At 44.5% G+C, this 242,288-nt stretch overlaps 17 protein-coding genes and 2 long non-coding RNA genes across 48 annotated transcripts; 12 read left to right on the forward strand and 7 right to left on the reverse strand.

Moving 5' to 3' along the window:
* Positions 1-9,762: 9,762 nt before the first annotated feature.
* On the forward strand, positions 9,763-20,496 carry LOC142898948 (immunoglobulin-like and fibronectin type III domain-containing protein 1). Its single transcript, XM_076042259.1, has 21 exons — positions 9,763-9,884; positions 10,914-11,036; positions 11,150-11,289; positions 11,402-11,501; positions 11,708-11,750; positions 11,839-12,025; positions 12,377-12,539; positions 12,635-12,907; positions 14,021-14,110; positions 14,292-14,402; positions 14,810-14,934; positions 15,407-15,548; positions 15,664-15,957; positions 16,233-16,529; positions 17,616-17,795; positions 17,876-18,004; positions 18,142-18,450; positions 19,103-19,188; positions 19,310-19,502; positions 19,600-19,896; positions 20,120-20,496. Exons 1-21 carry the CDS (start codon positions 9,794-9,796, stop codon positions 20,494-20,496), a joined length of 3,750 nt encoding a protein of 1,249 aa, XP_075898374.1. The 5' UTR covers positions 9,763-9,793.
* A 2,134-nt stretch (positions 20,497-22,630) lies between these two features.
* LOC142898625 (uncharacterized) lies at positions 22,631-27,557 on the forward strand. Of its 2 annotated transcripts, none has more exons than XM_076041649.1 (5): positions 22,631-23,188; positions 24,524-25,008; positions 25,358-25,520; positions 26,214-26,763; positions 26,839-27,557. In XM_076041649.1, the coding sequence occupies exons 1-4, from the start codon at positions 22,907-22,909 to the stop codon at positions 26,748-26,750; spliced, it is 1,467 nt and encodes a 488-aa protein (XP_075897764.1). In that variant the 5' UTR covers positions 22,631-22,906; the 3' UTR covers positions 26,751-26,763; positions 26,839-27,557. The 2 variants fall into 2 exon arrangements, with proteins under 2 accessions (XP_075897764.1, XP_075897765.1); XM_076041650.1 differs by having other exon boundaries at positions 22,633-23,188; positions 24,527-25,008.
* Positions 27,558-28,895: 1,338 nt separating this feature from the next.
* Positions 28,896-34,182, forward strand: LOC142898626 (uncharacterized). The gene is made up of 5 exons (XM_076041651.1): positions 28,896-29,212; positions 30,569-30,665; positions 30,758-30,946; positions 31,086-31,200; positions 31,681-34,182. Exons 1-5 carry the CDS (start codon positions 29,193-29,195, stop codon positions 31,860-31,862), a joined length of 603 nt encoding a protein of 200 aa, XP_075897766.1. The 5' UTR covers positions 28,896-29,192; the 3' UTR covers positions 31,863-34,182.
* A 674-nt stretch (positions 34,183-34,856) lies between these two features.
* Positions 34,857-35,832, reverse strand: LOC142898630 (uncharacterized). Its single transcript, XR_012928623.1, has 2 exons — positions 35,246-35,832; positions 34,857-34,974 (listed from the first exon to the last, which is right to left on the reverse strand). It is a non-coding gene; the product is annotated as an uncharacterized LOC142898630 (long non-coding RNA).
* Positions 34,881-51,864, forward strand: ppp1r12b (protein phosphatase 1, regulatory subunit 12B). Of its 6 annotated transcripts, none has more exons than XR_012928620.1 (8): positions 34,881-34,994; positions 39,038-39,054; positions 39,178-39,310; positions 39,869-39,973; positions 40,082-40,132; positions 40,237-40,287; positions 47,381-47,647; positions 49,958-51,864. XR_012928620.1 is itself a non-coding variant. In XM_076041655.1 (8 exons), exons 1-7 carry the CDS (start codon positions 34,893-34,895, stop codon positions 42,269-42,271), a joined length of 501 nt encoding a protein of 166 aa, XP_075897770.1. In that variant the 5' UTR covers positions 34,881-34,892; the 3' UTR covers positions 42,272-42,302; positions 49,958-51,864. The 6 variants fall into 6 exon arrangements, 4 of the variants coding, with proteins under 4 accessions (XP_075897770.1, XP_075897771.1, XP_075897767.1 ...); XR_012928621.1 differs by having other exon boundaries at positions 47,381-47,643; XM_076041655.1 differs by lacking the exon at positions 47,381-47,647 and adding an exon at positions 42,230-42,302.
* LOC142898629 (uncharacterized) lies at positions 42,309-45,744 on the forward strand. Its single transcript, XR_012928622.1, has 3 exons — positions 42,309-44,661; positions 44,796-44,868; positions 45,012-45,744. It is a non-coding gene; the product is annotated as an uncharacterized LOC142898629 (long non-coding RNA).
* A 4,035-nt stretch (positions 51,865-55,899) lies between the features above and the next one.
* On the reverse strand, positions 55,900-120,011 carry LOC142898701 (synaptotagmin-2-like). 3 transcript variants are annotated; one of them, XM_076041812.1, is made up of 11 exons: positions 119,831-120,011; positions 119,619-119,685; positions 90,913-90,973; positions 71,347-71,562; positions 70,586-70,746; positions 66,106-66,243; positions 65,246-65,413; positions 63,672-63,839; positions 62,333-62,450; positions 61,297-61,430; positions 55,900-59,350 (listed from the first exon to the last, which is right to left on the reverse strand). In XM_076041812.1, exons 4-11 carry the CDS (start codon positions 71,540-71,542, stop codon positions 59,135-59,137), a joined length of 1,299 nt encoding a protein of 432 aa, XP_075897927.1. In that variant the 5' UTR covers positions 71,543-71,562; positions 90,913-90,973; positions 119,619-119,685; positions 119,831-120,011; the 3' UTR covers positions 55,900-59,134. The 3 variants fall into 3 exon arrangements, with proteins under 3 accessions (XP_075897927.1, XP_075897929.1, XP_075897928.1); XM_076041814.1 differs by having other exon boundaries at positions 66,106-66,234; positions 119,831-120,010; XM_076041813.1 differs by lacking the exon at positions 90,913-90,973.
* Positions 120,012-121,671: 1,660 nt separating this feature from the next.
* oard1 (O-acyl-ADP-ribose deacylase 1) lies at positions 121,672-123,202 on the reverse strand. The gene is made up of 5 exons (XM_076041820.1): positions 122,918-123,202; positions 122,618-122,783; positions 122,183-122,241; positions 121,971-122,083; positions 121,672-121,876 (listed from the first exon to the last, which is right to left on the reverse strand). Exons 1-5 carry the CDS (start codon positions 122,960-122,962, stop codon positions 121,729-121,731), a joined length of 531 nt encoding a protein of 176 aa, XP_075897935.1. The 5' UTR covers positions 122,963-123,202; the 3' UTR covers positions 121,672-121,728.
* A 369-nt stretch (positions 123,203-123,571) lies between these two features.
* On the reverse strand, positions 123,572-125,539 carry guca1b (guanylate cyclase activator 1B). The gene is made up of 4 exons (XM_076041819.1): positions 125,046-125,539; positions 124,485-124,634; positions 124,213-124,327; positions 123,572-124,057 (listed from the first exon to the last, which is right to left on the reverse strand). Exons 1-4 carry the CDS (start codon positions 125,247-125,249, stop codon positions 123,933-123,935), a joined length of 594 nt encoding a protein of 197 aa, XP_075897934.1. The 5' UTR covers positions 125,250-125,539; the 3' UTR covers positions 123,572-123,932.
* Positions 125,540-127,177: 1,638 nt separating this feature from the next.
* LOC142898702 (serine/threonine-protein phosphatase 4 regulatory subunit 2-like) lies at positions 127,178-131,515 on the reverse strand. The gene is made up of 9 exons (XM_076041815.1): positions 131,351-131,515; positions 130,668-130,749; positions 130,420-130,590; positions 129,306-129,399; positions 129,140-129,177; positions 128,914-128,982; positions 128,551-128,682; positions 128,227-128,462; positions 127,178-127,774 (listed from the first exon to the last, which is right to left on the reverse strand). The coding sequence occupies exons 1-9, from the start codon at positions 131,382-131,384 to the stop codon at positions 127,428-127,430; spliced, it is 1,203 nt and encodes a 400-aa protein (XP_075897930.1). The 5' UTR covers positions 131,385-131,515; the 3' UTR covers positions 127,178-127,427.
* A 38-nt stretch (positions 131,516-131,553) lies between these two features.
* On the forward strand, positions 131,554-136,269 carry LOC142898703 (eukaryotic translation initiation factor 4E type 3-like). Of its 2 annotated transcripts, XM_076041817.1 has the most exons (8): positions 131,554-131,707; positions 131,849-132,014; positions 132,843-132,915; positions 133,625-133,719; positions 133,807-133,867; positions 133,972-134,038; positions 134,110-134,265; positions 134,364-136,269. In XM_076041817.1, the coding sequence occupies exons 2-8, from the start codon at positions 131,857-131,859 to the stop codon at positions 134,408-134,410; spliced, it is 657 nt and encodes a 218-aa protein (XP_075897932.1). In that variant the 5' UTR covers positions 131,554-131,707; positions 131,849-131,856; the 3' UTR covers positions 134,411-136,269. The 2 variants fall into 2 exon arrangements, with proteins under 2 accessions (XP_075897932.1, XP_075897933.1); XM_076041818.1 differs by lacking the exon at positions 131,554-131,707 and having other exon boundaries at positions 131,757-132,014.
* An 802-nt stretch (positions 136,270-137,071) lies between these two features.
* LOC142898700 (forkhead box protein P1-like) lies at positions 137,072-152,340 on the forward strand. Of its 10 annotated transcripts, none has more exons than XM_076041809.1 (17): positions 137,072-137,229; positions 140,706-140,846; positions 141,546-141,578; positions 145,254-145,400; positions 145,512-145,601; positions 147,286-147,406; positions 147,921-148,023; positions 148,101-148,208; positions 148,374-148,461; positions 148,722-148,799; positions 148,938-149,133; positions 149,224-149,300; positions 149,760-149,861; positions 149,945-150,075; positions 150,885-150,939; positions 151,041-151,207; positions 151,376-152,340. In XM_076041809.1, the coding sequence occupies exons 2-17, from the start codon at positions 140,721-140,723 to the stop codon at positions 151,530-151,532; spliced, it is 1,779 nt and encodes a 592-aa protein (XP_075897924.1). In that variant the 5' UTR covers positions 137,072-137,229; positions 140,706-140,720; the 3' UTR covers positions 151,533-152,340. The 10 variants fall into 10 exon arrangements, with proteins under 10 accessions (XP_075897924.1, XP_075897925.1, XP_075897919.1 ...); XM_076041810.1 differs by having other exon boundaries at positions 145,515-145,601; XM_076041804.1 differs by having other exon boundaries at positions 145,254-145,601.
* Positions 152,341-152,733: 393 nt separating this feature from the next.
* LOC142898731 (uncharacterized) lies at positions 152,734-154,396 on the forward strand. Its single transcript, XM_076041893.1, has 3 exons — positions 152,734-152,769; positions 153,133-153,529; positions 154,043-154,396. The coding sequence occupies exons 1-3, from the start codon at positions 152,734-152,736 to the stop codon at positions 154,303-154,305; spliced, it is 696 nt and encodes a 231-aa protein (XP_075898008.1). The 3' UTR covers positions 154,306-154,396.
* Positions 154,397-158,516: 4,120 nt separating this feature from the next.
* Positions 158,517-186,338, reverse strand: LOC142898697 (microphthalmia-associated transcription factor-like). Of its 8 annotated transcripts, none has more exons than XM_076041796.1 (10): positions 185,999-186,338; positions 174,841-175,078; positions 165,925-166,140; positions 165,704-165,799; positions 165,243-165,360; positions 164,896-164,988; positions 164,753-164,806; positions 164,546-164,621; positions 163,353-163,500; positions 158,517-161,793 (listed from the first exon to the last, which is right to left on the reverse strand). In XM_076041796.1, exons 1-10 carry the CDS (start codon positions 186,100-186,102, stop codon positions 161,371-161,373), a joined length of 1,566 nt encoding a protein of 521 aa, XP_075897911.1. In that variant the 5' UTR covers positions 186,103-186,338; the 3' UTR covers positions 158,517-161,370. The 8 variants fall into 8 exon arrangements, with proteins under 8 accessions (XP_075897911.1, XP_075897908.1, XP_075897909.1 ...); XM_076041793.1 differs by having other exon boundaries at positions 165,916-166,140; XM_076041794.1 differs by lacking the exon at positions 185,999-186,338 and adding an exon at positions 179,488-181,513.
* Positions 186,339-190,989: 4,651 nt separating this feature from the next.
* Positions 190,990-210,343, forward strand: LOC142898785 (FERM domain-containing protein 4B-like). 3 transcript variants are annotated; one of them, XM_076042001.1, is made up of 24 exons: positions 190,991-191,265; positions 197,564-197,629; positions 198,375-198,469; positions 198,590-198,682; positions 198,916-199,000; positions 199,277-199,333; positions 199,424-199,446; positions 200,185-200,268; positions 201,138-201,203; positions 201,457-201,514; positions 201,615-201,701; positions 202,991-203,067; positions 203,217-203,355; positions 203,453-203,594; positions 203,725-203,858; positions 204,000-204,116; positions 204,411-204,639; positions 204,722-204,775; positions 205,596-205,743; positions 206,006-206,173; positions 206,332-207,116; positions 208,019-208,151; positions 208,409-208,529; positions 209,384-210,343. In XM_076042001.1, exons 2-23 carry the CDS (start codon positions 197,564-197,566, stop codon positions 208,524-208,526), a joined length of 2,958 nt encoding a protein of 985 aa, XP_075898116.1. In that variant the 5' UTR covers positions 190,991-191,265; the 3' UTR covers positions 208,527-208,529; positions 209,384-210,343. The 3 variants fall into 3 exon arrangements, with proteins under 3 accessions (XP_075898117.1, XP_075898116.1, XP_075898118.1); XM_076042002.1 differs by lacking the exon at positions 204,722-204,775 and having other exon boundaries at positions 190,990-191,265; XM_076042003.1 differs by lacking the exon at positions 208,409-208,529 and having other exon boundaries at positions 190,993-191,265.
* A 302-nt stretch (positions 210,344-210,645) lies between these two features.
* Positions 210,646-213,425, forward strand: lmod3 (leiomodin 3 (fetal)). Its single transcript, XM_076041681.1, has 3 exons — positions 210,646-211,143; positions 211,240-212,799; positions 212,995-213,425. Exons 1-3 carry the CDS (start codon positions 210,856-210,858, stop codon positions 213,040-213,042), a joined length of 1,896 nt encoding a protein of 631 aa, XP_075897796.1. The 5' UTR covers positions 210,646-210,855; the 3' UTR covers positions 213,043-213,425.
* LOC142898643 (PRA1 family protein 3-like) lies at positions 213,423-218,315 on the reverse strand. Its single transcript, XM_076041686.1, has 3 exons — positions 218,077-218,315; positions 217,211-217,428; positions 213,423-214,857 (listed from the first exon to the last, which is right to left on the reverse strand). The coding sequence occupies exons 1-3, from the start codon at positions 218,256-218,258 to the stop codon at positions 214,682-214,684; spliced, it is 576 nt and encodes a 191-aa protein (XP_075897801.1). The 5' UTR covers positions 218,259-218,315; the 3' UTR covers positions 213,423-214,681.
* An 879-nt stretch (positions 218,316-219,194) lies between these two features.
* Positions 219,195-224,477, forward strand: uba3 (ubiquitin-like modifier activating enzyme 3). Of its 3 annotated transcripts, XM_076041682.1 has the most exons (18): positions 219,195-219,304; positions 219,407-219,445; positions 220,080-220,203; positions 220,326-220,406; positions 220,509-220,591; positions 220,890-220,970; positions 221,072-221,115; positions 221,204-221,268; positions 221,379-221,534; positions 222,056-222,158; positions 222,242-222,352; positions 222,514-222,567; positions 222,757-222,793; positions 222,884-222,965; positions 223,067-223,167; positions 223,281-223,344; positions 223,678-223,732; positions 223,827-224,477. In XM_076041682.1, the coding sequence occupies exons 1-18, from the start codon at positions 219,285-219,287 to the stop codon at positions 223,913-223,915; spliced, it is 1,389 nt and encodes a 462-aa protein (XP_075897797.1). In that variant the 5' UTR covers positions 219,195-219,284; the 3' UTR covers positions 223,916-224,477. The 3 variants fall into 3 exon arrangements, with proteins under 3 accessions (XP_075897797.1, XP_075897798.1, XP_075897800.1); XM_076041683.1 differs by lacking the exon at positions 219,407-219,445 and having other exon boundaries at positions 219,249-219,304; XM_076041685.1 differs by lacking the exons at positions 219,195-219,304; positions 219,407-219,445 and adding an exon at positions 219,451-219,469.
* Positions 224,478-226,403: 1,926 nt separating this feature from the next.
* Positions 226,404-228,049, forward strand: LOC142898949 (chemokine-like protein TAFA-4). Its single transcript, XM_076042260.1, has 3 exons — positions 226,404-226,518; positions 227,360-227,515; positions 227,736-228,049. The coding sequence occupies exons 1-3, from the start codon at positions 226,404-226,406 to the stop codon at positions 227,882-227,884; spliced, it is 420 nt and encodes a 139-aa protein (XP_075898375.1). The 3' UTR covers positions 227,885-228,049.
* The last annotated feature ends 14,239 nt before the right edge of the window (positions 228,050-242,288 follow it).

Below are 242,288 nucleotides of genomic sequence, written 5' to 3' on the forward strand. Positions count from 1 at the left end.
GTTTTAGTTCTTTTTCCTCTTTGTAGTTTGGATTTTTCGCAGACAAGAACAAGATGAAAGCAGCATATACGGATGCCAACCTGCCTTCAGAGACGTGTCTGTCATCATGTTATCTACTTGTTTTTGATCTATATTTGTTATGTGTGACACAGAGGAAGATGCTGATCCGGCACGTTCTTTCCTTCAAGTTCACAAATCAAGCACTTTGAGGTTAGAAAACACACAAACTGCAAAGTGAAAGGAAGACAGCGGAATGCAACGGAAGGCTCTCTGGGGTGATGGGTGAAGGAATTGATTTGGGAGGGGAGGAAAAAAATCAATTGGCAATGCCCTTCATTACTATATTATGATCTTGAACATTCACCATGTGGTCCCTTAACTGGTGATTGATGGAAATGGGAACTGCAGTTACCCCATTAATTTTCCACTTTTTTCATAACAATCAATCATGTTACAACCTAGATTTCTGTGTGTGTGTGTGTGTGTGTGTGTGTGTGTGTGTGTGTGTGTGTGTGTGGTGGGGGGGGGGGGGGGGTGGTGTCGCAAAGGGAAGCAACATGAATAGTAAATAGAGCTAATCAAGGTAAAGTTATTTATTGAAAAGTAAGTAAGTAAATAGAAATAATAAAGACAAAAGCTGACAAGTGCAAGAAATTAAAGCTTCACTGTTTCAATCTAGTGTGTCAAAACAAAACAAAAATGTACCTGGCTATGTCATTGTTTGGGCAACTTTACCCAGTGAATCAGTTCCGTGTTTAGGCCAGTACAAAAGCAGAAACAACGACCTGCAGGTCCTCAACTAACATCTCATAACCATTATCAAACCAAATCAACACATTTAGCTCCACCGTGTTGGGCCTCACAGAAATCAGAGGCACCAAGCCGCATCAATCAGGCAGTAGGTAGTGGATGTAGACATGACACGACAGCCAGGATTCAAGATTCTGCGGTTAAGAACAGATACATTTCAAATTGAAAAGGAGCACAGTTCATGACTGCCTTTAGCTCTCTGGCGTGATAGGTGATGGAATTGATATGTGAAAAAAATCAATTTGCAACCTCCTTCATCACTATGACTTTTACTTGAACGTTTCACATGTGATAGGAGAAAACTGCGGTTATCCCATTCAATTTCTCCCATTTCATGGCAAGAAGCACTTAACGTGATGGTGGATTGGCACCATTGTGCATCGTTCTTTGCCCGTCAAATGAAGAGTTAACATAAAAAAATTGAAAAGTTTAGAAAAAAAAACAATATTAAAGAAAACGATATGCATGAAACTACTGCAAGCAAAATTGTGCAGCAGCAGCAGCTGAAAGACAAATCTTCAGATACAGCCCCCGCCCGCAGCAGAGTACTTCGACGTTCGCCTTGTGGCCTCAGAATTTCACATGGCTTATCTGCCATCTTCTCTATTAAGTGGGTCTTGTGCTGCAGTGCAGTTAAGCAACAGTTCAAAGACTGATAGGCTCCCTCAGCCCGTCCTCCAAATTGCTGCCGCAGTGCCATCTCGTTAAGTGGATGCTTAAGTGTGGGTTTTGGTAACATGCGCTCTGTCAGGTGACAGAGCAGGATCTGGCTGACAGGTAGGAAGCCACGCACACCAATAAATACCAGCAATAACTCTGCTAGCTTGATCACAACTCAAGACAAGACAATCATCTCTCAGAGCCGCTGGACAAATTTTGAAACTGTGTTTTTTTTTTTTTATTGTTAGAGGAAACTTTTCCAAACTTTAAGATGAAGGATATAAAACTATAGTTTAATTTTCTACTGTTCTTTGAACTCGTCTTGCCATTCATCCCCTTGACTAATCAGCGATTTAATGTTTCGATGTAATGATAATTTAAAGTTCATAGCCGCTATCCTTTCATCTCATCATCTCATTAACTTCATTAATGGGCTTGCAAAGGGCAGTGGCAGCTGGGAGAGACACGGCTCTTGTCCCTTCTTATGGCCTTGTTGCCACCTTGTACCCCTGATGCCCTTGGTAATCCAGGTTGAGGTCTCTACTTTAAAAAGGTACAGTCTGTAGTATTCCCGCTGCTTATTCTTCCACTGAACCAGTCTTGGATTTGCTGAGATTGCATCTCGGTCACCGATTTTGCCAAGGAACAAAGAGAGCGCTGAGGAATTTTGACTCCCATTAAGCTTTGACACAAGTTGCATTTAACACTGCAGCACACCACTAACAACTAATATGTTCATAAAGGCATGATTGGAAATGTTGACTGTAAATAGTTGAAACAGACCTAAGATGGAAAGATATCTGCCAGTATTTCCTATTTCAGGTGTATATAAGATTGAATGTATAATGTTACATATGTATTCTTGTTAAATGAATGTTTTAAGGCAGTTCATTTTATTTATTTATTTACTTATTTTATTTATTTCCTGTTAGACCACACAACCCACTTGGAGCAGGCGGGGGATTAGAGGGCAAGGTTTTACCAGCCACAACATTGAACTTTCTTCGTGCGGTTAAAATTTGGAACTTACTTACACTAGCTGCACAATAAAACGTTTAATGAGGAAACGGTTGTTATGAATGTGTTGCATGCAGAAGTCATAAAACTCAAAGATGGGGTTATTTCTCTAGCTGGTTTAAATTATCACTACGGCTATAAATGAAGGAAATATACTGCCATCTTGTGGGATTGCAAGAGAACGTTAGCAGATGCTCCAAAGAAAAGAGTATTATTCCCTGAAGAATTATCATCATAGGATGGACCAACACCATAAGGAGTAGTGTGGCCAGAAAACCATAACCCCTGGCATGTTCAAGGGCAATTTATTTTTTGTGTATTTAATACAGTTGCCTTGGATTTTTAATATAACTGCACAAAGTTTTAAGGCCAAAGGCTCTGATCTGTGTCAAAACTATTCAAGAATTTACTTAAGCTGTACCATATTTTGCAGGGCAGCAGATGAACAAGACCTGATCGAGTTATTTTTTGCCACATGTTCCAAATACAGAATTTAATTAGAGCAGAGGCAGCTGCAGTCGCCCATAAAATGTTGTGACAATCCAGACTGAACCATGCAGCAGGAGTACAAGCTCAGTATTGTATCTGCTGTAAAGACTGGGCCATGTTTACGTGCATCCCAGACTCTTTATTGTGGCATGTTGTTGATCCCTGGTGGATGTAGAGCAAGGCCACCTCTTATAGAAAAAAATAAATAAATACTGATGCGCTCGCAAAAGGGAATCCCTTTGAAAGTTCTCGGATGTTGGGCTTTTGTTGTGAGCAGTCATCCAAATGTAGCAGGAATACAGGCAACAGCCAGCGTGAGCAGCTGACACATAATTTGCCCCTCAAGAGAATTCATTTAGCTGAGAGGCTTTTAGGTAACGAGAGTCCAGCACTGGGCTCAAAGTAAGATGTAATGAGGACTTTGGTTGCAATCAATGAACAGAAGAGCTCGATCTCAAGTTTACGCCTGTTTCACTTTGATTTTTGACAGCTTCATGGACAAAGTTGAAACTACATGAAATCCCTGTCTCTCAACGTGTCAAAACAAACATGAAAGCAAAACCAAAATTTGTTCAGACGCAATAGACAACCATTTAAGAACCAGTTAAAAAGATTGCGTTCCTGTAAACCCATTCAAACCCATTCTTCTTGCATCCCAGAGAAGTGGCCATGAAAGCACCAAAGGTTTGAATGACTCATTTTTTTATTTTTTTTATTTCATTTTCAAAAATTGTTTCTGTTTGTATGGACACTTAGTGGACTGATAGGGGTATTTTGATAAGGGTGAGTTTCTCGATGCACAACAAAGAGTCACTGTGTGAATTGTGCGGCTCTTCTGCTGTTCACTACCAGCAGGATGTGTTCTGGCTGTGCCAACAATGGCAGCAAAGATGCAAGTTAGAATGACTGTTCGTGCCTTGACGACAGAGCCAATGCACAGGGCCAATTATGGCATCATTTTGCTTGCTTGAACATCAGTCAGAGCGACGGGAGCTTATCGTTGTCACGCCGTAAAAATAAAGATAGAGCAACAAACGAGCGCAAACATATGGAGGAAAGCCGCAAATGGATCACTTTAAAACAAGAAATTCACTTGGTTTTAACATGATCATTTTATAGATCCTACAACAAAGTGTGCAGAAACTTGTTAGTCTTATCCACACCGTTTCCCTGTTCAGAAACAAGTTTAACGTCATTACAAATGGGGACACAATAGATATTTTTCTTTGAAATAATAAATAAACACATGGCCACCTTTATACATTTCACAATAAACCAAAGAAGAAACAGAAATAAAAGAAAAAGTTACTTCACTTTTTGAACTTTGTGTCACCCTCTCCCCAGACAATTGACTCGCAAAAGAAAATAAACTCAACACCTCTGACACTTGTGAAGTTACCTCTGGTGCTGGTCAATTGATTGTTTCCATCCACACAAATTAGGTTTCTGGAAGTGCAGCTGCGGGCTAACTGTCTCCCGTCTGAGGAATATGTCTTGTTTGTCAATTTGACATCAAGATTGTGACGCCCAGGACATTGACACTTTAATGATGAGTACACTTTAGAAAATAACTCCCAAAGAAACTGATTTTTTTTTTTTTTTTTTTTGCTTTGAAATATAGAATCAATGCACAGTTTGTACAGTGGAAAGAAGCACATAATGATAAATTGCATATTTATGTTTATTTCCAGGACCTAAACAATTAAAGTAACTTGCCGCACAGGCAGCACAATCAACCACTGCTCTCCCTGCTTAAGTCAGAGTCATTCAAGGCCCTTCTTCAGTGGCCTCAAGGCTGTTTTTGATTGCTTGGTTTTTGTACAGTCCTTGAATTCTGAGTCTGCCCAGTACTCAGGGCAAAGACTGGCCTGCAAAACCTCCACAGCCGACCTCGACTGGGTTGCAAAGGGTGATGAAGCCAATCCTCTGACTGTCTGCAGCTAGGTCAGCATATTGAGCCCTTTTTCTCTCCTGAGCCTCCCCGATCCGGTCTTCCCAGGGGATGGTCCGTGCTAACAAGACCACCGGCTTGGTTGTACTGGACATTAGAATGATGTCTGGTCTGTATGAGGGTGAGAAAATGGCTTCAGGAAACCTGAGCTATTTCCCCGAGGTCAACCAAGGTACTCTCTCACTGTTGCTAGTTGCCAACTGTGCAGCTTGGGAGCTGGGTTTCTCTCCAACCCAGAGGAAAGTGATGGTCGATTGTGGGGGGTGGGAGGGACGTCACAGAATGTCCGTACAAGGAACTAGTGAAGCTTGATCGACTGCGGCACTACCCAGGAGATCTGTCTACCAGTCACATGTTTCCATCTGGTCCAGGGTCACGAGGTTGCCCATTCCCACCGCTGTGCTGAAGCGAGCGTCTTACACATCTGGATGCAGCTCATGTGAAAGCACGTACAGGTGAATGACCCTAGTTTTGCACACTCAGAAGCCACAATACGCACAAGGTCCCTGCACCAAAGCTCTTCCTCTGCCAGAAAAAAATTATAGGGCACACTGGTCCATTTTACCAAAATGTCAATCTAGCAACTTAAAATGACACTCAGGAGTTTGGGTGGCCCCGAATGTTTGTATGCATGTCTGACAACATTGAGGTATGCTCTTCTGGGATCTCCTCCCAGATTTGGACCATGGCATCACTGATTTATCACTCATTTATTCTCCATTAACTGCCTGTTTACTCGAGCCACATGAGGTCAGGCATCGTTGCGCACCAGGAAGAAATCAGGTCCTGCTGTATCAGCATAGGTTCTGACAATGGGTCCAAGGTTTTCATCCCAATATCTAATAGCAGTCAGGTGATCGTAATCTAACTTGTAGAGGTTTGCACGTCCTTCCAGGGATATACCTCCCAACACCATCAGTGACCTACCACCAAACTGGTCATGCTGAAAGATGTTGCAGACAGCATAATATTCTCCACGGCATTTTATGGCAAATCTACAAGTTTGAACTACATCCTTAACAGAATGATGACCCTGAGGTAAACTAATTTCAGACAATTAAACCTGGGTCTTAGAAGAGATAACACTCTTTTGCAATAAAGGTCAGGATTTATTACAAATGCATCTTGTGTTGCCCAATTAAGAATGTATTCACTCCTTGTTGAAGAGTGAGTGACATGGCCTCTGCTGATGCACCGCCAAGGATTCCCCACAAGAACAATCTATGCGGCAGAGAAGCAGGCCAGGATGTCTAGTTAGCACCTCGGCGGCAGTTCTGTGGTTCGTCATGACTGGAATGAAAACTATGCAGCATGACATTTCATCAATATAAGGAAGGGAGGCTGAGGGGGTTTAATGTCTAATCCAGGTGGTTTATGTGGGCTCAGGCCTACTCAAGAGCCTATTCAGATGCATTAGAGGTACTGCAGATGGAAGGACAAGCATGACAGGACATTGGCACCATGTGGACCATGTGCTCATAGATTCTAGGAATGTCCTAGAAGACACGGACACAACTTGTTTGTGCACATATCATTGAACAGAAGAAGTTCAAAAGTTGGACCAAAATTTACTATTTGAACCAATACACCACAGCAGATTGGGCACAATGTCAAGTTTTGCTTAAAGTCAAACTGTGCTAACCTGGGATGGGAATATGAAACACAGTCAACCCACTGAATTTTTCCATTTTAGGCAACCCCAGACTGAAGAATTAGGTCTGCATTGGTAGACGTCTCCTCATCACCCTCAGCTGTTGGACTCAACTGTGCTTCGAGCTGAAAGCTAATATTAGCATGCTAACCAGTTTACACTAGGTGTCATGTTAGCATGGTGCCGTGATGCTGTGGTAAATACTTGTATCACATGCTCAAATGTATTCAAGACAGTAGTTGTTCTTCAGGAGCACAGCATACCGAGTGATAGACAGACGGAGTGCTGCAACCACTTGTCGACCAGTGCTGCTAATGCGACAAAAACACAAACCGGTTTCCATGGGGAGAACATTGCCGAATTAAATGTAACAGCAACTGCAAAAACAAAAGGGTTATCATACATCAACTGCTATTTCTTCCTGCAATAGAACATCCATATTTTCTCAGACCAAGTAAGTCAGTGGTCCAATTTTATAGCTGGATGTGGATCTGTAATTGCTGACATTCTTGTTCCTGACCTTGGAACCGTTAATGCCTTGTTCTTTCCCCGACCTTCCTTTTTCCAAAAGGAAAAAAGCTGCCCCAGTGCCCTAATCAGAAGAGGCCAGATGAATGTCAGAGCCTCGATTATGTAACACATTGTAATGTAAGAAGAACACAGGAGATCACGTGTAAGTGACTTGTTCACAACAGGTAATCTTCAGGAACAAGCGATGGTTTCAAATTAGGTATGAACACGTAGAGAAGGCACTTGACAAAAAAATGTCCGTATTTTTTTTTTTTAAGTGTATATACAGACATACTGATGGCATGTGACCAAATCACATGCAAGTACTACAAAACATTTTGGATCCAGAAGTAAGTTTACAGTCAGAGCTTTGCAAAAATAAAGAAATTACCATTTGTGGCGAAAAGTACAAGGGAGTCACACCATCACAGAAGCCCATTTAGCGTGGTAGCTAATTTTAGGATTGTTAGTTAGCCAACCAGCTTAGCTCTGACAGTATTAATTTGGTTGTGTCTGTTTAAGGTGGAATGAAATGTCTTAGTGTCTTTACTGTCTGTTTGCAATTTAAATTGCTTATTAAAGCCTGAGATGACAAGTCAGATTTCAATCTGAATATCTTATTACATAGTATTAATGAATGACTTATCGGGAACACAACGTGGAACTAAAAGAAACCCTTAATCCCTGATTATTACCCTTGACAGTTGTGCACTTATGGTATGTGTTACACACTGTTACTGGGAATCAGATCCTTTACGGCCCATTTAAAAATCACAGAATCATTTTATTGTCAGCACAGTGTGAGACTAGTGTAAAAGTTGAGCATGCTGTCATCACGTATGACCGCGGCGAGAGACACACTTCAGCACTAACTTGCGACCGGTAGCCCTGCCTTCTCCACCAGGCTATTCATCCCTCTTTACCTCATCCTGCACAGCCCCCAGCACACCACCACCCACCGCACTTCCCCTTAATAATAACCCACACAGCTTTGAGCATCCATCTGCCTCCACTCGACACTCCCAGTCTCAGTCACAAGCTTGCAGGAGGCAGCCGAATCAAACGCCTCTCCCAGGGGATTTAATATTCAGCTCAATCCAGGGGGCAACAAGTTTTGGACCACATCTATGTAATAGGACAGCGTCTCGCTTTCTATCCCGAGCACAAGGACACAGCAGCTGACAGGTAAACCCCTCTCCGTTGATGTCACTGCAATCACTGGGTTCTATTCAGCCAGGTCGGACTTGACTTCTCGGTGACTTGATAACAGTTGATAAAGTCATAAGAGTGAAGCAGCTGAAGTGATTGGAGGGAAGCAACGAGTCTGAGGACTTGTTTGAGGGCTTGTTTATGGGCAACTGACTGGAAGTGATAGCGTTGTGTTTGTAGGTGATTGAATACTGAATCAGGTTTTCTTTAAGTGCCTTTAAGGCATCACAATGCACAAGCAGGTCTGACATCAGTGCAATCGTGTTTGCCTGAAGCGACAATTTAAATGTTCAAAAGTAACTTAGATGATATTTCTATTGCTATATCTGACATGTCTCCCAAGTTATGACATTATCACCGCTTATTTACATTCTGATATACCTGGAGCATCTATTTTTAAGCAGTATCCTTTTCAAAACTGAGATTGTAGGTTTTGCATTGGTCTGCTTTTAAGATTAGAGTATTTTCAACAGTAAGAAAATACACAATACGTGTGAAAATATATAGAAGACATTCGATACAAACTTCAGAGGACAAAGATTTTCACAACAGCCGGTAAAATGCAGTAACTGGTCCCAGTGGAGCCATAAAGAATCAAGTTTCAGGAAGACATGAGGATGACCTTGGACACGCACAACAGATGTGGAAGTTTTACCAGCTTTGCAACCTTTGACTCAAGCACATATTGGATCCGTCTTGACTGCAACAAAAAGACAACTTTAGAATCTTATGCAGACATGTGCCAACAGGGCTTGTGTGGTTGTCACAGCTCATAGCTTCAGAAACTAAATGCCCATTAAAAGGCATTGCCTCTAAATGTCACCATCACTTGCGAGTGTCTTATCTCGCAATTAAACAGGAACATAGCAGTGACAGACGCAAGTACAGACATATTGCATTTTTGCACATCCAGTCTTGTAAACATCACTGCACATAAAGTCTATGCTCTTTGCAGGCTCAGACGCTTTACTGGGCACAATGTGGAAAGGAGGGAAGAAAGGTTCTGGCAGAAGACAAAGTACAGTATTGTTTCATTCTCTTTAATTTCATTTTCTGATTAATTTAAAGAATACCAGAAGACTGCATTTTTTTTTTCCAACATAGGTTAATGTTGTTGCTGTTGGTTTAAAATGGAGCTTTGCTGTCTTTTACTTGCATACCCTTTTCTGTATAATTTTATCAAAGTTTCTAAAGATATGTTGTAGTATTTTTTTGGAAGCATAAGAAGGTAAGACCTTCCTATTGTGTCAAGCGGATCCTAAGACATTGTATTTGGCTGCTGTATTTGAACTAAAACAACTGAATGTGACTTCAAACCTTTGACTGAACTGAAAACAATATAAAACAACTAACAGGAGACAATTTTTTTCCTCCTGCCTCCTGCCCCCACCCCAACATCACCAACCCCACCCCTAAACAAACAAAAAAGTTCCAGTAAACACGTTTTACATACCCTGTAATGTCCTCCAGATATATCCGCTCATGCACTTTTCAAAATGTGTGGTGTTTTTTTTTTCCCCTGCGCAGATTTCTCCATCGTCCATCAGTACATTCAGCGTTTTAATGAGGTGTCTGGCAACAAGACAGGTGAAATAAGATACATGGCCTTCTTCCTGTTGTGTGAGGTCTTCATGCATTACTGTACTGCATGAGTACCATGCTTTACATTTATTACAGTGAAAAATGGAATGCACGGTGAATAAAACATTAGGCCTTATTGAATACCACGTCTTGTCTCCCCACCGATGACCTTAAATATGTATTTACCTATATTTCAAATCAATCATCCCCTTGATGCATGTTTGGCAGCCGCGGTCACTCTTTGATTTCCCCCTTATCATAATAATCATTAATCCTTGGATTAATGTGGTTCCTTATTAAACCCCTTCAGTCATTCTCTATGTTTGCACGTCAAAAACCTCCCAAGAAAATGCCCTGCAGTGAAGCAGGCTGATAGAGCAGCTTTGAAATGCCTCAGTGAGTTCATGTAAGGGTTGCATTCACCGGGGTTGGAGAGTATATAAATATATGGAGTTGACAAATGTATCGACTGAGAAAAATCAAAACAATATGAATAGCTATGGCAGTATTCCAACCAGTTTGCTGCCAAACTGATGATTCAAACTTAATAATATGAATATTCTTCATAGGCATGGGAATCTTTTTTTTCTTTTTATCATATCCCAATGTAAAATAAGTCAATACCAGGCTGATTTAAAAATAAAAATGAATGTGTGTTTGTTCTCTTGTCTGTTCTTCACATAATGCAGTGCAAAAATATTGGATACATTGGATACATTAGGCATATTTTAACATTATTCCTAATGCCTACTGTGGTGTACTAGTAGTGTGGTGTAGGTATTGTAGTGTATATGACAGGCAACGCGATCATTAACATTAAACATATCTAAAAAGACTGAAAACACGATTCATAATCCATCTTCATGACTTGTCTTGTGTCCATATCTTTGTCAATGCATCTAATATAGATACAGAAATAACCACCTGCAGTGTGCTGACACCTGCTGGCAGCCAATAATCCAATCGCATTTTATTATGCTGACTGACCGTTTGTTTGTTTTATTAATTTGTATCTACTTTGCTGCTTTTGTTTAGCTATAATCAGAAGAACATCCAAGATTCCTGGAGTGCTAATAACTCAGTGTGTGACAGAACTGCCAGACGGAGCAAGCACTCCAGACTTTCAGTGTAAAGTCGAGCCAATAAGTATATCACAAGGTGGGCCTCGCCTTCGCAGACCCCTACACCTCAGTTGAACTTATTGCAGTCATCTAAGCAAAAGCAATGTATTCAGTCGGTGTAAAAACACAGTTGTTTCTTTTGGGCTTCAGGAAGAACGGCTATATTTAAAGCCAAAGTGACAGGGACTCCAAAGCCAGAGGTGTCATGGAGACGGACCAAAGGAACACTTTCAGACAAACAGAAGTTTCAGAGTAAATATGACAAATCCACTGAGGAGTACATTCTGCAGGTGAGTGACTAATGACCAGGCCGATGGGAGCAATCGCCAAGTTAATCGCCAACGACCTGAGGAAGAATGAAAAGCTTCCATTGGGTGACTGTCCACATCCTGTACTTTTTAGATTAACAAGGTGTCCGCTGATGAGACCGACACGTACAAATGTTGTGCTGTGAACGAATATGGAAAAGCCATCAGCACAACCACCTTGACTGTGACAGACAGTAAGATGTGACAGTGTTTAATAATACTTAAATGGAATAGATTTCTGGGTTCCCAAGTCTACAGCTAGCTTTTGAATTTTCCCCCAAAACTTTACATTGCTTCCATTCTCTAATGTGATCCTTGTCAAATGAAGCCCTTGTTAAACAGCCATGACTCCAAAAACTAAGCTGAAGTTGTGAGAGATATTCTTTTTGTATGTTTACAGCTTTGTCAGATCCAACAGACTTCCGGAAATTGCTGAGGAGAAGGTGAGACTGTTGTGGAGATATGATATTCCCTCTACCTGAAGATGTTTGGCACAAAAAGGACTTAATCTATTGTGTGTAACACCTTTAGCAAATTGGAAGAAAACCAGACAAAGCCAGCAGATGGGGAGCGTGATAAAAAATTCTGGGACGCGATGCTGAACGCTGACAGCAAAGACTATGAGCGCATCTGTGCCGAGTTCGGCGTTGGAGACTTAGATGTGATCCTCAAGAAACTGGAACAGAAGAAGAGGGAGCAAGCTCAAAATAAAGACCTGGTAAGAAAACTGTCAGCACTGAAAGTAACAGTGTTGTCCCCAGCTATATCAGCAGAATATAAAGGTGTTACAAAATGAAGCAGCTCCACTTATCATTTCAGGTTAGACATTTGCCAATAATTACTAATGGTAACTGATCGATTTTCAGAATCAACACACAAAATCAGCATACAATGTTGAATAATCATATTTCTGCAAAGAATTTAATCATAGCAAGCTATTTCACTGACAACTACTAAATTTATCTGAAACCTGCAAGTTTGCAGTTGCACACATCATTTTATTTTGGTATAATGTCAAGATTCACAATGAAAAGAAATATTGAAGTGAGTTCTCTGTGTTACTGGGCAGGACGGTGTGAAAGCAGGCGGTGAAGGGGCAACAGAGGTAAACAATTCAACAAGTGCGGAGATGGCCAAGGCCTTAAGTATCATCAGTATGCTGCAGAAAAACACAGGACAGGACGCGATGGATCTTACGGAAGACGATCTCCTTCTTCTGACAGACTTTAAGCGTAGGTTGGGCAGGGGAGGGCAGATTAACGCAAATGGCATCAGTCAGGAGAGTCTTAACAGGCACATTTACTAACGGCTCTGTTTCGATTTGCAGTCTCCGACCTGGAATTTGTTATAAAAATTCAGGAGATCCAAGCTCAAGAGGGAGACGACGCCCTCTTTGAGTGCGTCCTGACGCACCCGCTGCCCAGGATCACATGGAAGGGGAAGGGCAGCGTCCTCAAGGACGGAGAGAAATACAGCATCGGTGTGTCCACCCACAAACTGATCCACAGGCTGATGATCAAGGACTGCACGCTGCAGGACAAAGGAATCTACTCTGCCGAGAATGGCAGCACATCCTGTAGTGCCTGGCTGGTCGTAGAAGGTAACACCTAACATCACCAGCATGGTTGATGACTTCTCACAAACCAAGCTCAAATCATGAAATGTGCGTGTGTGTGTGTGTGTGTGTGTGTGTGTGTGTGTGTGTGTGTGTGTGTGTGTGTGTGTGTGTCCTGTGCTCTACATGTATCCTCCAAGCTGAGAACGGTCCGGCCTCTGCTGGCAGGAAGACGGCTCGTAAATCTACGGTGGCTGGTGGGGCACAGATCGATCTGGAGCAAGTGGCTCGGGAGCAGCAAATCAAAAACCGAAAGCAGATGGAGGAGATTCTGGCGTCGCTGGTGGCAAAACACGGAGAACAACTGGGAGACAAGTTGAGCTTACTGAGACTAGGTGATGGCCAAATGAACGGCATCAATGGCACCGATCATAGCTGCGGAACAGGACCCACAGCAAAAGGCGGAGCAGAAGCGACTGTAAATGACACTGTGCACCAGAAACAAGGCAGATCTGACCAAGGAGAATTTAACAAGGTAACAGGTAAAGTTGATCGACGCTCTGCACTGCAGTAAGTAGCAAAACTATACTTCAAATTAATAATGTAGGTCAACTTCAGCTTCATCAATGACTGGACGTAATCATAATTTTAAAAAAATGGGAACACAGGAATATTGTGATGAGGATGATGAGGATTACTCCATTACATACTTTCCATTTCTCTGATTTTACTGGACAAAGGTTGGCGTCTTGACTGTTTTTTTGTTTTTTCTGAGCAGACTCAGGCGCAAAGGGAAGTGATGGTGAGTTCAGTTCAAATGATGCAACCACTGATGGAAGTAAAGATTCCACTGGATCGATCAAACGGAAAAAACACGCTAAGAAGGTCAGATGGAAAGAAAATGAAATTGGTAAGGAACTATTGACTGCTTGGTATCACAGTAGTCCCTCATCATAAGTCCGAAGGAAAGGGAAACGTGCTTCAGAAAGCTACATCATTCACAGCACTGTGGAATATTTTTCATTAAGATGTAAACGGATATTACTAAAATCAGGCTGTTCATTTTGAAACCTTTTATAGAAACCCTTGGATATTGGATAGTTTTAGGGCAAACTTCTGTTATTGCATATTGTGAAAAATAATGTGTTTCCCAAACAGATCCGAGTGAAGAGGGAAGTCAAAGTGAAGAAGGAAGTGAGAATGAAGCAAGTTACAGTGATGAGAGTGAGACAGAAAACATAGAGAATGGTAGGAGACCTCTGGTGGATCGTATGTGCACTGGCATGTATTCTATTATTTTTCTTAGTACTCATTCAGTCTGGCAAAATGAGCAACGTGTGTGTATATTGAGGGTGGGGGGCGTGGATTTCCAACATTTTGCCTTACTGCCATCGTCATTCTGGGGAAAAATGAAATTTTATTTCAAAAGGTGAAGATTCAAAAGATCACAAAAGGCGAGGTGGAAAGAAAAATGGTGCTGGTTCAACCAAAGGCTCGCAACGTAAAAGAAAAGGCCGACTGATAGAGGATGCGCTGATCGGTAAGCAAGCTCTCTCTTGTCCTGCTCCCCAAACAAATAGATTACGTAGTATTTTTGTCTGATAATTGTCGAGTGGCCAAACAAACCCGATGATCCAGCTGGTCTTGTTCCACTGGTGCTTACGTGTATACTTGTTCACACAGCCTCACAATTCAGAACTTCTGTTCAATCAAATTCAATTAACAGTTTGTGTTGTTACTTTGCACTTCAATAACAAGGATGCGTTTGCATTCCTATGCAACTTACACATGTCAGCAGTATCAAAGAAAAATCTTCATAATATATCAACAATACAATTATTACTTTTTTGTAGGTAGCATACCATCCAAAATATATTCTCCTACTGTGAGTCTTTTAACAATTACAACCATTACATGCCAAGAGAACCACATCTGCTGTTCTTTCAGATCCTGGGGTTCATTTCATCTGCGGTCTGTCTGACGTCAGTGCTATTATCAATGAGAGTGCCGAGCTGACGTGTAAGCTCAGCAGTGAGGACTGTGAGGGAGTGTGGTTCAGAGATGGCAAAAAGGTTGGTCAGAAATACTAAACCAATCGTTCTGGTCAACGCGGACTAATTTCATGTGTAAAAAGGCAAGCTGACAATCAGAGCGTAATTACACGCCAGTGGCTTTGGGTCAACACTGTGAAATTAAATGAAACGGGCAGCATGTCCCCAAGACCATCCTTCCTTGAGTCATAAAATAGCTCGCGTAAAAAAAAGACCAAAGACCAAGAAAAAAGGACAAAGTACATATGAAAAAACTTCATAGCTGTCCAGAAAACAGCCTAGAAGAGTGCAACTATCAAAGAGTCCAATGAGTAATAGAGATTAAACCACTTCCATCACTTTCACGGTTTCAAGACCATTGACATTTGTCAAACCCTACCCCTAAATTATTATAAAAAAATGTAATTAAATTTAAAAAAAGGTAATGAATAAATGAATGCCGGTATTTTTGCATTGTTCATGTTTGTCACCTATTTTCATCTTCCCCGATTAGATATCACCAGACGATCATTTCTCAATCACAAAAGATGGTGCAATTCACAAATTGCTCATAATCAAGTGTGAGGAGGAGCTAGCTGGGAAATATCGCTTTGAGGCCGATGGTCGTAAAACAGAGGCAATGATCACAGTTAAAGGTCTGTAATTGTCCGGTGACAAAAATTATGTCTTTTTTCACATTGGGGTTAATGACACAGAACAACTTGGAATGAAATGTTAGACCCTTGAATGACCAAAGCTTCCCTCCACCAGATCCCCCGAGGATTTACACCGAAGACCTCAACGCGTTTACTGAGCCTTTGACAGTGAAAGTGGGTCACAACGCCATCTTCAAAGTGCAGTTTGTTGGCCACGAGCCCATCAAGGTGCAGTGGTACAAGGAGGGGGAGGAGCTCCATGATGACAGCAACACAAAGCTGGAGAGATGTAGCGGCCAGAGCCGCCTGCTGCTGAGCAGGTGTCACAGAAAACATGCAGGAGAGATCAAGATAAAGCTGAAGAACGAACACGGTTTCACTGAGGCAACGAGCCAGCTGATGGTGCTCGGTGAGTGAGTTGCGTTCAATGGCCTTTTCTCTTTTGGGTGAAAATAGTTTCACACCTCTATCTCCTTCCGTTTCCTGGACACAATAAACTACTGTCATAGACACTTAACTTCAAGAAATCACTTTGTTACTTGACACATGTAAGATCTATTTGGAGAATCACAGTTACGACAATCACAATCTGAAGATTTGACTTGCCAAATTTGGCAAGGAGAGCAAAACCTTGAAACAACTAAAAAGCAGTTGTGAATTGAACTTTTTTTTTCAACCTTTCAGACAAACCCACTCCTCCTCAGGGTCCTACAGAGGTGACCGAAAGCTCAGCTGTGTGCATTGAATTTCGGTGGAGGCCACCAAAGGATGATGGAGGCTCTCCGGTGGTTAACTACATCATGGAGCGTCAGCAAGTGGGACGAAACACGTGGAAGAAAGTAGGGGAGATCCCCGGAGTTCCAACCTACCGAGACACAGATGTGGACCACGGCCGAAAATATTGCTACCGCATACGGGCCGTGACCGCAGAGGGGACAAGCAATGTGATGGAGACAGATAAAATGCAAGCGGGCAAACTATGTGAGTCCAAGAACAACTTGTAAGAGATAAACTTGACTTTGGTTCATCCAAAACACAACAAGATACAGAGAACCAACTACAGCCACCGTCAAAAAACACATCACTCCATTAGCTGTCATGCTGTTTGGTGCAAAAGAAAAGAAATTACAAGGAGCTTTTTACTTGCTTTTGCACAGAAAGTAAGCTGTGTCTAAAATCAGTGCACAACACAGCAAAGACAAAAAAAAAAAATGTTGTCTACATTCCAAATCATACAAAAAGCAAACAAACTGGATTGAAAAAATAAAAACTATTTCCAGTTTGTGTTTATCTTAAAAATGGGTGGTGGGCGGGGGCTCATTTACACGAACCAATGACGAATGCTATCTATTGTGAAAGCGAAAATACCTTTATAAAACTTTACTGAATTATGTATTTGTGTATTTAATATATGTATACTGTATTTATGTATCTCTAAAAGCTTCATAACTTATTTCGAAGGCTTCATTTCCAAATCAAAAGATAACGACAGTGTAGGGTGACCATGTTTTAACTCCAGAAAACCACAACACTTGGAATGCCGGCAATGAGATACTCATATTATACTCGCAAAAAAATCTATATATTCCAAGTGTGCCTTTTCTGCACTGTTTGAACACAGTTTTATGATTTAATTAAAAACAAATGAAAACAGGACGTCCAGGTCGGGCCGTGAAAACGGGACATGTGTAGTGTAACAACACTCACCAGCTCACGGAAGTAACGCCATTTGTGACTCGTGACGTCAATAACTGGTGTGATAAAAAATATATTCCGTTATTGTTTCTGGTTTGGCCCGGATGTAAACATTGCACCAGACGCTTCACTTGTCCAACTTCCGGCACAGGTTTACAGATTTAACGCACCTGTTCTGAGTTGCTCTGATTAAAAGTCACTACTGCCCCCTGCTGCTCAGCACGACACCCTGCCACTAGTTTTCCTCATTCTCTTCTTTTCTTTTGCTCAAGCTCAGTATTTGCTTAAACCTGTGTATATTATTGCTTTGAAAACAAAAAGATTTGATGCAAAAGAAAAGAAAATTAATTACATTTTGTCTGCTTGTTGCAGCTTTTCCTGGCCCCCCAGCCCTTCCAAAGGTGGCCAGTGCCTTTAATGACTGTATCACCCTTTCATGGGACTCCCCAAGTAACAAAGGTGGCTCTCGTATCCTGGGTTATATTTTGGAAAAACGCAAGAAAGGCAGCAACTTGTGGACTGTTGTCAATGCCATGGATGAACTCATCAAAGGTCTGCCTTTTCTTTTCAGTTTGGTTCCATTTCAAAACACTGCTGCATGACACTAATTGTTTCGTTGAATTTTCTTCCAGAAAGGACATTTGCCGTAAAAGACGTTGTGGAGGGAATGGAATATGAATTTAGAGTCACAGCTATAAATATCTCAGGTGCAGGTGAATTCAGCAGCCCATCAGAGTTTGTTTTTGCCCGGGATCCCAAGAGTAAGTTTTGAATTTCAAAATTGTACACGGGACTATTTATTCGTTTTTTGGGGGGGAGGGGGTGGGGACACCTGTGCATTTTAAATAACTGTAGGAATTATCTTGTGTTGAACAACTTTTGATTGTGTGTCCCAAAGAGCCTCCTGGTAAAGTGACCGGCCTGAAAGTGACAGAGACCTCTTACACTCACCTGGTCCTGACTTGGATGAAACCTGAGGACAAACCAGGGATACAGGATGAAGCAAAGGGATATTTTGTGGAGATACGGCAGGCAGACTGCATCGAGTGGTCCCGCTGCAACACCACCACGCTCATCACCACTACCTTTAGTGTGAAAGGCCTCAGGTCCATGGACATGTACTGGCTGAGAGTGATCGCAACCAACGACGGTGGGGAGAGTGCGCCCCAGGAGCTGGCTAACTATGTCATTGCAATGCCGTCACCTGGTATGTGAACTTACCTTTGGCAGTCTGTTCTGCGAAACCCCAACAGCTTTATTTATGACAGGTTGGACACAACAAAATATAAAAAAAAAATATAAAAAAAAAACGCTATATGATGCAACAATGATTTGACATTAACCTTCGGGCTAAATCAAACTATTCCCTTATGGGAAATCCTACATCATATCGCTTATGTGAATGACAAAAAAAAAATGTACAGAAAATTCTTCAAATAATGCACATGCACATTATAACAATGGTTTCCTTTCAGATAGTGTCAACTCAACTCATCTTCACAGCCTTGACATGTCCAAATCTGATTAAACTATGCAGGATTTCAATGTTGACAACATTTCAACATCGCCAAAATTACATTTTTTATTTTTAATGTGTGGGCTGTTTTGTTGTTGAACATTCACATGAACAAACTTTTTAGAAGAGATATGAAGCCATCTTCACGGGGCCACTGGTTATAATGTTTCAGTTGATTGGTGTGAGTTTTGAAAGCAGTTCAATTTTACGGTGTCTACTCTGTGTGTATTTTTTTTTTTTTTGTCAAAGATTTCAAACATGAGCACTTGACCACTGATCATTTCTTTTTCACACTTCAATATAACCCTGTTGCACCTTTCATTGATCTTCTTTAATGTTTTAGTGAGGCCAAAGTTCACTACCCGCAAGATGAAGAGCTTCATGGTGGTCAAGGCAGGAAACTCTGTCAGGATCACAATAAACTTTGAGGTCACGCTTCACCTTTTTTAATGATTTCAGTGTTTTCAACAGAAGAAGAAAAAACATAAAGTGTTCACATCCAAAATACTGAAGTTGTTCCTGATGCTCCTTTTTTTTTTTTTTTTTAAAGGCCTCCCCTCAGCCAGATATCATGTGGCTGAAGGACAACGTGCCGGTGGCAAAACGAGTTACAATCAGTAACTCTGATGGTTCGTCACAGCTGCTGATTCCCTCTTCTGAACGCTCCGATTCTGGCATCTACTCCATTGTGGTGAAAAATCTTGTGGGACAGGAGACATTCAGCACAGAGGTCCGGGTCACAGGTAAAACAAAAAATGCTTCAGACTGTGTGTGAGTGCTGTGCTGGGCCACAATCAAAGTTACAATTACCTAGACATGTTTTGTTTTTTGTTCTTCCAGATGACCCAAAGCCACCTGGAGTCGTGGATCTGGAGGAGAACGTGCCAGGAACAGTTACGGTGATTTGGGAGGCTTCTCCTGACGAGAAACGTGACGACCGGCTCCACTACACCGTCTCCAAATTGGACTCTACCAAGCGAATGTGGTCCACTGTAGCTGACAGACTCTTCAATAACAAGTTCACAGTGTGCAATATCATGCTTGGAAGGGAATATAACTTCAGAGTCTATGCCAAAAATGACATGGGCATATCAGCACCCTCCGAGTCTCCCACCTGGTGCATGGAGAAGAAAAAAGGTGACTTTGTTCTCGGTTGCTTAGTAATGAATCAAAAAACTCTAAAGAATGAAAAGAGGGATGTTTTCTTTGACGTTGGGTTTCAGCAAACACTGTGTAAAGTGACTCAAGCAAAAGAAGGGGGAAAAAGGAGAAAAATCCCCAGACATACGATGCGTTTCTGTTTTGCACCACTGGGGATCTTTAACTACAGCATATTCCCACCTGAACTTCTGTCTTGCAGAAAAGTTTGTGGTGAGCTTGCCGACCATGAGGGACTGTGACCTGCATTGCGCCCCGGCGTTCATCGTGCCGCTGAAGCTTCACATTGCACCCAAAGGCTACGAATGCCACATGAGCTGCGCGGTGAGCGGCAACCCCAAGCCTCGTGTCACGTGGTATCGAAATCACGTCAGCTTGAACACCAATACCAACTATTACATCTCCAACACGTGCGGGGTTTGCTCCATGTTGATTCTGCGAGTGGGGCCCAAAGACGTGGGCGAGTACACCGTCACAGCGGAGAACTCACTGGGACGGGCAGAGTGCTCCACCATGCTCAGTGTCAAAGGTGACAGAGAGGGAAAAACACGGCGGTTTGTTGGTTTCAGGGGCAAATGAAACACTAACACACATTTCCTTTACTTCCCATACAGAGTAAGGAGACTGTCATCACCCCCACTGAGAGTGCTTATTATAGATTACACAATAACAGCTGTACGCTTTGAAAAGATCCATGGCACTCATTCACAGGAGTGAAAATAAAGCATTATTCCACGTTTATGATCACTTTGTTTTTGTTGTTTTTTTTCAATCAAGATGATATTGTTTTTTCCTCTCTCAATACCATTTTACCGTAAGCTTCCAGCACAAGGAGCCCTTTATTTTTGCATGTTCATGTCTTGCGGTATGTTTTTTCAATTCTTATTTACTAAGAGAGGTTACTTGTAAGGCATAACCGAGTCTTAAAAGACTCAGTTAGACTCTTTTTCCAGGGAGCCCTTCAAACAAAGTGTTATCACGAACCCAAGTATTTTCACATTTAATTAAAATATACAGTTATCTCAAGCAGAGTATTGGCTTAGCTTAACTTTGTTTGAATACATTTTGGATATCTTTGGTTTAAAACTCTGAAAAGCTGCTAGAAGTATGTTGTGAAACTATGAAAGAAACATTAGCTCACTGGAACGGTTTGTCGATTTTAATACAGCTCGTCCAGTCCCTGAGCGCCATGAAGGCTGATGGGGTTTCACGTTCTTTAATGTGCCTGCTTTTGTGACAGGGTAGATAACAACCACTAGGCCTTGTAACTCATATCCAAGAGCATGGGGCAGATAGCAGATGAAGGTTAAAACTGAGATATGGGATCGGGCCTCTGTCCAGAATAATTGCTGATTCTGCAGAAGCTCTGGTAGAACTTTCTTGAAATGTATTATCCAATTATGACTCCAGCTGTAAGGCTTCCCTCAAGGGCACATCTAAGGGGCGGGAAGATGTCACGATTAAAGCACTAAGTGCAAGTGGAAGGACCTTAATGCAGCAGTGTTATACTTGTTATACTGTTGATATCATCTTGGCATAACTTCTGCTTACGTGCAGACTGGTTTGTCAAGCTGGCAAATAAAATAGGGGCAATCACTGACACCAGACAACAAAAACAATCTGGGTTATCCCCTATGACAAATTGAAACCACCCACGCTTAAACTTGCACTTGCACAGCTATTAAAAAAGGGCATCTGGTATCTGTAGTTGTGCTTAAACTCTGACCTGTAAGATCGTGTATGCCAGTGCTGGCATCATTTCGTGGTTTTCCCCTAAATTATTATTCAGTATGTGGTATTCATGCGCCAATCTGAGGTAGTATATTCAGAAATTGAGTGAGTGAATGCAAAATCTCAACATGGTCAAAAATTGAAAAGAGCCATGACTGGTTTTGGTAAAAAATCTGACAAATTATTTTTTGACTCGGATTTTCCTGAAACTCACTGGGAGGGCTGTTCTGAGTGAGTTCCACACATTAATAGTACGGCAAAACATTTTCCTTCCCCAACAGTGGTTGACTGCAGAAAACTGACACTCGGCTCCAACTGTAGATGCTGTACAAGTAGAAAACAATAGTATGTAGAAACACATTACGACAAGGTATAGGATGTCAAATTATAGTTATCAAATTATGATTATAATTTGAACATAGATTCATTTTAATCATTAATAATGTTAATGGGAAACCTTGGTGGAAAATCAAATATCGTAAAAACACAAATAATCATTTAAGAATAAATCAAACTTTTCAATTCTAAAAATTCTAATTCTACAAAGGAAAGGGCAGAGAGATTTTCAGGAGATGCAATCACGTTTACAGTGTTGATGCCATCAGTGATAGTAGTAATAGTTAGTGGTTACACACAGGTCAAAAAATGGTCCGTGCAGACTCACTTGTGAAGCCTCTGCCACACGCATTCTACTTTAAGCACTTACCTAAGCTAAGGGCGTTTTCTGGCACTGTAGCTAAACTGGTCAATTAGACAAAGTCGTGTGTAAAATGAGCTTCGTCGCCCATTGACTCTTCCACCTCGTCACGTTACCGGAGCACACTGCTGCCTGTGTTACAGTGGCGCGCCACCCCCCCCAGCTGCAATGGGACGGAAAAAATAGCGCACGGACTGGAAGCGAGATGACAGCGGCGCACATGGAGGAGCAGGCTCGGCCACGCCCCCTCCTCATTCCGCTTCCTGAATGGACGAGGGCTCTACTACACCTCCCGGTCCCATCCACACACTGCTCTCCCTTCTCATCAAGAACTCCACTCACTCACTCTCTCAGGCTCTCTCTCTCTCTCTCTCTCTCTCTCTCCCTCTGCACTTTAATGAGTCGTCTGTGGAACCGGGCCGAATTTTGAAGAAGGAGCCTCTCGAGGAAAAGCAGGTCGCCGCTCGCTTTTGCTCCACCGCGTCCGGGGTAGAAGAAAGAAGAACACCATCCGTCCGTCCCCCCCAGCTAGCTCAGAACATTGTGTCCTCTTCAGGCAAGATGACTGCCAAGCACCGCAAAGGCAAAGGCAACCACAAACACGGTGAGGACAACTTCTTCAAGAACGACGCGACAGAGACGGAAGTTCGCGGCGGGAGCGGCAACTACGCGCCGCACCTGGTTCTGCTGGCGGTGGTGCTGATCGGCGGCGCCGCGGGCGCCTGGTTCTGCCTGCAGCAGCAGCAGACCCTGGCCCAGTTGACGGACAGTTTCACGGGCATGCAGGTGAAGATGGTGAAGCTGCAGTCCTCCCACGAGGAAGTGCGCCAGTCCAGCAGCAAGGTAAGAGAGATCAAGCCGTTTCTGAGACCCCCACACCCAACTCTCCCGCCCGCCCCCTCCCCACCACCCACTCTGGTGCCAAAAGACACGTCCATTAAAAAGGCCTGAACGTGCACGGGCAGCAAGCGCGCGCTGCCACTGACAAGTCAGAGAGCCAAAACTTGAAGGCCTCTGCCAGGGCCTGTCAACGAGCTGTTTACAAATAAAACCCTCAAATAAATAATTTACAACTTCTGTGTTTTTCTCTGTCAGTCTGTGTGAGAACAGTGAGTCATTGTTTGCTTCAATGTAAAGGCAAAGATCTGCACGGTTCTGACTGGTTTGCCTAATGAAACCACCACACGAGTCTGTCTGTCCAGCGCACGCTTCCTGTGGTGTGCCTGAGCTAAATTTAATCTGTCATTTTGACACCCAACTCCAGTTCCTAGTCTGCTCCCAGCACCACGAGGGAAGACTGGGAGTGGGGGTGGGGGTGGGGAGCAAGGAGCTGATGTGTTTGAATGATTTGAGGAAATGGGACAGATTGTAGGCGTGGCACGCACTCGCCTCTGGTATTTCGGCACAAACAACACACAGGCTGCTTTCCATGTTGTGGTTGCCTCACACTACCTGCAAGTCCACATTGCATTCCGTCTATAGTTATGGGTTTTGCTGCAGGCGAGTTCAGCAGGGTCATTACATAGGCTCTGGAGCTCTCCGCTGTTAAACGTCCATTGACTCAGGTTTTACAAGTCCATGTGGAAGTTTAAGGCCAGGCTAGTTTTTAAAGCAAATACAATTGCTTAGGCAGCAGTTTCATTTCCGCTCATTAAAGCCTATTATTGGGTTGTGATTTGGTGCATTTTGACGCGTTCATAAAATATTTAGCCCTTTGTTTACAACCTGTTGTGAAGATGCTCTTTGTACAGCAAAGCCTAATGCTTAATTTAAAATGTTTGGACAAAAAAACAAGGTGGGGCAAGAGGATGGAACAAAGGCTTGGCTTAGTGTGCAACTGTGAGGTATTAGGGCCCTTTGTGATGTCACAACAGGCCATTTCCACATTTAGCACGCACTTTCTGAAAAGTGGCTGTAGGGAAGTTCATTTACAGGACACATTATTGGTAAAAAACAAAAAAAAACAACAAAAAAACACTTTTCTCAAAAATCTACAGTTACAATTCCTATTTAATTTCTGCATTTCCTCTTTTTTTTTTTAAAAAAAAAAAAGCCAATTACCCTCCAAAAAGGGGCTTTTAAAGCATCAGCTCAGTGTTGATGGAAGTCGACGCAAGTTCAGCATGTTTGCTCGTCGACTAGCTTTTCTCAACTGCACCCCTGTGCGTTTCCTCCCAGCAGCACATCTCAGAGAGCCTGGAGACGCGGCTCAGCGCCCTGGAGGACTCCTTCGCCACGGCTCAGAAGCAAGTGGCCGTGGCTTTGGCCACAGCCGAGCAGCTCAGGACATCCGACCTGCCGGCTCAGGTACTGTCGCTCCACACCGAGATGGAGACCCGCCTGGCGGAGATGCAGCAGGCCACCGTGTCCCTGGAGCAGCTGGGCCAGCTGCAGGCCGCCCTGAGGGAGAAGAGCGAGGAGTTCGAGGGGGTGAAGATCCAGGTGGAGGGCCTGACCTCTCACGGCGCCGAGCTGTCCCAGAAGGTGGAGACGCTGGCAGGGAGCCTGGGGGAGGCGGAAGCAAAGCTGGAGCCAGCCGGGCAGGTGCCCGGGCTGAGCGCCGCCGTCGAGGGCCAGGCAGCGGAGCTGAGCATTCTGAAGGAGCGGCTGGACTCCTACCAGGCTCAGCTCGAGGAGAGAACGCTGGAGGTGGCCGCTCTCAGGTACGCCGTGCATCTAAGCAAATAGCTGCCCTCCGCTGACCCACAATTCATGTTGACTCTGGCGAAGCCCCTTCGGCTCCCAGCAGGACCAGTGTCTGTCGGCCTCGCGTTGGCTTTGTTGGATCTCTGTGTTCTGTGTAAACAGCCCTATTGTACTGATGATTTTTTGGGGGGGCGTTTTTGTATGCGAGTCTGCCCTCTTTGTGCTCAAACATTAAGCAAACTGGCTTCGCAGCCTGTTGTCACACTAATTCGAATCAAGGTGGCCCGCGAAATAGTAGCCGTTTCAACTTTCCTCAGACTGCCGGCAGCGAGCGCCGCTCTGACGCTGGCTGTGCGTGTCTTTCAGGGAGTCGCTGGAACGCGAGGAGTCCCAGCGGCTGCAGCAGGCCAGCGCGGAGGAGCAGATCAGCTCGCTGCGTCAGAGTCTCCAGGATCAAACCTCCGCAGCAAAGAGTGCCACCGCTGGCCTGGAGGCCCAGCTGGAGGACGTGCAGAAGCAGATCGCCGAGGTGATAAACACAAGTCCTATTTTTTTATTAATTATTTAATTTTTAAATAATTTAATCCTTTATCGCTTCATTCATCGGCCTCTTGAATCGCGTGCCTGCCGCCTGCCTCCGTCAGCTTCATCCTCATTTAAAATTGATGGGCTACAGATGGTGCAACGTGGTAGCTGAGAGCGGGTTGCGGCACCCTGCACGGCCTGGTTTGATTCTACCAGGGTGACCTTCATGTCGTGCACCGCCCTGCATCTCTCCTCAGCTGTTTCTAATCAGGGTTCTTTAAAACAAATCGTTTCAGAAGCATGTTGTGTGTCATTAGATTATAGATGCTCTGGAAATGAGCAGAATCTGCACGACATGCTCCAACGCACACGCATACATGCACACAAACTGGCAGAGAGTGTGTGTGTGTGTGTGTGTGTGTGTGTGTGTGTGTGTGTGTGTGTGTGTGTGTGTGTGTGTGTGTGTGTGTGTGTGTGTGTGTGTGTGTGTGTGATCTCTTTACTATTCCTAGTTCTCTGTGGGCCCACAGGGAAGCATAATGAGATTTTCATCCCATTAACTTAACGGAGCCAATTAACGGACACGAATCCTCTGATGGATCGCCATCTGCACTTCACGTGTGATAGATTTCCGTGTCGTGGTGGTGTTCAGATGTGCTGTGAAATAACTAATAATTTCCGGCTCTCCTCATATTAGCTCGTGGGAAAAACTCACCCTCCCGCTGAGCCAGCGGATGAGCCCAAAGAGGAGACGACTCCACCAGCTGTGAAGGAGGAGGAGCAAGAAGTGGAGGAGGAGGTGGTGGAGGAGGTGGAGGCAGCCCCTGAAGAGCTAGAGGCACCTCCAGAACCCAGCCCTGAAGTAGAGGCAGCAGCGCCAACTCCAGTTGAGGAGGTGAAGGAGGAGGAAGAGGAGGATCAGACGGGACCTGATGGGGCTGAGGCTGCTGAAGAAGAAGAGGAGGAAGAGGGAGTAAAAGAAGGAGGACAAAGCGCAGGCGATCAGCAGTTGGGAGACGTTCAGGAGGAGCCGACTGCAGAGGAGGAACCCGAGGTGGAGGAGCAGGTCGACGCTGCCACGGAGGAGAGCGACGGCAAAGAGGAGACACCTGATGGAGACCAGGAGGAGGAAGGGGAGGTCGAGGAAGAGGAAGAGGAGCAGGACGTGTCGGACGGTGCAGGAGAGGAGCACGCTGCACCGGCCGAGCAGGAAGAAAGTGAAGGAGACGATTAAGGAGAGGATGACGGTGAGGCACAGCGACAAAGATGAGCCGTCATTAATTCGCTTCGTTTCATTTGATTTTGCTTTTTACCCCCCACAGAGTGAACAGAGCCACCCAGACGACCACAAACTGTCCCTGTCCACAGTCCCAGTATGCAATGAGGCGGCGGCGACGGCATGCTGTCGGAAGGCCTCGCTGGCCGCCGTCACTTTAGGTGCTCTCTCCATTTCGTGGTCGCTCTTGGAAAAAGTCAGATCGCGGCAGAGGAGCGCAGTCGCGCTCTCCTGAAGTTGGCCGTGAAAAACCTGAAGCTCGCAGCACGAGACGGCTGCGTGAAGAAGGAACTACATCATTCATTCAGGGATAAGCTGCCAAAAAAAATATCTGAAGCCTTAAACAGTGACTGTCTTTTTAAAGAGCCCTCTCCCCTCTCTCTCTCTCTCTCTCTCTCTCCCCCCCCTCACTGCACCTTTCGTCCTTTACCCTGTTCTAAGCTGGAAAACTAAAGCCAATGCTGTTCGTCAGTGCACTTAAGCCATAAGTAACGTCGTGGTGACATCACAAGTTTCTTTGTGTCACTGTTCAGAAAAAAACAACATTTTCAGTATCTTAAAGTATCATGGTGGTTTACACAAGCCAACCAGGATTAAAAGCAATAAAACAATAATAACTAAAAAAAAAATGAAATTGTGGAATAAATGTGAGGATTTAAAATACTAGAGAAACTGTGAGTGTTAGAATTTTTTTTAAGGAAATTGTTGAAGTATTTGTACCTGTCTGTCTGTCAATACTTAAAAACTGGAGTTTTTCTCAGTTTATTTTTGGCTCATTGTATTTCTTGACCTTTTTTCTCTCCATCACCCTGCTGCATTCATTCATTTTGATATCCAATTCGCTTCAGTAGCTTGATTTAGTCAGTTTATTCTATACTGTGTACATTTGAAAGGGCTGGAACGGTTCATAGAAAACAAACAAACATCCAAACAGTCTACTGTCTCTTTTCAGAGCGTGTTGAAGTGTGGCAGCACTCGATAGCTAATACAAGCAGAGGCATGAACATATCTCACTGTGGACCCTGAGTCTGAAATAAATAATGTAATATGCAAAAGCTTTCTTTTTTTAGGCTGGATTTAAATGTCCTCACGGTTCGCTTTGCTCTGCCACGCTCAAATGAATATTGCTCTATTTCCCCGTCTAGTCTATGTAAATTTCCCCAATGTGGGATAAATAAATGCATTATAGTTCTCTTTGATATTCCCCCTTTAGCAAATAAATGGAAAGCCTGTTGGAACTAGCCATGTCTCCTTTTTGCAAACTGGTAGAATGATGTATCAAATGCCAGACTGTCCCACTCTTCCAGTTTTTTTGCACAACAGCGAAACTTGACTTTAACTGTAAATGATTAATTATGGGGCTGTACATCGTAGCTGATATGTGGTACCGTTAAAAACAACAAATAACAAACTGTGAAAACCGTGACCACAAAAACCACCATATGAACCAAACCATAGATTACGTGAACCGTTCCATCTCTGATATGACAACAGCTCATCTATCGTACTGACTGACTTAAGAGGGGAAGAAGCGTCTTTTTGTAAGTCCCTGTTAAGCGTCGCACCTTAGGAACAACTCTTCCTCAGGCAAACAGAAAACTCTTCACTGTTCAAAACCAATCAGACACGGCACAAGAAGTCTCGAGTGAACAAGAGTCCCCTCCTCAGTGCGGTGCAGCAAACCTCTGGGAATTCATGATACCATCTGAAGCAAGGCATCCACCTAAACCCTGACAGACAGATGAGCCTCTCATGGCACAAACTCACCATTACATTTTATAAGACATTTGTGTCATAACACCAACGTGGCTCAAGGACGCATGTCGCATGTCAACATTTATACTCAAATTGTAAAGAAATAAAAAGCCTAAATAAAAAAAATAAAATAAGGCGACTCAGATTGTGTTGCTCCAGTGTTTTGTATTTTGCTAGTTCCATTTTGAAAAGAATTATACAAGAACACTTCAAGTTCTGTCATAACAACAACGCTTACCGACTTAAAAGCCAACAAAAATGCCATTCTGTCCACCTCTTTATCTGAATGAATGGGGAGGATGAAGCGTTGTCACCGGGGCAACGACTGCACGTCTGCGCTGAACGAAGACAAACAGCAGCAGCAGAAATCCAAGCGTGTCCGCTGCTCTCTGCCATCTGAACTGAAGCACGTATCGACTTACCGGACCTGCTGGCATCAGGCCTCAGCAGACTGAACGTCTGGACTGATGCGGATGTGGACAGGAAGTCTCCCTCTCTCTCTCTCTCTCTCCCCAACTCTCTCTCTATGCTGCACTCTACACTGTGAAACACACTCGCACGTCCTGCCTCACCCACTCATCGCTGCTGCTGCTGCTGCTGCTGCTGCGGTGTACGTGGCTCCGTCGTCCCCCTTCAACAGGGACCATGCAAGCGTTTGTCCCCAGGTGAGCCTCAGAATGACGTGAGTCACGCCGTTCTATTTTTGAACCGTTCTTTAATTTGATTCATTTCACTTTGACAAGGCTGCGTTCTGACAGAGCTGTTCGTGTCTGTCACCTGGAGTCATGGGCCTCTTTCAACTGAGCCTGTACTTTTCTAATACAGGGTCTTAAATATATAATGTCCTTCCGCTTTTTTATGTGCTTTACTAATTATCAGCTTCAGGATATTATATTAAGCTCTTTCAACGCATTAATTATGAACATTTCTTTATGTCATGTTGGTTTAAGAACATTTTTCCCTTGTTTTTTTTAATGTGGGTGCATTAAAGCCGTATTAAAGCAGCTGGAAATGAGTCCATTTGAATGCAGCTACAGCAAAACTACAGCTTTGCTAAGATTTGGTTTCTTTTCAACTGAGACATTTTTCAACTGAGAGTGTGCTAATTCTTGAAATATCTATAAAATGAATAAATCTTATGTTCTGTACATTATGCAGCAGGGTGCGCTGCTGCTGAGAGGGCCGTAGTCTCTCAGGATTCAGGGTGACTCCATAGCGGAGAGATCAATAAAAGCTGAATGGAGGAGGGGCCGCAGCTCCACCGGGTAAAACATGAGCTACTGCTGCTGGCTCAGCCCTTCCTGAGTCTGAGGAACCACAGGCGGAAATAGTGCTCAGGTCTTTAAGTTTACCGTGAATGGATGCTTTAAGGCGGATGGATGCTTTTGTTTCCTCAGAATGACAGTGAGGAGGATGAAGAATGGAGAAATCAAGCTCCGGTTCTGGAAATGGAGATCCGGTTTAGTGGACAACAGAGCTGAGATTGAGATTGATGATGTGTGTAGTTGCTGTGCGGGTCTTCCTCAGGGACTTGAGATGCCTAGCAGGTGCAGATATCTGTGCAAACATTCCCAGTGTATTGGTCGTGCCTCTGAGTGCCCCAGCTCAGGCCACTCAGTGCTCGACTGCCTCTGGGGCGTCTTCACAGCCTGCCACTATGAATCGGGTACTTCGCAGTGCTGCAGTGTTTAGCAACTCTGCATTGTACTATGTACAAAATGAAAAACAATGCTGCCTCTTAGATGGCCTATTCACCAAACAAAAACATATGTTTTGTCTGCCAAACTTACGCTGGGAAAAAAGGTTTTTGGACGGCCCTAAACATTTTTACATGAAGTCAGCATTACCGTGAAATATCTGTCAGAAATTCTATTTGTGTTTCAAGAGTTGTGGCTGCATCAGTGGACAAGTAAAAAAAGGAAATTCTTGACTGTGGATGCTGAAACCTCCAGTTTTGACCTGGATGGAACAGCATGTGGGATGTAGATTGTGGGTGACAGTTCTAAAATCTTGTCCACCAGGACGCGGCTGTATCTGACCCCCGTCAGAGATGAAGAGGCGGAGTCTCAGAGGAAAGCCAAGTCGCGTCATGCCAGGCAGACACGCAGGTCGACACAGGTAAAACGGCGAAGACGAGACAGAGCTCCAGCTATCGCTGCCTCGCCTCTGACTCTTAACTGATGTGAAGCTGCGATGTGACTGTCCTGCAGGGTGTGACTCTGACAGAGCTGAAAGAGGCCAAGAGGACCAACAACCTGCCTCCTCCAGACAGGCACACAGAAGAAGGAGCCTCTCCAGAAAAGGGCTGTTGTGTGATGAAAGGCCTGACTGATGACAGAGGAGCCCAAATAACAGAGGACACGGACGAGATCAATAAAGAAAAGGAAATTATGGACGAGGTGAGCAGAAGAAAAACATGCATGGGGGAATGTTTTTTTTTGCATTGGGGCGGGTGTGTGTGTGGGGGGGCTTCCAACTGTATTAAAGATTTATTAAAAACCTTCCATATTTCATTATGTCTGTCAAAACAATACACAGCAGGGTAACGCCTACCCGAAGTTAGACACTCTGACTGAGTGTTCGATATCAACACTGCCATATTCATCCAACATTGGATCCTGTGGACCCTCGTACTGCAACACCTCATTCGGAGGTCAGAACTTTTTTTTTGTTTGAAACAAAAAGCAAGGACTGAAGAGTAATAGCACTTATGCACATGGACTAGGATTGTAAATTAAATCATTAACACAAATATACAAAAAAGTTTAATGAATAATAAATAATAGTTGAATATGTTTAATAATAATTTGTATTTTTCTAAATGAATTATAATATGCGCAACAGAGTATGTTTGTCCATATATATATACATATATATATATATATATATATATATATATATATATATATATATATATATATATATATACACATATATATATATATATATATATATATATATATATACACATGTATATATATGCTACACTGAGACTATATACTGAGACTAAATATACTTATATATACTTATATATTCTTATTAAACTCTGTTTCACTGTGCAATATTTTACTAGCTTAGGTCAAAAAAATAAAAAATAAATAAATCTATTGATATCAAAATGTATTGTGTGCAGTTGGTTCTAGATGGTGGAAAGATGAGAACCAGAATCTGATTGAGGGTGCAGCAGAGCAGAACACATCAAACCCAAAGTTGCCCCAGAGACGGTACTGCTGCGAAGCTGTCCAAGGTTCAGACTACAACGCTGCCGAGGTATGGAGAGACCACACCCCAAGTTTGTTTTGTTGTTGTTTTTAACCACAGGCGAGAAAGAACTCGTTCCATGAATTGCAACTATTTTCCCCGTTGCTATCCAAAAACGTCCACTAGATGGAGATAAAGTATTTCCTCATTTCACCATTACATGAAGAAGTCAGCAGTCACTCATGATTCAGACACTGTTTAAAGCTAAATTGTCATCTTTTTGAGTGCTTCTAAATACAAACCTGCCCTTGACGAACCCGGTCGTCATCAAGAAAGTTTACGTGAGGTCTTGCTTGTTGAAAAGGCGCTTCCAGGTATGCTGTTAAAAAAAAACAAAAAAAAAACCTAACAAGCAGGAATCTGTCTGCAGCAGCGAAATCAAGTGACTCTTCAATATTCATAAGTGCCATTGTTTCATATTCATATCCCGTGTCTTCCTTACCCGAAAGCCACGTTTTACTTCAAAGGGCGGCCTGATCTCGGCTTTCTGACGCAACGCTTTGAGATGCGCTGCAATCATAATGCGGGAAAGTGTTGCGTTCAGGGGCTCTTTTGAGCGGGAGGGCTGGTTAATGTCTCTGGGAAGCAAGAAGGTAACCCCCCACCCACCACACGCATACAACGAGCAGCACAAACTCCTCACAATCCCTCTAAGTCGCTTTGCTTCTTCACATCACATAGCCGAGGTGTCTCAGCATTCCATGCCTTATTGGGAGAAACTGAGACCGAGACTTCCCCGGCCTGAACCTCGGCTTCAGAGAGGCCCGCTTGCCTCTTTAGCCGTATCTGTGTCCACCCGCGGAACAAAAAGTACAGAGTGGCAGCTCGTTCCGGTGTTTCTGTGACTGCATTCCCTCCGTCCAAGGAAAGGAGCTAAAAAAAAAAAACAAGAGTGAGAGAGGAGAAACCGGAAGGAGAAAAGGGTGACTTTGAGAAAGGGTAGAATCGGTTTCCCTCTGAGCTGATTCCAGTCCCCCCCCTACGCCCACCAATCCCCTCCACCCCCGCCGTTGGAATCTGCTCCAGAGATCAGCCGGTAACATGAGAGTCTCTCCGCGTTACCGCGAGGACTATATCTGTCTGTGATAATCATACCGAGCGGAGAGGTTTTATCAGAGGCGCGGCTGGCTGCCAGTCAACCAGCAGCTCGACCTCCGCGTGACTCTGCTATGATCCGTGCAGATTTTTCCACCCTGGCTCTCAAGACAGGTGCAGAGCTGGTCAGCAGGGAATCTGGCTTCTTTTAAGACCTGTAGTAATGATCAGGATTTTTTCCTTCTTTTCATTTATGCATATTTCTTTCCATGCGGCTGAGATTTCAGCACTTCCTTCCTGCATTAGGGGTTTATGTACTCTCGAATCAGTCCAAATAATCATGGGGTAAACGTTTTTTCTTGAAGAAAAAAGAAAGGCAGAAGTGGAACATCCCAGTGGAGATTTGTGTAATCCTTTGCTTTTATCTTTTCACCCTGGGGGTAAGAAGCCGAGCACTTCGCTGTAAAAGACAGATAGCAGGAGGAGGAGGAGACAATGCTGAGAAATTAGACCTTGGCTTGTGTCAGGGAGCAGTTGGGCATTGTGAGGGATACACGTTTACTCTCCTGGAGCAACATGAGGAGACTTAAGTCAGCAGCTGGTCAGCTTAGCAACAAATGCAGCGACAGCACGCCTGTCTTATAGTCTAATGTTAACAAAGTCTACCGGCACCCCCAAAAGCTTTCCTAATGCAATGCTAATTGGCTAAATATTAGCATTGTGTAGGTTCCCAAAGAAACATATCCCTTGAGAAAGAGGCAAATTATTTAATCACTAAGATTTCAACTCTGGTCTGATGATCCCATTGGGTCACTGCATCACTCAGCTCCCAAGATGTGACAAAACCAAAACGGGGAGTCGGAACTTTTTCATGAAAGAAAAAAAACAACAACTTTCTTCTGTGTGTGGGTCACAAAGAGCTGACAAGGGTAAACTTGAACACTGTGGTGCAGCATGGCGAGCCACAGGGTGGTGACAAGACATCACTCACACCAATGCGAAGATTGGAGATGTGGCTTCCTGGCTGAACTGGAAATAAATATTTGAGTGTGACAGATTCCACTAGAAAGTGAAAGATGGTTCACCCAGTCACCTCCCCAAATGTGGCCCCCTCTTGAAGATGCCTCCTATGAGCTCTTGAACACATCAAAATGAGGGATAGTTTGTCCGACGTGCTAAGTTGTACCGAACAATACGGCCAATTTTTCATGTCTGCATCAAACCCTGAGGTCGTCATTTGGTTCCCAGGTGTCACTGTGTGTTTGCTGCCTGCTGCTGACCTTCAAGGACAACAAAGCCCCCAACCCGACACACACGCCCCCTGGAAATTTATGTGACTCTCTCTGGCTATTGTGCTCCACCTCCTCTTATCCCCGGGCACATCAGCGGACAATTTTAGCCTGTCGGAGCCGAGCCCCGTCACAGCCGAGCCCCTGGCTGGCGGCCAAGAGCCCAAGACAGTGTGGAGAAGAGAAGGGTGATGCGAGGTGGGCAAGTGGGTGGTGGTGCTTCTGTGGGGGAGATGTAGGGGGGTGGGACTGGGAGAGCAACCAGGCGGTGAAAGGAGGAGAGAGAGAAAGCAAAAGGGAGGGAGGGAAACAACGTGAGAGACGGAGTTTAACTGTGGAAGAGACAGCGGGGACAAACTTTTCTCTCTCGGCTGCTTCCGTCCGGACGCATTTCATCCGCAGTGCAGAGTTACTGGGCAAGGAGGAGCGACGACCGGCGGCTGAAAATTTTGTTTTTTGCATTTTTATATCTTTTTTTTTTTTTCTTGAACTCTTGAGGGAGGGTGACTCTTTCCATCACTGCTACTATTCCCTGCACCTGCATGGGAGTGTGAAGCCAGGGAGAGAGAGACACACACAGACACACACACACACACACCTGTTGTTGCGGAGGATTTCCCCAAGATTGCAGTCATGGGCATCTGTGTCAGCGCAGCCTGAGGGGATCTGTGCAGCCCGTGCAGCTGTGATCTGGCAGTGGCCTCGGTGAATGTCACAGTAGAAGTTGAGAGCATCCAGTCCAGGGTAGACGGAGGGGGAGATGTCATCGTACTACCCGCGCTCCAAGGACCTGACCCGCACCAGGAAGTCGCTGACAGATTCACCGCCGACCTCTCCGTCCCCTACGGACAAAAACTACAGAGTAAGAGCTGCTGCAGCTTTCCTCCTAGACACACACACATACACACGCACACACACACGCACACACACACACGGCCATTTGGTTGGTAAGGTTAGATCTATCCAAGTAGATAGTCGTCTGTGTGATTTTAATCCTCAGCGCTTTGTAGGATTTCTTAGGCAAGCAGGAGGCCTCTTGTGCAGGTGCTGATGCTAAACACAATTATTTTTTTTAATTCTAAAAGTAATTTTTGACACAATCTGTTTGCTTACCAAGTATTGGGACAATATTAAACCGAGAGTAAAAACACAAAGGTTTTTTCTCAGTCTATCCAACCTCAGGTGAATTAGCCGCGCTCTATCCTCTTTGCTGAAACAATCACTATTTATGGGCCAATCTTCTTGTCTCATTAAAGCTGCCACCAAAGTGTGCCTGAGAGGCTCAGAAAGTCTGACCACATTTTCTGGAAACCACTTTTGGACTGAAACATTCCTTTTGTAATTTCCTGTGTAATTTTTCCCCCCCTCCTCTCAGTAAGTGGCTTATCCTCAAGGGTGATGTTGTTCCACTGCCGTGTTTATGTCAGTGCTGGCCGACTGTGAGACAGTCACAGTTAAAGGGACAGGGAGCAGCGCTGCACTCGCGCTCTCACTGTGGCCACCAGTGTTTTCGTACCAGCCTCGCCGTCACTACTTGTTTCTCTCAGAGGCTGAGTCAGTCACTCAGTGCTGCATCCAAAACTGAAGGACTGGCCTTTATTTTCCATGAGCTCAAATCAGGTTTATTTTTGTGTGTGTGTGTGTGTGTGTGTGTGTGTGTGTGTGTGTGTGTGTGTGTGTGTGTGTGTGTGTGTGTGTGTGTGTGTGTGACTGCGGAAGAGGGAGTTGAATCCAGTTAAGTGTTTTGTTTTTGTATTTTTTTTTTTAATAGCTTTCTCAGATGTTTAGATAAAAACCTAATCAGGAGAAGTATGGAAGCATTCAGAGAAACGTGTTTATTATAATAAGAATGAACTGGCATGAGTTTAGTAACTGAGTTCAGTTTCAAGTAGTTTTACTGCTACTGCTGCGACCACTATGATGACGGAGAGGCTGTAATTAAGGATTGTTAGTCATGAAAATAATAATTGATTCAATATAAACAGCAGTAAAAGTAGACAAAAGGCAACATTCAGTGGATTTCAATTCTTTTTTTTTTTTTTTTAATTATCTAGTTTTACAAACAGCTCTACACGTGTGGCAATCTGCTAATAATGGCACATATCTTTGACTTGCTCCAGTATTACTAATCTGTATTAGCATTATTATTTTTATTTGTTACTTTGTAGTTTACTGAAAGTTGGTTTGAGCTTTTTTGGAACAGATATTCTTGAACAAATGTTATTGTTGTTGCTTTCACTGTACGGAAGGGACAAGTTGGTGTGTGTGGGAGAGAGGCAGAAGGAAGGCGGAAAAGTGCCTACAAAATACTTCTAGCGTGACTTATTTTTTACACTTTACCAATGAGCCTGGAGCCTGTTTGTCTCTGATGTAAGCTACCGTGGATAAAAAACAAAGATGTGTTGACGGAGCACTTTTTATTTTCATTATTGTATTATTGGTATTTGAACATGAATCCATCTGAATGTGTGTCTCCCGCACTGTCAACATATTGATTTTCTCTGGGCTGCTTCGCCACTGCCTCACCGTTAGCCTCATGCGCTTCCTCTGACCCCTCCCATTTTTCCCCAACAAGGGAATCACACTAATGTCGAAGCTTAAGGTGGAACAACATTACAGCTCTGGCTTAATATGGCAGAAGGTCTCGAGTTAAAAAAAAAAAAAAGAAAGAAAGGAAGGAAGGAAGGAAAAATGTCTTTGTGTGGCACTAAGAAAAAGTTCCTTTCAACTCCGTCAGGCTTGCCAAAAGACATCCAGCTTTCCAAAAACTAATTTCCCCAGTTTCCTAATCCCCGAGTGTGAAATAGGTTTGCATGCAGGAATTTACAGTATAATCTTTAGGAGGATGGATGTGTTCCCACTTCCCTTGACTGTCAGCAGGCTTCGAGGTAATTTATTCATTAAAGCAACTTGTGCTGATTAATTAATTCGCCCCCCCAATCTTATCAAAGGATCTCGCTCAAAAGGGTGAGACAGCGAGCGAGAGCTCCTCTTGGCTCCATCCTTGGCCCCTTTCTCATCGGAGGTCATGGAGGTCTGGTTTTTCCTGGATGGCTCTGCTTAAGCACATGACCACATAAGGACAGGCAGCGCTGGCTCAGTTATATAAACACTTGCTGAGGAATAGCCCCGTTGACGCTGCATGAAATATTCCCCCCCCCCGCCCCCCACTCGGCAAATGCGATAACTGAGAGCACCGCTCTTTTGGAAATAAATTGTTTCCCAATAAAGCACTCGCGGTCTGGTGTAAATCTGCTCCATGCCTTATCTCCAAGCAAACGTGATGTCTATTGCCAAACGCTTTTAAATGGAGGTATTTGCATTTCTTTCCCTCAGGCGTTGAACTCCTCTCCTCTGCGGGAGGTTACATTTTCTTCTTCTCCCTGGCAAGAAAGCGGCTGAAAATCTTGGAATTTACAAGCAAGGTTTACAAGGTTAGATCAGATCTCGCAGACATCAGGGATCCATCTGAAATCATGTGGCGGTGGCGTCTTTTTCCATTCCTGCCTCTGATTTCCACTTTTCATCCTCTGCACCCTCTAACAGGCTGCAGAGATTAACTCGACAGTGGTGAGTTATGTGTTAGTTGGAAGCAAGTCTAACACGGCCCACCAGATGGAACGTTTCCAAAAATCATTAGGTCTAATTATCACTGAAGTGTCAAACTCGAGGCCCAAATCTGGCCTCTTCTGTGATTTTATGCGGCCCACCAGAGCCACAAAGGTGTATGAACGGGTTAAGATTAAAGTCTATGCTGTGAAAAAGTCTGCTTTGACCATAGACTACACCTCTTACAATGTAAGTTGTTTTGAGACACACCAAGTGACGAGCATTAAATTTCAATGGGTTATTTTTTGTCCCCAGTGGACACCAACGTGGCCCCCTGTGAAAATTTGTTTTCAACCCTCACATATATGACAATATCTACCAAAATCAAGCAGACAAATTAGGTTTGTTACCACTTTCCTAAAGGCCAGAGCTCAAGTTGTTGTTGCTGGCAAACTGCTTTGTACACTGAGAAAAGTCATCACTGTCTATCTTTGGTTTTCTCAGTCTGAAAATGCAATATAGCAACAACGATAACTAGCTGCAGCCATTGTTGACAGCTTGTTGTCGTCTCTACTTCCTGGTCTTGTCACCTCCTACTTCTTTATCTATTTAGACACCTGATTGGTTACAGGATCCATCGAAGAAAAACACTGCTAGTGCTGGGAAATGGAGGTGGATGAGTGAGATTCGAGTGATCCAAGAGGCTGTGCAAAGTTTAAACAAGTGTGGACGGACACAGTGTGGTATAACAGACGGGGAGCCAGAATACACATGAACAACACCCGCAAACTAAGTAATGATCCTGATTTATGCACGATTCTACTGAGCCGTAGCACAGAGCCAGGCTGTTGAAAGTGAGAGCAAATCCCTGCACGTTGGCAGCTGCCGACGAGTCCTAGGAAACCCCTGGCAGGACCGCCTGCTGTCTGCAGTCAGACATCCAGCGGCCACACAGGAGACAGGGGACTCAGAGCCTCCGACTTGATGACATCATCCCCGTACTGGGGGCATCTGTTCTGAAAAATTAACCAGGCTCACTGCTGAGGTTTGACCTGTGTGAACCCTGTCGGTGCAGCTTTTGGGGTGAATTATATCTCACTTCTGCAAAAGCTTCATACCCCTGAGCTGGGAGAACCTCTGACCTCGCTGCTAAATCTCACTTGCAGTTCTCTTTTCTCATAAAAAGGGGTGAGATATTTAAACGCTGTGACTTTGCTTGCTCTTATCAAGTGAATAAATCAGGATTGAACCCCCAGCAGAGCAGCTTTTCCTCCTTTTTTTTTTAAGCATAGCCTTGTTCCCATGCTGCAACACTGTGAGTGATATGTCTAACACAGCTTATTCTTTGTCTTTCAGCATGAACGATTGTCGAGGTAAGAATTTAGCATTGTTTTATCATCTACGGCAGCACAGATGCGGTTGTTTTTTGTTACTTTTTTGTTATTTTTTTCATTCCGAAGAAAGCCCCGAAGTAAGCAGCATTGTGTTATTTTTAGATATGACTCCAGTGGGGAGAGCGCCGCAGACAAAGCACTGGGCCGCACCAGCTCTTACACACGGAGAGAGCCGAGGTTGGCTTCAGTGAATAAAGAGCTGGACTCCTCTGCCACTACCAAAGACTACAAGAAGGTATCACAACAAAACAGTTTTGAAGATGAAAAAGAAAATCTCTATTCAACATTTCTTCTCGTGCAGAAATTTCTCATTCATGACATTATCTGAGAAGGAAACCAGACTATGTTTGTCAAGCCAGACTTTGTTGTCATGGCTTGGATTGGGCAGTGCAGGACTTAATGGTTTCACATTATTTTTTGTTTTTATTCATTTTGTATTTGTATGCTGGGACAGTAGTTAACGGAAACAGTGGTTCTTCATCTGTATTTTATATCATCATCACCACCATCATCATCATCGTCATCATCACTGCCCATATTTGATAACAATGGGGATATTGGGTAAACAGCTTTTGATTTTCACTTAAAAAATAAAAAAAATGATATTTGTGTTGTCAAAGTTTTGGCTTAAAGATAATTCTCTATTATTTTTCCGCATGTGTGTTTGGACTGTTTTAACTGGTCTCTTAAAAATTGTCATTGTTTTCTCAAAGTTGAATTGTTTCAGGATTTTGTTGTTTTTCTTAATTATAAAATTGAAAAAAAAGTTTTTTTTTTCTTATTTTGTTTTCAGATGTATGCAGAAGCTTTGAATGAGAACGAGAGACTCAAGTCCAGGTTGCAGGACAGCAAACAAGAACTGGCCAAGATAAGGTCCCAGTTGGAGAAAGTCACTCAGGTACACGGAACTGAAACAAATCAAAAGCATAGGAGCCCTGACTGAAAAGTCACATATCAGAATCATTATTTAGAACTTCCTCCATAACAGTGCCATTTCAATTTTTAGAGGCACGACAGATTATCAGAGAGATCTTCGGCACTTGTTTCGGAGAAAAGGGTGAGTGTTCTGTGAACAATTTTTCCAAATGTTTTATTTTTTTTAATTAATTGCCATTCGTTTTTTGTTAACCTTTGTTTTTTGTATTTCCCTGTGGTCTGCAGGACAAACACACACTTGAGAAGAAAGTGTCAAACATGGAGGAGGAGCTAAAGGTAAGAGCACTAAAGCATGAACTGCCCTTGTTCACGCTGGTGCTAAACAGACTGCTTTGCCTACAGGATGTGTTTCATTTACCTCCTCAGTGTGAGTGTAACGCTTGACAGTGCACTTGAAGGCACCCGGTGAGCCTCTCGCCCGTGCTGCGTCACGATGCATCCAGTGCCGTCAGCAGTGTTGATTTAACAGAGCAAAACACAAAACACTGGGCGCTCGGCAGGGGCTCCGCTCACCCAGGTGGGGTTTTGGAATCAAGGAGAGGGAAGGTTACTGCTCCGGGCTCATTACCCACAGTGTTGTGGGTTCTGTGCCGGGCCACTTCCTGCACAGGCTGAGGAGGAGCCAGAGGCACCTCCACTGCCGCCGCCGCCGCTCTCCTGCTCCACTTATCCCACTGTTGGGGTGAACACTGTGACCTAGTTCCTGCCGAATACCAAACCCCGTCCAAGACCAAAAGACCTGCCTCTGTGACACATTCCTGCACTGCAGTGTGTGTATTCTGCTCGACAAAGAGCAGCAGAGGGAGATTTCAGGCCTGAGTAGTCCTCTGTTTTATGTTGATGGACGCAGCTCACAGTCAAGTTCAAGCTTAAATGTCTAGCTTGCATTTATGTGCTCCTCAGCCATGTAACTTTATCCTGAGAATGTTTTTTTTTTTAATTATTGGAAAGGGTTTAGAGACAAACCATAATTTAACAAGATTACCCTACACTGCAATGCCAGTCATGACACAAAAAAGCAATTAGAGTGGTGTGTCTTGCCTCAGAGTGCAGTAATTGAGAAACAAGCATTAAACAAAGAAGGTAAGATTCTAGAAAAAAAAAAAAAAAAGAGGAGCAACAACCAAAACCAAAGAGCAGGTGCAACAATAGTGCACAATACAACAGGTACGGCAGTGCAAGTGAATGGTCCACCAGCTTCCCTGGCTCTCTTTGACTGTTGAGTGTTCATTAGTGCCTTGTGTGGTGGCTCCACTTCAGGTCCGCAGAGATGGAGAGCAGATCAAGTGGGAAGGTAAAAAATCAAAGAATTGTATGCAGTGGATAAATGGTGGCTGAGAACAGAGGTGAAGAGGGACTCTCAGGTGTGGAGGATTAGACTGTTGAGGCCGCAGTGACGCGCAGACTGACAGAGAGAGCAGGCAGAATTCGGCCGGAACACACGTCGGCCAAGTGGCAGGGGATTCAGGTGAAGGCCGGGCTCTTGGTAAGCACTAAGATCGTCTCCAGAAAGCAGCAGCGATGGTCGGCGGAGTGAAAACACAGGCTTCTTACAGCGGTGGAGATTCGCTGATGACACGCAGGTGTGGAGAGAAGCACAGCTGCAAGCTTTGAGGAGACCACAGCCACTCCCTCAAAAACACAGCGATAAAAATGAAAGACAAAGGAGTAAAATAACATCTAAAAAATGTAGTTTTCTGAACATCGCTTCGTACTCGCTAAACAAATAAATTAACTTTTTTCTTCTTTTTTTTTTAATTAATTGACATTTCATTGTGTTACTGACTCTTCTTATTTACTCCCTGTCCTTCTCCCAGAGGTGGTGTTCTATTTATTTCTTTATTCATTTATTTTCTCAAACATCACAAACCATTTTATTATAATCACATTGCAAAAGTAATTATTTTGTCCTTTTTTTTCTCCAATGATCAAACAGCATTTTTTGGACAGACCTTGCAAGTAATTTGTCTGTGAAGGTTCTCAGTCATCCAGGTCATCTTTAGGTACAAGGGTTAAGTTAGGCCAACTGGACTTTGTGATCTTCAAGATCTTAAAGATATTTTGCTTCTCATCCAAAAGTCTGAACTGAAGAAGCCTTTTGGATGAGAGGCGATCACAGTTGCCCCAACAAGTCCAGTTGCCCCACGTTAACCTTTCTACTTTATCTAAAACTGTCAAATTGGAACGGGATGCTGACCGCCATGTTGTTCCCCAACAGCAGGACGCCCCACTGCGGTTCCGCTGTGGGTACCAGCCCTGAGGCGGGCAGTCTCAGGGGAGGGTGGGGCCTGGTGAGTGGTCGCTCCAAGTCGGGCGAGTGATGGACACCTGCCTGTTGCACCTCAACACTGTCAGGGACTCGGCATGATGACACGTGTGTGCGTCTCGGACACCAAGATGCTGCGTTAGAACAGTAGCACGGTTTCGTGTGAACACGCGTCCTTTTGCAAATGCAGCTCACCCACTCACCAAGCGTACCCATGCGTCTGAAATATTGGGTCACCATCACCTCCCACCAAAAAAAAAAGTTCAGACGACACTTGCCATCACTCTTTGGTTCACTAGAGGCACACATTTCAGTTGAGGCAACCTTCGCACCAAGGTCTCATATTATATCATCATGTTGAGAATAATACAGTATGATTCAGCCCCAGAGTCCAGCCTTGCTAGGTTAAACCTCCAAAAAAATCTCAACAGCTCCCCAGAAAACCATTTATTTAGCCCTGTGTTGACAGACTCTGTCAAAAATGTTTAGCTTTAGCAACCTGCTAACGGAAAAGAAATGTTTCTTTTCCATTTCCAATCTTTAATGTATTTTCATCATTAGCCTTGTGAAGCATCTGGCCAGATAAACGCGCTCGCATAGCGGATCGTTCCTGCTCAGGGCTCACAAAGGAAATGCGGTCGAGGGAGGAAGGGAGGAATACCCAAATGAGTCTGATGTCAGCAGACAGTACCCTTTGTGACATCACAAGGAAGGTATTTCTAGAAGGACGTGTTAGCCCACACTTTCTACAAAATGTAACAAGAGAAATTTACTGACAGACTAGGAACAGTCTGGTAGATCTGGTATAATATGGGACCCTCTTCCCATCTTCTCAGAAGTGAACTGGCACTTCAGGTTCTTATTTGAAGTGTTAAACTTTACCGTTTCCCACTGTTTTGTTTCACCTCTTCCTTTCATCTCTCTATCTAAGTGTCTGGCGACGTTGTGCTGGGTCTTCTTTTTTCTTTTTTTTCACAGATTTGTCTCAGCAGTTTCTGAAATTTAATTAATAGCAACCATGTTTAACCAGTCACAGGACTTTCAATTGGTGGTTTAATGAATAATAACTTTGAATATTAAGAAAAGCCAATCAAGCATGCAGGTCACTTTGCTCCATCCAACTCTTCTACCTCTCCTTCCTGCCAAAGGCAACTAAGCTCTCTGGTAACTAAACTTTTTCCAACACAAAGGAACATTACATGCTTGAGTGGTTATGTCCAAAAACAAAGCTAGATTCAAAACATCCCACCAAATGTGCGGATGTGATGTTGAAAGCAGCCGGATGCTTTTCTTCAGTCTCATCATTCAAACTGTTTTTGACTAGGCTGAAATACTGTGTCAGTGCAGTATTTCAGTGTGTGTGTGTATCTGTGTACACTTGTTTTTGTGACAAATTAGGCCATTTTTATAACAACGCACCTTCAATATCAGGACAATATATTTTTTCCTAAGCTCTTGTAAGCTCAGCATTGTAGAACCCTATAACATGCTCCATAACCAAAAATTGTCCCAAAATATGTAAGTTTTGTGGAAAGTCTTTCTTTACGCACATTTGATCTGCCATTTAGTTGCCATATTTGGAATCAACACACTGATTTCAGTCACTCTACTGGTATGCATATGTTAGACACTGAACTGAATATGCTCTCAAACATTTGAAGCAGATATGAATCACATCAATACATATATTTCACGTGAGAGTCATCGCGAACGGCACATCAAGGACCTTCAGTGCTCCAAGGAAATTATTTGGCGTCGGCAGTACCCTATGATGGCAATCCTACAACAACAATCACAATCTGACCAGGTAAGTTTGGCAACATAGTCAGTAAGTTAGCCAGTGAGTTTGCCAAAATGAAATATGAGACAAACAAAATGGATCGTATGCATAATAATTGGCTATTAATTACTTTTGCTTAATCTTTAAGAGTAAAAAAGTAGTTGTTTAATAATAATTTTGAAGTAGAAGTTTGATAGCTTCTTAACAGCGGCTAATAGTAACACACATTGAGTGCCATTCAGATAATTAGCCAACTAACTTAGAGTAATTTATAATTCACATGCAGTATGGATGATTACTTACATGATCTTTGTCCTTGTTGTTTATGTTGTTTTGGGATCGAAGCTTCAACATGATTTAACTGATTTTAAACAATCACATTGTGTTGAGTCGTTCTACATACATAAATTTACAGCCAGATTATGTTCACATGTAAAGTGGTTCTAACATAATTACATACTGCCTGGCATGCAAACAAATTCATCTATCATCTATTGACACTTGCATCCACAGACTCCTGTGGATGCAAGCCAACCCTGGATGACATGGAGGTCACTTATGCCTCAACCACACCAGATAACAAAATATCAGCAGAACTGAAATGGTACTATACCAAAACGACCATAATGCAAAATATTTTCAGTAAATGTATTTGTCATGAAAAGTGTATTAATCTCAGCCATGACTGTATATGTGCTTTTGTTTTTTATCATAATACATGTTCTCTCATCCCTTTAGATTGCTAGCAGAACATGGGCGCTTCAACAAGGCACATCTCAAGCTACCTCAAAGTGCTTCAAAGGAAAGCAAGGTTAAATAGCATTATGTATTCACATTATTAATTATTATTGACTAAAATCTTTTCTATCCTTGCCTGCATTTTTCACATTGGTAGAGCCATTGTTGCATTTGCTTGTTCCAAGATTTTTTTTTTTTTGTTTCCATTTATAACAGCTGAGAAGACAAGAGGCAAGTGATGAAGTGAAGACTGTTGAACGGCATGTTTCATTTCATAACAAGCTGCAAAGTACCAGGTAAAAAGTACTATGACTCCTGCCTCCAGGCAGAGACAGTAGCTCTGAAAGACTGGATTGCTATAAAATTCTACATTCACAACAGAGTCATCGCATTAAAAGGGAAAATGAATAGATAGAGCTATGAAATGCAAACTGTGGCCCAGACACAATTGAACATCAGTTCAGCTTCATTTTATTTTCATTCTATGCCTTTTTAAATGATTGTGTTGTTGCTCAGCGTTGCCAAATGCTCAGATTAATGAGCTTGCTTTTTTATAACCCTGATTCTTCATGTTTAATTTATAGCCCTGACCATATTTTTGTACAGAATATTAGGTTTGATGTTGTTTCAACAGGCTAGTACTTGAAGTGATTGTTGCTTCCACAGTTATCCCCTCCAGTTTTTGCCTTGTATTGTTCTTACGCATACATAGTTAAAATTGTTTGTAAATCCGCATTTTGAAATATGTTGGAATCAGAACTCTTGGTAAAAGGTCTTATTTTAGTAACTTGATTTACTGTCTTCATGCAAAGTCCAACTTTTTGGCCAGGTTAGGTAAATATGTTGTTTAATTAAAGCAGTGATCTTAAGTAGAGGGCGTAATTTCTTTCTTTCTTTTTTTTCTTTTTGCACAAGACAGGGTTCAGTTCAAATAAACAAAAAAGGCAAACATTTCTGTATTGTCTGAGGTCTTCTCTAGGCATAATTTAAATGTTTTTCTACCAATCAAAAGGTAAAAAAAAAGACAGAAATTGTTGCTTTTATTCACATTAACATTTACTACAGATTTGGTAAAAAAAAAAAACTAACTAAAAGTAGACAGACCAAATGTAGGTGCCACTTAAAACAAAGTGTTTTAAGTGGCAGGACCTTTAATGTAGGAAATTCAGGAGCTCAAATTCAAACTGTTTCTTGTCAGAATAAGAAAATAAACCTCAAAATGTCATTTTGTGACTAAGGTAGAAAAACATATAATTCAAGAATGAAAATTTCTGAGAAATCAAATCCTTCAACACAAACAAAAACAAAAACAAAAAAACCGTACACAGACCTGTGGTGACGACCATCCGAGACGATTACCTTACAGACATCAGGGAACAAGTTCTATTTAGACATGAGGGAAGCGGAACACAGGTGAGAGCAATTAAGGTCAGGACTGACAACGAGGCACAGGTGAAAAACATAAATGGATGAGAAAGGTGAGAAAACAAGGACCGGTAGTAAAACTACAGAAAACACAAGGGAAGACGAGACTATCAAAATAAACACAGGAAGTGACAACACAACAGATCATATGTTTCTTTCTAAGTCTTTATACACATCAGTTCTACTTTGTTGCATTAACATGTAAATATCTGATATTTCTGTCAGAGGTTACCTGACTGGTGAGCATGACTGCTGCACATCTATGCCTACTGTATACTAGAGACATGCCAGACATGTCACAAGAGCAAAGGTCAAAGCACAAATCCTGCCCTTATCTGGTCTTTATAAATAACTTACACTTGGACATTTAGTGTGCATCCGTGGGTTTCACAATTCACAATACAAGTTTGTGATGATGTCTCACTCAAGTCACATAAACCTGACAAGTAGCATTAAAATCAGAATGGATCAAAGAACGGTCCTAGCCACAACCGTGTGTGTGTGTGTGTGTGTGTGTGTGTGTGTGTGTGTGTTTGAGTTCTGTGGTTCACCCTTAGGATTGGTGTCAAACCACAGACATCTCTGTCAGACCACATTGAGGTTTTCCTCAAAATGTCGCACCAGGAGCAAGAGGAAATTAATCACCTTCTCTGCTTTGACTTCTCCCCGACTTTGCTCCTGTGTGTGTGTGTGTGTGTGTGTGTGTGTGTGTGTGTGTGTGTCGCAGGGAATGAGGGGTTGGCTTGGAGGGTTGGCTTGGGTTTGGGTTATATAAGTTCCCATGAATTTCAATGCCCTTCCCTTTGAAAAGCGGTACGTTGAGTAGCACTTGAGCTCCACTCTGTGTAGTTTAATGAGGACAAACTCAAGGAGAGACTGGCTTAATTTTCTTTTGTTTGTTTGCATGTTGCATCTCTTTCTTTTATGTAAGTACCCCTGAAAAGTCGCCATTTTTTTCCCCTCTATGTGTGTGTGTGTGCGTGTGCGTGTGTGTGTGTGTGTGTGTGTGTGTGTGTGTGTGTGTGTGTGTGTGTGTGTGTGTAGGTGTGCGCCTGTGTTCTGTTTTCAGCACAAGCCTTTTTTTTTCTCTCTCTGTCCCGCCTCCTTGCATGCCTTCTGTGTCTGCCCCTCTCTGGATCTCTCTGTCCTCCTCTGTGCAGGCTTTCCCAGCTCTGGCTCAGGTCCAGAGCTTGCGGAGGGTGAACGAGTGTCTCCTGGCTGAGAATAGAGCCATGCTGCGCGTCCTCGCCCGCCTCTCTGAAACGGCTTCCATGCCAGAGACAGAGGACCTCTGATCCTCTGGCATCGCCTGTTTTCTTCCTTTCTCCTCCCTCGCTCCCTGTCCGAACCACTTTACCTCCACGCTCCTCTTCCCCCTGCGGTGCTCCCACAGCCCCCTCATCCTCTGCTGTGCCCCTTCCAGGCAGGTCCGCCACTCCGCTGTCCTCATGCTTACTGCCTCCCTGTGATGCACCTCCATCTGTGTGCTTTCAACCCAACCCACTCTTAACCGCATAGTGAGAAGTAACCATGCGGCTTCATAAATCATCTTTTGCATATATTACTCCTTTTTTTTTTTTATTTGGCTACCATCTAAATCAAAGGACTAAACACATTGTGAAGCAAGTTCACATTCTCAAAAATTCATCCTGCTTATTATATTATTCATCTGAATAATTTAAAGTTGATCAGAAACTGACTATTCAGAGATGATTTTTTTTTGAGGTGAAAGAAGTTGTAGCTAAAGCAGCATTTCATGGCTGCAATTGTGAGTTTGCAAAAAAAATATATATATGTATATATATTTAGTTTTTTACATACCAAAGACCTTTAAAAAACAGAGCTGCAAATTGCTGTATTGAGCAAAAAAAACAAAAACATTTTGTTTTATTTTAGTGCTTTGACAAATAAGTGCGCTGGAGCTGCTGTGAATATCTTATAATGTTCTGCTGCATCACAACACTAGCAGCAGCATTGCACCATGAGCAGATCTGTGTTCAGTTTATTCAAGTTCCGTGTGGCGACAATTCCAACGATACCTTTCAAATCTATCAGCAGCACCACGTTCACTAGATGAATGACTACATGTAAGTTACGGATAGTACCGGCATGACTATGAGGTTCCCAACCAACTGGGAACGGAAAATAAGGAAGCAAAAAATGAGGGCAATAAACCAAATAAAAACAAGCTGATGAAAACAGGATATTCAGGTAAAAGATATCAGAAAAGCATTAAGGCCAGTAGTAGTAGTAGTAGTAGTAGTATCAGTAGTAGTATATTTCCAAACAATGTCTTTCATTTTTAGACGTGTATGAGAAATACAGTCTGTGGATTTGCCGAATGTTCCACCCAATTTGCTGAGGTAGCAGATTTTCACCATATGAAAAAAATGCATTCCATTCGTCATCTCGCATAAGTCAAATATATGCGGATCCCCTTGTGCAATGTGCTGTGTCATAAACACAAAATGTGTTACCCCCAGAAAATAGTCCTCCAAAGTAAATGGAATGTATAGGATCATTAGAATTCAAAATGAGCGAGTCCGGGGCCGCTGGGAGAAACACAAGGAAAGAATTTATTTCAGTGTGAGACAGCAAACAAACAAGCCTAATGGTTTTTGTGTGAGGGAAAAAAAAAAGTTATGAATGAGCTTAGTTTTCTCTTGGCCAAGAGGAGCGATAAGAAGATACAATCCTTGTACCATTAATTTGAGGCTGTACTCATGGAAATTGTTGGTCTCTGCTGACAGAAACAGAAAGTCAAGATTGGGGGTCCAACAGAGGTATTAAGTCGGACCTTAATTAGTTAGAAACTTGTTGTTTTTAATACATCAACAAAGTGGACTTGAGGAGAGTCTGGTCTGAAATCCCTCACGTGCAATAATGTCCTGACTTGAGGAGTGAAACATGTTTTGTCAAGAGCCTCCACGTGGCATGACATCCTCAGTGTTTCTTTGCATGTGAAGATAAACATGATTAGCATGCGTCAGTTGAAAAGTGGATGCCTTGCTCGTCGCATGTTAGCGAATTGCGCAAGAGAGCTTAGACGATGCTTAATAACATTAACAAACCTAGTAATAGGGGTGTTAATAATAATTCCATGTATTCATGACATGCAGATAATATACCAAGTCTATGGGTGTCAGTAGGCAGCTCTATTTACCTCTGTGCAAGCTCAGTTAGCTAGCTTTGTGCGTCCAACCAACCAACAAATACACACAACGTGGAGAGAAAAGCACGAGCAGTGTTTTTTTTCCCCAGCTTTAACAGGACATAACAGTACATACATCTTGACACACACATGGTCTTTGCTCAGTGTTTGTGGCATTATGGGGCTTGTTGAAGGGATGCTGTTTGTCTCTACTGGAGGGGAAACACTTCAGCGTTGTTATTTTTAGTCCCCGCTCCTCATGAGAGACATGACCCACATCGTGGTAAAAGTTCCCTTTTTGACTTTCACAACGCCTCACAACACTTCTCACATTCTGAAGCTGTCGACTCTCACTTGCATGACGCACCGTGCCGAGCATGCCCCCCCATGGCGTCGCCTCAAACTAAAGCGAGAGGCAGCGACCTTTTTTTTGTTTTGCCCACATAATCACTGTCAGCATTCGGATTTTGTGACACCGTGCCATGTAATTGTTTGAACCACCCGCTTTGTCTTGTCCAAAAGACATCTAACGTGTACTTTACTGACTCTACAAATGTGTTGACACAAATTTCTCCCCTGCTCTCAGGTCCTAACAGAGCTCAAGTCCGACAACCAGCGGCTGAAGGACGAGAACGGGGCTCTCATACGAGTCATCAGCAAACTGTCCAAGTGAAAGGACGTCCTGCCCTCCTGCCTGGTGTTGGTGGACACACTCACCCTGACATGGCATTGTGGATGAGCCATGATGTCCCAAGTTCTTTGCTATACTCTGAGTATAGGGCTCTTAAAAAGAGAGAGAGAAAAGATCCAGTTCCTGCTGGGACTTTTGAACATCCAAAGAGAATTTTACAAGAGTTTTTTTTTCCACGGCAATCATTCTGTGCGATGTAGAATTGTAATTGCTATTTCTACTTGATGCATTACCATTTGTTAATTACATTTTACAACGTCTTCATAGGGACCAGCCGTGCGGTTAAATAGCGCAGTGGGAGAAAAACCCAGATTTGCACCAGTGCTTGTGTTTTCGCTCCCGCACAACACAATCAAGGTATCACTCTGGTTTTTGCTACATTGCACATTTCAGAAAAGTAATTTGAGGTCACTTTATTTCTACAAATAACAGAGTAGTCTGTTTTTGCAACTTGTTTTCTTACACTGAATTTAGAAAAATAAATAAATAAATATATATATATATATATTTCCCACGTAAAAACCAACAAACACATTTAAAAAGATCTCGGTCTGCTTATAGTGCTGGGAAAGACATTAGCTTGTTGATCAACCCCCAGACTTTTCCTTTCAACTCCAGCTGAGAAGTGAGGGTCAGCTGGTCGTCAGTCCTCCTACGTTGCATAGTCACAGCAACCTCTGAACCACATTAACGCCCGACACGATATTTCCGCCTTAAGTATTGAGAGCGTTCTGAATGTATAAAGTCTAAGGACAATCATGGAGAGCCGACGAGGCTGATCCTTTATCACCCAGGCTAGACTCGGCGATAAAGCGGCCCGGTGTCTGAGACGGAGTCAGTGCTTTTATTAGTTTTTTGTTTTTTTTTTCGCGCAGTGAGACAAAACAGCCAAGTGTCAACACAGGAGAGTTTTGAGTGTGCACACCTGATTTCATTTGATATATTTTGTGATAGATATATATTTATTTATTTATGCATTTCTGACGATTTTGTTTTTTCTGCCTTTTCTCAAATCCCAGTGGCTGGCTGTGCATTTCACACCTCAGCCCTCAGTGACGTCCTACTCGCTCCAACCTAAACGAATACACCTCGTAATACCATCAATATGACACGACGACTCCAGAATCCATGCAGAATCACACTTAGACATTACATCACTTTAATCTAAGCTGGTCGAACAACACTTCAATTTCAAATCTGCTCACAATCACAATTAAGAGATTTACTCAACAAGGTTTCAATAAGTCCACCAAAAGTAGACAAATTTGTCCGATAAACTGCACAATGTTGCAGTCTCATATAAAACACAGAGACGATAACAAAAAATAAAAGTACAGATTATTATGTATTTGTTTTTCAGGTCTATATGAGGCAGCATGCAACACCAAAATAATTGAACATGTTGATGCAGCTGCTGCACAACGTTTTTTTTCCCATTGTAATTGCAGATGATCAGAGTTTAGAGCTGTTGGTAGCAAAGCATCTCCAGGTTTAGAGATTTTCCAGGGTCTAACAAGTGTCACACAAGATGTGCACATGTCCAGTTCAGCATAAGACCTTCTAGCTTGCCTTGGTGTCGCAGCCTCGAAATCTGATTGGCTGTCTCACTTGCTCACTTGCAGTGTAAAGGAGCCAACTGTTGATTCTGAAGGCCTCAGGCAGACTTCACAAAACCTGACAAAAGCCAGCTGAAATATGATTGGATAAAAACTCTACCATAATATACAACACTGGCAGCAGCACAACCAAGTGGCTATAAAATTACACAATGAGAAGAGAATTAGTTAATTTACACATTTATATATATATATATATAAAAAAAATAATTACATATGTTTAAGCCAGCACAGAAAGTCTCAAATAAAACAACAAAAAGGCAACAATGTTTTTAGTGCTCAGAGTTTCCCTTTGAAAACATCACAGCAGAGTTACTTTAACCGGGCTCACCGTCCCTTCATCGTGAGGAGACATGAAATGAGGCTGCTAACGTCATTATTTTGTGTCTTTTTTTGAGTGTTTGTCACCGTTAAACACTAAAGTTAATGTCAAAACTTATTTTAATGTACCATTGCATGTTTAAAGGCCCACTGTGTCACATCTTAAAGAAACTACTGGCATGACATTGAATTGAAAATACACATGTATGTTTTCAGTTATATAAAGACACTTAAAATAAATTAACTGTTGTTGTTGTTGTTGTTGTTTTAACCCCCTTATAATAGACTCCATTTACATGAAGAGCTGGTCCGTTTGTCAGGAAACCACCACATATCTATACGAGCTCAGAACAAGAATCCGCACCAGCTCTTGTGATTTTAGTCTGGATTTGAGATGAGGTGGTCAGACAAGAGGGATTAACATTAACATTGTTTGCTTTCTCACCATTAGCGGCAACTCAATCTTAACACACTGGCCCTTTAATGTGCGAATCTCCCAGACTCAACATTATTTCAATTCCTTCAGCTTCCACCAGGGCAGTTTTTAAAACGTGACAGGCTATAAATTTCATGTTCATTTGCCACAACCAGTGAAATGCCTGTTTAAATTGCAAATACCTGTTAAATGTTGCAGGTCCATCACACTGTGCAGCATAACATGACACACTCGCACAACGGTTTCCTTGCTCAGCATAATAAAGTGTTGTGTAATTAAGCTGTTTCTGCCGTTGTGTGTCACGCAGAGGGACACACACAGGGAGAGAGAGAGAGTGACAGAGAGAGAGAGAGAGAGAGAGAGAGAGAGCAATCAAAGCTGGCAACAGCCTGCACACAAACACCCAACAAGCCGTGGTAGTTAAAAGGCCTTTATTTCCTATTCTTTTTTTCTCCTTTGTTTTTACAGAACACATATGATAAATTTGTAGTAAGTTATTTGGTTCCCTTGATCATTTTTATTTCAGGATCCCCAACGTTTGTCCACATAAGGGTCAAGAGGAGTTTGTGAGCAACGTTTGTGTCCAGTCAAGGGCTAAAGCATGCGATCCACAGTAGGCACAAGTACTGACATGAACACGCGCACCACGACACTAGACACGTAGTAACACAGCTAGAGGACACAACCTGGCCGTCCTCCGATGCTTTAAAAGATGATGGCGAAGAGAAAAAAGGTGGGGCGGCAGGAGTAGGAGAAGCGGGGGGGGGGGCAGAAAAAGGAAAGAGTCTGGAGAGTACGGCTGCATCGGGGATGAAGGTGGAGGAGGAAGAGGAGAAGGTGGTGGTAGTGGTGGCGGTGGCGGTGGAGCTAAGAGCTCAAGAGGGGAGTTTAGTACGGTCCTGCATGTTTGGCAGTATACAGTGTGTCCATGTTGTAAACATGACGGCCGGCATTCTTTACGCTCAGCAGACAGCAGGTTTTTCCGGAGGGAAGTGCTGCTTCTAGTTCAGCCTAAAGATGGTACACAGCTGGTTACACATAAACAGGACAGAGACACCAACACAAAGCAAATGGCATCCAGCGGAATCACAGTCCCGAACTCGACAGCACAGAAGTACACATCAACACCAAAGGAGGGAAATTAAAAAACAAAACAAAAAAAAGAACTAAACAAAAATATGAAACAAGAGAAACAAAAAGAAAAAGTGTTCATACGTGTGCACGAGGATACAGAGAAGAAAGACGGCGAGCGACAGAGGAGACGAGACGGCGTGGTCCTCGGCTGCCGAGAGGACCCCCCCCCCCACACACCCCCAAATCATTTTGACAAGGTGAGGAACGAGACGTCAAACTCTGGATGTTTTTTTTCCCTTCCAACATCACAGGATTTACCGAAGGAAAGTAAAAAAGACGACAACTTTCCTCGCCCAAAATTAGAACGTCCCTCGACACCGAGACTGCATGTACAGTTGAGCGTCACGGCCAGAACACACACACACAAAAAACGCACATTGAGGAATGAGTAATGCGTCCATGCATGCAGACCTGTACTGTATAATGTCTCTATATATTCTACGTATGCATTATAGTGCTCTGTTTTTTTTTTAATCATCCCGGTATCCCACATCTATATAACACACTCCCTTACCCCCCCACCATAGAAATCAGGTGGTCATGTGACTGTGGCAATTAAAGGTAACGCGTCGAATAACTCGAGCGATCTCGTGTCGGTGTGCTATAAGTGAACGTGCGATCAGACTGACCCAATCGCACGTTCTGGTTGTTTTTTCGACTTTGCAGATTCAAACAGCGCCGACCGAGCGTGGCAGTATGTGTCTGAGACGCACTGGAATCTTTCGCGTTTCTGGAAATGTTTTTTTATTTATTTATTTATTTATTTATTGGTCTCGATCGGTGTCACGGATGGGTGTGGGGGGCAGTGAACACAGATCGTATTGCATCAGGTAAGCGGAGTGTGCGGCGCCGCCCACTTGCGACAGGGCAGTTCGACGGCAGTTTCGGTCGTTTGCGTTATTGTGTGAGAGAAAAACAACGACAGCGGAGGTAAACTTAAGAGCGTAGTTCAAACCACACGGGAAAATAGGCACGGCAGTTTTCATACTCGAGCGGTTCTGTGGGCAGGTATGACAACTGAGTCAGGGGGGGTGATTAGCTTAGCTTAGCATAACTATAATATACTATACTATACTATACCAAAGAGTTTTGAGACTCTAAAGGTGTGTTTAGATTCCTATAATGTATATTTAAAGTGAAGGGTAGAAACAAAAAGTGGATGTTTTGTGCTAAGCTAAGCTAACTGTTGTCAAACCCTCCCCACCCCCCTCTCCGTTGTGTGCGTTTAGCCTATTTCCAAAGATTTGAAACTACTTCTTTGATTGTGTATAATGTGCAGTATATACATGTGTGTATATCTCCCAATGCTTTGTGCCTTGTGTGTTGATGAAAGTCGTGACTCGATGCATCGTGCTATGGGAGGGACTCAGGCCCCAAACTTGGGTACCACTTTAACACTCTCGCTCTGCTTTATGATCCTTAACAGCGTTTAAATTTCTTTGTACTCTGACTTTATGTACTGTATAATTGTTATATAGCGCCGTGGCTTGGAACAGTGTGCTAAATGGAGCAACCAAAGGCAGCAGCTTGAGCCGAACGTCTCCGGCAGTGAATATTCAATGTAGTCATTGTACATTCTGCTGCAAAGCTGGAGGATAGACGGAAACTTGAAGAGTGATCAAGTTCATGAATTGCACTCAGCCCAAGAGAAGAACACTCTGACACACATATATATATATATGTGTATATATATACACACATATATATATATATATATATATATGTATATGTATATAGTATGTGTGTGTATGTGTGTGTATATATATATATATATATGTATATATATGTATATAATCTATAAATATTATTCAGAACCTATAGTGATAATAGATCTATTATTTATACTATTAAAACAAGTTATACATTACGAGTCACTGTACTGTTGAATCGGCTAGCTCTATGGAAGAAGGACATCAAGAGCTCTGAAAGTAGAAAAAGTCACACTCACTCTACTAAACTCACCACTGCTCTCACCGCTCACATGTACAGTAAAATGGATTTTTGCCCTCTTGACGAACAAAGACCTCGGAACGGAATGTCAAAGAGAAACACTGGCCAAAGAAACTCACAGATTTTTTTTTTTTTTTTTCTTGATAGAAATAAACTCTCAGCTGAGCTCCTAAGAGTTAGTGCTTGAGTTTTATGGCTTTAAGTTTTTATCTTATTCATTTCATCTCGTATACACAACACGTATTGTATAATAAACACAGTAAAGGAGACACCGCCGTGAGGGTTTTCAGGTCTTTTAAATAGAAGATTGGAAAGGGAAAAAAGAAAGTTCCACGTATAAGAGGAGAGAAGAAGGGATTCCAAGTTATCAACACTCAATGAATTATTTATCTTTTTGGCCCCTGCAAATACATTTCAAACAAAGATATGATCCAGCAGACTTTGTTCTGGTTTGAGGACTGGCACGTAGAACAACTCCTACAATCCACCTACAGACTGCAGAGCTGCCAGAGCCTCTACTGTCAGAGTGGGACCACAGCAAACGCTATGAGAAAATTATCATCTTGTAGACTTGGAGACCCTCTTCCATCCCAGACATACATACACACACACACACACACGGAGAGACACACAGCCACACACGCGCGCGCGCGCACGCACGCACGCACGCACACACAAAATAAAAAAAACTGAAAAAGAAAAACCCATTAAAATTCATAAACAAGTCAACCGTTGGCCTTCAGAGAAGTGTTGAAGCTAAACAAATGGCAGATTGAACGGTTCCAACGCAAAAATAAATAAATAAATATAGAAATCAATAAAGTCGGACCACAAGGAATTAGATAGCAAGCATGCGGCTACATTTGCATCCTACATGAACTCACACACAGCACTGGACGACACACTTGCTTAAGAATTTCAGGCGTGGAAAGGTTCCTTATTAGCAATATTACTCTAATATCTGTATGACATTCTCTCCAATGACCCTCATGGAAAATAAATACACATTTGTTTCATTTAGAAAATATACAGTGCATTTTTTTCTCGTCTTTTTTTCAACCCCCTTCCGTTGTGTTATTAAAATGACAATGACACCCATTTACGTACACAGATATTTTTGCTTTGTCTCTAAAACATGCTCTTATGTACAGTATTTTCGTATAAACATGCAGTATCAGCGGTGTATGAACTATGTATATAGGCAATAACTACACACCAATGAGTTGCTTGATTGCTTCCATGTTGCCTTTTCTTTAGTGCTGCTTTTTCAACAGAGGAGTAAGATGACGAGAGATAAGGAACAAACGCCTGAAAATGGTTTTAGGTCATATATATATATACATATATATATATATATATATGTATATATTAAAAAAATGAACAAATCAATAAATAATTAGCACATTTTCAGCAGAGACACAAATACAAAGAACACATACAAAAAGTGGCAACCCTGACTTTGTGCTCAGAGCCAGTCCGATCACCTGACACACAACCAGGATCTATTCAAACACATTTTTTTCTCAGGATATTTAGGGCTAATAGTCAGAAACATCACTGTTTTTTTTTCTAACAGAACCAAATTCTTTGCTTGGAGTTGGCATCAGGTGAAAACATCCAATTTTTTTCCCCTCCAGATTACAGTCTGTTTATGTGAGGAGACCACCGGTTGATTACAACTGAACGACATTCAGTCAAAACGTAAAAACACAACAAAGCAAAAACAACGACCCGCAGAGCAGTGGTGTCATGACACCAGCAGATGGAATAATACCCAGTAGTGCAATTAAATTCAACAGTTTGGTAAGCTGTGTATAAAACACACATGGATCAGCGCCTCCTTTCAGACCCTTGCACTCGAGTGTGAAATCCTAATTTCCGCACAGTTAAAACGCGACAAGTGGCTGAGCTGAAACTAAGCAGACATTTAAAGAAGACGGAGAAGAAGAAGAAATGCATGCATGACAAACAAAAAGAAGAGGCAGTGACTGAGAACATAAATAATTAAAGCTCTGGGTTTTCTGAGGGCACCTGAATGTAACATTTGGATCTTTAAAGTGCTTGAGAAATTAAAGTGTGTTAACTTGAATGGAATAGATTATATGTGAAATTAAAAAAATAAATAAATAAATAAAAAATAGTCATAATCATACAGAGGGGAATTAAATGAACGCAGAGAACAACACCACTAACTGAAAGGCGTCCCTGGTAGGTTGGAAATTGCTTATTTTTGTTACTTTGAAGGCTTGTCTCCTTTTATGACTGTAAGACGGTTGTAGGGATTCCTTTGAAGTAAAAACCCTTGTGTGGAGTCCGTGACGGATGGCAGTAGCACTGAACAAGTGAGATACACAACCGGAGGTGCCGGGAGGAGGGGGAGGGGTTTAGGGGTGGTGGGATCAGGAAGGGGGAGCGGGGAGGGGGGGGGGGGGTGGTAGACTGCAGGCAGTAATAGACACTTTGTAAAATATCATGTCATTGGTGGCTGGAATCAGTCTGCTCTAGCTCCTCCCCCTTCTCGATGTTTTTCCGGATGACGGGCGCAGCCTCTTTGCACAGTCCGACAAAATACGTAAGCAGCCCCGCCCCCATCACCCACCCACCCCAACCCCCCCAACCCAACCCAAACTTTGAATCCACCACTCGCACACACCACTAAGAAAATTAGCAATCGAGCTTTCCGCCTCTTTTTGTCGTCGTCGTTTCTCCCTTTTTGTCAACAAGTGGACGATTTGAATACGACCCGTTTAGAAAACAAACAAAATAATCAATACAGAAATAAATGAATTAAAGGCATGGAGCTCCAGTTTCCTCTCAGTGTTCCTGAGACGATGGGCGGGAAGGTCGACTAATTGAAAACAAGGCAGTGTGTCTGTGGGCAACTGGATATGTGCTTATCCCTAAGCGCTACCCGACTCTAGGAATGTACTTCACACCAACAAAATTCGTCTAGAATGACAACTGGCAGGTGTGGAACATGGTGCACAATACACCTAAGGAATGGACCTGCTTGTGTTATTTCTCTATCATATGGCAGTATAAAGCATTTTATTATTAAGCACTACTCTAAGCAGACCGTGTCACTAAAGGGAAAGGGTGAGAATTACAACATGAGTGGACGTTGTCTGTTTTTTTTCCTTTTTTTTTTAAAACTTTTTAATCCCCCTCTACCGCCGGACTCACTGCTGTCGTCTGACTCTCAATAATGGAACAATAACCCCAATACAAAAATAGATCTAAAGGAAATCAACGGAGTATCTGTCCATCCTGCGACTCTTCTTCTTCGTTTTTTTTTTTTCAATGACTTGGATTCGTACAACATGGTGCTTCTTTTTTTTTGTTTGTTTGGTTGTTTGTTTTCTTCAAAATAAACTTCCCATCATGTCGGATGGATGGATGGATGGATCTTTTGGAGGGAGGGAGGTTGGAGGGAGGAAGGGTACGCACAGCTGGGGTGCTATTTTAGAATATATGCTGACATGTGGGACCCCTGGGGAAGGACGGGCGATGCGTGGGTGGGTGGGTAGGTTGGTGGGTGGGTAGGTGGAGGTGGGAGAGGCGGGTGGGGAGGGACGGGGAGAAATGCCTTTTTTTGGGCGGGGGGGGGTGGCAGTTTTACTTCTTGGCTATTATGGCTGCGACGGCGGCGTCCACCTCCTCCTCCGGCTGCAGTGGATGCCACTGGGCGATGGGGCGGCGGGGGTTGGCCAGCATGTCGGACCAGTGTTTGAGCCCCGCCCCCGTGGCCTTGCTGCCCACCAGGGTCTTCCCAATGGCGTCGTTCTTGCCAATCTTGTCGTAATCCAGCACCGTGATCACGGCTTGGATTTTCTGCAAAAGGGGGGCAGGAGACAGCGAGAATTACACCGGGGCTTCACCACGGCCCGGCCAGCGGTGTGGACGTGAGGCGTTGGGGTCTGGTGGAGGTGCTCCACATTTGAACCAATTTCAGATTGTTCATTGTTTCTTGTTGATCCCCATGAGTCACTGCCTCAGTTATAGCTGCATTTCCATTAGCCCTAGAATTGCGCAAAACCTAAATATCGCAATAAAAAACTGGGAATGGAAACACCGAAACTTCAGAAAAAAACTCTCAAATAAAATCTCAATAAAAAATGGCCTCACGTGGCTATTTATCGATAAAACAGACCACTCAGCCTTATGTTTACAGTCTCCTGCAAAAAAAAAAAGACACTCGCTGTGAACACTAGTTACGCCTTCCCTCACGGTTGGAAGAACATGAGCGTGAGGTGTTCACTAACCTGCAACAAGTATTAGTCAAGCCTCATTTTGCATTGCAGTGTGCTTTTCGCACACAACTTTCTGCAGCAGGCAGCAGAAGGAAAACAATGGAATGTTCTCATCCCGGCAGCTGTTATTGTGAGAGCCGGTGAAGTGAAGCTGGCCGGCCCTGGGTCCTTTAATGCAGGGGTGTTCCAGCTGATGCTGAACATTACCCAATGTTTGTCCAGGCAGTGGTCCCATGCGGCGCCTGGTGTTGTGAGCGCCTGAGGGTTTTTTCGTGTGGGCGGCGAGAACTCGGCTCCTGCTGCCATCTCCGCTTGAGCCAGAATCGTTCTTTGTTGCGCATGTTTATTCTTATTTTTTTTTTTTTTTTGCAAACAGCAAATGTGCTCATGTATTGATTCCAATGTTGTGCACTCGCTTTCATTTGTTTAATAAAATCTGTTTGTTTGAAACAGATTTTGTACATCTGCATGAAGAATAAAGTGAAAAATGAATCAGTCTGCTCCAGAGAGAAGGAGCTTTGCACACAAGCATTGTAAGATCATTTCATTTTATAGAATTCCTCTTGAGTTCCCTTCTTCTGAGATTATTATAGTGAAAATAATATAGATTACTTTAAATCCCAAAATAAAACACACAGGGTATCCCTGCATTGACCCCCTAACGAGACCAGAGTTTCTACTTAGAATTAAAGGTCTTCTCATTGGACAGTTGCAAGGTCACTGAAGCCCAGATGTGTTTGTCATCTATACGTATGCGTCCTTTTGAGAAACTATAAAGCGAGTCGGAGAAAAATGGTCCTTTTTGTGAGATCCAAACCACCTTTTGTGGTTGCACACTGACTATTTACTGCCGGATGACAGTTTAGCTTTTTGGAAAAATGCGCCAGAGCGTTTTATGGTCAGCAGGAGGCAACACACTGCCAAATAGCCACAGGTTGAATCTTGCCATTTTTCAAAAAGACGCTGCAGTGGCTAATATCTCTTCCTCTGTCCGCTAGCGAGCTGAGGAAAACATTTTCTCCCGGCACAACCGCCGTGGCTCAGCCCGTCGCAGGAAAACATCGAGGTGAAGGCCGCCACTGGCCGGAGACTGAACTTTTCAGCAAGCTCTGATGACTGACGTCGTGCTTTTGCTCGGCAGCTCTTTAAATCGTGCTTAATGAAGTGGCAATTTATCAAATATTTATAATAAACACAGGGTTCGATGGCGGTTGTCACCCTCAGCGACAGACCATCCAAATGCCATTAATCATGTTTGCACTAAATGAAGGAGAACTGGGGAGCGAGGCGGCAGACCATTTGTCTTTCATGTTTATACAATAACGTCTAAGGAACTGATGGATATTATTATTTTTTTAAGACAATCAATTCCATTTTTCTTATATTACTCGGTCTGATGATGGATTGCTCGCCAGGTAACGCCAGCTATGTGTGTGGAAGTGACTGTGAAGCAGCGACCAACGACTACTTCTCAGTTAGGTCAGGTATTTTCTACCAAATCTTTTTGCACCGTACCGACGTCCGTACCTGCATTTGCTCGAGCGGAATCTCAAAGCTGAAGGACTCGTTGTAGTACGGATTCAAAGTGTTCTTCTTCACCGTCGTCTTCTTCTTCTTCAGCCTCTTTCCGTTCTGCAGCAGGTTAATCTTCACGTAGGGATCTGAAGGAGGGAGGAGGGGGAAATTGATCTGGTTAAAGGTCGCGTGCAGTTACAGCTGCAGTGCCCAGGCTCACCAACAGATGGGGCCAGCGCTGAAGCCGGTGATTATTGCATGTTTAGCGCTGCAGTGCCATACTGGCTGAGCTCGCAAGCCGCCCACCCTCCCCCAACCCCCGTGCCACTGCAGTCCTCCTGCCAGCATCCACAGTTTACATCTGGATGAACAGGGTTTTCATTTCACCGAGAGCCAAACATGGCAAGAGGACGCAGCTTGAGGAGGACGTTCAGGAGGAGCAACGTCACGCAGAGAGCACTCCCACCGCTGCTCTGTGGGGGAACACACTCTACACCTTCTGGGCAACCGGCCTGGCCAAGAAGGTGGTCAGCTGTCCTCTTCTCACATTGGAAAAAGCTGCACTGTTCCTGTTCTGCCGTCTCGAAAAGAGCTCAGAACGTTAACAAAGGACACTTTGCACCCCGGACGCTGCCTGTTAGGACTGCTGCCATCAGAGAGGTGCTACAGCGTTTGTCGAGACGAGGACAAAGTGCTGAGTGTGGCAACAATAACAACACTCAACCAGCAGAAACACAATCCAAGGTGCAACCCATGGTCCGGGTGGAATGAGTGACGGCGGAGTTGACGGGGAACGCTAGTTGCTTGCAGTATGAGAAGGACATGATCAGGAAGGAGCACACCAGAGGGACAGCACTTAATCAGATGTTGAGGAGATAAAGCCATTAGATGGTTTGAACATGGACAAAGTGGAGACAGTGAATATCTGGGTAAAATGATGCTGATGTTGGATTGGATGCCCCTTTTCATTTTATTTTTACATGTTACTCCTGACAAACGAGGATTAGTGGATCTGGGAAGGCAGCGTGTGACCCTTGGTTGTACGTACCTGACAGTCCTCCCACATCCATTTTCTTCAGGTTCTTGGCCTCCAGGATGCAGATGGTGAGTTTGCCAGCGGTGGGGACGTAACGCAGAGAGATGCAAATGTCACCCAGCTTCTCCGGCTGTGGGCAAAAAAAATATCAGCGGGGGTCACTTACTGGATGACTGCGAGGAAGCACGCAACATCTCTCACGTACGACACATTTGCACATGCAGGAAAAAATGTAATATTGACTTTAAAATTGACAGAGAAGGGTTGTTTGTTTGTTTTTCATAATTGATTTTAACGTTGCAGCAGTAATTTCAGGTTTTCTTTCACCTAGATTGTAATTAATCCATGGGGTTCTCTCAGTGGATATCTGCTTTTTCGTATTCAGGTGGAAAAACACATTACAGACTGCGTGTATCTAAAGGACAAACAGGAAGGGCCTTCAGCACTCGGCTTTCAGTAACAGACAAAAACGTGGCCTTGAACAGATGGCTGTTATTATATTGTGTCCTTCGCCATGAAAGGGGGTTTGATGCTTTGTACAGTGGATAACCTGATCATTAAATCTAGCCACAGATGCATTTGATACAACATGTTAGATTTCTTTATTGTGCATGGAAAGGGAAAAGGTTTTTTATGGCACATAATAGCAGATGTAAATGTATTGTGCAATACCGAATACATGTCTGCAAGCTAGGGGGAGGAAGAAGCTGCAGAGACTTTGCATGTTTATAGTGTAGCTTGTGATCCACTTTTGAATCCACTCAATCCACTCGGTAATTGTTATTCTAGTACTGGTATCTGAAACATCAATTGTTGTAATATGTCAACAGAAAATAGCTTCATGCCAGACAGCACTTTATATTTATAATCTTCTATTTCTCAGTGTCCCTATGACTGTAGTGGCACTGTGGATGGTGGTGGCTGTTGAAATGGAATGAAATGTTTGCGCTGCTCAAATGAGTAACATTCCATAGTACTGACATATAATGACAATAAATCATTTATCATTGTCATTCATCATTATACCAGCAGTCTTGTGTAGTAAAACTCCTTCCGGATATTACTCACACAGTTGAGTGTAAAACTCATATCAAGACTTGATGAAGCTTTTGGAAAGCTTTAATTTCATCTAACAATCTTCAATTTGTTACACTGTCGTCTGAGATTCCACTATTGTCAAAAGCAACAACAGCATACTCTTGAGGGAGCTACATTACAAGTGTGTGATGATCCTGAAAGCGCTGAATATTTTGCTGTTGGTTTATAAAATGTCCTTGGGCTAAAAAAACAAAAACACATCTGGGAGAATATGTTTGTGCGACAATTTCAGAGAAGACACTTTGGCACTCACCTCTTCCTGATCTGCACTGTCCAGGTCCCTCCACTCCTCGATTGGCTTGGCAAGGTCAAGGGTGTTCATGGGGATTTTGATCTCGCCAATGACGTCATGTTTGGAGAAGCGATCAAAGTCGTACACCGACATCACCAGGGTCTTGCCCCCCATTTCTTGGAATGGAATCTGGAGGGCAGGAAGCAGTGTTTCCCTTTAACGCCCCGGTCGGGAATGATTTGACAATTAGCACGCCATGCAGTGGAGGCCGGACAAGAGCTGTACAGCGGCACACGCTGCGACCTTCGCCTGGAGCTCACAAATGCCTCCCTTAATGACATGCAGCCTCAGCAGTCTGACTTTGACGAGGATAAACAATGTGATTTTTCTCTCTCTCTCTCTCTATAGAACTGTGTCAGCTGGCAAGGTGGTCCAGAGGTGGCACTCCCCTTTAATTTGATTCTCTAACACGTCCTCCTTGTGTCCGCTCCTCTGTTTTAAGTCAAGCTAATTAGAATTCTGCCTGCTACAGTCCATCCATACATCCATCCATCCACCCATCCATCCATCCATCCATCCATCCATCCACCCACCCACCCGTCCATCCATCCATCCGTCCAGAATCCACAAAGAATTGCAGACAGATTTTTAGAACCGACCAATAAAAACAGAGACTTTGGCTAAACATGGAATATCCTCAAATTGGACATTATTTTTGCCAGAAATTCTCTGATGGTCACTCCCACTCCCAGTATGATTTTCCACCTCCACCAAAACACAGACTTGAGACCTGTTTCCAGCCAACTCCTGTGCGTCAGGGTAATTGTCGTCTTTGGCCAATTCTTTCAGCACAATGCTGATAGGAAACGTGTAGGATAGCAGCAAAGACCTTGCATTCCAAAGCCCATGGAAAACAAAACAAGGAAGCGGAGTGTAAATGGTAAAATTATATTCATAATAATAATAATAATAATAATTGAATTATAGTAGGTGGAAAAGAACAATTTGCAAAAAAAAATATGAATCAGACTTTTTAAAGCTCTATCCATCCAGATATTCTTTTCATATGAGAGATTATACTGCACTTAGGGCCACAGAGATATGGAGCTTATCAAGCTCCGATAAGATGTAGGCAAAGACAAATCCCAGTTCCAACACAGAGACTCACTCGCACCTGTGAACAAGAGACATAGGTCCATTCACCAAATGTGCATCAGTTTCAAAGCCAGAGTACCCAGGAGAACAAGGTCAGACTCAGTTAAAGATTAAGTCCCACTGATTGTCGTATCCCAAAGGAATACTGAGTGCCGAGCAGGGAGGCAATGGGACTCATTTTTAAAGTCTTTGGTATGACACAGTCCAGGATTGAACCCACGACCTCCCAGTCACAGGACGGACCCTCTAACGATCAGCCACTGGGCTTGTAGAACATGCAAACTCCACATGGAGGGCCACAGCCCATCCACTGAAGCAAAAGGAAAAAGCAAAGGAGAGATTCTGCACTGTTAAAAGAACTCATCAAACGGCTTCACGTCCGCGGTGCTTTAGTAAGTCATAAAGAAAAGAGTGAGCATTGGCTCTTTTTCTCAGCTCACCTTGAAAGTGAAAGACTCGTTGAAGACGGGGTTGAGAGTTTTCTTGTGAACCTTCGTGTCAAACTTCTTCTTCTTGTCGGGGAGGACAAAGACCTTGACGTAGGGGTCGGACGTGCCGCCGCTGTCCATGGAGAGGAGGTCGGCCGCTTGCAGGATCCCGACGGCAAGCTGGAAAGGAAGAACACGGTTCAATGTTCAGTCAACAGTTTCCCCTCACTGCCAACCAAACGCACGAAAATCCTTCTCCACGCTCTTAGATGCCCAATATTTTCCTGTTAATTACCAAAGGAAAAAAGACCCAGAAGGAAAGCGCAGATCCGCTTGCATGCTCACTACAATGTGTAAAATTTGGCCTGATTTACGATTTTTAGATTGGTAGAAGCTTAATATACTACCCATAAATACATTAATAAAAGTGTATACTCGCAGTACAATATAAGTGATTTGGTTTTCATACCCTGAGAGCCGTTCTTATTTATATATAAGAATATAAATATAGCAAGGGTCTTGCTCCCAGTTAGCAGCCATCAAGCACCTCCATATTTCTAAGGAAGCCCGGTGTAGACAATCCGGCCCGCCTGACTCGCTTAGAGTGAACGCTTGCATCCACAAATAAACCAAAAAAGAAGGTCGATCAGGTATCCAGGTTTATGTGCGCAGTCCACCATAGCTCACTGGCAAGCTCAGGTGAGGGAGGGTGAGAGGGTGAGCACTGCAATCTAAAATGTAACCACTTGATGTCGCTGTTTCTTCTCAAAACTTCCAGATATTACACACTTAACCTTGAAGCGCTGACAGGCATTTCTCTTTGATGTGTCTCATGTCAAAAAAAACAAAAAAACACTTGTTTTTTCGCTCGCCTTGTTCTCCTGGAAGTCATAATCGATGGAGTACTGCAGCTTGCCCAGCTTCTCCTTCTCCTTCACCTCCTCCTCCTTCTCGTCTCCGGTCAGGCCGGGCTCCACGTCGTCCTCCTCGTCGTCGTCATCCTGTTGTTTCTGTGGACACAAAGGGGGGTCGGGGGAGGGGGAGGCAGGGCCGGGCGGCAGAGGGAGGGGTGAGTCGGGCGGCTATGGGGCGAGGGCGCTGCTGAACACCCGTCAGCAGTCAGGTTAGTTTACAGCACCTACCTGCCACTTACCCCCACCTCAACCCCGGTGTTACTAGTGCATTCTGTTCATCGATGACCACGGTTGCAACCTGACTTGATTTCACTTCACTTCTTGGGTGACACCATTTGCTGTTTTCAAACTTTCCTCTTTTTTTTTTTTTTTATTCATTCAGCATCGGGGCAATGTTTTTGCGGAAAGCACATTTTGTTTCTTTTTTTTCACTAAATTAGAAAAGTGAGGGTGACTAAAAAGAGGTCAGGAAAGAAAAGAGGGGCACACAGAAACACGAAGTGACACTCTGGTTTGTTGCAGCCAACCACCTTCCACCACCTTCTCTCTGACACATTAAAGATCCCATATTGGACAGATCTCCCCCCCCCCAATCTTAGACTCCAGTGGAGCGGCATCGCTTGATTAATTACCCTGGAAACAGATTTTTAGCCCTCTGTTTACAGCCCCATGCCGCATGCTAGATGTTAGCATCCTGCTAAAACCGACGTGCTAAAGCGGGACCTTCCACACGTTTGGCACTACAGACAGAAGCAAGACGAACGCGAGGCAGTCTCAAGAACGAAGCTGTAACATAAAGGGAGGAATTGTGCCATTTGTGACATCACAAAGGGCTGATTTCCAAAGCGGTCATTTCATTTTCGCATTATAAATCTGGCGTGGGCAAAACATGTAAATGTTGTTATCATTATTGTTGTGATTCACTTTTTTGCCGACTGTGATTGAAAAATTCCTAGTGGCAGACCAAAGTAATGCGACGGCGCCAGAAAATGTTTGAGCGATGCATGAGCGACTGCAGCGCTGTTAAGCAGGCAGCCACAATAACGTGAGTCATACAAACTGAGTCACGTTAAACTCGCTATTTTTTCCCCCGTTGAAACGTGACCGTCGGGGACGAGAAGAAGGCCGAGCTATCCCGTCACGGCCAAGCATGACAGAAAACGCTGCAGTGCGGGACTCGCTGCTACTCTTCCCGCCCTGTTTGCACGGGCTGTCACGAGGAGCGCCGCGTCCTCGATGACTGGAATCTGAAGGACGGCGCTGAGAGTTAAACGCCAACGCGGGCGCCGCTGACACTTTTTGTCTCGGCAAACGCTCTGGAAACGTGCGAACGACGAGATCCTCTTGACTCAGAGCCTCGGCTGCCTGACAAACAGCTTCACGTCGAGCAGACCGTCGGAACTCAGCGGCGTCTGGACAGGCGAGGCAAGTCAAGCAAATGCGTACATTAAACTATCGTTGGCTAATTTAATTAATGTGCAATTATCTTATGGGCGTCCACGTGGGCTGTTGATTATGAGCGGAAACAATATCCCGCAGTGTTGCTGACAGTTCCAGCGCTTATCAGGGCTCGATGACGACGATAAAAGTCAAAGCCCTGCCTTATCATCCGTCCGCACTCGGTGACTCCGCAGTCCTGCAACTCTTCAGCGAGGGGACATGACTAATCGAGTGCGAGCATGAATATTTCAGTAAACTTTAGGCTCCGGATGCTTCGTTAAACTGGATAATATCGCGGCGTGTCCTACTTTCCTATGGCTGTCTTCTTGATAAAACACTGATGTCTTGGAGGGTCCAGCCACTCACTGATGAGCTGGAAGAGGAACAGGGCAGGCACCGTACACACACACACACACACACACACACACACGCACGCACGCACGCACGCACGCACGCACGCACGCACGCGCGCACGCACGCACGCGCGCACGCACGCACGCACACACGCACGCACGCACAAGTACACTCAGGAACACACGAATAATGCACACACCATACGCCCCCGTGTACTCTCGCACGCACACTTTTGCTTCCATGCAGGCTCTCATGCGTGCTTGGCACACACTTTTCCCACTGCAACCGACCCACACACACACACACACACACACATACATACACACACTCACACACTCACTCACACACTCACTCTTCCATACAAGGCATTCCCTCTCTGCTGTGGTAAATGCTCTTCATTCAAGCATGCCAGACCACACAATGCAGGATCCGATTTACTTTTTGATGGCAAATGTATATATATTGAAAAAAAAGGAATTACCTTTTTCCTGAGAACTGTGTCAAAATGTGTTTTTTGTGGAGGAGGGGCATTATTTTTTTTTGTTCAGTTTTGTTTTTTTGTACCATTGTTTCGAGCGAAAAGAAGGATCATGCTATACTGAGAATTTGCACTTGTTCCCAAAACGTCCAGCAGGGGGGCCCCCCGAGATGAAGATGTGGTGTGCCTGAATTTTTGCCCTTTGGTCAACTCAGCCGAGGAGTTGCCGACTCAGCGAGGAGGCTTTTGTTCAATCTTGAGATTCTAGCTTGAACATCTCGTAGCGACTGAAATCAGGCCTCAGCGGTTGACTAAACGCGGGCAAACATTCTGGCCCACCACACTTCCTCAGTGAGACCCGGGTGCCTCGGGAAGAGAGGAGAGGAGAAGAGAAGAAAAGGTCATCCTGTCACCTATATGTCAGCAGCATGGGTCATCCAGGAAAGTTACTCTCAAGTCAAGTTGTGGCCATTCAATGGTACCTACTGCAAGGGCGTGTGCTGGTCTTTGCCAAGAGATACCGACGGCTTTACCTGTCGTGGAACTCTGAATGTGTTTGCACGTGTGGCGCAGGGGAGGAAAAAAGGAGGACAGTTCCAGAATCCATTTGAATGTTTCTCCATTCAGAGAGGAAATATTTGTTGGTTTGTTTGTTTTTTAATTATTATTGTTGTTAGTGAGGGCCTGTGATGGTGGAAACATGGCCAAAGCTCTCAGTTGAGGTAAAGATTTAGATATTGCTTGACAAATACCCAGCATAGCCCTTGCACATGCATGTTAGTGATCTCTAGTGAGTTGCTGAGTGCACTAGTCATTCAAAAGGCTCAACCGTAAGGGGTTTCATGTTCATTTCAAACCATGGACACTTATATACGCATTTTTTTTTTTTAGGCCAAAAAACTGCAAACTCTGGGTAATCAAGACATAGCAGTTGGTGCGGCAAGTCAGTTCAGTGGGTTTTTGCAAAGCAGCCTAGTCGCTCCCATAGATTCCTCAAGCACCCGCAGCACCTAAGCTTGCAAAAAACTAAGGAAGCCATAGCACTGTCTCATCGTCATCATCATCATCATCATCAACATCATCATCAACATCATCATCATCATCATCACTGCAATCCAAAACCCGTCCAAGCCCAGCCCGCCCCCACCGCCGCTCCCCCTCCCTGCCCTGGTCTGCGCTTACACAGAGCGGCCAGAGAGGGGCGCCGCGTGCTGTCAGACCTACCGTAGGGCAGAGAAGTCCACCACAGTCAAGATACACGGAGCACACATAAGACACAAAGCAGGAAGGAGGGAGAGCAGAGACAGAGGCAGAGATTGAACTCACAGCAGACACCAGAGCAGGGCAAATCACAGCAGAAATGCACTCAACTACACCGTGGGGAGGGAGAAATGACGGGACGGAGAGGCCTCCTCGTTAGCGCCGCGCTATCTCGTGCCGCAGGAGGGAGGAGGGGGGCGGCGGGCTCTTAAAATAACCCCCCTTTCAGTTTTGTTGTTGCTGTTGTTGTTTCTGAGACGTATTCTTATTGTTGTCTGTCAAATCATCAATCACGCCAAGCGGAGGGAATGAAACAGTAATTACGGGCCCAAATAACGACGGCAGCAGCGTCGCGCTCGCAGCTAATCTCATAATTACTCCTTAATGGCTGAGGGAGGAAGAAAAAGGGATGAGGCCGGGCGTCATTTCCCGCTCCCGCCCCGAAGCGCAGGTGAGAGAACGGAGCAACAACAGTGACATCGACGGCAAAATACATCAAACAAGAGAAGAGAGAGAGAGAGAGAGAGAAAGTGAGAGAGAAAGAAATCAACGTGATCATGGCGGATTAAGATCGTGAGCACCTGCAGAGACTCAGCCGGGCCGGGAAGTTTTCCTCTTAGCACAGCCTGCGCCGCTGAGTTGTTTTGCTTTAACGCACTTCAAAAAGTCAACTTGACTGAGAAGCGTCCGAGGAGAACGGCCGCTCTAAATAATTGTTACGTAATTAGCTGAGTCATTCTCTCTATATGCATGTTTCTCCCTCTGTTCGGCGACAATGCTATACCGCGAGCTCTTACATAAGAGGCTCCTAAGCAGCAGCCAATGGGAGATTTTGTTGTCTGTTTGTTTTGTTTTTTTTCTTCTTCTTCTTCCTCCGCACTGCGACCCCCCCTCGGTGGAACATACCTCTCCCCCCTTGAGGTTCTTCATGCCCATCTCGCCCTTCCCCTTCTTGCCCTTCTTGTTCTTCTTCTTCTTGCAGCAGCACTTCTTGACGATGCAGAGGCAGCAGGTCAGGATGAGCAGAGCGGCGACCACGGCGATGGCGATGATGGCCCAGGACGGCACTGCGAACACAGCGACGGCGACAACGGGTGAGAATGGGAGGAAATGCTTTGGGCTTCGGCGGTAGGAGGTGTTGGGCTAGCACAGGCGTGGGCAAACTACGGCTCGGGGGCCATATGCAGCCCGTTAAGCTTTTAACTCTGGCCCGCCAAACTTGAAGAATTTATATTAATAGTAAGTCATAATAATAGTAATAGTAAATAGCTTAACTACTGACTACTATTGTTATTACTACTACTCTAACTATTACTATTATTAAACTAGTATACTATACTATTATTAAGAGTCATTTCAATTGAGATAAATACCATGGAGCTTCAAAAACAGACATTTTGTTGTTTTTGTTCATTTTCAATAGACATCAAAGCACATGTTTTCTACATATCCCATGATATATTTTTTCTCCTATGAGGTGGGTCACCCAAACACTCCATCCATCTGTCCCGATTTCCCCGCCATTAGGACGGACAGTCAGTGATCAATACTAAATAGAGACGTTATGGGACTGCCGATTCCAACAGGGAATCGAGGGAAAATCAGATCCCGAATCGATGTTGGGAGTTATGTCAATGCGGGTGGAGCGTCGGGAAGAGTAAACTCACGTGGAATCTTGTCGATTTCGTTCAGGAACTTGTTCTTGATCTCGTCGAAGGCATCGTTCTTGGCGACCGGCTCCGTGGAGTTTTCATTTGAGACGAGCGCGACGGGGGCTGGAGTCACAGTCAAGGCACTGGCCCCAGTTGGCTTGGCAGCGACCATGGCCGTCGTCTGTTGCTTGAACAAGTTCCACTTCGTCATTTAGGCTGCACGCTTGGGCCCTGCAGGGGTAAAAGAATAAGAAAGAAAGACTCCTCTTAAGCGAGGATACAACCACGTGTATGTCCATTCACCACTGGATGGCCCAGTGGAGGAATGACTTCTAGGGACATTAAACTGATAGGTGACAAAGTTGAATTTTTGTATTTGGTCAAATTTAACAGGGCCGAGCTACATTTGGTCAACCCGCGATGATTTCCTTAAAGTGAAAGGTCCAGTTTTGTTCACACAGCGGCTTTGAGGTGGCATGCAGGGTTGCTACCAACCCTGATTTTCATTATAATGAAGGGATCTTTTTTTCTTATTGTGTATTTGGCTGCTTACACTGATCTATAAGTGCATGAGACAATGATTCAATCAACAAATATAAACTTGCATTGTTTATTCTTTTGGCTATCGTGCCACCAAACTCTCTGAGCATCATCATGCAATAGAAAAGGTTGTTGGCCTATCGGACCAGATAAGAGGTGAACCTCTCCCCTTCAGACAAACAAAAAATATCAGATTTTGCTTTCATAAAGGGGAAGTGAGCAGCCAATGCATTTGGACCAAGATGCAATGTTCATGCATGTTGGGTCACTTCCTACATTTGGCCCAGTTAGCAACAGGGTCCGTCGAAAACAAAAACAACATTTTCAAGAGGATGAGTTGTTGGTTGGCTTGCTTGGTCGGCGCCAGAGCTTTCACATCAAACAGAGCAGACTATCCAAGGAAACATACTCTGGTGTGATTAAAGCGCAAACAACAACCTTAGAAGATGATGTAAGAGGGTCAACGGCGGCAGCTGAGGTATCCTCAGACTCTAAGCCAGCTGTTGACGCTTGGCTGCCTCGCTGATACATATAAACATAGATTTCTTGTCCGAGTCCAAACAGAGCGTGATGTCGTTATTCCACTTTTAATTCTCACTCGCTCGTTGAAGGTGGAGCAAAAAAGTTTAGCGGTTGATATAAAGAGCATAAAATCGTGTAGGCAGGAAATTGCAGTGAGATCAGGATCTGCCTCATAAGGCGATAACACCTGAAGAGTATTAAAAGTGGTCAGTCATGCAGAGCGGCCATCTCACAAAGTCACACTCATTAAAAGAGACATGAAAAACGCAAACAAGCAGCAGTTGCTTGAGACCCCTCCCCTCTTCTCCCCAGGACAGACACTCTTCAATTTTAGTGCATTTCATAAAATGAAATGTCTGTCGAAATGGTTTGGGTTAGGGTTAGTAAAAGATAAAACAAGAGCTCCTCAAGAGGCACACATTATTAAAGAGCCACTTTAAATGCAAAACAAGTCAAATGAGCAAAAGTGTCTTGTTTATTTCATGAAAGCAGCTCAGATAACTTTCTGAAGTAGATGTAACAAAATTAAAGGGGGAAAAAGTTCCTAAATAATGACATTGAAGCAAACTTTTGGAAACCCATGAGGAAGCTCTTTTTATGACTCAGCCAAGACCCGAACCCTTTGGCACTGTCGCGCTCAGTCCGGCTCTGCTGCACAATAACTTCTCGGCAAAATGATTTATTGCGACAGCCGGCACTCTGCAGTCTGCCTTTCCACCACTCCAACATATTTCACTGTGTTGTGAGGTGGAAGGAAAGTGACTCCAGATCAGTTTCTGGCAATATTTATGAGAAATGACCATCGATTCGCACTTTATAACATCTTTGTTTTTGTCCTGGGCGCCAGCTCTCTAATCAGGCCAGTGGCGCCTGACCGCGGGAGGCGTTAAACCGTGGCGAGGAGCGAAGAAATGAACAACTTCAATCTGTCCTCCAGCACCGTTTCCAGAGGGTCAAACAAATGTTCAATCAGTGCTCTTATCGGTTCCAGGAATCTCGGCGTGACAAGTGCGGCTGAAAGTAGCCTGCCAACCGGCGGGTTGAGTGATTGGACGGGACCTCGCGGCAGGAGGAGCAGAAAATATGGCAGGTATAACGAAGGGAAGGCCGCCGCTGATTTTGTGTATTTATTTATCTATTTTATCAAACTCGTAGAAAAATATGAGGAGTTTCCCGTGTTTTTGCGCCGGCGGTTCTTCTTTCTGTTTATTGCTACATATGAATTATTCAGCCGCGGCTGGCAGTGCAGCGTGTGTGTGTTTGTGCATTGGAAGGGGGAGGGGAGGAAGTAGGGAGGATAAGCCTGTATTATTCACGGTCATGGATCAGTTTATACATCTTAAAATATGCATCCGTAAATAACTTGCGATTGCGGTTATGTAAGCCGACGCCAAAAACAGCCGATGCCTTGGTCTGATATTCCGAGGTGGGAACGCCTCCGCCAACCCCCGCCCCCCCACGGAAATTGGCAAAAGACTCGGAATCGCTCGAACATATGGGGACGAGCGCCTCGCTCCATAAGGCGGCAGTCAGAGTCCCGGCCGTCTCGCCTCTCGTCTCGGTGTGACACTATTGACGTCCGCCTTGCATCAATGTTAAAAGGATGCTTTCATTCCACGTTTATGCGTTTTTCACCCTCTTTGTCCCCCAACATTGTCAGGCCAGGCCTGTCCACTTAACTTAGCATTCACGGACATGCGCTCGAGCATTTCATCTACTTCACTCCGAGGGTGGAGGGCGGGTGGCTGGCGGGCTGGCGGGTGGGCGTGCGGGAAGGCAGGACGGAGAGGACGCGGCACACAGGCGCCATTGTTTTATGACAGCCGTTAGACATGCTACAGAGGCAGCTGCCTGTATGTACTGCTTCCCTTTAGAGCAGCAAGTCCTTTCACACTGTTACTACCTAAACCAGATTTGTAAATATGGCAGTGGTGCACGACAAATCAGCAGTTTAGTTTTATAAACTGGTAGAAGATCAGACGGTGGATCGCTGGATTACGCGAGGGACAACTGTTAGAATAATAATAGTACAAACTCTCATTTGTGGGGACAATTTTAAAGCATATAGTATAATAGTATAATATCCGGCTAGCAGCTAGCCTCCACCACCACCATGTTTAATGCCACTGCTGACTTTTCAACATCAAGTGCTAACCTGCTATCCAACGAGAAAAGCCAGTTGTGACAGCACCATTTCTGTTCGTCCTTCAGCATGGAAATGCTGGAGACTGATGATAAAATATCTGCACCGGCAGCATTTAGCAGAAAGTATTAGCAGATTTTTTTTCTTCTGAAGGTTTTTTAGAGCAGCTTGGAGTCGTCGCTCCTCAGACTTGTGCCATCTCGCTGAGTCATTGGACAGGAAATTAAAACTGAATGGAAAACACTGGCTATTGGAAGTTGGCGTGGTGGATGAGTTCAAATCTTGAGGTACAAGTCATGCAATAATAATCTGACAAAGTACATAGTGTAAACATTGGTTAACTGCTGAGGCAGATAAGCCGATATCTGTTATCATACTAATCAAAAACTTCATCACAGTTCAACCCTACGTAGCGGTTATTATGCTATCTCTAATTATAATCTCATATGTTTTGCAGGAACTGGTGAGATTGTATTGGATTCTTTCACCCACTCATTGCATGATGACTCTGAACCCAGGAGGGACACCTGAATGGCAATCCATCAAACACATTCCGAGACATTTCACAGGGCAGGTCAACAGAATGGCCGGCGTTTGACAGCACACAGGTGAACTTTCTTGCAAATCGCACCATTCACACTCATCCTCTGCGGAGCAGGAATGTCAGCACAGAGGTTCACAGCAATTCATCAGGTATCTGATGTAACGCTTCAGTCCCATCAGTGCCACCTGCAAAACTGCCACATAAATCACAGAATCCCAAGCCATACGTTCAGAAATAACAACGGGTGCAACAAAGAGGGGATCGGAAAATATTAGATTCTGGAATGGATGGATACTGAAATGAGGGCAGTTTCATATTGCAAACCGTCTTGTGTTTACAATTTCAATTACTACTGAATGAAATTGCAGATTATATGTCACTAAAACAATATTTTTTGGGGGGAAAAGCAGGGGTTTGGGTTAATACGCTTTATATGATGGCATCTTTAAATTCCAGTATAATAATCAGAAGTAACGCAACTTCATTTCAGTCCAGACAAATGATTCAGTTTCCATGATTTGACATTCAAATTTGTTTTCCTCAGGCTTTCGGAGAGGTTTTACCACCTCTTCGTTTGACATGTGTTTGATGTATGTGAACAAGGCTATTTCAAAATATTGGAAATAGATAGATGGAAATCAAATATTTCAAATACACCCACGTAGGTACGGAGGAGAGGTCCATCTCGCCCTGCTTGCCGAGTTTGAATGACCGCTGAGGATTTGACCTCATCACCTGTGTTAGACCACGGCTCACTGTGGTTGCTCAGGGCTGCTCCCAGGTGTCAGTAGTGGAACCGTGCACATGAGGCAGCTACTTAACAGGAGCATTTTGTAAATCTCCATTTTTATGAATAAGCTAGAAACATAACCTCATCCAGCACGAACTTTGCTTGAAACCCAATTACCGAGATGTGGGATGCTTTCAGCTTCATCTCCCAACGCGTGTCTCATTTTGTTTGCATTTGAGTCATCAGCGTTCGCTTAAATAGCCTGGCTCAACTGCCCGGAGCGGCGCGGCTGCGGCCACGATCTGCCTCTTATCACTAAACACACCGCAACGAGCTGGATGGCCATCAAGCACCTTTATCTGCGGTGCACACACGAACATGGTGTAGCAACACCGAGGTGTTAATAAAAGCAATTCTGGCTGAAACGCTTAGACTGAAAAAAAAAAAAAAGAAAAAACCCTCAACGGTGAGGGGCAGATGGTTTTAATGTGTGAAAAAAAAAAATCAACACTGCAGACGCAGGAGGAGGATAAACAAAGTGGGATAGAGTCAAAATCACTGCATTGTGTGTGTGTGTGTGTTTGTTTTTCAATAATTAAGCTCATATTCGTGTGCAAACACATCCAGCATTTTCAAATGGATCTAATAACAACGTATTGTTCTTGGGAAGGGAGAAATAAACTTTGCGGGGTAAGAAATATGATGTATCTCCTTTAGGAAAACACTACTTCATAGTACGTAATATAATGAGTTAAATCTGTCGCAGCAGTGGAATCCCACAGTTGTGTATCATGAACTATTCCCTTTAATGGCGCTTTGGAACAAAAAAATGAATCTCTGCCCTGTCAGTGAAAAAAGAAATAGAGAAGTGCCATCCTTCATTCCACTGCTCGGAAATTATACCGGCTTGGTTTTGTCTTGACCAATGCCTTGCACTCAACATTTGGATTTTGTGTTTTATAGGAGGCTGTAAACAGAGGGCTAACAGCATTGTTTTCTGGGGATCTGTTGAGTTGTGCGAGGCTTTTTACACCACTGACAGACCTCTTTTTCCAAGAGTCACAGGCCCGACAGATAAATATCACAGCATTACAGATAAATAAGATTAGTTGGAGAAAATTTAAAACACACTCACTGCCACTGAGGGATTATCACATCATAAGCCGCCTTCATCATCGTTAGAGGGGAAGAAAAAAATAAAACACGAGTCACTTAGAAATACTCCAATGTGCCTGCAGGCTAAATGCTCACACTTAATTACCTCCCACCTGTCAAACTCTAACGATGACAACCACACGTCCTGGCTCTCGCCACTGACGTGACGTCCCACCGTTTGTCCTTGTACGACATCGCCTGCGCAGTGACCCGTTGACCACTGGGTGACACGGTCCCATGTGACGAGGAAACCCCCCCCTCCCCCGACGGACTGCGCAGACACAGGCTGCATGTCTGTGCGTGTGTGTGTGTGTGTGGGGGGGGGGGGTGGGAGGGTGGTATTAGCACCCAGGTCAGATCCAAGAGAAAACAACCTAAGGAGAGCAGGCTCAAGAAGTCACGCATCTGTTTCATTACACAACAACAGGTCCACTGAGCAGCAATTCATTAGCAACCTACACCGAGACGACCCCCGCTCGCCCCCACCGCTCTCCCCCACCGTCCCCCGCTCTCCCCCACCGTCCCCCGCTCTCCCCTGCCGTCCCCCGCACCCCAAGCACTCGAAGCACCCGAAGCCGATCGACACACGGGCGGCCGTTTCGCAGCCGCGATGATTCAGCGCAGCGCACGCCTCATCGAGCGCCTTTGCAGACGCTTCTCAAAATGGCTCCTGTAACTGCGGAGGAAACCGGTCACGGGGGGGTTAGGGGTAGCGGGGGTCATGTGACCGACGCTGGGGGCGACAAGTCGGGAGCAGCGGGGCGGCAAATTAACTATTGAATATTAGGGCTGGTGAAAAGGTTGGCGTGTTCAAAGAGCAAACGCGGGCAGCCACCAGCAGAAGCCGCCGTCCACGCACATAAAAGTCACGAGGCCCGTTGCAGAATAACTCAACCCCTCCACCCCCCCCCTTACCGAGGCACCTGCCATCTGCCACATTATAGGTTAGGTGTGGGCGGGAGAGGGGAGGGGAGAGAGGAGGGAGGGGTTGGCCTTCGGCCGAACTGGCTCAGCAGCCTGTGCGGGTTTTTGTCCCGTCGTCCATGGCATTTCTGCAATAAATCGAAAGAAATAACATAAAATAAAGCAAAGAAGAAAAAGGTCAGCTTTCATTTAGAAGCGCAATCTTGTCAGATTCGGGCCGGCGCATTATTCATCCAGACGATCTCGCTCTGACAGATTGCACGAGCGCCTTCTGTGTTGCTACTCTTCACGCTCGGCGGCTCTTTGATCTGATTCCCGCTGAGCTATTTTGAGCCGAACAGAACGAAATACAGCAAATACTACAGAATTCTTTTTTTTTTTTTTTTATTCCACTTACCGCCACCATCGCTGAATTTTTTGATAAACATACCGCTGAGTCACAGCTGACCCCCCTTTCCCGGTCAGCACTGACTTGCCTTCAGCAAAAATGCATCTTATTGGAACGCCACGGCTACGGCGGGATGTGATGTTTTCACGAGGGCCGTCGGGCGCAGCGTCGCAGTCATCGGAGAGCCGAGTGGAGATGGTGGAGTTCTTTCAATTAGAGATAATGTGCAGCTGGGCTGCTGAACTCTTGCCACTCTATGGTAATTCAGCCCCGCTCAAATGGACTTGGGGCTCCCTCGGTCACGATGGTCTTGTTTTTCGCCAAGTTTTAATGGGATTACAGGAGGGGAAAGTGACGGCCGCATCGCTTGTTGTTTACCACTGAAGAAGCAGAATTAGCTCGAGCTAAAGGGGCTCCTGCTCGTATTAGGAGAGAGAAAAAAATTCATTACGGTGATAAAACTGCGCTCATCTCTGTGCCCGCTCGACTAAAACGAACCCGTTACTCCCCCGACGAAATGCAGCGTGTTCTCTGACTCGGCGTAAATCAGGACTGCTGAGCTCTGAGGCGTCACCGACTGCATTAGTTCAGTCACATCATGGCGCTGGTAGCGTTGCTGTTGCAAACTGCAGGGAATAAAGACATCTCCATACACATGTACAAGCGCGCATGCGGCTGAACCCATCTTGGCTGGCATGCAGGATTTTGACTTTATTTAGACGAGTAGACTGCGGGCGAGACTGCAGGCGTCCTTTTTCATGCATTTCACTGTACAAGAGCAAAATGCAAGAAGAGGGCTGAGTTTATTCTGTCGGTAAACAGCATTGAACTTAATGTAAAAAGGAGAAATAAACAACCGGCCTTAAACTCAAAAGAAGGGAGTTGAGTAAACTTTGAATTTATTTCATTTCTTTCTTTAAGGAAACCGGATCAACTTATAGGCTAAATCAACTCCTGATAAACAAAGATTCGCTATTAATCAAACAACAATCTTACTTGATTTGATACGTTTTGGCCAAAACACCATGCTGATAAATGTTTATTGATCCTGGGCTGGGAATCAATAAGGTGAGTGACATTTTGCTTTCGCCGGAGCTCAGATTTACAACACTGTGGGCAGAACGGCTCCCGCAGCCACCCTGAACGCTCCTCTGTTTAGCGCCTGGGTGATGCACAATTGCAGCGCGCGCAACATGGAAATTACAGATATCCTCGACAAAAGTCCTATGATACACAATTAAACGTTTCGACGCCCAACTGCCAACCTCTTTGTGGAACGGCAGAGGCATCAATCGAGCGCGGCTGACGCGAGGGCACCGACTCAGATTAGGATGTCAAAAATGAGAAGAGAAATATAAGAGAAAAGCCTCCGCCTCGCACGGCCCCATTGTGCGCTGACCCCTGTGGGAGCAGAGGGGGGCGGGGAGGGGGTCCGCCAAGGGTAATTGCTTGCGTAGATAAAAAAAAAAAAAAAAACACATGCACGCACGCACACTCATTCTCACCTGCAGCTGAATGTGACTCAGCTGTTATCAGGAGGACTCCTTGAAGGAAAAAAAGCGGGGAGGGAGGAGGTGGGAGGAGCCAGAGCGGCTGAATGCTGAGTGAGTGGCTGTAGGGATCATTTACAGCCAGGCCGTCACACACACACACACACACACACACACACACACACACACACACACACACACACACACACACACACACCGCCTGCCCCCTCGGCACGGCCCCTTTTCCTGCTCCCTGATAGGTCGATTAATCATTCTGTCACACAGACAGTGACCCAATCTGCATGTAAAGGCTGCAAGGGTGGAGGGGGGATGCGAGGAGATGGGAGAGTGGGGGGGTGGGGCCTCTGCGGCACTGCAGATAGGCCGCTGAGCGGAAGTCAAGACGACGGGCGGGAAAAAAAGATGAGGAGAGATAATTGTATTAAAGATATATTTAGAAAAAGAATGAAAAATCACGTTGAAATGAAAGGTCCAGTGTGTAAAGGCCGGTATTTAAGGTAGCCCGCCTGACAGCATGTTTCATATTTAAGGGGAATGTCAGGAGAACCGTTCTGAGGGTAGGAACATCCAATTGGCATTGTGCTGCGAGTACACACTTTTATTCATGTATTTGTGGGCAGTATGTTAAGCTTCTACGAATATAAAAATCATAAATCGAGCCAAATACACGGTAAACCTTTAAATCTGATTTATTTTATTCTCGCACCCCCTCTGGACAAAAGCGGTAATGGCATGTGCTCTTGTAAAGGTTCTTCCGCTCTTTAGTCCCGGAAGCCAGTTTGAAGAGACACCGGGCGACACATCAGGATGAAGTAACATAGATATATATATAAATATATCAGACCAAAGAGGTAGAGTTACAGATAGGAGGCGCTACGGCATGTTGACCTCAACGGAGGTCCCACTTACGTCATCGCGACTACAACTAGTAGACTACGATTTATTTTTTCCCCCGTAATTTATTCAATGAGGCTGGAGTCATGAATATTTCATAGTAATGTTACACTACGCCTTCAAAGGAAAAAGGCCGACCGCGAAATATAGTTCATGTAGCATACAGGCTGTGGAAAAATACACTTCTGTGAGAGAACGGCGGTGAGGTTACTGCACAGCCAGAAAACAGTGCTTGGGCAGCAGTAACTCCAGTTTGTGGCCCTTCAGACCGAATCACAGGTGTCGACAGCAGCTCCATAAAACCAAGGATCTTGTTTACAGGAACTTTATAATCATCACAGGAAACATAACAGTTTTAAATACATGAAAGTTCCTGGAGGTTCATTTGTTAGACTGATATCAGTTACCGGTAGTCAAACTGGAAGCTTGGCTGTGTCCAAAGCTGGAAATAGACCTTTAAACTGCCCCTAACGTTAATGCAAAAGTCAATTCAACACAAAACTCGGATTCACAGCTATCATATTAGCATTTGTAATTCTTCTACCAAGTTCAGCAAACAGCAGAGTTGTGCCAGAAAAAAAACCCCACTGGAACACAACCAAACCTGCAAACCTCCATCATTACCTGCAATCTTATCTTTATACAGTAATAATTAATTTTATCTTCATTATTATGGTAATGGGTTATTGGGAGCTTATTTCGCAGAATAATAGCGATTTGATTTACAGCACGACAACTTTGAAAAAAAAAAAAAATGAATCCATGAGAGTGTTGCGCTCCCTCGCTGTTTCCAGGTAATGGCAGGAAATAAAACTAATTTGCTGTGTAACAAAAGAAACCTGCAGAAGAGATATAAGCCTGCTAACGGAGGAAGCAAAGAAGCAGAGGATGGAGAGTGATTTAACTTGGACAAAAGATTTTTTTTCTTTATTTCAAGCGGAGCAATTTCATACGGATGATATAAAAGTGTTTTCTCCATCTCAGAGAATTCGAGATGTTGGTGATCTATTGTGGGGTTCCGTTGCCAAGCTACAAGCTGCAACCATGTCACTATGAAGGATTGTGCAGGGTTTGAACTCTTGTCCAGAAACATACGTATTTCGAAGGGCCGCCTTCCTGAAAGCTCAGAAGTACGGGCCAAATGTATCAAAACCGCCTGAAACCACAGCAGCGAGCTGTTTCACATTGAGTTCAAACCAGAACGAAGGGGAAGAAGGTCAGACTGGTTGCACTGGAGAGGAAATTCTACCTACGTGGCTACGTGAACGAGCTCGGACGCGGGAGGAGCAGCAGGAACGAAGGTGAGTGGGATTTCAGCGAAGAAGAAACATGCAGTTTACAGTCAGCGGTGGCAACGTTTCTTAGGGTGGGAAAGAAGTAAAATGAGCTTTAAAGGTGATGTGAAGTAAACAACATCACCCCCCTCCCAACCGCCAACACCGCCACCACTAGCAACAGTCTCGCTCAGCGCTGCTCTCCTGCATCTCGTCCACCGCGCTTCGAAAAAAAAGCCACGCCGCCAACGTCCTGTCGAGATAAAAGTATTTGTCATCCTCTCGTCCCCTTTTTCCCTCCAGGGAGCCAAAAAGCGCACCCCCCCACCCTCCTCCTCCCTCCAGCATGTTGAGCGACGTAGCACCCGAAACATTCCCTTTTCAGAAAGAAATCCCGTTGTCAACTCAAAAGGTTTTTGGAGTTGCACAAACATAAGCCGGGCATGATGAAACGCACTGAAAATAAACTCCCTGCTCCTTTGCAGCCGAGCGTCGCTGCTACACGTGTGGTGTTTCTCCTTTTCTTTTCTTTTCTTTCCCTCTCTCTCCCCCTCCAGATTAAGGACTGGCGAAAACGGCCCTGTTGGCTCATCAGGGTGCTGCGGCTGGTGACAGCGCCTCGCCATTTCAGCGCCACCGCCAAATTGCCCGAGCGAGCCAAGACTTGGGGAGCCTCGACTTCTCACTTCCAGGTGAGAAGTGGCTGCCAGTGACTGTTGTGATCATGTGTGTCAGAGAGACGAGCGGCAAGTCGCTATCCAAGTCCGGCGATGCGTCACGTTCAAGGACCGTCCGCACGTGGAGTACTGGTGTCGGGGAGGGGACACAAAACCATGGATGTAATATAAGAACTGGATACCAGACTAGCAATATGGAGGCGCGCCGATATTTTCCCCAGTGGCCACTCGAGGTACTGCAGCATAAAAATCCCATGAGCCCAAAATGCATTTTACCCATAGACACCAATACAAAAATAAACGCCTTTGAAACGGCTGACTGGACGACTGTGACCTGAAATGCGATTCATAGCAAATCTTTCTATTGTAGATTTTTCAGTTATGGTCTTTTAGTCTTTAAAAAAAATGATAAAGACTAGAAAATCACCGCAAAAGAGTTTATTCCCAACATGCTGCTGTGTCTCAGCTGGTTCTGATTGGCCTGACGTGTCTGTAAGTGACGTTCTCCAGAATCATTCTCATTGGCCAAATACATCATGTGAGTTACAGAGGCGTGGTCGGAAATGACACTACTGCGCATGCTCTCTGGGTCCATTCACACGGAAGTCAAAAACCTTTTCGGCGTACGCGCTGGGTGATTCATTGAAATGAATGGGCTGCCATCTTGGCTTCTGGGGGCCTGGATGAAACAAGATCACCATGGAGTGGATATTCGCCGTCATCTGGAGCCCCCCCCCCCCGGGTAGCTCTTGTGGCGGGCGGGGAGGAAGCAACGGGACGCGCGCACAAAAAAAAAGTGGAAAGATTGTTGAACTTCAAAGCATCTGCGCATTTTTTTCTGGTTCAGTATTGAGATTGTGTTTCTCAGCTAGCAAGAGCCAATGGGAGCAGCAGCCTGGGGTGCAGAGCTAATGAGCCAGCCTGAATGTTTTAGAGCTTGACAAGAAGGCGGTGTGTGAAGGGTGGGGGGGGGGGCAGGAGTTAAGAGATGGCGGCGGTGGCAACAGCCTCAAATTCTCTGAGCACACTCAGTGCAAACGGACGAGGAAAACACATTTGGAGGTGTAATAGCAGCACACGCCCAACAGGCACCGCACTCTGTTTACTACGCTCCCGATACCTGAGTGATCATGTGACCTTCCTGCAAAACACGGGCCACTGACTGTGTCTGATAATTACAATAGCGGGGACTCTGAGGAGCGAGTAAACCTGGTTTATATTTGAGATGTTACGCAAGGACACGAATCCCAGTGAGGACAAAAAAAATACGAATGTGGTGACTAAATCTATACGTACGTAGACACGACAGACTGATAGTGGGAATGAAGTAATGATGTATGCACTTATAATGAAAACAAAACAAACCGACTGTCCTGAGGTGCGTTGATTTAACTCAAAATACCTCTTATTTATGACGGAGCTTCCAAAAAGCCTTGTACTGCAATGAAAACTAATGATAGAAAATACAAACTCCTAGCACAGTCAAAAATTGTTTGGCTCCTTCCACAGCAGCAGACGCAATAATTAACGGCAACTTAAATGACCCGTAGCCACCTCCAGCCCGCACCACATGACACTGCACTGACCCCTGCTGACTCGGAGGAAGAACTCCCTCAAAACCAGGCGAATAAATTACTCTTACAAAGAACATTCTGCCTTTTCTGGGTTATATTTGGATTGCAGCCGGAAAATAAAACCACAATTGGACTGTCATCTGCCTCTTGCAACCAACCGGATTTAACGAGCCTGGCGCAGACACGTGCACAAGTCTGCAGTTTGTACAGCGCAAGGTACAATCAGCCAGCCCAAGATAGGGTTTGTCCTTGGTTCTGTCACCTCGCCGCTGCCTTTGCTGCGTCCCGTGAGGGAAAGCAGGAAGAAAGAGCATCCTGCAGCACTTTGTTCAATCCCCGCTGCACCTCCCCACCACCACCACCACCACCCAGCTCCCCACACTCCTCAGCACAACTGTCAGCCTCTCTTTATCTCCCGTCACAGTCGGGAGGATCAGGAGCCTCGCCGTGCTCCTGTTTGTTTTGTAATTTAGAGCAGCGGGCGGCTTTTTTGTTTTTTTGTTTTTTAATTTATTCATCTATTTATTTATTTTTTTGTGAGGCACAATTATTTGCAGGCGAGCGACAAAAAAAAAGTCCCGTCGATGAAAAGCACCTGGCATGACGCTCCGTCTTCCTTGCACTCAGGGAGTGTTTAAAGATTCAGCTTTGGGAGTGAAGTTCAGCGGGAGACGTTGACGCGGCGGGCTGACAAGAAACGCCGTCAACTCGACGGCCGCTTCCTCAAAGGACGCGCTGAAGCGACGTCGAGAGCAGAGTTCTGTGGGGGGAGGGAAAAAAAAAAAACCCTCCTCCCCCGCTACACGACCGACCCGCTCGGCGTCGAGGCACCCTGGGTTCACACTGCGCTTCCTGAACCACGTCCCTCCGCTGCTCCGCCATCAGCGGCAGAAGCTGCCGAGCTGTTTCCACTGCAGCATGACTTGTTCTCACACGCACATACACACACACACACACTTAATCACGCACGCACGCACGCTATCTCATTCTCTCTGCGACTACCCCCACCTCCGTTCCTCTCAATCCCTTCCTCCTCCTCCTCCTTTTTCCACTCTGTCTATCTCTGTCACTGAAAGGATCCCCTCTCCTCTTCCTCCCCCCTTTCCCCGACCCCCTCCCCCTCTCTATCTTCCATCTCCCTGCCGTCCACTCCGCCGTATGCAGCAGTATGCGCGCATGTGGTCCGACGCGTACGGGCAAAACCTAAAAGCGCCCGTATGCTTCGACGCAGCGCGCTTGGGTTGGGGGAGGGGGCGCTCACGTGGCTGTGGGAATAAATAAAAAAAAAAAAAATGGAAGGAGCGTAAATCAGCGAGGCCGAGCTCGATCTCTGCCTAACCGGCGAGTCATCTGCTATCCGCTGATGGCAGCAGGGTCCGCTGCTGAGTCTCGGGCCCGTTCTGGCTACCTCCACCCACCCAGACGTCCGTTTGATTCGTCGGTGGACTTGAGCCACTCCCACTGCAACAGAAGGAGATGGTGTTGGTCCACACTGATGAAGTTAATGCAAAAGGAGGCCCAACCAAGTACTGAGTGCATAGAAATGAACATACTTTTCAGAATCCTGACATTTGTCCTGAAAGCATCCTTTATAAATGGTCCTATGTGATATTCTAATTTTCTGAGACACTAAATTTTAAAATCTTCTTCATCTCTAAACCACAACCATTAACATTATAATAAGCAAAAGCTTGAAATATCCACTGTGTGTGTTATGAATCTATATAAAATAACAAATAACATAATAGTTTCACTTTCTGGAAAACTGAAATGACATGATATTGTGATTTTAGGAGATGCACCTGTACAATTAAGAAGCAACTTTTATTTCAAGCTTTCGGGTCTATGTCCTCTCTGCTCAATGTGCTTTGTTTCCCTTTCAATGCTCCCATTACTGAGTCAATGGGTTTGTTTAATGACAAGATATGACGCACCCTCTCGTTTCACACCAACGTCTGGACCAGACAGTTTGGAGCCCGCCGGGTATTAGCGAGTGTCACCGAGAATTATCATCGTGCTCTAACCGAATCACCCTCCTTATTGGGCGGCAATGAGCACTGGAACAAGAAATCAATAAAGTCTCAATCAAGGAAAATGGAAAAGGTGGGGGGAGGGAGAGAGAGAGACAGAGAAAGAGACAGAGAGAGAGAGAGATGGCTTTTTCTTAAAAAAACATACAAGTGAAGAGAGAGGAATGCAATTTGTTCTCGGGTCTGTGGCAATGCTGCGCTGGGATCAGGAGCGTCTGGGTGCTTCTCACCCGTGAAAAGGAGGGAACAACATGTTCAGCTGAAAAAAGATAGTTTAGCTTTAAAGTACAGATTTCAGAAAACGCCCACTAGTGCCGCTCCCTAACAAACATAATGTGTGTTTTCAGAAAGTCTCTTTCACGTGTGTTGAGAAGAGTGTCGCATTAGAAAATGTATGGAAACAGAAACATTTGAAAGAACTTCCTCTAATCCGCTTGCCTGCTTGCTTTAGGCCTTTTGCCAATCAGAGCCGATGCACAAAGTGTTTGAAGGAAACAGGTTTGTGCAATAAAGACTGGCTGAGAGCAGAGCTCCTCATGGCCGACCCTCGCTGACCTACAACAATAATTCAAACTCGCCCAATTAACAGTGATTCCTGAAATCCTCTCTCCAGCCCTCTGGAGATGTTTATGGCTGCTTCAATCTCCGGAATTCGTGTTACTTTTTCATTACTTTTACTTAAAAAGAAAAATTTAAAAAGTTTCAGCTCAAGTCGAAAACAGTAACTTTGCTCCCGAGTCTTGACCCGGACTGATTCAACTTCCGGTTTCACAGTTTGGTTTTGATTTTTTTTCCACGGTGCTGGGTCGAGGCCGACGGTAGAGCGAAGGAATCGCGGATCAGGGCCCCGCAACGCTGCGGAGACACAAACTAATCTGTGAGGTGGCTGATTCAGCTCTCGCGCATCTCGACCGCCTCCGCACCGTTGCCGCGTGGGCGGAAGTGAAATGTCAGCTCCTTGCAGCAATTTGGACTAAATAAAGCCCAATGGTTTATATTCCCTGCGCATTCAACAATGTGCCGTGACATTTAGGGCTTCACTATCGGAGAGTAGCCGAGCCCGCAATCCCTCTGTGTGCGTTTTTCCCCACATTGCGAAAATTGCGAGCTGCCCGCTGCCCTGAAAAACCCAGTTTGGGGGGGAAATGGTGTGAACGGGTTGTATGGATCTAAAAACAGGAGACACCTTGCACCCCATGCGACGAGCATTAAGAGGGGGAAACTTCCGCCAAGCCCTCGACTAAACCGGCCGGGTCTGCAGGGAGACTTGGTGCTACTTCTGATGCATATTTAATGGGACGGCATGTTGTCGAGACCTGCGTGAAGCTTTGAACTGCGCCGTTCGGCCCGTTAATGACTTTAGGAAGACATCAGAATGCGCCGGCTTCCCGCTACCTTCCCGCACGTGAGCGGCGCCGCATGCTCGTTCTCGGTAGAAATCCATCAACCCGACAAGTAGACGGTATTTCGATAAACGAAGGAAAGTTATTTTTGAAATAGAGTAGTGCAACAGAGGAGGAGGGAAAACAGCAACAACGTCTGTGTAGAAAAAGGATGCTTCTTTGACTAAAAGCATACATATGCATATATATATATATATATATATATTTTTTTTTTTTTAATACAAGTGTCAAGATTAACGTCAGCCTTAGCGCCAGGCACCAGAGCGTTACTGCTGCTAAACAGATCAGAGGATCCAGCAGCAGCAGCAGCAGCAGCAGCAGCACGGTGGCCCACGGTGGGTCGTGTGTATCTGTGCTGGAGCATCACGCTGCAGATGTGAAACAGCAGCACAACACATTGTGTTGCGTTGTGTTGGACCTCATTAAGATGAGGCAACACAAGAGGAAGCTGCAGCCTCAGCGCCGGGGCAGACAGACAGACAGCCTGGCTTGAGGTTCTCTGTTTAATGTCATCATCTTAATACCCCCGGAAGGGAGTTAGTCTTTTTTGTATTATTATTATTATTTCTAATGAACCTGTGTGCAGAGCTCAAGCAATTACTGAATTAGTATTGAAAGAAATAAACGTGAGTAAGCAGCCTCCTCACAAAATATTGGACATTTAATGCATTTGTGGCTTCGCACTGGCAGACAAATTCATATTGAGGCGTTTCTTAGACGACACAAACAAATTGTTCGTGTTCCCGTTCACATTTTTCATTGCTGGCAGATCCGCTGATTAAAATCTCTGGATTTATTTCAAAAGGACGTGCTCATAAAGAGACACACTTTTTTTTAAAAAACAAATGACTGTGTATTATTAAGTTAAAACGTTGCATAAAGACGGAACTGTACAAATGCACATTGTGCTCTCTTGTTTAATATCTTCTATTTATTTAACTCTTATTTTTTATACTTTTTGCTTATTAGACAATGCAACAACACTTTGTCTCATTTATTCGAGGGTTCGGCTCTATTATACTAACTCTCCTTAATCCAACACCACCGACCTCCATCTCGTTCCTTTGCAGCCCTTACTCGACTAAAATCTAAGCCAAGAAACAACACGAAGCTGCAGCTGTGTGGAGCATCTGTCCGGTTGAAGATCAACCTTTTCCCAAACGGCATCGCACCACTTCCTGCCTCTGAAGCCCGAGCGGTCTCTTCTGCCCGGCGCTCACAAAGCTTCCTCTCCTTTTTTTTCTCCTCCTCCCGCTTGTTAATTATTCATTGACTTAATGCGGCGACCACAAATCCCCCTGAAAAGCAGATATAGAATAGAGATTTCCTGAACTATGAGATGGCCACGTTGCCCAAACCGCCGCTAATGTGCGCACGGTGGGTCGCACGGCTACGTATTCATTAACGGGTGGGGCGCCTAATGCGCCTGCATTCTCAAAACCACTAATTATGCCTCTCCGGGGAAGGGGAATCTCATCCAGTAGATGCTGAGCTGATCAATGTTAATAACAATGAGGCAGAGGCAACGAGGGCTGAGGGAAAAAAAATGGCAGATGGCTGCGGGAGCGGAGCCGCCCCTAAAAGCAGCGGCCGGTAATCGCCCTTCCAGGCGTGGCCATTGTCCGCCCGGGGTTTATTAGCTTTCTGCAGCCACAGAGGCCGCTGGGAGCAGGGGATGGGTGGGGGGTTTGGGGGGGCTGGTACTTCCATCACTCATGGAAATGATTCTGATTAATCAGCTGAGTGCTGGAGCGCGCACGATGAAGACGGGAGCACAATGAGCCGACTCCGACAGTAAATCACGTTCAGCGCACAGTGGGCCGCTCCGCCGTCCCCCCAATGCCACGCCTCGCCTCCGACCGTGCAACTGCAGCCCACCCCCTCCTCGCCGGGGGGGGGGGAGGTCCTCGAAGAACGGACGTGCCATTCAGGGAAGACCCATGGACGTATTAAAAGAACTGGACGCCAAACTGGCAATATGGTGGCTCGGCATTTTTTTACTCGCTCCCCCCCCCCAAGTGGCCACTCGAGGTACTGCAGCCAAAAACCCTGTACGGCCCAAAAAACATTTTTTCCCATAGACTGCAATACAAAAAGAAATGCCTGTACACCGACTGTCAGGAAGACTGCAACCTAAAACGTTCATACTAAATCTGTCTATTGTAGATTTTTAAGTCATGGACTTTCTAGAAAAAATGAAGGCCAGAAAATCCCCAACACGGCGTCATACATGCTGTCTTTTCGCTCGGTCTGATTGGCTGATGCATCCTGGTGCATTACATAAGTTACAGAGACATGATGGGAAGTGACACTACTGCGCATGCTCTACGAGGCCGCATAATGCAGAAGCAACCTGGAACCCAAAGACTTTTTCAGCGTATGCGCTGAGTGAGCGGCTCCGTTGAAATGAATGGGCCGCCATATTGGGTCCCAGGAGCTTGAGAAGATACTTTCACTTTTGCGCCCTGCTGAATTTTTTGTTGTTGTTGTTACTCTGAAACATTTTGGCAGAAGTGCAATCCACCAGGCAGCAGATGAAGAAATAAGCGAACATTTTATTTCAAGGGTCAATTGGCACTTTGCCCCCAACAGCTCATCAGTGTGATACCAGCAGACAGCTGCAGGGAGCATCCGAGTGTCGACGGTCTGGGCCGTGCCCTCGCTGGATAGACAGAGAGAGCGGAGGCAAGCTGTGCTTTTCTCTGCTCGAGAGGAACGGGTGATCTTCGTGAGAGCCGCAGACGACCACGGAATCATGTGACCTGGACTTCACTCACACTGCAGCAGCGTTGTGGTGCATGGTATACAGAGGTATACGGAATATACCCACTTGTTAGTCAGTCAGCATTGCATAGAGCCTCTCAATTCTCATCTGACGCGCATTATTCAGTGGTGTCTGCAAGCCAAGTGGTCTGATTTTCTTTAATAGGATGGTGAGGGCATGACCCACCCGACGCTGCCTCTAATTGGCTGGCAATAGTTGCCTTCGCTGGTGAGATTGAGGTTAGATTGGTTAAATTTGGCAATGCAAAAGACTGATGAGCCAATCAGAGGAAGAGCAGGGCGCAGCAGAAATTGCAAATGTAAATGCAAATGTGCAAATGCTGCTGGTCCGTTTTTTGGGTCAACTGAAACTACTTTTCCAGGAGCCACGACACCACTGCTCTCTGTGCTCCCCTCCCTGCCCACCCCAAACCTTTACAGCTCGCCCCTCTGGCTCGGAGGGCCCGGGCACACGGTGCACATTACATTGCTGCAGGCAGGGTACTTACAGCCAAATCTTGAGTCTTGAAAAGTGTCTGGACGTAATCACAGTGCAAGTGTCGCCAGGCCCTGGAAGAGCAAGACAGCGTGAACTCAGAGAGGCTCGGTCATATCTGCAGTTCGTTTTTTTCAGAGATTCAATGAAAACTAAAGTGGGCTGTGTGTGTGTGTGTGTGTGTGTGTGCGCGCGCATTTTTCTGGCCGCCGTCGGATTCCGCGTGCCGCGAAACACCTGCCGCGACGGGGAGCACTTCTGGGATCAAGCGATAAAAGAAGGACAGAAAATGAGATTTCGAAGCGTTCCAAACGTTGTTCCAGCGAGGAGCCGAGAGAGGAGCGCTGATCGCTGTCTGCCTCGAGCACAAACAAGTCTGATAGATGACTGACGCCGACCGCAAAGCTGCCGGACAAATTAATTACCGCTGACAGCGCGTCACATTCCGGCTCGGCAGTCACTAAATTAAATCTAAAAAAAATACATAAATTATGACAGATTATCAAATTCATCACTGTAACGACACTGTCTCTCCGAGCCCGAGCGCCTCAACTTCCACACTTGCAAACGTGAACCGCCAGCCTCGCGGACGACGACGTTCTGGTCCCATTCCCGCAAACACGCTCGGATGTATGGAGGCGTTTTATTAAACAACAGGAGGTTGTTGACAGACAACACACATTTGGCTCCGTTGCAAGACTAATGAAATGCAACCAAATCAAACCAGCGCCCTTGCCAGTGTTATGGTTGAAATGGTTTAAGCAAGGCTGCTTTGGGGAGATAAAGAATTGACAGTATTTATGATGAGAAAAACAGTTTGAAGTAAACAGGTCGGTGAACAAACTTGCAGAAAATGTCAAATGTCATTTACCAACTACGACAATATTAACAGATTAGTTCTGAATCTAAACATAAGGAATCCCCTTCCTGTGTCAATGGGTCACATGTCAATCAAGTCACACTGCACAATAACTCATTCAACATTCATAAACCAGGTCCAAACCAAAGAAGATTCCTTCTCATATTCATTGATATACTAATTTTAAAGAGTCTAATGATGGTAATTGTAATTCATCTGTTCATTGCAGCTACTCAACACATGCACTCTACAGTAGTTGTGATGTAATGCTGTTTCATGTTTGTTGTTTTTTTTACATATACAAGCTCCAGTTCAATCATATTAACGATCTCTCAGTTAAACCAACCCCTGGATACCGCAATTCATTTGAAATAGCTGTCAATCATTTACAGCACGCTGCACTGACTGTCTATCGCACCTGTTGGAGGTGCTTTTGCTGTGGTTTCCACCCCACCTTTCTGCGTGACAGACACTGTGTGAGTGGTCGGAATGGCCCTGCCAATATTCTCACCGCAGAGGTTAAGGGAAAAGCCCGGACAGGGCTGGAGAGTCGCTTGTGGTTAAACGAATAGCAGCATGGCAGTGTGGCATCGTTTTGCACGAAGTCCGAAATCCGTGAAGAAGGGACAGCGGCTGAGTCACAGCCTTCAGCTCCAGGTAACTATTGTAAAGTAAGGAATCTCAGAAACTCATCCTACGTCATTAGCTTGTCGGTTTGTTTAAAAAGTTACCATGTCACTGGTTAAGCTAATTATCTCATGCCCATTCGTGTAGGTTCCCATTGAGATGTGATATAAACAACCAAGAAAGAAGACGAAGAGAAACGTGGATGACGCAGGAGAATTCAAAGGCATTTTCTCACGAAAAGGGGAGCAAAAAACAGCGCTGAAGGTTTCTCGTTGGAAAAGTTCAATTTGTCAGCTAGTGCCACAATTAATACTACTCGCTTTGAGCTGATACAATAAGTTGATTCACCACCACAGGCCAGATGATACCTTGCACCCAAAAGGAAATTTTCAGCTGTCGGAATCCTGCACAAATAACAGCAAAAAAAGAGAAAAATCTGAAAAAAATAAACCATATAAAGTCTGTTTGTTCCATCAGTTTCAAATTGTAAGCCACTCCCCTTTCCCTTTTGCACACGGCACAAGCTCAATAACTCAATTAAACTTCCACCTGACACGAACAAAAAGAGAATTGAAGAGTACAAACTCTTTAAATTCAAGTCGTAGTTTGACTCACAATTTGCTTCACAAATCTTGGCAAAACAACCCATTTTATGACTCACTGGCCTTGATTGCTCCATTGTAATTGTATCATGAAAGACGTCTGTAGGGAGAGATAACCGTCTTCCATCTGGGCACTTCACCGAGGAGAAACAGTTCACAAAATTTAAGTCTGCCTAAGCCCAAAAGGGCTTCAATAGTGTTTTATGAGATTCACTTTTCTTTCCGAGCAGCAGGATTTTTTTTTTTCCCCAGTCCTGTAGGAACGATAGCGGTAACACCGCTGAGCTCAATCAGCCCTTTAGAAGGCCTCTACCATCAGACATATGGGAGAAAGGAACGCAGGTAAAATAGCGAGACACTGATTTCTTCGCTTTTAGCCGCAGCTTATATAACTCAACTACAAATTTGACTCAGAGCATTTTAGCGCAACAGCCAAAGACAAATAGCAGAGGGCTGATGGAAAACATCAGCGACGGCAGACTCATTTCATGCTACATCGAAAATTACAGGCGGGGGACTAGTTAGGGCTCGCAGGCGGTGACATACCTGCAGTTCTTTTAACAGAAACACCATGAAAGTGTCGACGTGAGTTGCTGCCTGCTAGCGGACGAGCCGCAGTGGGAGGGGAGTGGACAGGCAGCGCCTCGACACTGCAGCACTCTGACAATGCAACCGGCATCTCCATTGATTCCAATAGAAAGGTCAAACTGCTGACTTTGGAGGAAGGGAGGGTGGAACGGCAAACACGTAGCGAATGTGGACGTGTTTGTGTCTCCTTGCGCGGCCGTAGATAACAACATCGGCCCCAAGCAGCAGGAAGCATTTACCCGGGAGGACAAACACGGGAGTTCTACCTTCCTCAAAAGAATGTTGCTGGGCTGATATGAGCACCGAGGCCTCAACATAGCGGGTGAGCAGGTAGCATCACCTTGAAGGTTGCCTCATGGCATAATAGGAGTCTTCGACGCCAGCAGCAATTCCTGTGGCCGAATGGGCCGGGAAGTGCGGAGGGAAAGACCAAAGTGAATTTGAAGACGAGCCCTTTCTTCAGTTCTCCATTAAATGCGGGTGAATCTTGCTTGGCGGCCGCCGGCGCTGCTTTCAAAGTGAATATTGATCAAGCGGCTCATTAAACGCCGGGGCGCAGGTGAAACCGCGTCTGGGTTTGTTAAGAGAATATTTTACGATGGGTTCAAGCAGATCTGCGCGGTAAATCCCATCAGGTTGCACCCCGACACCGGTTCTTTCGCCGCGAACTGCGATCAGATTACAGTTGTTATCGGCCGAGGCACTAAATGAGGGGGAATAGCTACACTTTGTGCAAGACGGAATCGCATTTCTCTCCTCAGTTTAGCGGTGAACGCTGCTGAGTCAGTCGGACATCTGGGGCTACTCTTCCAATCACATCTGGAAAATTCAAGGGTGTAAAAGGAACCAGATAAGGTTGCTAAGAACGTCCTAATGTTCGACCAAAAGCTTGAAAATCACAGCCTCTCTTTATCGCGCTCACGTCCTGAGAGTCGGCCTGCCGCAGCTGTCAGGGATTTCCGCTCCAAAGTGTTTCTTCTCCCACTCTGCTTTTTTCCCCGTCTCTGCCGACTGCGGTTTTTATTGACTTCCATTCCCGAGTGCCGTGAGCCCCGTCTCCTTGATTAAAACAAGTGAAACAATGCTTTTCTTCTCGCGCTGCACAGCTGTCTGAGCTTTGGCCCGCAGTCCGTCTTCCGTTTGACGGAGGCGGCCGACGCGGCGCGAAAAAATAAGACATAAAAAAAATCAGGCGAGGGGCAAAACTACAGAGCCGCTGTATTATTTATCGAGATTACTGTACAGCCTGCTTTTCCCCTTCAGTCCCTAGTCCTTTTCTTCCCGTCTGCCAAGACACGTGGCGCTCCATGAGTGCTGCTGCAGCTCCAACACGGCGAGGTGGGGGGAGGGGGGAGGGTGGCGGTGGTGGGGGATTGGTGGGTTGGTTTATGTGGGGCAAAATGAGGGAGTCTGCAAGGAGACTTTGGGGGTGCTCCGGGCTGCCCTGGGCTCTCTGGAGCGACAAACTGAGGAGTCGTGCACGCTTGAGCGAGGAGCTCTTCACGCACAGGAGGGATGTGGCCCAAATTTAATCTCTCTATTGTGAGGATGGAGGGTTTGAGGAAGGAGAGAGAGAGAGAGAGAGAGAAAAAAAAAAAAGGCCCTGCCTGCTGAAATCCCACTGGCGGTGCTGCAATGCAGGGGTTTAACGTAGAGCTGGCAGGCAGGCGGACACATTAAAGAGCCGGAGCCCCACGACGACACACACACACACACGCGCGCACATGACACGCCGACGCAGGCGGGAACACAGATGGATGGATGGATGAATGCATGCGGGCGCACGCACAAAAGCCCATTTGATCGGCGACGGCGTCCTTAAGAGTGTTTGCAAGGCCGTGAGAGAGATTTTCATCAAGAAAGGCCGCGACACCCACGGGAAGTTGGATGAAGCGGCTCGTCTTCTGAGCGAGGTCACTTGCCAGGCTCGGGGAGCCCAGGTAGATCAGGGGTTTTGCCGCAGTGGAAGCACAGTCATCCCAAAGCATGAATCCCATCACTATTAACATGGAACCAAAAAGAACTTCACCAAAGGCATCCTCATGGTGTAACAAAAACAAAAGCCAGAATACCCTCACACACACACACAAAAGTACCTGGCATGACAAAACACGGAGGACTTACTTGGATGGTTAAAGCTGATGACTTGACACAAACAAAGGCAGACGCACAAGATGGCAGGAGGACACACGTGAGAACAATCAAGGTCGACAACGAGACACAGGTGAAACTCATTGGCCCAAAAAAAAAGCAGGAAAACATGGACAGGAAGTAAACATCAGAAAACACATGTGGAGACGAGACTATCAAAATAAAACAGGAAAACACTAACATAATGGACCATGACTGTCAGATTCTTACGAGCTTTGCACCCTGGATCCATTGTGAGCACATTAACATTAGCCTACAATTATCTGGTCACGGGCAGCACAGTGGTGCGCTGTCACCTCACAGCAAGAAGGTCGTGGGTTCGATCCCCGAGCCTGGGGCTTTTCTGAGTGGAGTTTGCATGTTTTCCATGTGTCTGTGTGGGATTTCTCTCGGCACGCCGGCTTCCTCCCACTGTGCAAAGACATGCTAATTATGCAGCGCGGCACCTCCAAATTGCCAAAAGGTGTCAGTGTTAATGATTGTTTTTGTGGCCCCTTTCATAAACAGTCGACTGGTCCAGGGTGTAACCCTGCCTTCACTCAAACAGCTGGAAAAGGTTCCAACATTCCCTGCAAGCCTGAGAGCAGGAGAAACTGTGATAGAAAAATAAACACATTTTTTACATAGTCACAAGCGAGAACTGTCAAACCTTCAAAACCAGAGACCTTTGGTCAGTCGGGAACGTGCCACTGTGCTACTTGACTGATATAAGCAAGGGCCGAGGGGAAGCCACTGTGTCCAGCGCGAGTCCGATCCAGTTTAGCAGGGTGTGAGAGGTGTGATGGGTGGCCGCTTATGTGACAGATTGCTGACTGTGGGAGTCTTTTACAGTCCGCAGAAACAAGCAATCTGTGACACTTGGGCTCCTTCACGCTCTCATACAGTCGGCACACGGACAAGAGAGGGGAGCAGTGTTGTCCATCAAAAATTCACCAACCCTCCCCCCATTAGAATCATTCCACCTGACTTCAGCAGGGGAGTTCCAAATGGAGTCTACGTTCAATAATATAATAAAAATGAATGCAATGATTCAAAAAGAAATCCCGTATCTTCATGTGCAGTACTGCAAATTTGTTACGGGGGACTTTGTTGAGTACTTCAATTCTGTATAAAATTGTGTTCACTCATGAGCTCCACCTCTTCTCAGTACCCGACACTGGTGCATCTGGAAGACTTTCTGCCAAATTGAGTTTTTATTATATTGACCAAAACAATGCATAATCTGACTTCCGGCTGCTAAACATTTTGGATCGATTAAAAATAAATTGGAATAGTTCAATGATATTGAACCTGACCCCTAAGTGGCTTTAAGCCATGTTAACATTTTCAAATTCACATAAGCATTCTTGAGTTTCCCAGAGGGAAAATCCATGCAGTAGAACTAGATTATGGCCACGGGATCCAACATAAAATAAACAGCAGCAGCACAGAAACAGAATACGTCTCCAACAGCCTGCTAGCTGTAGCAAGTTAGCTTTGACGCTACTGGAACTAGTCATACTCTTTAAGCTCACAGTATGCTCACAATATTTGTCTGAACGGCATTGACAAACTGGAATACCGTGCTGTGGGAGGTGTTTGGTCGCCTCAACCACAGTAGATGTCAATTGGGTGGAATTCTTGACCCCTGTGAATCTCGAGAATGGTCCATGTGAGTTAGAAAAAGTCAACTCAAATCCAGGCGTTTCGTAAATGGGTGAAATATAGTAAGTTAGTTTACAGTGAACAAGCCCTTGAATTGAAACAGATTAAGCTGAAATCATTTTTGCCTGAAAATACATCCATTTGAATTAAATATGGATTAAACAAAAAAAAAGATATATGGATGGTTTAGCTTGAGAAAAATAAAAGAGAGCTTTAAAAACTCCATCTTCTTCCACCCCAACAGCCATTCAGTTCAGAGTTAAACAGGCTGCTTCCAGGTGAACGCGGGACGGAATCCATTGCGCCGCACAAAGCAACATTGACTCGATGGTTTGCAAAGTGTTTACAAAGCACACTTGAGTGCACAGCAGGTGAGCGCAGGCCAACGGGTGTTAATTAGCAGGAGCAGCGCGGGGGTCGCCCTCTTTTGTAGCGGGCAGCACGCTAACTCGGAAAACACAGCCTTAAGTGATTCCCCTTTAGGAGCGCCGTCAGGACAGCCGCCTCGTCAGACAATGCGATCTCATTGAGGCTGACGCCGGGGCGTTTTTCCCCTGCCGAGTGGCAGCAGGAAATTTGGAGACTTGGCTTGTGCGGCGCACGCAAAGACGAACGTGACAGATGTTGTTTTCTGCGATGGCTAAACGGCAAATCGGTACAAGAGCGGAAAATGATGGCGTTCTGGCGACACTGCAGGATATTGTAAAGATTATCAAGCAAGAGGAAGCAACGCATTAGATTGAAGTAATCTCAGGTGATCGCACAAAGAGGGAAATGGGTGGGCTGCTCCGCGTGCTAATGCTGTGCAGCTGAGATTAAACGAGTCTGCTTGGGAAAATGGCAGCGGGGGCGCCATTAGAACGGAGCATCAGGTGGCCTCAAATGGTCACGATGCAGGCAGAGACACGCCCATTGCTTTGATGGCTTGAGTACATGGGCTAAGTGGATGATGATATATGATGATTGCATGACACGTGCAAATAGCAACAACTGAAGGGCGGCAACAACACAGAAGGAACGATCACAAAGTCAGAGAGACCACAGTGTTTTCTATGGCAGCGGTATTCAAAGCGGGGGATGCGGCCCACCGAGGTGCCGCCAGGGGGCGCTAGGGGGCGCAGAAAATTGGAGAGAGGATAACAAAAAATGCAAATAAATAAAGAAATAAGTAATAATAAAGAATCAAATTATTATTATGAGATACAATCAAATTATTGTTTAATCATTATAATTAACTATAATCTGTAATAATATATCATATGATTGCCTGTCAGTCAAAAACATTGTTCATGGCGTTGTGTGTGTGTGACGTTTGTGCCATTTATCAAGGTCATTTGCTCCTCAAGCTAGTTTAGCTGGTGCAAAGTGGACGGGTTTGTGACAAACAGACAGAAGGAACAGACAAACAGCCTGGCAGTGGAAGACACCGCTGCTGCAAAAAATCTAAGAATTGGCCAACTAAAGCAAGGAAATATATATTAGGCATCATACATTATGTATGCCTTTACAGCCATACAGACAAATAGCCATATGTTAGTTATGTTAGCTGATGGTATTCTTATTCTAAACAAATGCAACAAAATATTGAATAGCAAATAATAGTAAGAAACAACATTCTAAAACTTGATGTTTCTTTGCATATTTGGTGGCATTGTCTGTCGGTTTGCAGAGGAGGATCCTTTGCGTAAGTGGAGTAGAAAAGTTTGGGGAACCCCTGTTCTACAGAATCACGAGGCAAATAAACGGCACTGCCAGTGTTCAAACACAATGATCCTTGAGCAAAGCCAGGGAAGTGATAAAAACGCCACTGAAATGATGTTTGGCCAAGATCCAAGGCCCAGCCCATCAGCAACATCATCAGCTCTCTGGAAACCCTCATGGTGCCATCAGCGGTGCCGTTCCGTCAGCGGTGCCGTTCCGTCAGCCTTCACTCCCGCCGCACTCTTCTCCGGTCCTACGAAGCACTCGCGGGCCTCCCAGCCCCCCCCCCCGAACGGCCTTGCCTTCCTTGCCTCACCTTTTCAGAGATCCAAATTAGAGGTCCGGGGCTGAAAGCAAACACTGGGCGCGCGGATCCATCCCGGCGAAATTCAAAATGGCCGCAGCAAATGCATTTCCACCGTCCTGCCTGGTAGCATCGGAAGAGCAATCGCTCCATCGGCCGTCAAGAAGAGAGATTCAGCTTTCCCCTTTTTGTTTTTTTTCTATTTCTCTCCGTCCTCTTCGCAGCTTTGAGAAGCGCGATGATGCTACTTCACTTATTTGAAGCGGGTGCCATTTCTCAGAGGGCCGCTGTCCATAAATCTCAGGCGGCGAGCTTACACTTGCCTCCCGGCTACCTGCTTCGCTGCTGGACGAGACTTGTGTTTATGGGCAAAAATAAGGCGATTCATCATCCGGAATCGCACAGAAACGGTCAACAACAGGGACGATGCGGCGCACCGGCGCTCCAGATTAATCGCCTCCCCGCTCGGCTGCCCCGGCGAATGAAACACGACCCTTCAAACCGCAGCAGACGCGGAGAGGCAGAAATTAAATATTATTAGGACAATAATGACACGTATCAATTTACTGCCTGCTTTTCCCGCATTGACGATAAATCTACAAGGCACCTTTTCCGCTGATCTAATTGTACGGTATGATATCGAGTCAACGGCCGAGTAACATAATGGAAATAATTGGTTCACCAATACGGTGGAGGAGGATCCGTGCGTAGACGAATGGGGGGGCAGGGGGAGGTGGGTAGCGGGGCGATACGTTGAAAGGCCCGCAGAACTCTGCAGTGTGTCTGAATTACAAGGCTTTCCCGAAAAGCAGCGTGGCGCGTAAAAAAAAAACAAACAAACAAAAAAGAAAAGCCTCAACAAATTCCCCCGGGGGCCAACAAAACTCTGATAAATGTCAAAGAGGGTTTTGGTAATGTGCTCTGAGAGGAGCAGCTTCTCTCGGACGGGGCCTCTCCACACGCTAAATCGCATTACCTGCAATTTAATACAATAATCTCTTCCGAGCCGATGCGACGATCCGTCTTTGTGGCCGCGTTTCATAATTTGGGGTGAACAATACGAGAGAGAGAGAACGTCTCCAGAAGGCCGAGCGCAGTCCGTTTTTCAGCGTCCTCTTTTTTTCTGTTTTTGGAACGGCCCTACAGAAACGACGGACCTTTTCATCTGAGCGAGGGGTGTGTGGGGGGGGGGCAAGAGGTGAGACAGACAGACAGACAGACAGACAGACAGACAGACAGACAGCTGGTACCACGTCTGGCCGCTTCGCTCGTGGGGATCCTTCACCTTCACGTCGCCGCCGCTGCGCTGCACTCTGGGGAGACGGGCGGCAGGGCCCCAAATCTTTGGAACCGCTGCAGTGCACCAATGAGTCAAACGCAGATTGAGAGTGACAGCTGAGCCCCTCATTACGATCTTGCGCCAGGAGAAAAAAAAAAAAACTGACTCATGTTGCGGCACAGTCATGTGGCGCCTCAACCCGTCCCACTGTACCGTTTGAGCCCCCCGACAAAACAAACAAATGAGAGACAGTGGTTGGGAGAGTCGCTCGATTGCGCGGCAAAAGTGCCATTTTTCGTCAGTATCGGAAAGCAACGCCGGATGAACTTCACTGTCGTCTTCTTTTTATGCCTTGCTGACGTTTTTCATGTTGCCTTTATTTGTCTCCACTGAATGAAATGTCCTTGTATTGCACAAGGAAACGACAATTTCCTATTGCACCGACGGTAGAGTCTTCCATCCCATTCTATTATTATGAAATAACGTCTGATAGGAAATATGGAAAACCATCAAAACCATCAAAAACTGCGGGACCAGAGGATCGTCAGAAGATTTCAGCAGAGCGCCAGAGTGCGACTGCAGCCGCCTGTGCGACTGATCTCCATCCTGGAGTTGCGTTGCCTCACTTTTTTTTCTCTTTTTTCTCTCTCCGTCTCTCACGTATTCAGAGCGCCGTCTTTCCCTGAGATTTGACCCTGAGAACATTGCAATATTTAACTAAGATCATCTGTAAAGTAGACAGAGAGTCTCTTTCAATTAAGCCCTCATTTAAAACTAAATTAGGCACTGACCTTTCAAACACACGAGCAGAGGGAAACAAGAGGGAGCTTTTCAGCGTCTGCATATCAGGCTCATAAGCCTCGCTTGCACGTTTCCATTTCAAGGCAAATTCCTCCTCCAAAACAAATAAGCAGGCACGCAACCTGCAATCATTTCTCTTTTGAAATGTGAGATTCCGCTTGCTTTTTTGTTTTTAATGATCAAAACGAACGGCAAATGAACGGCTAATTACATACCAAACCTAGATTTTTTTTTTTTTAAATGCTCGCATTTTAGGGTGAAAAATGTTTATCAACATAACAAAAAAAAAGAGAGGGAGGTGCCTGCAGCCAGGCAGACCTGGTTTTATCACCTGTCCTCACGCAGCTGTGTAATCTGAGAGCCTCATCAGTTGGAAAGAGGAAAAGTGAAGACAGGAGCGATCGATGGCGGGGAGGGGAGACACAACACACAAAAAGAGTTCTTTCATTCTACGGACTTTCAGGGACAAATGAGGAGGCCTTAGCCCATAGATTATTCATTCATTTTGTTGAGGAAGTGTCTAAGAGGAAAGCAACCGCACGGCTGTTAATTGTGTTTTCCTCAATGAGTTGTTACTCAAAAACGATCTGCGTTTGGTTTCCAAGAATGTCAGCGTCTTGTGGAAATAGTGGCACCTCCAACAAAATGTTAATGGCACATTTCAGAAAAATCAATCAAACGCTGTCAAGACCTCTGCAGCGACGGAAACCGCAGCAGCTTCGAAACACAACACACAATGGTGCGTAAAAACAACACAACATTCAAGGAGATTCCAGCCCTGCTGGTGGAAAGACAAGATTGACCGCGATAAATGATGCAGAGTTTGGCTAAACATTCAAATCATTTAAATCCACACACAGTGCCAGCCGATTCCCCGAACAGTGTCCGTAACCATCAATTCCACGACTCCAAACAGTCCCAGCTTTGCTGGCAGCTGTGGGATGACATCAGGCTCAAATGTTCCACAATAAAAAAGCAACTATAACTTATGCCTCTAATTGCGCACTGAAACAGGTGCTGGCTTATGCCCTGACAATTAAAATAAAATAAAATAAAAAACCACAACAACAAACGGAACAGCTTTAAAGTGAGACGTAACTCGCACCAAATCTTCCACTCCATTGATAATGAATGAAATCTCACAGAGCCAGCTGACAGTATTCTATCAATTATTCAGCAGCAGAAATACTTGTGAAAAAGTACCGCACCCCCGGCTATGCAGCGGTAAATCACTGCATAGCGCACCATCTGCTGCCTTCTGTGAACGTGGAGAGGGAAGAACAGCGGCCATCGGATTTTTCAAAACAGTAAGAGAGCAAAAGTTTGGGGACAGAACTGTCAGTAATGTCAATAATTCCTGTCATGTTTTCAGCACCTCTTATTATTGAGCTCATATTTAAAGGCCCAGAGAACCATTGCCATGAAATGGAATTAGACACATGCCTAGGTGTGTAGTTTTTAGTTGAATAAAATCATCCAACAATGTGTTGTTTTCATTTGCTATTATGCTATTAGTGACCAATTGTCTCACATAAGAAGCAGACTAACCAGACTGTGGACCTGCTCCAGATCTGCTCACATGGGAAACCAGTGGACTAAAGGCATCATTTATGATGAAATGTGTTTTCTACTATTAAATGCTACTAAATCTTACACACTGGTCCTTTAAATACGCCTCTTCAAGACTCCCCCTTATTGTTCTTGTGCGGATCTCCAACCTGCGAGTGATGTCACACGTGCACAACCTGATTCCCCCCCCCCTCCCTTTCTGTTCCACCTGGGCTTCGCAACTGAACTGTAAAAGGGTTTAAAAATATCCCTCATTAATTATTGACGTCCACATGACAGGATTTAAGGATGATCCTCCCCCCCTCTTCTCCTGGAGGTCCTTCTCACTTGTTGCTGGATAAAAGTGTAATCTTCTGCGGAGACAGAACATCGCTCATCCGGGCCTCGACAATGCAGCGCCATCACTTCAGCGAGATCCAGTCAAGTCGCCTGGGGCCACGTTCACACGGCACGAGTTTGCACATCAAACGAGACACTTTTGTCGCAGGTCAGCCTTTCCTTTGAAATGACGGCGTGCTGGCGCAGTGAAATCAGTCGTATTAGTTTCTGACTGAGCAGCAACTAAACCAGAGGCAGCCCAACAATCATATACGTGGGAGAGAGGCACACACGATGATGGAAGCTTATGAAAAGCGTGGACTTTGTATATACATGTTTTGCATGTTCGTTTGTATGTATTTATTGATACATATACAGATATGTAAAGAAATATTTATACATATGTACATAAAACATTTGAAAAATGGAGGCTAATTAACATATGCAATATATACATGTACACTACAAGTGAAAAGGGGGGTGTTTGTGTGTCAAAAGCAAAACCTGAGTGCATGAAAAATGTCAATAGAAAATGAATGGATTGCATAAAAAATAAAGATGAGGTATTTCATGGCTGGTTCTATAAGACACCAGTGCTTGCAATAAGATTCATTCCAAGGCTCATTCCCATCAATATGCATGCACCGACATTGTGGGAATACGCAAGCTATCTCGGCTGCATTCTTCAGCGTATGAGGCAAATTGGCATCCAGGGAATGTCGCCGCATGGGCAAACCACACGTCTTTCACATTCAAGGCAAACCAATCAGATTTTCTGTTACAGGTTTGAGTTCAGTTAGGATCAGCTGGAGGCTTTCTTTTTTTTTTTGTTGTTGTTAAAAGGCCAACACTTGATGCGTGTCACTGTCCAATGAACTGTGCCGCACTTTGCTCCTCCCTCAACGTGAAAACGCACCACCCAGCGTCGCTAAAAATGCTCCGACTGCGCCAGGCACGCCGCTTTCTGTAGCAGCAGCAGGGCTCACAGCTTCTTTGTTGTTCACCTTCAACAGTCGCTTCTTCCTTTTGTCGCACGTAAAAGGCCACACACTTGGCTACACAAGGCAGGCGTTTTAGACTGGGGCGTGGCAAGCCGGATGCATTTGGTTCCAGAGTTGAAATCTCCGTCGCACATCAAATGTGATAGAATTTGGCAACTTACTTTTAAAATCGACACTCTGACAGTTTTGATTAGTTTGTTTGTATTTCATCACCTGTATCTGTCAGTCAATTAGAAACTCCACCGTCCAGAAGTGTTTTTTTTTTGTTTTGTTTTGTTTTGCTTTTTAATGACGGTAATGAATCCCAAACAGCAGATACGTCAGGCAAACAAGGTCAAAGCGCGGGCTCATTATGTCGTTATCGAATTATCATGCACGCCAAATTCGATATCATATCTTGTCAGTCACCAGGTCAAAAAATAAACACAGCGCCCATCATTAGTTTACATTTCCCGACATGTGAGAGGCTTCCACTCCCCACCAGCGCTCCACAGACCCTCTGCTGAGGTCTTTAAATGGTTGGCAGGCGCAGACAACACTGCACTACATTTCACCTCTTCACTGCACCTCTTGGTAATTAGCTACACCAAATTGAACAGGCCACATCATCAAGACGCACGCTTTTGGCACTTACGGGGTTTAATGTCATCCGATATTTCCGTTAAACAAATACTGACATAGAAATGACTTTATCCTCCAACAGCTGGCGGAGAAATCATTCCGCCCTTGTTATGTTTTATAGCTGACTTATCTGAGGGATGAGTCACTATTTAGAGGAGACAGCGGGAGCTATTTTCTAAATCAGCTCGAAGCGACGTTTTGTACGCGTCGGCCACTTTGGTTAAATGATGTCCACACAATGCAAACACTTCATCAACAGGAGCTTCAGTTTAGCTGTTTCTATGTTTTGTGACGTCACGCCTGTAAAATCCCAGGAAGGGCAGCGGCTCAGGGGCAAAATGGAGCAGTTTAACTGTGCCAGATCACATAATGCACCGCAGGTTTAACTTCCATTGCAGCTTGACTTTCCAATTTAGATTTATTTCTCTCTTTTTTTTTTTTTTTGCACAGAGAAAATGGCGAGGCTGCAAAAATGAAAAGAGCCTTTGTAAAGAGATTCTCAAATTTTTACAGCCACATGGTGGAAACCAGATAAGGAGGAATTGTCAATCTCGGCCTACGTGCGAATTACCCCCTAATGGTGCTGCGCACTTTCACTTTGCCTTTAGACTGACAGCGGTACAATCAGCGAGTTCCCAAAAGTCCATTCATTCCTCAAAGAGATAAGGCACAGAGGGGAAACCTGGCAAATGCTGCGTCAGAGAACAAGCTTGTCTGTTCAAGCGGAGGCAAACACAAGTCAAGTCCCTTTATGGAAAGAAAAAACAACTCATTATTATTGTTTTTCCACAGTTGCTTACTTTTCTCACAAACTGGGGGGCCCCGCGTCCTTGTGGTGCAGCTCCGACATCAGAGAAATCAAAACGGTAAGTTGTTAGAAAGGGATCGGCAGCTGTGTTCCTGAGACACCGGTGCTAATTTTCAATCATCAGAATACTGCAGGATAAGATGTTCTGGTTCTTTCACACAAGTCCGGTCTTGTGTGTGATATTTGAGAAACTCTTGTTGTGGTGTGAAAGCAGTCCGAGAAAGTAGAGAAAAAAAAAATTACTATCCATATGAGACAGAAGGGAGTTCAGAGAGGATGACAACCAATTAAGTTCAGTCAAATTCACAAACAAGCGTCTTATATTAACGGCAGCGCCGCAATTTCAAACAATTCTTTGATATGACAGAAAATGATGATGGACACACAAAGCTGTGTACTTGATATAAGTATTATAATTGTTACATTTGAAGTATTATAACTCACTGCACTGACTCAAAGGCTTTTGCTAATTAAATAATACAAAATATTAAAAACACACTGCATTTATGTGCTGAGAACCTAAATCTTTCGTAACGCAAATTTAGTCAAGTTGCCTTTGGGGTTTAACTCAGGAGCGCCTCTTCTTTACCAGGCTGACTTCTCAACTGTGAACTACTCAGTGAGGAAAATGTCATCTAACTGACATGCTTAAAGGTCAGTGACATGTGTGGTGCACATTTTTTGCACAAACTCGATCAAGAACACGAAAGGGAAGGGGGAAATCAGAGCTGTTACACTGTACAATAGATAGAGAGTAAATGTATTCATTGACAATGTAATCAATCATATTTCTGCAAAGCAAAACTTTAGACATTTATAGATTTAAAGAATTCCAAAAAAGAGAAACCTAATTTATCTAAACCTCGATTGCTAACTAAAATTTCCTCTGCGTTCGTCAGCAATACTAACCCTCCTCTACTGTACCCCGACTTAGCAGCAACAATTACAGTGAACACAATGTCTTTTTAATGACACACTTAAAGGTCAGTGAGACACATAATGCCCATTTCAGTATGCATAAAACAAAAAGACTCAAGGCGAGTGGGAAATCTGAGCTGTTAGTGCTGCCGTAGAGCTTGGTTATTACACTATAATTACACTGTAACAATGACTGGAGAAAGGTTGAGGGTGACCCAGGTGATTGTGTTTGTCGATGTAATGGGACAAGTTTGAGTTTAGTTTCTTTGTAGTTTTTACAAAGTGGGAATTTTCCCACATTATATGACAAATTAATGAGATTATCAGTAACTGTAGCTACTCTAGCTGTGCACTATTTCAATAGCAATGACGAAAATATTTGTGAACTTTTCAAGTTGGATGTTTCGCTGTCTTGGTTGCCGTTTTCCTCTATAGAGCTCCCCCTAGAGTTTCGTAGTGCATGTCACCGTTGGTAAAAGCAGAAAAGCTAACCCTCTACCTCACCCTGGAAAAGCACATTTGTTTGTTGGCAAGAAGGGAATCCGTGGAGCGATGCAATGATGAATAAATGAAGTACAGGCAAATTATTGAAACAGTGCTTTCAACTGCAACAACAACAAGGGTAGCTCTGCTTCTTTTCATTGGTTTCCATCGTAAACGTAGGTAGCATTGACTGGCCTTAACGGCTAGCTGCCGGTAGCAAGGCGGGGAGTGCGCGTGTTTGCGTCGTAGTGGCGAAAGGCAGTCCAACGGTTGTCATGGTAACTCGCAAGACAAGATCTGGGACACCGCACCCAGATCCTGCAAGACCGGTTTCCCAGTCAGGAGACACGACGATGGGTGCGCGAAGATCCTTGTTCGCCATGCACCACATCATTTCACAACTCCGGAGCCGTATAATTATGATAAAAACATTGCATAGTTCCTCTCTGAAGGTCAGCAGTCTATTCCAGGACAGAGTACACTCAAACAACTCTCCTGCAACTCGACAGAAGGACGTGCACCGAGCGGCAGCAGAGGCATTATCCCTCGCTGGCGTTCCACCCACAAACTCAAAAGCATTGTGGTAGTGGGAACACAACACGAGGCTCTGTGTTCTGCGCAGAGTCCTTCAGTGGTGCTCGGTTGAGCTCTTCGCTCCTGCACCGCTAGTAAATTTCTTTGAGGTGGGAACGGCTAAGTGAATTACTGCCCCCTGCGTCAAGGACGTCTTAGCAGAGGGACTGCGAGAGAAAGCCTCACTTTGACGCATTTCAGCGAGGGGGCACAAACCAGCCATGTCCCAGATAGACGCCACCCTGCAGACTCTGTACAGCAGTCGGGTTTACATAACAGCTGACGCCGCGCGGCAGAGCGCAGCTATTCCACAGCTCCAGATTGAGACCAAAAAAAACAAACAGGCTAAAAAGCTGCGTTAGCGAACCACTGAGGATTTTCTCTGTGAATAAAAGGTAGTTTTCAAAATGACTCATTGCAAAACATTGGATCGTGCCTTAGAATAGCTCAAGTGCAGTTTGCTGGATTTTTAATCATTTATATTCAAAAACAACGTTGATATTGTGTGGTTCCTTTGTTTTGAAAGGAACAAGCCGACGACGCAAACGTGACAATCACACGCAATGTTCGTCGTGTGACACGCGTGAAGTTGCACGCAGTCAAAAGACAATTAAATGAGACAAGGAAGGAAAAATCCAGCAGGTTGAGGGATGATGGTGAACAAAGACGAGGCCTTTGAGAGCGGGGAGAAAAAAAAGACGGACAAAGGAGTTTTAAGTGGCACCGGATTTCTGCGCTTCGTGTTTGGCATACTGTAAACCCGATTTCTTTCATCGCTGCATCAAGCAAGTCTATAAAAAGCATCAGCAAGGAAGAAATTCGCTGATGGTATGCGAGGTAGTGCACGGGCCGAGCATTTGGTTGACAGGCGCACAGAGAGAAGGAGGACACGGTCGTGACTCAGTTCAAATTGGTGAGCAGGATGGAGAAGAATGTGAGGCCATTACAGCGGCTTTTGAGTCGATCCTCCCCAATTTCCTCACCTATTTCTTCTCTTAAATTGCCAGTGCATTTAGCTCCGTGCGTGTTAATGTAGCTCTGCAACACCAATGCACCCAGAGTTTGGCATTCAGAATGAAATGTGAACGTCCATATCGTGAGTCTTAGCGCAGTGATTCAGGGAAACACTCCAGATGGGAATCGAAAGTGCAGAAAGCATATTTTCCAAAGGGCTCTCCAGATAGCAGTGCTGTGAGTGGGCTTGTGTAACTGGACAAAAGGGATTGGGGCAAATTATCTTGATCAATACGGCAGAATGAAAGCCATGTCCTCCTTGCAGGGCCCGGCTATTACCGAGCCTTATCATGAGACAAAATAGATTTTGCAACTCTCCGTCGTGCTCTCGGAGACAGCAACCAATTTTCTGTCAAGTCAATTATCTCCTCAGGAGAGATCAAATCTCAGAGATTTCTCCAACTTGGCTGGAACACAGATCCGGAACATTCATTAGACTTCTTTGAGAAAAACAAGATGGGTCACATTAGTGAGAGTTCCTTCCTTGAGATGCTGTTCTCAGTCAGAACGTGGTTCTCCCAGGCAAAGGTAGAGTCCAATCACCTGAGGTGTAGCTGGTGTAGGTGAGGTGTAGGTGTAGGTGAAGCCGATGATTCAGCAATCAGTAGCAGACCCTCAGCTCGAAGGGTTTCATAAAGTCAACTGACTGCCTCTCTTAAATTGTTGGTGAATTATTTAAAAGGCTGGATGCCGTCTTTGATATGAATCCAAAATACAAGATTTGTTGGTAGATGTTATCACCAAGCTCTACAGATACCTGGTTATTTGAATCTCCGTCCAACCTACCAAAACGTAAATAAAATAAAAAGTGGAAACATTGAAAATAAGAGCTTACAATGTTCACATTAACTATGTTAATTATGTTAACTACGTTCATGTTAACTATGTTAACTAATACAAAATACCATCAGGATTTGACTCTTGCAGCTGAGTGATGACAAATGAATCTAACTAAAAATAATGCATCCCATTTAATTGCAGAATAATCTACTAATCATTTCCCAATTATTGAACATATTTGATATGTTTGCTTACTGAACCCCTGAAGCACTGCAATGTGATAACTCTATCTGCATTTGTTTTGCTAAGAAGTGAACTGTCCAAACCGTCATACTATTGCGAGATAGATAACAAGTGACACGTTTATGCAGTAAATTACATGGCATCTCAATGTTCTATTATTAGTCGAGATTTTATCAAGCTCATTTTCATTACCGGTACCTAAATGAATTAGTAGGGGAGTAAGCAAGACAATTAGTACCACGGTCAGTATTTATGCAGTTTTATGAAAAACAAAACAAAACTACTTGTTACTGTTACTGGCAGCTGTATAATAATTTCACTGGCCTAAAATGTTGTCAAATGGTAAAAATGCAATGTGTATGAAAATAAAACACAATATGTGTCTAAGGCAGAGGAGCATGTTACACAAGCAGCTAGCATTAGCATCGCTACCCCCTCGGTGCAGAAAGGAAATTCAAGAGAACAATTGTAAATAACCCAAAAAAAAAATAAGCCCTTGGTTGAGAAGACACTACTTTCTAATTTATAACGTCACGGTTGTGTAGCCTTCCTCATTAACACTCTCTTACTCAGCCGCGAGACCAGCATGCAGCAGGAGACAGAAATGGCATTGGAACCGCAACGTGTCAACCTTCTGTGAAACATTCGATATCATATGTACGCCTCTCTGGCTTGTTCACACACTGCTGCACACATCAAAAACCCAGGTGAACAGCAGTTTGATTTAATGAAACAGTCTCCGTCACCCTACAAAACAGCCGAATAGAGCAATTAACAAAATCAAAAATTAAAAGCAATAAATAACTATAACTGCACTGTAAATGAGTTGATGGTAATTCCTTTATTTATGTATTTTAATTAAAACTAACAATTTAATCTGATGAATCTCCTGAGTATGCTTTTGTTTCCAGTTACAGAGAAAAATAAACAGAATGTGTTTGATGAGAACGACTGAATTTTACTTGGGAGGCAACACTGATCTGACATTGGGGGGGGTTTGGATAATTACTTTGGGATTTTAATTTTTGCACTGCCAAAAAGCTGTATTTTCTTCATTTTTCATGTGAAGTTCTTGCTTCAAATGTTAGAGTAGCATCAATAATGCTAAGCATTGATGAGCAACATTGGTATCAGTATCGCGAACCTCCTAATGACGCCTCTATCTATTTCCAAGGTCTTGGCTACTGTGGCTTCCTGCTCAGGAATCTTAAACAGTCATTCAGCAGGATGCAGTATGACAGCATGTTACGATACATCCTGAATAGTTAGTCGTGGATTATTTAAATGAGCTAAATTCATTCTTTGAGAGACAAAAACTCACTCCTCATCAGTATGCTATCAATAGGGAATCAATACAAGGACAACGATGAGACAACTATAGCACTCCTACAGGACTGGAGCTTCATTACACTAAATATACTTGCTGTGAGACTTTCCTGGACTGATATCCATTTAGGGGATAGTTTTATCTTAATTTGTTTTTTTCAGTAAATCAAAACAAGTTAATTCCATCATGATTGAACAAGAAAGTTAAAAGTATTCATGCATGGTGTTTCACAAGGATCTCGCAGGGCTTTATTTTGTGCTGAATGCAGTTCCCTTCACCTGTGCACTTTCCCTCAAACGGCTCAAAGAGTGAGAAGCAGCCTTTATGCTGGCACTGACTCACGCAGGCAAGGTATTCGCCCTCCTTCTCTTTACTTCTCTCTTTTAAAGGCAATACTTTGCAATGTTCCTCTAATAAAAACAAGAATGTTTGAATTTGTTCGCAACCAAATCAAATGACATAGATGACAAAGGGACTGCAGGGATCGCTGCGGAAAAAAAAAAAAAAGCTGTAAGCTTCATCACAACAGCCTGCACTTCAGACTATTTCGCCGTTTGATACTGTGAACGATTTCAGCACCGTGGTTTATTTTAACTGCAAAAAAAGAAAAAAGAGATCCTGGGCTTTTGTTGATGTTTGTGCTGCTCCAAGTGTTCTGGATGTCAGATGGCAGATTCTCACTTGGCAACTCGGAGAAACAGCAACCCTGCCCTCCCACGGCAGAGGCCCCCGTGGGACCGCAGAAAAGAACGCGGAAAATGTCTCCTCATTTCGAGGATTTCAGGGGACAGGAAAAAAAAAATATGTTTAATGAGGCCCCGAGACGTTTCTCCGAGCAGAGAGAAAAAAACCCTTTCAGGCTCCCCCCTCCCACCCTCGGAGAGGAGGCTGGGAAGGAAAACAGACAAGGGGGGGAGGCGACGCACGCACGTGTTCAAATGTGTTTTGCGCGCACCGAAGCCCTGAGGGCGTGTTCCTTAAGACAACTGTTGGCAGGCTATCGTAAGGTCAGCCGTTGTTATTTAGAGGAGATTAAATCAATTCTCCCAAACAAGCTGGATATTGCAGCCGGAGGAGGCGCCACTCGGCGGCGTCGACCTCCAAAGTTCAATTCTGTCCACCTCCGATAGCATCCAGGTTGTAATGTGAGGCTCTCGGGGAAGTGCAGCGACATCGGCGTCATTACCGCCTTTCTCTGCTGGCTGCGTGTGTGTATATGTGTGTGTGTGTGTGTGTGTGTGTGTGTGTGTGTGTGTGTGTGTGTGTGTGTGTGTGACGGGGTGCCAGCCCTGTTCTCCTCGCACAGCTTCGGCACTAAAAATACAGGTGAAAGCATTCTCAGCGTGACCCACAGGCAACACGGCGAGGCCTTTTTTTTCCTTGAGATGCGGGGCTGCGCCGCGCTGCGCTGCAGAGTGGATGTCACGAGCTGGAAACAGCTATTGTGATGATGAGGCTCGGTGACAGGGGTGCAAGCGGAGCACCGTGGTCACCGGTCAAGCCAATATCGCCCCGGGAGAGACGCAGGAGCTAAATGGGATCTTGAGGAGTGACAGCAAGCAAAGACTGACATGCGCTCGTGACAGAGGAGGAGGAAAAGAAGCGGGTGGGGAGAGGGGGGGGCAGAGTGCGTTAAAGTCGAGCTCTCATTTAGCAGCTATTCGTGCGTCGGGCTGATTGCGTTTTTTTACACCTGAGCGCTGACGAGTCGAGGAAGCTCAATCTGCGAGCGTCTCTGCGGACGCAGAAGAAGCATGGATGTATTATAAGAACTGGATACCGGACTGGCAATATGGTGGCGTGCCGATTATTCCCAGTGGCCACTCGAGGTACTGCAGCAAAAAAATCCCATGGACTCAAAAAGTATTTTTTGTATAGACCGCAATACAAAAAATAAATGGCTTTAAAACAGCTGCCAGGATGACTGTGACCTGAAACGCGGTTCATAGCAAATCTGCCTTTTGTAGATTTTCCAGTTATGGTCTTTTAGTCGTTGAAAAAGATGATAAAGGCCAGAAAATCACCAGACAAGAGTGTATTCCCAGCGACATCGTACGTGCTGCTGTGTCTCAGCTCGTTCTGATTGGCTGCGTCCTGACGTGTCTGTAAGTGACGTTCTCCAGAATCCTTCTGATTGGCCAAATAGAGCATGTGAGTCACAGAGGCATGATGGGAGGTGACACTACTGCGCATTGCTCTATGGGCCCATTAATGCGGAAGTCAAAAACTTTTTCGGTATATGCACTGGGTGAGCATCTTCATTGAAATGAATGGGCCGCCATCTTGGACTCTGGTGGGCCTGACAAGAAGCAGCAACACCCCCCCCCCTCCCCCTTCCCCAACTGGAATTAGCTGCCTTTTTTATATGCAGTCAGCACAATCTCACCATGACAACACTGAGCAGGCAGAACTGGAATCTGCCAAAGAGACGAGTAAAGTGTAAAAGCGTGCCATGGAATCTCCCCCCTCCTCCTCCTCCTCCTCCTCGTCCTCACCCCCCACCCCTCCCCACCCCTCCCCTCCTCATTTCCTCGCAGCCCAATTCGGACGAGGCAGCAGACGCGAGTGGCAGCAGCAGATGTGTCACACAGGAAGCTGCTTTGATACAAACGGGGCTGATTAACAGAGGCGTGCAGCCGGCTGCTGAGGCGCTTGGCTGCGGCGCCGGGCTCTGTGGAGGGGTTGGGGGGTTGGGGGTTTGGGGGAGGGGGTGGATGCGAGGGGACAAGGGAGCAGATGGAAACCCGGATGCACAAAACTGGGCTCGCGTTCCTCTCTCCAAATCACCCGAACGTCCGTCCAGGCCCTCGCAACCCGGAACTGAGAGCCGTGGCGGTGTGGACGAGGACGAGGAGGAGGACGGCGGCGGCAGGCGGCTCTGCTCTTCACGGCACGTTATCTCCGGCTGTGGCTCCGCCCCCTCAACATTAATTATGCAGCTCAATGCAGCACTCCAAATCCCCGCTGCAGCTCAGCCACACTACGAGCGCCGCTGCTCGCCCGCTCTCCCTTCTTCCCCTGTCAGACACAGGCAGAACCACAGAGTGTTTGTCTTTTTTTTTTTTTTCCCTCCTCCCCCTCCTCATCCTTTCCCCCCACCCCCACGACTCCACAGCCACGTTCTCAACACATCCACCGTCAACATTTTCCACCCCCCTTGAAGCACCGCCGGCGTGAATAGACTGAGAAACCTGACAGCGGCTGTTTCCGAGAGATTTTGCAAAGCGGAGCTGTATCCATTTTTTTTCCTTCACTGCAAAGAGAAAATGCAGGTGAATAAAATATGTATGAGCTCAAATTCTACTGGCATGGCAAGCTGACAGTTTGCGTCACCGAAGCAATTATGAAAAGCAATAGCAAGAGCCTTTATTTTTGCCCTTGCAGACAGAGACAAATGGAAATAAAAGAGAAGTAGCATCTATCCATTGCAGCGCACGCGCTGGATAATTCACCCAGTGATGCGATTGCATTATCATTTCACACAGCTGGCAGCCGACGCTTCAATGAATCCCCTTTTTTTTGTGAGTTGGTTTAATATCTTTAGTTGCGGCGTGACTCGCACACCCGACCCCCGGTGATTTTGCCGCGTTTTAACCCCGGCGCCTCTCCATGCAAATCAGGAGCAAAAAACGCGGTCCGTCGCGGCGCGCCAAACGCACTTAGCGGCTCAAACACCTGTCTGGCGAGCGAGTAATTGACTCAGTCACCACCGAGCGCGCCGAGGGGACCTGCGACGGCCGCGCAATTGGAAGCGGCCGCATCTTCGAAGAGGAGGGAGGAGAGAGGGAATCCAGAGGACGTAGGAGGAGAGCTGCGGTGGTGGTGGTGGTGGTGGTGGGAGCGGGAGGGGCAGGGGGGGAAGGGAGGCAGGGGAGGGGGGAGGGGTAAGCGAGGGAGCTCTCACGCGTCAGCCATCCAGCCCCCCTCCGGGGCAGGCAGGCAGTGGGACGGAAACATGGCAACTGTTTATGGAGGCAGAAAGGAGCTTCTTCTTCTTCCTCTTCTTCTTCTTCTTCTTCTTCTTCTTCTTCTCGGTCTCCAAGAAGCCTCCACGTGATTGGGGCTGTGACTCACATCTGTGTGCATGTGCGTGTGCATGTGCGTGCGTGTGTGTGCATGTGTGTGTGTGTGTTTTCCTGCGGACGAGCTGCGACAGGGAGGGGGGAGCGGCGGCGCTGCTCTCCCATCCCAGGCCGGACGGCTTGAGAATTAATCCAACGCAACTTGTGAGTTGTGAGGCTACACAACCCCCCCCGCCCCCCCTCCCCCTACTCCCCTCACCCCCCCCCCGCCATGCAATATGCAACATCCGTCTCTCCGCGTCCCTCCGAGGTTGAACCTGGCTGCATGGTCCGGGAAGTGACCCACTTTCCCACTGCAAGCGGGGAAAAACCTCGCCGACCTCGCCGTCCGTCGCCATTGTTGCCATTTCAATCAAGTTTAGTGTGCGTTTGTGTTTGAGGAGGAGCTTCCTTTGGAGCGAACGCAAACAGAGAGGCAGATGTTCTTAATGAGGAGGACACGGTGGGAGGGGGGGCAGGGGGAGGGGGGCTGGTACCATTCTGCTGCTGCTGCTGCTGCTGCTGCTGGTGAAGTCAATGCCTTCTACGCTTACATAATCCAGAGGTGGGGTGTGTGTGTGTGTGTGTGTGTGCGTGCGTGTGTGCACGGACTACTAGCGCTGTTTTCACACGTTCATACGATTTCATTTACTCACTTCAGAGAAAATATGAAAATAGAAAAAATACACGGCAGCATCATCAGACGCCCACGACGATCTTTGTGAGCTCGCCGACTTGCCCCCACCCTCCAAAACCCCCCCGACCCCCCATCCCTCCATTCCGCCACCCCCTCATGTGCAATTCTGCTGCTGCTGCTGCTGCAGGGTTCTTTTCGGTGCACGGAGCCGGATGGCGAGCGAGCGCAGCAGGGGCTGGGCGCCGCAATGTGCTGCAGTGCTCTCTGCGCTGACATGCACACCCACTCTCTCTCTCTCTCTCTCTCTCTCTCTCTCTCTCTCTCTCTCTCTCTCTCTCTCTCTCTCTATCTCTCTCTCTCCCCCCTTCTTCCCTTCCTTCCCGCTCCGCCTGCCTGCTGACAATCTCTCAACCTCCCCGGTGCTCCGTCTCTCTCTCTCTCTCTCTCTCTCTCTCTCTCTCTCTCTGTCCCTCCCGCCACTCGCCGATGCCCCCCCCCCCCACCCCCCTGCTTTGGTGCCTCTTCCCGCACTCCTCAAAGCCGACTGCGGTCCCTTTTATCTCGCGCTCCCTGTCGACGCCGTGCGAGCGCGGGCGGAGCAGCATTTCTTTTTCTTTTTTTTGCCAGTGCGCACGTGAGCGTGCGCACTGCAAGTCTTCCTGTGAGGCACGGTGCCATTTTAACTGCTCAGCGACCTCGAAAAAAAAAAGGAAAAGAAAAGCTGCCCGCCCTCCCGGCATCATTTCACTATCTGGCTTCCGGCTTTTCAGCGTCAGCCATGTTTTATTCGCGTCACTCGCCGCCTGTTTCCGGCCTCTTTGAGAAAAGTCCTCACGCCCCCCCCCCTCCCTAGCCCCCCCTCTACCCCGACGTGGAAAGTTTCAGCGAGCTTCCCCAACTGCACGCCGCCAACGTGACGGATGTTGCCACCATTTGCTGGAGATTCCAGATCCTCCTCTGACTGTTAAGGTGAACCTCCTCCTCGCTCATCCTAATCGGCCGTTGTATCCAAAGATGGCCGCCAATTCATTGCAATGTAGTTGCTCACCCAGCGCATACGCCAAAAAAGTTTTTGACTTCCGCATTAATGGGCCCATAGAGCATGCACAGTAGTGTCACTTCCCACCATGCCACTGTAACACATGATCTATTTGACCAATCAGAACGATTCCGGAGAGCGTCACTTACAGACACGTCAGGACGCAGCCAATCAGAATGATCTGAGACACAGCACGTACGACGAGGTGACGAATAAACTCATTTCTGGCAAGACCATAACTGGAAAATCTACAATAGAAAGATTTGCTATGAATCGCGTTTCAGGTCAAAGTCGTCCTGTCAGCCATTTTAAAGGCGTTTATTTTTGTATTGGGGTCTACGTGGGAAAATGGGATATTTTTTTTTGCTGCAGTACCTCGAGTGGCCATAGGGAACAATCGGCACACCGCCATCTTGCCAGTCCAGTATCCAGTGTTTATCCATGGTTGTACATCCATGGTTGTATCTGTCTGACTGTGGCCCCACCTGCACTGCCCCCAACAGCAAACCCCACCACTCCATGGCCCCCTCCCCCTCATGCTCTCCGCCCCCCCACCACTCTGCTGCCATTTTAAAAGAGGATGCTGGATAGTTCCTGGGAACAGTTGGGGAGCTCATTGCCATTTGCCATTAAAAAGACTGATGCTGGCTGTCTGAATAGGTTTCCCCGGGTTTGCCGGCTGCACCCTGCAGAGACACTTTCCTGGCCACTCTGAACCGTGACATGAAACAAAGCTCGCAGTGACAGCGGGTGTCCGGACCGCGTGGCCCACAGCCGCCACCGCTGCCACCGCTGCACGTTTCATCCCCTTTTCCACTCCAATGCCAAAACAAACCGGCGCGTTTTGCAACCATTTGCATTTTTTTCAAAGTTCATTTTCAGGGGAGCCCAACTAGCTGCGAAAACTGAGCCTCTGCCATTTCTACGTTTTTAGTAGCATCGCCGTTGCAGTTCCCGCTATCAGCTCGGCAAAGATCCTTGAAGGATTTTGCAAGCGCTGTCTGCTGTGCTCCACTGTGACGTTTTGCCACGTGAAAAAAAGAGGGTAGAAAAGGGCCACGCAGTACTGGCACTCCGGCCTGAAGCTACACTGATGGTGCAGGTGGACAACCAACATTTTGTTTTTAGTTTTTTTTTCTCCAAAACAGCTGCCAGATGAGTTCCCAGCAGCTCTGCAAAATGAAAAAAAGCACAGTTCGCTTCGAGACGAGCTGTATTCTAAAAAAAGAAGAGATGCATTAATAATGAAAAGTGTCTTCGACTGGAAGAAAAAGGCGGGCAGCTACACGAGCGAATGGCGCCATCAGAAAAACAGACATGGGGATGTGTATCATCCAATAGTGTTTCAGGTCATTACACCAAATCTTCCCCTGCCTTAAACTGCCGTCCTGTTGTCACTACTCAACACTGAACGCTTTAAACTCTGTCCATGGTGCTGAAATGAGATACATTTTTTTTTTTTACCCTCCTCCCTTGGCCCTCCTCTCCTCGTCTCACCATACACACACAAACCCCTACGCACGCCCATCGGGGTTAAACAATTTACACCTTGTTTTAAATTCTGCTCAGGTCCAGAGTCCAGTGTTGGAAATTCCCCTGTGTGGAAACATCGGTGCGCTCGGTACTTTTTTTTTTTTTTCTTTTTTCCAGTCCCGCTTATCGAGGCTTATTCACAGAGTCTGTCCACATTTCCACACAGTCTGCACCAGGCCAGTGTTCCCTGACACGTTTTTTTTTTAAACAGTACAGTGCCCACTACTGGACAGCAGGTTACCTCCATTTACAAAGGATGAAGGTCAGTCTTGTGAGAAGACGGTGGGATCTGGGAAAGACACTGTGAATGCAAAAGGCTGATGATAGATGTGACACTGGGTGGAAAAAAGTGTGAGACTGAGCCTTCCGCTGTTTACGAAGAATAAAAAGCTTAAGGGACGGGGCTCCAGCATGTGAATACTCCATTGGTGTGCTCTAACATATTTTTTCCATATTAGCTTTCTGCCCCTTCAAGTGCAGCCAGCTTAGATTAAAAAAAAAAAAAAAAAAAACCTGCCACTGTTTTACGGTTGGACAGAAGAAAGTCCCAGAATAGCAGATAAACAAAATGAAACTCATCACCGGGTCAACGGCATGATCAGACCCAATTCACAGTATCTGAGCAACCCCCACCCCCACAAGTTGATAGCTGGAATGCACAATGAGAGTGTGCACGACACAAATCAAAGAGGCTGCAGCAACGGGCACACTGGGCTTGTCAGCATGTGCTGGATTTACGCCAAGAGAAAGGAACAAAAGTTTACTCTGATCCTTGGTGCGGACGGCAATGAAATAGACTTTCGACGGCTCTCGGTCGCTTTGACGAGCGCTGCCTGGAAGCTGGATGCTGAAGCAGCTCCGCTCAGGGATGTAATGGGATACTGCAGCACTAGAGAACCGTGTGCACAGAAACTTGCCTTGAAGCATCAGGGAGTCCCGCACTAACCTTCCCCCCTCCCTTCCTCCTGCTGCTGCTGCTGCTGCTGCTGCTGCTTCTTCCCGTCTTCTCCCTCCGATCTGCCGTCAAGTCCTCGCACTGTTTCAGATTAAACCCCGGCAAAAGGGGCACGTTCGACCGCGAGGCGTGCACGAGGAGGGGGGATAATCCGAGCCGATCGTTGAAAAAAAAAAAAAAAAAACAAAAGACAAAAAACTACTTCCCAAGTGCAGCCCCCCCGCCAGCCTCCCCATCCTGCTGTAGCATCCCTGCGTTAGAGGAGCAGACGGCAGCCGCTTACCTTCCGTGCAGGTTCCTCTCCTCCTCCGGATGCCGAGCTCTTCCACTTCTCCACGGGCTCCGAGACACTTTGAGATAGAGAGAAAAAAAAGGGGATCAGTCTTGCCTTACTTTTCTCTTATTCCCAGTTTAAAGTGCAAAGCCTCGAGCAGCGTCCCCCTCCCTCCTTCTCCTTCTCCTCCTCCTGCTCCTCCTCCTCTCCACTAGACACACCTTTTACTCTGCACTCCTGCAAACTCTGCCACATAGACGCAACCACAAGCCCATTCAAATGCAGCCCGAGCCGAGAGTACACAAATTGATAAAGATCTGCTCGGAGGAGGGACAGAAACTACACACTGGCTCGCGCGCGCGCACACACACACACACACACACTCACTGCAGTTTTTCTCCCCCCACCTTCCTCTCTTGCCCACTCGCTCGGCTGCTTTTTTTTTCCTCCCTCCCTCCTCCTCCTCCTCCTGCTGCTGCTGTCTTTGCCTGCGCTGCCTCCTGATTGGCTCGGCTGTTCTTCAATAACATAAGCTCTCTTCTTTAATTGGAAGGGGTCCAGTTATGTGTGCGCACCGGGAGCTCTCCCGCCCAGCTCATCTCTCACTCCTTTTTTTCTCCCCCTTTTCCACCCCTAAGTGGCAGTGGAGAAGAATGCTGAGCTCTGCAATTTCATACGTCGAGCAAAGGGAGAGGAGGAGAGAGGAGGGGGGGTGAAAAAAAGGGAATGGAGGACAGGGAGAAGGGGGGAGAAGGACGAGCGGAAGCTGCACTGGAGATGGGGGTGGTAAGGGGGGGGGCAGAGAGATGGAGAGTGAGCGCTGGTTGGGATGGGATGGGTCCCAGAAAGCTGCAGTGGCGTGTCGGGGGTGTGACACGGGAGAGTTCCGCTGCACTCCTCACTGCAGCGGCGAGCAGAGCGGCGAGGTGGCTCTGCTGCAGTGTGGAGTCTAATTGCCAGGCAAGCAGGCAGGCAGGGAGGCAGGCAGGCAGGGAGGCAGGGAGGGGGATGGGAGGCGAGGAGGAGGAGGAGGAGGAAGAGGAAGAGGAGGAGAGGAGAGTGGGGGGTTGGTTGCAGTGATGCTGAAGTACAATTTTCCAGCCAGTCGGGAAACACTGGTGGTGGTGGAGGGGCGTTAGGTGGGTAGCAGCAGCAGCAGCAGCAGCAGCAGCATGCAGCGGTTGCCGCCTCCTCCTCATGAATTATTCAAGCCGTCCCAGAGGAGAGGGGGGGGGGGGGGTGAGGAGGGGAGGGTCGCAGGCGGCAAAAAACTACCGAGCCGTCCACACAATCGCTGTTCCGCAGCTTCCATTCAGATCACTCACACCTTTAAGTGAGTGTCAAATGACTGGACGAGTGGCCCCTTAAAAGGTTGAGGGTATAATCCAATAACTGCTTTTGAGTGAGAAATTGCAGGGTTTTAGATTTCTGTACAAAGCAAAGCAACAAAAAAAAAGCAAAAAAGAAAAAGTGTTAGAAGGATTTCCCCATTTTGGAGAAAAGAGGAGATTGACTTTTTGCTGTCACGTCACATCTCTCCTTTCCTCCCTCCCTCCCTCCCTCCCACCCCCTCCCACTCTCTCTCATCCATTCGTGATATGTAGGCCCAGCTGGGCCGGAGCACAATAGCAGCGCCGATCAATGGCAGCTCATACAATACCTCAACCATCTGCAGAGGTCACAACGAGCACTCTAAAAGTGATACGATGCCCCGCAGTGAAACGCAAACACACTGTTTGCTCGGCCAACAATATAATTGCCTGGTGGAAGAGGGAGAGACGCAATTGATGCCGACCATCTCGTTGGCCTGGCATTCTTTGTCTAAAAAAGAAAAGGAAAAAAAAAAAAAGCCTCATTCTGTTGAACCAGAAGGCGCACAAAGGGAAAAAAAAAGATCTTATTAATGTGTGGATTTAATGACGCACCAGGACAACTGGCGGGAACTTGGAAGCAGAAAGTGGGAGCTGGTGGAAAGTGACGGCCGAGGCAAATCACACGTGGTGACAATGAACACGTGTGTCCGGTTGCCGGCGCTGCTAATGATGGATTTCGACGACATGACTCATATGCAAAGCAAAGATTTATTTTCCGCGAAACTTGCGACACATCCTCCTGTGAGCTATCTGCGTCTGTTTTCATTCATCGCTTTGGTCTCGGCTCTCTCAGGAAGACTGTAGACCGTGATGGAGATGCCCGAGCGACCGAACACCCGTTCCAGAATCTCTGACACTTGGTCCCACTTCAGTCGATCCAGGCCACAGCCGATGCTGCGCGACAGACAGGGGAAGAGAAGAGCGCACGGTTGAGGGCGGGAGGCGGGGAGAGGTACTGCGGCGTCGACGGGGGAAGGAGGACGCGTACCGCGGCATCGACACTCTGGTCACTCCGTCCCGTTCGCACAGCGACTTCATGTCCTCCAGGCTCCGTCTCAGGCTGTCGTAGTTCGGCTTGTGGCTCGCCCTTTTCTTTGTGACCTGCAACGCAACCGCGGGACGAGCATCTGACGTGCACGAGTTTGGCACAAACAGGGAGGGGGAAGTAAAAACACGGTTCGACACGTGCTTGATATTTACCAGGTAGTAGATGAATCGTTTGTTCCGTTGCAGGACGGCACACTGTCCGGTGAGCTTGTCTGTGTGGAAAATGAAACATATCCACCACACCGCTGAGAAGTGGTACTAAAAAGCATCATACATTATGCAGAGAAAACAAAATTAATCAATTCATTGTTTTCTGCTTGCTGGGAAGTGTGTTATTTTCTACAGCGAGAATGACACTTGAACACGCTGGGAAGCAAGAGAGGTTTAAAGCGACACACATCCAATTCAATTGTAATTCCTGATCCAAGCCCCCCCAAAAATGGGCACGATATTGCCTTAATTTTAGCTTACATCTATGGACTTGCACAGCTACTTAAGTATATATATTTTTTTTTTTAAAAAAAGCCTCTCTGAACTGGAAAACCAACTGCCGTTCCATATTAAATTTGAAGGGGGAGTGTGACTCACTCTGCTCCTGCAGCTCCTCCACCCCGTCGAACTCCTTTCTGAACCTCACTGCGATGCCGGCCCCCATGCGGCAGTCCTCGCTGATGCAGTGGGCCAGGGCCTCGTCCTCGGGGCAGGAGAACAGGTCCCCGGTAACATAAGTCAGCCTCCAGCTGTCATCTGCAGACTGGCCAGAAGGGGGCAGCATGACACCGCGGTGGAAACAAACACAACCGGGGTGGGTGGGGGAGAAGGAAGTGTCCGGGGACGAACTGCCTTCTCGGTTCTGAGTGTTATTTTGCCGACTCGTGTTGGCTTTACCTGAGCTGCGTCACAGCTGCCGGCTTCCTCGCTTCCACGCGACATTGGCAGCGATTGGCGCCAAGTGTGCGCTGCTGCCGATAAGCTTGTTGTTGGTGTGTGGGGGGTTTTGGAGCCGGAAACGTCAATTAAACAAGGTGGGGGCTTTAAGTCTACAACTAGTGACGGGTTGGCTTGTTTGTTATGCAGTAATGCCGAGTCTTTGATAACGAATTTAATATATATTTGCTGAGAACAGCTCTAAATTGACGTTCTGAATCTGACCTTCTACGTCCACGCTCACCGTTCTCGTCATGCGCTGGAAGCTCTCGCGATAATAATCGGGATTTCCCCTTTGGCGAGATCTGCCAGATTCAAACGCTGCATTCAATGTCGTAAACTAATTCAGGGATAAAGCTGGAGCATATCATGGTATGTAATGTAATTTAAAACTGCCGTTTAAAATATGGTGAATGATATTATGGTTACTTTTAAAGGTGTGTGTGTGTGTGTGTGTGTGTGTGTGTGTGTGTGTGTGTGTGTGTGTGTGTGTGTGTGTGTGTGTGTGTTCTGGCACGCAACCAACACAAAGCAGGCAACGTGAGCTTGATAAAACATTTATTTAGTTAGATTATTGTTTTTTAATGAACCTTCATATTTGATTGCAAGTTCCAAACTGAGACTAATCAAGTGAAAGCATATCTCTGTGGTGGAAAATTGGTGCGCTTGGGAAAATGAAATAAATATACTCATGCACACACAGAAGAACAACAACAACAACAAAAATGTCAGCAAACTAATTTACAAAAGTTCACAGTAAACAGACCGTAAAGATGCGACATGGCCAAAAAACAACTTTCTCTTGACAAATGTGGAACCAAAATGCGTAACTATAACAAGGAATGAATACCTATTTTTGTACTACGTGCAAAATCCCATGATGCCTGCAGTGCTGTTTTGTTTCATGCAGACTACATTAATGTAAACTATTGACATAATTTTGTACAACCATCCATAAACAGTTCATGCTCCAGCCTTAGAAGTCTGCACTGCGTCTTCTGTCGTTCATCCAGTCCCCGGGGTTGACGTCCATCTGCAGCATCTTCATCACCCACTTGTCCCTCCGTGCGCCATCAATAAATTCATCCAGCGAGAGCTCCCCTAGGGGACGGCACATGCGTTTGTTTATTGTTTATTCTCAGGGCTTACTTTGACATGTATTCACGATATGCACCACATGCCGCAAAGCCATTCAAGCACCTTGACCTTTCACCTGCTCAATCACTCACTTTCAGGAAACTGCAACATAAACTCACCATCTCCATTTTCATCAACCAGCTCGAATATCCGGTCCACCACTTGGTCCGGAGTGAGAAGATTGCACTCTTCATCCAGCTCTCCGTGGCAGGCTTTCTTCAGTCGATAAATAGACTGAGAGTGACAGGATAGTACGTTACAGGGTCACCAACACTCACACAGGACATTTTATCACAGCCCGCTGAGCCTTTGTACAATGTCCTTTCAAATGATTTAAAGCTGCACAAGTACATCAATAGTATTGAGTTCTATAATTGTGAGCCAGCCTTACCTCTACAATTTCAAGGAGCTCTGTTTTATCAATGCATCCACTACCGTCCTTATCGTACATCTTGAATGTCCATTTGAGCTTATGCTCCAGTTTACCCCTCAGGACTAGATTCAATGCAGCCACATATTCCAGAAAATCAATGGTATTGTCCTGTATGTGGTACAAAGACAGAGAGGCAAGATTATATCACTTGGACAAATATCTCTTTTCTTTCAGAGGCAAAATTTGTGATGCCATATTTTGAGGACAATTTCAACAATTGTCTCTAAGGACCTAGTTTTCTTTTCTATATTAATTTCTCGGTTGCACATTTCCCTTTTTAATAAAATGTATTATGAGGAAACTGGCACAACAGGATCCTCAAAAATTCGAATACTGTGTGCTCACATTAACGTTAATGGCATCAATCAACTGGATGATTTGAGTTTCATTAGAATGAACATTAACTTACATATTGATAGGAATACTCAATAAAGTCAAATTAGACAAATAAATCTTCAATAGTTTCTATACAATCAATGATTGAATGTATAGTTTCGGATAACAGAAGTTTGTACTTACACCATTCTTGTCAAAGGCTCGAAACATGTTTTCAATGTAATCTGCTGCCTCCTTATTTTCAGTAACGCCAAAAAAGCTCTTGAACTCGTGCATGAACAGAGTCCCACTCGGGCATTCGACTACAAATTTTTTGTACCATTCCTGCAGCTCAGCCACATCAATTTCCTTGTCCGGATCACAATCCTCACTTAGGCGCTGTCCCATTGCGAGGGTTTCTTTTCCTTTCTTGAAGATGGAGATTAAAGCCCCTGTTTACATGACAAAACCTTTAAACATCAGTCATCATAAGTGAAACTAACTTTGAATCAAAAAAATCAGAAAAGATTAAAATCAGCAAATTGACAACCAAGTCCATACGAGCAGAACTGTTATTGGACTCTATTATGACAGTGCCACCCTGAAAGTGAGGATGAGACTGTAAGGATCACATGATCACGGATTAGATATGGGCAGTTGTCAAAATTAATTAGTTTACAGGGAGCTCATTACAGGATTTATTTATGGCCTCAAAATAGCTTTTTACTCATAATAAATTCCAACTGGGTTAATCTATACGGTATAGATTTCCTTTAATTAAAATTCTAATTTCACAAGCTGACTAAATCGTTGCATGCAAAACAACGTAATGTCAAATTAAGAAAATATAAAAATGGTGGGCCAATGGCCAGTTTCTTAGTGCACTGTAGGAAATTCTAAAATCTTTAATTGTGGATAATCATCTAAAATCATATTAATGTTCACATAAACTATCACCTTTTATGGGTTTTTTTTTTTTTAGTAGATTTATTTCAGAGACACAGAAAATGCTACAAAAACAAATTGGTGAATCAGAGCTGTAGTAATATGTTCCAGCTATTTCCAGACCAGCCTTATGATTCACACAGGCCAAATGATGAGTTTATCCCTGCAAGCTGTGGCCCCACTGATTACTGTTTACATGACTGCCTTGGTCTCACTGGCACTGGTAATAAATATTTTCTGACTATATTCATTAATTATAGACATTACAACATCGCAGGCAGGCATTTACATTTGGGAAATGGGTGGAAACTTCTAGGAAGGTTTTGAGCACCAGGCAGTGGAGACGTTTCCAAGTCATTTGAGTAGAATAATGGCGCTGCCGTTTATGGGAATTATAGTCTTTGCTTAAGGTTAAAGCGTGACCCCATCTGAGATATGTGCTGACAAGAAGGATAGAAATAATCTCAGCTGAGAGGTGTCAAGGCCATCCAAAGTGTCACTGGATGTTATCCTGACATGATTACAATGGCCAACACCTGTTACTCTTTATGTCACTTGAACATGTGACTGGCGCACACTTTGAGCAACAGCTTGAATTTTGAGGCAAATGGCTAATTCTGATAACACAACATAACACAAAGGTATCCTACTATCATTTTAAGTGTTTGCATTTCCCTCAGAGTACAAGTAACACCGCCTGGTTGAGCCTGAATCTCATTTCTAACATTTTAGGATGTGCAACACGATAGAAAGAAACACACAATCTCAAGTTCACAGCTGCAGAATTTATTGCTATCCATGAATACTGTAATACAAACGCAGGCATTTATTTTTCAGCAGTGATTAGTCCTGAAAAAAGGCAGTCAACATGTATGATAGGGACTGATGAATTTACAGGCATACTGTAAGAATGTGAGCCATCAAAAGAGACACCTGAACAAAGTAAGGTGTGACATACACAGTGTATAAAAATAGATGGTGGTCCGTTTAATGCAGGAATGGCGTTACCAAGCCAACTGGTTGCTACAGTCTATTCTGTGTTTGTATTAGCTTCAAACAGTGACAGAACAAAACAAAACAAAAAAACATTAAAAAATATTCCAGGGGCAACACGAAACAAGTGCCAAATATAGCTGTAAGCAAAAGATCTTTATGGCACATGGTGCAAAATAGAAATAGCAAACTGGAGCAAGTGCTGTGCCACACAGTGTTTATGGCACGTGTCCTCACTCAGCTGGGTAAACTTTCAAGAGCAAAATACTAAAATAGAATAATGATAGCCAAAACAAGACTTCAACCTTTTAAATAACACATTGAGAAATGCATGTCTGATGAAATAATTGAATTTGTCCATTGCAACATTTTTTATATCAAATTTTTTCTTTTTAAAAAAAAAATGGAAAAGATTAGAAAGAACTTTTAGTTAACAGTGGAAAAGCAGAGTCTTCAGAATCCTCTTAAAATATTCTGTCAGTTTAGAGACCAGGCGAGGGAAACAAAAGAAAGATTCATCTGAGAGGAATCCCAAGGTCCCAGTGACTTCTGGTCTGGAAGTCTAGTGGTCCACAGTGCTACACATACCATACAGTCTGGTACCGTACAGTGTTAAAAACGAGTCAGTAAATAAAGCAGGGCTTCAAGTTAGTTGAGGTCTCCAGTGTCTGTTGCAGTGCTTGTTCCGTGTGAAATCTCAGTGCTGCCATCTGTTGACAGGTCGGGTGAATGACTGGAAGAGTTGACTTGCTTGTCTCCGGGTAGATCCTCCTCCTCCTCCTCCTCCTCCTCCTCCTCCTCCTCCTCCTTCATCTCCCCCTCCTCCTCATCGCCGCTGCCCGTCTCATCTTCCTGCTCAGAGCCGTCACCCGCCTCCTGCAAGACAGGCTGCTCACATCGTTCCACAGGGCCGCCTCTCTGCAGGTTGTTATCGTCCGCCGTCTCTGATGAGTTGTCTCGACGTTCAGACGGATCCGTCTGTGTGCTGCTGGGTGCTGAGGAGCAAAGTAGACAGTTTGCTATCAATGATTATCTTTATTAAAAAAAATTTTTTGTATTTGTCATCAAATAATAAATAAACAATACCTGGTATAACGTGATGAAAATGAGAGTGGGTTTCAAGTGCATACTTTGCATAAATTCCCCTTACCAATGTCTTCTCACAATATTATGTCTCTAGCTGTCAACAAATGAAAAGTGCATTCTTGACTTCTTTTGCATGCGTTTGCAAAAACATGTGGAAATCAGCCTTTTGTGATGTCACAAAAGTTAAGACTATGTGACTGTGCATCTTTGTTTCAAATCAGAAGTGACCAAAATGCATCGTCTGCAACAACAGGGTCGCAGCAGAAGGTAAAATAAATTATAAGAGCTCATGGAGTCATTATACACACACAACTAATGACCTGCTCAAACTAACACGTTCACTTTGTATCATGAGTCTCACCTGATGTTACAACTGCATTCTCTTGGCTGCAGGTGTCCTTTGAAGACAGTGGGGTGCTGGACAAGCTTTCCACAGCTTCAAGATGAGAAGAGTCCTTTTCTTCACTCTCTGCGTCCCTGCTTTCATGCAGCTTTACCCTCTTAACCTCACTCTGCTCGGTGTCACAATCCTGCTCTGCCTCTTTGCTCCTTTTCCCACTGCTTGGGATAGAGACACCTTCGGATGGTGAGGACTCACTAATGACAAAAACACAGTTAGAAGAGAGGAAGTGATTAGTGTATGGTGCACTTCTTCAAGGTTCTGTGCTACATTTACTGCAGGTACCTGGTCAGGTGACCCTCCGCCTCCACTATGGCTGGTTCAGGTTGTTCAGTAACAGAGTAGACAGACAGCCCGTTAGTTGAAACCTTTGGTCTGTTGAGCGACTTGGGGATTCCTGGTCCATTCAGATTTTGGCTGCGAAAATAAATATTATTAAAAAAAGAGTCTGAAAATTGCAAGTGAAAGAGTGACAGTACAACTGAGAAGGAAGAATGGCCTCTGAAGTCCACAGAGCCTCAACCACTACTATAACTCACAGTAGGAAAGAATTAAGCAGCTTTCCCCCCATACCAATATAATTATTCAATTGATGCAGCACGAGCAAATTTGTAACACTAAACAATAGGACATGTGTGTAAATCCCACCTGTCTGCACACGAGGGGGGACTGCCAGGAACTCCATTCACTCGGTTTACATTTGCTGTTCCATTTTTCCTACAAAAGATGAATAGAGGTACAAAAAGGACGTGTCAGTCTCAGACGTCCAAAGTGTGACTGAGTGTGCACATTTATTGGACTAGCCATGAAAGACAGAAGTGGGCTGGCGACAAAAAAAAAAAAAAACGTGCAGAAAAGTTTACAGCCAACTTACTCCGACGCAGGGTACACGCAGCTGACCACCATTACATTCTGCAAGACATGAGCAACAATATATAATAGAATAAGAAAGACAGCAAGTTTTGCCAAACAAATTAATTGTTTTCATCTGTAGCAAACAAAATATTTCCAAATCCAAAGCATTAAGTTGTGAAGTTCACCTTTTCTAAGCCCATCAGAAACTTTTCTATCCCCGTGTAATTGCGTTTGGGGTCTACAAGGAGCTCACAAAGACGCTGGATTGTGAAGGGGATCCTGAAACGGCAATCAACATATATGTAGGATTAGCCAAACTTGGATGTGTAAGAAGGTTGAGCAAGAAAAACATAGAGATGAAAATGCCAAGGCCTTGTCCCAACTATTAACAGTCCAGATTAACGATGCCCCACTAGCAGGTCACGCTTCATTTCCTTTGTAATGTCACATTTGAAACGACGACTTGCATGGTACACAGGAAGGGAAAACTATTTGAATCAGATGGAGAACAATATTTTCAGTGTACATTCATATGATTAGAATGTTATTCATGCAGTGTTTTGCATTGGCCTGGCAAGCCAATGGGATATGTGTGGTGATTCCAAAGCATTAAGGAAACGCAGATTTAGGAACAAAAGACAAATAAGAAAAAGTATTGCAAAAGGCGGCGCAAAACAAAATGCTAGTGGTTAATTTTAAATTGGCTGATCAAATTTATAATAGCTTGTTTAGATGGCTTTAGGATTCCTAGTGGTGCAAGGGGAAACATTATTAGCCGCATCATGCCATGGCCAAAGCCTTCATGCACGTTTCTTGCCCAGGCCAGTTGAAACGTAAACAGAAGTCCACTAAAATAAGCTTTTCTTGTTCCTTTTTGGGGGTTCTTCTAATGTGATAACGCTGTCCAGTTCAGACAGAACCACTGCAATAGCAGTATCTACACTAACCATTATTTTTAAACTCAGTGTGGTCTTCAGCGGTTTTTCAGAGCAGCTTGAGCTTCTCGCTCTCATGCTTCAAGTATAAAGAGGTGGCTCTTTCCTCCTGCAACAAGCATAGAGTATTTTTTGGAATCCAATCAAAATTAATTTAATTATGGACAATTAAAAATCAGGGACAGTGTCTACTGAAGATTGAGGAGTATGACAGGTGTAATCCAAGCGATCCATCTGACACGCAAGGTTGGTTTCATAAAATAATGTTTTGAACAGACATTGGTTGATGCATTTATTGTTTGGAGGTTTGGTATTTGGTTGTGCAGTGAGGTTTTAATGGTGAGCAAGGAATTTATTTACTCACCCAATATAACTATCCACAATCTTTAGGATCCTCTTCTTCATTTCTTCAAAAGGAACAAAATCCATATTTGGATTATCTTGTTGTCTCTGTTCAGGTGCAGATGCATGGAAGTCATCCATAACTTTTTCTAACTTGAACATGAAGTATGGTTTAAATTGTGACCATGGGATCCTTAAAAGAAAAGAAAGAAAAAAACATGTCATATACACACACAAAACAATGCTCTAGTTTGATTGTGGTAAACTCACGTTGGCTTTCCTGTTTTGGCTACATGGCATACAAATTGCTCCAGAACAGCACAGGTGTTGTTTTTGCCTTTCTTCACAAAGTCTGGGAAACAGAAAAAAAAATTAATACATGAATACATCACATATTTGCATAATCCTAACCAACCAGAGGCAAACATGATGACATCTTCGTCAAGCATAACCTCCAGTACAATCTCTTCAAAGTAGCGCCAGAGTCTATTCATTTTAACTAGAATTCCATTCTTCAAATGGAACTTCCGACAAATGTATTACTAATAGCAATTATTAACAATAGATTTGAAGGATCCAGACGGAAACTTGTAAAACAATATCGAAACAAAGTGCTCTGACAGTCATCTTAGAACATCTTCTGAAGGGAAAGTTAAAGTGTACATTCTCGATGTAACGTTTCCCTTTAAGCTATTTACATATTTACAATAATAATATTGGCAGAGTCGTATATTATTTATGGATAGGTATATTTTTATTTTATTTTATAATTATCGTGGAGGTCGATACATTAGAATGTAGGCGCCTATACTTAACGGTAGTCACAAGTAAATGACGGAGAAGCGTGGAACGTAGTTAGCAAACCTAGTTCGGAAACGTCACAGCAACCGAACAAGAGTCGAAACCATATGCCAAGAAAGCGACGCGTTACTGAAAATGACGGTTAATAATACCTCCAAATGCCTCCAGTAGCGCGTCAGTCTCCATGGCTGTGACACTCACAGACAGGAAATAAGTTAGCCGTACTAGCAGGTGGTGGCAAACCAACAAATATGGTCGACAATTCTGCGCATGCGCAAGATGACGTAGAACGTTTACGGAAGAAGAGACCACGGTTGAATTTGAACTCGTCAGAGGGCCCAAATAAGCGCCATCGCAACGACAAAGACGCGCTGTGTTTTTGGATAGTGTGCGTTCGCGTTGCACAAGCGCGACTTTATTTTTAGTTGAAGAGTTCGGGAACAGAAACTTCTGGGTCGCCCTGGGTCGCTGTCAACGGACGTCATCGTTGTTCCTGTTGTCACAGCCGGGTGAGGGGGTGAGGGGGCTAGGGGGGAGTCAGCAGCTGAGCGGGGTTTATTTTACCGACGCCGCAGTGTACATCACGAAAGAGAAACACCGGTCTGTTTTTGTTTTTGTTTTTTTTAGTTAACGAAATCATTGTCTTTCAGAGGTTGCTATGGCCGTTCCTGTGGCTGCTTTTCATACGAATACACCGAGCCCGGTTCTGCTCGAGCACAACATGCGCATCAGCGACAGAGGCTTGGAAAGAATTTCAAAAGACAATGGGAATGATACGTTGCCTTTGCATTCTCCTTGGACTTTCTGGCTTGATAGGTAAGAGCATGGCGCCAGTTTTAAGAGGCATATTCACTGTATTTACACGTAATCTTTAGGATTTGGAGTAGTTGACCTTTTGCTGAGAACAAGGATACGCCGAGTTAATCAGAATTTCAATAAATAGGGTTGATGGTAGTAGAAGAGGTCATAGCTGGTTTTGGTTTTGTTTTTGATAACAGTGTCTAAATTCGTTAGTGTTAACGTGTGCCAAATTGTGTTGGGTTTTTTTTTCCTTTGACCTACATATCCCACGTCACCTACTTGAAGAGATCTTAAATTAAATATGTTAGCCATTTAAACCCGCTAAACAAAACAGTCTCACTGTATTGAAATTTTCCACCGCACATGCTGTCAAAAAATGTGGAGTCATTCCTCACTTTGCCGAGCCGACCGCCTATTTTTGCTATCGGTGGACGGATGTAGGTCAAAAGCAACACAAGTCTCTTCCCAGCAAACGTGCTGACATTTTAGTTAGAATGATTTCAGATTTCTTGTTTGTTTGTTTTTTTTAAACAAAAACAAAATAAAGAGTTACAATAAGCATGCAGAACAAAACAAAATACACTCAAGAGAGGCTGTTACACAAGTCCTGTCATGCACATGGTTTCCGATCATGCTCAAATGAGGTCAGTGTTGTTTACTGGGGCATTTTGTCACTTGAACCACCGCCACCAACCTGTCTGCTCAGGGGGCAGCACACAGTGCCAAGAATCACGGGGATGCATCTGAGCGTGGGTTAGGTCGATTAAGGACCACTTTTCAAAGAGGTCTCCACGACGGGGGATTTTAGGATGGGACTGAGCTCTTTTCTTTTCTTTTCTTTAGGTCTTTACCCGGAGCAACAGCTGCTGAGTGCGAGTCAAACCTGAAAAAAATCTACACAGTAGAAACCGTCCAGGTGAGATGCTTAGATAACTTTAATGATGACATTTATATCAGATTAGGATTAAAGATTAGCCAACACAATGAGGCGTTATGTCATACTGTATATCAGTAGCTGAGACACGAGAGACGGATTTCTTCATGAATGACAACAAATGTTTGGCAGCTTTTTGATGGCATGAGTTGTGTTCCAAACACACCATAGAATAAATCTTGGCGTAATAGATCGTAACAATAACAGTATGCCATATTTACGATTTGTAATTGCACCTACAACAACTCATTTTTTTCTCAGAACATTTTTAGATAAATTCATTCATACTGTTACAAAGCATTTCACATCTGTTGAGAAACATTCGTTGTCTATAAATAATTTGAAATAAATCGGAAACTATGCAGGGAGCACCAAACAAACATACAAATACTGAGTTCGTACATGCCCATCTTAGGTTAACCAATATCCACAAAGAACAATAAAAATATCCTAAAGTGTTTTTACAAATACCTTTTACAATAGAGTCAGAGTGGGATGCAGTGTTTTGCAGGGGTATTTGGCAAAAGGATTTTTATTAGATGTGGTTAAAAGCAATGGAAATGGATGGGAGTTTACTGTCCTGTAACAGCTGTGAACCCTTAACGAGTTTAATAAAACTACCCTCTGCCTGCCCCATTTAACGCTTCAATGGAATAACACGTTTTCTGTGTTCTTTTTGGCTCCTGGGTAGAACTTCTGGAGAGTGTACAACAATATACCCAACGTTTCCAGCCTGCCACTGAGATGTAGCTATCATCTGATGAGAGGCGAAAGAAAACCATTGTGGTATGCTTTCTGATGGAACCGCATCTCCCGTGACAGTTTTTGTTAAGAACTCGTTTGAGTGACGTTAACTGCTTGCTTTGCGCACAGGGAGGAAGAGAGCAATGCTAAAGGAGGCGTTTGGAAAATGAAAGTACCCAAAGAGTGCACCGTAAGGAATATAATCATTTGAAGTTGTTGGGTTTTGTTGGAATTTATGTCAGTCTCATCAGTTTTGACTTCATATAAACTTTATTCTAATCCTGTCACCCACAGCCCGCTGTGTGGACGGAGTTGCTCTTGGCCACGATTGGAGAGCAATTCAGTGATTATTGTGACTCTGGTAAGTTTCTAGACCGACTTGCGTAAAAATAAGCAACGCTGATGAGCTGATTATTATTGTTTGTCCTGCAGAGGATGAAGTAGTCGGGGTCAGCGTCAGCGTACGAGAACGAGAACACGTCTTTCAGGTCTGGAATGAAAATGCTTCTTGCGCGGACAATTCCAACGTCTTAGGAAGGATCCACGAGCTCCTCCCGCAAACCCCTTTCAAGGCTGTGTTTTATAAGCGTGAGTATCACCCTGGAATGTTACTGATGGTTGCTTCTGATGCAGGAAAAATAACAATGTGGCGTGATCGTATTTCTGTTTTTTTGTTCATGTTTTAGCCCACAAGGAACACCACGCCTTTGAAGGAGGTCGATCAAGGCGCTAAAGTCACTAACAACATTTTTCTTTCCGCCCTTACGGACATATTTAAGGTTAATGTTTGGGCACACATAGGAATGTTTGTAGTAGCTAAAAATGTTTTAACTTACCTCAAAATAGAACCCAAATGCTAAGTTTAAAGCACTACTGCCATTTATAGAAATACCCCAAACTCTTTAATTTAGCAAAAAGAAATGAAAAAAAAAAACTATGATTTTACATGTCAATGATTTTATGTTTTTTGTTATACTGCAAACATGTTTATATACCAAAACAGCGAGTTATATACAACTAGGTTGTATGTTTTGTTGTTTTCTGTGCACAAAAACAGTGTTTCTTTCTCATCAAATGTTTTGATTCAACAGTATTGAAGTGGATTCACAGAAACAAGTAGTTTTTGCAATGAGCGCTTTCGTTGATTTTTGTAAGTTCCAACCAAAACACTGTTGCCTATTCTCGAAATGATTACTGTTTATTATTGTTTATATGCTGTAGTGTTAAAATATGAGCCGGAAATTGCACATTCTTTTTTAATTTTCAGTTCCAGTATAAAAGTGAGAGATCTGTTAAACCACCTCTGCGCCCAGCACGTCGAGAGTAGATGAGAAAATATATGCAATCATTCGTATTCATTAGAATTTGCCACAACTCGGTTGCATTATTGGTATTTTTTTTACCTTATTGTTCTAAATCAAGCACTTTGTTTCCTGTTATGTGTGTATGTGCACCAGACAGTCCCTTAAGAGTTGTTGGGCTTTGGAGATGAGATAAGTAAGACATAACACACTTTGAGTTTTACCGTTTTAGACATTTTTCTTATGGTATTTTGCCTTTCATCTCATGATTAGGAAGTGTATCTTGAATAAGGGTTGGTTTGTTTGTTTATATACATATATATATATATATATATATATATATATATATATATATATATATATATATATATGTATATATATATATATATATATATATATATATATATATATGTATATATATATATATATATATATATATATATATATATATATATATATATATATATATATATATATATATATATATATATATATATATATATATATAACCTGTGTGTAAAGATCAACTTGTAAACTTATACTGCAGGGATATTTGCATGAATACAGTAAACACTTGAGACACACACAATCGAGTTACTCCAAACCACACCTCCCTCAAGGGATTGCTGATTGCCTGTGCTGGTGTATTTGTACAAGTCGTGGGTGTTTGTCGAAGCGATGGAACCCCTGCAGCACATTTAAATGTGTTGGGTTAATCAGAGATGCTTTGCTACTGCTGCACCCAGAGCGGTGTCAGTAGCAAATCCACAGCTTTTCTTTTCTGTGGCCTTCTGATATCAGAAGCTGTATTTGTATTATGTAAATGGCAATGATTGTCGACATGGGTTGAATTTTGGAAAGTGGAGACTTTTTAGGCACCTTTTTTTGTGTACTTTATTTGTACTTCATTGAGTGTCACTGGTGATTCCAGGCTGCACAGAGTAATTATTTTTAATTATTACTCTTTGCATTGAAACTCACAGAAAGGGTGCTGCAACGATTTTGCAGTCTTATGATTCAGCTAAAAAAATAAATCAATAGAGTTCCCTGTTCTCCTGTTGATGTCTCTCCCGTTGAACAGTAACAAGCGAAGTGGGGAAGAACTTGTTGTACGACACAGCAAAGTTTCTGTGTTAGATGTCAGACCTGTCACTAGTTGTTGATCTTTGGTGGTGCCTTGAGTTTACCAGCAGTTCAGAATGTTATCTCTGTTAGGCATGTTGAATGTGTAGTCATGTGTTTGTCTTTTTGTTTTTCATGTATTTGAGAAATAAAGACATAGATATTGACATTTGGATGCTTTTCCATCATCGTTATTGTCATTCAGTGTTGAATTTAATGCAGTACAAAATCTGACAGATTCAAATGCTAGCCTGGAACAACCTCAGCAGTGCCTCTTATCACATCAGTCGACACAGTCATGCAAATACGCCAAGCAACGACCGTTTGAGAAACGTGAATCCTGAGTTTGTCTGTCGCTCAAAGCACAATGTCTCCCTCTCGCGGCGTCATCGAGGATAGCGGTAATAATATGCCACTTGAATTTTTACCATTTATCAGTTTGTATTTACTGTTGCGTCCTGTAGTGATTTCAAATTCATTTCAGTCAAATCAACATTGAGCTGTGCATCGATTTCACCATTGATATGCCATGACGAAATCAGAAATATTTCAAAAATACGTGAAAAGAGCATCAAGATCTTGAATCGGTTTCGTTTCCGTGTCACACATTACAATTCTCTTATGTCACACATCGCCGGTATTGTGTCCCTACTGGTTTCCAATTGAACTGGTTTCCTGAACGAACAGCTGCAGATGTGCAGCGCCGCCGTCAGCAGACACGTCACAAATTCATAAACGTCCAGGTCACTTAAGGAGCAAATTCGCAGACGACTACAGATGTGTGCTGCTGTGACTTTAAAATCGCCAGTAATGTGTCGAGCATGTTTGCGAATGTGTGACGAATCTGCTGACGGCGGCGCAGCACATCTGCAACTGTTCGTCAAGGAAACCGGTTAAATTGGAAACCAGTAGGGTCACAACACCGGCCTTCCATTTAAACGGCATCGTGATTCAGCGCCGCCAGTCTCGTGTGGACGTGACGTCACCAATGTTTACTTTTACTTAACCACGCCCTCTGTTAGCAACTTGTGGCTAGCTGTCTGCCGAGGCAACCACTGCTCCGCCGTTCTCCTCCTCAACGCACCGCCGCCAACCGAGTCCCGAAGACTGTCCGCCCGCGTCTCTTTCGGTGAGTAACCGCTGTATCGTCGCGGCTCCGAAGGCGTCGGGATAACCGACTACCGTTGGCACCGAGGTCCCCCACCACCCGTCTACACAACCCGGTCGCGACGAACGCGGTGGGCGAAAGGAAAAATAGAAAAGGTCTCTCCTCACAAGCTAGCGACAGGAAAAGGGCTGGTAGCTTTTGTTGCGCCGTCCGGGTGCCTGCTCAATTAAAAAACTGGTTCCCCCCTAAGCCGAGATAGCGTTCAGTTCGGTTCGTTTAGTTTGGTTGCCCACACCGTCGATGTACTACCCCCCGTAGACCCCAGTATGCCGTGTCCGTGCGTGTGGAGGGGTTCAGCCTCGGTGACGGTGGGGAGCTTTACGTGCTCAGCGCGCACTGCGGTGGTCGTCGGTTGTCGACACATTTCGCCTCCTCTCGCAAACTGTGCGCTCAAATTGTAACGGTAAATGGCCGTGTGATAACGCACGTCGCCTCGGTCGAGGCGATTGAGCCTCCGTTCGATAACTTTTCATTCAGTTGCCCGCATGTGATTGGCAGGCGTGTGCCGTGCGGCGGAGGTACGTGTCGCCGGATGACCACTGGCGGTGGTGAGCGCTCTCCGATCCCCCACTGAGCTGCAATAAAAGACCACGGCCTAACTTTTACAAGCACATTCATTTGAAAGTAATAATAAACCGCCGCACTGTGGATGGTCGACGTCGAGGACGATCTCAAGCTCTGGTTCAAACCTCGCTACTTGCGTTGCTGCTCACACCGTGCTGCGAAATAAACCGGAATTATCTTCATTCCAGACGAGTCATGGCTTCGAGCTGTTTTCTCTCATTAATAATGGGAGATTTCTGAAATGGATTTTAAAAAGTTGTTGTTGTTTTTTTGTCATTAATGGGGTGCCGAAAAGGGAAAATGTCCAAAAAGCAGAAACAGTTTCTGCCTTTATTGTATGTCTGTTAAAGCCATGTGTCATATCTTCTATTCATCTTGTGAACTGGGGCCATTTCCCCCCCCACTTGTTCCATTCTGATTCACTCGTGTTTTCTGCCCTTTCTTATGCAGAATGGTTCAGTCCACTTGTAACCAAGTCAAAAACTTATATAAGTGTACATTGTTTACTTTTGCTTCAGGAAAAGCCTCCTGCCAGAGTTTCCTTTACATCCGTTTTTGAAGAGCGGTGGTCTGCAGAGTTGCTCCTATGGCGGCAACATGTGTTTTTTTTTTTCACCCAGCAGAATTCACACCTGTTTTTAGAAATAAGATCTAAAAGTGCATCACGTCCTGTACGTCTCATTTGGAATTTTGTGTTCAAAGTGAGATCTCGTCTGAAAACACTTTCCTATCTTACCGAAAGCTGTTTTGATTTGGCAGATCATTATTTACGGGAATTACCTCACTTTTAACGATCTAAGTTATGACTTGTATATGAATGACACATCACAGCAGATAGACCTAACCTGCTATTCAGTGGCCACCTATTAGTCATTTCTGAATGCAAAACACACACACATTCACATGCTATTTTTTTTTCTTTTTAAATAATGCATTATTTCCTTTTTCTTTAATAATTGTTGGGCACTTGTGAACGTGTCTTTGTTTGGGTCTCATCAGATCCGCGCTAAAGACTGGTGTTTGCTGACTGCGCGTCCGGAATATCGTGGAAGCGGTCCGACATGAGCACAAGTTAAATAACTTAATAACATCCTTTATCTCTCCGGTCTTTTCGAGGCATACTTTAGGTTTTCCATCTGCTCTCATTATCTGTTGGCTGTCCTTATTTACCATTGTTTATGCTGCTTAGTGTTTGACTCAGACACTCCCAAGCTGTATACATAAAAGCCTACTTGTGCATTGTACTACCTGCCACAGCCGTTTATCACACCACCTGGTTAATGGTAAATTGTTCCAGAAGGAAGATATGTTTGCACATAAACACAGACCTAGGGCCCCTGTGTTTACAGTAGTCATGGCAGCACTCAGTTATTCAACAAATAGACCTAGCATGTTCCCCACTCAGTTCACAGCAGAGAATGTTTGTCTTTGTGGGCAAAGGTATAACTTTGTAGCTCTTAACTTTTAGTGCTCTCACCCGACACATTTGTTTGTTTGTTTTTTGTTTTTTTGCTTTTTTTCTGTTTTGAAGACAAAAGTAACAAAGACTGGCAAGGAGGCAAAAGTGTGGCTTAAAAGGAAAAAGGAAATTGGGGGCACGGGGTTGGTTGAAAATGAGCAATACGAATCAAGTAAAGAATGATAAACAACCAGACTGGGTCCCATGATCCAGTTATTTAATGCTAATAAATAAATGGAGCACTAAATCAAATAGTTTCTGGTATTATTTGTGGACCTTTGGAGTCTTTTTTGCATTCCAATTGTATCTTGTTTGTTTGTTTTTGTCTACCTGAATTAAAAAAAAATAAAAAAAATCTCCCAATTAAGTGCATTCAAAATCCTCTCAGTGTGGTCCAACAGTCACGCGAAGCCCTGTTAAGAATTTTGAACTTTGTTTTAGGCTGCAGAAAGAGACCCCTATTGGCCAAAAATATCGGACAAGCATTGAATGCTAGAAAAAAAAAAGCAGCTTTAAAGGGACAGACCACCCAAAATCAGAACATCACCTATTTTCCCCTCACTCCATTTTTGAATCTGCACAACCGCTCTGGGGTCAGTGGCTGCCAAGCACTCGGACGTTAAAAGACAACAGCGAGACCGAATAATGAACACAGCTCTTGTCTGGGAGGAGTGGATATTTTGGCTGTTTTGGTTTGGTGTTAGCGTCACCATTCTGTGACCAACTTTATGACACCGCACAAGCACTACTGAGGCTTTTTTTTTTTTTTTTTTTTTTGCCCGTTTTTGTTTTGGCCACATGGTTACCATTTAAAGTGACTTAATGATACCGTATTTCTGCATCTGAAACTGACTTTGCCAAAATAGTTTTGTGAAGATTGATAGCGAGTCATTTCAGTGCACCTTTCAATAGAACTAGCTTTTGTTTTATGCATGCAGCATTTCAGATTTTAGCCTTGTTATTAATGTCGGTACATCACCAAAGCTTCATTTTCCCACCAAGTGTCAGATGCATTTGGCGACAATTACAGCATTAAAGTCTCAACTCAAGCGTGTGACAATTGAGTTCGACCGGCAGGAAAAATCCTCTTTCTTCTGCATCGTGTATCACTATTGAATTTTGAGTTTTCAGACTATTTTATTTTTCTGTCAAATAATGGACCACTAATAGCTCTGTGAAGTAGAGGCCCTTTCAGACACCCAGAGAGATTTTTTTTTCCCCACCTTGTCTGTCTGTCTATTTTCCATTATGGCGTTTTGCTTTGTCTCCTCCCTGATAGATAGATAGATAGATAGATAGATAGATAGATAGATTCTTTATTGATCTCCAGGCAAAATTCACAAATGTTCAAATTTTAACGTTGCAAATTTTAATGTCTCTTTTTTTCTCTCCCACTAACCGCCCTGCTTCTCAGGTCACTGAAGTCCAGATGCACGAGTCTGGGTCAGAACCAGGAAGCCACACCATTGCAGCCAGTCAGACAGAAAACGTGAATCACAGCGAGAATGAAAGTGGACTGAGGGGCAGCCACACTCCTCCGGCAGAGGCACCGAGGGTCAGTCACTTCCTGCCGCATTGTTTAACCCTCCGCTCACTCTTCCTCATCACAAAACTGTCCAGAAACCTTGCCGCGTGATTGGCCCATGCCACGTTTTTCAGAAGAAGAGTGCAATGATTCATTCAACAGTTTGCTAATCAGTATTTCAACTGCCCTGACCACAAATACACCGAGGCAAATGTTTTTAAGTTTCTTGGCCGGCCAGTGATTGTTGCATCGCCAAAGGCCGTATTAGTGGATTTTTTTTAAAGGTTTTGCAGAAGTGTACTCTGGTTAGTCTTCAAGAAGCGTCGCCTCTCATTAAAGTGTGTGCACTCCTTTCAAAAGAGTGTTCAGCGGTGCGCTGAAACGTATGAAGAGCGTGGCCACAGATGCGATGCAACTCGGGCAGGAGGATTTTCTCGCGGCCCCGCTCGCTTTGTTGCGGCGCAGTGTGTTGTGTTTGTGCTACAAGGAGAGTGCGGGGCTGTGGGGGGTGGGGGTTTGCGCAGAGAGGGGAGGGCTGAGCCGGGCTCCTGCTGGGCGGAGGGATCAGCTCTATATTGTTGGTTTTGTTTATGCTCGCATCATTTGGCTCAGCGAGGATCGGTCACATTGTCACGGAGCGAGCTGCTGCTGCTGCTACTGCTGCTGTTGTTGTTGTTGTTGTTGTTGCAGAGCAGCCCACTTTTTTCCTTTTTTTTCTTTTTTTTGCAGAGCTCAGAGAGACTTTTCAATGGAGACTTTCAGGTTTGTCCCACACTCTTATTTTTCTTTTAGGGTTCAAATAACGGCTTACATGTAACGGTAGCGATTTAAAGTAAAGCAACTTCTGCTGTTGTGAATCATTTTCTATTTAATCTTTTAATGCTGATCTGTGTTGTTGTTGTTGTTGTTGTCGTTGTTGTTGTTGTTGTGCACCCTTCCCTCCCCTCCATCAAGTCACACCCTTCAGCACATTTTAGCCACCACTGAATCACATATGGGGAAAGGCGTCCCAGTGTTTGTTTTACAACAAGTTTCCAGTTGTTTTCTCGATGCACCGTCAGTCATCTCTGCATTCACAGGACCAGTCTTGCAGGAACAGATCAGTGTTTACACTCGGCTGCTCGCTGGTATGACTTTCAACAAAAACAACAACAGAAGATGTTTGGACTTGCTGGCTGCCATGGAAACAGGGATTAGTCAAAGGCTGTTGTTGTGTTGATGGTGTCCACAGGAAGGGGGGGGGGAGGGAGAAGGGGGAAAAAAAAACAGAGGGAGGTGGTGGGGGGTTGGGGAGGGCGGTGGGGGGGCAACTGGCTCTTGTTTTGCGGGATAGACCCGGTTTCTCTTTAGTGCTGGCGGCTGCCTCGGCAGCGTAGAGTTTCATGCGAGGGGACGGAGCCGAGTGTTATTCTGAGCCCAGAGCCTGTGTGAAATCCGCTGTCAGTTTGTTTACCCGACTCCAAACAGGCTGCCTCAGAGAGAAATGTTTGTTTGCGGTTGCAGACCTTAATTAAAATACGAATATCAAGTTCTGTTTTCATAAACATGCTCGGGATGCCTTTTTTTTTTTTATTCATTATTTATATCCCCGTGCAATTCTGATTACTCTGTTTATGTTTACTGTAAACATCCCCCAAGCTGTGCAGCCTGACAGCGAGAGAGGGGGTTGTGGGGGGTGGGGGGGGTGGTGTGGTAATTGCCGCCCGCCTCACAGAGGTTGTTGTTGTTGTTGTTATTGCCGCGGATGGAGCGGCTTGTTGTTGTTGTTGTTGTTGTTTTTGAAGGAGCTCTAATTCCCCCCAGGCCATCCTCCTCCTCCGCCGCCGCCGCTGCTGTTGTTGTTGTTGTTGTTTTTGTTTGGTTCACTTTTAGCCGAAGTGGCAGCTGAGCCAAATTCAGCTCGTTATGTTGACCACCGAGAATAATAAATAAGCCCGACTGTGAGTAATTATGAATATTTTGCTGAGGTTCAGTCGGAGGCACAGAAGCAGAGGCGCGGTGACTTTTGATTAATTAATTCGCAGAGAGAGGAAGCCGGAGATGAAGTTATTTTTTGATCGCTGAAATCTTGTTGTTGTTGTTGTTGTTTGTTTGGAACCTGCAGCTTGCAGAGTTCTGCTTTTCTCCTGCAGTGTCAAGGCAAAGCCAAAGACTTTGAAGGGCGTTGGGCTCAGTGAAGCAGTAAGACGTGGCCACAGTCATGATGTTGGGGGAAAAAAATAAATTTTCCTTCAATACAACACATGCAGTGAAACACACGAGTTGAACAAACTGTTTGATGGTTCGGCAGGTTATTAAAGAAACTCAATGTTCACATATTTTTGGACTTGTTTGGCAGTTTGTATAAAAAGGCAAGAAAATCTACTTGCATTTCTCTGGAGCAGTTTTCCTGCATTAGAAGCTTGTTGTGGTTTTTTATATTTTATTGGTGTTTTTATGCTGTATTGGTGTATTTTATTGGTACTTGAGAGGTTTTTTTTTTAGTTTGCATTTAAAAGATATTTTATTGGTACTTGAGATTTTTTTTACCCCCCTTTTTTATTGGAAATATATTTTGGCTTCCGCCCTTGAATGATTTGTAAAGATCACTAAAGAAATAGTTTTCTTGGCACGGGCTAAACATACTGTATTTGTTTCTGCAGCACAATGTATTTGTTTCATCGGTACATCCTCTATTTGCAAAACAAAATGCACAATAATGTTTTGTATTTGAAAACCACATTATTGATTGTTCTTTGTGAATCACAGGGCACAAGTGAATCAAATGTTCTTTGTTTGCGAGGTTTCAGAAGAAACTTACCTCCACAGAGGTTCCTCTCCTCCTCTCCAGACCACCGACTTGTTCAGCAGTGTCTGCAGGGTAATGAAATGAAAAGGTCTTTAATGTACCAGGGCCCAGTGGGCGACGTCAAGTCGTGTCCTTCTCTTTGCTGTGTTGCCGTCAGATTGCCGAGACTAGTGATGGGCAACTGCGGTGTGACGCTGACTGTGTGGTGACCAAAGAGTTGAAGCAACAGCAGGGACAAGGCCGCAGCGAAAATCAGTGGTGGACACGCATGCCGTCGGATGCATGCACTCGTGTCATAGTAAAACAGAGTTGCTGCATATTTACCAAAGACAGCCCACAGTAGTAATAATATGCAACATGCAATAGTAACATATCATTAGCCTAATAGCATAATTGCCTCAGTCATTTTTTGGCCAAATTGTGAGATCTGGGAAAAACACAAACCAATGTGCTTGCTAAAAAATTTGTTTCTTCTTGTTTTCTGAAAACGTTTGAATATGACTTAGGCAACTATGCTATTAGGCTAACGCTATGTTACAATGCCTGCCAAAACCTGCGATATATTGGCGACTCGACTGGTGTGACCCTGCCTCCACCCTATGACAGCTGGGAGAGGCTCCAGCAGACCCCCGCAACCCCGAGTGCAGGAGGAAGCGGGTCTTGAAAATGGATGGATGGGTGGCTTACCGAAACATGGGGTACTTCAGAGCAGTGCCCTTTGTGATGTCACAGAGGGCCCGAAACCTACGAACAACGTCCTCAGGCAGGTTTTGGACCAAAGGTCCAACAAAGCAGCAGTTTTAGCCGGAAGCTCAAGGAGTGAGCGAGCGAGCAAGCGAGCGAGTGCACTTCCTTTGTGTGTTTGGGAGGGAGTGAGGTGGGGGAGGGGAGTGAACCGAAACAAATAACACACTTGTGGGCCGTACACATGTATTTATGCCTGTTTGTTTGAGTTTCACTTTAAAGCTGTAGTTAAGATGAAGCTATTTTCAACGCGAGGTCGGACCACCAGAACTGCTTCCCGAGCTCTCGCCCCTCCACCGCCGCCAGAGAGGCAAATCTCCTGGTTGAAAATGTTTCAAAATTTGCAACCAAGAAATCTTGCTGCTCCGTCACCGAATCTGCTAAACCTTCACCCTCATTAAATTTTTAAAAAGTTTTCTTAATAACAGGCTGGAGTCTGTCAAGCAGACTTTGTGTTGATGGCTTTAACGAGCACCTGCACTCTAATTTACATTCTTTTAATTGTTTTGTTTTTAATTTTGTCATTTGGAAAAAAAAAAAAAAATCCCGTGTTGCAGTTGTGTGTCAACGTCTTTCTGACTTTGTTTGCTTTCCCAGTATGGTGTGTTCTCTCGTACTCTTTTTAACTTTTAAGCACTGTAACAATGGGAAGAAATGTTGAATTAGGAAAAAAAGCAACCCAGTGACGCAGTAGCGGAAGAGAGTTTCAACGCAAAAATGTGTTGAAGCTCTTCAAATTGAACACAGTTTCAGATATTATAGCATCTACTATACTATCTGAGCCGAGGACAGAGCACGTGCAGGAGGCAGCTTTGCCAAAAACTTGTTTCCACCACTGCAAAGAAGTCCTTCCCTCCTCTCCGAGGCCAGACTGTAACAGCCGCCGCTGTTTATCTCCGTCGCAGGTTCCAGCGTCGTCGTCGTCCGTGATGACCCCACCGGCCGAGGCCCCGCAACAGCTGCAGCAGACGCCCCAGCAGCAGCAGCAGATCCCCAGCCCTCAGCAGCTCCAAGCGCTGCTGCAGCAACAGAAGGCGCTCATGTTACACCAGGTAGCGTGCCGCCAGCCCCATCAGGTGCTTTTTTTTTTTTTTTCACTAAATGGGCGGGGGGAGGGCGCCCCCCTCAGCCTCTCTGCTCACATGTCGCTTGCATCCCTGCAGCAGCAAATCCAAGAGGTGTTCAAGAATCAGCAGGAGCAGCTGAGCATGCAGCTGCTGCAGCAGAAGAACGCCGGGATCGTCAGTCAGGAGGTGAGTTCTCGTTTTTTTTTTTTTGTCCGTGTCACCTTGTGAATATTTGATGGCCGCGGGGGCCGCCATCGTTACGCGGCGAGGAAAATGGAGTCACAATTATAGTCAGGTGAAGTTTATTTGCTCTTAAGGTCGGGGAAAAGCATCACAACCAGTTTCTCCGCAGCCGAGGGCGTCGTGAAAGCTGCTGGAAGATGAGGAACGAGTGTCTGGGTTGATGTTTTTTTTCTCCTCCCGTCAGTGTTCTTAAATCTGGGCTTCACGGCGACAACCTCACACTTAAATATCCCCCAGCAAAGTTCACATACGTATAGACCTCCTAAAACCAGCAATTCTGCCCTTTGTTGACAGCCTGCAGCAAGAAGGGAAGGGAACGTAAACAGCACAGCTGCAGGTCCCAGAGGCAGCAACACCTGACACCGCCACTCACCAAGGAGATGCTTTAGTGCCCTTTGTGACATCACCGAGGGCTGATTGCAAGCAGTGTACTGTAGAAGTACATGTTGGGCCTTTGTCATTATGTGCAGTTGACATAAATGACAGAGCAGACGCTTAAACGTATAAATCAGCTAAAGTGAGGTGAACTTTATTGTTCGCGAGGGATCATAAAGTTGTGCAATCAGCACTCACGGACAGTAAATACATAACAACAAACAGTGCACCCATACACACCGGCATACACACATATTGACATATGAGTCAATGAATGACTGAGACGCTCTTCCACCCTCTCACCTGTTCCCATCCCATCCCCCCCACCCCCACCCACTTTTGTCTGGGACCATTTCTCCGTGACCGAGCTCGGCAGCCATCCTGTCGAGCCAGTCGCAGCACTGAAGCCGCACCTCGCTGCCAAAGTTGCGTACATTTGTGTTGAGATGTTTTTCGAAGTTTAGGCGTTTCCATTACCTGTTTTTTATCGCAATATTTAGGTTTGGCGCAATTCTAGGGCTAATGGAAAGGCAGCTATTGTCTCGATAACTTGTCATGTGACCCCCCCCCCCTTTTTTTGTTTGTTTTTGTATTGTTTCTCTTTGTGGCACTTTTTTTTTTTTGTCTGCATTAAGCGCAGCAGCGTTGAACAGTTGGGACGTGTGCATTAAAAGGTGCAGCTTGTGGACATTGATCAGGAAACACGCGCTGCCCTTCTCTTATTACCACGCCCACCGTCGGTATGCATTCAGCACTCTGTGTGCTCTGCGTGTTTACATGCACGTCGCGATACCATTGGTCCGTTTAGACACCACCGCTGCTGTTGTTGTTGTTTGAGCTCCTCAGTTTGCTCTGTCTGTAGTCTGCTGTCGGCGGCTGATGGAAATTCTTCCACAACGCACGCAGTTTCCATGACACGTTTACGATACACCTCGATATCGATGCGTCTGAAAAAGCATGAGAGCATTTGGCACCTTTTAGCAATATTTTAAAGTTTTTTTTTGAAGTTCCCAGGTGTTTCCATTACCAGTTTTTTATTGCGATATTTAGGTTTCGTGTAATTCTAGGGCTAGTGGACGTGACATGGTACCGCTTCTCACCAGAGGGGTCGCCAAACCGGTCCGCGTCGTAACTTTCAAACTGTTCACGGCTTGACTTAAGACTGAGATGCTAATAAATCCGCTGATTTTAGATCAAGACACGAGATAGATAGATTGATAGAGGGTGATTTTTTTCTATTTCTCCGTGACAGCTGACGGCCCAGCAGATCGCCATCCAGCAGCAGCTCCTCCAGGTGCAGCAGCAGCATCTCCTCAACCTGCAGAGACAAGGCCTGCTGTCCGTCCTGCCCTCCAGCCCCGCGGCAGCTCAAGGTACCACTTCTCACTACACTCTCGCCCTCAGCGTATCCCACTGCCTGACGGGGCCCATTTCCAGATCGTTATTGTTCAACCTCGACTCCTGTGGAGCAGCCTGGCATGGCGGTTTATCACAAAGTCTTTGCAGTTTTACAGAAAAACAGCATCATTTCACAGCCTGCAAGAACTGGGGGGGGGGGTTTGTTGTCGTTTTCACATGTCTGGGAGTCGACAAAAAAAATATGGAAGTGAGGCGGTCTCTGGGGGCAGGAGGGGAAGTGGGGGTGGTAGCGCGAACATCTGGCTGAGGGTGTTGCCACTATCCTTGGAGAGGCAGCCGTGCCAATCGTGACATCACAGAGGGCTGATCTCCATAGTAACACGATTTGGCTTCCATTTTCTAACAGGCTGAACGAACCACAGTCGTATTTTCCCTTCTTGGTATATTGATGTAGACGCATATTCAGAATCAGTCATTCATATCCGGATACTGGCACCCGATCCCGCTGTAACGTCCCCTTTTTTTCAGGCTGCGAGAATGGTAGCATGTCAGCCAGCGGAGACGCCAGAGAGTCTTCCAGTCAGCAGTCCACCTCCAACGGGCAACACCCCCCGCTGAAGAGGAAAGAAAGGTAACCAAGCCGTTGCTGCAGTTTTCTTTTTCTTTTCTTTTGCGTTTGTGTCTGACTCCCGTGCATCTCTCCTCCAGTGGCTCTCTGGACGAGTGCTCGCATAACAGCCATCCCCTGTATGGAAATGGAATGTGCAAGTGGCCCGGCTGCGAGACCGTCTTTGGAGACTTTCAGGCATTTCTCAAGTGAGTGGGGAAACTGCGGCGCCGGTGTCAAGTCCATCCCCGGCCGTCTGTAACGTGCACCGATGCGGGAACTACTGCGTGCACCTGCATTTCACAAAAAGTGAACTCTGGGACACAGTTCTGGGGTGATCGGGTCTGACGTCGTCGTGTTGTGTTCCTCCGCAGGCATTTGAACAGCGAGCACACACTAGATGACAAGAGCACAGCACAGTGTCGCGTCCAGATGCAGGTGGTCCAGCAGCTGGAGCTGCAGGTGAGTAGTTCAAACTACACCTTTTAACTGCTCAGCTAAAAGGGAGATTTCACCCATTTACCTCCTGCCATGCCAGCACTGCACTGACGGAGGTGATATTTTTTTAAACAACTTCACCCAATGTGTTGGGAGTCTTGAAATGCGACATCTTTCAACACACGCAGACACACACACATCCGCACGCACCTTAGTTAGCATGATGGCTGCTCGCACGCTCAGTCCCATTTTCTCATTAAGCCCTTTTCTCATGTGCGCCGCAGCTGAAAAAGGACAAAGAGCGGCTGCAGGCCATGATGGCCCACCTCAAGTCGTCTGAACCCAAAGCTGCAGCGCAGCCTGTAAGTACCCGCTGTGACTCACTTAATTAGAATAAATATTGTTTTTGCCCGTAGCCGCACTGCTATTTACCAGACTTAACTGCTCTGTTTTTTGTTTTTGTTTGTTGTTGTTTTGTTTTCTCTCCCCCTCGCCCGCAGGTAAATCTGCTTTCCAACGTCTCCTTCTCCCAGGCCACGTTGGCCAAAGGCTCCCCCACCATGAGCGTGTCTCAAAGTGCCACGGCGCCGTCCACGCCGCTGACGCCGCTCTCCGACTCCCTCTCAGTCCTCACCCCCAACAGCCTGTTCACTGGAACCCCTGTGCGGCGGCGATACAGTCGCTCCGTGAGCCAAGGTAGCGGCCAGTTCGGACTGGAATCTCCCTCTCTATCTCTCTCGCTTCTCCTCGGCCTTCGCGCTGACGCGTCTCGGTTCTCTCGAACAGATATCGTCGACAACAAGGAGTTCTACCTGAGCACAGAAGTCCGACCCCCATTTACGTACGCGTCTCTCATAAGACAGGTGAGCTGATCTACACTTGAACACAGCCGACCAGGGGGAACAAAATGGTTTTGTAAGACGGTTTAAGGATGGATGGTGAAAAGAAAGGATACCCATTATCTAAAATACATTTTTTTTTGTGATCGACATTTTTGTTGTTTTCCAATAAAATGCAGTTTTACAGACGTCATATGTCATATGAAATTGAAAAAAGAAGAAATAAAAAAATAGAGAGAAATAAAAAGACGGAAAACAAGCGGTTTATCGGACCATACATAAAGTAATAAATCTGGTCAGCAGGTAAATCACAACAAAGATTGCCAAGTAGTTGTTGCCATTAACCCTAGATCCAAGATTGTACAGTCACTGCAGTCACTGGTGACTTATTGAGTCACAGTCACAGTTGAATGTCCAATGTTGACAAGGCTGTGGATCCAGAATTGTCTCAGTCACATTTTTTTTTTTTTAAATCTCTTTCAGGCGATATTCGAATCCCCCCGCAGGCAGCTGACATTGAATGAAATCTACAACTGGTTCACCAGGAACTTTGCCTACTTCAGGCGCAACGCGGCCACCTGGAAGGTACGTGGACGCCGTCTCGCCGCGCGAACACGATCCGGGTCGCGGCGCCGTCTCACTCTCCTCTCGCCGTCCTCCGCTTGCAGAACGCCGTCAGGCACAACCTCAGCCTCCACAAGTGCTTCGTGCGCCTGGAGAACGTCAAGGGGGCGGTGTGGACGGTCGACGAGATCGAGTTCCACAGGCGGAGACCCCAGAAGGCCGCCGCCGCTAACGGGTGCGTTCAGCTCGGCTTCGTCGGCGCTGCGCCGCCGTGTTTGCAGTGAGCAGGGGTGAAGTCTGAGTGTGCTATGAATTACATCCCGCCGTGCATCGGCGGAGAAGAGCCGTCTGGTCCGATGCGTATATGGTCGTCGCGTGCCAACAGAACCCTGTGGCGCGGCGTCATGAATGTTTGGGAGGCACTGAAGCGCTCACGCATGCTAATTCTGATGATAATAATAATGATGATGGATTAGATATATGTAGTGCTTTTCTAGGCACTTAAAACACTTTACATTGAACCCATTGTGCATTCACACTAGTGGTGGTAAGCTACATGTGTAGCCACAGTTGCCCTGGGGCAGCCAATCGGCCCCTCCAACTGTCATCACAGCATTCACTCACATTCATACAAGGCAATGCGGGTTAAGTGTCTTGCCCAAGGACACAACAGCAGACTGGGATGGAGTGGGGTTTGAACTGCCAACCTTTGGCGCATTGGACAGCCCGCCCTATCTCATATGAAGGCAAACTGGTTTGCTCCTCTCTTCTGAAATAAGCTTTCTCAGTTTGCCTTTATTTACATCTTATTATTGATGATGCTCATCTACGTGGAGACACTGATCACGTTAATTTCTCACAATAATTATCAATGGCTTGACAAGGTTGGATGCAGATGAAATAAATGCGAGTGTGATTACAAAAGAACAGCAACGGAATGAAATTAAAATTTTGATGCAGCTCACCAAGTTGTAATATTTAAAATTTTTTCTGAACTTCTGCTGACGGTATTTATTGTGATTTTTATTCTTATTTCCTCGACAGATCTCTGCTGAAGAACTCACACGGCCGCCACAGTTTAGCGGGCATTCCATCACAGGTGAGCGCCGTCCGGCTGCGTGCCAGACAAAGTTTTCGGGCCCTGAAAAAGGTGACGCAGAGCGCTCGATTGTAATTTATTTTCTTCATTTTTCCCCCCAGAGCGGCATTCTCGACGCCAACACCCTCTGCTACAACCCGGCCGCCATCGGCAGCATCCCCCTGCATTCCCTGCCTCACATCCTCCAGGAGCAGATGAACGGCGCCCTGGCCAACGGCTCGGGGTACCAAAGCGACAGCAGCACCACGCAGTCTCCTCCGCAAGCCTTGTGAGTGTCGGTGGGGGGGGTCACCCCGGGAGCGAGCGCCCCTCCTCCTCCTCCTCCTCTCCCCCAACAACCAACCCCCCCCCCTAACAGAATCTGTGATCTGCCCGTTTACTCATCCCGCCATCCGATTTTTCGTTTTTTTTCCTCTACCTCTGACCACCCGGTCAGCATCAAAGAGGAGCAGGAGGACGAGGAGATATGCGACAATTATCCGTACGAGTCTCCGGAGAGCACGGACGAGCACGGCCACAGCCCGGAAATGCAGCAAGACGAGGGCAGCCCGGGGAGGCCCAGCCTTCACTTCGACCGCGTGCCTTCTCTGTGATACGAGCTCCAGCAGAGCGTTGGCCGCTCCCCTCCCCCTCCCCACCCTACTCCCCCCGCCCCCCAGCTCCCAGTGTGACTCCCGGCCGGTTTCGCCCGCGGAGCAAACTGCTTTATTTTACGTAAACCAAACGCTCTCTACTTTTTAGGGACTTTTTTTTGTTTTGTTTTTGTTTTTGTTTTTGTTTTTGTTTTGTTAGTTCAAATTGTTTGTATTTATCTCCATTTCTCGTTTCCGTCTTTAATCTGGCTCGCGATCCTTCTTTTTTTTTTTTGTACAAAAACCTTGTGAAATTGTCCGTTCACCATTTTTTTTTTTTTTTCGGGGAAAAAAAAACAAAACAAAAAAAACCACGCATCGGCGTGCACGGAAAGGACCGCGACGAGCAGAGAAGCCAAAGGAAAGGGAACACTGATAGTTAGCACTTCACAATGAGAACTCACTCTCTGTATAGCTATTGTTTATGCTACGTCGGTGCCACACTACCTGACTTTATTTTAGTAGTCATGATACGATATTTAAAAAAAAAAAAGATTATAGGAGGTTTAAAAAAAAAAAATCAAAATAAAAAAGCTTTTGAAATGATAACGTTCACTGCCAACAGGATCCGATATATTTCTATTTAATGTATAATCAATAGTTGCAAACATAGCTTCTTTATACATGTTGGTCTTTCTCCCTCCCACCCCCCCCCACTCACCCACCAAGTCCAAGAACATTGTCGGACACAAATAGATCACTTAGATTTGCCGTCACTGTAAACCGATGCATCTCTATGAAGAAGAATAAATTTCTCATGATAAACGTCCACTGCCTGCCTTCGTGTCTTTGCTCCCGGCTCGTGGCGCCACAATTGAATGGGCGACTTCCTCGCGGCGCCTGATTTGCGGCTGCAGCTTCCTGAGTGGCGTGTTTCGATCGATGCTTCATCGCGTGTGTGTGTGTGTGTGTGTGTGAGAGAGATGGGAGGTGCTGGAGTGTTAAAAGCTCAGAGGGCTTCACAGTTGCGGACGCCGCCGACGTGAACTCACTCGCTGCAGGACTTTTAACTGGGAGGAAAATAAAAGGTTTGCAGGGACTTTGAAGACATTTCAGCGCCAAGCAGGACGTTGCGATGACTGATTTGCCCTCCCGGCTTTAACGCTGCCTGCCGTCACTCCTCTTCTGCACACCTCCCCCCCCTGCCCCCGGCGTTGCGAGGATGACGACTCCCCCTTCAAAGCAGCAGCAGCCTGCTGTGAGTGGCGAGGACTGCGTGGAGCTCCGGAAAATAGGGGACCGAGCATCTGCTGGTAGGTCCCGGCCTGTTTATTTCACATCTGGTTTGGCAGGAGCCTGCTCTGGGGTTGACGGGTTATTGTTGTTTACGTCTGCGGTAAACAAGGGGTGTGTGTGCGGCAGTGGGGGGGTGGAAATGGTGGCGTGATTGACAGATTTTGGATTCAATCCAGGAAACTTGAGCCAAAACAAGAGCGCCGCAATCAATAATCTCTTCTCCCTCCACTGTTTTTCTTCTTTTCTTTTCACTGCAAACCTGCCTCCATTCTGCCGGTCTCACCTCCCAGACGCAGCGCCTGTTTACAGTGCCATGTATATTTAGAACCTGCCTTATTGGAAGTCTGAGCGTCTTCTGTGGCCGAGGCTGAGCCGGCGCCGGCTGTGCATCCAAGAAAACAAAACGACAAAACAAAAACAAAACAAAACAAAAAAACCCACTGGTCTCTCCTCAGGAAGCGTTCCTAAACCGCAGCTGGGCAGTCCGAGCAGAAAGAAAACGGGTAGCAAGTCCGTCGGCGGCCTCCGCCGGCTGAGCACCATCTCGGAGCAAGAGCCCGGAAAGCTGGACGGCAGCCACGCCTCCCAAGAGTCCTGGGGCGGCGGCGGCGGTGGTGGTGGCGAATGGACGGCGTCCAGTTTCTCCGCGTGTTCCGACAAACTCCGGAGCGGCGGCGGCGGCCGTTTCTCCTCCGAGGAGTCCTTCCAGTCGGAGCCCTCAGGTACTCACGGCTCTTTGAGGGGCAGCTGATCTCATGAGAGTGCGAGTGCGAGGGTTGATTCACACTGAAGGCATCTGCCTGTGGCGCGGTCGGCGCTCGAAAACCGCGTCGTACCGCGACACGCTGAGCACGTATCCGAGCGGCGGTGTCCAGCGCGGCGGCCCGACCGGTGCTCGCGAGGATTTGTGTACTGTCTGTGGTTCTCAGTCACCCGGGTCATCCAGTTGCTCTAACTCAACCCTTCTACCTCTTGCGTGTACTCAAAGAAAACCACAGTGAAACAAAACTCTTTGCCTGTCCAATCATTGACTTCCTGTCTGTTGTGAAGCGTGAAGAAATGGAACAGCCGCGTAAGTTTCACGCTTCTGGGATGCTTCTGAAACTTGCACACCGACTTTAACGGCTGCGGTCTTCTGCAGATGCTTTTGGTGTGAATTTGGGGGGGGTGAATTCGGAGTGAGCGCCTCACACCTGGTAACCCGGGGTAACCGTCTGTCTGACCTTGTCCAACAGATGACTGCGCCGCCCTGCTGCTCGCCTGCTTGCACTGTCGCTTCCACGAGTTCATGGTCCTCCTGCCGGACACGTGCGAGAGGGCCGTGAGCCGCTGCTTCCCCTCGTACAGGTACATCCGCTGGTCGGCGGAGGGCGAGCAGTCGGAGAAGGACTGCTGCAGCTACAAGCTGGAGATGGACTGCAACTGCTGCGGCTCCTGCCAGGAGACGGGGGAGTTCATAGAGTTCGCCATGGAGATATCGGAGGTGTGCTACCGCTGAGGGGCGCCTCAGAAAAAAAGCAAACGGCGTGGATCCTGATGGTTGAATAAACAGTCAAAAACAGGCCACTGCGTTCAGGGGTTTTCATCTCGCTTCGTGGAGCCTTTGCATCGTCCGAGAGCAGAGGTGGCAAAAGAGTTCATGTTCTGTACTTAAATAATCGTATGGATACAGGTAAAAGTGAAAGTACTGATTCAACTCATTTACTTATTTAAAAGTAAGAAAGTACAATTCATGAAATGTACTTAAGTGAAAAGATTTTTTTGCCAATACAATTGTCGATATTTTTTCAACAATGAAAAAGTTGTAACAGAGTAATCTGGACTGCACTGACCAGAGTGACCCCAAAAACCCAGGTACTCTAAAATAATCTCCCTATAAAATTTTACCCTGTTTTATATTTAACTACACAACAGCATAGTTCAAATAGCTCCACTTCAAGCACAGAATTTGTAACTTTTAAAGACAAAAGTAACAAGCATGTTTTTCCAATGAAAGAAAAAGAAAGTACAGATATTTGTGCACACATGTAGGGAGTAAAAGTAAAAAGTGCTCAGGAAAAGAAATAGCACCTGAAAAATCTCAAGTACAGTAACAAAGTATTTGTACTTCGTTACTTCAAGAGAGACATAGTTTAGGAGAGCTTGGAGCTGACTGATGACGTCAGCTTCCCCTGATCCTATTAAAGTTACAAGCTTGTTCCATTTAGCAGGGTAATCAAACGCTATGGCGGACAGGATTCCATTCCACTCAACCCATTAAACAATGGCGATTGACCGAACCAGCCACGGTCGGCGGATGTTAAAACAAAATCAAGATACTCAGTCTCTTCCGTCCACTGTTTATTCTGACGGCAGCGCACATCAGTCAACACGAATGCACCCAAGTTCCAGCAGCATGCCTCAAGAAACAACTTCCGAGGAGTGCAACATCAATACAACTTCCAATTGTACGTTATTTTTGACTGTTCAACATTTGACCTTTGAACTGCGTACATTTTTGGACGCCAATTTGACGTCTGTGACAGGTGCAGGAATTGCCATAAATAAACGCGGCCTATATGTGGTCCAAATAATATCAAGTAGACAATACGTTTAAATTCCAAAACATAATTTTTTTTTTTTTTATTATTTTTAACGTATTGTTGTTGAGTGCATGGAAAATGGATCTGGATCTGCTTGGGTCGCCCAGCTGCAATTATTCGTGTGGACTGAATGGGAAGCAACAAAGTGTTACACGAACAGTGGGGGAATAGCAGTATGCTGAGGGCTGTCCCCACAATGCTAATATAAACACTGATAATAATGATGAATTGATAAGGATTCAAAATTGGATACAAAAGGTGAAATCTGACCCATAGATAGCATCAGTGTTAAAAATTCATATTAAGAAAAAAAAAAAAAAAAAAAAAAAAAAAAAAAAAAGGCTACGGCAGTAATTTGGAAAAAATAATACCTCGCAACAACAGAAAATAACAATGAGCAAGCTCATTTTTGCAACCGTGAACTTATGCTCAAAATTTTACTTATGAACTATGAACAGAAGTTCACTTTAAATTTTGTCAACTGAACTTTGAACGAGTTCACGCCGGAGTGAATTTTCCCAACACTGCCAATCAGGATGGCAAAAAGTGTGAATTTGCGACAATCACTACTTTGGTAGTATTCATTTCATTTGGGCACCCACGGGCAAAAAGATAAATCGGTGTGACACATCCAGTGGTGCCGCGTGGCGCTTATACGTTCGCGAGGCAGGCTGGACTAAATCGGAACCCTCTTCATAAAGTCACCGGCCCACTCGCTGCGTACGCCTCGGTGACTGGTACCTAATAAAAGTGTCCCCGTGCTGCTTCGAGGTTGGAGGCGTTGCGTGTTGGGAGACACTATTTTCGCAGACCTTGGTTGAAAGCAGCGGTTATATGAGTTACCGTTGCCTCCAACCAGTCTGCCCACTCTGACCAGTGACGTGCAGCGAGGCTCATGGCTGGTGGGGCACTGACATTAGAGTCAGACTTACACGTGACGAGCCAAATTGAATGAATCTCTCTCTCTCTCTCTCTCTCTCTCTCTCTCTCTCTCTCTCTCTCTCTCTCTCTCTCTCTCTCTCACTCACTCACTCACTCACACTCACACACACACACACACACACAAACACACAAAAATTTCCAGAGGTATTTTAATCGCAGTTTCTTACTAATTCAATAGGCTATCCATTCATTAAATTAAAAAGTTGTGTGCAAAGTCTTCTGACCTGATTGAAGCAGATCTTTTTGGCTCGGTCTCTCTTGGTTGATAAGGGTCCCGTTCGGAATGTTTTCAGAATCTCCTTTGGTTTGGGTGGATTGTTTTGTTTAACGTTTTCGAGTAAACGTCATGGACGCACCGCACCTGCGCACTTTAATTTGGAATTACAACTAGCTAGCTAGCTAGCTACGTCTCGAAGAAGAAGAAGAAGAAGAAGGACGGCAACGTGAGCCTTAGCGCTCCTGTGCGCCCCTCTCGGTGAGGCAGATTACTGTTTCACCCCGACCTTTTTTTTTCCTCCAGCAAAACTAATTATCTCCAAATGACATCATGTTTTCAGACACTTTATAATGTGTGTAATATTTCTAACCCTCGTCTCACCCATCTGTTTGAGAAGGAAATTCGCAAAATTCACCAATTTCGACTTTGAATTCTTTGTTAAACAATTTCATTTTATCTTTGCTTGTTCGTCTTTTACTTTTCGTGTGGCCTCATCTGACCTCTGACCCCTGCCATAATTCCCCACACAACTGCCACATGTTTCTCTTTTTGGGACCATCCTGTGTAAGATGGTTGTGCCAGTGTGAAATTCCCAGTAGCTCAGAGGGTTGGGAAACACCCACCCGCCCGCCTGGCACCAACGGCCATGTTCACCACGTTCCAAAGCCACTTCAATCCCCTTTCTTCCCCCATTCAGATGCTGCTTTGATCTTCTTCACCATGTCTACATGCGTAAAATGCACTGAGTTGCTGCCACGTGATTGTCTCACTAATTACCTATTTTAACAAGCCGTTAGGAGACACGGTGAAACTTCCAAATTGTAGATTAGTTTAAATAAAGAAATAAATGTTTCTTATTCTAAGTCAACGTTAATGTAATTTCAATGTCATTCTCCATCGGTGTATTGTTCCCCACTGAGTGGCAGATTGTCAAGATCTTGACGGTCGGTTGCCTTTCAAGTAAAGTGGATCTTACAGTCAACCCTGTAAACTCATCGTTTACCACTCAGCAGCAGCATTAAGTGTGCGGTGAAGTCCAAATCAGAGCTTTGACAAAATAGGCCATGATTTCCTCATATTAAAGGCATCTGTCGCTTCCCTCACCATGGGACTGTGTTTAATAAAAAACAAATTTTCTTGAGCATGAGCCTCACATGTTTTAATGTGTCATAACTCTTTGACAAACTTTGAATCATGTAATAAAACTATGAAGACATTTGTTGTCTAAGTGCATAACAAGCGTACATTTTTTCGTTGCCTGACCTGGCCACTGTGTTTTCCACCAGAGGGAGGTGCTTACTTTTTTTTTTTCCTACTGTTTGTACCAACAGTTAAAGAAATGAACAAACACGCCTTCACCTCAAGGCAAATTAACCTTGTATACATCCCCCAAGGAGGCATATAAACATACACTGCAAGTCAAAACACAATATATTATGATTATAAACATGTGTGTGTTGACACCAATGCACAAAGTACTATACCATGTTGCATAAGCAGGGTCATATAGCATACATATGGCATATGGTATGCTTGCTGACAGCCAAATGGATACAGTGAGTTATCGGATGCTGGAATAAAATCAGAAGCGATCTTTTCCGTGCATCTATCCATTATTTATAACATCCAAATAACTGCTCAAAAACTCAATAGGGGTATTGTGTCAAAATGAAAGAAAAGAAAAAAGGGCATAAAAACATTTCAGTAAAAACAGTTGAAAATGTAACTTGAAAGACCCTGAAGGCTGAAGACCCGTAAGACTAAAGGTTTAGCTAAGCCAGCTAGCTGTTTTTTATTTGTTGACTCTAATTACAGGGCAAACATCAACACACACACACACGCACACATATACGTACACACACACGAGTGCACTTAGACCTGTTTGTCATCTTGCCTCAGGCAACTGTCATGATAAAGGACAAACAACACCAACATGAGTGCATGAGTCTACAAAAACAGCAGCTGACATTTGTAATATAAAATTATGTTTATTTTCTTCAAATTTGGCAAAACATTTTGGCAGTCATCACTTAGAACTACATTCACACTCATCTCAAAAAGGATGATGAACCTTCGAAATAACTCCGGCCTTCGGCGTGGACAAGCATGACGAACTGCTACCTCCAAAAGTGTTCAGTATTAAATAACTATATGTGAATAAATAATTATATGATTAAAGCTAGAGAGCAAACTAAGTCCAACAGTGAAGAACCATTCGTAAACTAAATGGCCTTAGGCTAGTTTCTGTTGCTACAAGAACTGTAACACTGTCAACAAAACCTATGAGAAACATTTTATGTTTGTTTTTCAAATTTGGAGCACTAGCATACAAACGAGCACTAAGCACTAAGCTTGTGGAAAAAAGAAGAGGAAAATCAACAGAAAGTGAATTTGTAATTATAGTTTATCTCAACTTGAAATTATTACTATTTAGCTTTACCCAATTACAGTTTATTTCCAATTTTTTTTTTTTAAAGGAACAAAACAGCCTAGGATATCGATCAATCTCGAAGTTAGCTGCCACTGCTAATACAGTGTTGGAGTTTGGCTCGAGCCGTACAGTTTTGAACTGCCCTTACAGTTTTATAGACGAACCAAACCAGCACCTCGTGTGAACATTTTGTAGCGCCGTGTGGCTGCAAAAATGTCCACACAAAGCTTAAAGATAGTTTAACAGAAGACTTAGACTTAGTCTTATTGCTGTTACATTTCTAGTCCCAGGTTGAAGTCAAGTTTGGAGCCATAGTGTCATTGGGCAACATTTTAAAGGGGCAATATGGCTCCTTCAAGGTGAGATGAAAAATTTGAAAATAAATAATATCAAAATATAATTTACGTATGTTCCTTATGTTTTAATGTGTACTTTTACTCAAAGTATTATGATTTTAAGTTATTCATTTAATACTGAACTCTTTTTTTAAAATGACTCGTGGTTCGAGTCTTTAACCTTATTCTAACAGAAGGCTTGTGTGCATGCTGCTTTCTCATATTTCATGACAGTTAATTCAGTTATTCTATAAAGCACCAAATACCTTAATGTACTTCAAATTTAGAAAAAGAGAAAGAAAAAAAAATACGGCATCACTGTGAAACGTGTCAGACTTCACTGTCATTACAGAAACTACTGTAAGGCACTTAAATCAATCAAGCACATAATCACGTCGATACTTTGTTAGACTACTTCATCAGGAGATCACACCGTCCAGACAATTTGCCGCTCCGCAAAAAAACTTGCATAGTTTGACAACACTGAGGCTGTGCCGTAACAGGGCTCTCAAAATATGGCAGGTAGTCATCATCAAAATGTAATATGCCACAATGTGTTAAATAAAACAATTTGCCCAACTACACAACAGCGGTACACCATTGAGGATCTACAGTCTCAAAATATTGCAGTATTTGAAAGGCCAAATACAATAGTTAGTCTATGCATAGATAAAAATAAGAACAATTTTTTTTAATTTACAGACTTGATTCCAGTGTTTTTGACAAAGTCATGCATTTCATACAAAATCCGATGGCAGTCTCCTTATACTCCTTGGCAAATACAAATGTTCACATCATGGAAAAAAAATGGATGTAAAATGTCAACACAGGTTTAAAAAAAAAAAAAAAATAGGAAATGAACGGACAAATACAAAATATGTCATGAACTCTGCAATGAAACAGCTGCTGTTCTAACCACTGCAGCCAGGAAGCCAAGAACACAATAAAATAGTTGATTTGTGTTTTTTTTTCCAGAACAATTATCCATGGATGAATGAAGCTTAGTAAAGTAATCAGACCTAGTGAAATCAGTAGTGTACGCAGAGGCTAGAGCAGGTATTTCCTATTCAGTTCTATCGCAACAAGAAACAATCATTTATTTACTTTATGAAGCTTTTTTTTAAAAAAAAAAAAAAAAAAACTGAAAAAAAGTATACAGGCCAAAACCTGGCATACTGCTGGGAAATCAAGAGGACGCATCCATGTTAAAAATAAAAAATACGCCTCTATTGCTTAAACGATTATGAGACTAACAGGATCTGTTATTAAGGATTGAAATGATCTGAAAGGAGAGATTTGAGCTTCACATTCTTCTTGTGCTTTCATTAGTTGATTCAGTCCAAAAAAAAAAAATGTTTTAAATACCTTTTATATAAATTAGCTTTTCTGTGGGGAATGTATACACGAGTTTACAACAGATACATAAATAGGATCGATATAAATACAAATGATTTATATTTTTCGGAGAAAGGAAGTCTCACAGGAAAAAAGGAAGACCAAGGACTCGTCTCGAAGCCGAGGGACGTGTGCACAACAATACAACACATCTCGAGGAGGCATCGTCACATTCAGGTTCAAGCTAAGACACCGGGAGTGTAAAGCACTACAGTAATAAATAGATTTGTTTCTCTACCAGTATTGCTATTAATTTAAAAAGTAGTGTCCATCTCACCACGTCGTATCTACACATCTGACCATGATTCACGTCTTCCCTAGATTCTTTGGAATCAATTGAAATACAATAATCAAGCCTTCATTCAAAGAATTTGTGATTATTATTTTTTTAAATATAAAAGCAAATTATATATTTCCGGAGCTCATTGTCATCGGCGCGAGTTGATTAGAGAAAAAGCCTTTTCTGTGACAACGATATCACGAGAAAAACTAGTAAAAACAAACGACAAAAACAACAACGAGGAAACAATGAATGAAAAAGATTCAATACATGTAAACGTTGGGGGGGGGGGGGGGGGCAAAAAGACACAGAAGGTGGGGAGAGAGAGAGAAAAGCCGACCTTCAGCAGCAAGGGAGAGCGCCGTCTTCCAGCAGGGGGTGCTAACAGCCCTGCTCGTTCTCATCCATGCTCACGCTGCTCTTGCGGCTGCTGTCCTTTGAGGCGTCTGGGGAGACGGACGAGAGCAACGGGTCCCCTCCCCTCACCGGAGACAAGTTGTCTTCCATGAGGATGTCGTTCAGTTTGGAGCCCGGCTTGCCGTGGACGGCGTAGTGGCCCTCGGGGAAGGCGTGGTGGCCCTCGTTCAGATCCAGCGTGCCGGCCGCGTCCGGGGCGCAGGCCGGGTGCTGCTGCTGCTGCTGCTGCTGCTGCTGCTGCTGGTGGTGCGGGTGCAGTGTGTAAATGTCCTGGTGGCACTCCTCCAGCGCGCTCTCCTGTTTTATGGCTCGGCTGCTGAGTTCGGCCGGGCAGAGAGCCGAGGTGGCAATGGCCAGACCGTGGGCCCGGGCCTGCATCTCCAACTCCTGGGGTGGGGAGACAGCAGTGAGGGACCTGGTTAGTCAGAGTGAAAGAGTTTTTGGCACCGGAGGAGGAAATTCCTCCACAACTGGCAAAAGAAATTTAAAAAACAGGGCAGTGTTTCTCAACTGGTGGGTCACGGCCCAAAAGTAGGTCGCGGAGCTGTTTTGATTGGGTCACAGCTTCGTGAGCAGTCCTCCCCCCCCCCCTCTTTTTTTTTATTTTGTCTTTCTACACTACATACATATACTGAAGACATCAAATATATGAGCAAGGAAAAGCACGTTAAATAACTTTAATAAATTTTCACTTTTTTTGGAAGGTGGCTATTTTGAAGAGTTATTTTACACTTTTATTGTTTCCTACATAACTCCATGTGTGTTTATATGTAGTTTTGATGACTTCATTGAAAAACTGCAAATGTCAATAGTCATGAGAATGTCTTTTCATCCATCCATCCATCCTGCACTCAGGGTCGCTGGCTGTTTTTGCTAAGGCGCCATAGGTTTTCTAACCATCAATCACCATCAGCTCGATGAAACATTTCCTTCGCTTGAGACCTGCTGCCTCGTTTGGTGCAGCCATTGCAAGCCCAAGTGTTGTGAAGAAAGTTTTTAAAACACACACAAAAAATCTTTGAAAAATCTTTGATGACAGGAATTGATTACGTTAAGTTGTCCGGGTGTCCAAAAACTTTTTTCCACTGCCAAACAGTCCACTCACTCCTGATGGGAAGTTCCCTAAATCCATCTCCTATACAAACCAAGTCACTAAAAATGTTTTCAGGTTCTAACTATAACAGATACCATGCAACTTATATGGAAAAAGGACAAAAAAAAAACAACCAAACATTTATATGGTACGTGGACTGGACAAATTCCTACATCATCTGAAACTATGAACCAAAAGCAGGTGCAGAGTTGAGTGATGAAACAAACAACTTCACAGCAAACTTAGAAAAGGAAAATCACTGAGGAAATCTTGTCTGTCAGAACAGTCGTCTGTCAGCTCTCTCCGTTTACAAGCAACTGACTGGAAGAAAGAGGCAGGTGTGCTCCAGCGGCAGCCGGTAGTGGCAGTGCCCGCAGGTGTGACCTCCCCTCAGGAGGCCAATCAGACACAGTGCTCATCAAGTGTGGCATCGTGAGAAAATTGAAATGCTAAAATCCCACTTTCTTCTGATAAGCAGCTGCAGCTGAATCTTCAGTAGCGAGACTCACACTCACTTCCTTTATTCATTCTTTCTTTGTCTCTTGTTGAGTTTTTTGTCCTGCCAAAACTAAATGGTACCCGGTTGGACAGGTTTGAGATTAGTTAAGCCCGATCGAGGGTTTGGCAGGATGTGACAATGCTGAATGCCATGTCCTGCTAAATCTTGATGGATTTTGAATGGCTGTCAAAATTGTCAGTATTTCTACCATCCAATGAGTTAAGAAGCCTTTAAATGATATTTTGAGAGTGGTTGTCATGGCTACAGTCTTGTTTAACTGTCCTCAACAACACCTTTAGCAAAAATAAATAAATTAATGAATTAATCCTCCAAGCATCATATCCATGGTTTTACCTGTATCCTCAACATGAGATGTCGATTGGCGTGCTCCAGCTTCTTCTGGCGATTCTCCAGCTCCTTGGCCCTCTGCTGCTCTCGCTGCAGCTTCCTGATGTAGTCGACAGACGCCTTCAGGATGGTGCCTTTGTTCCAGCGCATGTCCCTGAAAAAAGCACCAAGCACCAGTTACACCTGCTGTCGTCAGTCAGTTAGGTGATGCTGGCTCAGAAAAAGCAAGAACTGTTTGGCTGCTGTGAAAGATCACTGGCTGGCGTGACGTCGGTCGGAGAGAAAAACTAAACAAGGCAGCAGAGCCTTGTTTAAGTACCGAGGGGTGAACAGCAGTGGAAGGTTTTAGACGTGAAAGCTTTTGTTCCAAATCTCATAATTCACACACTAAATTCGACTAGGTTGCCCCAAAATACTGCAAGGTCGATTTCCCAGTATCCGATTTCAAGTTTACGACTAGCTAATTTTAAGCTAGCCTGCTAATGCCATTATCTGCTACTACACGCAACTCATTTTTTGGACCCACTAGACAAACTGTACCCAGTTGATCGTTTTTTTTCCTTCAGATGACAACATTCGCCCAAAGTAAACACTAAGAGCACAGGTTGCAAAGGAAATAAAAAGACGTCTGAAACATGGTGTGGAATAGAAACACCTGTGATAACAGAAGCAACAAACGGGCCTGTTATACCGTTATGGCTTCTCAGTGTGACACTGCAGAGGCCCCCCAAAGAAAATGATTCTGAAAATTCCACCCTGGGATAAAGACGTTCAGAAGTTATCGCTGACATTCAAGGGTTTTTTATTTTTTGTTTTTTGTGGGTGAGGAAAAGGTTTCTCAGTAGCGGTGGTTCAACACAAAGGACAAAGAAGGTATTTAGGACAAAAAAATTCCTCTCCCAAGAAGGACACGGACACGGTTTGTCTAAACTGTAGCGTGGAACCCTTACATTAGCTTCACATAATTTTTGAAACGCAAGTTTTCAGCTTGAAATGTCAAGCACATTTCCCTTAAATATGCAGGTATGACTTCTCCTTCAACGACCACCACTTGTACGTTATAAAGGCTGAACAGTTCACAGAAAACCTAGGAGGATCTAGAAGAGGGGAATAACTCTGCAGTGTGAGTGTATTTCTTCCTCTTTTCTTTTCTTTTTTTTTCTCAGTTCTTAGGGTCGGGTACAGGAAGCAGAACTTACGGGTCATTGGACTTTGGAATCAAAGCGCCCAATTCCTTGATTCGGTCGTTGATGTTAAACCGTCGCCTTCTCTCAACTAAAAAACAGACACAAGAGAAATAAAGTCACCGTCAGATGTTGGTTAAGTTAATGTTAAAGATGCAACTATGGCTAAGATGGCCACGTTTCTCCTGTTCACAATCCAAATATAAATCATAGAAAACTCACTTAGGTTGTGGTTATCCTTCTTCTGCCGCTCCTTTGCCATAGCTCTAACTTCTGCTGAAGACAAAATGGACGGTCAACGAAAACCAAAAAAAACAAAACAGTGGAGTGTGGGTAAAAAGCACGGCAGAAAACTAGGTACGCACCAACGGGGAAACCTTCAGGCCTTTGATAGTTCTCAAACTTGCCACAGGATCCAGACTTATCCAGCATGTGCATGATGGCCGGTGATTGTGAAACTGCACGGAAAACATGTGTTTTAGTAAAAAAAAAAAAAAAAACAACACATCAAACATGAGTAGAGTGGACACAAATAAGTTCGGAGGCATTTCAGTCCTGCACAGTCAACATCCCCATGCAGAGGGGGAGAACAGGAAGTTCACTAAAAATAAAATGGTGCAACGCTAGCGTGCACAGAGGCCTGGGGAGCTCAACTTGCAGCAGTTGGAGAGAGATTTTTGCCCCATATTGGCTTTTGTTTGGCGCTGCTCACCGGCGTATTCCCTTTTGATGTTGGGCAGGTTGGCCGGGCAGGAGTTGCTGATGGGAAGGCCTTGCTGGGACATACTCTGATTCCCATACATGTCCATGAGGTTCGCCGGCACGGGGATCTAAAAGAGACACGGCAAAGGCGGCAGTGAGAGGAAACATCATCAAGAGCTGAATCTGGCTTCTAAGAGAAGATGAGCATTCCTAGAAAAGGGGATGAAAGAGAAGCAACCCTGCAGCCAATTGGTTACCGAAGTCTAAATCTGTTGTGTGTTGAAACAACTATTTGTGGCGGGGTGGGGGTGTTGGGGAAGTGTGGGGGGGGCCATGTCACGCCTCGCCGAAGAGATTTTCTTTGGTGGCAACATCATCGTGATGAAAGGCTTTGGAGATCTTTACATTGCGTACAACATTAACAGCTACTTCCAGTGCAGAAAAAGTCAGCAAGAGTGGCCAACCACGTACCGTGTTGGCCATCTGAAGTCCTGGATCCATCATTCCGAGAATTTCATCGCTGTAACTGGACTCCAGACTGATAATGTCGTCGATGACATCGTCCATCTAATAAAAAAAAGAAAAAAAAGTGAGAGACAAGCAAGATTCGTCAGGACGTAAAGGAAAAAGGTGCGAGAGCCGTGTGCCCCGTCTCCCTTCCCCCCCCCCCAAACCCTGCTCACCTCTCTCACCTCTTTCTCGCAGTTGGCGCTCAGGGTCAGTAAGGCCATAGGGCTGTTGGGGGCGCTGTTGCCCGGCCCTGGCGGCATGCCCCCGTGGTCAGAGGTCTGGTTGGGGCAGGGCAAGCTCAATACCTGCGAGCCGAGCTTCCCCAGGTAGCGCTTGACCTGCTGCTGCTGCGAGCGCTGGATGTGGTACTTGGTTGGGTTCTCCAGGTGAGTCTGGACCTGCAGCAGCAGCGGGAGGAAGGAGAGGCAGGAGGTTGACGTTGGCTTCTGTTATTATTCTCACCTCGTTTTAGATTTTTACGCCCACAGTTAAGTTGTTCCTTTGTAAAAGCGCAGCTGTAATAGAAGCAACAGAACCTTTATTTTTTTTGCCCGCGGTGCCTTATTTTAGATTAAAAAAACCGGGCTAAATATACCTCAAAGTCTCATCTGCGCAAAAGACTCAATGTTAAAACAAACGTGGCAGCCGCATCAAAGCTTTTGTCGGAGTCCATTTCCGCCGTTGATCCCTCCGATGTCTTGAAACAACAACTCAGCATTTATAGTCCACTTATTAGAATGAAAACGCACACAAACCTTTTGTTTTCCTTTTGAAAGGCTAGTTAGGACCTCAGAGCATTAATCCCTGCATGATACTTATGATCCAGATAAGTGACTGCAGGATGAATAAACAAACTCCAGACACAAAATATGTCAGGCTGTGACATTTTAAATGAAGCGGCGCTGCTGCATTCCAGCTCCCAAATGGCGTCTATATTTAAAACTCCTTGTTTATTGCCTGAACTGCATAATGCAGTGATCCACGCACAGCAATGCAGACCCGACTCAGCAGTCAGAAAAGGGCAGCAGCTAACAGCTCAGCCCAACAATCAGTTTATGGGAAAAGACATAGTTCTACACATACCTCATACGGATGGTATCCAAGCATCTCAAGCATCATGGAGAAAAAAGTGGGCCGTTCAAGTTCGAAATAAAAAAAACAACTTACTAGTTAAAACTTCTGTTTTTAAGAAGTGCAGCCACTGCTTCCTACTTGGTTTGCACAAGGGGACTGAGGCAGGACTGAGACCTCAAGCTCATCTCTTTAAGAGGCCGGCAAAGTAATTAGTTATGCATGTTAGCCAATCTCAGTTTAGGACAATGGGCTTTTTTAAAATTTGTGTTGTTTTATGTAAAATGTGAATTTATTCCTTCATGGTGAATCACTTGACGTTAGGATATGGCACTAACAGTCAGTCCCTTTGTCTCCAGAAGGCCAGCCCTGTTACTGAAAACATGCTGGAGGCTATCTGTTGCTACATCTACTTTTTTTTTTTTTTTAACCCTGTTGTTGCCCCTTGTATTCCCACTTCAACAAAACACAAAGAATTCAGACTGTTGGATCTTTGTTTCTCCTAAATTCCCTTAATGACTCTGAATTTAATGACCAAATGGTCGAGAACGTGCACAAAGTGTCACTGAATGAAGCCCGAACGGATGATGTGGAGTTCAGTTACTTGTTTGAACGTATGTATTTTTTCTTAGGCTTAAGCTGGGTGGATTTGGGTTCATTAGCAGAGCTCAGCAGGTCAGAGGCTCTCCGTGAACTCCGTGAAAACTTCTTCTGTCTGCGCTCCACACAAGAGGGCGAAGAAAAATAACTGACTTTCGCAACGGCATTATTAAGCTTGAGAAAACAAACAAGCAATGCCAAAACGCGGAATCTATTTTTTTTTTTTTTAAATGAACCCAAACAAAACTGAGAAGCAATTTCATTGAAACAACTTTTGAATGATGCACAAGTACTGATACAGTGATTTACTGGACAACGCAGTATATCTGTAATTTTAGCCGCAAACAAATAAAAATGTACTTAGTTGACTGAATGAAAGTGTGAAAAATAAGATTAAGTAACAACAAATAATGCTATGATAATAATAACCCTAATAATAATGATAATAATAATAATAATAATAATAATAATAATAATAATAATAATAATAATAATAATAATGAAGAACTAATACATTTAAAAGTAAACCTTGAGTTACAAAAAAACCCCATCCAAAGACACATACAGCCGAAGCTGACCAACCACAGCATGTACAGTGCAGTATGATTTCTTGGAAATGACAGATTACCAGAAAAGGCTCATCATCATCATCATCATCATCATCATCATCATCATCATCCTTTTCCTCCTCCTCATCATCATGATCATGATCATCATCATGATTATCATCATCATCATCATGATTATCATCATCATCATCATCACCATCAATGGGGCAACATAGGCGTAATTTAAGGACTTATACAGGTGGACCGACAATGAAGTTGAAGCAACGTCTGAGTGTTGAGAGTACATTGGAATATAAGGTAGAAAAGAATATATATATATATATATTTGAATTTTCATTCAAATCAGTTTGAATGAAAATTGCATTTAAAAAAAAAAGTCTCAGTCAAACGCTGCAGGTAGCAGGAAGAAGATGCTCTAATTGGTCACATGACCCCCACCACCCCCACTTTTTTTTTTGTTTTATCTCTTTACACCTTATTCCCTGTAAATCTTAAAAAAAATAAGAAAAAAAAAAAAACTTCAGTGTGCATTCACAACATGCAAACTGTGGCCCTGTGGTGGTCGAATGGCTCCCTCTCTGACTGGGAGGAGAGTCTTCAGTGGGATTCTTTTTTCCCCATCCTCATCTACAAGGCCATTGTTCTGGCAGCGACGCTCATGTGAGATCCCAATTAACTTGCATCCCCCACAGGTGTGACTGTGATTAGCTGCAGCTGTAAATCTTTGTGACGAGGTCGTAAAAGTGCCACCCACCGCAGACGGGGACGTGGTTACAGAAGGTTACAGAAGGTTGATGATCTATTGGTCTGGGTTCGGGTCAAAGGTGAGGAAAGGACGGCTCGAGTTTTTATCATTCAACAAGTCTTTTCGCTTTTGCTGCGGCAATTCGCTGCAGGTTTATTTAATTGGGGTACATCATGACACCTTAATGCTCAAGTCTTTTTTTATTCCCCCAAATATTCATGCTTGCCCCTGGCATGCAGGTATTACTTAACAGCGCAACACAATTAAGCGCTTCATAAATGGTGGACCACAGTGACGCCGAAAATAAGCTGTAGACGTCAGCAAACTAACCAGAAATGGTGAATGAGGAATCGGCTTGAGCCGTAATAGGAAATGCAATTATTCGCAGACTTGGCCATGATCGATTGGTAAGAAATACTAGTTACCAGTTCCAGTAATGAGCGGGACTCTGGCTCCTGAGGATTTTTTTCAATCTCAATTTTTGATCGTTTTTTTGGTTACAGATTGATTGTACGTAACAATTAAATCCTAACTTATTTTTATTTAAAATCCATAAAGTCTCTATTTTGTACTTCTTACCATTTGTGCACTTATTCGTCAAGGAATCCGGATTCAGCAATAGCTTTTGTACCTGCCTACTTTTTATTCTTTGTTCCTTGAGTCCTGCATGTTTAGTTAGATCTTTAGTAATTCATTTGATGTTGCATAAATATTTAAATTAAATTCCCAAAACTTTGTTTGTCCCCAAGGGTCAATTAAAAGTCACACGGCGTAGTTTCAACTTGTAATGGGAACAGAAGAAAGTGGGCGAGTTGAACAGCTGTGCATTTAGAGCATTAATGCAACAAGGTAAAGGCAAAGTAAAAGGTGTACTATAAAAAAAAAAAAAAAAAAAAGTGAGTCATGGGTGTATGACAATAAATTATGCATCATATAATAAACAGTATAACATAGCACAGGAATCATTTTGGTTTCAAAGGTGTGCGAAATGAGTCCACACTGAAAAATGCACCATTACTGGGCCTAAGTGGTGTAATGGCATTTCTGTTAGCGAGCTAACAATCTCCTAGCTACACTGGCTCCCTCCTGGCTCATTTTAATCAGGCATGAACGCTGTTGTTATCAATTGTCAAATTCGCTGTCTTCTTTGCCATTCGCTGTTCAAAAAAGACAAAGATGCCAATGAAGAAAAAAGCATTGTCACATCGGTGCAAAGTTAAAGAATGCGATTTGAGACAACTACATCCAGATTAGGGCTCCACAGAATAGAGCACTGCAGGGAAGTGTACTAACAGAACCATGCGATTTGCTTTGAATTCATCACATGATCTCCTGGGGGTCCCGGAGCCCAAGGTGGCAACCCTGCCGTGAGTGTTCAGGCACAGCAAGATGTTTGTTCGACACTGACACAAAGGGCCACTACTGACTCTGACATCTCTCTCTGTCTGTCTGTCTGTGCTGTGTCTTTTAAATTCACACAGCCACACAACTGACAGCTGTCATTGTCCCAAAATAGAAACAAAGACGGTGCACAGAGGACGGCGCTCTGACGGCGGCCTCCTTCTTGCTCTCTGTGGGGTTATAATACAATCATTAACGCCATTATGTGGAGACCACAAAGTATAGAGGTGCTGAATATATATTTCAACACCTTGCTATGGAAAGTGCAAGAAATGCCACTCTGTTCTCTTATTCAACAGCGATATTCAATGCACTCAACACGCTGGACAGTGAGCTAATATACGGTTGTTGCTGTCACCACAGAAATATAGAGATTTTGCTGGTTTGCTGTGAGATGAAATTAACATCTCACAGATTTTAACATTTCCCTGCATGTGTTCCAAACTTTTGGCTCCTGCCTAATTAATTTTCTCTTTCTCACAACAACAGAGCCAACTAAACAACCTCCTTATTCTTAGGTGCTGCACATTGTTGGATGCTGCATTGTCTTGCCATGTTGAGTTCTCATTATTACATTATATTACATTTCCCAAACAAACAGAGTCAGTGGTGTTTTGTCAAGATATCGAACACGTCAATTGATTCAAAACATGTAAAAATGCGTCAGTCATAGAAAAATGTGCATCAGCTGAACATGTATATCTTTTAGTGTTGTTCTTTTCTTTTGAAGTACTTTTTCTTTAAAAAAAAAAAAAAATCATCATCCCACATGATTAAGATGATCTCACTGAGTTTACTACATGACCCCCCCCCCCCCCCCGGGAGCCGCAGAATAATGTGCCTGCCAACACATACGGCAGGTTGGTTTCGATAAACGTGTCTGAGTGAGAAAAATTCATTCGCAGTGGATGCATAGGAAGAAACCGCTCCAGCATCCTCACATAGCAAACCCACACTGGTTCTACAGCAGTGTGGAATTTAAAAGAGCTCAAGTCGTGCTCTGATCCACGTCCTTCAGTTTTCATAAAAGCTCACAGGCAGAGAAATTGATTTGTCAGTAATCTGAGCGCCGGTGGCGTTTGACCTTTATTTTACCCAACGCCAGTTAAAGATATCTCTTTTCTTTCTTTATTTAAAGTACATGTTGGGGAGATGTGACATCAACAGCGAACTCACAGCATCAGCGACCGCAGCGAACAAGACGGCTCGTTGTTCGCAGCTCATCTTTTGGCCATCAGCAGCCCAGAGGGTCTCGGCAACATAACCTCCCAACAGCCCCGGCATGCTCGGCAGACGGACGCACAAAGCGTCCCGCTGTGCTGACAAAAAGCACACTGCTGCGTGTTTTTCTGACTTCCATGCTCCGGGCATTCCGTGATGCCTCTTCCAGGATACATTAACAACGAGTGGCTTCGTTTTGCCACGCGGGGCGAGAAGAATGGGCCACTGTGTCTCGCCGCTAAGCTGCTAACGTGCGGCGCGGCACTCGCAGACAACAACTGCGACTGAGGGAACAACCTGGCCGACACGCACGCGTGGGTCCGGTTGAAACTGAAGATAAGTGGGTGTGGATTTCAATTATCTGTAATTGATGCAATCAATAGGAAGTTGTGCTACCGGGGGGACGGCGGTAGAATTAACAAGCGGTTTAGTCAATGAGCCTCTTTAATGAATAAATGCACTCTCGATTATCGTACCGTTATTTGGAATGTTTATGCGTCGACCTAAAGTTTGACTGGTGGGGCCACAATGGGTTCTAAAATTTGACCGAGGGGGGCGGAGCAGGAGCAGATGGATGGAGTGTTTTGGTGACCCACCTCATATGAGGAAAAAATATATCATGGGAAATATAGTAAATCAACAAGCGTCTTTGAAGCCCCACGGAATTTAGCTCTTTATTGAAATGACTCTTAAAACACTGAAAAAATTAATGAAATACAGCTATTTTAATTCTTACTTACTATTAATATAATTTCTTCAAGTTCGGCAGGCCGGATAAAAAAGCTTAACGGGCTGCATATGGCCCCCGGGCCGTAGTTTGCCCATGCCTGACCTAAAGTCTTGCTGAATTTACATGCAAATCAGCCAAAACGTGCGATATGAAGGTGCCATCTTCAACGGCATTGTGGTGCGTTAACAGTCACAGCGCGCACTGGTTGCACAACACAAGTGAAACGTATGTTTTGTGCCGAGAGGGCTTGAAGTGAACTTTGTTCTTTTCACTTGCACCGTTAACACTTTGGGAGAAAAGAAAAGTGGAGAAATCATTTTTTAACCCTTTTAGGATGTTATCCTCCAGAAATATCAAAGCTGCGATTTTTTCCCCCCCGTCTTCTCCTTTCTCTTAAATATGCCGTGGAATGAAAGCAGCGAGGGCTAATTACGAGCATTCTTCACTGAATTAGCGTTCAGTGTGTGGTAAGGCTGTGCTCGCCTTTGTCTTGATCCCCCAAACTGATCCCGTACTTATTCCCCGGGAGGTCAGAGGTCACTTGGTTAATTAAGGGCCCAATCAGTCTTTAGATAAACTCATCTGAGCTTAATGTTTGCACTTTTTGAGGTCCTGCAGCTGTGCCTGGTACCCCTGAGCTGTGTGTGGACTCTGCTAATCTACCCACAGACAGGGGAGCAGGTTAACCCAGCTCAACAGCGCCAAGCTGGAACGGCCTTTTCATTTCAGGACTTCAGTCAATGAAGAATGTCTGTAAGCTCTCGCCAAAGCGGAGAAATTACTCCAACTTAATGTATTGTACACAAGGCCAAGGTTTGGGTTGGGTGGGTGGGTGGGCGAGGGGGTCGTCCTAAACCTCTCAAAGAGCTGCAGATTATTGGGAGTAAGCAATGTTTACGTGGAGGACAATGTTTCCAATGGATGGATGTAGCGTGTGTTTGTCCTTCGCCACTGGCCCATGCCACACACATCCACTTGGTGATGAAAGTGCAGCTGGCCAAGTAACCATGAAATCCCTGAGAGTGCTGTTGATGTGTTGCGGATGAAACAAGTTCAACAAAGATTACTCAGTTCTTTATACTGGTGCTACTGTGCACTTCATTAACACAAACCCTTGAAGTAAAACTTGTCTTTCTCGTTCCTGATGGCCGTTGCTAAGCTGCAAACTGTCTCCTCAGAGTACAAACATGCTAGATAATTCTTCTAGAAACCGCTAAGGGGATCAGCAAAAAGTTTCAAGCCAAACCAAGGAGGGGATGAATCGATTTAAAAATGCAACGCACAAAAAAATGTGCATACACTGAGATGTGGCTGTAAACGATGAGTTCAGTTTTTTTTCAAATGCTACAAACTTCAGAAAATCAAATGAACTGATTTAAAGAAGTTTCTATGTATGGCAAAAAAAAATAATCTGTCTTGTCTTGTCTTGAAAGAAAGAAGCACAAACACACAAATTGGGCACTTTGAAAACCAAAGCAGTGAAAACTGAGACATAACTATGAACCATTACATCAAATTGTACATCATAGTTTTCATCCCAGCTTGACTGCAACAGGAGCCCTCACCAATTAAGGCTGGTTTCTTTCCCACTTTCCTTATATCAAGAGAAAGGACACAACAACACACCGACACAACAACACACCAGCTCTGACTGCTTTCTTATTCTTTTTGATGTTTGCTGTTACTTCAGCAACCCTCAAGGCAAATCTCCCCAGATAAAAATCTCATGAAAAATGGAAAAAGTTCACAGAAAGTTCACACAGTTTAGCTTAAAACCCCCAATTCCAATTTTAAACCTTTAAAGGAATCAAGCTTCGCAACACTGAACAAAAAACATCTAGCAATATTTGCTATAAAAACTTTTTAAGCCTACGACTGTGAGTAGAACGAAGCATTTCTAGGAAAAGAAATCCTATAACCATACAAACACAAAACTATAATTGAAGATAGTTACTACGAGGCCGTAAATATCTTAAATTGGAGGCTGTTTTTGTGCTTTGCTAATGATTAATTAATGAAGGAAATTGTTCCCAAAATAAGAGAAACAAATGTCACCAAAACAAACGCGCCGCCGCGCGGAATACGATCGGGACGAAAACTCTTGCGAAACGAAGAAGAAACGAAGAAACGAGCGTGAAAAAGAGAGAAAACACTCACCAAAATGTGCCTTGTTAAAACGCGCCCTCCAGCAAGACGCTCTCTCTTCTCGTACAGAAAAACCTTAGCAGGATCCTGTCCCTTTGACTGCCACGGAATCTGAGCTACGAAAAGATGTGAATCTGGCCGAGCAAATAGGATTAAAGATGGCTAAATCCAAATGGCTGGAAGCACAGCGTGCATTCAGAAGGAATTCTCTCAGGAAAGATAATCCCCATGTACGCATTTTAACACACTTCACTCACTCTCGTGTTTTTTAAACTCACGGCCGTAGTAAAACCACTGCTGACTGACTATCCACCTCCACCCCCAACCCCCAACCCCCACCCCCACCCCACACACACACACACACACACACACACACACACACACACACACACACACACACACGCAGGGATCAGTCAATATACTATAAATACAGAGGTGCCCCGGGTTGTTCAGACTGCAACAGTGACACATCCATCTTCTTATTCCAGAGGTGGAAACTTTGCCCTCACAACACACACACATACACACACTGTGATAACTGTGACTCATCACACACTTGGACTCCGAGTCCCTTCCCTTCCGCCACAAACCTCCAACCCTGGGCCCTCTCTCTTACCTTGAGCACCTCCATTGGCACTTGTGAGGCGTGTGGCAAACTGGCCGGGACGCTGACATTGATGGCGGGGGTCTGCGGCGCAGCCGTCTGCGGGTACTGGGCGGCCTGTTGCCTCTGCTGCTCCCGGCGCTCCTGCTCCTGGAGCTGCTCCCGCATCAGCTGTTGGCGCAGCAGGATGCGTGATGTCATGGCAGAGGAGCCCAGCGGGGGTTTGGAGGTGCAGCGCTGGTCCGACGGGCTGTAGGGGTGGGGATGGGGGGTGGGGGCATGCCCAGATGAGTGAGCAGGAGACAGCGGGGATGCGACGGCGAGACAGATGCAGGTGAAGAGAGGCGAAAGGAGAAGAAAGTGATAACGGGGGAGACGGGAGAGGGTAGAGACGGGTCAGGAGAAGAGGAGGAGGTCAAGCAAAAGAGATGGCGAGGGGAGAGATTAGCGGGCAGGGCAGGGCAGGGCAGGGCAGGGCAGACAGAATGAATCAAGGGTTAACACGAGGTCGACCGATCTGAGAGATCTTTGCTTTAAAGTCTTTAAAGTGGAAATAAACTTTTCTCTACCCTGGTGTACTCAGCTGGTAGCGGTGTTGGGACGCGCGCAGCTAAAGACACTCTTCAACGAGACAGAAAGTTGCTTCTCAGTACATGAATGGATAGGTGGATGGATGGATGGATGGATGGATGGATGTATAGATGGATGGGTGGGTGGGTGGATGGATGAATGGGTGGATGGATGGATGAATGGATGGATGGGTGGGTGGGTGGATGGATGAGTGGATGGATGGATGAGTGGATGGGTGGATGGATGGATGGATAGGTGGATGGATGGATGGATAGGTGGATAGGTGGATGGATGAGTGGATGGATGGATGGATGGATGGATGGATAGGTGGATGGATGAGTGAATGGATGGATGGATGGATGGATGGATGGATGAATGGATGGATGGATGGGTGGGTGGATGGATGGATGAATGGATGGATGGATGGATGGATGGGTGGGTGGATGGATGAGTGAATGGATGGATGGATGGATGGATGGATGAGTGAATGGATGGATGGATGGATGGATGGATGGATGGATGAATGGATGGATGGATGGGTGAGTGGATGGATAGATGGGTGGATGGATGGATGGATGGAAGAGACACCGCAGAGCAGTAGCAGGTCCTGTTACTTACCTGATGGAATTAAAAGGAAACATGTTTTAACACGGCTGCAGACCTTCACACAACAAGAGAGCCCTTTATTTGTCTTTTCCTTTTCGTTCTGTTCCTCATTGCTTCTGCATTATATGGCCTACATTATTACAACATGAAGCTACCGGCCTATCCTCGCATGCACAGGTGTTTTTAAAAGCACAATTTTTTATCATCAACCAGATGTCAAAGACGAGGACACCTTGGCCAAGAAGGACTGTGAAGAAAAGCAGGAATGGCTCATTACCAGGAACTCCTCAGCTTCTTATGAAACCACAATTGTTGCGCAATGGCGCAAAATGATGCATACGTTGCCTGTTTTCCGTGACAGGTGAGCTATTGTGTCTGCACTTCATTTTTTATTTTTTCAACTGAAGCTAAATTGACAACATGGCCACGGCCACAACCCAATGGGTTTTTATATAACTTGCAATATGTTTTCTTACCATTAAATGCGACAACATTTTACACGCTGTGCCTTTTTTGAAAAAAAAAACCTGACAGTTTAGTTAAAAGTTAAGTCAAAGCCTTTTAATATTCTTCTCCACTTTAAAAATAACACAAGCGAATTACACTTGAGACTTGAGAAAAGGCTGAAGTGTCTGACGACGATGACGACGAGAGCGCAAAATCTTCAGCTGCGGCCCCGAAAGCCTTTTTTTTTCTTCCTTGAACATTTACAGAGAATGAACCACAACAAAGAGGAACCGATTTCACAAACGGTTGCGTCAATGTTCCCTCTGTCTTGACTGTAGACGGCGGCTCCCCAGACCGCTGCCTGCCTAAAATAGAGAAACTCTGCTGAAGCAGAAGTTGTCGGCGTGGAGCCTTCATCGAGTGAGTGATCCTTCTGACAAAACTCGGTAAAATGTCTGGCCAATCCAGCTGTGCAGTAATCGCACTAATTAGCCGGTCGAGTCAAACACGGCTTCAGTCGACGGAGTATTCGGTGGGTGTTGAGCCCCTCGACATACCATAATTCTCCCCCCGACCACTGCGCATAATCTCGTTGTCCGACACCCCACCCACTGAACCCAGCACAAGAGAGAAATGTGCTACAAAAAGAAAACATTCCCCTTATAATACTGCGTTTTACGTAATATGCTAGAATTGGACTGGTTTCAGATATTGGATATATTCAAAATATAATTTTGTTTTTGTTTTTGCAATTTTTGGCCACTCTTACTTTTCCCCATCAACCCAGCTCTTATCAAGATGACTGTCTCTTTTAACTGTTTTCTTGTGAACTTTCTAATGTAAAGCACTGAGTGTCCCCGTCTGGCGCCACTAATACAATCAGGATCTCTTTCATCCCTTGGCCATTAGACTGTACAGCATATCAATCAATATATCAATGTATCTATCTGTCTATAATGACTTGGAAATAAGATTTGTTACCCAGCCGGAACAAAGGCTGAAGCTAATTCTCAGAGCTGCAGCACACAGGGTCTCCAAACCCGACAGCTTTTTTTATTTTTTTCATCCAGTTCCTTCCTTTGTACTTCAACCCACTACAATGAATCAGGTTTAAAGTTCATATAATTCCTCTGTCTGTGTGACTTTGGGCGATTGTGTTTCCTTTCATCCTGTAAGTTTCAAACAAAAGTCACTGGATCTAATTATTTAACAGTTTCCCCCCCACCCCCTTTTTTTCTTTTTTACTCAAGTGCAAGAACCGATTCCTTTGATTCTTTCCCTCCACTTTCTTTAATCTGCTTCCTTGTTTGAGTGAATTCAACACAAAAGAGGATTCTTCGGGCTAATCCTTTTGTTTCCAGTGAGAATAAATGCAAAGGTTTATTTAAATTTAAAACAAAAAAACTAAAACAAAAAAAAAATAATCTGCACTGATGCTACCTGGCGTAGCGCTCATTGCCTGAAATCCTCTGGAACGGTGCCTTTGTAACTTTACAGTGTTGTCTGCACGCACACAAGGAAACACCACTCTGTACTTTCCTTCTATATTTCTCTGATTTTTTTTTATCAGAAATATATCATGATGTTTAATTATGTAGGTTTTTTTGCTGCTTAACGCTAACATTAGCACTAATACAGAAGCATATTCAATGTGATTGTTAATAACAAAATGTTTTTTTGTTACTAAAGCTCCACATCGACAGTCAGCTGCAGATGCATGATTCTTGTGATTTATCAATGACAAAAATTGTCACCGCAAAATTTTACTTCAACTATTTTGATGTTGATTACTCTGTATAATTGAGACAAATTCATGTTTACTTTCTGTCTGCCTCCAGCATTTGTTTTAATTGATGATCACTGCGGATGACTTTCAGAACTATTCATAGTGACATATAATAAACTAACAGCTGCCAGAAATTTTGCCATGATAGTGAATGACATAATCAATGTAAGATGTAATTGACATAAAATGAAATAAACACATACAATTGGACATTTTAAGATATCTTCTCTAGAAACAATTAACAGTTGTGTTTTTATCCATTAATAACAAGTATTTGTTCATTAATATTTGCAGGTCCAGAGTGGGTAAGTTTGTAACGAGATATATGGTAATACTATTTGCCAGTTTCTATCAATGTATTAAAAAAAAATATGCAAGATTAAGTGGGTCAACCATGAGAAAGACAGAACGTGCAACATTTCCTTTCTCACCACTAGGTGCTAACAAGTCGCACACACTGGGCCTTTAACAGTCGACTGGCTTTTTTGCCAATCGCACACACAGAAAATCTCTTATTAGCCACGTTTAAAAAAAAAAAAAAACTCGTGCATGTACGCATGTGCACACCTCCTCTCATGTTTGTGTGTATCAGAAAGAAGAGAGGGGGGAGTAAAACAATGGCTGCATAGAGCTGAAAAGCTCCACCCACCCAACTCATGATCTCTCTGATTCTGCTCAATACTCTACTCCATCGCACTCCACTGTATCTGCTCCAGTAAGGAGGTGACTCTGATGCAGGATTTTAATGACAAATCGAGTCGCTGTGCATCCAGACAGAGCAGCGTGGGCAGCGACGTTCAGAGAGGAGGCTTGAGCAGAATTGCAACACGGAGCTAATTATGGGTAAATAACAAGCAGAGAGAGAGAGAGAGAGAGAGAGAGAGAGAGAGAGAGAGAGAGAGAGAGAGAGAGAGCACGCCGCACACACAGAGCCTTGCAGCCGCCACGTGCAAACAGCTCTGCCTAATGGACAATAACGGTACAACATCTCCTCCCAGAAGTTTTTCCACAGTCACAAAGAAGTGCAGGAATAAAGCGTGAGAAAAACCCTCAGACCAGCCAACAACTCGTTATTCTAATCATTTAAATCCCAAACTGGCTTGACTGCTTTAAACCTCCAACTAGAAGCTAAACACACCTCCTGAACATGAATATGTTTACACTGCCCTTCATGTTACACGCACACAAATGTCAAAGAAAAATCACGCCTGAATTCATGCCGACTATGTTGCAGATGCGGCCATACTCACACTGGGTCAAACGAACAGGGCCTGTACACTTGCACTCGCGCCGCCTCCATGTTTGTTTGTTTTGTTTTTTCCTCAAGGTGCACCGCCCGCCCTTGGACAGCTATGAAAGTCATGCCGGCGGTGCTGCAGCAGAGCTGAAAGTGTGTCACAGGGGGGAGGCTCCGGTTGCCGGCCTGAAATCTCCAATCGCCACGCAGAGTCCAAGACAGGAGGGACCAGCCCAAGAACAGCGGCGCGCAGGAGAGGGCGAGTGCTGCCTGCTGGAAACACACCGTCCATCAACATGCTGCCTGGACAGATATGGTTTCACTCAGGGATGTGTGTCACTGTTGCGCAGTCGACAAGGACTAGGCTGGGAACGGCACGACTCCTGATTCACCTTTTGCGGAAATGCTGATTTTACCTGTTAAAGTGTCACTCGCACCCTTTTCTGCGACAGAGGGAACTGACTTATTCTCAACCTTTTGACACACACACTAGTTCTAAAGCTTCTAATATGGATTTTTATTATAGTGCAGTGAAGAGGAGCTATAGTTGGTTATGATATGAAATGAAACAAGTAAGGAAAAGTAAAATAAAAATAAAACAAGCAACAATTATGGTGCTAATGTCTGAAATCTCACCTCGCAAGACAGCTTGATTCATCTCAGTGTCCAAAGTGTCAAACGTATTTCTAGGAAGCCAGAATCTAGCAGCGGGACCAATACAAAACATTTCAGAGAAGTAGGAGGTACTTTTGGCCAAGGTTGAGTTGTCATAAAAACAGTGCTATCAGCTTGCCCAACTTGGCGTCAAATCCGATTGGTCTGAAAATGAATATGGTCTGGAAAGAAGGAATAATCCAACCAAGGATGGAAACATCTGTCCAGGTTATGTCAGGTCATGCTCTGTGAGTAAACAGGATTGCAGTTCAGCGTAAGACATTCAGAGCGAGACAAATCACTTGGACAAGTATATTATTCACACCATAAAGCGAGTGAGCAGGTGATGTCAAAGAATTGTTGAGGGAACTCTGATAATCCCCTGGAAGAAAACGGTGTTTCCTGTGAGTAACGCAACATTAGGCACACGATTTTCACCGCTTTAGTATCAAACGGAATGTTCAAAGGCATCAAATCATACCGTATCCCATCATGCGTGACTCACTTCACAATGTTTTCTGACCGTAATATTTGTCTCTATCACTGAACGGGTGCATCCTTTACATTCCTTCGATTGAAAAACCTCAGAAAAATGTGCGCTGAAACCAATGTGTTGTCAAAGGTCACGCAAACCTTTTTTTTTAGCAAAAACAACTCCAGGCAGGTGTTCATCAATATTCATATCTTCCACGTCACAGAAGTCATGCACAGACAAACAAGAGATGACAAAATATATCACAGCACAATGGCATTTTTAGCCCAAATATGTGCAAGGTACCACACAGCACCAGTTTTAAGAGCATTTTTGCACGAGGCTGCAAACAGAGGGCTACAAACTGGGTTCAAATTAACTTCCCAACTAAAAGACACCCACCAAATGTAATTCAGCCCTTATTAAACCTCCCCCTCCTGCCCTCCAGGGGGCGCTCTTTCCTCTCTTAGCTCTGTATTTTTTTTTTTAGAAAGCATTCATGAGGACTAATTTATGGAAGTACCGGAGCTGCTGGAGGACAAAGCGGCACAAAGTCACGGCAGGGTCGGCCGAAAATGGCAGCCAAGAAACAGCTGCATGACAACCCAGTCCAGCAACAAGCTGTTTGTCCTCTGCACTACAACAACTGTACTCTGTACTACAACAACCTCTCAGCTGGCCCACAGCTCAGCGACTGTGACCCGGCGTGACAGGACATCGATCCACCCGGACTCCCCTGCTGATCACAACACCTCGCGTGTACTGCAGATGGCGTTATCCACATGGGGCTGTTACTGGCAGGCGATAATAAGAAGCATCTGCGGAGTTGCAGGTGTTGAGTAGAGAGCATCAATTACACTCGGGGGGGGGGGCTAAAATGTAAAGATTTAAATAGGAAGGAGGAGGCACGCAACAATATCTGTGAGATTTGTGAAAAACAGATGAATAAAAGCCATTAAACGATTATTCTACAAAGATATGAGCCTAACAGGCGAACCAGGCCAAAGTCGACTGTTGGCCATTAAACTTCTTTTTTGCACATTTATTTTGTGGAGCAATGAATGGTGATGGTGGCGTGTTTTTGACTATACATATATATATATATATATATATATATATATATATATATATATATATATATATATATATATTATTTTTTTAATTGTGGCACAAACAAAAAGGCATACTTTTTAATTAGTTGTAATAACTATCTAGCTTCACTGACATATTGTGTATACATTGCTTTCTTACAATTGATTTCATCAAAATTCCCTTCAATTGTTTTCATATTGGTTGAAAACAATAATTCTCTTAAAGGCAAGGAAAGTTTTTAAACATCTCCGTTGCTTCCAGGAATGGTAGAAACTGATTTCAAAACTAACCAACTTCTGCAAAACTCCTCAGGAAAACAAAACAACAACATTTGGGCCTAGAACCCACCAACACTTCCTGATGATGCTCATTATGAAACTGTCTGTCTCACACACAGTCACCTCTTAAAAAGAAAACATGTGCCTGCCAGAAATAATGCAACTTCTAAATCCCTCATCACCCTAAAATAAAAACAGTGCCGCCAGTAACGTCTGCAGCATCCAGAGAGCTGATTAAACTCAACACAGAAATCTGTGTAGCTACAGTTGGGTTAACTCAACCAAGCGAGAAACAAGAATTCACTTCTAAAGGTAAATATAAAGCAGCTTTGCTGTCATTATACATTTTGTACAATGAAACTGTGAGATCATTGTAATTCAAAAGCCAAGTTACCAGAACACTGAGCCATCCAAGGACAAACAGGTGAAATTGTAAACTCATTCTGAGGAGCAGTCAAAGCGATTACGTGTCCGTAAAAGGCAGGAATACCGCAGTTAGGGGCGTGTATGAACCGCCGTATGTTATGTGATGTTGTAGTACCTACTATTGACCAACAGATGTCGACAAAGTTGAAGATCTGCAAAATTTAAACTGAAACGTAAAAAAAAAAAAAAAAAAAAGTAACGCCTCCGGATTCCATAGTTTCCTACATAGCAATGAAACGGAAAGACACAAAACTATTTAAATTATTAAATACAGCAAAAAACAATCATGAGTCCAAGTCCAGACTAATGAAGCACCACAACATCTGTCTGTGTCATTTAGCTCTCTAGCCAGTCCGGCTTCAGTCTGCCTGGCACGACACACACACACACACACACACACACACACACACACACACACACACACACACACACACACACACACACACACACACACACACACAAAATTTATGATTAATGAGCTCATTGGAGACTATTTTATTTTAGGATAAAGACGTATATCACCCACTCTAAAGGGTTCAAATATCATTTGAAGTTGTCTTCACATGCTGTTGTAAAAAGTCTCCCATTCAATGGTATTGGTACTGTTATTTTCACAAGTTCAAGTTTATTCTTCTATTTATCAAAATTGGTTTAAAGGACAGAAACTAACTAAAATGTGTTTCAATATATAACACTGTCTAACATTCTGCAATGTGTTTGAGGAAAAAAAAAAAAAAGAGTGTCCCAGTCCAGTAAAAAGTAAATAATAGCTATTTAACCCCCAGCGCTCCCTGAACATTAAATGTCCTTTTTTGCAGTAAAAGGAAGAAAGCAAAGAGGCGTTTTCAATATCTTAATCAGTAGCTGTTCAAATATTGCCAAAAGTCTTTCAAGGTAAACTTTGCACTTGGATGAAAAGAAAATGTTTGTTGAGAAAAAACAAATTATGTTGGCTAGAGTGAAATATCTTGTAATACAGACAAGAAAAAGTCTATAGCCAGATCTATGCCAGAAATCATCAAAATATTAATGTCAAGGTTTCGTAAAGATGCACTTTCATAATTAGAACGCAATATTCTCGGTTGCTTAAATATCCTGCTTTTCTCAAGTGACGCCTGCAAAAAAAAATATAACAAATTCTCCTCTCAGCTGCAGACATAACACATCCTCTGCTAAATTTATACCGCTTATTTACACTGCATAGATGACTTGTCTCACCGCTTGTCTCACATTTATATTTGGCACAGAGTCTGGCGCTTCGTCTGCAGCCGTCAGAACGCCGTCAAACTAATACAGAGGCAGCGAAGACAAAGGGACGACGAGAGAGGAGGATTTTACCCGCAAAAGCTTAAGTGAGACCTGAGTGAGTCCCATTTTAGATCTTAAATTTAGCCACAGTGAACGGCGGCACGGCCGCGGAAGGCGCCCAAACATCATTCGGACTAATTTTATCCATTTTTGCGCAACAACTTCTTACAGCAGCGTCAGCGTGATTGCTCACTTGCTGGGTCATCCTCATGTGACGGCATGAGGAAGTGGGATGCGTTCAATCAAAACAACTTCTCGAGAAAGCGGCGCTACTTTTTCCAGGGTGAATTAGCAAAACAAGCACAGATTTTCAGCGCCGGAGTTGCGGCCACGTCGAGGTTCGGCCTTGAAAACGGGTCTCCCAGAAACCAGCACAACAGACTCAGCCCGTGTACGTGTAACAGTATAATGACATTACACTAATGAAGAAATTTGTTTAAAAAAATGCCAGACTGGGTCGACGGGCTGGGCCTTACAAGACGGCAGCTCCTTTATCTCGCTGAACATTTGGGGGTTTGGGATTCACAGAAAAACAAATAAGCAGCATCTGAGAGAAAATGTCAAGAGCCGCCGGGGAAAAAGAGGGAGAATAGACGCAGCCCAAAATGTCTGCAAAAAGAGCTCTGTGCGAACACAGTGCCGTAGTGTCCTCCACTCAACTCCCCCTGACAATGAAGCCATGTATTACTACCACTAAACTGCGTGACTGCAACGTGTGGACAGGAAACACACATATTTATTCATGCGGCCACGCTCTGCAACACACATACAACATATTGTTTTAACACCGCCGTCGTCATCACTAGCACAGGGGCTAAGCCGAGGTTTTCACAGCTTCCCACTTTTTCTTTCAACAGATTCATCATCTACTTTACGCTATTTTTTATTTTCATCAACCCTGTGAAACGACAGCCCACTGCGTCATTTTGTAGAAACAGTGAGAAAGCTTTTCTCTACTTCCAATAGAAAAAGGTTAAGGTCTATCTATCGTATCTAACCCAGAGATTTGAGGCAGGAAATATATTTAACAATTCAAACAACATGGCTCATCTTGTTTACTTTGAGCAGGCAGGGAAAGTTTTGTTTCCACCTCTCCCACAGCAAAATAATTTGCCTGACTTTTCTATCTACATTCTAGCCTCACACACTTGGCTGTAAAAGCTGAAAAGAAAGGTTTTGTTATCAGCTAGAGCTATTTGTTATAACAAGCGGGAAATATTGCAAATGATGGAAAGCCCACTTATCGACATCTTCATCCACATCGAGACAACGGTTACAGAGTGACAGCTTTTATGAAGAGATTTTAAAAAAATAAATAAATGGATATCTGTTGTCGCTACGCTGTCCCAGAAGACCTTCATTTTCCTTCGTTCTATCTCCCCTATGCTCAGCTAATAATGTCTTGGCTGCAAGTTGTATGAGGTTGGTGGCACCGAACACTTGGCCGAACTCTCTGCAGAAAAACAAAAATGCACATATCTTCCAAAAGGTCACGCTGCTATCAATTTGCCCATGCACACGTAGTCTGCATCAAGGGGAAATGACACAGAACTCTGACACTGACAACAGTGTTTCCAGTAAAATTAAAGGTGAGAAAGTTCGCATCAAAACCATAATGACCTAACTCAACTTTAGTCGCAGTCGTTAACTGCACTTGTGTTTATGTCCTGAAACACAGTAGGGTTATTAAGTCTCCCAACCAGCAGTTGACAGGAAGATAATTGTTCTGAAAATATTTTAAGCATTTTTTTTTTTTTTTTACTGCAACACTCACATCACATAGATGAGTTGTGGGGATTTGACCACATCTAGATGTAATATCCTGCACTAGTTAAAATAAATATTGTGTATCCTGGTGATAATAATATGCACTGGGTCATGCACTGCACGCACACTGCCTCACAAACCGACCATAACATTCTCCCTGGGAGCATTTAAGGTGTATCCACGAAGACTAAAAGTCGAGTCATCAGCTGTGTGAAGCTCATTTGCCAACCACACAAGCGAGCTGCATCTTCCTCGACTGATCTGTCTGCTCCTCCGAGAGCTAATATTTGAAGTTGATGTTGACAAGACAACACCCAAATGTTGCATAACTTCACGTCCAACAGGATAACAACAAGGAATGGGAGACAACTTGTGAGCGCGGTCAACGGGAGGGATGTTGGGATGACACAGGCGGCGGAGACGCTCCGGACAACTCTCATAAAAGTCAGCAACCCCCAATTATCACCTCAACACCAAACGCGCCGCAGCTCGGAAAAATAACTGTCCTCCTCAGCCTCGCAACTGACCTGTTTTTCAGAGGTTGACTCTTCAGCTCGTAGTAGGTTTTGGGCTCCTCTTGAAAGTCCTCTTCGACCTCGAAGTCGGGAACTATTCCCGATTCGGACTGCATTCTTGCAGAGGTCAACTTTAGGAGCCGTTAAAGCCCCTAAAAAAAACGGCGCACAGTCGGTGTGTGTGTGTGTGTGTGCGCCGCCGTACTTGCTCAGTACCGACCGCTGTCACCGTGAGCTGCCTCCGTCCCGCGACCCGGAGCTCTGTAGTCCTCCGCGGCCGGGAAGCGCTGCGCCGCCGACCGGCTGCCGGCGCCCAGCGGACTGCAGCGACCAGGATGCACCTCGGCTGTCAATGTCAGCACGCGCCTCATTGGCTGCGAAAACAGCCGATGAGCAGCAGAGCCTTGTTTGCTCTCAGAGCGAAGGAGCCGTAAAGTTTCATTTCCTTCGAGTGTGTCTATCAAGTAGCGAGAACAGCTGTTGAACACGACATAAGGAGAAAGAAGTGGCCGTGTAAAAAAGCTGGCGTGCGAACCCGCAAAGGCGTCGCGCAAACTTTCTCGATGATTTCTCGATGGCCCTAACACGGCTTTGAAATGTAAATCTTGTTTGAAAATCGTTGGCGTAATATCACGAGATTACCTGAAATATTGATCAGTGATCCCAGAAAATGATTTTGATTAATTAACAGCTCTATTTCTAAGTAAGGGCTTCCGTCTGCATCGATTGCGTTTGAGTCCCGTTGCATGTTACAAGTTGCTGAGTGCTGATGGGAGATGAGGGCAGATTCCATGGCCTGTTGGTCTCGTCCTGCTGCTCTCAGAGAGCCGTTTATGCGCCAAACACTGGCCAAAGACGCACACATGCAAAGCAAGGATTTGGACAATCTTTATTGTCAAAGCAGCGCAATCAATAAATGATCATGCAAGTGCTGCATCCACGTCGGACTAACCTGCTCGAGAATCTATCGGCCCTCATGATTATACTTCCTTTGGCTTTCTGTGCACACAAGCAGGAGAACTGACTGCTTCTCGTCCGCTCTGCGCCTTCCCCGGATCCATATCCTGGGGCACCTTCTTTATTCTGCTCACTATCTTTGGTCTCCTCAAGTAAATCTCCAAACACACCGCATGGGGGAAGTATAGAGTCGCGAAAACTCGCTTCGAGTGCCCCCACCGGTGGGGAAACGTTCTATCTGGAAATGGAAATTCATGTTCAATATTTGCATTTGCCTCCTCCTGCTGAACTGGTTTGAGACTGTGCTTTGCCAAATGCAAATCACTTGCGAATGTGTTCGAAATCACAAACCGAGAAGTGGAGGAATGGTTATAGCTTTAAATGGCAAGGTTATTTTCAATGGCGGACACATGATGATGACGAAATGAGAGAAAACGTCGCAAAATTTTCCTGAGATGAAAGATGAACTCGGCTGCAGTCAGGAGTTGACTCACAGTGCAGGACCTTCTGGGCTTCATGCAATCAAAGACCACAGAACCTGAAACACAATAGAGTGATAGCAGGGCCTCCAGCTGAGTGAGGCCCCCAGAGTTTACAGACTACTTTACCCTTTGTAACTACTGAAGTGGGGTCAGTATATACATATTTCATCATTGACAGTTTTGTCTTTGGGTGATAATTTGGCTGACAACTACAGAAGATAATTCCTAAGAACAATGTGTTCTTAGGAATGATCTAGGAATGATGATTTGTGTGTTAACCTGATTTTAGTTTCTGTTTTCCCATGATCTCATATTTTCCTTATACTTGCTTTGAAACTCGTCAAAACCCAAATAAATCCACATTATGAGCTACTGTTAATAATGTGTTATAAGAGGAATGAATCTTTATGTAAATATAAATGCTTATCAGTAGCATATGAAACACAGCGGTTATATCATTTTTAGTGACTATCTGACTAAAACATTCAAATGTGTTTTTCTTCTTTTTACATTTCACACCAATGCTCCTGTGTAAATGTTACTCACTGGCCTTTAAACACTAATATTGCATAATTTCATTAAAGCATCCCATTGTCTTGGCTTTGGTAAGGTGTCCAGTACTTCTCCCACCTCTCATATAATGGTGACCTTCTTCTGAAGGCAGGTGCAGAATAGATCCTGAAGATAAGGAAAAATAAATAAATAAAAACAATAGTCATGAAGCAAGTTCTATCAAATCCTAGACATGCAGAGGGTCATAAAATGTAAATTGGTATACCTCCCATGTGTGTAAAGATTAAATTTTACAACGTCCATCTGTGCTTATTCTGCCTTTACAAGTGCATAAAATGCTGCTGCACACAAATACATTTCGTGGTGGTGAAGCACTGGCTATGTGCCATGAGATAACACTCCAGTATAATTAGAAGCGCCACACTGTTTACACTGGTTCATGCAGATTTAATAGGCGTTGATGGCTGAAAACACTAGGCAAGACCTGAAATGCCAGTCAACCTCATCAGCAAAGAAAACCGTTTTGCTCAGGTGTGTGCACAAAGTCATCTTTACTTTGTTGCTCTCGCTCACGTCTCCCTCTACCAACGGCTAGTCTTAAAATACGTTATCTATGCTGGAGTCAAAACAAGATCCTGTAACGTGAGCCAAAGATGTCCGGGTCTCCAATGACAGTGATGGAGTGTCATGTTGCAGAAGAGAGCCTAACAAATTCAAGACCTTAACAGAAATTAATTGGTATTTGAAGTTTTTTGTTTTTTTTTATTTAAAAGATGCTTCTGGCATTCTTTATGATTCAGTTAAACAACCATTAAAAAACAATTAAATTCACTCGCAAACCTTGAAACATGCAATGTCTTCCTTACTCCCAGCAACAAAAGTGCACATTTGAAAGAGAAAAGAGGAGCTCCAATGTATACATGTGAGAAAATGATTAGTCAACCAGGGTAAGGTAGAAAAATAATATGATTATTCCTCTATGGACATTTGAAATGTCTCTCTACTTCTCAGTGATAACAGAGAGCGATTTCAAGTTCACTCCTGCTGGTTTTGTTTACTATTGTGTTATGATGATATGTGCATGCCCAGAGATGCATTTGCCAAGAAACATTGAATTGCTTGCCTAAACTAATAACTGGAGCTGGGAATCTGAGGTCACTGTCTGCACTATAATTACCCCAAACTGTTTTGCTGAGTCAAAGTAAAGATACCACTAACAAAAAGGAACAATGAAAGACACACTCTTTTACCGTAGGGACTGAGTACCGCAATATGACGCACATTTAATTTGCAGTCTATTCGCAACACTTCAACAGTGGTTATTGCACAGGCGCCCATTGTCTCTTGCTCATGCTAGTTGCTTGAATGTGTTAATAATGCTGCTTTTAATTGTTGATTGAATTAAATTTGCTAATGAGGGTTACAGGGATAATGAGGGATTCCTTCTCTTTTGTTTATGTGAGCATCTTCCAGAGGAGACCCACTGGACAGATGGTTACGGGGAGGGATCTTAATAAGATGCATATTCATGTCTGATGTCACAAACCCAAGAGCAAAGGGGGTGGGGATTCCTTGCTCCAGCGAGAATTTACTTTAGCCTGAAACACACACACACACACACACACACACACACACACACACACACACACACACACACACACACGTACGTACACACGCACGCACAGTGATACGCTCCTTTGGCTCATACAGTTTCGCTGACATACCATTTGCATATTTATTTGCTCAACTAAATGGATTGTTGTTTTAGAACAACGAAGGAGTTTTCACTGAAAACTAAAGACAGTGATGTTTACGTCACTGAAGATACATACCATTAGTCGGGATGTTTCTTCTGGACATGTTCAAGATTTTAACAGGTGCGTAAAATGAATATCAACACGGTAAATGGCTGTTTTCCAAGAGCTACTGCACAGGTGTTGGGGTTTACTCAGCCTTTACATGTGATATAAGAACAAATAACTCAACCATTTTCACTGCTTAACTGGTAAACATTCTCTTGTCCGTAATCCTGAATATTGAGTTTGACCTATATTTCAATGTAGGTCAACTGCAGGTCAGGATATGCCCTTAAAAAATACTGCAGGTTATTTTGCTGACTGCAAACAAACCTTGGAGACCAGAGCTTTAAACAATTGCATTTTAATAAGGATTAGTAAATAGTCGGTGCTCATTAGATAGAGTTGTCTGAGCTGGTGGCTTTGTATTGTTTTATCATGTACACCCTTGCCACAGGTTGGGAGTGAAAAACAAATCCTTTGTGCAAATACTGCACCCAAGCAGGTTAGGACAAACACAGACACACGCACACATTCACACATACACACAGACAAACACACGCACACATGTTGTTGGCAGTTTATGTCAGTCATCATAAAGATATATTGGAGGATTGATATAGGACACATCAGTTGTCACTTTTGCATGTGTTCAAGTCCTTATTCTCAAAAAAAAATAAAAAAAATAAAATTGTTGTCACAAAGTCAATAAAAGGCCACTAGCATATATTTTTTTCATATTCCATAAAGATTTTGGGTGTTTGACTGGAAATTGACTGAAATATATTCTATTCTTCTTATTTTCATCTTTATTTAACGCACAGCTCATTGCATAAAGATGTGCACTATGCAACAAATGGGCATCTAATAAACATACGCTACATGATACAATGAGGCCATTAATTAAATATGGAGCAGACGGTGTAGCTCCACGTCAGTTACCGTTTCTGAGAATTTTGCAGGTTAAATGACAAAAGGCAAAGAGTGAATGTCAAAATAACCTTAAACAATGCTCACAATACATCTCGTCCAAAATAAAAAGAAGTATTGTTTATGATTCATCGATGTTTAACAGCATTGTGAGGATTCAGTGTAAATCAGGCCGGCCGGCAGCTGCATGATGAGAGGGAGGTGAGGAGGGTACGAGGCAGTGAGGGAGGGGCTGGGGCGGGGGGTGCTCACATAATAGCCGGCGGGTGAAGGCGTGGTGTGTGTGTGTGTGTGTGTGTGTGTGTGTGTGTGTGTGTGTGTGTGTGTTCAATGCGAGGCGGGTGTGTGCGCTACAGTAGGACCGGGGGGGGGATGAACACGGGCAGCGGCTGCACGGCGGCTTCTCTCCTCCGCGGCGGCACAATGAGCGGGTGAAGAAGAAGAAGAAGAAGAGCAAGAAGAAGAAGGAGAAGAAGAAAGGAAGGAAGGAAGGAAGGAAGGAAACAGCCCAGCTGATCCGGGGCGGAGAGCGCTCGTAACATGCGGGAGAGGATCCATCCTCACCGACAGCCACGCCGGGTCTAAATCGGAGCGCAAAAAGGTAAGGGCGTGATGGTTGCGCGCGTTGTGCGCGATGCGATGGAGGCGAGCCGGCTCGGGGGTTGCGAGACAAAAGTGGGAGAGCGCGTGTGAGAGCGGCATCAATGGGATCGTCGGGCAACATAACGAGTAACAAGGAGGAGAAGTGCCGCTTTTTGCATGTTACACATGTCCGTGTCAGAGCTGCTGGGGCTCAGGTGGAAACCACCCAGCAGCACTTACAGTAGCACACTCATTGTTCTCCCAGGCAGCATTCGTGGTGATGGGCTGGTCTCATTAAAGGCAACACCGGGGATGGATGTCAGCGTGTTGCATGGTTTTTGCTGTTGGGTGTTCGCCCGGAATCAGTGTGTAAGCTATTCCAAACCAACAGCGGTCTGGATATGCTCGATCTTGTATAATGCATTGATCCAGGTGGTGTGACTTAGTGAATATTAAAAATGCTGGATGAATCATCACTTTGCCCCTTTGCAGCACAGCACAGCTCACCTTCCCACAGCAATAGTCGTTTATTGCATTTTTTTTTTTTTCAAATACTCATTTGAGTCTTTTCTTCCGTCCTTCCTTTCTTTCTTTCAGCATTTTCTATACACTTGTTCATTGTAGTTAGTTAATAGCTGTTAGCATTTTGGGACAGGTGACTCTCCCCTATACTCCCCTATACTGATTTATTTTTTTTTTCCTCTTGAATTTATTGTTCTGTCAGGTTGTGGATATTTATTTTTAACCTGCTGTTAAACAAAACAAGGATGAACCCGTCCGAAGGGGGCTGTCAGTAGCCTGATGATGTTGTGGCCAAAGGAAAGGGACACATGCCCGAGTTTATTTACAGCACGTAAACAGGAATTGCCGTTGCAACAGTCGCAGTCCACATGACACACGCGTGCAGCGGGAAACAAATGTCACTCTTCCTATTTTGTTGCGTGAGGATGTCCTGTGTGTCATCCATCACATCATGGGACTCAACTTTGTCAAGCCTCCGAAGGGCGAAAGTTCAGTCAACTCCCTCCTCAGACGACCTGAACACTTTCCATTTGAAATCCTGACTGTCTGCTCCTCAGGAATGAAGAACCCAGGCAGAGTCGACTCTAACCTGAGACTCCCTGAGACGTGTGTGAGAGGTAGACGTCTATTTTTGGACGGGGAGCTAATCTTGTATTCATACACTTACTGCGTTGGGACTAAATCTGATATACACTTCATAATATGGTAAAGCTCCAGCAGCGAGAGGAACGGGGAGGCAGGCGGGGGATTAGAAAATGTGCTCATGTGCTGCTCTTCTTCATTTAAATGCTGATGGATGAATCCACTCTCACCATATCAGCCTCAGAAGATATGGTGCGAGTGGATCCATTAAACATCCCTCCAGTTAAAGAACCCAATTAGACATTCTCCTGTAGTGCTATGTTGGGATTTTCTTCTTCTTCTTCTTTTTTGAAACCAGCATCACACAGAACCTCCAGTCCAGATCATGTCATTTGGTCATGTTCTATTTTCCCTCTGCTGGAGCAGGTTCGGTGCCTCGGTGCCTCAGCGCCTCGTCCCTGCGCCCTGCAGAAAGTCACTGCGGTCGTGCGCGATTGAAGTCTGTCTGCAGTTTGTGATTCGGGGAACGCTGCGTGTGACAGCTGTGAGTCACAAGGAATGAGGGCAACTGGTGGCAAAGCTCTCATTAATTGCAAAAAAGCTCGCCGCTGTCGATCCAGCCTGCAAGTCTTTTAAATTTGGCCCTAAATCCTGTCTTACGACAGTGACCGGACTAAAGACAGTGTTCAGTCGCAATCACAGCCGTTACATTGATCCTCTGATCCCAACTCCGACTGTGCATGTCCACTTTTGTCTATTTTTTTTCTGTGTCCCAAATGTTTCGAAACATTGCTTGTTTATTATTCTCTGATGACAAACCTATCAAACTGGTTTTGGCTTCTATACAGCACCACAATCAGACCCAAGTGAAATCTTTCCACAAAAGGATCAATAGTACGTATCCGCTGCGGCCTTCTTCAGTTTCTGTTCTGTAATTCACTTCTGTTTCCTCTGGGTTCCCATGTCTCGCAGTCAGAGCCAATGCTCTTACCTAACATACCAGCAGTCCTCCTCAAGGTTATCTCCATTCATATAAAATCTAAATGGGCTGAAGATTTCTAAAGAAAGGCCTTTGTAGCAACTAAAGTTTCTTTGTGGAAAAGTTTTCTAACTTTGGAGACTCTCAAACTTTATCTCCACCATCAAGCTGAAATTAAAAGAAAATGTAACATGTGCCCTTAACCCTTTCTAGCGTTTTCTGTTTGCACGGGCTCAGCCTTCGAATGATTTCTCTTCACTTTGTCGCAGTCACGATCACTCAAGGCCAGCTCTTACATCAACAGCTGAAAACACTCTCTGAATGTGGGGTGCTTCTTTTTTTTTTCCTTTGCCTTCCACTCGCAGCTCTACATGCTAATTGCTGAATGAAATATAGCCATTCTGCTACTAAACATGTCTCAACGGCCTTTGCTGTAAACGCAATTTTCAGGATTGGCCACTACATCATGACATCATCGCCATCATGATTCACTCCTCTGTGATCTCACAGCTCATGTTGTGGTACAATGTTGGAGCGGCATAGTTAATCATTAATTTGCTGGGGCCCAGATTCTTTCGTGGAAAGAATCGGGGAAGAATTGAATTTTCTGGATACCTCAAGCAGCAGATTGGTTCTCCTGAAGAGACGATGCCAGAGAGATACCTCTCCATCAGCTGACAGCATGAGTCACAATGAGGTATCAGATCAGGTTCCGAGATAATCCCACCTTCCATCCGTCAGCCCAAGGACTCCCTCACTGAGGTTTCTGGCCCTCTACCCAGGCTTCGCAGTCAGATCAGTTTTACCTTTGATGCTTTATTTATTAATACTGCGCTGCCAACACACTCATTAGGGAAAAAAAAAAGTCTTGAGTGAGTGACTTTCCTTGATAAGGGCCAAGACTTGGCAAGAGCGAGAGGATGAAAATGAATGCAAAAGAATAAGTGATTTCAGAATATTAGAATCAGCATTAATTATGCAGGTTTTTGGGTTGTTAGCAGTCAGGATCAGGTGACAGGGGTTACATCAGCTGGCTCGAAAAATCAAATAGCGTTTGCTCTAAGCATATGTTTTAAGACGACAGAGTAACTTTAAGCTACGTTTATCCTTCTGTCTTTTTGCACGTGCACATTCTCGCACAGGAGTAAACCAAAAATAGACGCGAAGATTTGAAGCTTCTTCTCGGCTTTGTCCAAAGGCAGTGGGTGGCTTCAAAGGAACATGTAAGCACAGGCAGCAGACACTGCCTTGCGTGTGATACCAGCCTCTATCAATAATGCATGTAAACGGGAAACTGAGATAAGACGGGCGGCAGTCTGGACATGACATTTAACCAGCGTGACGTACGCTGAACGCTGACAGCTCCCTCACTCTGGAGTCCGAGGAACTCTCCCGTTACGTTTGCGTGACTCGCGGACATGAGCTTGATTTGATGGCGCTGCTGCCATTGAACTGTTATACGGTGAAAACAAACAGACTTTGATCGGCTGGTTTGTGTCTTGTCGCGCAGACTTTGAGGTAAATGCTTTGTTTCTTAATGTTGGAGGCCACATCTGGATCTTTTCCAGTCCTGCACTGCAGACTAATTCATTACAGCACGCTTCCTCAGGGTGCTGAAGCAAAGCCTCCCCCTGCAGGGCGATGCTCGGCCGGCCGCCTCCCTGGAGAGAAAAGCATAAAGTCAGTCCCTCAAGCTCTCTCAGTGTCAGAGTCTGAGCCCTGGCAGTTCATGAGACGAATAGAAGTGCTTGCCCCATCGCTTTCTTTCTGTTATGATGTGACAATAGATTGCAAGCGGATTTAAAAAAAAACAAAAAACGAAGAATGCATGAGCTAAAGAGTTTGAATTTTAGAATGTCAGTAACAGTCAAAGCAAAAAATTGTAAATTCTTAAGAGCGAGTTTGTGCGTGTCGTGATGGGTCTGACTTTGTAAAAAGCTTCATCTCTAGTGTTGTGATGCAGCAGCAGCAGCAGGGTTCGTCAGGTTTCCGCTCTCAGCCACAAAAAGCAGTCCCTGCTGTGATTACAGCTCTCTCGATTAATAGTGTAGATTCCTAAAAATAATCTCAGCCTCTTCCACTCACTTCATCCATTTTGCATAAGTACTGATCGTCCCAGCTGAATTTGAGTCCGCTAAGCAAATAAGTACTTCTGAAAAAACCTCAGATGTGTGTTTCAGGGGCCATTTTCTCCATTGGAACCGCTTCCAAAGACCAGAGACTAATAGTCCTTGCACCATCTAGTGGCCAGTGCCAATGTTGTACATGCCACACTGTGACCGCACCAACTGTGACCACAGCATGATGCGGCCTTAAGTAAATCAAGGTCCGATCAATGTAATTATAATCCTGGTACTTTTCAGCGTGCAAATTAATTTGACATATTGAACGTATACTTTTAATTCAACGCTGGAGTGAGATTTAATGGCGGTGGCCACTGGAAAGACCCATTACTCACGGACTGTAATTGACAAAGTGCTCGTTAAAATGGGGCATGAGTGAGTGGGCGGACCCCCGTCACCCGTCTATGCTCGGGCTTGGGAGTAATTTTGTTAATCTTTTATTAGTGCAAAGTGAGAAGTGGACAAATGAGGAGAGGTGCGTGTAAATTAAACTTCTCATGTGATATCCATTTTCAGATCTTCAATTTTCATTTTCGATTAACCTCCAGAAAGAAAGGCTATGCATCTCCAGAAAGTATATTTAGCCCTCTGTTTACAGCCGCTGGCAAAAAAAAAGAGGCATGATTTAGCTCTGTGACAGCAGTCCTGCAATGCCGAATCGTCCACATATTTGAAAGGGGGCAAAAACGAGGCGGCTTCAAGCAGATCCCAGAGGGCACAACAAACTCCTGACTGGAAGTGTCGCCGCTAAACTGGAAGAGGTATTTTTTGTTTGGCTTGCAGAACGGTGCGTTATAGCGCACACAACCAAAAGAAACAAACTTTAATGCTATTCTCCAGCGTCTATAAAAGGGTAAAAGTATTTTTTCATCAAGCACAATCAGCAGATTATGCCCTTTTCATCGGCCACTTATTAGCTTCCTGGTTATTCACGTTAAGAGGCTTTGAACCCTAAAGTGTGGTCACGAGTCTGACCCCGCCTGCCCTCATTCACTCAGCTGCAGATTTCTTACAACCTGGCTATACTGTATAAGCCGTCGCCGGAGACAGCCAAGGCCCGGCTGCACCGTCGAAAAAAAGCCTCCTTGGGAACCAGCTGCTGCCGGGAAATCCTGAACGTCGGCCGCCCCTCGCTCAGTCATAGCTAACACTTCCACAGTCTTGATCCAAGAGGAGATTCCTGTGAAAGGATGAGATCCGGTCAGGGATGCGTTCAAATGTGCACCCTCCCCGGGGAGTTATACCAGGTACGGCAGCTGCTCTGTTGGCTTCCAGCGTTAGAAGTTTCCATCAGCCTCATTGTGTCAGATGAAGAGGAAGTTTAATGTGTTTGATGTTGGTTTTTTTTTTTTTTTCCCGCCCTCCTCCGTTTGTTATGTGCAGGTTCTCTTGTGGAACTGGTCAGCCTGAATCTGTCATTGCACTGACTGATTTATCGAGCGCGCTGCGCTTTCGTTGTCTCTGCAGGTTATTCACCGCTCTGCGATGAGCAGTGTTCTCTCCAGAAAGTCTGCTGGCAAATCTTCCGCTCGCCAGCCTTTTTTTTTTTGTGCTTTGTTGCCTGATTCCTGGGTGAAATGCATGTAAACGCATATATAAAATTCCCTCGAATCAGTTGCACACTAGGTGAAGCTGAATAGGCTGAAAAAATTTGGAAGGACAAGGATGTTAACAAAGAGCGATGGGCGATTCTCAGAATGTAAGAATAATAACAAGACTGGCATTTCCTTGGAAAAGTTAAAATTCAGAGCTTCACGATAAGCCTTAAATCTGTCCATACACTGCCCCGAGCAGCAAATCCTTCAAACAATGGTTTTATTGTCATTCAAGACGTCTGTGTCTCACCCCTGGTATTTTTCACCAAGACCTTTGGTCTACTTGCTTACACACTGTAATATTTTTCCTCGTCTCGCCTCTGTTTATTCAGAATGTCTGGCTATTTTTGTATCAAAAGGCCTTTGATGCCTTGATGTGTGCTGCGTTGCCACACTCCTTTTAATGTGGCAATGCTCGTCGGTGACGCCGAATTGTAGGGGTGAGGGTGAATAATCTGTGAATAAATCAGTGTTCCAATTCTCAAACTTCTTCCTCTTCCTCTCTTCTCTTGGCAGATGACGGAGGGCAAACTGTGCCAAGTGCAGCTGCTGGACGACAGGAAGCTGGAGCTGCTGGTTCAGGTACGGATCATTCTGATTTCATTTTGGGCGCCGTAGCCACGAATCCAAGCAGACTGTGTGTGCTAGAAGGAATGCTGTGGGTATTTGTTGCATGGCAGTGCAGGATCCATTGGCTTTACTGAGCTCTTTTGTTTTGCTTTTCTTGCCATGACTGATTTGGATTAATAACACAGCATCCACGAAGCAGAATGCAGCTGAGCTCTTAGCCCATGAGGTTAGCCCATGAACGTGACCTGCCAATGATGCAGGTCGCCAGCAGGGGGCACTTTGTCCATTATTCTATCACCTATGACAGCCTTTAGGCAATTTAGATTTTCCAAATTGCCTCACATGCATGTCTTTGGACTGTGGGAGGAAGCCAAAGTACCCGGAGAGAACCTACGCAAGCCCTGTTTTTATTATCCGTTTAATCACCTACGATATCAACACTTTTTCTTTTAAACAGTGTATTTGTGAAGCCCGTAACTCCTCCGTCTCCTATGTTTGCTGCACTCAGCAGAGTGTTCGAGCTGCTCCAGTGGCCTCAAGCACAACCTGAAATCCTCACTCAGGCTCATTTTCCCAGGCTCTGGTTGACCTTGCAGTCTAACCTCTGTCTGAGGGGAAGGAAAGAGACTGGAAAAAAATAATTTCCTCAGCTATCTGTGTCGTCCATATAGCGAGGAGGAATTGTTGCGCTGTGGGCGTTTACATAGTGTTTGGATTTACGGTCGGTTTCCAGCTGATTTGTAATCTCCTTCTACAGCCGAAGCTCCTGTCGTACGAACTCCTCGACCTGGTTTCCTCCCACTTCAACCTCAAAGAGAAGGAATTTTTTGGACTTGCGTTTTACGATGACAAGTATGTCCAATTGCACGGTAGCGCACACATACACACGCACGCATGCACACACACACACACACATATATGTGCATATATATATGTATATGGATTGCTAATGTTCCCTCTTGACTTTTGCAGTGGTCAGCGTAAGTGGCTGCAGATGGATCGCAGGGTTCTTGACCATGACTTTTCTAAGAAGTCCGGTCCCATTGCTCTCAACTTCCTGGTCAGGTACAACTTCATTTTGTCATGCAGGTCACTAGTTGTCCAGCAGGAAATACCACCTCTTTGTGGTAGAGGTCAAACATTTTCGTGGTAAATCATGAAGCTGATAAGTCTAATTGTTATTAGTACAGCCAGACAGTCCTTGGGTGTTTTTTTGTATCATTTTTTGAAAATGCATGAATAAATTTACAAGGTGGACAAAGCGCTTGTGTTGAGTTGAACTCTTTTGCCCTTCATAGGTTCTATGTTGAGAATATAACACAGCTAAAGGACATCATCACGGTCGAGTTATTCTTCCTGAATGCAAAGTCTGCTGTCTTCAATGTAAGTGTTTGTCTGCCTGTTTTGTTTTTTTTCCCCCGCTCAATGCGACTCTGTGATGATTCACTGTCTCTCGACCCTTTCAGAACAACAGCTCAGCAGACAGTACCTGCGGGGCATAATTTTCCCACTCTGCCCCTTTGAATATAAATAAGACAGTCTGGGAAAATAAAAAAAGAAAACATTTATGTTCTTTTTAGGAAAATTTAAAATCTATTTCAGGATGACACTTTGTGTTTGTGTTTCACTCCCTTTTCCCCTGCTTAATCTGTTTTGTAGGAGATTATAGAGGTGGAGAGTGAGAATGTCTTCAAACTGGCAGCAAACGCCTTGCAGGTTGGTAGGGTTTGACTGTGCTGTGCACCCCGCTGCATTCAAAATCCTTTCAAAGCGTGAAATCTGACAGGATGTGTTCTCCATCACTAGGAGGCGAACGGGGACTACACGAGGTAAGTGCATATTAGCAGCTGGGTAAGAAGTATTTAACAGCAGCGGGACAAGTTAATAGTGAGCTTTTAGCGAAGGCGGTCCATAGGTCACTTGTTCCTCCAGTGTGCAGACAACAGAAATCAATACGAGTGTTATGTGAGGTGTACCATGGTGCTGCTGAGAAGCTCGCACCGGACAGCTAATGAGTCTCACAGTGCTGAGAGAAGCCAGGAATTACAGGAGACACATTGCAGAGCACTGTTATTGTCTGTGATCCACACAACTGCCTTTTGATTTTACATTTGTTGCGGTCAGGGGGGAAATGCTGCAGGTCTGGAACGCAGATCGCCGGTCACCTGACTTTAACTTCCCTACTACGTCTGATGATTTAGTGACGATGTAGTACAATAATATCAGAATGATCAAGTGAAAAATGTTCTTTAGCTACATCTTAAAAGTGAATATGACTTGGTAACAGCACTTTTGAAGCACCTTTTGAAGTAGAAATTCATTTAAAATATAGAGAATAAAGTTCAGACAGTGCTATTATAATGTTGGCTGTCTCGCAGTGAGGTGTGGTGGGAATTAGAGACATGAGCTCAGGTTTTCTGAAAGCCAGGTTAAGGTGCCACCTCACCCTCTCGCCAAATTAAAAGCGATTACTCACGTGAAAGGTTGGGAAGTATGACGCCAAAATAAATGATTGTGTTTAGTGTGGTCATAACTGTTTTGACAACAGCTTGGATTTTCTGTCTCAGTGATGAAAACACAAGAGCTGACTTGAAGAAGCTTCCGACTCTTCCCACCAAGGTGCTCAAGGAGCACCCGTCACTGGCCTACTGGTACGTCTCTCTGAACCTTTACCTTATTAATACAGTAATACTTATTACAGGCTTATTACGGTGCATATCTTCAGACAATGCCTTCACATGCAGAAACTGGCCTCAGCTTGTTTGCTCTAAATGGGCTCATGCTCGGGATGTGTTTGTTAACAAAAGTTTAATTAAAGAGGCAATCTGTGATATTCACCTTGCCACCTTCCGGGGAAACAAATTTTGCTTTGTGCGGGACTGAACTATTATAGAAGGTGATGCCACATGCTGTCTGCGTGTGTTGCTCTCCAGATTCTTGGCTCTTTGCCAAACTGGCTGTGTCATGTTATGTCAATAAATGTGAATCCCCCCCACCCCCACCCCCCCATCCCCTGCCTCCCTATGTATACTGTGGCAGTAAATAACAAATTGCAGAGACCGGCCAATGCTCGATGCTAACGATGAAAAATTCTGTGATGGTGACAGTATATCGGTGTCTAGACTGTGTAGGGTCAGCGTTCACTAGACTGAAGGCAGGGAGCCGCTTTGTTGTCATGTACGAGCAAAGTGAAACTATGACATCTAGGGGTGAGGTGATCATGTGTGCAGCCACTTTAAGGCTGAGCGTCGAGAAAAAAGTGTGTAAGGTTGGCCTGAATTCAAGTATGAGATAATTATTGTTCGGGAATGATGTCTTAAGATCTCAATCTGTGTCGAGAACGCAGTCTGGAGCTTTGAAGGCCAATTGCCAACTTTACTCTTGAAGCTACAGTCTTTAAATGTTTTTTAAATTAGATTTCCCCAGTTAAACGGTTCTAAACAAGCATAATGGCTAACGTGAGAATATCTGCATCTGATTAAAGCACAATAAAGGCATCTTCTGTCTTCTGCCACTGCAGTGAGGACCGGGTTATAGGATATTATAAGCAGCTGAAAGGAGTCTCCCGGGGACAAGCCATTGTGCAGTAAGTGCTGAAAAGTATGAGATTTTGCCTGATGTGCTTCTCAGTATTGTAAATATCAAGCCCTTTGGCTCCATTTGCCTGCCACCCATCCCCCAAACACTGTCCTGGCCCTCCCTCTCTTCTTCATCTGAAAGAAATCAATGGCCCCAAGGAAATCAAACTCCCAGTTCCAGCTTCCCCCCAACGGTTCCCTACGTCTGCCGGACAGCTGCCTTGTTGTTGTCGTTTCAATAAAAGCTGTTTTCTGCCGCAGGTATCTGACGTTAGTGGAGTCGTTGCCCACGTACGGCGTGCATTACTACGAAGTGAAGGTGGGTCCTCGGCTCTGACTATCGGGAAATGACAGCTGTTGCTCCTGAACTGAAGTCTGAGTCAAAAGCACTGAGCTGCGCACGCCCTCTTGTCTCACAGGACAAACAAGGGATCCCGTGGTGGCTCGGACTCAGCTACAAGGGCATCGGCCAGTACGACCTGCAGGATAAGTTGAAACCAAGGAAGGTGAGCGTTTCTTCTCGTCCGACAACTCCTGACTCACACGCGGCCCAATTCACGTCTTGCACTCTGACAAACGGGCTTCAGCTGTAGCAGGCGAGGCCTCGAGAGCTGCGAGAGCTCTGCCTTGAAACCAGGCTTGGAAGTTGTATAAACAGTTTAGTGAATCAGACACGTCGTTGGAACCTGCTTTTCTCGTCCCATTGTTGTCATCTTATGAGTTGATTGTGGAAACGCCCAGGTGAGCGACGTGTCAGCTATGTTGTCCAGTCGCAGGCTCCAAGTGTTTGCGCCTGAGCTGTTCCAAAATTGTGCAAGAGACCGGCAGCGGGATGATTTTTTTTTTTTTTTTTAAAAAGGGGAGGGAGTGAGCTAGTGATGTCAGGGAGAAAAGCCAAAAAAAGGGGGGGGGGGGCGGACCGGGGCGTTCCAGAGTGCGTTTCGGAAGAATACCTGAGGAGGCAAGTCGGGAGCTGACAGGCGAAGGAACAAAAGTATGTGTTTGTGTTGACGGCAAAGCCAGGCAGGATTTAAAAACTGAGAAGCCGGACTTGTGAAGATCTGTTAGACTGGTAAGGAGCAGCGCTGTCTCTCTTTCTCAGGGCATGTTTGGATTTAGTTGACAAATTAGATTAAGAATCGGTATGTTTAAGTTGCGTTTCAGAAAGTAGAGCACAGCTTTAAACAGCGTTAATAATATTATATAGTTATGTATTTAGCAATGTCTTTGTTTCAAACGGAATTCCTGTGTTCGTTGCTGGATCTTAACCCCGGCAGCGAAAGCTCCGGAACAGAACTTTTCTCCAAAGTGTGCCGTCTCTTTAAATCACTGCCTCGTTTCGCTGTGTGTCTGGGCAAACAGTGAATCACACAGCCAAGCAGCACCTGGCTGATGTGGGGATGGACGCGATGAGCCATGGAAAGTGTTGTGCACAGCGATGAGTCTTGGCATGATTTTCCCGAGGTGTCATTCCTCGCTCCGCAACACCTGCATTAATGCCGACTTTGGCATGGCAGCCAGGCGGCCCAGACTGTAATGACGGCTCATTTCACCGTCTGACTCGGGGGGCCTCGAAGAAGACGTGCAGAAACACCTGTGCTGCTAATTTCATTTCTGAACGGCTCCTCCGCTATCAGCCGCGATCTTAACGCTCGTCATTACAGAGACCCAGCGGGACTGAATTGGCAGGTCTCAGGGCTGAGTCACCCCTGGTATTAATCTGCTGGTTTGTGCGTTTGTGCGTGCGTGACAAATTGTAAAACTGCTCTCCTGCTCTCTGCCGCCGTTCCGACAGCTCTACCAGTGGAAACAGTTGGAGAACTTGTACTTTCGCGAGAAGAAGTTTGCCGTAGAGGTCAACGACCCGCACAGGTGAGCAGCGGATGACGCAGCCTCATTAGCAGCAACTCTCTTCAGCTGGCGGACAAGTGTTGCTCAACATCTGGCTTCCGCCTGTGTGTGTGTGTGTGTGTGTGTGTGTGTGTGTGTGTGTGTGTGTGTGTGTGTGTGTGTGGCAACAGGAGAGCAGTGACCAAGCGCACTTTCGGCCAGACGGGCCTTCTGATCCACACGTGGTATGCCAGCCACTCCTTGATTAAAACCATTTGGGTCATGGCTATTAGCCAGCATCAGTTCTACTTGGACAGAAAGCAGAGCAAAGTAAGTCGTCTTGTGCTCAGCCGATCTCAAAACCTTTTTCAGTTCGATGCCGAGGTGATCGCCCCGCTGAACTCCATTCCGCTCCATTTTGTTCCAGGCCAAATTAGCAGCGGCGAGGAGTTTGGAGGAAATAGCCATGGATCTCACGGAGCACGCTGGAGCGAAAATAAACCGCCTGGGTGAGGCTTGCCTGAAAAATAACCTAATCACAGCCAGCAATGGGAGCTTGGTGTCTACAGGTGAGCTCACTGCGGTTCTTGCCATTTCATTCGACGACAGCAGGAACTCAAAGATTCCGATTATTATGCTGCTAGAGATAAAAAAAATTTAAAAAAAAGAGTGAGAGTGCTCAAAATTCTTCTGTGACAGGGTCTGGAGACTCTGAAATGAGCGAAGAGCAAAAGAAGGAGAAGCTGTCTGAGCTGAGGAAAAAAGAGCACGAGATCCAAGATATTTTGGCCAGGAAGACAAAAGAACTGAAGAAGATCTGCCTGAGGGAGGCGGTGAGAGAACATTTTCTTTTCCGAGCACCGGCTGCATTTCGCACGACAGAGAAAACCTGGCCACCGTATGATGGCCAGCTCTCCGCTGTTACCTTCCCATTTGCTGAAGTGTGTATTGAGCTGTGGCTGCTCCTCCTGTAGGAACTCACTGGCAAGCTGCCAAAGGATTATCCCCTCTCTTCTGGGGAAAGACCACCTCAAGTCAGACGGCGAGTTGGCACTGCGTTCAAGTTAGACGACCTTTTCCCCTACAATGAGGTCTGTATCCAGTTGGCATATTTGAATATAAACATACAACATGCAACAATGATTTCATCAAATGTTCTAGATTGGCTGGGGATACTTCTACGATCCCAAGTATTGGGCCTTTACATGTCTCATTTCCTTTTTCATTACTTTGGAATCACACTCATTCATGATTATTCCAAGCTTATTACACATTCCTTGTTTTGGCAACGCAAAAACCACAAAGCTGCGTCAGCCTCGTATCATCACCCAGGGTTAGTTTAACATGACGCAGCATCCAGCTAAAGGTGGCTCTCTGCCGTGCAGGATCCCTTCCTGAGGAACCTGGAGAGCAGATTTGCCCTGCAGCAAAAGATTGTGGAGGCGGCGAAGAAGCTGGCCAACGAGTCGGAGCTGTGCAAAACGGTCAAGAAGAAGCGGAGGAGAAACTGTCTGGACGCCATGCACAAGCTGCAGCAGATAGAGGACGAGATGAACCAGTACCGAGTGAAGAAGGGGAAGAAGCCCACGCAGCGGGCCTCGGTCATCATTGCAGGTGCGTGCAGGGTGAGCTGCGTGAGCGGGTTACTCCTTTTGCTGCTTTCCTCTCGCTCACCCAGAGTTTTGTGTCTCAGCAGATGAACTCGTCCGCTCAGACTGCAGCTCTCTGTCTAGTCTCCCGCTGGATGATGGTGAGTCAAACAAAGCTTTGGGTGAGCATCAGAGGTGTGGAAAGTATTCACACTCTGTACTTCGGAAAAAGTATGGAGGCTTCTGTAAAAAAAATAAAAAAGTACTGATTCAACTCCCTTATTCAAGTCAGAAGGTAAAAAGTATATATTTTTGCCATTAATAAAACAATACATCTGTTGATAATTTAGTAAAAATGAAAAAGATGTGACAGAATAATCTGGACTGAACTGAGCAGAGGTCTTGCAGGAACATCTGGATCATTATTAACAGCTTTTGGTACCCTACCAATGTTTTTTGTTTTTTTTTCAACAGCAGCACAACCAAACTTTAATTAGTGGTAGTTTTAACCATTATTGGATGTTTACACTTTTAAGAACAATAACCCAATGTTATGATCTACATTTTTATTTTTAAATATGATCCAGTTTTATATTAAACAACACAACAGCATAGTTTAAATGGCTCCACTTAAAGCAGCAAACCCGATATTAGATCATTAATTACCGGTATTAATTATAACACAGACAATTAATTAGTGAATTACTTTGAACAGAATTTGTATCTTTTAAACCCAAAATTAACAAGCAAGATACTTCCTACATTTTTCAATGTAAGAAATAGAAAGTACATGAAGTTTGTGTACAAAAGAAATACTTAAGAAAGAAAGAAATACTGAAAAATGTATCTACAAGTACAGTAACAAAGGACTTCATTACTTCACACCTCTGGCTAGCATAGTAAAGCCGTCTCAGTTACCTTTCCCCAAAGTTTGAAGCACCAACATTGTTACCCTAATGTTTTTTATGTTGTTGTCCTCAGATGACTCAGACGGTGCCAACCAGAGGCCTCGGTCGCGCTCCGTCCAAGGTTCCCCTCAGCTCAGCCCGATGCGGACGCTGGAAGCCGAGTACGACTTGGAAACGCAGGGATCGTCGCGAGAAAACCGTCACAGCAAGAACCACAGCAGGTTTGTAACCGCGTCCTCTGCCTCCGTGCCAATGAAACGTCCCCTCAGGGTTTTTTTATTGTTCTGATGTCAAACTTTTCTTTTTAACAACATTGGACCGCCTCCTAAAGTTGTCCCTGGGTGGCTTTGATCTCAGATTTGTACAGACTGGATATTTGTCACGTCATGTTTTGCGGCCTCATTCCTTTCCCCACAGCTCATCAGCCTTCTCTCTTTTATTTTGTTTTTTTTGTACTCCTCTCCGCAAACCACACCTTTATAGATTAGCGTTCGAAAGCCAGGAGGCTCCCCACTACTACCAGAACCCGAGAGAGGCCTCCTCCAGCCACAGTAGTCCCTTTAAAACCCTTCCCAGACCTCCCAGAGACCCTCGCAGCATGCCCCCCACCCCGGTCATGACCCGCAATGCCTACAGCAGCAGCCAGCTCAGGTGTGATCACCGCTCCCTGCACCTCTGTCCTCCACCTCCTCTTCCTCCTCAACCACCTCACCTCATCTCACCTCAAATGCATGCCTGCCTTCCACCAACCCGCTAACCCTCTTCTGCACTTTGCCGTGACCGCCTCCGCCTTGTCCCCGCCCCTGCAGGTCCGAGGGCTCCCCCCACTGCTTCAGGCACCGCAGCGGCAGCCTGGAGTCGCAGCCGCGCCTCCGCAAGGACGGCGACCCGGAGAAGGCCGTCTTCACCTTGTCGCCGGCCCATCGCAGCAGCAGCACCGAGGTGCTGGAGGACTGCTCGTCCTACACCAGCCAGTCCAGCCTGGACTACTGCGGCGCGTCCAACTCCCACTACGGCACGCTGGACTCGCGCACCTCCACCATGCAGCGCCTGCACCGGAAGGTGGAGGTGTTCGGCAACACGGGGAGCATGCCCAACCTGGTCCAGCACCACTCGGGCTGCGCTTACCCGTGCGAGACGCCGGCGCACTACCCGCCCGGCGGCTACTACGTCGGCGGCTACCCGTGTCCGGACATGGATGCGTACAACAACGGGGCCTACGTGTACGAGAGTGAAGTGGAGGGCCACTACAACGTCAACCCTTCCTACCAGATGAACGGCTACCACGGACACGACAGGTTCAGGCAGTACGGCGGCGACAGGGCCGACGGCCTCTCGCAGAACCCCTACGCCACCATGCGGCCGCCGCGGAACCGAGAGGGGCCCAGGAACGAGCTGCTGGCCAAGAACATGCACAAGGCGCTGGTGGCGGAGCACCTGAAGGGCTGGTACCACCGCAACAAGGGCCACAGGGACGGCGGCAGAGGGATGACGTCCGGCTACGACTACGACAGCAGCTCTCAGCTCAGCCTGGGCTACTTGACCATGCCCGCCCCCTTCAGCCACTCCAGCAGAACCACCTCCTTTTCCTCAGGTCAGCTCACATCTTCATCCTCCCTTTTTGTTGTCAACAGCAGGTTGATTTACTTCCAATAAGCATTACATAGGTTCTGAAATAGATGCTGTTGTTCATTTTATTCTCTTGATTTTTTTGTGTGAACTGGAACTGTGTGAAACCTGCTGCCCTCCTTTCCCCTCCTTTCACTCACTTGAAGTTGCCCATGTAGGACAACTGTAAATAAGAATATCTTGATTTTTTTTTTTGATAGAATAGAACACCTTTATTAATCCCACGTTAAGGAAATTTGCTAATTACAGCTACAAAAAGTAGTGCAAAAAGAAGGAAAAATTATTTTTAAAAAAAACAACAAATTTACATACAATAATAATAATAATAATAATAATAATAATAATAATAATAATAATAATAATAATCAGAATAATGTGTACATTATTATTATTATTATTACTATTATTATTATTATTATTATTATTATTATTATGATTATTATCAGTGGTAGTAGTAGTAGCAGCAGCAGCAGTAGTGCCTTTGTTTTTGTCTTTGTTTTCTAAGAAATTCAAACTTGAAGTTAAATAACAATAGTGCAGTAATTACACACTTACAAGTTACATTGTTACGCTCTAACTACTTGCAATTTTTTATTTTTTTAATTATATGAATATATGCATATATTTATGCAATTTGTTCATATATATTTATATGTTTTTTTTCCTTTAATTTCTTTTGGTGGAGAATTTTTTGTTGATCACAACGAATGTAAATTATGATTATAATACATTCACAACGATGTCACTTCACCATGAAAACCTGATGATGCCATGCGAAATACATGCGTTTATTTCATAATGAAAAACCGACTCAAACGTGTCGAGCCGTGTCACTCCGGCGCTCACTCGCTACTGCCCTGTTTACAGTGTCCTCGGTGGAGAGTGCAGGAAACTGGCGCAACCAGCTGGCTGTGGGCCTGACGGAGTACGACTCAGCCGACACACCTCAGTGCCCACATCCTGGTGCTTCTCCGTACAACCGCTCTCCCACACACAACCGGTACGTCTCCCCGTTTGCTCAATCTCCCAACGCAAGCTGCGTGTGCGAGAGGAAGTGAGTCAAGGCAATGTCTAAACTACCTATCAGTGCTCATTGGTAGTTCTAAACCCTCCTCTTCCTCTTTCTCTATGCATTTGTAAGGAAAAAGATCTTGTTTTTTTACTTGTCCAGCTCCAGCTATTTAAAAGTGTAACCACGAGGACCGTCTCTCTCTTTCTGCCTGCCTTCCCTCTTTGTCCCCACGCTGACATGTGCAGATCCTCTCCAGAAAACAAAGTGTCTGACAAATTGCCTAAAAAATCTGAGTCAGTTGAGATGGTTGGCTCTGCAGCCGCTTGTGCAGACGAGCCGGCAGACAACCAATCTCACACCTAAAGGGTGAGACCGAAAGGCAGTCGGCCTCTTTGCGTTGTGGTGCCAGTTATTTTCATCATCATCCTTCATTCTGGTGTAGAGCAGAATTATTCGCCCGTTCGCCACTTTTTTTTGTGTGCTGTGTTGTTTCTGTTGAGCACGACATCACCTTTGAGTTGAAACATGAGCCACTCCAAGAGATACCAGATGCATGTTTAGGATATGGAGCAGGGATGGTTTTCAATGCCTTTCAAGCTTTTAAATTGAGTGACAGGACACTGAGATTGAGATACTGAGACGTGTTTTCTTCACCAGCCATTTAATCAACTCCAATGGCCCCTCCAGTGCCTCAGTGTCACTGTAGAAAGCCACATTTGTACAGCACATTGCATCAGCTAGCCACAATTTCCCTTCCGCTACACTTTCTTTTCGACTTGGCTAACAGAGCAGTTCCACGTGTTTTGGAATAGTGTTGAGACTTTCATCTAATTAATAGATGAGATTAGATGAAATCTTTGTAATTGAAATGTATAAAAAAGGCCTTGTTAACTCTTCAGTGCTCCTCTCAGCATGCTCATATTCTTTTTGCTTGGCACGCTTAAATGTTTTGAGCTGATGTGGTTTTATTTTCAGTTTAGCATGCCACCTTGATCACAATCACTTCCAGCTGAATCCAATCATAATGTTGTTACATCTGAAAAAGATGAATTCATACTAGATTTTTTTTTCCCTCCACGATTTAATTTAATTTAATGCAATACAGTTCATTCTCATGGCATTTTTTTTTTTCTCGGTGTTCTGTTTTCAGAAAACTTCAAAGATTCAGCCTTTTGTTTTTCTTGCTCACAGACTTGCTGTTTTTGTTGCTGTTTGTGCAGATATTATGTGGACAGGAGCTACACGAGCATCCGCTGAGGAGGACCAAACGAAACTCTGGCACAAATTTAGCCGCTGACTGGCAGAAAATGAAGGGGATGAAGTGAAAAAAACATGCCGCGAGCATACGTACCTGCTGCCATAACCGTGTCTCAACAGATGTTTGTGTGATGTTTGAATTTTTTTGGCAGCCCACTCAACCCCGCCCTTTCCTCCCCCTTCTGAAACTGTGTGCACTCTCCTCACGTCTGAGTAACCTCTGAAAACAGTGATAACACTTTTGAATGACTTCCCCATGTGCCTTGGATTGGATGAGTGACGTGCAGGCAGATGAGAATGTGTCAGGACACTTTAAGATGTTGCACAACCGCACTGGATTCAAACCGCAGGTGTGTCAAGGAGGACGAGGGAGGCAACATGTTTTTACCGAAGCTCTGTGTGCTTTCACAGGGACGAGTTTCTGCCTTACACACAGTCGTAGGCCATAGAGTTCAAGTCATTTTCACCGTTTCCATCTCAGTCAGTACGATAGATAGTCTTAAACGATGAGATCCCAAATGAAAACAAAGCTTTACAGCGTGACATGACAAGAAGTGATCAGTCATCTGAGCAAAGCTGCGTCCTCGCTGATTTTTCTTCTTTCCGTGAAAACTGAATCAGAATGTAAAATGTCACGTCAATAGATTGTTTATAGAAACATTTGTCTTTGTTGGTGCCGTAATGTGATTTAAAATGCATGGTAAGAATGTTTTTGTTTTTTTATTTATTGCTATTAATCTGACTTCTTTTTATATCGACAGAAGACCACTGCCATAAAAAAAAAAAAAAATTAATATCTTGATTCCCCCCCCCCCCTTCTCACTCACATTTGTACAGTTGGTGTGTAGTTTTATGTTGTTAGATGTCATTAAATATTTTCAACAGGGAACAAGGAAAAAAATAAATTCATGTTGGCACATAAACAGTTGTTGTCAGTGTCTTTTGTAGCCATCCTGGTTTTGAAACATTTATCTGAGGTTTTGTTTTATCTCTGCTATATATGTAAGTGAACATCGCTCATTAAGTATCTGTTTTCTGTAATTATCTAAAAATAAATGTGATGTCATGGGTTGGTTTTGTTGTAGCGGTACTGGAGAGGCTAGAAGCAGCTCGGTGTTCTCCAGAGAGTTTATATTGCTCTGAGGCCTGTGAACCGACCACCTGCTGCTGTCGATCCTGCTCCCCAATGTCTGAAGCAACTGTCGTCCCACCAGAGCCCAATGACGGGGGCCAGCTGGTAGCAGGGTCTTACAGAAGAATGTAAGCGTGTCTCTCCCCTGCTAGTACCTTAAATATCTTCCATGCAGTTTGCTGAGTTTAATTTTAGACTCCACATGTAGCAGAAGCGCACAGGCTGTGTCTGCAGTCAAAGGCAGTTGGCTCTGTCCTAAGTGAGACCAAATACATCTTTCTTTGAGATACCGGCGTAAGAAACATGTCCAACAAATGGGACCTTGACGATCTGGATGAAGAGGACATCGATGAGGATGAAATCCTGGCCATGCTCTCACCCGAGGAGCTTAAAGAGCTCCAGAGTGAGATGGATGTTATTATTGCCCCAGACGAGAGCGTCCCGGTTGGGCAGAGGCAGAAGGACCAGACGGAGAAGGCACCCACCGGATCATTTGACCACAGATCCCTGGTTGATTACCTCTACTGGGAGAAGGAGTCAAAGCGAATGCTTGAGGAAGAAAGAGTGCCGACAACTCTGCTGCCTAGTGAGGTAAGACTTTAGAATATGAATTTTTCATGAGGGAATACATATCTTACTTGATAAGCGTGGTAAAATTAAGTTATCTTGGTCTATCATTCTAACCAGAAAACTTTAAGAGAGGAGGCTGAAAAGCGAGAAGAAATCACAGAAGATGGAGACCAGAAAGTGTATGAAGTGATAGAAGAAATTATTGAAGAAGTGGCCGTGGATGATACAAATGGAGAGGAGATCATAGAGGAGATCATTGAGGAAATCATCGAAGAGGTTGAGGTTGATGAGACGAATGAAACTGGCAAGGAGTCGGATGTAAACGGGGAACCGTCAGTCACAGACGGACACAAAAGTCCAGATGGAAATGTACCGGTGGAGTCTTCACACACAGCACAAGAAGAAAACAAAGCTGATACTCTGCCTGTCTCAGACTCAGAGGAGAAGAGTGGAGGTGAACCCAGTGAGTTACAATCTGACACTAAAGAGGACCTTAAATCTACAGAGAGTGCCAAGACTACAGAGGAGACTGACAGAAATGAATCCAACGATAAGCTCCCTCAGAAAGAGGAAAGAAAAATTAACAAACTCAAAATCCCAAAGCTGGCGTTCAACAACATCAAGATGACATCGAGGCCTTCGGGAAATGAGACAAACCTCGACTCCACGCTGGACAAGATCCATAGAAACTGCCCCTCCGTGACGGAGGTCAACCTCAACAACATAGAGAACATTCCCAAAGAGATGCTGTTAGATTATGTCAACGCGCTGAAGCGAAACAAGCACGTCAAAACCTTCAGCATAGCCAACACCGGTGTGGACGAGAACATTGCCTTCAACCTGGCCAACATGTTGCGAGAGAACCGCAGCATCACCACGTTAAACATCGAGTCCAACTTCATAACCGGGAAGGGCATCGTGGCCATCATCCGCTGTCTCCAGTTCAACGAGACCCTCACGGAGCTGCGCTTCCACAACCAGAGGCACATGCTGGGCCACCACGCCGAGATGGAGATCTCGCGCCTGCTGAAGGCCAACAACACCCTCCTGAAGATGGGCTATCACTTCGAGCTGCCGGGGCCCAGGATGGTGGTGACCAACCTTTTAACACGGAATTTGGATCGTCAGAGGCAGCTGAGGAAGGAGGAGCAGAGGCAACAGCAGCTGAAGCAGCAGCGGGAGGTGATGCAGATGTACGAGAACAGTCTCAACTTGCCGCCCGGCATCCTTGAGATGCTGGGGTATGTGCCGCCCCTGGAACTCCTCCAGGAGCACGGGCTCATCCCACCTCAGACGCAAAGCCAGCTGCCAGAGCAGCCAGCGCTGCAGAAGCAGGACAAACACAGCAGCCCTAAAGCGAAACAACCGGCAGCGAAACCGGAAAATCCACTGCAGGATGTCAAGTTGAAGAGGGCCCCCAAGAAGCGCGACCCTTTCCTGGACATTGATCCACGGGACAACAGGAGGCCGGAGCGGTCGACGTTCCAGCTGAGGAAGACGCCCAAGACGAGAGACGCTAGCGGTCGAGGGGAGGCGGAGGAGAAGGCCAACCTAGCCGACGTGATTAAGACTTTGAAGCCCATACCGCGGCGACGGGTGCCGCCGAAGGTTGATGCCACGCCTCGCGATCAGCTCCTGACTGAGATCAAGCAGAGCAACGTGGCCTACCTCAAATCTGTGAGTCCTCAAGGTTTTTGTTCCGCTGAAACGGACAAGCACCGTCTGTGGACGTTAAAGCTAGGTTTTGTGTTTATTAGGAATGTATGTTATATTGATGTTACATGCTTCAGATTTCATTGATGTATCTGTCTTATTTCTTGAATATCTTCACAGCATCTTTTCACCTCTTTTGCTTTATGCCACTCCTTGCAGGTGCCACTCCCCAAAGTCCTGGAATCAAGTGAAACGAGTCTTCTCTGAGGCCGCGACTTCAGCTGTGTGTTTCCTTATCACATGTTGCGTTAGTCACTTTGAAATTACTCAAATGTTCTGCACAAGCGAGGTAAAAACGAATTACACTTGTGTTGCTCACTGTTAGTTTAACAGGTTGCTATTTTTGTTCGCCCAAAGTTGCTGAACTTGTCCCAAGTCTCCCACAGTTTGCTGCCTCATGCGTTGTCTCTCTAATTGGGTTTTAGTTTTGCATGTAAACATACATTAGTTGTGCATTTAACTTTGGAAGAAAATTACACCATTTATAAGTCAGCATTCTTTACTATAAGAAACAAGATTTTCTATTCCTGTTATTAACTTTAGCCCATGTAATACAGAAACAAACCAATAAATAAACAGTCACAACATGAGTCTGGATATCTTTATTTTTGGCCATGTCATGATTCAGGTGCTGCTTTTAATCTATGGAACAGTAAAATAAAGACAGACTAAGTTAAAGCATCCACAAAACAAATGTTCTAAGGTTCCATGTGTGAAGGAAGCATGCGCAAACCGCTGATAGTGTGCACGTGTGGAATAACAAACAAACATCCTCTGGAATTCATGGCAATAAACACTAAATGCAAGACACATTCAATAATTATGGAATCTCAAACTTGATCACAAAAAGTGATCATGAATGAGTGAGTTAACTTTCCAGATAGAAAGGCTGAAAACTACATTTTCTGTTTAGTTAGGTGCAGTTAATCTAATTTAGCAGTTTAAAACAATACAATTTGTACTTTTTTTTCTTCTATTACAAAATAAACTAAAAACTACACCATTATTTCATCTACTCACCAATCCTTTGAAAGCATATACTCCTTGTCCAGTAGCCATTCCATATATCTCTGCATGCTGCATTTTAAAACCAGAACCACATCAGAAATAACAAACATGATGTACATATCATGACACATTCAAACAAAGAAGCTGCACTTGCCTGTTTTTTTTTTGTTTTGTTTTGTTTTTTCAGTTGCATAGCTGTGACAGTTCAGTGATGCACTCAGGCCAGCCTGCATGGTCAGAAACTGTGCAACAACAAGTCACCAGAACAGAAATAACCAAAGTGCTAAAATTCAGGCAACACAGCACATCTCCTGGAGTGACACCATGGGGGGTTTAACACTGTTCAAGAAAGGCTTATCGAAGATCTAAGGTGGGATGACTTAAAAAAAAAAAAAAAAAAAGGAGTAAAAAATGTAAAACGCTCATTTTGAGGTAGCAAAGTGAGATAATCTAATTTGTTACACACCTGCCATCTAATCACCGCTTTAAACACAAGTTTACATTTGGATGTAACAATGTAACAAAGCTGTCATGTGAAACAAAGTGCAGGAAAAATCGTTTGACTCGGGGACGTCAGACCTTCGGTAACCTTCGATTCTGACCACTTCCCCACATTGAATACACACTATAACTGTGCAATACCATTGAAACACTATTATCCAATACTACACTTTGGAAAGTGTAAGGTAACACATGTTAAATGAAAATGTAAAAAAAAAAAAAGGGAGGGGCTAACATCAAAGCTTTAAATAGAGGGATATTGTTGACGCACAGGGAGTTTCTATGAGATTTTGTAATGCCTGGTGTCTCCATGGCGTGACACTCCGTGACTGAGGCTTCATTCTTTCAGTTTGCTCTCGATGAAATCCTGAATCTTGTTCATTTTCTCCTCCTGCTGATCCAGCAGGTCCATGATGATGCCCATCGGGGTCCTCTTCATTCCGACGCCCTCCATCTTGTTCTCCAGTCTGTTTTTCATGTTGCGCAGTCTCAAGGAGGCGTGGATCAGAATCACTGCGGAAGAAACGGCAGCAAGTCATTACGGATACACGCAACTCACAAAAAAAAGTCCACGATGTTGGGCTTTCGGTTTTCACAATGCACCTATAATGCACTATGACCTGACCAGGTGAACTCCATTTGACCCTCTCTCCACTTTTTTTTTATTGCACATGCCCTGTTGTTTCCCTGACTGTTCAACGTTTCAGTGCTTATTGCCCAACACTCACTTCTCTAGATGATTAACCATTAGAAATCACCAGCGCAAGTGTCTGATCTGTGACTCAACCACAGAAGGCATGGATTGCTAAAGGTTTACTCGTGGCAAAACGCACGCCAATGTCCTTACACACACACTGACTCAAGACGAAGCTGACCTACTAAGCGGGTGCAATGAAGGCGACGTTTGTCGTCATGCGACTCTTAATAAATTTGAAACTCCTTGACAGACCAACAACCATGCTTGGCTTGCACACACTCTGCTCTCCAGTGCTCTTTCTGCAGAAACCAGCCAGTCCTCCACCACCTTTGGCACCCGGCGTCAATTGCACATGCAATCTTAGCACATCACCCGCAAACCCGCAAACCGACAACACGCACAATCTATAAATGTGCGCATGCAATTTTAGCACTTATGTGTTTAACTGCGATGACAGTTCTCTTTATGACCCTGTCAAAACTTTGACAGCCTGAGACCAAGAAGGCATCTCACTGAAAAGTGGCATGACAAGTTATTGAGGCACCACTGTTCTCCAGCTTTTGTTTCAACTTCTCCTACTTAAATGCCCCTCGCCTTTTGTGTGTAATGTGTGTGTTGTTTTTCCACCACACTTTTAACACATAAACACAAATGTAAGTGTCAGAAGCTGAACGGGACATGTTCTGCGATGGGGAAAAACAGAATTTGACACTGCTGCGCTTCAGACTTTGAAGCTGGAGTCAGAATCAACATGTCTTTGATTCCCAAGGCAGTGGGCTGCTGAGCGCATGACATCAGTCGGTAAATGTAGTTGTGCCCAAATCAACAGCACATGGTCCTGGCTGAACACAAGCAGCCGTGGGCAAAACTCCTGCTCGGGCGTTCAAGCGGTCTCATTTATCCACCGCGAACAGCTAAACTAAACAATCAATCAATCAATGGGAATGGCGTCCAGGAAACGATAGCTGATACAATACAGTGCAATACTGGCTATGCTGTTTGATTGGAGTCGCTTAATACACCTAGTGCGTGTTGGCAAAAGGCGAACATGCTGTTCAAATCCAGCGGTGACTCAGAGTGAGAGTGCGTTTGGAAGAACTTGTTCACTCAGAGGAAAACCTCAGTTATGCATCCCTGTGTATGACTCACCAAACCCTAAAACGCGTCTAACAGAGCCACCAGAGCTTTTGTGGCGCCCCACGGAGGTAAGAAAATATTGTGATGGTAATGCATCTGGTCACCTATAATTAAATGTCATTTTAGGAGAAACTGTCTTGTGAACCCAACATTTGAACAGAGCAGCAACTGAAACAACTGAAACAACTGAAACTGATACACCCCTCACTCAGCATGGTGCAGGCAATGGTGGAGATATAAAATCAGTTTCATTTATAACGTAACAATATAACAATATAATGTCAGAACTCTCAGTCAGTAGATGGTTTAGGTAAAGAAATCACAGAGGCTAAATAACTCTGTTCGGTCCCTCCTATGACATCACACACAGTGATTACATATGACCTTATTAAAGGCTTTCTGAAGATTTGATTCAGTTTGGTGTGCAAACAGAGGACTTGCTGGTGAATGAAACTACACACTAAAGAACTACATCTATCTATCTGTCTATCCATCTATCTATCTACCTACCTATTTATCTGAGCCCTGTTCATAACTTCCAAATACTATAGCTTTGTTATACACGCAGGGCTTGACAATTACTCTCAGGTATGAAGCCACTCCGTACTACTGCTCAAAATGAAAAATGGAACTCAACGAAGAAAAACAAGTCCGCTACTATCAATCGGGACTGTGATTGATTGACGCAGTCCACCACAAGAGGGAGCCAACAATTCCTTGCTTCAGTCGTTCCACTGCAGGCCACAAGGCAAATTTGCACCTATGCCAAGTTGTGCAACACTAATGTGTGCTTTTCAGAGGAATGTAGCAGGAACACGCCTTTACAGCTGGGTTACCCAATATATATATTGAAACCTTACTGTAACCTTAATCTCACATTGTCACCTATATTGTAACAGGATGCCTGAAGACATCATTAATGAAGTGAGGTGGGACAGATGGTCATATTTGGTCTTATTGAGGGGCCTATACAGCATGGGAATAATCAGGTTAGAGTCAGTGGAGAGTGCTTTGAAACACACTGGCACTTACAGAGCAGAGGGAACGTAATCCCAAAGATGAAGATCATGACACCGTCGCACAGCGACAGCAGGAAATAGCTGGTGGCCATGATCCCGACGACAAACAAGGTGGGGTTCTTCCTCTTGAAGTTCTTGATCATGGCTTTGTTCTCTCCGGCCCACACAGAGCCCATGAAGACCAGAGTCACCACTGCTCCACCCAGAAACATGCCAAACGGGTTCAGGAACCTTAACATGGAACATAAAAGTCACACATTGGTGTCTAGGCATTCACTTTAAAACAGCGCAACCTACCGGTGGGCCAAAAAGACAAGCTGATTTAAAGGAAGGTGCCTTCAATTGGCCTTTGGCGAGAGCTTCCTCTATGTCATCACCAATTATAAGGGCCTGTTATCATTTTGAAGCGGCTTGTACATTAAAACCAGGAACGACTTGGTGCACTTAGAACAACCCCCACTTGTCTTGTTCTATAGAACTATTTTCACTAGCATTAGCATAACCCCCCCTCCCCCCCTCCTAAATGCAACTTCTCCATAACCTTTCAATTTATTAAAGGGATTTCCTGATGAGAATTTCCATTACGCAAAAGAAATGCCAGCACACTTTTAAGATGTCTGGAAATGCTATCTTATGTATGTTGCTGTAAGCTGGTTTTTATCCTCTCTAAGATTATATTAACCACAGCGACAGGGATAAGTGTAAAAGACATTTTGACGGCTAAATGTGAGGCCAAAAATACAAACGGCTAACAGGGGACTTAAGGGATTTTCCAAAATCTTAAAATAACAACGTCGTGATGGTGTTGCATGGAAAGTATGCGCTTTAATTGAACGATGCTAGTGTGCGTTAGCAAGGCGCCCGCCCTCCAGCACTCACCCGACTATGATGAAGACCACCAAAGCCGCGGCGAAATAGTTGGTCTGGTAGTACATCAGGTTGCTGATCACCCGGTTGTTCCACTTCGTTAGATCGCCAAACTCGGGCTTCGCGAAGCGGTCCGTCCCGGGGAAGAAGTCGTCCCACGGTCTGAGGGGGGCAAGCTCCATCTTAGCAGCCATGTCCTCGGCCAGTAGTCAGGCAACGCCGTGGCGCAAACACAAACAGCGGCACACACGCTGCGTAATATTTGACAGGTCAGCTGATCTAAGGAGGGTGTTGTTTTGGCGAGACAGCCAACATATCGCGAGAGTAGGACGTCGAGCGGGGCGCCGCGACAACCACTGTTGCGTCAGTCAGTGCGCATCAGCTGCGCATAGTCACAGTGTTCATCAGTTAATACACATAATGTCTTGCTGCAGTAGCGTTGATTTGTTCTGTGTACATAAACAACAGCAATGAAATAAAATTGAAATGTTTTTTTTATTTTATTGTTTGAAACATCTCAGCAAAGAGCAAAATATATCAAATTATATTTAAAGCAGTGTTATCGATTGTTATCGACAGTTTAAACTCATAAAAACTAGATTATTTGTTAAATTATTAGACCATTCAAAATGTTAAAGCTAAAGTTCGGTAAGGGGTTTTTGGGCCAATGGTACGTCAGTGTCGCAAAGATCTACATACAGACAAGAACAGTTCTTATGCATGACTCACAACCATCCACACAACAACACACACAAACCCAATGCCAGTCAGCGTAAGCTCCATTCCAAATGGACTTTCAAGTTGCACATCCCAAAACAGAAAGACAGAGCAATTTCACAGACTAAATGATTATCAAACAATTGTCACTCTAGATAAATTAAAATAAATCATATTGATTGACTTTATCGGTTGAATCAGTTGTCTGTGTCACACCCACTGAATTTCCGAGAGAAAAAAAATACTAAAAGTGACATTGAAATAAATTTTGCTCTAATCACCTATATTAATATACATAATTCGCAATTTGACTGGTTGTTTTCAGGACCATCTATTCTTTCACATTATAAATATGTACAGCATTGATTGTTACAGAAAGTTGTTGACGTCTTTAACCCAGGAATAAAGCGCACTTTCCCTTTAAGAATCCCTGCGACGACTTTCCGCAGCTTTGACGCTCTCGAACACAACAGTCGCAATCGAGGACATGGGACCGTGAGAGTATGGCGGATGCCGAGGAGCAGTAAGTCTCAATGGACGAAAAATGTCCATTTACGGCCACTAAAACTCCCGCGTTCCGTCGCCAGTCGGTCTCACTTGAACCCCGTTTGCTTTCTCCACGCAGGGACAAGAAAAGAAGGCGAATAGAGGACCTGGCTGAGAAGTTAGTGACGAATGCTAAATAAAGGTCTCTGACTGGCAGCGGCTTTGCGTTGCACTTTGAGCAGCGACTTGCTGGGCCAGGAGACGTGAAAAAAATAATCAAACACCTGACCACAACACAGCCTCCTCGGTCCACCTGTGCTGTTTCCCCCCCATCGCTGCACACAGTTAAACCGCGTCCCGTTGAGAGGTGTCGAACAGCAGCTCCCGTATAGCGCTGTAGTAAACACTCCACCGCAATGACTAGCGCGGGGACGTTAAGCTAGCAGTGCACAAGTTTAGGATTGTAAACAACGCGGAAAAAAAATAAGAGACAAAATAAAGACCCAGCTATTCACACATGTTAATATATTACATATTATGTGGGAAATTTGTACTCTCTCCACTCATTTCCCACAATGCACTGCACAAAATGAATAAGGTGGAGTTGCGTCTAGTCAAACAATAGTCGTGGACGTCTGCAGACATTAACAGCAGTATATTTTAAATTTCAAGTGCCAGTTAAACAGTGTGGTTATTGCTGTTTTAAACAAACAAATCGTCGTATACACTATATGAATTTACTCTTAAAACAGTAAATGTGTTGGGGTATGGGACAATTTTTAATCGTTATTCACATTAGTGTTTTTGTTCAGCATGGCTGCAGATGGAGGACACAGAGACATTGGGTGTGACTGGGAAGGCCGTTGGAATCATGTGAAGAAGTTTTTGGAAAGACCTGGCCCATTTACACACCCAGACTTCGAGCCAAGCACTAAGGTGATGCATAAATCATTACTTCCCTATGTATTTGTTTTTTCAACAGTTGAATAATTTAAGTGACATATAATATATGTAGATTTAGACGATCCTTAATGTCTCTGATGTTTCACCTTTATCAGTCTCTACAATTCCTCTTGGAAACATGCCAAATTCTGGTCATTGGTGCTGGAGGACTTGGATGTGAACTCCTTAAGAATCTGGTAGGAACAAAACTTAGTCTTCATTATGTTTAATAAACACGAATAAGTCCAAGCTTGGCAAATACAAATTGCCCTTATTGGTTGTCTGATGTTGTCCTCCAGGCATTGTCTGGGTTTCGCCTTATCCATGTGGTTGACATGGACACCATCGATGTTTCCAACCTCAACAGACAGTTTCTTTTCAGGTAGCGTTCACCTCCAACTCGCATCATTATTAACAATAATAAAATAATGGAATGTAAAATCTTTACATGGGGAGATACTGTCCTGTATGCAAGTGTCAAGTCTTGTTCTTTTTTTAATGAATTGTGATTATGTGTATATCTCAGTGACTTGATGGTTACCTGTTGTCACCAACGGCTGAGAAAAGGGAGAACTGTGTCTGTGATATGCAGTGTCACTACAGCAACTGTGACAACATAGACTACTTGAACATCCGTAATCTCATCCGCCCCTAAATTGATTGTAATATGCGTCATTTAGACCCAAAGATGTTGGACGACCAAAGGCAGATGTGGCCGCTGAATTCATCAACAATCGGGTCCCTGGATGCAATGTTGTACCGTATCCTTCACAGCAAGAGCTACTCAAGTTCAGAACACATGTGGTGCGCACACTGTGAAACTTGTTGATCGTGCCTGTTGTTCCTTATTGCCCAAATCCAGTCACTATAAGAAGATCCAAGACTTTGATGAGTCTTTCTACAGGAGTGAGTGTTTGTGTGACATTAGCGCATCAGCCTGAGGAAGCAGCTCAGAAGCCTAATCCTCTTCTGTCTCCCCTCCTCCTCCCCCCAGAGTTCCACATCATTGTCTGTGGACTGGACTCCATCGTTGCCAGACGCTGGATGAATGGGATGCTGGTAGGAAAAAAAACAAACAACAAAAAGATTGTGACCACTGTTGACGGTTTTTCTTCATCTGATGTGCCTTCTCGCGTCCTTGGTCGCCTTATTTATTTATTTTTTTTAAGATATCTCTCCTGAACTATGACGATGGAGTTCTGGATCCGGGCTCCATCATTCCCCTCATCGATGGAGGAACGGAGGGCTTCAAAGGAAACGCTCGCGTCATCCTGCCCGGCATGACTGCTTGCATCGACTGTACACTGGAGCTCTACCCACCACAGGTCTCTTCTCAAGTACAACTTGTATTGGCGTTAATAACTGATCAATGTTAATATAATCAACACACTTTTAATAGTGATACGTAAAGGATATGACGATTATTGAATATTGAAAATCTACAGTCTAGCTTTTCTGGTGTGTGTGCGTGCGTGCGTGCGTATGTTCATGTAATGTATGATGTGTGCATGAAGTTGGATGTTTCATATTTCCATCTGGTAGCAGCAGCTGTTAGCTGAGAAAATGGAGACCCTCAGCTCATAAGTACCAGATTAGACAAAAATAGCATCCAGAATATTAAAGGGACTGAAATAGCAGGCAGTAAATTAGAAGGGGGGAGCGGAATCATAAACGTTGTGACAGATGATGTGACAGGGCAGAACGGTTGTGCCCCTAGCGGTTCTATGAAAAATACAAAAGACATTCACAAAAATCAAATTTGAATTTGCATTTACTTTGGCAGAAGGAAAAAGTGACTTGTAATGCTCTTTGAAAAATATTAACAGATATGTTTTTTTGTTTGCAGATTAATTTCCCAATGTGCACAATTGCGTCTATGCCGAGGCTACCGGAGCATTGCATTGAGTATGCCAGGATCTTACAGTGGCCTAAAGAAAAGCCATTTGGAGGTAAAACTTCATGCAGATTGTTGTCAGTCTTGATCAAAAACATTCCATTGCACTATCAAATGCCAATTCTTCCTCTCACCCAGAAACAAGCTTAGATGGAGACAATCCAGAGCACATCCAGTGGGTGTTTGAGCGAGCCCAGGAGAGAGCTGCTGAGTTCAACATTACAGGAATCACATACAGGCTCACTCAAGGTGAGAGTGTGGTGAAGAAAAAAAAAGGAGAAGACTTATTCAGTGCTAATGAGATTCTTTTTGAAAGTCAAAGTATATAATTAAGGGTTTTGTGACTTGCAATTACAGGATTTTTTTTTCTTTTTTTAATATAATTGTGTGAAATTGTTTTTGTCACACAGGAGTTGTGAAGAGAATCATTCCTGCTGTGGCATCGACCAATGCTGTTATTGCTGGTAATTAAAAAAGATCAATAAAAAGGAAGTCTTTTATGCCATGGCTGCTGCTAGTTGGGGTTATTGGTCAAAAAGAATGATTTGCATGTAGTTCTCATTAATACAGTGAAAGGAACGCAAGATGAAATACAGCATTCTGTGAATATAGGCCTTTAACTAAACACTTTTTTCACCCCTCCATTCCCCCAGCTGCCTGTGCAACAGAGGTTTTCAAATTTGCAACAAGGTCAGAAGGATGTAGTTTGAATCTCTCATCTTATTTGTGTCCTGATTTGTCAGAGGAACGCCACTAAAAACATTTGGTTGTATTTTTCAGCGCCTATGTTCCCTTAAGCAACTACCTGGTGTTTAACGACGTGGATGGACTGTACACTTACACTTTCGAAGCGCAAAGAAAGGTATGTTGAGTCCTGCGAATAAACCAGCACACGCCTGCGCTTTAACTTTGGCAGCGCACAGCGAGCGGCTGGATGAAGGCGTTATTGTCTTCGTTTGGCAGGAAAATTGCTCCGCTTGCAGCCAGGTGCCTCAGGACCTTCAGTTTCCTCCTTCAGCCAAACTACAGGAGGTATTGGATTACCTCACTGAGAGCGCCTCTCTGTGAGTACCCAGGAACAGAAAAAAAAAAAAAAAAAAATCTTTCCACCAAAGGGAGAAGTAACGGGGATTAGTGAAATAATTGGGTGCTGATCTGCTTTTGTTTTTTCCTCCAGCCAAATGAAGTCTCCGGCCATCACCACGACTCTGGAGGGGAAGAACAAGACATTATATTTACAGGTAATCGACCACGAGCTGCGTTTCCATCACCCCTAGAATTGTGCAAAACCTAAATATCACAATAAAAAAATGGTAATGGAAACGCCGAAACTTCTAAAAACCTCTTAAATACGGCTTATGCGCTTCACACCATTCAATGGAAACACCTGCAAATTGCAATTGTACTTTGTCGAACTTTTAGAAATATCACTTGTGCTTTGTGAAAAACTGTAATGGAAAGGCAGCTACAGTCTGCAAATGAAAATGTTTATTTTACTAGAAACTATAATTACGCAAATCCATTTCTCGTCTTTCACTTGATATTCTTCTGATCATCTCGCATTTATTTTCCAGTCGGTTAAATCCATCGAGGAGCGAACCAGGCCAAACCTCTGCAAAACTTTGAAAGGTGATCACCGGTCCTCTGATCAGACGTGACTCCCCAAGCTTGCTGATAATCACGATCCTGTGTGTGTGTGTGTCTTTCGTTTGTTTTGCCGCAGAGCTGGGCCTATCGGACGGACAGGAACTGGCCGTGGCCGACGTCACCACGCCCCAGACGGTTCTCTTCAAGCTCAATTTCACCAACTGAACGTTCGTTTGCAACGTGCGGGGGGCCGTTGGGTCAGCTGAATCCCAATCCGGAAACTCTGTCATCACAGGAATACTGCGATCGTTGCTGTAGCACATTGGACGCCATATAAAAACTTGCCTGTGGGAAGGATTGAGCGTTACATAAATCTGGAGTCATTTAACAATATTGTTTTGTTTTTTTTGGGTTTATTTTGTTTTTTTTCCAGTAATGCTGTTTACAGTCTTGTGTTTTTTTTTTCTGTATTTACATAGCGTAGTGATTTCCTCACCAGTAAGGTTGAGAATGAAAATGTGCACTTGCTCCAATAAAGTTTTATCATGCTGGCTGTAGAAGAAGCCTATTTAACCTGAATCGGCTGTCATTATTATATAAATGACAAAAAAGCAGCATTGGAATTTTGATAACGTAAAAACGATCAACATGCACTTCAAAAATATTGTTTTGCACTTCACATTCATTTACAAGAATTCCAAATGCAAAACAATAATAATGTCTTTCGTAGTGGCCACACTGAGGAATTGCATGTAGTCACAGGTCCAATAAAATGTGTTTGATTTAAGTTCTATTTTGTGCGGCAGATTCTGTCCAGTGAGCGCCACAGCGACCCCTCTGTTGGAATCTTTGACCTAGATTTGAAGAACACTCAATGTCTTACAACTCATCCTAACCTTATGCTTCATCAGCGAGTGTTGAAGTTGAAATAAGTAGAAAATAGAAAGCAAGGAAGTAAGAATTCATGATTTACTTTCAAATTGTAAAAATGTTAACAAAAAAAAAATTAAAAGTAAATGTTGAATTTCTGAAGTTTTTTTTTTCTAATTACAATTTTGCATGTGTAATCAGTTACGAACAGTTTAATTGCCGTGACCTGATGCAAAGCAGAACTTAATTGTTCAGAATGTGGAATCTTTGCCAAACTTTCTGTTGATTTGTTTTTTTCATGAAAAAAAAAGAAGAAATCAACCCCCACCAGGCAGACTCGCATCTCGTGAGGGATACAGCACCAATCAGCCGTGTGGCCCTCTCATGTGGTTTCTATCCATCCTCCACTCAGTGACAGGATGTCGCCACTCACTTTAAGCTTCTTACGGGGCGCTAATGAAAGTGGCCGCATATTGTCCTCGAGACAGATGGTTGCTGCCTTGATTAAGTTTTAATTTGCTCGACAGGAATGAGAAAAAAAAAAAAAGAAAATCTGTGAGGAGGCTTTGTGATCCGACTGTGTTCCCAGGCTCACAGCAGCACATCCTGCCAGAGATGTAGTTCAGCGGAGAGAAACCTCAAACCCCCAGGAGCTGGTCGGATGTACAAAGCAAATTTTTCTGTCCTTTTTTTTCCTTTTTTCTTTTCAAATTTAAGAAAGAGGAAGGGGAAAAGAAAGATTTCTAAATTGGGATCCATGCTTAAACAATCATGACGGTTTTGACGATTTCAGGCCACTGATGAAGATCAAACACTGACCTTTGAGGAGGTGAGTAGTGGAGTTTTTTTTTACATCCCCAAATTCACTGAAGTACAGGATAACAAGAATTGTTTAGAATAGCAATACAAACCATGTATATAATGCATTAAGTGTAAACACCCTACCTATATTCCAAATGAAAAACAAGATTAATGTATGATATGCTCTTCAAATTTTTTTTAAATGAATTATTATGGTAAAATTCTGATTTATGTGTACATTTAGTGCACATGTAGAGAGTTGTACAACAATACAAATACTGGTTTACGTGTACGTTTGCATGAATGAAGCAGAATTTTAATTGATCAAATATTGTTTATAGTTTTTTTGCATTGAAGTTAGAAACAGTTGCTTCTTTAAATTGTTTGTCCCTCATGCAACATTTTCCTAAATCTAAATCAATGAAAAAAAACAGTGAAGCAGGTCCAGTTCTAATGAGGAAGTAGAGGCCATTAAGCAAACAGCTATGCGGAGCTTCATAATGCCTCTGCCCGACATTTGTTTTTCACTGTAGTGTGACGTGAGGAAACATCCCCCTCTGTTTCTGTGACTCACATTTTGGAAGGAGGACTGGAGATGTTCACAGCTGAGAGGATGTGATGAGTCACAATGTGTGTAATGGGGCGACTAATAGGTCCCAGATTTATTATTATTATTTTCTACATTACTACATGCTGCTCGCGAGCTACATGCAAACAGTTGGGTGACATTAGCGGCACAATATTATTCACATTTACATGATAGATTGATAGATTATTTCACTGTTACCGAATATTATTACACTGTAAATTTCACTTTGGAAGCAAAACAAGGTGAATGCTCAGATTAGACCATTTAAATTGAACTTTGAGGTGCATCACAATTTAAAACAGCGAGATGATATGTAAATGGAACAGGTGCAGAATAAAAAAGAAAGTATTTTTAAAGGAACAACTCTTAAGTGAAGGTGTGGCCACCGTTACAAGTCAGGCGTTAACACTTTATAGAAACATTCATACCCCTTTATTTCTCTGTGCAGAAAAGATGAAGCTCACCACGCTGGTTGGGCCATTACACTGGGGGCTACTGCATCTCTGCATCGCAGGCTTGTGCATCCAGCTAGTGTCCAGTGGCAACCAAAGCTCTCGAGGACAAACAGGTGGGTGTCAAACTCCACCAGACCAGCCACGTTCCCCTAAGAACTCATTATGACTCCTGGTCAACAGTCTGCTCGGCCTGATAGGGTTCATTCAAGCGAAAACCTGAGAGAGCGGGATTTTTTTTTTTTTAATCTTTTTTTTTGCAGGTTAAACTGATGCAACCTGTGAGATGATGACAATATACAATGTATTATATCATTAAATAAATCAAAGCTTCTGTAATTCTGTGATGTAAAAATGTGACAAAATGCTATAACAAGCAATATATGTATATACATTGTACATACTGTATTAGCACGGTGCCTTAAGTTCTTTATCTTTACTATGACCACGTTATGCCACTTGTGTAACAGTCACGGCCAGGGGCGTGGCTAACCATTAAAGGCCCTGTGACTAAAAATCGTTTTGCCCCCCCAAATCTCATGGTTGCATTTGCTCGTGCCAAAGAATGGTTTATCTTCCCGCACCTTTAAGGTCATGGCGCATATCATTAAAGTCTGCCCCCCCTCCCCCGCCCAGTTGCTCCTTGTTTCTTTTCTGTGGAAGACAGAAATACCAAATATTTTGCTCACGCGCACTCTGTTGTTTTGCTTTCCGACCACTTGGTGGTACTGCAACTTCAAAAACGTCACAAAGGGGCCAGCCGGACGAGCCGGCCCATCTGAATGGCCACAGAGAAAAAAAGATGTGTAGGAAAGTCAATTCTGAAAAAACTGAACAGGTCCTGGAAGATAATGACTGTAAAGATATTTAGAATCAATGTGAAAATGGACCACTTATCTCGCTCTCTCCCTCTCCCTGTTGTTAAACCTCCGTGCTGCTTCTTAATGGCTTTCTTAGGGTCAAAGCAGGAGAGGACGGGGACGTGTGAAATTGTCGCTGCCCACCGGTGCTGCAACAAGAACAAGATTGAAGAACGCTCTCAAACGGTCAAGTGCTCCTGCTTCCCTGGACAGGTGGCCGGAACGACGAGAGCTTTGCCCTCTTGTGTCGAAGGTAGCCTGTCATCTCGGAGGTCCTCCTCCACCTCCACTTCAAGCACCAATTTTGATGTTAACTTTGTCAAAGAGTCAAGACGGCCTCTTTTACGAGTCTGTCAGATCAGAGGTTGTCGGTTAAAGACTCTGCTCTCATTTCTTCATGCGGAGAAAATTATTCCCTTGCTGTTTTTTTCTTCTTCTTTTTTCTTCTTAATATGACCTTTTTATATCTTCAGCTTCAATCGTGCGGCAGAAGTGGTGGTGTAAGATGCGGCCGTGTCTTGATGGCGAGGAGTGCCGGGTCCTCCCCGACCTCACCGGCTGGTCGTGCATCTCGGGCAACAAAGTGAAGACCACCAAGGTAGAGTTGCCAACCGTCCCTTGAAATACACAACTGTCCCGCATTTGGCAATGAAATGGTGCGTCCCGTATTTCTGAGTTGTCTTGAACGTAAATTTATTTTGGATGCAAACTCACATTCGTTTCCATAGAGTTTGCGTTCAAAGCCGTGATCTACGTAGCTGCTGGCAATGCCATTGAGCAACCCATTCACAACAACTGCGTACTGGCTGTGTAGCTTGCGTGCAGTAGGCTATGAATCGGGATTGCTTTTTCTTTTCAGCTTTATTTATTTAATTCCTTTGTGAAAGCCTTCCATCTTGCACTTTGATGGTCGTGTAAAAATATATGATCAAATTGAAACATTCATCTTACTTCTAATGTCTATTGGTAACAAATCAGTTCAATCTATGTGAACCATATACTTTATTTAATGACCTCCACTGGCAAGCCACTTTCCTGTGATGGTCATGTCCCCGGCACTGCAGGAGGCGTCAGATTTTTCTGAATGAAAGTTGGCAACACTCCGCCAAGGCGAGGAGCCGCACGGGTCAAAAGTGGCAGCGCGCACGCACACACACACCGTGCGCGCTGCACAAAGGGCATGGCACAAAGCGGCGTCAGACATGGTATTTATAGAAGCTTAAGCGGCCATGTGCTAAATCTCTCCTTCCTTTTATTATTGCGTTACTCTCTCATGCAAAACAGGAAGCGACAGACTTGAGAATAGTGATCGCAAAGCTTTATTTCAGCGGCCGCTCCTTTGATGCTGAAGGATTCTTCAGTTAAGCATAATCACTGCTCCCAGTGGCCATATCAGTGGTTGCTCTCCGCTGGGCCTTGTGTGCTCGACCCCCACCAACCTACCCCCGGGTGCCCCCCCCCCCCAAAAAAAAAACAAAAAAAACTCTAATTCTATAATCTGGCGAATGACAGGGCCAAGAGGACAAATAAAATAAAATAAGCTGGAAACTAATACCAAACACTAAAACCCATGTAATTAAATCTGACGGCCGAAGGAAAACCCCACTACATTTAGAAATGCACTCTCTCGTAAATTGCCTTTTTTTGTGGAACTGTTTTATGTTTTGATCCTCCCTGTGCAAAAAAAAAAAAGCTTGTTCCAGTGAAACAGGGATGAGTTAGCCGGCCAGTGATAGCGAGTAGTCATGTGGTCAGACAGCTTATGTTATTGAACAGCGAAATAGCGAAGCAAACAGCTGAGAACAGCTGTGGGCAGATTTTTCCAGAAGAAAAAAAAGACTCACACTCAAAATGTCATGATAAATGAATGCAAAGTGAAGGAAGTTTTGCCCGTCAGTTTCACAGCATCATTTAAATCCAGCACAGCCACAGCTGAAGGGTAAAAAGAAAAAAAGAAGAAAGAATTTGGAGCAGGTTGTCAATAAAATATACACCAAATAAAGATTTTTTTTTAATTTAACCAATAAAAATGAAGAAACTTATGAACATGAAAATACACATCACACAGAGATTCAAGACTGTTGGAATAATGCATATTATGTAAGTGGATTAAGTACTTACAACATGTCTTCGGGACTCAACTCTATGAGAGGATTAATCGAGACTCTCAGAGCGTAACTCTTCAATACTAAAGTCGTTTTTTCCTGTGCTTAAAGAATGTCGTCTGGGACCTTGGTAACCATTTCCAACGAGCACAACAGCGTTTTTTTTTTTCTTTTCTTTTGTCCCTGTAAAGATATAGACGCACTATATTAATATATACGGCAGCGACAACAGGAGCCGTTGACCTTAGCAGCACCTCTGTACAGTTTGGAGGTGCAGAATAGAAGGTACAAACAGAACGTTCCCACCTCCACCTTCTAAAGAAGAGAATAAACTCAGGCTACGCAGAACAAGCACCGGGTGAACATGAAGCAACCTTGGTAACTTTTTTTCCCCATTTTTTTCACCAACCTGATAAAAGAGAAACACATCAGATTCAGAAAACACAGCTAAACCTCACGCTTTGTTGAAATGTTTGCCATCTGTTCGACCCGCCCAGTTTGAGCTGTTAATAAAACCGGATGTCGTTGTTACGCGGGACGAAATCTGGCGGTTGCAAAGTCTCAAACTTTCACTTGTTCTCGTTTCAGGTGGCACGGTAGCCGCCGTCGTCTCAGCGGGCCCGCCGCCGCCGCCGCCGCCACCGCCGCCACCTCAACTAACACCGCACTCCAAGGACAGCGAACACCTCGCCAGATAGTGCAAAGAACAATATAGATTTAATTAGATATGTTCTCGCGGAGCTTTAAACTGCGGGAGCTCATTATTTTTTAATTTCTCTTGGCTTGAACACTATTTGGGGCTGGGGTTAATCCCACCGAGGAAACAATCTATTAGCAATTTACTTAAGATAAAATGACACAGCGCCCGCTCGCCGGGTGCAATCAGGCGGAAAACTCCATGGCGGAAGTCCGTGGCATTGTTTGCAGCTCTTGGTATGCCGAGCACATGGCGGCGCGCCCCTGAGGAAAGTTTGGATGGCCACCGCTGGCTGCTGAAACTTAACGACAGATTTTTTTTAGTGAATTTTTTGGGATGCGGCTGCGGTGGCCAACCTGTGACTCTCCACCGACCGACTGAGGTGGAAAGACGCCTCACGCTGAGGAATTTACAATGATGTGGAGTCCGCATCGTCGTCGTCCCTCAGACGTTACCCTGTTATGTTGTAAAGGTCACATCCCTTTGGACTTCTCCTTACTGCAAAGAGATGCTCTGAAACACCACCACCACCACCACCACCACCAACCCATTGGCACACACAAGCACGAGCGCACAGGCTGCTTTTTTTTGTTGTTGTTGTTTTTTTCCCCTCTCCCCAACCGGTTGGACAGGCCGCCACCTGGAAGGCTGTGATGGCATGCACACAAGCATGAAGCTCTGATGCAAAACAAGGACTGTTTGAAATGCTAATCGCAGGGAAGGGAAGGAAGGGGCGGGGGAGAGAGGAGGGGAGGGGGAGCGGCGCCAGCGGAGGAGCTCCTCGGCTTGTTGAGAGTATTTACATCACGCTTTTGTTTGTCTCCCTAAACCGAGCGCCCCCGTGGAGGCCGAACCGCGGCTCAAAGAAACAACGTGAAACATTGGTCACTCGCTGCTGAGCAGCAGCAGCAGCAGCAGCAGCAGCCGCTGCTAGCCCAACATTATGTTTGCAGACGTTGCCGCTTCCTCACTGGTCCTCTTCAGATGAATAATGCCTCTTCTGTATCCAACGTGATTGCCTCCTCCTTTATCTGCAGCCCGCTGTCAGACACTTTGTGTTTTACTTCTATAATGACGAGACATTTTGTAATCATATATATATTTATATATGTGGGGGAGAAAAAAAAAACAGCAAGTGCAAATCGCAGCCTCTGAAACATCAGAATTGTACAAACGGAGCCACGCTGTGCCAGGCCGTGAAAGCGGCGTATTTCAACGCGACGTTTTCCCTCAGTGTGCTTTTGCACGGTGATTGTTTCGGCGGAGAAAAGATTCGACAATGCGCGAGGCAGCCGGCTGCCTCCTATAGTTTTTCCGCAGCTCAAATTATTGTTTGTCGCCACGACCACATCCCAAGTTCGTGTATCGATTAGTGATCCCGATGGATCGTTGTAAACCTTATGCTGATGATGTCTTGCAATTTGTTGAAGAGCCCCCCCCCAATAGCACCAGCTGGACGGTGAGGGAAACTGTTTGAAAATGTCTCCATCAAGAAATTAAAACGTGTGTTTCATAAGGCGGCTCGTGCTGTCGTCATCTAAAGCTGACAACACAGGGACGGTGGTGACACAATACACTGTACTTGGGTCCTACTAGCAACAGTCACACGTCTGAGCCCTGGGGGGAGCGGTCATAGACCCTGTCACAGAGTAAATGACGACAAACGTGAGTCTGGGCACCGGCCGTAGTCGTTAAAATTCATCTCCTTGTCATGGTTTGAACCCATCGCTCCTCATCCAGCTTCTCTTTGCCGCGTGTTTAACTTTTATTTTACCTAAAATTGTTGACGATTATTGCAAATGTTAATATGGCTCTGATTCTGTGTTCTTAAAAAAAGGTTTGTTAGCAACACACAAATGCTATAGAGAAGGAAGGACACGGATCAGTGTTGCTAGTTAGAGTTGCATTGGAATTCATCATCATAATCATCATCATCATCATCATCATCATCAGATCAACTGGTGAGGCGATACAAACTACAAGCATGTACTTGACAAGACGGCTTTTTTTTTTTTAAATAAATATTTTATTTACTTTCATTTTATTCAAAGACATTGTGTGTGTGTGTTTTTTTTTTTAAACATTTATGCAAGTTTAACAGGGTCGCGTTGAATCAGTTCTCATCTGGTATTTATGTATGCTTGAGACAAAAAAAAAAAAATACCCCAAAACAACACAAAGCTCATTAAAGTGGGAGGTCCTGTAGATTCCTGTCTGTTTTTAAAATCTAAGTAGACAAGAAGGCTTTTGAAAAGATCAGGAACCCCACCGGCTCGGTTTTCTCTCGCTTCACTCTGCAGAAGCAGTAAAAATAAATCCACCGGGAGTCGAGCTGAATATGTAAATATATGACATTCCCATTCTCGTCTGTTTTAACTTTTTTTTTTTTTTTTTTTTTAACACACAAGATAGGAGTTCTTTTTTAAAATCCTGCATATTATACATCACATGTATTGCATTATGCCTGTTTATTGCCTGCAGTGTAATACATCTCGGGAGCCTCTTGTTGTCAAGCGCAGCATTTTTTCCTGTCTGTTTTTTTTTGTTGTTTTGCAAATTATCTACCAAAAAACTTTTTTAGGGCAAAAATGTAAAAAAGTATACATATTTTTTCTCATCTCAGCAGGATCTTTGTGAAAACATCTCTATCAAATGTATGTTCCTTTTTCATTCACAGCCTTCTCCCCAATATCAAAGAGGCCTGTGTGACATTCATTAGGTGACTTTCAGCAGAGCTCTGCCGTGCGCGCGCGCAGTCGTACAAAAGAAATGCAGCCTGCGTGGCGCTGCCTCTTGATCTGCGAAATAAACTTAGAGCCAGTTCCCTCCACACTTCAGAACAAATTGGGTTGTACCCCTCCGAGCGTCTGTCATAATACGCAGTTTAAAAAATTAAAGCTGTGCCTTGAATTCAGTACGGATGCGGCCGACAACGAGCGCTTTGGAAACTGTTCTCAATCTCAATTTAAGGTTTTTTGCTTGAAAGAAAAGCTTCCCCACAGTCTGTCCCCACTCGCTGGCAATATTGTCTGTCAGCTCAGTTCATATCAGTTTTGCAGGTGATCTGTGTCCGGCCCCACCCCCCACCCCTCCATTCTGCTGGGAGCAGCAGTTGATGCTCACTAATAGAAAACAAAAGTATCCTGAGGCACATGAGAAACATAATGAAAACATTGTTCCCTTCTCCGTTTTTTTTTTCACCCCCTTCATCTCCGACTGACACTTGTAATATAAAAGTAAACACAACACTTTCCCCTCCGTCTCTCCCTCGCTGTGTGTGCATGCGCGCGCGTGCCTGCGCGCCTGAACTAAATTAGCCTCCTTTTACTGCAGGCAACTTTGCATGTACCTCTGAGCAAAAGACTGAAAGTGCTTTGGTTCTGGCTCAGAGGTTTCATCTATTTGCTCCGCCATTATGCCAATGTACTATCAGGAAAAGAGATGACTTTTGGGGGGTGGTGGTGGTGGTGGTGGGGGGGGGAAGCTCAATTAAAAACACCAAGCTGAACAATTACACTGTATTGAGCAAACATTAATTGCTCAATATTGCAGTTATCAGCTGTGTGTGACGTATTCATATATGTTCCTGCGTCGTGGCTGTGTTGTACCTTAATGGAACAGCGTTGAGCTCACGTGGTGCCAATACTGCGCCCAGAGTCATCACACAGGAATGTGTTTCCTTATACATTCACTTTTTCCACCCCCTCCCCGTTCTGTCTTTTTCTTCTTTCTCTCCCCAACACAAGGGGAAAAGTCTAATGGCTCTCGCGTTATTATTTTCTGCACCGGGGTAATAATAAGGTTTCATTTGCACGCTTTCTGAGTGACACATCGGAACGGTTTGTGATTTTACTTGAGGTTAAGTGCCCAGACTATTCCCGCGCATGCCTTCAGTGGGAGCTTGATGAAGTCGCCGCGCCGCGCTCTGCACTAAATGGCCTCTCACATCCGTGCAAAAATGCACTGTGCTAAACATATAGTTATATATAGCTATATAGTTTTTTCTACTTTCAAAATGACTAATTTTTTGCAATCCATTGACTTCTATTGGAGAGGATGGCGGCCCTGCCGTTGACACAGCGCACCCTGCTGGCGTGGTAAAGGACCATGCAAGTTTGGTTACTTGCCCACCAGTTGCCCGACAGGCAGCCTCTGATATTAATATTATCTCCTCCTTGGCGATCTCTGGCCCTGGTGCCACAGCATTATTGTGACCTGCCATTCTTCAAATGCAACAACAATAGGAAGGCGCTTTTCAAAAATGATTTCACTCCCATTTCTCCGTCTCACATGGCCCAAATGATGTCTTTGTTCTACCATTCATGCAAGTGGTAGTGTCAATTCTGTATTTTTTATGATCTTTCTTTTAGATCTGTTTTGGTCTTGATTCCCGCCTCGCACACAACATGCAAACGCCACACAGAATAGCCCTGGGTTGAGAATTTACAACCTTTTTGCTATGGACGAAAGCACCAACCGCCGCGTCTCCCCAAACATAAAATAAATATCAATACATTTACACTTCATACAAAATTGTAATTTCACTTATGTACCATTCAGGCTAATGTTCATGCAGAGTTTGTTGACCTTTTCTCATCCACATACTCATTCCTCAGAGAGACTTCCTTAGTAGGAAGCCTAATGTGTTCAGAGAGTGTCAAAAACAGCAACTAAAACACAGGTGAAATACAAATTGCAGTATGCAGACAAATTGCATGTCTGCATACTGCTTGTTATTTAGTGCTCCTATAGTGTTATAGGTAAGCTAAAGGACCCAAATGCAGAAATCACATGGTATTGCAGAAAAATAACTGATTATTTCCAAATTAAAAATCTTGACTGAAAGCAAATACCAAAGAAAAAAAAATGGCTCAAAACAGACGACCCAAACGTCGACAAACCCAGCAGCGCGTCTTGCAGAAACAATTTAAGACAACAGCCTGACACCAAACAAAGAGCGACAAGGACTATTTATACCTGCAAGTGGGGGAACACAGGTGAAACCAATCAGGGGCGGGCAGACAACGAGACACAGGTGAAAACCAGACATGATCACAGGAAAGCGGGAAAGGAAAACTCGAACCAACACAAAAGAAGACAAAGACAATTAAAATAAAACAGGAAGTTCACACTTTACGGCTCATGACACTATAGTCCAGTTTGTCTCTAACTAGCAGCATGTGGCCTCTTCAGGAATCCCACAATGGAAGTTTTGGCTCCTGACAAAATTGCCAGCCTGAGAACAGCAAGTCTCATCGACTCATCAGTGCAAGTTGAAACTAGGGGAAGTTTTAAGCAAACTGCATACAATGATAACTCTTTAAAACCAACTGCAGTCATTGCATCTCAGTCTCAGCACACAGACGACGAGAAGTTTAAAATGATTTCCCCATGGATTACTAAAAGGGAAGAAATCATCTAAGTTTTTTCTCAAATCTCACAACATTTGAATAAAATAAAATAAAAAAAATCCCTCTGTGTCCTCTCAACTTTCTGCTTTCATGTACGTCGCCACCGCAGGCGCGTTCAACCTTCGTATCGCCGCAGCCTAATTTCTTAAACTATTTTTAATGTGTCTCGTAGGGCTAATTGCGGTTCACTGTCACTCCCCATTTAAGTCAAGTGTGAGATCGAGCCCAAAGTGGGGAGAAGGAAAAATAACCCACAGCAAGACGCCACAGTGAGGGAGAAGGATCGGACATGAGTCGCTCGCTGCTCACTTCGTGTCCTTCGCCTCATTGGGTGACGCTCACGTCCAAACAAACAAACAAACAAACAAACATCCACACTGAATTACTGTCAAAAAGGTTCAGTAAGGCAAAAAAAAAAAAAAAAAAAATTCGAAAAAAATATTTTCATAGCTTGATTTTTAGCAATGAGTTTAGAATAGCACAACAATGCTCATTTCCCGGTTGCATTTGCCTTTTCATCAGTAACATGTTTCCACGGCCCTGCAACAGTGCAGGGGCTCTTCCAGTCACCAGAAGTCTCTTCAGCCTCATAAAGCCCACCTATTGTGTGAAAGCTATTTTTGCCTACCTGTACTTATTGTGTACTATAAGCTGTGTTGTTCACAATGGCTTGACATAAAGCTCATCTTTAATTCAAGCCTTGCCTCCTCTCTCAGAGATAAATCCTCTTTCCCTTTTATAAGCTGGTAAAAAAAAAAAATCCTCTATGTCTGTATTCAGCAATTATTAGGCTACCTGTATCACTTATAACGCTTACAACACTTTGAGAGAAGGCTCAACTGATGGAGCGCTTTTATCCAGAAAGTGCTCCTTGACTGAAACAATGTCGGCCAAAAGCACACGACCGGCACAAATTTAAAACTCATTCGTTTTCCAGCAATCAAGAGGTTTTGCAGCGGGTCGCTCAATTACCTCACCTGAAAACTTAACACGGGCGCCCTGCTCCAGCCCCCCAGACGCAGCGGCATCCCGTTAGAAGGCAATTTTAAGAACCCTAATTGCATTTGCGCTCTCACGTTTGTCTGTGTGAAGAAAAACAAAAATGTGCGTGCAAAAGCTGAAAATGTCAGCTCAGTGCCTCGGCATCGCTTTGACATAATTTGATATAAGCCGGTGCAACAGACACTGCGCCGGTGTCATTGCAAATCTGTCTCTGTTTGCTTTGTATGATCAAGTTGTTTTTCCTTTGTGAGGACCTAACGGCATGAAAGGCCCCGTGTTCTCTGCATGAATCATTTAGATGAAAGCCCGAGGAGGAGGGAGGGAAAGAGCACGAGGCACCTGATGTCAACTTTAATTAGAATCCAGTTTAGACCGCGTTACCTTGACTCTGAAAAACCCACAATCCTGCAGGGATGGAGGAGACATCTCTCGGTTACAGGATGTGATTAGACTCGGTAATCTTGACGACTGCCTAATGCCACTTGAAACATCCTGGAAGAGGCGTTCAGAACTTTTCCATTGTTGTTCCCGCGCGTGTGCACTTCAAACCGTTCGCCCCGTTTCTACGCCCCTCCCACATCCGACGTTCCCCCCCCGCAGCCACACGTCTAAATTTGCACGTTAGAAAAGATGTCTGCCGCAATGCTGTTGTTTGCTATGTTCCCTGATGTTGACAATTATCTGTATGCAAGGAATTTGGTCTGACTCTCCACCGGAGCTGTTTTGCACAAACGCCGCCGTGTCACCATTTCCAGTTGCTTTAAGTTCACGGCTTGATATTCAGGGAAACAGAGCAGCTTGCTTCCAAGCGCAGAGAGTGGAGCATGACCAGACTGTCTGAGTGTGGTGAATGAAGCGTGTCTTAAGAACAAACCCAGGGGAGCCTCAATTCCCAGGACGTCCCCAGCGCATCATAAAAAAGAAGTCAGGGCACATCATCATCACTCGTGTCTTATTTCTCACCGTACTGCAGCTTGATGTGAGACATCAGAGCCCTACAGCGGCGGCCCGACGAGCCGATCCCAACGCTGGGAGAAAGCGTGGTACTACTTTGCTGCCGCCTTGCCCGCGTCGCGCACGTTTACCGGCGCCGCATTGGACGGGGAACACATTGTCATTGGAAGCAAGAGGGTTGCAGGTTCGATTCTCACCTGGGGCCATCCTGTGAAGATCTTGCATGTTGCATTTCTGTCAGAGAAACTCTCATCCTGTTTCCTTTTTACCCAGTGAGGTCACAGCACACCCAGTAGTGCAGGGTAAACACGGGTATACTGGGTATACCCCCTTCTTTTTCATTCAGCATTGAGTATACCCAGTCTCAATCCCCTCTGATGTGCATCACTCAGCAGTGTCTGCAAAACCAAGTGGTCAGATTTTCTTTCACAGGATGGTGAGGGCATGACCCACCCTATGCTACATTTAATTGGCTAGTCCTCGTTGCCTTTGTTGGTTAAATTGAGGTGAGATTGGTTAAATGTAGGCTTGAAGAAGATTGATTGGCCAATCCGAGGCAGAGCAGGGCAGGTAAAGACCTGGGAGGGGTTAGGGTTGAAAAGAACCTACTGGCCCATGTGGAATACGGGCCAGTAGGTTCACTCAAAATGCATAATGATGTAATTGTCTTTCACTAATCTGCGGGCCAATATTGGATCAGTAATTAGATAATTCCATCGATCCTGATTCCTTGACGTTTAACAGCAGAAATCACGTGCAGTCATGTGAAGTTATGCAAATACAACTGACCAATTTTTTGGGTAAACTGAACAGAGTAGTCTTACATGTGACTGTTTATTAAACAGTGATTTGTAAGTGACTGGACGCAGCCCACTCTGCCTGCAGCAAATCCAAGTCTGAGTTTTGAAAGCAGATTAAAAAAAAAATAATAATAATAATAATTTTAAATTCTCTTTTCAACCGAGGGTTCATTTTTTTTTTTTTTTTTTTTTGCTGTCGCAGCAACATTTGGAATCATCAGAGGAGCCATGACACTGTTTCATAAATACTCCATCACTGCGATGAGCAAGAGGCGGCAACGGCCGGGGAGACACGACAGCGCACAGCCACGCAGGTCAGCTTGAGCTGCTGCGTAAGTAAGCCTGGCACGTGTCTCGCTGAGTCTGTCCCCCGTATTAACATGCATCCCGAGTGATCCGACAGCTCAGACCACGCTCAGGGCCCGTCCAGCCGACATGTGGCCGCACTGCAGCAGCCACTCAGTTCTGAGGACCACCTATATTTAAACAAGACACAGTGGGGAAAAAAAGAGGAGAAGGAAGGAAGGAAGGAAGGAAGGAGGGCAGAAAGGAAGCGCTATATCACACGCTTTGCGTTCTACAAAAATGCAAATGAGATGTTTAGGCTCGATAACCCTCAAATGATAAACAGCATATGTCAGAGGACACAGTCTGTCTCAACTGATTCAGACAAGTGAGTGTGTTATCCGGAGTTACGGGAGAGAGCCATGCATTATTCATCCTTTTGAAGTGAGATGAAACTCATAGCAGACTCTAAACGCCTTATTATGCATTTGGAAATAAAAAGGGCAGGGCGATACGCGGTTTTACTTAGGGTGAAAAATGTCCATTCATCATGACCGTGGTTTCCTTATCTTCGACATCATCCCGCCTCCCCTGCATCTGTCGGCGTCGAAACTTTGTGCTCACTGCTCAAACCTTCGCTGTATTGCCAAGATTTCCAGTCTAAAACAGATCCTTTCTGAAAACCTCTTATCGCACTGCAATCAACCGGTGTTGGAGAATCGAGCCGAAGTCTGCGTGAGGAGTTTTGTTGGGATGAAAGGAGCAACTGCCAGCTTCGAAAAACTGAAGAGATAAGTGTAAATGTTATCCGAATTGGACCAACTAAGGCGGGTGGGGGGGGGGGGGGGGGGCATTTTGGTATCAAAAGAACAGCGAAGAAGCCTAGTACAGGATTTTCTCAACCGAAAAAGGTTTTTGTCCATAAGCGACCTCAGATTGGACCATTTGAATGTGGTAGGAGTTGCGTCACCTTCCAAGTTTCTATTGGGAGGGGCCTTAACCTTATAAATGCTGCCTATGAACTGTTTTCCAAGCTGGAAACGTAAAAGATATCTCAAGGAACTGTGGAATATTTCATTGGAGATGTTACCTACCATCCACGTCCATGAAAAACCTTGGTCCACATGCCACAGTAAGCAAGTGAGGAGTAAGGATTATTTCCCACCCCCTGTGGAAAATCTTCCCATTACCCTTTTCCCATGCATACATTGGAATTTAAAAAATAAATCCATGTACACAGCAATGGTATATTGAACTTATCTTGTCCACATGCAACACGGTATGCCAGCTGTCAGGCAATGTAAAGCGCACGCTAAAGCAAGAGGCAGTGAGATAACCTTGAAGCATAAGGTCGTTCTGGCCAATCAGAGGCCTGAAGAAAAGTGGAAGTGGCCCAATTATATTGCAGTATTGCTCAACGATGATAACAATAATGGTGCAGCACAGCGAGCACCCATAGAAAGTGTTGCCATAGGGGATGCAAAATTTGGAAAGTTCTTTGTGGAACCTTGTGACAATCGCAGTCCAGCAGACCAGGTAGACTTTTGTCCATTGGTGTAAGCCAAGACAGCAGGAGCTGCACTGGGCTTATGGGTATAGGGAAACTTTTCAGAGATGGTCTTCTTCTCCCTCACACGTGAAGCCACCCAGTTATTATTGTGTTCTAAATGCTCTTGTTACTGTTTATGCTGCTGTTCTTGTTCTTTTCTCTTTTCTCTTTGACACCAAGGGAGTTGAAATCTCAATCTCGTTGTACCCTGTACAATGACAATAGAGGCTTTCTATTCTATTCTATTCTATTCTATTATTCTGACCGTTCCTCATTCATCTTTTCTTTAAATCAGTTGTTTATTTTGATATTTAGTTGCAGTCTGAAGCTGTCTCCTCTCTGACTGACACCACCTGCCTTTTTTGTGCATAAAAGAAGAAGACTGGTTATTGAATCCACTGAAATGTTGGACTACTGGTGGTGAGCAAAATAGATGGCCAAGAAGGCTGAGTGATTCAGTTGCCATGCATGGATTTAAGTGGCTTTAACTATTCAGTCATTGTCTCTGGACTGTTGCTAGGGTGACCAGATCGCTCTGTGCCGGACTGCACAGCATTCTCATTCATTAGGGGACCCAACTATTAAGATAGTTTCCTACAATTTGGTAGTATTTTTGAATTTATTATTAATGTCTATTTTGCCGTGGTGAAATCCATGCAGGACAAAAACAAATTTGACAACATTCCACTGAATGAATCAGTGGTCAAAACTCAGACACTAACTGGCATGTCAGTGTAACTAACCATCTAAATAAATAAAATAAAATAAGAAAAATTACCAATTTTCACTTGGAGCATAAATATTATGTTCCTTATACTTGGAGTCTTTAAAGTGTAATGTGGTTAAATTGGGCCCCATTCTTGGACATTATAAACTAGTTACGCACTTCAGGTCGGGTTGCCCCAAATGTGGGCTCATCAGCAGCACCAGAAGAAGAAGAAGAAGAAGAAGAAGAAGAAGAAGAAGAAGAAGAAGAAGACGGAGAAGAAGAAGAATGAGGAGGAGGAGGATGAGGAGGAGGAGGAGGAGGAGAAGCACAGCTTGGGAGGAATTTAAAAAATAAATCTGGTAATGGTTTCACTGACGGAAACAGTTTTATCTCTCCAGGCAGCGAGACCACAAAAATGCATCTAAGGTTGCAGCCTGTTTGTGCATGATGGGGAAGATAATCTGACAGATTCATGAAGAAATGTACCCACCACCAAACCCCCCCCCCACATAAAATAATAAAATAAAAAATAATAATAAAAAAAACGGGACAACAGCTTTAAGACTCTCATGGTTTCCGTCATCGCTAAAAATAGTCTGCTTTTTCTTGATGAAAATGACAAGTTGCTCAGAATTCACCTGCAGGTACATGACAGATATCCAGCCGTGTCACATCATATGAGAGAAACCAATGAAACAAAACCTTCAGTCTTTAAATAATCCACTGGAAGGGGCTGTGAAACAGGAACTCTGGTGTTTGTTTTTTATTTAGAATTTTTATCGCATGAATAAGAGAGTTGGTGTATTTTGGAGGAGCAGTTGGGCTCATCTTTTCGACAAAGCTGCTTGCACGTGAAAAGTGAGAAAACAGCTAAACAAGTAGAAGGTCTGCCAGAAGGTGGATGACATCCTGCACAAGATCCGCAGTCAGAGGATGTCGGCGCAAAGCTGCTGGCTTCTCACTTCCATCTGGTGCTGTGTCAAATTTTTCAAAATACAGAAGGGAATCCAGTTACCCGGTTCTGTGAAATCAATCCTTGATTTTATTGCTTGTGTGCGCAAGGAGTCGTCTGTCAGATAATAACCTGGGTGTCCATCGTACCCAGGCACGGCTGAACTCTGTGATAAGACAGTGTTTGATTTTATTTTAGGTAATTAGGATAAAAAGCACTCACATAAAGGCCGGCTGTGTAAATGTAATTAACATCTAATGGCAAGAAAGCATATTGCATTCTGTGTTAACGCTAACGCCCTTTTTTTCTGATCCCAGCTGTGATGTCAGAGTACAATCACCAAACCCCAGTGTGTGGTGGCACAATGCAACCTCCTCTTTACAAATACAGTAGAAGTGAACAGGTAAACTCATCATTCCAGAGTTGAGCTCTAGGCAGCTGGATTCCGGTTTTCTGTCCGTGCCCAGTTGCCGACAACTCAACTCCAAAACGAGCTTGGCGACTGAGAACCTTTGCTAAAGTTTATTATTAGCCGGTGAAAATACAATGGCGGTTTATTTTT

This window comes from Nelusetta ayraudi, unplaced genomic scaffold, assembly GCF_046127955.1.
Source record: "Nelusetta ayraudi isolate G7.1 ecotype Tasmania unplaced genomic scaffold, CSIRO-AGI_Nayr_v1 ptg000070l, whole genome shotgun sequence".
Lineage (NCBI taxonomy): Eukaryota > Metazoa > Chordata > Actinopteri > Tetraodontiformes > Monacanthidae > Nelusetta > Nelusetta ayraudi.

Bases quoted from the DNA above. Each gene is read 5' to 3' on its own strand.
- LOC142898949 (XM_076042260.1), top strand. From the start codon at position 226,404: ATGAAGCTCACCACGCTGGTTGGGCCATTACACTGGGGGCTACTGCAT. The intron at 226,519-227,359 runs GTGGGTGTCAAA...TGGCTTTCTTAG, and splicing joins AAGCTCTCGAGGACAAACAG to GGTCAAAGCAGGAGAGGACG. The intron at 227,516-227,735 runs GTAGCCTGTCAT...TTATATCTTCAG, and splicing joins TTTGCCCTCTTGTGTCGAAG to CTTCAATCGTGCGGCAGAAG.
- LOC142898700 (XM_076041801.1), top strand. From the start codon at position 140,721: ATGCACGAGTCTGGGTCAGAACCAGGAAGCCACACCATTGCAGCCAGT. The intron at 148,209-148,373 runs GTGAGTGGGGAA...GTTCCTCCGCAG, and splicing joins GACTTTCAGGCATTTCTCAA to GCATTTGAACAGCGAGCACA. The intron at 148,800-148,937 runs GTAAGTACCCGC...CCTCGCCCGCAG, and splicing joins CCAAAGCTGCAGCGCAGCCT to GTAAATCTGCTTTCCAACGT.
- LOC142898697 (XM_076041791.1), bottom strand. From the start codon at position 179,600: ATGACTTTCATAGCTGTCCAAGGGCGGGCGGTGCACCTTGAGGAAAAA. The intron at 164,622-164,752 runs GTGAGTTTTCTA...TCTGTTTTTTAG, and splicing joins GAAGGATAACCACAACCTAA to TTGAGAGAAGGCGACGGTTT. The intron at 163,501-164,545 runs GTAAGTTCTGCT...TGCTTTTTTCAG, and splicing joins ATTCCAAAGTCCAATGACCC to GGACATGCGCTGGAACAAAG.
- LOC142898731 (XM_076041893.1), top strand. From the start codon at position 152,734: ATGACGACTCCCCCTTCAAAGCAGCAGCAGCCTGCT. The intron at 152,770-153,132 runs GTGAGTGGCGAG...ATGTATATTTAG, and splicing joins CAAAGCAGCAGCAGCCTGCT to AACCTGCCTTATTGGAAGTC. The intron at 153,530-154,042 runs GTACTCACGGCT...CTTGTCCAACAG, and splicing joins CTTCCAGTCGGAGCCCTCAG to ATGACTGCGCCGCCCTGCTG.
- LOC142898625 (XM_076041649.1), top strand. From the start codon at position 22,907: ATGACTGCCAAGCACCGCAAAGGCAAAGGCAACCACAAACACGGTGAG. The intron at 23,189-24,523 runs GTAAGAGAGATC...GTTTCCTCCCAG, and splicing joins TGCGCCAGTCCAGCAGCAAG to CAGCACATCTCAGAGAGCCT. The intron at 25,521-26,213 runs GTGATAAACACA...TCCTCATATTAG, and splicing joins TGCAGAAGCAGATCGCCGAG to CTCGTGGGAAAAACTCACCC.
- LOC142898703 (XM_076041817.1), top strand. From the start codon at position 131,857: ATGGCCGTTCCTGTGGCTGCTTTTCATACGAATACACCGAGCCCGGTT. The intron at 132,916-133,624 runs GTGAGATGCTTA...GCTCCTGGGTAG, and splicing joins ACACAGTAGAAACCGTCCAG to AACTTCTGGAGAGTGTACAA. The intron at 134,039-134,109 runs GTAAGTTTCTAG...TTTGTCCTGCAG, and splicing joins CAGTGATTATTGTGACTCTG to AGGATGAAGTAGTCGGGGTC.
- ppp1r12b (XM_076041652.1), top strand. From the start codon at position 34,893: ATGTCATCGTACTACCCGCGCTCCAAGGACCTGACCCGCACCAGGAAG. The intron at 39,311-39,868 runs GTATCACAACAA...TTTTGTTTTCAG, and splicing joins CTACCAAAGACTACAAGAAG to ATGTATGCAGAAGCTTTGAA. The intron at 39,974-40,081 runs GTACACGGAACT...TTCAATTTTTAG, and splicing joins AGTTGGAGAAAGTCACTCAG to AGGCACGACAGATTATCAGA.
- LOC142898701 (XM_076041813.1), bottom strand. From the start codon at position 71,542: ATGACGAAGTGGAACTTGTTCAAGCAACAGACGACGGCCATGGTCGCT. The intron at 70,747-71,346 runs GTGAGTTTACTC...CTGTGTTCGCAG, and splicing joins CGAAATCGACAAGATTCCAC to TGCCGTCCTGGGCCATCATC. The intron at 61,431-62,332 runs GTACGTACAACC...TCCCTCCTTCAG, and splicing joins GGATGTGGGAGGACTGTCAG to ATCCCTACGTGAAGATTAAC.
- LOC142898643 (XM_076041686.1), bottom strand. From the start codon at position 218,258: ATGGCTGCTAAGATGGAGCTTGCCCCCCTCAGACCGTGGGACGACTTC. The intron at 217,429-218,076 runs GTGAGTGCTGGA...TTCCATGTTAAG, and splicing joins GTGGTCTTCATCATAGTCGG to GTTCCTGAACCCGTTTGGCA. The intron at 214,858-217,210 runs GTAAGTGCCAGT...TTTCTTCCGCAG, and splicing joins GATTACGTTCCCTCTGCTCT to TGATTCTGATCCACGCCTCC.
- LOC142898702 (XM_076041815.1), bottom strand. From the start codon at position 131,384: ATGGAGACTGACGCGCTACTGGAGGCATTTGGAG. The intron at 130,750-131,350 runs GTATTATTAACC...TCTGTTTCCCAG, and splicing joins GCTACTGGAGGCATTTGGAG to ACTTTGTGAAGAAAGGCAAA. The intron at 128,463-128,550 runs GTACCTGCAGTA...TTTTGTCATTAG, and splicing joins GCGGAGGGTCACCTGACCAG to TGAGTCCTCACCATCCGAAG.
- lmod3 (XM_076041681.1), top strand. From the start codon at position 210,856: ATGTCCAACAAATGGGACCTTGACGATCTGGATGAAGAGGACATCGAT. The intron at 211,144-211,239 runs GTAAGACTTTAG...CATTCTAACCAG, and splicing joins CAACTCTGCTGCCTAGTGAG to AAAACTTTAAGAGAGGAGGC. The intron at 212,800-212,994 runs GTGAGTCCTCAA...CACTCCTTGCAG, and splicing joins ACGTGGCCTACCTCAAATCT to GTGCCACTCCCCAAAGTCCT.
- guca1b (XM_076041819.1), bottom strand. From the start codon at position 125,249: ATGGGACAGCGCCTAAGTGAGGATTGTGATCCGGACAAGGAAATTGAT. The intron at 124,635-125,045 runs GTAAGTACAAAC...TACCACATACAG, and splicing joins GAGCCTTTGACAAGAATGGT to GACAATACCATTGATTTTCT. The intron at 124,058-124,212 runs GTGAGTTTATGT...GCCGTCCCCTAG, and splicing joins GGTTGATGAAAATGGAGATG to GGGAGCTCTCGCTGGATGAA.
- LOC142898785 (XM_076042001.1), top strand. From the start codon at position 197,564: ATGACGGAGGGCAAACTGTGCCAAGTGCAGCTGCTGGACGACAGGAAG. The intron at 197,630-198,374 runs GTACGGATCATT...CTCCTTCTACAG, and splicing joins AGCTGGAGCTGCTGGTTCAG to CCGAAGCTCCTGTCGTACGA. The intron at 208,152-208,408 runs GTACGTCTCCCC...TGACATGTGCAG, and splicing joins CGCTCTCCCACACACAACCG to ATCCTCTCCAGAAAACAAAG.
- oard1 (XM_076041820.1), bottom strand. From the start codon at position 122,962: ATGTCGCGTGGAAGCGAGGAAGCCGGCAGCTGTGACGCAGCTCAG. The intron at 122,784-122,917 runs GTAAAGCCAACA...CCTTCTGGCCAG, and splicing joins GCAGCTGTGACGCAGCTCAG to TCTGCAGATGACAGCTGGAG. The intron at 122,242-122,617 runs GTGAGTCACACT...TTTTCCACACAG, and splicing joins GGAGGAGCTGCAGGAGCAGA to ACAAGCTCACCGGACAGTGT.
- LOC142898948 (XM_076042259.1), top strand. From the start codon at position 9,794: ATGTGTGGTGTTTTTTTTTTCCCCTGCGCAGATTTCTCCATCGTCCAT. The intron at 12,026-12,376 runs GTAAGAAAACTG...GTTACTGGGCAG, and splicing joins AAGCTCAAAATAAAGACCTG to GACGGTGTGAAAGCAGGCGG. The intron at 14,111-14,291 runs GTAGGAGACCTC...TTATTTCAAAAG, and splicing joins GACAGAAAACATAGAGAATG to GTGAAGATTCAAAAGATCAC.
- LOC142898626 (XM_076041651.1), top strand. From the start codon at position 29,193: ATGCAAGCGTTTGTCCCCAG. The intron at 29,213-30,568 runs GTGAGCCTCAGA...CTTGTCCACCAG, and splicing joins ATGCAAGCGTTTGTCCCCAG to GACGCGGCTGTATCTGACCC. The intron at 30,666-30,757 runs GTAAAACGGCGA...ACTGTCCTGCAG, and splicing joins AGACACGCAGGTCGACACAG to GGTGTGACTCTGACAGAGCT.
- uba3 (XM_076041682.1), top strand. From the start codon at position 219,285: ATGGCGGATGCCGAGGAGCA. The intron at 220,204-220,325 runs GTGATGCATAAA...CACCTTTATCAG, and splicing joins ACTTCGAGCCAAGCACTAAG to TCTCTACAATTCCTCTTGGA. The intron at 222,568-222,756 runs GTAATTAAAAAA...CCATTCCCCCAG, and splicing joins GACCAATGCTGTTATTGCTG to CTGCCTGTGCAACAGAGGTT.